Source organism: Phyllobates terribilis, unplaced genomic scaffold (assembly GCF_046119375.1).
Source record: "Phyllobates terribilis strain yellow unplaced genomic scaffold, ASM4611937v1 Scaffold_9__5_contigs__length_417890890, whole genome shotgun sequence".
Classification (NCBI taxonomy): Eukaryota; Metazoa; Chordata; class Amphibia; order Anura; family Dendrobatidae; genus Phyllobates; species Phyllobates terribilis.
In genome coordinates, this window is record NW_027362769.1 from 2,950,700 (window position 1) to 3,239,057 (window position 288,358).

Here is a 288,358-nt window from a genome sequence, read left to right on the forward strand (position 1 = left end):
CACCTCCGTATCAGGATTTGGGCGGCATTGCAGGTCCCCACCGATGGCTGCCGGTTGCAGCTCAGGAGCTAGTGCTTGCTCCCAGGTGACCGCATGGGGAACTATGTACTCCGCCATGAGGTCCAGGATAGTCTCTGTTGGCTCTGCAGCCGGGGCAGGGTTTGCGCACTCACCCGCCGCTAGGTCACTCTCAACTTCGACCTCCGAGTCGACTAGTCCTGGAACCTCCACTCCTCGGCGGCGGTCTCGGATAAGCTGCAGCATCTCCGCTTTCCACGCTGCCGTCGCCACCTCCTGGGCCTCTTTCTGCCTCCTGGTGAGTCCCGGAGCTTCCTTATGGATAAACTCTATATCTCCCGGAGTTAACACACTGCCGCCTTGCTCTCTGCCGGGTGAAGGGCCTGAACCGGGTTCAGTAGTTGCATGGACTTGCTCCCCAGAGGCATCCATGTCTGCCTCCGTTGACTGCCAAGCTCCGACTGACATGGCCGCACCTTGTTGCTTTCCTTCTTCTTCCTCCTCTTTCAGGGTGGTTCCTGGGCGGAATGCTGACAGGCCCGCCTTCGTTCAGCCCATCCAGTTTGACGGGCATTACCCCACGGACAGTCTCTGATGGAAGGGGAAGTCCACATTTTTGGCGCCAAGCGGGAGCCCAGCCCACGATGGGAGGCGTTCAAAGGCAGTCTTTTTACAGTGTTATGGCATCTGTTCTTCTTGGGCGGGCGCCATTTTAAGTGTAAAACAACAGTTCAATGCGTAAGGCACACAGTACCCGATAGCAATGGGCACTCTTCTCCGTTGCTGCGGGCACGATATCCTGCCGACTAAGCCAGTGATGTGACGCTCTCAGCCCTGCCATGGGAAGATGGGGGATACTCGGAGCCGGGTCAGATGTTGAGGGGGATGCAGTCATGGCCTGGACCCGTTCCGTGCCCAGGGCCGTCACATTAAAAAGGATGTAAGGGCTTTCAAGGTTGAGTGGTATTTGTCGACTATGCCACCTGTGGTGTCTGGTGAAGGACCACCAGCACCGCTAGCAGTCCGCTGAGGCCCGGTGTCATGGCGGCTAGAGTTCTCACCGCTCCCCACAGGCGGAGTGTGGCCTCAGGGCAGGCAAGGCAGGATGAAGGGGGGTAGCAGTAGCGCTGGGAGTACGGGCACCGCGTCGCGTGGTATAGCGCGTAATGAACAGTCCGGAGGCCATAGGGGTGAACTTCCAAAGCTTTACTCACTCAGATGTATTAGTGGGAAGGCGACTCCCTGCTCCTTGCGAAGTCCTGCGGCCACCAGGGACGGGAGTCCGACTACCTCCGAGGAAGTCCAGTGTTCGGTAGCGACCCTACACTAGAGTGTTCCTGCACTACAGACTTCACCCTTTCCCGTCTGTGCGTGTGTAGTAGATAGGCCGGGACTCCCTCTGAGCTCCTCTCAGGTGTAGGGCTCGGGTGGCAATTCCTCTCCATCCGAGGCCCGGCGGGATCCTCAGGGCCTAACCGGCCCTGAGGAAACTAGAAGTGTAACTAACTAATGTTCCTCCACTCACACCCACTAACTGGTTCCTACTACTTTGTGTTCCCCAGTCTCCCTGTAACCAGGGGAGCAGCACCTAGTGCATACTAGCTCCCTCTGGTGGAAATGTGGTGTTGGATGCAAAAGGCTAGGTTACTACCATCACACTGGGCTTACCTCAGAGGAGGAACACCACACTCCATTAAAGAAGTGCAGCATTCCTGTGGCGGTCGAACCCTCAGGGGCGCCACACATGGAGATTGTAAATCAATTCCAACTACTTTCAAGGACTGTCCCTGAGCCTTGTTGATGGACATAGCAAATGCCAGTCGAACAGGAAACTGGAGGCGTTTAAAATCAAAAGGCAAATCAGATGGAATGAGAGGAATTGTTGGAATGAAAACATCTTCTCCTGTGGCACATCCTGTCAAAATGGCTGCCTCAATTGCATGTGGAAACAGGTTCTTAATCAAGAGTCTTGTTCCATTACACAGCTTTGGTAGATCCAAATTTCTCAATAGCAGAATAGGTGATCCAGGTTTTAGAAATCGGTTGTGAGGAGGAAGTCCTTGTGGCTCCAAGGAATTGAGGATCTCAGTTGGATAAAATAATGCTTGAGCAGGGTCTATTACTGTATTCACTGACTTGTAGGTTGTGCACACACCTGGAAGGAGATTTAGAATTTGAAGATTGATCTTGTTGACGCTGTCATTTTCGAGAGCTAGAATAGCCCTTTCACACAGCCAGACAGAATTTTTGAAGTGGAGTTGAATGTTTGGAAAAACCTTTGCTTTCAACTCCTCAATGTAAGTCACAATGCAACAAAAGTTGCTTGGGAAGGTGATCTGTCCAGTGGTTGCATTTACTAGTGCCTTGCCATCTCCAATAGTCAACAGCTGGCTCGAAAACAGTCCAGCAGAAACATCGCCTGTCATGTAAACCCTCATGTTTGTGTTCAGTGACATTTTCTTTATTTTTCTCCAAAGGTACGATGCTTTGAGACAGGCATTCAGTTTGTCTGCAGGGGTTGATCTTGGAATAACAGGTAGTGTTTGGCGGAAGTCACCTGCCAAAACAACAACTACTCCTCCCATGATATATTTGTTGCTACACAAGTCTTGCAGCAGTCTGTCCACTGCTTCCAGAGCCCTTTTGTGTGACATGGTGCATTCATCCCAAATGATGGCACTGCATTTTTGAAGCAATTTGGCCAGTCCTGATCCCTTGGCAATATTACACACGGGGCTGTCACTATGAGACAGGTTAAGTGGTAGTTTGAATTTCGAATGTGCTGTCCTGCCACCTTTTAAAAGCGTAGCTGCAATTCCACAAGATGCCACTGCAAGTGCAATCTTTTTTTGTTGTCAAAATTTTGCCAGGAGCAAGTTGATTACAAATGTCTTTCCTGTTCCATCTGGAACATCAAGGAAGACAATCCCACCTTTGTTGGTTTCACTGAAACTTAAAATGTAGTTATAGGCGTCCCTTTGATCTGGTACCAATATTGGCTCGTTTTGAGACACAAATGCTGTCAGTTCATCAATATTGTAGTTTGCTTCTAGGAAAATCTCCCTACACATTTGGATGCCTTCAGGATTTCTTATTGGAGCAGGCAAACCAAGCAACTGTAAGGCTTTTCCTGACATTGCTATGCACTGATCTTCAATAAGCATTAAAGTTTCATTGAACATTTCCTCAGTGAAGTTGATGAGTTGCTGAGGATTTTCCCTTCTAATCTGCATGAGGATGTCCTCACTGAGAACAGTTTTGTACTTTGTCCAAATCTCAAGAGGATTTGAAATGCTACAGGTTGTTAGAATAATAGCAAAGAGGTGTCTTAGTCGCTTTTGGGTTTGTGAGGCTGCTGCTTCACTGAGGGTTATGTCCCAGTGTCCATCATTTTTCAAAAGTCCTTTTCTTTGGCAAGCTTCCCTGAATGTTTCACATACATGGCCTCCGACGGTCTTCAAGTCAGAAAATGATGTAGGGCCTTTGACAACATGAAGTAACATGCGCAGGTAGAAGCACTCTGCATTTGACGGATGAACAGTGTAGACGCGACCAAGAGTATCAGTTGCTTTCACCCCTGGATAACCTTCAATATCAAGCCCCCTTTTCCTCTGTTCCAGTGTTTTTCTGGAGGCATTCCAAGTGTAGTACTTTGGTAAATCACAGTAGAGAATTGTTTTTGCAAAAGGGTCTTGATGACACAGCTCAAAAAATGCCAAGAGGGTGGTCTTAGGTGGTGTTAGGAGCTTCTGCTGCAAGATTGCTGGGTTAAAGTAAATTCTCTGTCCATTTTCCAAGTGCACACTCAGATGCGCAACTGGTGGGTAGCGCTCATGAATGGAGAATCCTAGTATTCTCCAAAGAGCTTCATTGCTTCTTCGGTAGACTGGATGTCCATCTTTTCCTGTTTGGGTTTCTTGGACCAGGGATCGTGGGTAATGCTTTGAACACCTGCCATCAATCATACAGGGAGAATTTTTGTTGAGACTCCCACACGGACCATGGATCATGTTTTTTGTGATGGTGTCAAACAGCAATGGGTTAATATGAGGGCCTGGCAATTCGGCACTAATGATGTTGTCAAATTAGGTAAGCTGTATTTTTTGCTTCAGCCAAATCAAGATGTGTGCGTGAGGAAGGCCTCTTTTTTGCCATTCAACTGAATACATCCAGCACTGTGTCTCACCATAAATATGTGATTTTGTGATGAGATTAGTCATTTTTGAAAGTTTCTGTTTGAAAACCCAAGCAATAAGGTCATGGCGATTCACTGTTTTTTGGCCCGGCAACAGGTGCCCTCCAATTTCCTCCCATGCAGGATTGCAAGTAAAGGTGATGAAAAGATCAGGACGGCCATACTTTCTCACATAAGTCATTGCATCCTGTGTGTATTCATGCATGTGTCGTGGGCTTCCAGTGACAGTTGATGGAAGAATAACCATTTTCCCCAACTCTTTTGGATCAGCATCATTTGCAACAGCATCTCTAAGGTGAATATATTCCTCTGCCCTGAGCTTCTTTTGATCTAGTCGGATATATAAAAGACGTACACTCTCAATCTTTGCATACATGTCAACAATAAATTGGCGTAAGAGGTGTTTGCATTTGAAGATGTGATTTTCCTCTGCAAATCTTGTCATTATCCTATATGCATAGAAGTCCATGGCAGACACTATTTTTCCTGAAGGGTTGCCTGTTGTAGGATCTGTCTGAGGTGTTCCAAAGTGATAGCCATCCTGTCCCTGCCAAAAGATGATTGGATATTGCAGAGCATCATAGACCTGTGAGTTTCTGCTACTCGTTGCAAACTATTGTTCCTTTTCTGAAGCACAGTGTCACGGCTTTGAAAATCATTACCTACAATCAAGATGGCTAAGTCATCAAATGTGGGAGCATTGAAATGTCGCTGATGTTCACCTTGTGGTGTTTTGTCAGCTCGAATGACAACCTTGTAATCGTCATTTGGCATGCATTCAAGTGCAGTCTTGAAAAGTTGAACATATAGATTGTTGGAGTGAAGGAACTGCTGCAAAATAGTGACAATATCAAGGCAAGTGTTAGGAATTAAAGAGCATCTCTGCTGAGCCTCTGTTTCTGCATTTCCCATAAAGAAAAGGTAAAGAAATTTAGGTTCTTCTCCTTGTAATGGAAGCAGTGAGCCAATTGGGTGGTAAACCTGTCCTTGAACTTTAAATGTCGGCATAAATTCTGTTGTAAACATTTCTTTTGTTGCACCAAATGATGTCATTTGGAAGCAGGAGTTGAACTTCCTAATGTTGTCCAAGAAATGCTTTGATATTGTACTGGTACCTGTCATCAGAGACTTTAGGGGATCTAGTGGTGACAGGAGAGGTGGAAGTTTTATCTTGCCATTTGCACAGCATAAACCTGGTGGTTCATCTTTCCATTTAAGGGCACTGCAGTACATGCAGACCACATCCATTTTTCCTATCTGAACTTTAGGATTATCCTGATAGTTTATGTCTGACTGGTAACAAAAGGCAGCATGTTTCAAATCTCCAACCATTTCCTGTGCCCTGGTGGAAGAAATAGCAATTTTCTTAGTGGCAAGTCAGCCTTCTCTCTGCTGAGATGACTCATTGGCCCTTGAGGAAGCAGCTCTTCTTCTCTTATCTGCAAGCCTCGCTTCCCTCTACTCAGAAAGTTCATTGGCTCTTGAGGAAGCAGCTCTTGTTTTCATGTCTGCAAGCCTTGCTTCCCTCTCCTTAGAAAAGTTCATTGTCCCTTGAGGAAGCAGCTCTTGTTTTCATATCTGCAAGCCTCTCTTCCCTCTCCTCAGAAAGTTCATTGGCTCTTGAGGAAGCAGCTCTTGTTTTCATGTCTGCAAGCCTCACTTCCCTGTTCTCAGAAAGTTCATTGGCTCGTGAGGAAGCAGCTCTTGTTTTCATGTCTGCAAGCCTCGCTTCCCTCTCCTCAGAAAGTCCATTGGCCCTTGAGGAAGCAGCTCTTGTTCTCTTGTCTGCAAGCCTCGCTTCCCTCTGCTCAGAAAGTTCATTGGCTCTTGAGGAAGCAGCTGCTGTGTGTCAGCCTTGTTTCTCGGTCTTCACATTTTTCATTGGCCCGTAATGCAGCTTTTCTTTTCGCATCAGCTGACATTCGTGCCATGAAATTCCTTTTCTTATGAGGCATTATTGTGGTAAAAATAGTCTGTAACTGGCAGTTTCTATATCCTCTCACATAGAAGTAATGTGACTGACATCAGCCTTTCTACCAACACACCCTAACTGACATCTTATTACCTTACACAAGCTTTGTTATACTGAGAATGTCCTTTGTTGCCTATATTAACCAATCACAGCTCAGATTAATTAACTGTAGTAAAATAGAAGCTGAGCTGTCATTGGTTGCTATTGGCAGCCTGATAAATCTTTGTGAGATGAGTTTTGTGTGTGCTGAGGGTGGTATATGTGTTCAAGCACGTGGTAGTGTGTGGCGCATTTTGTGTGTGTGTTCATATCCCTGTGTGTGGTGAGTATGAGTATCCCATGTCAGGGCCCCACCTTAGCAACTGTAAGGTATATACTCTTTGGCGCCATCGCTCTCATTCTTTAATTCTCCCTTGTTCACATGTGGCAGCTGTCAATTTGCCTCCAACACTTTTCCTTTCACTTTTTCCCCATTATGTAGATAGGGGCAAAATTGTTTGGTGAATTGGAACACGAGGGGTTAAAATTTCACCTCACAACATAGCCTATGACGCTCTCGGGGTCCAGACGTGTGACTGTGCAAAATTTTGTGGCTGTAGCTGCGACAGTGCAGATGCCAATCCCGGACATATATACATACATACATACACACACATTCAGCTATACACTACAGACCAAAAGTTTGGACACACCTTCTCATTTAAAGATTTTTCTGTATTTTCATGACTTTTAAAATTGTACATTCACACTGAAGGCATCAAAACTATGAATTAATACACGTGGAATTATATACTTAAGAAAAAAGTGTGAACTAACTGAAAATATGTCTTATATTCTAGGTTCTTCAAAGTAGCCCCCTTTTGCTTTGATGACTGCTTTGCACACTCTTGGCATTCTCTTGATGAGCTTCAAGAGGTAGTCACCGGAAATGGTCTTCAAACAATCTTGATGGAGTTCCCAGAGATGCTTAGCACTTGTTGGCCCTTTTGCCTTCACTCTACGGTGCTGCTCACCCCAAACCATCTTGATTGGGTTCAGGTCTGGTGACTGTGGAGGCCAGGTCATCTGGCGTAGCACCCAATCACTCTTCTTCTTGGTCAAATAGCCCTTACACAGCCTGGAGGTGTGTTTCGGGTCATTGCCCTGTTGAAAAATAAACGCAAACCGGATGGAATAGCATGCCGCTGCAAGATGCTGTGGTAGCCATGCTGGTTCAGTATGCCTTCAATTTTGAATAAATCCCCAACAGTGTCACCAGCAAAGCACCCCGACACAATCACACCTCCTCCTCCATGCTTCACAGAGGGAACCAGGCATGTAGAGTCCATCCGTTCACCTTTTCTGCGTCGCACAAAGACACGGTGGTTGGAACCAAAGATCTCAAATTTGGACTCCTCAGACCAAAGCACAGATTTCCACTGGTCTAATGTCCATTCCTTGTGTTCTTTAGCCCAAACAAGTCTCTTCTGCTTGTTGCCTGTCCTTAGCAGTGGTTTCCTAGCAGCTATTTTACCATGAAGGCCTGCTGCACAAAGTCTCCTCTTAACAGTTGATGAAGAGATGTGTCTGCTGCTAGAACTCGATGTGGCATTGACCTGGTCTCTAATCTGAGCTGCTGTTAACCTGCCATTTCTGAGACTGGTGACTCGGATAAACTTATACTCAGAAGTAGAGGTGACTCTTGGTCTGCCTTTCCTGGGGCGGTCCTCATGTGAGCCAGTTTCTTTGTAGCGCTTGATGATTTTTGCAACTGCACTTAGGGATACTTTCAAAGTTTTCACAATTTTTCAGACTGACTGACCTTCATTTCTTAAAGTAATGATGGCCACTCGTTTTTCTTTACTTAGCTGCTTTTTTCTTGCCATAATACAAATTCTAACAGTCTATTCAGTAGGACTATCAGCTGTGTATCCACCTGACTTCTGCACAATACAACTGATGGTCGCAGCCCCATTTATAAGGCAAGAAATCCCACTTATTAAACCTGACAGGGCACTCCTGTAAAGTTAAAACCATTTCCGGTGACTACCTTAGAAGCTCATCAACAGAATGTCAAGAGTGTGCAAAGCAGTCATCAAAGCAAAAGGTGGCTACTTTGAAGAACCTAGAATATAAGACATATTTTCAGTTGTTTCACACTTTTTTGTTAAGTATATAATTCCACATGTGTTAATTCATAGTTTTGATGCCTTCAGTGTGAATGTACAATTTTCAAAGTCATGAAAATACAGAGAATTCTTTAAATGAGAAGGTGTGTCCAAACTTTTGGTCTGTACTGTACATGCTCATTTATTCCTGCAGAGTTAACATAGACATGTACCAAAAAGTTCATTGGTAGCTTTGCTTTTACTTACTAACCTGATATTGTTCTCATATGGGTCCTGGAGTTGAGTTGTTTTCATGGGTAGTTATGCACTTTCCTTTCTTAACTATTTGCGTGTTCCATTCTCCTGCTTGTAAATGTTGCAACCTATTAATAAACCTCATCTATTAATGATAGGTCTGTTTGACTAAATATATAAAACATGTAAGTGACCTGCATATTGTGGCATACAAGGTATTTTGGAGTCATCTGTGGCATACTTATGCCTGGTATTATGTGTCTTTTGACCAACTTTCTGATCTTCCCACATTTGGTTGGGTACAGAAGATACTTTGGTCACTTTTGGTCTGCATTGCGGCTCATTAATGAACTTTGTTCACTTTTTGACAAATTTGCTTTCTCATTTAGTGACCAAATATGCAAAATGAAACACACTTTTGATTTATATTTCACGGTATTTATTAATCTTTGTGTCATCTGTGGCATACTTATGCCATTTTTGTATTAGAACTTGCAGTCATTTTTTATCTTGCGGCTCATCAAATTTTACCAATGTGTTCTTTTACATATTCACTCTCCTTTTGTATCCATCAATAAGTTCGCAATTTGTGGTTTTTCCAAAGTATTCGGTGGCATCTTTCGTCACGGCTGTGCCTCTCATTATATACAGTGGGTATGGAAAATATTCAGACCCCTTTAAATTTTTCACTCTTTGTTTCATTGCAGCCATTTGGTAAATTCTAAAAAGTTCATTTTTTTCTCAATAAAGTACACTCTGCACCCGATCTTGACTGAAAAAAACAGAAATGTAGACATTTTTGCAAATTTATTAAAAAAGAAACATTGAAATATCACATGGTCACAAGTATTCAGACCCTTTGCTCAGATACTCATATTTTAGTCACATGCTGTCCATTTCCTTGTGATCCTCCTTGAGATGGCTCTACTACTTCATTTGAGTCCAACTGTGTTTAATTAAACTGATAGGACTTGATTTGGAAAGGCACACACCTGTCTATATAAGACCACACAGCTCACAGTGCATGGCAGACCAAATGAGAGTTATGAGCTCAAAGGAACTGCCCAAGGAGCTCAGAGTTAGAATTGTGGCAAGGCACAGGTCTGGCCAAGGTTCCAAAAGAATTTCTGCATTACTCAAGGTTCCTAAGAGCACAGTGGCCTCCATAATCCTTAAATGGAAGAAGTTTGGGAATACCAGAAGTCCTCTTAGACCTGGCCATCCAGCCAAACTGGGAGAAGAGCCTTGGTGATTGAAGTAAAGAAGAACCCCAAGATCACTGTGGCTGAGCTCCAGATATGTAGTAGGGAGATGGGAGAAAGTTCCACAAAGTCAACTATCACTGCAGCCCTTCACCAGTCGAGCCTTTATGGCAGAGTGGTCCGACGGAAGCCTCTCCTCAGTGCAAGACATATGAAAACCCGCATAGAGTTTGCTCAAAAACACATGAAGGACTCCCAGACTATGAGAAATAAGATTCTCTGGTCTTATGAGACAAAGATAAAAATTTTTGGTGATAATTCTAAGTGGTATGTGTGGAGAAAACCAGGCACTGCTCATCATCTGCCCAATACAATCCCAACAGTGAAACATGATGGTGGCAGCATCATGCTATGTAGGTGTTTTTCAGCTGCAGGGACAGAACGACTTGTTGCAATTGAAGGAAACATGAATGCGGCCAAGTACAGAGATACCCTGGATGAAAACCTCTTTCAGTGTGCTTTGGACCTCAGACTTGGCCGAAGGTTCACCTTCCAACAAGACAATGACCCTAAGCACACAGCTAAAATAACAAAGAAGTGGCTTCAGAACAACTCTGTGACCATTCTTGACTGGCCCAGTCAGAGCCCTTACCTAAACCCAATTGAGCATCTCTGGAGAGACCTGAAAATTGCTGTCCAACAACATTCACCAGCCAACCTGACGGAACTGGAGAGGATCTGCAAGGAAGAATGGTAGAGGATCCCCAAATCCAGGTGTGAAAAACTTGTTGCATCATTCCCAAGAAGACTCATGGCTGTACTAGCTCAAAATGGTGCTTCTACTCAATACTGAGCAAAGGGTCTGAAAACTTATGACCATGTGATATTTCAGTTTTTCTTTTTTAATAAATTTGCAAAAATGTCTACATTTCTGTTTTTTTCAGTCAAGATGGGGTGCAGAGTGTACTAACCCCCTTTACAACCCAAGGTGGTTTGCACGTTAATGACCAGGGCAATTTTTACAATTCTGACCACTGTCACTTTATGAGGTAATTACTCTGGAACGCTTCAATGGTTCCCCCTTATTCTGAGATTGTTTTTTCGTGACATATTGTATTTCATGATTGTGGTAAAATTTCTTCGATATCACTTGCGTTTATTTGTGAAAAAAAAGGATATTTGGCGAAAATTTTGAAAATTTAGCAATTTTCAAAATTGGAATTTTTATGCCCTTAAATCAGAGAGATATATCACACAAAATAGTTAATAAATAACATTTCCCATATGTCTACTTTACATTAGCACAATCAATTTTGGAACCAATTTTTTTTTATTAGGGAGCTATAAGGGTTAAAAGTTGACCAGCGATTTCTCATTTTTTCAGCAAAATTTACAAAACCATTTTTTTAGGGACCACATCACATTTGAAGTCACTTTGATGGGTCTTTATGACAGAAAATACCCAAAAGTGACACCATTCTAAAAACTGCGCCCCTCAAGGTGCCCAAAACCACATTCAAGAACTTTATTAACCCTTCAGGTGCTTCACGGAAATTTTTGGAATGTGGTAGAAAAAAATTAACTTTTTTCACAAAAATGTTACTTTAGACCCAATTTTTTTATTTTTGCAGGGGTAACAGGAAAAAATCGACCCCAAAATTTGTTGTGAAATTTCCCCTGAGCACGCAGATACCCCATATGTGCAGAAAAACCACTGTTTGGGCGCACGGCAGGGTTCGGAAGGGAAGGGGCACCATTTGACTTTTTGAATGTAAAATTTGCTTGAATAATTAGCGGACGCCATGTTGCGTTTGGGGAGCCCCTCATGTGACTAAATAGTAGAAACCCTCCACAAGTGACACCATTTTGAAAACTAGACCCCTCAGGGAACTCATATAAATGTGTGGAGAGTACCTTGAACCCCCAGGTGCTTCACAGAAGTTTATAACTAGTGTTGAGCCACCCCCGTAGTGTTCGAGTTCGGTTCGGTTCGTCGAACACCCGTGTGTTCGCCGAACTGTTCGTCGAACTGTTCGTCGAACACCTTCGAACACCGTTAAAACCAATGGCAGGCAAACAAAAACACATAGAAACACATAGAAAACACCTTCAAAGGTGTCCAAAAGCTGACAAACTGCTCAGAAGACACAACTAACACATGGAAAAGTGACAAGTACATATAGTCATGCGAAAAGAAAAGAGGTGGAGGAGTAAAAGGAGGGGGAGACACAGATATAGGCATGTCATGCCCTTCTAAAATCCAAAAAGTGAGAAGCCGACACGGCCAGTCCGCTCCTGCCCGTGCCACCTCCGTGTCGCCGGGTTTGTGCCAGAGCCGCGGTGAACCCTGACGGCCAGCCCCCCTCTCCCAATACTGGTGCCTGTCCGCTGGTGGGTCGAGCGAGCCCCCCTGTGGTGGAGGTAGCTCTAAGCTTTTTAATTTAAATTGTCTCTCTAATTTGAATGAATACACTTTAAATCCATTTACAAGGATCTATTGGAGGGCAAGTCTCATGCCAGCAGCCGCGTAATTCCAGCTCCAGTAGCGTCCACTAAAGCTGCTGCAGTTGAAAAGCTTTTATAAGGATCGAGCTCGGCTGTCCACCGCAAGGCATCCTACTGCCAGTCCCAGCCCCTATGCCTTGGGGTGCCTCCTGATGCTCTTCACTGAGTATCCCGTGGTCCCGAAGCATTTCCTTTGAAAAAATTAAGTGTCCAAACTACAGGTGGTGTAGCTTGCTTAACAGCCGGGATAATCCGCTGACTAGCAGACACTGCTACTAGGCACAAAGTATTTCCTGGGCTAGATGCAGTTAAAAATTTGTAAGTAGATACTCTCGTTGGATGCTGAGAAAGCATTCCATAGAGTCTCCTGGCACGCCATATATGATTCTCTTAAAAAGCTTGGGGTAGGGGTCTAGGGGACCCTTTTATAGCCAAAATCACGGCCCTGTATCACAATACGTCACCTAGGCTGAAGATAAATGGAACTGTAGCACCCTGAGGGCTCGGTTGCTACAGACGTATTGCACCTCACCCAGAGGTGTGATATCTCACTCTCAGATAAGGATGGAGTGTGGATCAGGACCCGACACCTGCATGCATTACACCACATTGCCGTGGGGCAGGGCGACCAATATGCCCCTGAGATGGGCACGACAGTCCCTGTCCCTGGCTCTGAGTGGGGGGAGGGAACACTGAGGAAGGGGAACGCTGCAGTGCAGGAGCAGGGAGGAAGCAGTTCCTGGGTGCATTGAGAAGGGAGTATAAAAGGTGGGCACCATCTTAGTTCAGTGCAGAGAAGTCTGAGCAGAAGTGGCAGGGAGCAGGGGCTCTGCATGAGCTCTCCTCCGGAGGCGGGCCTAGTAACAGAGGCCCAGGCCTGCAAGAGGGAGAAGGAAGGAAGAGGAGCGGAGAAGGCTCCAGGAACGAGGAATGAAGGGATCCCAGGGGTGCGGACGGGCGAGTCGCCACCGCACGCCCGAATCCACCTGCGTGGAGGGGTCAGGCCAAAGGGGGAGACCGGTCCCCGAAGTAGTGGAGGCAGGAAACGACCCTCAGCTAGAAACCGGAGGCTGTGACATTTTATGTGGCGCAGCCCCTTGCTACACCCGCTAGGAAGGCACCACATAGGGTCAGGGAAACTGGCGCCAAGTTTACCAAGAGGAGGCCCGAGGCAGCCGGACAGAAGTGTTGGTAAGAAAGGCCAGACAAAGGACACACAAAGGGGGTCCTGTGAAGCGCTCCAAAGTTATCTGGGAGTTGTCTGAGCCCCTCACCTGGTGAGCACAGTACGACGTGGGCAGCCGTTACCTGCAGACGTGGTCTGGATAATAAGAACTGTGAGTAAAGGCCCTGAACTGCATCACTGACTCCGTGTCGTTACTGCTGCTGCCCTGCACCATCACCCCCATCCTCCGCATACACTGCCCTGAGGCTATACTCCTCCCGTGGGGAGTTATGCTACGCTCTGCTGCACCCACAACACCAGCCTTAGCGGTCTGCCCTGTAGCGGCGGTTCACTCTGACCGCAATCCACGGGTGGCGTAGTCGGACATTTAAACATCAAAACCACATAAATAGTTCCGCCACTGGTTTGACCACCCTGAGCCACGGAACCGGATCGCCGCCACGAAGACTACAACCACCAGCATCCACCAAAAAGGGTCCGGCTCCGGGTGTCCCAAGGCCCAGGGGGTGCGTCAGAACATTTTCATCACCTTTCACAATCACCAATGGGACAAGGCAGGGATGTCCTCTGTCCCCTCTCTTATACATCCTAGTGACGGAGCACCTGCTCTCATCAATTCGCCATAACCCCAATATTAGGTGGATTGAGGTGGGAGGCACCGAGTACAAGTGCTCTCTATTTGCTGATGATGTCCTAGTATATATCACTCAATCACATATATCCATCCATGCTGTTATGGCTGAAATAGATCACTTTGTTACATGGTCAAATTTTAAAATCAATGCAGCGAAGTCTGAGGACCTCGATGTCTCCCTCCCCAAATCCATATAGGATTCCAACCAGTCCAACTTTCCCTTTGCCTGGCCCTCACAGGGTATCAAATACTTAGGAATTCCTATTCATAGAGACCTCTCCCATCTATGTTATCTTAATTTTGGGCCCTTTATTGAACAACTCCATACAGACCACGGTTGGCAAGTTAGAACTGTAAGATTCACTACGTGAACCACTGGTGTTTTGTGGAAAAGCACATGTACACTGCGTTCCAAATTATTATGCAAAAAGTGTTTAGGAGTGATAAGGGAAGAATTTGTTTGTTTGTCAGTTAAACTCATTGATGGTGATGTGTATCAGGGCTCTTTATATCACTGTAAGCAATTGCAGACACCTGTGCTAATTAGTTTGGCAGGTGTGTCCAATGAAAGGCAAGACTACTTAAGAAGGCTGTCTCACATTATTAAGCAGCCTACATTTTCTGCCAAAATGGGAAAGAAAAAGGATGTGTCGGCTGCTGAGAAGCAACAAATTGTGGAGTGTTTAGGTCAAGGCATGACTACAATCAACATTGTGCGATGATCAGGATGAAGTGTCTTGGCAATCAAGAAGTATGTAGCTGATTCACAGTACACACGTGTGCGTGCTGATAAGGGCAAATTGAGGACTCTTTCCTACAGGCAATTACGTCAGGTTGAAAGAGCAGCGGCAAAAAAGCCTTGTCATAGCAGCAGACAAGTTTTTGAAGCTGCTTGTGCCTTCAACGTCCCCCGAACAACAAGATGCAGGGTCCTTCAGAGGTTTGCAGCTGTGCATGCGCCATCCTGTCGACCTCCTCTATCCACTTCACACAAGCAGAAACGGCTCCAGTGGGCCAAACATTACATGAAGACTGATTTCAAAACTGTTTTGTTCACGGATGAGTGCCGTGCAGCGCTCGATGGTCCAGATGGATGGAGTGGAGGATGGCTGGTTGATGGACACCCCACGCAAACACGACTACAGCGCCAACAAGGAGGAGGTGGAGTAATATTTTGGGCTGGAATCATGGGGAGAGAGATTGTCGGCCCCTTTAGGATCCCTGAAGGCGCTAAAGATGAACTCCATAATGTATGTGGATTTTCTCAAACAGCACTTCCTGCCATGGTTTAAGAAGAAGAACCGTGTATTTCACAGCAAGATCATTTTTCTGCATGATAATGCACCATCTCATGCTGCACATAAAACATCTGCATCTCTGGCTGATATGGGCATAAAAGGGGACAAACTTATGGTGTGACCCCCATGCTCCCCTGACCTGTACCCCATTCAGAACCTTTGGAGCATCATTAAAAGGAGTGTCTATGATGGCGGGAGGCAGTTCACATCTAAGCAACAGCTCTGGGAGGGTATTCTGTCCTCATGCAAAACAATTGAAGCAGAAACCATCCAAAACCTGACAAATTCAATGGACGAGAGAGTTCAGAAGCTCCTTTCGAACAAGGGGTCCTATGTGAAAATGTAACATCACCTAGAATAAAGTTTTGAGCTGAAAACTGTTTGATTTCAGTTTCTAACAACCTGCTAATGCTTATAATTTCAAAAATGACCATTTTTTTGGTCTTTATTAAAATGAAAAGGTTGATCGAAAAGTTTGGGGGATCTAAGAGTGTGGCAACCCAGTAGTCATGATTACTTCGAATTCTGACAATATGAGGGTCATGCTGCAGGTAGTGCAGCAAGAAGGCACTTATGTGTCTTGCGCATCTCGGAGCCCCAAAATTATTTTCCGGGCTAGATGCAGCTGAAAATTATTATTAATTTTAAATCTGGTGAAGCTTTAGTATAGATGGCCTAATAGGATCAGTGCTGCACACTGCTACAAAGCCCAAATTATTTTCCAGCCAAGATACAGATAAACATGATTAGTAATTTGAAAGCTTAAAACGGTTGGTAGGGTGATTTTAACCAATCATCAAGCTTTTACTCTCCCCAGGATGACACAGGGGTAGAAAAGTCGTTTCGGATCCATGATTTGTTCATCTTTATGAACGTGAGTCTGTCTACATTATCAGTGGAGAGCCGCGTGCGCTTATCTGTCAGCACACCACCAGCAGCGCTGAACACACGTTCAGACAGAACGCTGGCTGCGGGGCATGACAAGATCTCCAAGGCGTAAGTGGCTAGCTCCGGCCATTTATCCAGATTGGAAGCCCAAAAAGAGCAAGGGTCCAGTGACACAGTCGTGGCTTCAATGTTTACTTGGAGATACTCCTGTACCATCGTCTCTAGGCGTTGACTATGTGTCAGACTTCTTGTCTCCTGTGGCCTTGCAAAGGATGGGCTAAAAAAGTGGTGAAATGATTCCGCAAAATTGATGTTACCAGCAGATACTGTGGTTCTGTTACGGTTTGAGTGCTGAACACTTGACGGTCCCACGGTTGGCAAGTTGGAACTGTGAGATTCACTACGTGCACCACTGGTATTTTGTGGAAAAGCACATGTAAGATTCTGCAACAGTCTCTGCTGATACTCCTGCATGCGTGCATCCCTTTCTATGGCAGGAATAATTTCTGCAAATTTACTTTTGTACCGGGGATCTAACAGTGTGGCAACCCAGTAGTCAGGATTATTTCTAATTCTCACAATTCGAGGGTCATGTTGCAGGTAGTGCAGCAAGAAGGCACTCATGTGTGTTGCGCATCCAGGAGCACCAAGTCCCTGTTGTGTTGGTGGCGAGGTAACAATCATGCTTCCTTCCTCTGTCCTCTCCCCCCAACCTCGCACAACAGAAATGTGATCAAGGTCTCCCTCATCTGATGAGTCTTCCATCAGTTCGTCCTCCACTTCTTCCTGGGCTCCTGCACCTTCCTCACTAGTTTGGCTGCTACCATGCGCCCTGGTAAAATCATCTCCCCCACCCTCACATGCCTGCCGCCTTGGTGCTGCCGACCGTCTGGACCTTGCAGATGTTAGCCCTTCCGCATACAACTCCTCCTCCTCTACTTCCTCCACCTCCTCTTGTGCCACCACCTGACTCCGAATTCTGTTTAACATGTGCTCCAGCATGTAAATCACCGGAATAGTCATGCTGATAATGGCATCGTCAGCACTAAACATCTTCATCGCCATTTCAAAACTGTGCAGAAGGGTGCATAGGTCCCTGATCTGAGACCACTCCTCCAGCGTGATTTGCCCCACCTCTGAATCTCGTTGGCCCAGGCTATACGTCAGAACGTATTGCACCAGGGCTTGTCGGTGCTGCCACAGTCGCTGCAACATGTGCAGAGTTGAATTCCACCGGGTAGGCACATCGCATTTTAGCCGGTGAAGTGGCAGGCCCAACGACTTCTGTAGAGATGTAAGTCGCTGAGCTGCGGGATGCGAACGGCGGAAGTGAGCACACAGCGACCGTGCCCTCTGCAGAAGGCCATCTAGTCTGGGATAGTGGGCTAAAAATTGCTGGACAACCAGGTTCAACACGTGAGCCATACAAGGCACGTGTGTGACATTGCCCCGGCGAAGGGCCGCACCCAGGTTTGCAGCATTGTCGCACACGGCCTTCCCTGGTTTCAGGTCCAGTGGAGACAACCATTCATGAAATTGGTTCTCCAGAGCTGACCACAACTCCTCAGCTGTGTGACTCACATTTCCCAGACATTTCAATGTAAAAACCGCCTGATGACGTTGAGCCCTACTGCCAGCATAGTAAGGAGGTGTGCAGGATCCCTTCTGCGCAGTTAGAAAGCTTGTGGCATGACCAGACAGGCTTTGGGTGCAGGTGGAAGACCGAGAGGAGGTTGAGGAGGCAGAAGCAGTGGAGGAACTTTGACATAAAGAGGATTGACGCACAACTCGTGGGGACGGCAAGACTTGGACAGCAGCCCCTTGTCCTGCTGTCACCATAGTTACCCAGTGCCCAGTCAGCAACATGTAACGCCCCTGTCCATGCCTACTCGTCCAAGTGTCTGTGGTGAAATGCACCCTGTCACACACAGAGTTTCTCAAAGAAGCGGTGATGTTGTGTGCGACATGCTGGTGGAGCGCAGGCACACCTTTCTTTGAGAAGTAGTGCCGACTGGGCATCTGGTACTGGGGCACTGCGACGGACATAAGGTCTCGAAAATCCTCTGTGTCCACCAGGCGGAAAGGCAGCATTTCTGTAGCCAAGAGCTTGCAGATGGTGAAATTCAACCTCTTAGCTTTCTCATGGCTAGGAGGAAATGGTCTTTTACTTGTCCACATCTGAGGGACCGAGGGCTGGCTATTGTGCTTAGACGGGGTTGATAAGGGTGTCCCCGGCAAACTGCCGGTCTGTGAGGAAGATGCAGGCGGACATGTTAGGTTGCCTTGATCCAAAGGTGGTGCTATCGATGTCGGACAGCGCTCAACACCAGCTGGTGTTCCCACCTCCAAAGAAAATGATGACCTGCCAATCACGCTGGCTGTTGCAGGTAAAGAGGTGGCAGGTCTGCGCCCCAAAACAGGTGTGACTGCTGTCCCCCCAGTCACAGAGGATGAAGAGGCCGCGGATGCACAAGATATGGCAGACGGTGGTTGGCCCGGCCGGCTAGGCCGCATTGTAGCACACTGAGCTTCCCACTGCAACTTATGCTTCATGTCCATGTGCCGGTTCATGCATGAAGTACTCAAACTATGTATTTTTTGGCCTCTACTTAGCTTTTGCTGACAAATGTTACAGATAACACGAGTTGGGTCATCTTTATCGATCTGAAAAAATGCCCAGGCTATGCAAGGCTTAGCACCCATGCGACCTGAAGAGCCACCACGACTTGTGGTGAGAGGCAGAGTTGTGTTTGAGGATGCAGTTGTTGACGTGCTTCCAGTACTACGTCTCTGTCCAGGAAGGCGCAACCTGACCTCGTCGTCACTAGCATCTTCCTCCACCTCCTCTGCTGACCTCATCTCTTGGCTGACTGTGGGTTGACAGTAAGTGGGATCTCCGACCTCATCATCATCACCCTGTGCGTTATCACACCCGTCGTCCTCAGAGCCAACCTGTTCCTGCCCTGACAAAAAACTAAAGTTGTCGCTCCAATCAGGTATTTGAGTCTTATCATCGTCTTCCTCATTGTCTCCACCAACAGGAGTTACAGTTTGGGAATGAGGGTCTACATTATGGTCAGAACCTTCTGCGTCTGGTCCTGGATCCGACTCATAAAGATTCTGGGCATCAGTGCAGATCATTTCCTCGTCTGGATTCACAGAAGCGCTGGAGTCGACCTCTGATTCCCAGGCTATAGTATGAGTAAACAGCTCTGCAGACTCAACCATCTGTTCTACCTCATACTCAGACGGGCAGCTGGAGATTTGGGAGCTGTGAGGAAGCAAGTGCGATTTGGGTGACACCTTTGAGGACTGGAGCATTTGTGATGTTGAAGTTGATGTGGAGGAGAGCCCACTTAAAGGAGCACTTGATATCCGTTGAAGCACCTGCTGTTTTTGTGCCTCATCTGGAATTTGTAGCGATTGGCGTGGCCATAAGAAAGGGATCTTATCACATTGTCCGCTAAAAGAAGTAGACATTTTAGTTTGGCTGGAAGATGGTCTTTCTTCTGCACCTACCCCACGGACACAACCTTTTTTCCCCTTCCCAACACGCCTATTCCCCTTTCCACCAGCAGGCCTTTTTCTACTCATTTTGGTGGTTAACTAATTCACAACTCTGGAGTTGTTTGCACAAAAAAACAATGGATGGTAACCGAGCAGAGCTGAGTGGCCAAACTGTGGTATTAGGCCAAAACTATTGGCTGGGTTAGATGCAGAAAAAAATTATTTTGAATTTGCAACCTGATGGAGGTCAGTATAGATGGACTAATACAACAAGTCCCACACACAGCTAGAAGCCGAATATTTTTTCAGAGGTAGATGCAGAAAAAAATATATTCAGTTTGCAACCTGATGGAGGTCAGTATAGATGGACTAATACAACAAGTCCCACACACAGCTAGAAGCCCAAATATTTTTTCAGAGGTACTGTAGATGCAGATAAAAATTAGTTTTAATTTGCAACCTGATGGAGGTCAGTATAGATGGACTAATAGACCAAGTCCCACACACTGCTAGAAGCCCAAATATTTTTTCAGAGCTAGATGCAGAAAAAAATTATTTTTAATTTGCAACCTGATGGAGGTCAGTATAGATGGACTAATAGACCAAGTCCCACACACCGCTAGAAGCCCAAATATTTTTTCAGAGCTAGATGCAGAAAAAAATTATATTCAGTTTGCAACCTGATGGAGGTCAGTATAGATGGATTAATAGAACAAGACCCACACACAGCTAGAAGCCCAATATTTTTTCAGAGGTACTGTAGATGCAGATAAAAATTAGTTTTAATTTGCAACCTGATGGAGGTCAGTATAGATGGACTAATAGACCAAGTCCCACACACTGCTAGAAGCCCAAATATTTTTTCAGAGCTAGATGCAGAAAAAAATTATTTTTAATTTGCAACCTGATGGAGGTCAGTATAGATGGTCTAATAGACCAAGTCCCACACACCGCTAGAAGCCCAAATATTTTTTCAGAGCTAGATGCAGAAAAAAATTATATTCAGTTTGCAACCTGATGGAGGTCAGTATAGATGGATTAATAGAACAAGACCCACACACAGCTAGAAGCCCAATATTTTTTCAGAGGTAGATGCAGAAAAAAATATATTCAGTTTGCAACCTGATGGAGGTCAGTATAGATGGACTAATAGAATGATGCTATGCCCAAAAGATTTTACTTCACTAGGTGCAGTAAAAAAATTGGTATTCTATACACAGGTGGTATATCTTGCAACACAGATAGGCTACTCCACTGACTAACACACTCTGCAATAGGCCAAAAAGGATTAGCTTTGCTAGATTCAGCCAAATGCTGTGAAAAAAACTTGCACAGCACTGGCACAGACCTGCCTGGCAAAAACTGATAGGAACTCATGTAACCTAGTCCTGAAAAGGACTCCAATTACAATTAGTCTTTACTCCCACAACCTATCTATTTAAGAGCACAGACCTCCCTGATAAAAGTCGTAGGAAATGCTGTAACCTAGTCCTTAAAAGGACTGCAATCACAACTATTCCCTACTCCCAAGCTATCTGTATATTTGTGCGAAAATTGGCTTGAAATTAACAAGGTATAGCGCACACAGCAACAGCGGTGCCGTCTAACACGCAGCTGCAGCAGTGAGAAAATGGTGGCGACGGGGAAAATGGCTTGGTCTTATAGGGCAAGGACATGTGACATACACTGCCAATGACACATGCCCTTGCTTGTGTGAAAAAAAGCACTTCGCTCCGTGTGTGCGCTGCTGATAGGCTGACAGATTGCACCTCCCCACTGCAAATGCGGGAAAGAGAAAAAAAAATGGAGATCTTCATTGTTCCTGCAGAGATCCATCCCCTGCCCCTCCCCCCACCCCGCTGTACACTCAAACTGCGTATTAACATTAATTTTCATCATTACTGAGAAAAAATCCAGTTATGATTTTGGTGCACGAACAGTTATCGAACATAACCTCGAACAGCCGAATTTTTCTCAAATTGTTCGTGTTCGCCGAATGGCTCGAACACCGCCCAAAACAGCTCGAATTTGAGATTGGCGAACAGTTCGAGAAGAACAACGCTCATCTCTATTTATAACATTAATCTGTAAAAATAAAATTTTCACATTTTTCCCACAGAAATGTTTTTCAGCCTCCAATTTTGCACTTTCATGAGAGTAACAGGAAAAATTGCACCATGCAATTTGTTGTGGAATTCCTCCTGAGCACACCATTACCCCATATGTGGGGTAAAATCACTGTTTGGGCGCACGGCAGGGCTTGGAAGGGAAGGAGCGCCATTTGACTTTTTGAATGTAAAATTTGCTTGAATAATTAGCTGATGCCATGTTGTGTTTGGAGAGCCCCTGATGTGCCTAAACAGTGGAAACCCCCCACAAGTGACACCATTTTGAAAACTAGACCCATCAGGGAACTTATCTAGATGTGTGGTGAGCACCTTGAACCCCCAGGTGCTTCACATAAGTTTATAACATTGAGCCGTAAAAATAAAATGTTCACATTTTTCCCACAAAAATGTTTTTCAGACTCCAATTTTGCATTTTCATGAAGGTAACAGGAGAAATTGCGGCATGCAATTTGTTGTGCAATTCCTCCTGAGCACACCGATACTCCATATGTGGGGGAAAACAACTGTTTGGGCGCACGGCAGGGCTTGGAAGTGAAGGAGCGCCATTTGACTTTTTGAATGTAAATTTTGCTTTAATAATTAGCAGATGCCATGTTGCGTTTGGAGAGCCCCTGCCTAAACAGTGTAAACCCCCCACAAGTGACCCCATTTTGGAAACTACACCCCTCAAGGATTTTATCAAGGGGTATAGTGAACATTTTGAATCCAGAGGTACGACACAGAATTTGATAACATTAGGTCATCATATTGAATAAGTTGTCATTAGTCTTGAGCACAAGTGCTCGCTAATTAAGTTTTCATTGGGTACTCAGGTATGCAGCATGTATCGCGGGTGCTCGAGTGACATGCTTGAGTCCTCGCCCGCATGTTTCACGGTTATTAGACACCCAAAAAAAACCATGCGGGGATCGCTCGTGCATGGCAGGCAATCCCCACAAGGTTTTTTTGGCCGCAAAGCATATGGGGCGGCGACTCGAGCATGTCACTCGAGCACCCACGATACTCAGTGCATACCCGAGCACCCGATGCAAACTCACTTGAGTTAGCGAGAACTTGCACTCAACACTAGTCGCCATATCGTCATCATTTTTTTTTTACTTTTGAAAACAATCCCAACCCTAATACAACCCCAACCCTAACACAACCCTAACCCTAACCCTAGCACAACCCTAACCCTAGAGTTTATTTTTTACGTCGTTTCTCGTGCGGTATAAGTGATTAGACGACTTTATTCTTCTGGTCGGTGCGATTCCAGCGATACCAGAATCATATCGGATTTTTATGATTGACAGCTGTCACACACTAAAAGATGCATTTTTTTGCAAAATCTAGTTTTTGCATCGCCATATTTTGAGAGCTATAATTTTCCCATATTTTAGCCGACAGAGTCATGTTATGGCTTGTTTTTTGCGGGATGAGTTGACGTTTTATTGGTACAATTTTCAGGCACGTGACATTTTTTGATCACTTTCTATTCCGATTTTTGGGAGGCAGTATAAACAAAAATCAACAATTCAGGAATTGTTTTTTTTAAAAAAAATTTTATGCTGTTCCGCGTGTGGTAAAATTGATAAGGTAGCTTTATTCTTTGGGTGAGTATGTTTACAGTGGTACCACATTTATATCGTTTTTCTATGTTTTGGCGCTTTTACACAATAAAAGCTATTTTCTAGAAAAAAATATTTTTTTGCATCGCTTTATTCTGAGAGCTATAACTTTTTTATTTTTTGGCAGATGGAGCTGTATGTCGGCTTGTTTTTTGAGGGACAATATTACGTTTTCAGCTGTACCATTTTTATTTATATTTGACTTTTTGATCGCATGTTATTCCATTTTTTGTTTGGCGGTATGATGATAAAGCATTGTTTTTTGCGTCTTTTTTTTTTTTTTACCATGTTCACTAAAGGGGTTAACTAGTGGGACAGATTTATAGGTCAGGTCATTCCGGATGCGGCGATACCAAATATGTGTACTTTTATTGTTTCATTTTTTTTATCATAATATTTCTTGATGGGTACATCATATTTTTATTTTTGGTGGATTATTTTTTTTTTCATTTTTTTTTTATATTTTTACACAAAAAATATTTTTTTTTTCATTTTTTTTCATTTTTTTTTACTTTTATACTTTGTCCCACTATGGGAATTTCACTTTTTTTACTCTGATCGCCTGTATAGCTTAGGGATAGAGCACCATCCCTGTGCTATACAGGCTGTCAGCGCTGCAGATGCAGAAGATACTTTGGTCATGCACTGTGCATGACCAAAGTATCTTCCTGCTGTCTGGTGACCCGGATGTTGTCATGACGACATCGGGTCATCATGGCAACATCCGGGAAGCCTCGGCAGACAGCGTTGGACACCGGCAGGAGAGGTGAGTATCACGATAACCTCCCCTTCCCGTGCAATGCTGCAATCGACTTTGATCGCAGCATTGCGGGGGTTAATGTGCCAGGAGCCATGCGGGACCACTCCCAGCACATAGCACTGGGTGTCAGCTGTGACAATCAGCTGACACCCTGCAGCGATCGCGCCCACACAGCCTGTGTGCGGGCGAAATCAACAGGGCGTACTAATACGTACCTGGCTCTTAAAGCCCGGGGCGCAGGTACGTATTAGTATGCCCTGGGCTTTTAAGGGGTTAATGAGAAAAAAAATGAACCTTTTAGAATTTACCAAATGACTGCAATGAAACAAAGAGTGAAAAATTGAAAGGGGTCTGAATACTTTCCGTGCACACTGTACTTTTGGGTTTAATATGGAGTTAATCTGCTAATCGCAAATTAACGGTGAAATTATTTGCGTCATGCCAGGCACATGGGTGACATATAATAATGTGTGTTTTTGATAAAATTTGTCCTCTGCCTTAAATGATTTTCATTTACATAGTACATAATGGAATTACCCCTTTGATCACGTTCTTCTGGGTTGACTGTCTGCGCTTCATCATGGAGCGCAAATCATCACTTCCTGTGTATGTAGGCAAATATACTATAGTGAGCTGTCCAGCCTTCCTTCACCTATAGAGAGTTGCTCGTGCTCCAGGACTGGAGCGCGGAATGTCACTTCCGGTATGGGCGGTCACAATGTAGACATCTGATCACATTGGTGGATTATCCCGAACCTCTGGGAAGAGTGTGCTTTCCGATATGCGCAGACAATTGAGTTCCACAGTGGAACGCAAAAGACTACATAATTTCCGGTCTGTACAAACATGTACACACTTGGTTCAATCCAGGATTACTTGCCTCTCTATCGCTGAATCGTAATTAAGATGATTTGATTGACTTCTAATTTATGTATGTATAAATGTCATTTGACCTCACATAACTACACCTCTATCCTTGATGAAGATACAGTTGTGATTGGCGATACGCATGGGGCTTTTTGGATATCATTTCTATCATGGTCTGTCCTGTTTACCTTGACAGGTTTTATATAATCTCCTTATAGGTTATGAGTTGCAGCCTTAGTCTTGCTATAACTATTTACAGCTACACAGCAACATCACATTGTGCTGTTTGGTGCTTATTTACCACTGAGCTATTGCATTTACATTATACAACCCCTGGCAAAAATTATGGAATCACCGGGCTCAGAGGATGTTCATTCAGTTGTTTAATGTTGTTGAAAAAAAGCAGATCACAGACGTGGCACAAAACTAAACTCATTTCAAATGGCAACTTTAGGGCTTTAAGAAACACTAAAAGAAATCAAGATTAAAAATGTGGTACTCAGTAAGGGTAATTTTTTGCAGACCAAGCAGAGGGAAAAAATTATGGAATCACTCAATTCTGAGGAAAAAATTATGGAATTATGAAAAACAAACACACAAAAGAACACTCCAATACATCACTAATATTTTGTTGCACCACCTCTGGCTTTAATAACAGCTTGCAGTCTCTGAGGCATGGACTTAATGAGTGACAAACAGTACTCTTCATTAATCTGGCTCCAACTTTCTCTGACTGCTGTTGCCAGATCAGCTATGCAGGTTGGAGCCTTGTCATGGGCCATTTTCTTCAACTTCCACCAAAGATTTTCAATTGGATTGAAATCCGGACTATTTGCAGGCCATGACATTGACCTTATGTGTCTTCTTTCAAGGAATGTTTTCACAGTTTTTGCTCTATGGCAGGATGCATTATCATCTTGAAAAATGATGTCATCATCCCCAAACATCCTTTCAATTGATGGGATAAGAAAACTGTCCAAAATATCAATGTAAACTTGAACATTTATTGAAGCTGTAATGACAGCCATCTCCCCAGTGCTTTTACCTGACATGCAGCCCCATATCAGCAATGACTGTGGAAATTTGCATGTTCTCATCATGCAGTCACCTTTATAAATCTCATTGGAATGGCACCAAACAAAAGTTCCTGCATCATCATCTTGACAAATGCAGATTTGCGATTCATCACTGAATATGACTTTCATCCAGTCATCCACAGTCCACGATTGCTTTTCCTTAGACCATTGTAACCTTGTTTTTTCTGTTTAGGTGTTAATGATGGCTTATGTTTAGCTTTTCTGTATGTAAATCCCATTTCCTTTAGGCGGTTTCTTACAGTTCGGTCACAGACATTGAGTCCAATTTCCTCCAATTCATTCCTCATTTGTTTTGTTGTGCATTTCCTGTTTTGGAGACATATTGCTTTAAGTTTCCGGTCTTGACGCTTTGATGTCTTCGTTGGTCTACCGGTATGTTTGCCTTTAACAACCTTCCCATGTTGTTTGTATTTGGTCCAGATTTTAGACACAGCTGACTGTGAACAACCAACATCTTTTGCAACATTGCGTGATGATTTACCTTCTTTTAAGAGTTTGATAATCCTCTCCTTTGCTTCAATTGACATCTCTCGTGTTGGAGCCATGATTCATGTCAGTCCACTTCGTGCAACAGCTCTCCAAGGTGTGATCACTCCTTTTTAGATGCAGACTAACGAGCAGATCTAATTTGATGCAGGTGTTAGTTTTGGAAATGAAAATTTACAGGGTGATTCCATAATTTTTTCCTCAGAATTGAGTGATTCCATAATTTTTTCCGCCTGCTTGGTCTGAAAAAAATTACCCTTACTGAGTACCGCATTTTTAATCTTGATTTATTTTCGTGTTTCTTAAAGCCCTAAAGTTGCCATTTGAAATTACTTTAGTTTTGTGCCATGTCTGTGATCTGCTTTTTTTCAACAACATTAAACAACTGAATGAACATCCTCCGAGCCCGATGATTCCATAATTTTTGCCAGGGGTTGTATAATGTAAATGCAATAGCTCAGTGGTAAATAAGCCCCAAACAGCACAATGTGATGTTGCTGTGTAGCTGTAAATAGTTATAGCAAGGCTAAGGCTGCAACACATAACCTATAAGGAGATTATATAAAACCTGTCAAGGTAAACAGGACAGACCATGATGGAAATGATATCCAAAAAGCCCCATGCGTATCGCCACTCACAACTGTATCTTCATCAGGGATAGAGGTGTAGTTATGTGAGGTCAAATTACATTTCTACATACATAAATTAGAAGTCAATCAAATCATCTTAATTACGATCCAGCGATAGAGAGGCAAGTAATCCTGGATTGAACCAAGTGTGTACATGTTTGTGTGTCACCCTACCTGGATGCCACAAGTGTAATTAAAGCTGTGTCTGAGAGCAAGGGGGAGGTTCTCTAGTCAGGGGAACATTAGCATGCAATGCCTCCTGTCTCAGGCCAGTAGGGGGAGCTGGCTGCCCCTATAAAAGCTGGTACTGAGGGCAGGGTTAGGGAGAGCTGGACGACCTGCCTCAGCACTGAGAGGTGTCCCAGAGCAGGGACAGAAAGTTGCACTGCACCTAAGAGGAAGTGTGGCAGGAGGAGAGCCACAAGCCAGAGACAAGAGGCGAAGAGAGCCTGTCTTGGCAGAAAGAGGACTTAATCTACCAGACTTTGGTGTCTGAGGCAGGAAGGATTCCACATCCCCCAGCAGAGAACCAGTCCGCAAGGGACTGTATATTCCTTGGCCTAAGAAGCCTGGAGGCCCTGCCACAACCGAAGGGACCAGTAAAGCCGTACAAGGCTGGGAGCAGAAAGGAACCCACGTCGCAGGTCATACAGGCGAGAATACACGGATTGCTTGGAAACGTGGGCTGTTACCTTATAAAGAGGAGATAGCCAGAAGGAGTGCAGAAAGCACGGTAGGCCTACACCCTCACCCTGACCAGGGCCAATTTCCCCGTTGCTCTCAGACATCCAGGTCCCCTCCTAGCTGGGACTGTTTGTGGGTCAGTTTGCCTGTTTAGTAAAGACCCTGGACTGCAACCTGTTGTCTGTGTGCTCCTTGTTCCTCCAGCACTATCAGCACTGGGACTCTCACTACCATCACTCCCACCATCCACTATACAGCCCTGGGGCCGCACTCTTCCCGTGGGGAGTCACACTACCCTAGCTGCACACCTCATCAGCCCCAGCGGTCTGCATGCAGCGGCGGTTCCTAATAACCGCAATCCACGGGTGGCGTAGTTGGACATAATTAATAACACATAACGGACTACCTCTGGCCTGACCACCCTGAGCCACGGAACCGGGTTGCCACTACTACTCCCACCGTTTCCCTAATTGCCCGGATCCGAGTGCCCCACGGCCCAGGGGGCGAGTCAGCTTTGGCGTAGTCGGCAGGATTTCGTGCCCGCAACCACCGGGTACTGCGTGCCTGAAAAAGACTGTTGTAAACTTACCTGTGGTGAAGTTTCCCACCATCAGACGCCATCTCGGACCGTTTCCCGCCGTCCGGAGTCGTTTCCCGCCATCCGGAGCCGATTCCCGCCATCGGACGCCATCTTGGACCGCTTCCCGCCGTCTTCTGCCGTCTTCCCGCCATCGGACGCCATCTTCAGGACGCCGCGCGGGAAGAAGAGGGGCGTGGACGTCAAAACCGCGCGAGATCCGAAGCTCCGCCCCACGCACCGACGCTGCGCAAGGTCCTGGAAGGGAGAGAGAGCGACGCTGACGTCATCGGAATGCGACGCCAGGTCCTCGTCCAGAGCAGCAGCGGAGCCGCGGCCTACAGAAGAGGATCGTCGGAAGGTAGGCCACACTTCACTAGGGGGGGAGGAAGATGTCGGACACAGAGGCGCCCACTACCACCAACGCAGCTGCAGCAGCGGTGATGCCCTTTTCCTTGCCCTACATCCCTGGAGCGGCCTGGCTGCCCAAATACTCAGGGGAGCCCCATGCCCTAACTGACTTCAAGGAAAGACTGTATAGTTTGTTCCAAGTTTACCCCCTGACAGAGGAACAGAAGGTCAGCATATTGACAGGGCAGTTAACTGGCGCAGCCCAAAGGGAGGTAAAATCATGGTCCATTGAGGAGAAAGGGACTGTGAAGGGTATTCTGGCCCGGCTGCGGGGTACCTTTGATACACGTACCTCCGCTGAAATTAAAATGAGGTTCTATGGATGTAAGCAGCGGGCACAGGACAGCATCAGAGACTATGCCCTAAATCTGCAGGAAGCCTTGAGGGCTATTCAACAAACTGACCCTGGCAGTGTGCAGGAAACGGATAAACTGCTAACAGAACAATTCATAGAAGGTCTGCTGTCCAGCGCCCACAGGGCCCAGCTGCGCCTCATGTTCTTCCAGAACCCCGACCTGACCTTTGCCCAATTTAAGGACAGGGCCATAAGGGTGCTCCGTGAATCTGCAACCAGTGGCGCTATAAACCCCCGGCGCCCTGCTATCACCTACCACCAGGAGGTGGCGCCCTCCTCTATGGACTCCGTGGAGGCTGATGCACAGGCCCTGAACCAAGCCCCGTCGAAAGGCCTGCACCACCAAGTCCAGGAGCTGACCAGGAGCGTCGCGGCGTTGACCAGGACCGTCCAGGCGTTGCAAGTGGACCCGTCAAGACCCATCAAGCTGGCTTCAAGTCCGGAGGATGTCCCGTGGCGTCGACAGAGGAGGATCCCGTCGTTCCGAGGGAGGCCCACAGACCGCTACGCAGAGGATGGACAGCCCATTTGCCGTCGATGCAACCAGCCCGGACACATTTCCAGGTACTGTAATTTAAACGGGTCCAACCTGGGGCAGAGGGCCGACCCCCAGGCATAAGATCACCAGGTCCTTATAATTGGCGTGATAAGTACGTTGGGGGGCGCCCGGTTTTACCCGTGGTGCTGGATGGTATCCCCATGAGCGCCTTGCTGGATACTGAGTCGCAAGTAACCACAATCCCTTATGTACTTTTTAAGCAGTATTGGACTGATGCTGATATCACACGGTATCCAGACAGTAACTTGAGCATCATCGCCAGTAATGGCTTACCCGTGCCGCAGATGGGGTTCAAGGAGATGACCATTAAAATTGGTAAAGTTGAACTGCCGGCACAGGGAGTGATTATTGTGGACATTGACCGTCATGAAAGTCACCCTAAAATAACTGTGGGTACTAACATCATTGAAAATTGTCTTTCAGAAGTAATTGTAATTCTACAACAGGTGGCGGTGAATGCTAGTTCCAGCCAACAGAGAGTCCTCAACAAGGAGATAAAAGCCCTGATGAGACGGCAGCAGGTAGAACTGTCTGGTGGTGAGATCGGTAGCCTAAGACTCAGTGATCCATTCCCCATTTCCATGCCTCCCAAAAGTGAAATGATGATCTGGTGTCGGACTGCAATCGGGTTGAGAGGTAGAGACTACCAAGCCATGGTAGAACCCGTGTACTCAGACAGCAGGCCCACCATTTTGACAGCCCGGGGGGTGGTTGATGTCCGTCATGGGAGGGTGCCCGTCCGCATCCTCAACATTGGGGAGAGGGAAGTACACTTACCCAGGTACGCTACACTCGCCAAACTGTTTGTTGTCGAACACAAAGCTATCAGGGCCGTGGAACCCTTGCCTCCATCTCCTCAGGCGGAGGGTAATGGCTCCCAGAAACAAAAGGAGGACTTTTGCCAGAAACTCCATGTGGGTGCTGACTCCACTCCCCTGCACCAAAAACAAGGAGTCTACCGGGTGGTACAGGAGTACGAGAGAGTCTTTAGTAAGCACCCGCTAGACTTCGGCAGAGTAAAGGGGATAGAACACCACATCCCCACAGGGAGCCACCCACCAATAAAAGAGAGGCACAGACCTGTACCCCCTGCACATTATCAGAACGCCAAGGGTATGCTAAGGGAGATGAAAGAAGCTGGGGTTATTAGAGACAGCTGTAGCCCCTGGGCAGCCCCCTTGGTTCTGGTCAAAAAGAAAGACGGCACCATGAGAATGTGCGTGGACTATAGACAAATCAACCGTATCACCCACAAAGACGCATATCCGCTGCCTAGAATAGAAGAGTCTTTAGCCGCACTAAAATCTGCTAACTTCTTTTCTACTTTGGACCTTACTAGCGGGTACTGGCAGGTTCCTGTGGCAGAGGCTGACAAGGAGAAGACCGCCTTCACCACCCCGATGGGACTGAGTGAATTCAACTGCATGCCTTTCGGGCTCTGCAACGCACCAGGGACCTTCCAGCGGCTGATGGAATGCTGTCTAGGGCACCGAAACTTCGAGACGGTTCTCCTTTACCTGGACGACGTGATCGTCTATTCGAAGACCTACGAGGACCATCTAAAACACCTGGCCGAGGTGTTCGAAGCCCTGGCAGGCTATGGCCTGAAGGTGAAACCATCGAAGTGCCACCTGCTGAAACCAAAGGTCCAGTACCTAGGGCACGTGGTAAGCGCGGAAGGAGTGGCCCTTGACCCTGACAAGGTCACGGCAATCAAGAGCTGGCCAAGCCCCTCGAACATCAAAGAGGTGAGACAGTTTCTCGGGCTGGTAGGCTACTACCGAAGGTTCATCCCCGGGTTCATTAAGATGGCAGCTCCTATGCAGGACCTCCTGATCGGACAGTCTAAGTCCAGAAGTCAAAAGCCACCCTTCAAGTGGGATAAACCGGAAGAGGAGTCCTTCCGCCAGCTAAAGTTGGCCCTCACTGGGGATGAGATCCTGGCCTACCCTGATTATGGCCAGCCTTTCATTCTCCACACAGATGCCAGTAATGTGGGACTGGGAGCCGTACTGTCCCAAAACCAACAGGGCAGAGAACGGGTGATAGCATACGCCAGCCGGAAGCTGAGGCCCACCGAGAGGAACCCGGAGAATTACAGCTCCTTCAAGCTAGAATTCTTGGCGGTGGTGTGGGCCGTGACAGAACGCTTCAAGCATTACCTGGCCTCCGCAAAGTTCACCGTGTACACGGACAACAACCCGTTGACACACCTGGACAATGCAAGACTGGGTGCCCTGGAACAACGGTGGATGGCCCGTCTCTCCAACTATGACTTCGTGATCAAGTACCGGGCAGGCAAAACCAACGCCAACGCGGACGCCCTATCAAGACCTTCACTTACCTGAAGGTGACGAAGACCCAGAAGAGCTGGAAGAGGTAGAACTCCCCGCGTTTCACCGGTATGGAGCCGCTCAACACTCTCACCGCGTGAAGGAGGAGGATCTAACAACTGTGATGATGAATCCCCTACCTCACCACAGCTGGGCCGAGAGCCAAGATAGTGACCCTGCAGTCCGCCTGGTGAAAGATCTGCTGACCCGGGAAGACGCCCGCCTAGATCCAGATGCCCCAGAGGAAGCCAAGCAGCTATGGAAGGAGAAGAGCAAGCTGTTCCTCTACGAAGGCAAGTTGTGCAGAAGGATTGTTAACCACCGGACGCACGAGCTGACCTGGCAAGTCGTGGTCCCAAGGCGAGATGCAGCTATGGTCCTGGGGGCTTACCATGACAGAGCGGGACACTTCGGTTGGAAGAAACTGGAGTTCCTACTAAGAGGAAGGTTCTTTTGGGTCGGCATGAGAGGAGCTGTGGAAAAATGGTGCAGAGACTGTGGCCCTTGTCACCTAAGGAGGAAGGACCGTACCAGCCAGAAGACACCCTTGAGGCCCATCGTCACCACGCAGCCTCTTGAGCTGGTAGCTCTGGACCATGTCAAATTGGCTCCCAGCCGGTCAGGATACATCTATGCCCTGACAATCGTGGACCACTATTCCCGTTTTCTAGTGGTGGTCCCGGTAAAGGATTTGACAGCCCAAACAGCGGCCAGAGCCTTCCAGCAATACTTCTGCCGTCCTCACGGGTATCCGGAACAGGTCCTGACAGACCAGGGTCCAGCGTTCGAAGCTGAAATCTTCCAGGAGTTCTGTAACCTCTATGGCTGTAAGAAGATTCGGACAACGCCTTACCACCCCCAAACCAACGGGATGTGTGAGAAGATGAACAATATAGTCATTGATCTCCTGAAGACGTTGCCCCTGGAGGAACGCAGCCTGTGGCCAGAAAAATTGCCGGACCTGGTAGACATGTACAACAATATCCCGGTGAACGCTACAAACTGCACCCCGGCTTACCTGATGCGAGCTAGACCAGGTAAGCTGCCCGTAGACCTGGAGATGGGAGTCCTAATACCTGAGGACACCTCCCCGGATGCGGACTGGGACACGGAAAGGCAACTGCAGTATAAGAAGGTACAGGAGAGTGTGGAGAAGAGCCTGGCCCAGGTGAGAGAGAGGCAAGAAAAACTCTTCAATCAACACGCCCCTGCTGGTCCCCTAGAACCTGGTGAGCAAGTCCTAAAGCGAAAAAGAAGGCTACATAAGTTGGACGACAAGTGGGAAAGGGAACCCTACACCGTACTGCAGTCTGACCACGACAACCCAAAGGTGTGCGTAATCACCAAGGACGGAGGAGAAACCACTAGTGTCGTCTCCAGAGACCACCTCAAAAGATGCCCCGAGCAACTCCGTAGTGCAGAAGAGGATCAGAGTGACCTTGAACCCGCAGAGGACAAGGAAGAAATGATCAGCACCGTTCTCGGAGAGTTCCCTCAGTCCTGGACTCGCATAAATGATGCCATAGTGGTACCTGTCCTGCATTTCCTGCAACCGGCCCAGCAACAACCAACACCAGAGCCGGAAGGTGAAGAGGAGCAAGCGGTTCCAGAGGCAGAAGAGCCTGTTCCAGCAGCCCAGGAGAGTCAACCCTCTGCTGACAGTGAGCCTGCCATGCCTGCGGTAAGCCAAAGAACCCGCAGACAGCTGCCTGCCCTACCTGTACACCCAGCTGGTAGCTGTACCCCAGGTTGGTCCACCACCAGACAGTGGGTTAAGGAGGTCAACCAGGAGCACAAAGGGACAGATACCCGCTCGCTGGAGAATATAGCGTGTACTAAGATTGTAAATAACCCTGTTGCCAAATGTTGAAATGTTTGCCAAAGTTACCTGCATGTTTATTGATAGTGTGTTTCAGTTTCTTGTAGCTACCGTAAGGACTCGAAGGTTATGGACTTTTTATAACCAGGACCTTGTATGGAATGCGTTCGGAGCCTAACCCAGGAATGAACTAAGACTGTGAAGGACTTGGGGTAGGACAGACCCCCACCTGGTTAAGGCTCCCGTTGTACTGGTGATATGGACACCCGGTCACAGACCACACTGTGACCTTAAGAACTCAATTTGTGCGTCGTCTGTCTATTAATGTTTTATTGTTATGCATATTGTCTTTGTTTATTGTTTAGTCCCGGAGTACTAAATTTCACTAGGGGGGAATGTGTCACCCTACCTGGATGCCACAAGTGTAATTAAAGCTGTGTCTGAGAGCAAGGGGGAGGTTCTCTAGTCAGGGGAACATTAGCATGCAATGCCTCCTGTCTCAGGCCAGTAGGGGGAGCTGGCTGCCCCTATAAAAGCTGGTACTGAGGGCAGGGTTAGGGAGAGCTGGACGACCTGCCTCAGCACTGAGAGGTGTCCCAGAGCAGGGACAGAAAGTTGCACTGCACCTAAGAGGAAGTGTGGCAGGAGGAGAGCCACAAGCCAGAGACAAGAGGCGAAGAGAGCCTGTCTTGGAAGAAAGAGGACTTAATCTACCAGACTTTGGTGTCTGAGGCTGGAAGGATTCCACATCCCCCAGCAGAGAACCAGTCCACAAGGGACTGTATATTCCTTGGCCTAAGAAGCCTGGAGGCCCTGCCACACCGAAGGGACCAGTAAAGCCGTACAAGGCTGGGAGCAGAAAGGAACCCACGTCGCAGGCCATACAGGCGAGAATACACGGATTGCTTGGAAACGTGGGCTGTTACCTTACAAAGAGGAGAGAGCCAGAAGGAGCGCAGAAAGCACGGTAGGCCTACACCCTCACCCTGACCAGGGCCAATTTCCCCGTTGCTCTCAGACATCCAGGTCCCCTCCTAGCTGGGACTGTTTGTGGGTCAGTTTGCCTGTTTAGTAAAGACCCTGGACTGCAACCTGTTGTCTGTGTGCTCCTTGTTCCTCCAGCACTATCAGCACTGGGACTCTCACTACCATCACTCCCACCATCCACTATACTGCCCTGGGGCCGCACTCTTCCCGTGGGGAGTCACACTACCCTAGCTGCACACCTCATCAGCCCCAGCGGTCTGCATGCAGCGGCGGTTCCTAATAACCGCAATCCACGGGTGGCGTAGTCGGACATAATTAATAACACATAACGGACTACCTCTGGCCTGACCACCCTGAGCCACGGAACCGGGTTGCCACTACTACTCCCACCGTTTCCCTAATTGCCCGGATCCGAGTGCCCCACGGCCCAGGGGGCGAGTCATTTGTACAGACCGGAAACTATGTAGTCTTTTGCGTTCCACTGTGGAACTCAATTGTCTGCGCATATCGGAAAGCACACTCTTCCCGGAGGGTCGGGATAATCAACCAATGTGATCAGATGTCTACATTGTGACAAACCATACCGGAAGTGACATTCCGCGCTCCAGTCCTGGAGCACGAGCAACTCTCTATAGGTGAAGGAAGGCTGGACAGCTCACCATAGTATATTTGCCTACATACACAGGAAGTGATGATCTGCGCTCCATGATGAAGCGCAGTCAGTCAACCCAGAAGTACAGGCGGGTATCAGACCATGCACCACTAAGGGGGATGAGCGAGAAGAAGTGGAACAATGCCCAAGTGACCAGGTGGTTCCTAGCCCTTCAGGATTTTAGCTTCCATGTACTACTGTTTGTTAGGGGAAGGTGCCAAGCCCCCTGGCTTTGGGCAGAGGAGGGGTATGTAAGATGGCAGCCGGACAGGTCCTTGAGCGGAGATATGTGTCACCCAGGTTAGTAACTTCGGTGATGCAAACCCGGGAAGCATAGTGCTGAGAGGGTTAATAGGGTGTATGAGGGCCAGTTTTTACGAGCAGTCATAAGAGTTGTGAGGGATTGGCTGCTCACATATCCTCACCCCAGAGCCTGGAAATAAAATGGAGACCGAGTGTCTCAATCAGTGCCTGTGGCTGGAGGTGTGGAGACCTCCAGAGCGTTTGTGCTAAAGGACACTGACCGTGAGCGGGCTATCCCGCCACATTGTATGGACTGTTTATATTCTGTTTTTGTTACTCTGTGAAAGACTAGGCTGTCTTTTGTTTACTTATAATAGTGCGGTCATGAAGGTATAATAAAAATGCCTTGGACATTTTTAAAGAAACAGTATCCTGTGCCTACCTCTGTGCCTACCAGGGTGAGTACAACACCCTGCAGTGTGTGTATACATATACATATATATATATACAGTACAGACCAAAAGTTTGGACACACCTTGTCATTTAAATATTTTTCTGTATTTTCATGACTATGAAAATTGTACATTCACACTGAAGGCATCGAAACTGTGAATTAACACATGTGGAATTATATACTTAACAATAAAGTGTGAAACAACTGAAAATATGTCTTATATTCTAGGTTCTTCAATGTAGCACCTTTTGCTTTGATGACTGCTTTGCACACTCTTGGCATTCTCTTGATGAGCTTCAAGAGGTAGTCACCGGAAATGGTCTTCCAACAATCTTGAAGAAGTTCCCAGAGATGCTTAGCACTTGTTGGCCCTTTTGCCTTCACTCTGCTGTCCAGCTCACCCCACACCATCTCGATTGGGTTCAGATCTGGTGACTGTGGAGGTCAGGTCATCTAGCGTAGCACCCCATCACTCTCCCTCTTGGTCAAATAGACATGGCACAAAACTAAAGTCATTAACAAATGGCAACTTTAGGGCTTTAAGAAACACGAAAAGAAATCAAGATTAAAAATGTGGTACTCAGTAAGGGTAATTTTTTTCAGACCAAGCAGGGGGAAAATATTATGGAATCACTCAATTCTGAGGAAAAAATTATGGAATCACCCTGTAAATTCTCATTTCCAAAACTAACACCTGCATCAAATTAGATCTGCTCGTTAGTCTGCATCTAAAATGGAGTGATCACACCTTGGTGAGCTGTTGCACGAAGTGGACTGACATGAATCATGGCTTCAACACGAGAGATGTCAATTGAAGCAAAGGAGAGGATTATTAAACTCTTAAAAGAAGGTAAATCATCACGCAATGTTGCAAAAGATGTTGGTTGTTCACAGTCAGCTGTGTCTAAAATCTGGACCAAATACAAACAACATGGGAAGGTTTCCAATCACCATAAAAAACTGCGTTTACGTAAACCAAATTTTTTGAAAAGAGGATGTAAAACAAATGATATTAAAAAATTATTTATTTTTATTACATCAATTTAAAACCTTCAATAAAAAAGCATAAAAGAGCAGTGGCCTATCGATCCCATGCAAGAAGTCTTCCAATTGATAGATCATAGTAATAATATATCATATATTGTATTATTGCACAAAAAGGAGGGGGGAAGTTGATGTAAACATAAGACCAATAAATATGATGTTTATAATGTCAATTCCAGCTGTAGAAAGGTCAAATATTGATCAAAAATTATTATAATATATTATATTGCACTGTTGCACAAGAAAACAAAAAGAAGGAGGAAGTGGTATTATATATCACAATTTATGGGAATATATGTATAAATGCATATATCTCCTGAAAGAAAGTTATTTTTCCCCAAACCGTATTCTATCAATTGTATAAATCTAGTATTAATTGCAAGTGTAGAAGTAGCCTTTCATTCAACAATGTGTCATCATTTGCATAACTCTCCAAGGATTCATAATGGTGTGACCGGTGGAAGTATAAATCTATTAGTTACAAGTGTAATGATAAACTTCCATCAGTCTCCCCATTCTAGTTATCAGGACAGTGTCCTGGAATGATCATGCAAAATAACCAACATAAAGGAGGTCCAAAAAATACACTTACTGAGTGTTTCTAAGACATGGAGACAATCTCACAGGGATCCGCCCGACGACGCCGTTTCGCTTATGTGCTTCTTCGATGGGGCGTGCAGTATGTGTGTGTGTAGTACCTATTTATAGGCTGACTGTCAGCTGTTTGGAATTCCCGTAATTGGTGGAGAATGCTTGGCGCATGCGCACGCTACATGGCTCCGTGTGTAGAAAGATGACTTCCGGAGTGTAGCGGCTGACACGCATGGGGTGAAACGCATGCAGTGTCTAGTGCGCAAAACCGGAAGTCCACGGGTCTGTATGCGTACATGCGCACTTCTCCAATGTGGAATCCCCATATATCTGTGGCGTAGTTCAAAAGAGGCGTGACAAAGGCCATGAATGGGGCAATACAAGGGCGGACACCTACCGAGGATCCTTAGATTTCTACAGGCACTTGCACATTGTGAAATCCTCATATGTTAATAGCGGGACTCCGGAGAAACATTTGGATGTCATAAAAAGAATGGTAACAGGACTAATGTAATAATATATGATAAAGAAACAGATAATAAATAATGTCAAAGCAGTATTAAGAATGTGAAAGAAAATGAGGAGTGAAAGTCAGGCGGAAAAGTATATATGGGGAAAGAAAAGGAGAAGTGAGAAGATGAAAAAAGAGTTAAAATAAAAAAACATGGAAAAGTGTAAAGGGAAAGGACAGGGACCATAGATGGTGAACAGTGAAGGAGAGTAGTGAAAAAAATGTAAAGTAAAGGTGTGGAGTGGTGAAAGTGATAGAAAACTTAATCCAATAGTATGGAAAGAACGATAAGAAAGATGATAATGTGTAGGAGTGAGAATAAGGTTAAAGTGAGAGAGTATGACATAGGCAATATCAAAAGGGTATAAATATAAACAGTGCACGGTGTGTATGGTGCAAATATATGTGATATCTAGTGAATGGGGATAGTGTAAAAATTAATGACATAAATTATGACAATATTATAAAATATTTCAAAATATATGTGTAATCCCATATATAGATTGGGGCGACCAAAAAGTCCTTTGATCAGCTAATGCTGATTTTTTCTCTTTTTTTCTCTTTTTTTCTCTCTTTTTTTCTTTTTTCCTTCTTCATCCAAAGTGGAACAGGGATGAATGACTCCTCGTCCCAGAAAAACCGCCTCAGAGGAAAACCGAAAAACAGCGTCCAGAGATCACCAAAAAACAGCCAAAGGTAAGTGCTATGTAAGAGAAAAACTAGTTAAAATCATTTAAAAAAACAAACATACTTAAGAAGGTGACTCAAAAGGATCAAAAGGTATACCAGAGAATCTAAGCAATTTCTGAAAATATGTAGGTATCAGAGAAATACCCAGAAGTTGGTGAAACAATTTATAAGAAAGCAGAGAACCCGAACTGTTCGTTTAGACCTTGGGGCGATATCGTGCCCAGTCTAAATATTAACCTACTCTCCAGTCTTGCCAGTGCCTGGCTCAAATCGCCTCCTCTAGGGCCCAAGTCAATCTGATCAATGCCTCTTATTTTTAAGCCACTTGAATCACTGTTGTGGTGGAGCTTAAAATGTCTTAAAATCCCACCTCATGCCTAATTGACGGAAATAAACTTGGATTCTATACATGCGGAAAATGTAAAGCATGTAAAAATATGATTAATAGTAAAGAATTCAGTAATTATGACAACAGTAGAACATATGAGATCAGAAAGGCCCTATCCTGTAATTCTAAGGGAGTTATCTATTATGCTCAATGCCCCTGTAAAAAAATTTACATAGGTCTCACTACTCGGGAATTCAAAACAAGAACTAGAGAACATGTGCTGGACATTGAGAAAACAATGTCTATGGAAGAAATAACTAAACTGAGAACCGTTCCAAGACATTTTAAGCTCCACCACAACAGTGATTCAAGTGGCTTAAAAATAAGAGGCATTGATCAGATTGACTTGGGCCCTAGAGGAGGCGATTTGAGCCAGGCACTGGCAAGACTGGAGAGTAGGTTAATATTTAGACTGGGCACGATATCGCCCCAAGGTCTAAACGAACAGTTCGGGTTCTCTGCTTTCTTATAAATTGTTTCACCAACTTCTGGGTATTTCTCTGATACCTACATATTTTCAGAAATTGCTTAGATTCTCTGGTATACCTTTTGATCCTTTTGAGTCACCTTCTTAAGTATGTTTGTTTTTTTAAATGATTTTAACTAGTTTTTCTCTTACATAGCACTTACCTTTGGCTGTTTTTTGGTGATCTCTGGACGCTGTTTTTCGGTTTTCCTCTGAGGCGGTTTTTCTGGGACGAGGAGTCATTCATCCCTGTTCCACTTTGGATGAAGAAGGAAAAAAGAAAAAAAGAGAGAAAAAAAGAGAAAAAAAGAGAAAAAATCAGCATTAGCTGATCAAAGGACTTTTTGGTCGCCCCAATCTATGAGCTATGTATATGGGATTACACATATATTTTGAAATATTTTATAATATTGTTATAATTTATGTCATTAATTTTTACACTATCCCCATTCACTAGATATCACATATATTTGCACCATACACACCGTGCACTGTTTATATTTATACCCTTTTGATATTGCCTATGTCATACTCTCTCACTTTAACCTTATTCTCACTCCTACACATTATCATCTTTCTTATCGTTCTTTCCATACTATTGGATTAAGTTTTCTATCACTTTCACCACTCCACACCTTTACTTTACATTTTTTTCACTACTCTCCTTCACTGTTCACCATCTATGGTCCCTGTCCTTTCCCTTTACACTTTTCCATGTTTTTTTATTTTAACTCTTTTTTCATCTTTTCACTTCTCCTTTTCTTTCCCCATATATACTTTTCCGCCTGACTTTCACTCCTCATTTTCTTTCACATTCTTAATACTGCTTTGACATTATTTATTATCTGTTTCTTTATCATATATTATTACATTAGTCCTGTTACCATTCTTTTTATGACATCCAAATGTTTCTCCGGAGTCCCGCTATTAACATATGAGGATTTCACAATGTGCAAGTGCCTGTAGAAATCTAAGGATCCTCGGTAGGTGTCCGCCCTTGTATTGCCCCATTCATGGCCTTTGTCACGCCTCTTTTGAACTACGCCACAGATATATGGGGATTCCACATTGGAGAAGTGCGCATGTACGCATACAGACCCGTGGACTTCCGGTTTTGCGCACTAGACACTGCATGCGTTTCATCGCATGCGTGTCAGCCGCTACACTCCGGAAGTCATCATTCTACACACGGAGCCATGTAGTGTGCGCATGCGCCAAGCATTCTCCACCAATTACGGGAATTCCAAACAGCTGACAGTCAGCCTATAAAAAGGTACTACACACACACATACTGCACGCCCCATCGAAGAAGCACATAAGCGAAACGGCGTCGTCGGGCGGATCCCTGTGAGATTGTCTCCATGTCTTAGAAACACTCAGTAAGTGTATTTTTTGGACCTCCTTTATGTTGGTTATTTTGCATGATCATTCCAGGACACTGTCCTGATAACTAGAATGGGGAGACTGATGGAAGTTTATCATTACACTTGTAACTAATAGATTTATACTTCCACCGGTCACACCATTATGAATCCTTGGAGAGTTATGCAAATGATGACACATTGTTGAATGGAAGGCTACTTCTACACTTGCAATTAATACTAGATTTATACAATTGATAGAATACGGTTTGGGGAAAAATAACTTTCTTTCAGGAGATATATGCATTTATACATATATTCCCATACATTGTGATATATAATACCACTTCCTCCTTCTTTTTGTTTTCTTGTGCAACAGTGCAATATAATATATTATAATAATTTTTGATCAATATTTGACCTTTCTACAGCTGGAATTGACATTATAAACATCATATTTATTGGTCTTATGTTTACATCAACTTCTCCCCTCCTTTTTGTGCAATAATACAATATATGATATATTATTACTATGATCTATCAATTGGAAGACTTCTTGCATGGGATCGATAGGCCACTGCTCTTTTATGCTTTTTTATTGAAGGTTTTAAATTGATGTAATAAAAATGAATATTTTTTTAATATCATTTGTTTCACATCCTCTTTTCAAAAAATTTGGTTTACGTAAACGCAGTTTTTTATGGTGATTGGAAATCTTTATTGAGGTAGTTTATGTTTATGACCTTTTTGTTGGAAACTAACATGGGAAGGTTGTTAAAGGCAATCATATTGGAAGACCAAGGAAGACATCAAAGCGTCAAGACCAGAAACTTAAAGCAATATGTCTCCAAAACAGGAAATGCACAACAAAACAAATGAGGAATCAATGGGAGGAAACTGGAGTCAATGTCTGTGACCGAACTGTAAGAAACCGCCTAAAGGAAATGGGATTTACATACAGAAAAGCTAAACATAAGCCATCATTAACACCTAAACAGAAAAAAACAAGGTTACAATGGGCTAAGGAAAAGCAATCAGGGACTGTGGATGACTGGATGAAAGTCATATTCAGTGATGAATCGCAAATCTGCATTGGGCAAGATGATGATGCAGGAACTTTTGTTTGGAGCCATTCCAATGAGATTTATAAAGATGACTGCATGTTGAGAACATGCAAATTTCCACAGTCATTGATGATATGGGGCTGCATGTCAGGTAAAGGCACTGGGGAGATGGCTGTCATTAGATCTTCAATAAATGTTCAAGTTTACATTGATATTTTGGACAGTTTTCTTATCCCATCAATTGAAAGGATGTTTGGGGATGATGACATCATTTTTCAAGATGATAATGCATCCTGCCATAGAGCAAAAACTGTGAAAACATTCCTTGAAAGAAGACACATAAGGTCAATGTCATGGCCTGCAAATAGTCCGGATCTCAATCCAATTGAAAATCTTTGGTGGAAGTTGAAGAAAATGGCCCATGACAAGGCTCCAACCTGCAAAGCTGATCTGGCTACAGCAGTCAGAGAAAGCTGGAGCCAGATTAATGAAGAGTACTGTTTGTCACTCATTAATAGTGTTGAGCCACCCCCGTAGTGTTCGAGTTCGGTTCGGTTCGTCGAAAACCCGTGTGTTCGCCGAACTGTTCATCGAACACCTTCGAACACCGTTAAAACCAATGGCAGGCAAACAAAAACACATAGAAACACATAGAAAACACCTTCAAAGGTGTCCAAAAGCTGACAAACTGCTCAGAAGACATAACTAACACATGGAAAAGTGACAAGTACATATAGTCATGCGAAAATAAAAGAGGTGGAGGAGTAAAAGGAGGGGGAGACACAGATATAGGCATGTCATGCCCTTCTAAAATCCAAAAAGTGAGAAGCCGACACGGCCAGTCCGCTCCTGCCCGTGCCACCTCCGTGTCGCCGGGTTTGTGCCAGAGCCGCGGTGAACCCTGATGGCCAGCCCCCCTCTCCCAATACTGGTGCCTGTCCGCTGGTGGGTCGAGCGAGCCCCCCTGTGGTGGAGGCAGCTCTAAGCTTTTTAATTTAAATTGTCTCTCTAATTTGAATGAATACACTTTAAATCCATTTACAAGGATCTATTGGAGGGCAAGTCTCATGCCAGCAGCCGCGTAATTCCAGCTCCAGTAGCGTCCACTAAAGCTGCTGCAGTTAAAAAGCTTTTATAAGGATCGAGCTCCGCTGTCCACCGCAAGGCATCCTACTGCCAGTCCCAGCCCCTATGCCTTGGGGTGCCTCCTGATGCTCTTCACTGAGTATCCCATGGTCCCGAAGCATTTCCTTTGAAAAAATTAAGTGTCTAAACTACAGGTGGTGTAGCTTGCTTAACAGCCGGGATAATCCGCTGACTAGCAGACACTGCTACTAGGCACAAAGTATTTCCTGGGCTAGATGCAGTTAAAAATTTGTAATTAGATACTCTCGTTGGATGCTGAGAGAGCATTCCATAGAGTCTCCTGGCACGCCATATATGATTCTCTTAAAAAGCTTGGGGTAGGGGTCTAGGGGACCCTTTTATAGCCAAAATCACGGCCCTGTATCACAATACGTCACCTAGGCTGAAGATAAATGGAACTGTAGCACCCTGAGGGCTCGGTTGCTACAGAGGTATTGCACCTCACCCAGAGGTGTGATATCTCACTCTCAGGTAAGGATGGAGTGTGGATCAGGACCCGACACCTGCATGCATTACACCACATTGCCGTGGGGCAGGGCGACCAATATGCCTCTGAGATGGGCACGACAGTCCCTGTCCCTGGCTGGAGTGGGGGGAGGGAACACTGAGGAAGGGGAACCCTGTAGTGCAGGAGCAGGGAGGAAGCAGTTCCTGGGTGCATTGAGAAGGGAGTATAAAAGGTGGGCACCATCTTAGTTCAGTGCAGAGAAGTCTGAGCAGAAGTGGCAGGGAGCAGGGGCTCTGCATGAGCTCTGCTCCGGAGGCGGGCCTAGTAACAGAGGCTCAAGCCTGGAAGAGGGAGAAGGAAGGAAGAGGAGCGGAGAAGGCTCCAGGAACGAGGAATGAAGGGATCCCAGGGGTGCGGACGGGCGAGTCGCCACCGCACGCCCGAATCCACCTGCGTGGAGGGGTCAGGCCAAAGGGGGAGACCGGTCCCCGAAACTAGTGGAGGCAGGAAACGACCCTCAGCTAGAAACCGGAGGCTGTGACATTTTATGTGGCGCAGCCCCTCGCTACACCCACTAGGAAGGCACCACATAGGGTCAGGGAAACTGGCGCCAAGTTTACCAAGAGGAGGCCCGAGGCAGCCGGACAGAAGTGTTGGTAAGAAAGGCCAGACAAAGGACACACAAAGGGGGTCCTGTGAAGTGCTCCAAAGTTATCTGGGAGTTGTCTGAGCCCCTCACCTGGTGAGCACAGTACGACGTGGGCAGCCGTTACCTGCAGACGTGGTCTGGATAATAAGAACTGTGAGTAAAGGCCCTGAACTGCATCACTGACTCCGTGTCGTTACTGCTGCTGCCCTGCACCATCACCCCCATCCTCCGCATACACTGCCCTGAGGCTATACTCCTCCCGTGGGGAGTTATGCTACGCTCTGCTGCACCCACAACACCAGCCTCAGCGGTCTGCCCTGTAGCGGCGGTTCACTCTGACCGCAATCCACGGGTGGCGTAGTCGTACATTTAAACATCAAAACCACATAAATAGTTCCGCCACTGGTTTGACCACCCTGAGCCACGGAACCGGATCGCCGCCACGAAGACTACAACCACCAGCATCCACCAAAAAGGGTCCGGCTCCGGGTGTCCCAAGGCCCAGGGGGTGCGTCAGAACATTTTCATCACCTTTCACAATCACCAATGGGACAAGGCAGGGATGTCCTCTGTCCCCTCTCTTATACATCCTAGTGACGGAGCACCTGCTCTCATCAATTCGCCATAACCCCAATATTAGGTGGATTGAGGTGGGAGGCACCGAGTACAAGTGCTCTCTATTTGCTGATGATGTCCTAGTATATATCACTCAATCACATATATCCATCCATGCTGTTATGGCTGAAATAGATCACTTTGTTACATGGTCAAATTTTAAAATCAATGCAGCGAAGTCTGAGGCCCTCGATGTCTCCCTCCCCAAATCCATATAGGATTCCTTCCAGTCCAACTTTCCCTTTGCCTGGCCCTCACAGGGTATCAAATACTTAGGAATTCCTATTCATAGAGACCTCTCCCATCTATGTTATCTTAATTTTGGGCCCTTTATTGAACAACTCCATACAGACCACGGTTGGCAAGTTAGAACTGTAAGATTCACTACGTGAACCACTGGTGTTTTGTGGAAAAGCACATGTACACTGTGTTCCAAATTATTATGCAAAAAGTGTTTAGGAGTGATAAGGGAAGAATTTGTTTGCTTGTCAGTTAAACTCATTGATGGTGATGTGTGTCAGGGCTCTTTATATCACTGTAAGCAATTGCAGACACCTGTGCTAATTAGTTTGGCAGGTGTGTCCAATGAAAGGCAAGACTACTTAAGAAGGCTCTCTCACATTAATAAGCAGCCTACATTTTCTGCCAAAATGGGAAAGAAAAAGGATGTGTCGGCTGCTGAGAAGCAACAAATTGTGGAGTGTTTAGGTCAAGGCATGACTACAATCAACATTGTGCGATGATCAGGATGAAGTGTCTTGGCAATCAAGAAGTATGTAGCTGATTCACAGTACACACGTGTGCGTGCTGATAAGGGCAAATTGAGGACTCTTTCCTACAGGCAATTACGTCAGGTTAAAAGAGCAGCGGCAAAAAAAGCCTTGTCATAGCAGCAGACAAGTTTTTGAAGCTGCTGGTGCCTCCAACGTCCCCCGAACAACAAGATGCAGGGTCCTTCAGAGGTTTGCAGCTGTGCATACGCCATCCTGTCGACCTCCTCTATCCACTTCACACAAGCAGAAACGGCTCCAGTGGGCCAAACATTACATGAAGACTGATTTCAAAACAGTTTTGTTCAAGGATGAGTGCCGTGCAGCGCTCGATGGTCCAGATGGATGGAGTGGAGGATGGCTGGTTGATGGACACCCCACGCAAACACGGCTACAGCGCCAACAAGGAGGAGGTGGAGTAATGTTTTGGGCTGGAATCATGGGGAGAGAGATTGTCGGCCCCTTTAGGATCCCTGAAGGCGCTAAAGATGAACTCCATAATGTATGTGGATTTTCTCAAACAGCACTTCCTGCCATGGTTCAAGAAGAAGAACCGTGTATTTCACAGCAAGATCATTTTTCTGCATGATAATGCACCATCTCATGCTGCACATAAAACATCTGCATCTCTGGCTGATATGGGCATAAAAGGGGACAAACTTATGGTGTGACCCCCATGCTCCCCTGACCTCTACCCCATTCAGAACCTTTGGAGCATCATTAAAAGGAGTGTCTATGATGGCGGGAGGCAGTTCACATCTAAGCAACAGCTCTGGGAGGGTATTCTGTCCTCATGCAAAACAATTGAAGCAGAAACCATCCAAAACCTGACAAATTCAATGGACGAGAGAGTTCAGAAGCTCCTTTCGAACAAGGGGTCCTATGTGAAAATGTAACATCACCTAGAATAAAGTTTTGAGTTGAAAACTGTTTGATTTCAGTTTCTAACAACCTGCTAATGCTTATAATTTCAAAAATGACCATTTTTTTGGTCTTTATTAAAATGAAAAGGTTGATCGAAAAGTTTGGGGGATCTAAGAGTGTGGCAACCCAGTAGTCATGATTACTTCGAATTCTGACAATATGAGGGTCATGCTGCAGGTAGTGCAGCAAGAAGGCACTTATGTGTCTTGCACATCTCGGAGCCCCAAAATTATTTTCCGGGCTAGATGCAGCTAAAAATTATTTTTAATTTTAAATCTGGTGAAGCTTTAGTATAGATGGCCTAATAGGATCAGTGCTGCACACTGCTACAAAGCCCAAATTATTTTCCAGTCAAGATACAGATAAACATGATTAGTAATTTGAAAGCTTAAAACGGTTGGTAGGGTGATTTTAACCAATCATCAAGCTTTTACTCTCCCCAGGATGACACAGGGGTAGAAAAGTCATTTCGGATCCATGATTTGTTCATCTTTATGAACGTGAGTCTGTCTACATTATCAGTGGAGAGCCGCGTGCGCTTATCTGTCAGCACACCACCAGCAGCGCTGAACACACGTTCAGACAGAACGCTGGCTGCGGGGCATGACAAGATCTCCAAGGCGTAAGTGGCTAGCTCCGGCCATTTATCCAGATTGGAAGCCCAAAAAGAGCCAGTGACACAGTTGTGGCTTCAATGTTTACTTGGAGATACTCCTGTACCATCGTCTCTAGGCGTTGACTATGTGTCAGACTTCTTGTCTCCTGTGGCCTTGCAAAGGATGGGCTAAAAAAGTGGTGAAATGATTCCGCAAAATTGATGTTACCAGCAGATACTGTGGTTCTGTTACGGTTTGAGTGCTGAACACTTGACGGTCCCACGGTTGGCAAGTTGGAACTGTGAGATTCACTACGTGCACCACTGGTATTTTGTGGAAAAGCACATGTAAGATTCTGCAACAGTCTCTGCTGATACTCCTGCATGCGTGCATCCCTTTCTATGGCAGGAATAATTTCTGCAAATTTACTTTTGTACCGGGGATCTAACAGTGTGGCAACCCAGTAGTCAGGATTATTTCTAATTCTCACAATTCGAGGGTCATGTTGCAGGTAGTGCAGCAAGAAGGCACTCATGTGTGTTGCGCATCCAGGAGCACCAAGTCCCTGTTGTGTTGGTGGCGAGGTAACAATCATGCTTCCTTCCTCTGTCCTCTCCCCCCAACCTTGCACAACAGAAATGTGATCAAGGTCTCCCTCATCTGATGAGTCTTCCATCAGTTCGTCCTCCACTTCTTCCTGGGCTCCTGCACCTTCCTCACTAGTTTGGCTGCTACCATGCGCCCTGGTAAAACCATCTCCCCCACCCTCACATGCCTGCCGCCTTGGTGCTGCCGACCGTCTGGACCTTGCAGATGTTAGCCCTTCCGCATACAACTCCTCCTCCTCTACTTCCTCCACCTACTCTTGTGCCACCACCTGACTCCGAATTCTGTTTAACATGTGCTCCAGCATGTAAATCACCGGAATAGTCATGCTGATAATGGCATCGTCAGCACTAAAATCTTCGTCACCATTTCAAAACTGTGCAGAAGGGTGCATAGGTCCCTGATCTGAGACCACTCCTCCAGCGTGATTTGCCCCACCTCTGAATCTCGTTGGCCCAGGCTATACGTCAGAACGTATTGCACCAGGGCTTGTCGGTGCTGCCACAGTCGCTGCAACATGTGCAGAGTTGAATTCCACCGGGTAGGCACATCGCATTTTAGCCGGTGAAGTGGCAGGCCCAAAGACTTCTGTAGAGATGTAAGTCGCTGAGCTGCGGGATGCGAACGGCGGAAGTGAGCACACAGCGACCGTGCCCTCTGCAGAAGGCCATCTAGTCTGGGATAGTGGGCTAAAAATTGCTGGACAACCAGGTTCAACACGTGAGCCATACAAGGCACGTGTGTGACATTGCCCCGGCGAAGGGCCGCACCCAGGTTTGCAGCATTGTCGCACACGGCCTTCCCTGGTTTCAGGTCCAGTGGAGACAACCATTCATGAAATTGGTTCTCCAGAGCTGACCACAACTCCTCAGCTGTGTGACTCACATTTCCCAGATATTTCAATGTAAAAACTGCCTGATGACGTTGAGCCCTACTGCCAGCATAGTAAGGAGGTGTGCAGGATCCCTTCTGCGCAGTTAGAAAGCTTGTGGCATGACCAGACAGGCTTTGGGTGCAGGTGGAAGACCGAGAGGAGGTTGAGGAGGCAGAAGCAGTGGAGGAACTTTGACATAAAGAGGATTGACGCACAACTCGTGGGGACGGCAAGACTTGGACAGCAGCCCCTTGTCCTGCTGTCACCATAGTTACCCAGTGCCCAGTCAGCGACATGTAACGCCCCTGTCCATGCCTACTCGTCCAAGTGTCTGTGGTGAAATGCACCCTGTCACACACAGAGTTTCTCAAAGAAGCGTTGATGTTGTGTGCGACATGCTGGTGGAGCGCAGGCACACCTTTCTTTGAGAAGTAGTGCCGACTGGGCATCTGGTACTGGGGCACTGCGACGGACATAAGGTCTCGAAAATCCTCTGTGTCCACCAGGCGGAAAGGCAGCATTTCTGTAGCCAAGAGCTTGCAGATGGTGAAATTCAACCTCTTAGCTTTCTCATGGCTAGGAGGAAATGGTCTTTTACTTGTCCACATCTGAGGGACCGAGGGCTGGCTATTGTGCTTAGACGGGGTTGATAAGGGTGTCCCCGGCAAACTGCCGGTCTGTGAGGAAGATGCAGGCGGACATGTTAGGTTGCCTTGATCCAAAGGTGGTGCTATCGATGTCGGACAGCGCTCAACACCAGCTGGTGTTCCCACCTCCAAAGAAAATGATGACCTGCCAATCACGCTGGCTGTTGCGGGTAAAGAGGTGGCAGGTCTGCGCCCCAAAACAGGTGTGACTGCTGTCCCCCCAGTCACAAAGGATGAAGAGGCCGCGGATGCACAAGATATGGCAGACGGTGGTTGGCCCGGCCGGCTAGGCCGCATTGTAGCACACTGAGCTTCCCACTGCAACTTATGCTTCATGTCCATGTGCCGGTTCATGCATGAAGTACTCAAACTATGTATTTTTTGGCCTCTACTTAGCTTTTGCTGACAAATGTTACAGATAACACGAGTTGGGTCATCTTTATCGATCTGAAAAAATGCCCAGGCTATGCAAGGCTTAGCACCCATGCGACCTGAAGAGCCACCACGACTTGTGGTGAGAGGCAGAGTTGTGTTTGAGGATGCAGTTGTTGACGTGCTTCCAGTACTACGTCTCTGTCCAGGAAGGCGGAACCTGACCTCGTCGTCACTAGCATCTTCCTCCACCTCCTCTGCTGACCTCATCTCTTGGCTGACTGTGGGTTGACAGTAAGTGGGATCTCCAACCTCATCATCATCACCCTGTGCGTTATCACACCCGTCGTCCTCAGAGCCAACCTGTTCTTGCCCTGACAAAAAACTAAAGTTGTCGCTCCAATCAGGTATTTGAGTCTTATCATCGTCTTCCTCATTGTCTCCACCAACAGGAGTTACAGTTTGGGAATGAGGGTCTACATTATGGTCAGAACCTTCTGCGTCTGGTCCTGGATCCGACTCATAAAGATTCTGGGCATCAGTGCAGATCATTTCCTCGTCTGGATTCACAGAAGCGCTGGAGTCGACCTCTGATTCCCAGGCTATAGTATGAGTAAACAGCTCTGCAGACTCAACCATCTGTTCTACCTCATACTCAGACGGGCAGCTGGAGATTTGGGAGCTGTGAGGAAGCAAGTGCGATTGGGGTGACACCTTTGAGGACTGGAGTATTTGTGATGTTGAAGTTGATGTGGAGGAGAGCCCACTTAAAGGAGCACTTGATATCCGTTGAAGCACCTGCTGTTTTTGTGCCTCATCTGGAATTTGTAGTGATTGGCGTGGCCGTAAGAAAGGGATCTTATCACATTGTCCGCTAAAAGAAGTAGACATTTTAGTTTGGCTGGAAGATGGTCTTTCTTCTGCAGATGTTACTGTTGCTTTAACACCTACCCCACGGACACAACCTTTTTTCCCCTTCCCAACACGCCTATTCCCCTTTCCACCAGCAGCAGGCCTTTTTCCACTCATTTTGGTGGTTAACTAATTCACAACTCTGGAGTTGTTTGCACAAAAAAACAATGGATGGTAACCGAGCAGAGCTGAGTGGCCAAACTGTGGTATTAGGCCAAAACTATTGGCTGGGTTAGATGCAGAAAAAAATTATATTCAGTTTGCAACCTGATGGAGGTCAGTATAGATGGACTAATACAACAAGTCCCACACACAGCTAGAAGCCCAATATTTTTTCAGAGGTAGATGCAGAAAAAAATTATATTCAGTTTGCAACCTGATGGAGGTCTGTATAGATGGATTAATAGAACAAGACCCACACACAGCTAGAAGCCCAAATATTTTTTCAGAGGTAGATGCAGAAAAAAATATATTCAGTTTGCAACCTGATGGAGGTCAGTATAGATGGACTAATACAACAAGTCCCACACACAGCTAGAAGCCCAATATTTTTTCAGAGGTAGATGCAGAAAAAACTATATTCAGTTTGCAACCTGATGGAGGTCAGTATAGATGGACTAATACAACAAGTCCCACACACAGCTAGAAGCCCAATATTTTTTCAGAGGTAGATGCAGAAAAAAATATATTCAGTTTGCAACCTGATGGAGGTCAGTATAGATGGACTAATACAACAAGTCCCACACACAGCTAGAAGCCCAATATTTTTTCAGAGGTAGATGCAGAAAAAAATATATTCAGTTTGCAACCTGATGGAGGTCAGTATAGATGGACTAATACAACAAGTCCCACACACAGCTAGAAGCCCAAATATTTTTTCAGAGGTACTGTAGATGCAGATAAAAATTATTTTTAATTTGCAACCTGATGGAGGTCAGTATAGATGGACTAATAGAGAAAGTCCGACACACTGCTAGAAGGCCAAATATTTTTTCAGAGCTAGATGCAGAAAAAAATTATATTCAGTTTGCAACCTGATGGAGGTCAGTATAGATGGACTAACAGAGAAAGTCCCACACACTGCTAGAAGGCCAAATATTTTTTCAGAGCTAGATGCATACAAAAAATTATTTTGAATTTGCAACCTGATCGAGGTCAGTATAGGTGGACTAATAGAACAAGTCCCACACACTGCTAGAAGGCCAAATATTTTTTCAGAGCTAGATGCAGAAAAAAATTATATTCAGTTTGCAACCTGATGGAGGTCTGTATAGATGGATTAATAGAACAAGACCCACACACAGCTAGAAGCCCAATATTTTTTCAGAGGTAGATGCAGAAAAAAATATATTCAGTTTGCAACCTGATGGAGGTCAGTATAGATGGACTAATACAACAAGTCCCACACACAGCTAGAAGCCCAATATTTTTTCAGAGGTAGATGCAGAAAAAAATATATTCAGTTTGCAACCTGATGGAGGTCAGTATAGATGGACTAATACAACAAGTCCCACACACAGCTAGAAGCCCAAATATTTTTTCAGAGGTACTGTAGATGCAGATAAAAATTATTTTTAATTTGCAACCTGATGGAGGTCAGTATAGATGGACTAATAGAGAAAGTCCGACACACTGCTAGAAGGCCAAATATTTTTTCAGAGCTAGATGCAGAAAAAAATTATATTCAGTTTGCAACCTGATGGAGGTCAGTATAGATGGACTAACAGAGAAAGTCCCACACACTGCTAGAAGGCCAAATATTTTTTCAGAGCTAGATGCATACAAAAAATTATTTTGAATTTGCAACCTGATCGAGGTCAGTATAGGTGGACTAATAGAACAAGTCCCACACACTGCTAGAAGGCCAAATATTTTTTCAGAGCTAGATGCAGAAAAAAATTATATTCAGTTTGCAACCTGATGGAGGTCTGTATAGATGGATTAATAGAACAAGACCCACACACAGCTAGAAGCCCAATATTTTTTCAGAGGTAGATGCAGAAAAAAATATATTCAGTTTGCAACCTGATGGAGGTCAGTATAGATGGACTAATACAACAAGTCCCACACACAGCTAGAAGCCCAATATTTTTTCAGAGGTAGGTGCAGAAAAAAATATATTCAGTTTGCAACCTGATGGAGGTCAGTATAGATGGACTAATACAACAAGTCCCACACACAGCAAGAAGTCCAATATTTTTTCAGAGGTAGATGCAGAAAAAAATATATTCAGTTTGCAACCTGATGGAGATCAGTATAGATGGACTAATACAACAAGTCCCACACACAGCTAGAAGCCCAAATATATTTTCAGAGGTACTGTAGATGCAGATAAAAATTATTTTTAATTTGCAACCTGATGGAGGTCAGTATAGATGGACTAATAGAGAAAGTCCGACACACTGCTAGAAGGCCAAATATTTTTTCAGAGCTAGATGCAGAAAAAAATTATATTCAGTTTGCAACCTGATGGAGGTCAGTATAGATGGACTAACAGAGAAAGTCCCACACACTGCTAGAAGGCCAAATATTTTTTCAGAGCTAGATGCATACAAAAAATTATTTTGAATTTGCAACCTGATCGAGGTCAGTATAGGTGGACTAATAGAACAAGTCCCACACACTGCTAGAAGGCCAAATATTTTTTCAGAGCTAGATGCAGAAAAAAATTATATTCAGTTTGCAACCTGATGGAGGTCTGTATAGATGGATTAATAGAACAAGACCCACACACAGCTAGAAGCCCAATATTTTTTCAGAGGTAGATGCAGAAAAAAATATATTCAGTTTGCAACCTGATGGAGGTCAGTATAGATGGACTAATACAACAAGTCCCACACACAGCTAGAAGCCCAATATTTTTTCAGAGGTAGATGCAGAAAAAAATATATTCAGTTTGCAACCTGATGGAGGTCAGTATAGATGGACTAATACAACAAGTCCCACACACAGCTAGAAGCCCAATATTTTTTCAGAGGTAGATGCAGAAAAAAATATATTCAGTTTGCAACCTGATGGAGGTCAGTATAGATGGACTAATACAACAAGTCCCACACACAGCTAGAAGCCCAAATATTTTTTCAGAGGTACTGTAGATGCAGATAAAAATTATTTTTAATTTGCAACCTGATGCAGGTCAGTATAGATGGACTAATAGAGAAAGTCCGACACACTGCTAGAAGGCCAAATATTTTTTCAGAGCTAGATGCAGAAAAAAATTATATTCAGTTTGCAACCTGATGGAGGTCAGTATAGATGGACTAACAGAGAAAGTCCCACACACTGCTAGAAGGCCAAATATTTTTTCAGAGCTAGATGCATACAAAAAATTATTTTGAATTTGCAACCTGATCGAGGTCAGTATAGGTGGACTAATAGAACAAGTCCCACACACTGCTAGAAGGCCAAATATTTTTTCAGAGCTAGATGCAGAAAAAAATTATATTCAGTTTGCAACCTGATGGAGGTCTGTATAGATGGATTAATAGAACAAGACCCACACACAGCTAGAAGCCCAATATTTTTTCAGAGGTAGATGCAGAAAAAAATATATTCAGTTTGCAACCTGATGGAGGTCAGTATAGATGGACTAATACAACAAGTCCCACACACAGCTAGAAGCCCAATATTTTTTCAGAGGTAGATGCAGAAAAAAATATATTCAGTTTGCAACCTGATGGAGGTCAGTATAGATGGACTAATACAACAAGTCCCACACACAGCTAGAAGCCCAATATTTTTTCAGAGGTAGATGCAGAAAAAAATATATTCAGTTTGCAACCTGATGGAGGTCAGTATAGATGGACTAATACAACAAGTCCCACACACAGCTAGAAGACCAAATATTTTTTTCAGAGGTACTGTAGATGCAGATAAAAATTATTTTTAATTTGAAACCTGATGGAGGTCAGTATAGATGGACTAATAGAGAAAGTCCGACACACTGCTAGAAGGCCAAATATTTTTTCAGAGCTAGATGCAGAAAAAAATTATATTCAGTTTGCAACCTGATGGAGGTCAGTATAGATGGACTAACAGAGAAAGTCCCACACACTGCTAGAAGGCCAAATATTTTTTCAGAGCTAGATGCATACAAAAAATTATTTTGAATTTGCAACCTGATCGAGGTCAGTATAGGTGGACTAATAGAACAAGTCCCACACACTGCTAGAAGGCCAAATATTTTTTCAGAGCTAGATGCAGAAAAAAATTATATTCAGTTTGCAACCTGATGGAGGTCTGTATAGATGGATTAATAGAACAAGACCCACACACAGCTAGAAGCCCAATATTTTTTCAGAGGTAGATGCAGAAAAAAATATATTCAGTTTGCAACCTGATGGAGGTCAGTATAGATGGACTAATACAACAAGTCCCACACACAGCTAGAAGCCCAATATTTTTTCAGAGGTAGATGCAGAAAAAAATATATTCAGTTTGCAACCTGATGGAGGTCAGTATAGATGGACTAATACAACAAGTCCCACACACAGCTAGAAGCCCAATATTTTTTCAGAGGTAGATGCAGAAAAAAATATATTCAGTTTGCAACCTGATGGAGGTCAGTATAGATGGACTAATACAACAAGTCCCACACACAGCTAGAAGCCCAAATATTTTTTCAGAGGTACTGTAGATGCAGATAAAAATTATTTTTAATTTGCAACCTGATGGAGGTCAGTATAGATGGACTAATAGAGAAAGTCCGACACACTGCTAGAAGGCCAAATATTTTTTCAGAGCTAGATGCAGAAAAAAATTATATTCAGTTTGCAACCTGATGGAGGTCAGTATAGATGGACTAACAGAGAAAGTCCCACACACTGCTAGAAGGCCAAATATTTTTTCAGAGCTAGATGCATACAAAAAATTATTTTGAATTTGCAACCTGATCGAGGTCAGTATAGGTGGACTAATAGAACCAGTCCCACACACTGCTAGAAGGCCAAATATTTTTTCAGAGCTAGATGCAGAAAAAAATTATATTCAGTTTGCAACCTGATGGAGGTCTGTATAGATGGATTAATAGAACAAGACCCACACACAGCTAGAAGCCCAATATTTTTTCAGAGGTAGATGCAGAAAAAAATATATTCAGTTTGCAACCTGATGGAGGTCAGTATAGATGGACTAATACAAGTCCCACACACAGCTAGAAGCCCAATATTTTTTCAGAGGTAGATGCAGAAAAAAATATATTCAGTTTGCAACCTGATGGAGGTCAGTATAGATGGACTAATACAACAAGTCCCACACACAGCTAGAAGCCCAATATTTTTTCAGAGGTAGGTGCAGAAAAAAATATATTCAGTTTGCAACCTGATGGAGGTCAGTATAGATGGACTAATACAACAAGTCCCACACACAGCAAGAAGTCCAATATTTTTTCAGAGGTAGATGCAGAAAAAAATATATTCAGTTTGCAACCTGATGGAGATCAGTATAGATGGACTAATACAACAAGTCCCACACACAGCTAGAAGCCCAAATATTTTTTCAGAGGTACTGTAGATGCAGATAAAAATTATTTTTAATTTGCAACCTGATGGAGGTCAGTATAGATGGACTAATAGAGAAAGTCCGACACACTGCTAGAAGGCCAAATATTTTTTCAGAGCTAGATGCAGAAAAAAATTATATTCAGTTTGCAACCTGATGGAGGTCAGTATAGATGGACTAACAGAGAAAGTCCCACACACTGCTAGAAGGCCAAATATTTTTTCAGAGCGAGATGCATACAAAAAATTATTTTGAATTTGCAACCTGATCGAGGTCAGTATAGGTGGACTAATAGAACAAGTCCCACACACTGCTAGAAGGCCAAATATTTTTTCAGAGCTAGATGCAGAAAAAAATTATATTCAGTTTGCAACCTGATGGAGGTCTGTATAGATGAATTAATAGAACAAGACCCACACACAGCTAGAAGCCCAATATTTTTTCAGAGGTAGATGCAGAAAAAAATATATTCAGTTTGCAACCTGATGGAGGTCAGTATAGATGGACTAATACAACAAGTCCCACACAGAGCTAGAAGCCCAATATTTTTTCAGAGGTAGATGCAGAAAAAAATATATTCAGTTTGCAACCTGATGGAGGTCAGTATAGATGGACTAATACAACAAGTCCCACACACAGCTAGAAGCCCAATATTTTTTCAGAGGTAGATGCAGAAAAAAATATATTCAGTTTGCAACCTGATGGAGGTCAGTATAGATGGACTAATACAACAAGTCCCACACACAGCTAGAAGCCCAAATATTTTTTCAGAGGTACTGTAGATGCAGATAAAAATTATTTTTAATTTGCAACCTGATGGAGGTCAGTATAGATGGACTAATAGAGAAAGTCCGACACACTGCTAGAAGGCCAAATATTTTTTCAGAGCTAGATGCAGAAAAAAATTATATTCAGTTTGCAACCTGATGGAGGTCAGTATAGATGGACTAACAGAGAAAGTCCCACACACTGCTAGAAGGCCAAATATTTTTTCAGAGCTAGATGCATACAAAAAATTATTTTGAATTTGCAACCTGATCGAGGTCAGTATAGGTGGATTAATAGAACAAGTCCCACACACTGCTAGAAGGCCAAATATTTTTTCAGAGCTAGATGCAGAAAAAAATTATATTCAGTTTGCAACCTGATGGAGGTCTGTATAGATGGATTAATAGAACAAGACCCACACACAGCTAGAAGCCCAACATTTTTTCAGAGGTAGATGCAGAAAAAACTATATTCAGTTTGCAACCTGATGGAGGTCAGTATAGATGGACTAATACAACAAGTCCCACACACAGCTAGAAGCCCAATATTTTTTCAGAGGTAGATGCAGAAAAAAATATATTCAGTTTGCAACCTGATGGAGGTCAGTATAGATGGACTAATACAACAAGTCCCACACACAGCTAGAAGCCCAAATATTTTTTCAGAGGTACTGTAGATGCAGATAAAAATTATTTTTAATTTGCAACCTGATGGAGGTCAGTATAGATGGACTAATAGAGAAAGTCCGACACACTGCTAGAAGGCCAAATATTTTTTCAGAGCTAGATGCAGAAAAAAATTATATTCAGTTTGCAACCTGATGGAGGTCAGTATAGATGGACTAACAGAGAAAGTCCGACACACTGCTAGAAGGCCAAATATTTTTTCAGAGCTAGATGCAGAAAAAAATTATATTCAGTTTGCAACCTGATGGAGGTCAGTATAGATGGACTAACAGAGAAAGTCCCACACACTGCTAGAAGGCCAAATATTTTTTCAGAGCTAGATGCATACAAAAAATTATTTTGAATTTGCAACCTGATCGAGGTCAGTATAGGTGGACTAATAGAACAAGTCCCACACACTGCTAGAAGGCCAAATATTTTTTCAGAGCTAGATGCAGAAAAAAATTATATTCAGTTTGCAACCTGATGGAGGTCTGTATAGATGGATTAATAGAACAAGACCCACACACAGCTAGAAGCCCAATATTTTTTCAGAGGTAGATGCAGAAAAAAATATATTCAGTTTGCAACCTGATGGAGGTCAGTATAGATGGACTAATACAACAAGTCCCACACACAGCTAGAAGCCCAATATTTTTTCAGAGGTAGATGCAGAAAAAACTATATTCAGTTTGCAACCTGATGGAGGTCAGTATAGATGGACTAATACAACAAGTCCCACACACAGCTAGAAGCCCAAATATTTTTTCAGAGGTACTGTAGATGCAGATAAAAATTATTTTTAATTTGCAACCTGATGGAGGTCAGTATAGATGGACTAATAGAGAAAGTCCGACACACTGCTAGAAGGCCAAATATTTTTTCAGAGCTAGATGCAGAAAAAAATTATATTCAGTTTGCAACCTGATGGAGGTCAGTATAGATGGACTAACAGAGAAAGTCCCACACACTGCTAGAAGGCCAAATATTTTTTCAGAGCTAGATGCATACAAAAAATTATTTTGAATTTGCAACCTGATCGAGGTCAGTATAGGTGGACTAATAGAACAAGTCCCACACACTGCTAGAAGGCCAAATATTTTTTCAGAGCTAGATGCAGAAAAAAATTATATTCAGTTTGCAACCTGATGGAGGTCTGTATAGATGGATTAATAGAACAAGACCCACACACAGCTAGAAGCCCAATATTTTTTCAGAGGTAGATGCAGAAAAAAATATATTCAGTTTGCAACCTGATGGAGGTCAGTATAGATGGACTAATACAACAAGTCCCACACACAGCTAGAAGCCCAATATTTTTTCAGAGGTAGGTGCAGAAAAAAATATATTCAGTTTGCAACCTGATGGAGGTCAGTATAGATGGACTAATACAACAAGTCCCACACACAGCAAGAAGTCCAATATTTTTTCAGAGGTAGATGCAGAAAAAAATATATTCAGTTTGCAACCTGATGGAGATCAGTATAGATGGACTAATACAACAAGTCCCACACACAGCTAGAAGCCCAAATATATTTTCAGAGGTACTGTAGATGCAGATAAAAATTATTTTTAATTTGCAACCTGATGGAGGTCAGTATAGATGGACTAATAGAGAAAGTCCGACACACTGCTAGAAGGCCAAATATTTTTTCAGAGCTAGATGCAGAAAAAAATTATATTCAGTTTGCAACCTGATGGAGGTCAGTATAGATGGACTAACAGAGAAAGTCCCACACACTGCTAGAAGGCCAAATATTTTTTCAGAGCTAGATGCATACAAAAAATTATTTTGAATTTGCAACCTGATCGAGGTCAGTATAGGTGGACTAATAGAACAAGTCCCACACACTGCTAGAAGGCCAAATATTTTTTCAGAGCTAGATGCAGAAAAAAATTATATTCAGTTTGCAACCTGATGGAGGTCTGTATAGATGGATTAATAGAACAAGACCCACACACAGCTAGAAGCCCAATATTTTTTCAGAGGTAGATGCAGAAAAAAATATATTCAGTTTGCAACCTGATGGAGGTCAGTATAGATGGACTAATACAACAAGTCCCACACACAGCTAGAAGCCCAATATTTTTTCAGAGGTAGATGCAGAAAAAAATATATTCAGTTTGCAACCTGATGGAGGTCAGTATAGATGGACTAATACAACAAGTCCCACACACAGCTAGAAGCCCAATATTTTTTCAGAGGTAGACGCAGAAAAAAATATATTCAGTTTGCAACCTGATGGAGGTCAGTATAGATGGACTAATACAACAAGTCCCACACACAGCTAGAAGCCCAAATATTTTTTCAGAGGTACTGTAGATGCAGATAAAAATTATTTTTAATTTGCAACCTGATGCAGGTCAGTATAGATGGACTAATAGAGAAAGTCCGACACACTGCTAGAAGGCCAAATATTTTTTCAGAGCTAGATGCAGAAAAAAATTATATTCAGTTTGCAACCTGATGGAGGTCAGTATAGATGGACTAACAGAGAAAGTCCCACACACTGCTAGAAGGCCAAATATTTTTTCAGAGCTAGATGCATACAAAAAATTATTTTGAATTTGCAACCTGATCGAGGTCAGTATAGGTGGACTAATAGAACAAGTCCCACACACTGCTAGAAGGCCAAATATTTTTTCAGAGCTAGATGCAGAAAAAAATTATATTCAGTTTGCAACCTGATGGAGGTCTGTATAGATGGATTAATAGAACAAGACCCACACACAGCTAGAAGCCCAATATTTTTTCAGAGGTAGATGCAGAAAAAAATATATTCAGTTTGCAACCTGATGGAGGTCAGTATAGATGGACTAATACAACAAGTCCCACACACAGCTAGAAGCCCAATATTTTTTCAGAGGTAGATGCAGAAAAAAATATATTCAGTTTGCAACCTGATGGAGGTCAGTATAGATGGACTAATACAACAAGTCCCACACACAGCTAGAAGCCCAATATTTTTTCAGAGGTAGATGCAGAAAAAAATATATTCAGTTTGCAACCTGATGGAGGTCAGTATAGATGGACTAATACAACAAGTCCCACACACAGCTAGAAGACCAAATATTTTTTTCAGAGGTACTGTAGATGCAGATAAAAATTATTTTTAATTTGCAACCTGATGGAGGTCAGTATAGATGGACTAATAGAGAAAGTCCGACACACTGCTAGAAGGCCAAATATTTTTTCAGAGCTAGATGCAGAAAAAAATTATATTCAGTTTGCAACCTGATGGAGGTCAGTATAGATGGACTAACAGAGAAAGTCCCACACACTGCTAGAAGGCCAAATATTTTTTCAGAGCTAGATGCATACAAAAAATTATTTTGAATTTGCAACCTGATCGAGGTCAGTATAGGTGGACTAATAGAACAAGTCCCACACACTGCTAGAAGGCCAAATATTTTTTCAGAGCTAGATGCAGAAAAAAATTATATTCAGTTTGCAACCTGATGGAGGTCTGTATAGATGGATTAATAGAACAAGACCCACACACAGCTAGAAGCCCAATATTTTTTCAGAGGTAGATGCAGAAAAAAATATATTCAGTTTGCAACCTGATGGAGGTCAGTATAGATGGACTAATACAACAAGTCCCACACACAGCTAGAAGCCCAATATTTTTTCAGAGGTAGATGCAGAAAAAAATATATTCAGTTTGCAACCTGATGGAGGTCAGTATAGATGGACTAATACAACAAGTCCCACACACAGCTAGAAGCCCAATATTTTTTCAGAGGTAGATGCAGAAAAAAATATATTCAGTTTGCAACCTGATGGAGGTCAGTATAGATGGACTAATACAACAAGTCCCACACACAGCTAGAAGCCCAAATATTTTTTCAGAGGTACTGTAGATGCAGATAAAAATTATTTTTAATTTGCAACCTGATGGAGGTCAGTATAGATGGACTAATAGAGAAAGTCCGACACACTGCTAGAAGGCCAAATATTTTTTCAGAGCTAGATGCAGAAAAAAATTATATTCAGTTTGCAACCTGATGGAGGTCAGTATAGATGGACTAACAGAGAAAGTCCCACACACTGCTAGAAGGCCAAATATTTTTTCAGAGCTAGATGCATACAAAAAATTATTTTGAATTTGCAACCTGATCGAGGTCAGTATAGGTGGACTAATAGAACCAGTCCCACACACTGCTAGAAGGCCAAATATTTTTTCAGAGCTAGATGCAGAAAAAAATTATATTCAGTTTGCAACCTGATGGAGGTCTGTATAGATGGATTAATAGAACAAGACCCACACACAGCTAGAAGCCCAATATTTTTTCAGAGGTAGATGCAGAAAAAAATATATTCAGTTTGCAACCTGATGGAGGTCAGTATAGATGGACTAATACAAGTCCCACACACAGCTAGAAGCCCAATATTTTTTCAGAGGTAGATGCAGAAAAAAATATATTCAGTTTGCAACCTGATGGAGGTCAGTATAGATGGACTAATACAACAAGTCCCACACACAGCTAGAAGCCCAATATTTTTTCAGAGGTAGGTGCAGAAAAAAATATATTCAGTTTGCAACCTGATGGAGGTCAGTATAGATGGACTAATACAACAAGTCCCACACACAGCAAGAAGTCCAATATTTTTTCAGAGGTAGATGCAGAAAAAAATATATTCAGTTTGCAACCTGATGGAGATCAGTATAGATGGACTAATACAACAAGTCCCACACACAGCTAGAAGCCCAAATATTTTTTCAGAGGTACTGTAGATGCAGATAAAAATTATTTTTAATTTGCAACCTGATGGAGGTCAGTATAGATGGACTAATAGAGAAAGTCCGACACACTGCTAGAAGGCCAAATATTTTTTCAGAGCTAGATGCAGAAAAAAATTATATTCAGTTTGCAACCTGATGGAGGTCAGTATAGATGGACTAACAGAGAAAGTCCCACACACTGCTAGAAGGCCAAATATTTTTTCAGAGCTAGATGCATACAAAAAATTATTTTGAATTTGCAACCTGATCGAGGTCAGTATAGGTGGACTAATAGAACAAGTCCCACACACTGCTAGAAGGCCAAATATTTTTTCAGAGCTAGATGCAGAAAAAAATTATATTCAGTTTGCAACCTGATGGAGGTCTGTATAGATGGATTAATAGAACAAGACCCACACACAGCTAGAAGCCCAATATTTTTTCAGAGGTAGATGCAGAAAAAAATATATTCAGTTTGCAACCTGATGGAGGTCAGTATAGATGGACTAATACAACAAGTCCCACACACAGCTAGAAGCCCAATATTTTTTCAGAGGTAGATGCAGAAAAAAATATATTCAGTTTGCAACCTGATGGAGGTCAGTATAGATGGACTAATACAACAAGTCCCACACACAGCTAGAAGCCCAAATATTTTTTCAGAGGTAGATGCAGAAAAAAATATATTCAGTTTGCAACCTGATGGAGGTCAGTATAGATGGACTAATACAACAAGTCCCACACACAGCTAGAAGCCCAAATATTTTTTCAGAGGTACTGTAGATGCAGATAAAAATTATTTTTAATTTGCAACCTGATGGAGGTCAGTATAGATGGACTAATAGAGAAAGTCCGACACACTGCTAGAAGGCCAAATATTTTTTCAGAGCTAGATGCAGAAAAAAATTATATTCAGTTTGCAACCTGATGGAGGTCAGTATAGATGGACTAACAGAGAAAGTCCCACACACTGCTAGAAGGCCAAATATTTTTTCAGAGCTAGATGCATACAAAAAATTATTTTGAATTTGCAACCTGATCGAGGTCAGTATAGGTGGATTAATAGAACAAGTCCCACACACTGCTAGAAGGCCAAATATTTTTTCAGAGCTAGATGCAGAAAAAAATTATATTCAGTTTGCAACCTGATGGAGGTCTGTATAGATGGATTAATAGAACAAGACCCACACACAGCTAGAAGCCCAACATTTTTTCAGAGGTAGATGCAGAAAAAACTATATTCAGTTTGCAACCTGATGGAGGTCAGTATAGATGGACTAATACAACAAGTCCCACACACAGCTAGAAGCCCAATATTTTTTCAGAGGTAGATGCAGAAAAAAATATATTCAGTTTGCAACCTGATGGAGGTCAGTATAGATGGACTAATACAACAAGTCCCACACACAGCTAGAAGCCCAATATTTTTTCAGAGGTAGATGCAGAAAAAAATATATTCAGTTTGCAACCTGATGGAGGTCAGTATAGATGGACTAATACAACAAGTCCCACACACAGCTAGAAGCCCAAATATTTTTTCAGAGGTACTGTAGATGCAGATAAAAATTATTTTTAATTTGCAACCTGATGGAGGTCAGTATAGATGGACTAATAGAGAAAGTCCGACACACTGCTAGAAGGCCAAATATTTTTTCAGAGCTAGATGCAGAAAAAAATTATATTCAGTTTGCAACCTGATGGAGGTCAGTATAGATGGACTAACAGAGAAAGTCCCACACACTGCTAGAAGGCCAAATATTTTTTCAGAGCTAGATGCATACAAAAAATTATTTTGAATTTGCAACCTGATCGAGGTCAGTATAGGTGGACTAATAGAACAAGTCCCACACACTGCTAGAAGGCCAAATATTTTTTCAGAGCTAGATGCAGAAAAAAATTATATTCAGTTTGCAACCTGATGGAGGTCTGTATAGATGGATTAATAGAACAAGACCCACACACAGCTAGAAGCCCAATATTTTTTCAGAGGTAGATGCAGAAAAAAATATATTCAGTTTGCAACCTGATGGAGGTCAGTATAGATGGACTAATACAACAAGTCCCACACACAGCTAGAAGCCCAATATTTTTTCAGAGGTAGATGCAGAAAAAAATATATTCAGTTTGCAACCTGATGGAGGTCAGTATAGATGGACTAATACAACAAGTCCCACACACAGCTAGAAGCCCAATATTTTTTCAGAGGTAGATGCAGAAAAAAATATATTCAGTTTGCAACCTGATGGAGGTCAGTATAGATGGACTAATACAACAAGTCCCACACACAGCTAGAAGCCCAAATATTTTTTCAGAGGTACTGTAGATGCAGATAAAAATTATTTTTAATTTGCAACCTGATGGAGGTCAGTATAGATGGACTAATAGAGAAAGTCCGACACACTGCTAGAAGGCCAAATATTTTTTCAGAGCTAGATGCAGAAAAAAATTATATTCAGTTTGCAACCTGATGGAGGTCAGTATAGATGGACTAACAGAGAAAGTCCCACACACTGCTAGAAGGCCAAATATTTTTTCAGAGCTAGATGCATACAAAAAATTATTTTGAATTTGCAACCTGATCGAGGTCAGTATAGGTGGATTAATAGAACAAGTCCCACACACTGCTAGAAGGCCAAATATTTTTTCAGAGCTAGATGCAGAAAAAAATTATATTCAGTTTGCAACCTGATGGAGGTCTGTATAGATGGATTAATAGAACAAGACCCACACACAGCTAGAAGCCCAACATTTTTTCAGAGGTAGATGCAGAAAAAACTATATTCAGTTTGCAACCTGATGGAGGTCAGTATAGATGGACTAATACAACAAGTCCCACACACAGCTAGAAGCCCAATATTTTTTCAGAGGTAGATGCAGAAAAAAATATATTCAGTTTGCAACCTGATGGAGGTCAGTATAGATGGACTAATACAACAAGTCCCACACACAGCTAGAAGCCCAATATTTTTTCAGAGGTAGATGCAGAAAAAAATATATTCAGTTTGCAACCTGATGGAGGTCAGTATAGATGGACTAATACAACAAGTCCCACACACAGCTAGAAGCCCAAATATTTTTTCAGAGGTACTGTAGATGCAGATAAAAATTATTTTTAATTTGCAACCTGATGGAGGTCAGTATAGATGGACTAATAGAGAAAGTCCGACACACTGCTAGAAGGCCAAATATTTTTTCAGAGCTAGATGCAGAAAAAAATGATATTCAGTTTGCAACCTGATGGAGGTCAGTATAGATGGACTAACAGAGAAAGTCCCACACACTGCTAGAAGGCCAAATATTTTTTCAGAGCTAGATGCATACAAAAAATTATTATGAATTTGCAACCTGATCGAGGTCAGTATAGGTGGACTAATAGAACAAGTCCCACACACTGCTAGAAGGCCAAATATTTTTTCAGAGCTAGATGCAGAAAAAAATTATATTCAGTTTGCAACCTGATGGAGGTCTGTATAGATGGATTAATAGAACAAGACCCACACACAGCTAGAAGCCCAATATTTTTTCAGAGGTAGATGCAGAAAAATTATATTCAGTTTGCAACCTGATGGAGGTCAGTATAGATTGACTAATACAACAAGTCCCACACACAGCTAGAAGCCCAATATTTTTTCAGAGGTAGATGCAGAAAAAAATATATTCAGTTTGCAACCTGATGGAGGTCAGTATAGATGGACTAATACAACAAGTCCCACACACAGCTAGAAGCCCAATATTTTTTCAGAGGTAGATGCAGAAAAAAATATATTCAGTTTGCAACCTGATGGAGGTCAGTATAGATGGACTAATACAACAAGTCCCACACACAGCTAGAAGCCCAATATTTTTTCAGAGGTAGATGCAGAAAAAAATATATTCAGTTTGCAACCTGATGGAGGTCAGTATAGATGGACTAATACAACAAGTCCCACACACAGCTAGAAGCCCAAATATTTTTTCAGAGGTACTGTAGATGCAGATAAAAATTATTTTTAATTTGCAACCTGATGGAGGTCAGTATAGATGGACTAATAGAGAAAGTCCGACACACTGCTAGAAGGCCAAATATTTTTTCAGAGCTAGATGCAGAAAAAAATTATATTCAGTTTGCAACCTGATGGAGGTCAGTATAGATGGACTAACAGAGAAAGTCCCACACACTGCTAGAAGGCCAAATATTTTTTCAGAGCTAGATGCATACAAAAAATTATTTTGAATTTGCAACCTGATCGAGGTCAGTATAGGTGGACTAATAGAACAAGTCCCACACACTGCTAGAAGGCCAAATATTTTTTCAGAGCTAGATGCAGAAAAAAATTATATTCAGTTTGCAACCTGATGGAGGTCTGTATAGATGGATTAATAGAACAAGACCCACACACAGCTAGAAGCCCAACATTTTTTCAGAGGTAGATGCAGAAAAAACTATATTCAGTTTGCAACCTGATGGAGGTCAGTATAGATGGACTAATACAACAAGTCCCACACACAGCTAGAAGCCCAATATTTTTTCAGAGGTAGATGCAGAAAAAAATATATTCAGTTTGCAACCTGATGGAGGTCAGTATAGATGGACTAATACAACAAGTCCCACACACAGCTAGAAGCCCAATATTTTTTCAGAGGTAGATGCAGAAAAAAATATATTCAGTTTGCAACCTGATGGAGGTCAGTATAGATGGACTAATACAACAAGTCCCACACACAGCTAGAAGCCCAAATATTTTTTCAGAGGTACTGTAGATGCAGATAAAAATTATTTTTAATTTGCAACCTGATGGAGGTCAGTATAGATGGACTAATAGAGAAAGTCCGACACACTGCTAGAAGGCCAAATATTTTTTCAGAGCTAGATGCAGAAAAAAATTATATTCAGTTTGCAACCTGATGGAGGTCAGTATAGATGGACTAACAGAGAAAGTCCCACACACTGCTAGAAGGCCAAATATTTTTTCAGAGCTAGATGCATACAAAAAATTATTTTGAATTTGCAACCTGATCGAGGTCAGTATAGGTGGACTAATAGAACAAGTCCCACACACTGCTAGAAGGCCAAATATTTTTTCAGAGCTAGATGCAGAAAAAAATTATATTCAGTTTGCAACCTGATGGAGGTCTGTATAGATGGATTAATAGAACAAGACCCACACACAGCTAGAAGCCCAATATTTTTTCAGAGGTAGATGCAGAAAAATTATATTCAGTTTGCAACCTGATGGAGGTCAGTATAGATTGACTAATACAACAAGTCCCACACACAGCTAGAAGCCCAATATTTTTTCAGAGGTAGATGCAGAAAAAAATATATTCAGTTTGCAACCTGATGGAGGTCAGTATAGATGGACTAATACAACAAGTCCCACACACAGCTAGAAGCCCAATATTTTTTCAGAGGTAGATGCAGAAAAAAATATATTCAGTTTGCAACCTGATGGAGGTCAGTATAGATGGACTAATACAACAAGTCCCACACACAGCTAGAAGCCCAAATATTTTTTCAGAGGTACTGTAGATGCAGATAAAAATTATTTTTAATTTGCAACCTGATGGTGGTCAGTATAGATGGACTAATAGAGAAAGTCCGACACACTGCTAGAAGGCTAAATATTTTTTCAGAGCTAGATGCAGAAAAAAATTATATTCAGTTTGCAACCTGATGGAGGTCAGTATAGATGGACTAACAGAGAAAGTCCCACACACTGCTAGAAGGCCAAATATTTTTTCAGAGCTAGATGCATACAAAAAATTATTTTGAATTTGCAACCTGATCGAGGTCAGTATAGGTGGACTAATAGAACAAGTCCCACACACTGCTAGAAGGCCAAATATTTTTTCAGAGCTAGATGCAGAAAAAAATTATATTCAGTTTGCAACCTGATGGAGGTCTGTATAGATGGATTAATAGAACAAGACCCACACACAGCTAGAAGCCCAATATTTTTTCAGAGGTAGATGCAGAAAAAAATATATTCAGTTTGCAACCTGATGGAGGTCAGTATAGATGGACTAATACAACAAGTCCCACACACAGCTAGAAGCCCAATATTTTTTCAGAGGTAGATGCAGAAAAATATATATTCAGTTTGCAACCTGACGGAGGTCAGTATAGATGGACTAATACAACAAGTCCCACACACAGCTAGAAGCCCAATATTTTTTCAGAGGTAGATGCAGAAAAAAATATATTCAGTTTGCAACCTGATGGAGGTCAGTATAGATGGACTAATACAACAAGTCCCACACACAGCTAGAAGCCCAAATATTTTTTCAGAGGTACTGTAGATGCAGATAAAAATTATTTTTAATTTGCAACCTGATGGAGGTCAGTATAGATGGACTAATAGAGAAAGTCTGACACACTGCTAGAAGGCCAAATATTTTTTCAGAGCTAGATGCAGAAAAAAATTATATTCAGTTTGCAACCTGATGGAGGTCAGTATAGATGGACTAACAGAGAAAGTCCCACACACTGCTAGAAGGCCAAATATTTTTTCAGAGCTAGATGCATACAAAAAATTATTTTGAATTTGCAACCTGATCGAGGTCAGTATAGGTGGACTAATAGAACCAGTCCCACACACTGCTAGAAGGCCAAATATTTTTTCAGAGCTAGATGCAGAAAAAAATTATATTCAGTTTGCAACCTGATGGAGGTCTGTATAGATGGATTAATAGAACAAGACCCACACACAGCTAGAAGCCCAATATTTTTTCAGAGGTAGATGCAGAAAAAAATATATTCAGTTTGCAACCTGATGGAGGTCAGTATAGATGGACTAATACAACAAGTCCCACACACAGCTAGAAGCCCAAATATTTTTTCAGAGGTACTGTAGATGCAGATAAAAATTATTTTTAATTTGCAACCTGATGGAGGTCAGTATAGATGGACTAATAGAGAAAGTCCGACACACTGCTAGAAGGCCAAATATTTTTTCAGAGCTAGATGCAGAAAAAAATTATATTCAGTTTGCAACCTGATGGAGGTCAGTATAGATGGACTAACAGAGAAAGTCCCACACACTGCTAGAAGGTCAAATATTTTTTCAGAGCTAGATGCAGAAAAAAATTATATTCAGTTTGCAACCTGATGGAGGTCTGTATAGATGGATTAATAGAACAAGACCCACACACAGCTAGAAGCCCAATATTTTTTCAGAGGTAGATGCAGAAAAATTATATTCAGTTTGCAACCTGATGGAGGTCAGTATAGATTGACTAATACAACAAGTCCCACACACAGCTAGAAGCCCAATATTTTTTCAGAGGTAGATGCAGAAAAAAATATATTCAGTTTGCAACCTGATGGAGGTCAGTATAGATGGACTAATACAACAAGTCCCACACACAGCTAGAAGCCCAATATTTTTTCAGAGGTAGATGCAGAAAAATATATATTCAGTTTGCAACCTGACGGAGGTCAGTATAGATGGACTAATACAACAAGTCCCACACACAGCTAGAAGCCCAATATTTTTTCAGAGGTAGATGCAGAAAAAAATATATTCAGTTTGCAACCTAATGGAGGTCAGTATAGATGGACTAATACAACAAGTCCCACACACAGCTAGAAGCCCAAATATTTTTTCAGAGGTACTGTAGATGCAGATAAAAATTATTTTTAATTTGCAACCTGATGGAGGTCAGTATAGATGGACTAATAGAGAAAGTCTGACACACTGCTAGAAGGCCAAATATTTTTTCAGAGCTAGATGCAGAAAAAAATTATATTCAGTTTGCAACCTGATGGAGGTCAGTATAGATGGACTAACAGAGAAAGTCCCACACACTGCTAGAAGGCCAAATAATTTTTCAGAGCTAGATGCATACAAAAAATTATTTTGAATTTGCAACCTGATCGAGGTCAGTATAGGTGGACTAATAGAACCAGTCCCACACACTGCTAGAAGGCCAAATATTTTTTCAGAGCTAGATGCAGAAAAAAATTATATTCAGTTTGCAACCTGATGGAGGTCTGTATAGATGGATTAATAGAACAAGACCCACACACAGCTAGAAGCCCAATATTTTTTCAGAGGTAGATGCAGAAAAAAATATATTCAGTTTGCAACCTGATGGAGGTCAGTATAGATGGACTAATACAACAAGTCCCACACACAGCTAGAAGCCCAATATTTTTTCAGAGGTAGATGCAGAAAAAAATATATTCAGTTTGCAACCTGATGGAGGTCAGTATAGATGGACTAATACAACAAGTCCCACACACAGCTAGAAGCCCAATATTTTTTCAGAGGTAGATGCAGAAAAAAATATATTCAGTTTGCAACCTGATGGAGGTCAGTATAGATGGACTAATACAACAAGTCCCACACACAGCTAGAAGCCCAAATATTTTTTCAGAGGTACTGTAGATGCAGATAAAAATTATTTTTAATTTGCAACCTGATGGAGGTCAGTATAGATGGACTAATAGAGAAAGTCCGACACACTGCTAGAAGGCCAAATATTTTTTCAGAGCTAGATGCAGAAAAAAATTATATTCAGTTTGCAACCTGATGGAGGTCAGTATAGATGGACTAATAGAATGATGCTATGCCCAAAAGATTTTACTTCACTAGGTGCAGTAAAAAAATTGGTATTCTATACACAGGTGGTATATCTTGCAACACAGATAGGCTACTCCACTGACTAACACACTCTGCAATAGGCCAAAAAGGATTAGCTTTGCTAGATTCAGCCAAATGCTGTGAAAAAAACTTGCACAGCACTGGCACAGACCTGCCTGGCAAAAACTGATAGGAACTGATGTAACCTAGTCCTGAAAAGGACTTCAATTACAATTAGTCTTTACTCCCACAATCTATCTATTTAAGAGCACAGACCTCCCTGATAAAAGTCGTAGGAAATGCTGTAACCTAGTCCTTAAAAGGACTGCAATCACAACTATTCCCTACTCCCAAGCTATCTGTATATTTGTGCGAAAATTGGCTTGAAATTAACAAGGTATAGCGCACACAGCAACAGCGGTGCCGTCTAACATGCAGCTGCAGCAGTGAGAAAATGGTGGCGACGGGGAAAATGGCTTGGTCTTATAGGGCAAGGACATGTGACATACACTGCCAATGACACATGCCCTTGCTTGTGTGAAAAAAAGCACTTCGCTCCGTGTGTGCGCTGCTGATAGGCTGACAGATTGCACCTCCCCACTGCAAATGCGGGAAAGAGAAAAAAAAATGGAGATCTTCATTGTTCCTGCAGAGATCCATCCCCTGCCCCTCCCCCCACCCCGCTGTACACTCAAACTGCGTATTAACATTAATTTTCATCATTACTGAGAAAAAATCCAGTTATGATTTTGGTGCATGAACAGTTATCGAACATAACCTCGAACAGCCGAATTTTTCTCAAATTGTTCGTGTTCGCCAAACGGCTCGAACACCGCCCAAAACAGCTCGAATTTGAGATTGGCGAACAGTTCGAGTAGAACAACGCTCATCTCTACTCATTAAGTCCATGCCTCAGAGACTGCAAGCTGTTATTAAAGCCAGAGGTGGTGCAACAAAATACTAGTGATGTATTGGAGTGTTCTTTTGTGTGTTTGTTTTTCATGATTCCATAATTTTTTCCTCAGAATTGAGTGATTCCATAATTTTTTCCCTCAGCTTGGTCTGCAAAAAATTACCCTTACTGAGTACCACATTTTTAATCTTGATTTCTTTTAGTGTTACTTAAAGCCCTAAAGTTGCCATTTGAAATGACTTTAGTTTTGTGCCTTGTCTGTGATCTGCTTTTTTTCAACAACATTAAACAACTGAATGAACATCCTCTGAGCCCGGTGATTCCATAATTTTTGTATAATGTAAATGCAATAGCTCAGTGGTAAATAAGCACCAAACAGCACAATGTGATGTTGCTGTGTAGCTGTAAATAGTTATAGCAAGGCTAAGGCTGCAACACATAACCTATAAGGAGATTATATAAAACCTGTCAAGGTAAACAGGACAGACCATGATGGAAATGATATCCAAAAAGCCCCATGCGTATCGCCACTCACAACTGTATCTTCATCAGGGATAGAGGTGTAGTTATGTGAGGTCAAATTACATTTATACATACATAAATTAGAAGTCAATCAAATCATCTTAATTACGATCCAGTGATAGAGAGGCAAGTAATCCAGGATTGAGCCAAGTGTGTACATGTTTGTACAGACCGGAAATTATGTAGTCTTTTGCGTTCCACTGTGGAACTCAATTGTCTGCGCATATCGGAAAGCACACTCTTCCCGAAGGTTCGGGATAATCCACCAATGTGATCAGATGTCTACATTGTGACCGCCCATACCGGAAGTGACATTCCGCGCTCCAGTCCTGGAGCACGAGCAACTCTCTATAGGTGAAGGAAGGCTGGACAGCTCACCATAGTATATTTGCCTACATACACAGGAAGTGATGATCTGCGCTCCATGATCAAGTGCAGTCAGTCAACCCAGAAGTACAGGCGGGTATCAGACCATGCACCACTAAGGGGGATGAGCGAGAAGAAGTGGAACAATGCCCAAGTGACCAGGTGGTTCCTAGCCCTTCAGGATTTTAGCTTCGATGTACTACTGTTTGTTAGGGGAAGGTGCCAAGCCCCCTGGCTTTGGGCAGAGGAGGGATATGTAAGATGGCAGCCGGACAGGTCCTTGAGCGGAGATATGTGTCACTTCGGTGATGTAAACCCGGGAAGCATAGTGCTGAGAGGGTTAATAGGGTGTATCAGGGACAGTTTTTACGAGCAGTCATAAGAGTTGTGAGGGATTGGCTGCTCACATATCCTCACACCAGAGCCTGGAAATAAAATGGAGACCGAGTGTCTCAATCAGTGTCTGTGGCTGGAGGTGTGGAGACCTCCAGAGCGTTTGTGCTAAAGGACACTGACCGTGAGCGGGCTAACCCGCCACATTGTATGGACTGTTTATATTCTGTTTTTGTTACTCTGTGCCAGACTAGGCTGTCTTTTGTTTACTTATAATAGTGCGGTTTATGAAGGTATAATAAAAATGCCTTGGAAAATTTTAAAAAAACAGTATCCTGTGCCTACCTCTGTGCCTACCAGGGTGAGTACAACACCCTGCAGTGTGTGTGTGTGTGTGTGTATGTATATATATATATATATATATATATATATATATATATATATATATACATATGCAGTACAGACCAAAAGTTTGGACACACCTTGTCATGTAAATATTTTTCTGTATTTTCATGACTATGAAAATTGTACCTTCACACTGAAGGCATCAAAACTATGAATTAACACATGTGGAATTATATCCTTAACAATAAAGTGTGAAACAACTGAAAATATGTCTTATATTCTAGGTTCTTCAAAGTAGCCACCTTTTGCTTTGATGACTGCGTTGCACACTCTTGGCATTCTCTTGATGAGCTTCAAGAGGTAGTTACCAGAAATGGTTTTCACTTCACATGTGTGCCCTGTCAGGTTTAATAAGTGGGATTTCTTGCCTTATAAATGGGGTTGGGACCATCAGTTGTGTTATGCAGAAGTCTGGTGGATACACAGCTGATAGTCCTACTGAATAGACTGTTAGCTGCTTTTTTCTTGCCATAATACAAATTCTAAGTAAAGAAAAACGAGTGGCTATCATTACTTTAAGAAATGAAGGTCAGTCAGTGCGAAAAATTGGGAAAACTTTGAAAGTGTCCCCAAGTGCAGTTGCAAAACCATCAAGTGCTACAAAGAAACTGACTCACATGAGGACCTCCCCAGGAAAGGAAGACCAAGAGTCACCTCTGCTTCTGAGGATAAGTTTATCCGAGTCACCAGCCTCAGAAATCGCAGATTAACAGCAGCTCAGATGCTTTTTTTCAACAACATTAAACATCTGAATGAACATCCTCCGAACCCGGTGATTCCATACTTTTTGCCAGGGGTTGTATATAATGTCTTCTGTGCACTTTATTTGGGGATCTATATGCTCTCTATCTTTTACATCTCTATTTACCTGTATATTATAATAATATACTCGAGTTTCCCATTGACTTACAGTGGGCTCGTTGCTCAAGTTGAGCACCCGAGAATAACAATTTGCTTTACCTTAGCAATGAGAATCCGAGCATTTAGTGCTTGCCCATCACTAATTATATATAATGCCTTCTGCCAATTTATTTGTGGATCTATATGATCTCTATGTTTTACATCTGTATTAACCTGTATATTATAATACTGTATGTTATTTCCTTTTGCCCTGTAGTAGTTTACTTAAATATTGCTGCTTGTTTAGAACATATTATTATTATTTATTATTATTATAGCGCCAGTTATTCCGTGGCACTTTACATGTGAAAAAGGGGGTATACATAGCAAAAACAATTACAAAAATCTTGAACAAAAGCGCAACAGCAAATTGGTAGAGGAGGAGAGAGGACCTTGCCCGCGAAGGCTCACAGTCTACAAGGGAGTATTTTAGTATTTTGGACCTCTATTGGATTTGTAGAATTTCAGGCTGCATTTGCAATAATTTCACCTACATAAATTACAGACACATGGTCAGGACTCCAGCACTATAGTGCGGCTGTCTGGTTCATTGGTATGGCTTGTTATTGCCTTTTTAGTGTTTTTAACTTGTCAGCGTTGGTCTGTTAACATGTTAAATAAAATTATTTATTCTTGGTGATCCCTGTAGTGTGCATACCTCTTTTTTTCTTTATTATATTTATTGTCTTGTTTCGTGTGTGGTGGGTGATCTCATAACTATATACAAGTGTTGGTGGTGCCCTCTACTTTTAGTACACACATATACAGTACAGACCAAAAGTTTGGACACACCTTCTCATTTAAAGATTTTTCTGTATTTTCATGACTATGAAAATTGTACATTCACACTGAAGACATCAAAACTATGAATTAACACATGTGGAATTATACACTTAACAAAAAAATGTGAAACAGCTGAAAATATGTCTTATATTCTAGGTTCTTCAAAGTAGCCACCTTTTGCTTTGATGACTGCTTTACACACTCTTGGCATTATCTTGATGAGCTTCAAGAGGTAGTTACCGGAAATGGTCTTCCAACAATCTTGAAGAAGTTCCCAGAGATGCTTAGCACTTGTTGGCCCTTTTGCCTTCACTCTGCTGTCCAGCTCACCTCAAACAATCTCGATTGGGTTCAGATCTGGTGACTGTGGAGGTCAGGTCATCTGGCATAGCACCCCATCACTCTCCCTCTTGGTCAAATAGCCCTTACACAGCCTGGAGGTGTGTTTGGGGTCATGGTCCTGTTGAAAAATAAATGATGGTCCAACTAAACGCAAACCGAGTGGAATAGCATGCCACTGCAAGATGCTGTGGTAGCCATGCTGGTTCAGTATGCCTTCAATTTTGAATAAATCCAAAACAGTGTCACCAGCAAAGCACCCCCACACCATCACAATTCCTCCTCCATGCTTCACGGTGGGAACCAGGCATGTAGAGTCATGTTCACCTTTTCTGCGTCGCACAAAGACACGGTGGTGGGAACCAAAGATCTCAAATTTGGACTTATCAGACCAAAGCACCGATTTCCACTGGTCTAATGTCCATTCCTTGTGTTCTTTAGCCCAAATACGTCTCTTCTGTTTGTTGTCTGTCCTTAGCAGTGGTTTCCTAGCAGCTATTTTACCATGAAGGCCTGGTGCACAAAGTCTCCTCTTAACAGTTGTTGAAGAGATGTGTCTGCTGCTAGAACTCTGTGGCATTGACCTGGTCTCTAATCTGAGCTGCTGTTAATCTGCGATTTCTGAGGCTGGTGACTCGGATAAACTTATCCTCAGAAGCAGAGGTGACTCTTGGTCTTCCTTTCCTGGTGAGGTCCTCATGTGAGTCAGTTTCTTTGTAGCGCTTGATGGTTTTGCAACTGCACTTGGGGACACTTTCAAAGTTTTCCCAATTTTTCGCACTGACTGACCTTCATTTCTTAAAGTAATGATGGCCACTCGTTTTTATTTACTTAGAATTTGTATTATGGCAAGAAAAAAACAGCTAACAGTCTATTCAGTAGGACTATCAGCTGTGTATCCACCAGACTTCTGCATAACACAACTGATGGTCCCAACCCCATTTATAAGGCAAGAAATCCCACTTATTAAACCTGACAGGGCACACATGGGAAGTGAAAACCATTTCCGGTGACTACCTCTTGAAGCTCATCAAGAGAATGCCAAGAGTGTGCAAAGCAGTCATCAATAGAGATGAGCGGTGTTCGACTAGAACTGTTCGCCAATCTCAAATTCGAGCTGTTTTGGGCGGTGTTCGAGTTGTTCGACGAACCCGAACGATTTGCAAAAAATTCGGCTGTTCGAGGTTATGTTCGATAACTGTTCGTGCACCAAAAGCGTGTCCTGCATGTCTGGCGCTATTTAGAGCACCAATCATGCAGGGATTGTCTGCCACTCACTGTAATGCCACAGCCATGGTGGTTGTGGCATTACAGTGATTGCCCAAATCGATGGGAACAGTGCCAACAGTGAAACATGAAAAGCCGGCAATTCAGCAACGGCATACACCTGTACCCGACAATTTAGAACCGAAAGAATAGAGCTTCACACATAGATTAGATAGATATAAACATGTCAGCCACATATATACGAAGTACAGTGAAAGTGCTGCTTACTGTACTTGTCATTTAGCGTAAAGGATTTATCAAAAAAAATAATAGTGTTTTCATGCACCGTCTCTTTAAAAAAGCCGGCCGGCAATTCAGCAGCGGTACCCGACAATTTATAACAGACAGAATAGAGCTTCACACATAGATTAGATAGATAGAAACATGTCAGTCACATATATATGAAGTACAGTGATAGTGTTGGTTACTGTACTTGTCATTTAGTATTAAAATAAAGGATTTATTATTAAAAAAATTGGCGTGGGGTTCCCCTTAATTTTAGGCTCTAGCGGAGGTTAAGCAGATGGCTGGGGCAGATGTTTGAAGCCTGGGAAGGGGGTAATACCCACGGAGCTTCCCAGGCTACTAATATCAGCCCCCAGCTGAATACATAGCCTTTACTAGCTATTAAAATGGGGGACCCCCCCAAAAAAATGACGTGGGGTCCCCCCTAATTTAATAGCTAGCAAAGGCTAGGCAGACAGCTGGGGGCTGATATTAATAGCCCAGGAAGGGAGCCATAAATATTGGCCCCCTCCCAGGCTAGAAACACCAGCCGTCAGCCGCCCCAGAAATGGCGCATTCATAGGATGCGCCAATTCTGGCACTTAGCCTCGCTCTTCCACGCTGCCCTGGTGCGGTGGCAGGGGGTAATAGGGTTGGGGTTGATGTCAGCTTATAATGCCAGCTGACATCAAGCCCAGGTTAGTAATGGAGAGGCGTCTATAAGACACCCCCATTACTAACCCCATAGTCAAAGTTAAAAAAAACACAAACACCCAGAATAAAGTCCTTTAATTGAAATAAAGACACAATCCTTTATTGTTCTAAATTAAACCATACTTACCGTCACGCCCATTCCAGCTGAAGCCAACGATCTCCTGCAATAAAAGAAAAATAATAAAGCAACCTCATCCTTACCTTTCCATGGTTCCCACGACAGCTTCAGCTCTGCTACATCGAGATGACAGGCTGGACCGCAGCAGAACGCTGCCATCCAGCCTCTCATCCCGCAGACACTGAGAAGCGCAGGCTTGCCTGCGCTGCTCAGCGTCTCTCTGTGACGACATCCAGATGAGCCGAGTTCATGTCCAATGAACTCGGCTCACCTCATGCACGTCACTGACAGCGTGGGAAAATTCTCACGCTGAAGCGGTGAGTGCAGGAGAATTCTCCCACGCTGTCAGTGACGTGCATAAGGTGAGCTCATGTCCAATGAACTCAGCTCACCTCCTGCACGTCACTGACAGCGTGGGAGAATTCTCCTGCACTCAGCGCTTCAGCGTGAGAATTCTCCCACGCTGAAGCGCTGAGTGCAGGAGAATTTTCCCACGCTGTCAGTGACGTGCATAAGGTGAGCTCATGTCCAATGAACTCAGCTCACCTCCTGCACGTCACTGACAGCGTGGGAGAATTCTCCTGCACTCAGCGCTTCAGTGTGAGAATTCTCCCACGCTGAAGCGCTGAGTGCAGGAGAATTTTCCCACGCTGTCAGTGACGTGCATGAGGTGAGCCGAGTTCATTGGACAATAACTCGGCTCATCTGGATGCCCTCACAGAGAGACACTGTGGAGCGCAAGCAAGCCTGCGCTTCTCAGTGTCTGCGGGATGACAGGCTGGATGGCAGCGTTCTGCTGCGGTCCAGCCTGTCATCTCGATGTAGCAGAGCTGAAGCTGTCATGGGAACCATGGAAAGGTAAGGATGATGTTGCTTTATTATTTTTCTTTTATTTCAGGAGATCGTTGGCTTCAGCTGGAATGGGTGTGATGGTAAGTATGGTTTAATTTAGAACAATAAAGAATTGTGTGTTTATTTCAATTAAAGGACTTTTTTCTGGGTGTTGTGTTTTTTTTAAATACTTTACTAGAAATTCATGGTGGTCATGTCTAATATTGGCGTGACCCCATGAATTTCGGGCTTAGGGCCAGCTGATAATGCCAAGCTGGCCCTAACCCCTTTATTACCCAGTGAGCCACCGCATCAGGGCCCTGGATGCGTTGGGTACAGCGCCAGAAGATGGCGCTTCTATGAACGCGCCATTTTCCGGGGTGGCTGCGGACTGCAATTTGCAGCGGGGGTGGCCCAGAAAGCTTGGGCCTCCCTGCGCTGCGGATTCCAGCCCCCAGCTGCCTAGTTGTACCTGGCTGGACACAAAAACAGGGCGAAGCCCCACGTCAATTTTCTTTAAATTATTTCATGAAATAATTAAGAAAAAAAGGGCTTCCCTATATTGTTGTGTCCGGCCAGGTACAAATAGGCAGCTGGTGGTTGGGGGCAGCCCGTTCCTGCCTGCTGTACCTGGCTGGACACAAATATAGTGCGAAGCCCCACGTCAATTTTTTTTAAATTATTTCATGAATTTCCTGAAATAATTTAAAAAAATTGAAGTGGGGCTTCGCACTATATTTGTGTCCAGCCAGGTACAGCAGGCAGGAACGGGCTGCCCCCAACCACCAGCTGCCTATTTGTACCTGGCCAGACACAACAATATAGGGAAGGCCTTTTTTTCTTAATTATTTCATGAATTTCATGAAATAATTAAAAAAAAAGTACGTGGGGCTTCGCCCTATTTTTGTGTCCAGCCAGGTACAACTAGGCAGCTGGGGGCTGGAATCTGCAGCGCAGGGAGGCCCAAGCTTTCTGGGCCCCCCCCGCTACAAATTGTAGTCCGCAGCCACCCCGGAAAATGGCGCGTTCATAGAAGCGCCATCTTCTGGCGCTGTACCCAACTCATCCAGGGCCCTGGTGCGGTGGCTCACTGGGTAATAAAGGGGTTAGGGCCAGCTTGGTATTATCAGCTGGCCCCAAGCCCAAAATTCATGGGGTCACGCCAGTATTAGACATGACCGCCATGAATTTCTAGTAAAGTATTTAAAAAAAACACAACACCCAGAATAAAGTCCTTTAATTGAAATAAAGACACAATTCTTTATTGTTCTAAATTAAACCATACTTACCATCACACCCATTCCAGCTGAAGCCAACGATCTCCTGCAATAAAAGAAAAATAATGAACCAACCTCATCCTTACCTTTCCATGGTTCCCACGACAGCTTCAGCTCTGCTACATCGAGATGACTGGCTGGACCGCAGCAGAACGCTGCCATCCAGTCTGTCATCCCGCAGACACTGAGAAGCGCAGGCATGCTTGCGCTCCTCACTGTCTCGCTGTGACGGCATCCAGATGAGCCGAGGTCATGTCCAATGAACTCGGCTCACCTCATGCACGTCACTGACAGCGTGGGAAAATTCTCACGCTGAAGTGCTGAGTGCAGGAGAATTCTCCCACGCTGTCAGTGATGTGCATGAGGTGAGCTCATGTCCAATGAACTCAGCTCACCTCCTGCACGTCACTGACAGCGTGGGAAAATTCTCCTGCAATCAGCGCTTCAGCGTGAGAATTTTCCCACGCTGTCAGTGACGTGCATGAGGTGAGCCGAGTTCATTGGACATGAACTCGGCTCATCTGGATGTCGTCACAGAGAGACGCTGAGCAGCGCAGGCAAGCCTGCGCTTCTCAGTGTCTGCGGGATGAGAGGCTGGATGGCAGCGTTCTGCTGCGGTCCAGCCTGTCATCTCGATGTAGCAGAGCTGAAGCTGTCGTGGGAACCATGGAAAGGTAAGGATGAGGTTGCTTTATTATTTTTCTTTTATTGCAGGAGATCGTTGGCTTCAGCTGGAATGGGCGTGACGGTAAGTATGGTTTAATTTAGAACAATAAAGGATTGTGTCTTTATTTCAATTAAAGGACTTTATTCTGGGTGTTTGTGTTTTTTTTAACTTTGACTATGGGGTTAGTAATGGGGGTGTCTTATAGACGCCTCTCCATTACTAACCTGGGCTTGATGTCAGCTGGCATTATAAGCTGACATCAACCCCAACCCTATTACCCCCTGCCACCGCACCAGGGCAGCGTGGAAGAGCGAGGCTAAGTGCCAGAATTGGCGCATCCTATGAATGCGCCATTTCTGGGGCGGCTGACGGCTGGTGTTTCTAGCCTGGGAGGGGGCCAATATTCATGGCTCCCTTCCTGGGCTATTAATATCAGCCCCCAGCTGTCTGCCTAGCCTTTGCTAGCTATTAAATTAGGGGGGACCCCACGTCATTTTTTTTGGGGGGTCCCCCATTTTAATAGCTAGTAAAGGCTATGTATTCAGCTGGGGGCTGATATTAGTAGCCTGGGAAGCTCCGTGGGTATTACCCCCTTCCCAGGCTTCAAACATCTGCCCCAGCCGTCTGCTTAACCTCCGCTAGAGCCTAAAATTAAGGGGAACCCCACGCCAATTTTTTTAATAATAAATCCTTTATTTTAATACTAAATGACAAGTACAGTAACCAACACTATCACTGTACTTCATATATATGTGACTGACATGTTTCTATCTATCTAATCTATGTGTGATGCTCTATCTTTCTGTTCTAAATTGTCGGGTACCGCTGCTGAATTGCCGGCCGGCTTTTTTAAAGAGACAGTGCATGAAAACACTATTATTTTTTTAAATAAATCCTTTACACTAAATGACAAGTACAGTAAGCAACACTATCACTGTACTTATTATATATGTGACTGACATGTTTCTATCTATCTAATCTATGTGTGAAGCTCTATTCTTTCTGTTCTAAATTGTCGGGTACAGATGCTGAATTGCCAGCCGGCTTTTTTAAAGAGACGGTGCATGAAAACACTAATATTTTTTTTAATAAATCCTTTACACTAAATGACAAGTGCAGTAACCAACACTGTCACTGTGCTTCTTATATGTGTGACTGACATGTTTCTATCTATCTAATCTATGTGTGATGCTCTATTCCTTCTTGTCTAAATTGTCGGGTACCGGTGTATGCCGCTGCTGAATTTGCCGGCCGGCTTTTTTAAAGAGAGTGTCTTCTGAGCAGTTTGTCAGCTTTTGGACACCTTTGCAGGTGTTTTCTATGTGTTTCTATGTGTTTTTGTTTGCCTGCCATTGGTTTTAACGGTGTTCGACGGTGTTCTAAGGTGTTCGACGAACAGTTCGACGAACAGTTCCTCGAACATCCCGGTGTTCGACGAACCGAACCGAACCCGAACACTACGGGGGTGGCTCAACACTAGTCATCAAAGCAAAAGGTGGCTACTTTGAAGAACCTAGAATATAAGACATATTTTCAGTTGTTTCACACTTTATTGTTAAGTATATAATTCCACATGTGTTAATTCATAGTTTTGATGCCTTCAGTGTGAATGTACAATTTTCATAGTCATGAAAATACAGAAAAATATTTAAATGACAAGGTGTGTCCAAACTTTTGGTCTGTACTGTTATATATATATATATATACACACACACACACACACACACACTGCAGGGTGTTGTACTCACCCTGGTAGGCACAGAGGTAGGCACAGGATACTGTTTCTTTAAAAATGTCCAAGGCATTTTTATTATACCTTCACAAACCGCACTATTATAAGTAAACAAAAGACAGCCTAGTCTGGCACAGAGTAACAAAAACGGAATATAAACAGTCCATACAATGTGGCGGGTTAGCCCGCTCACGGTCAGTGACCTTTAGCACAAACACTCTGGAGGTCTCCACACCTCCAGCCACAGACACTGATTGAGACACTCGGTCTCCATTTTATTTCCAGGCTCTGGGGTGAGGATATGTGAGCAGCCAATCCCTCACAACTCTTATGACTGCTCGTAAAAAATGGCCCTGATACACCCTATTAACCCTCTCAGCACTATGCTTCCCGGGTTTACATCACCGAAGTTACTAACCTGGGTGACACATATCTCCGCTCAATGACCTGTCCGGCTGCCATCTTACATACCCCTCCTCTGCCCAAAGCCAGGGTGCTTGGCACCTTTCCCTAACAAACAGTAGTACATGGATGCAAAAATCCTGAAGGGCTAGGAACCACCTGGTCACTTGGGCATTGTTCCACTTCTTCTCGCTCATCCCCCTTAGTGGGGCATGGTCTGATACCCGCCTGAACATCGTGCCTAAGAGGTAGTATCTTAGAGTGTCCAACGCCCACTTGATGGCCAACATTCCTTCTCCCCTATGGAGTAATTTTTTCACAGGATGTCAGCTTCCAGCTTAAATACATTATGGGGTGCTCTTCCATGTTCACCTCTTCTGATAGCCCAACACCCAGTCAGACATTTGACGCGTCCATCTGGACCACAAACTCCTTTGAGAAATTCGATGCCACCAGCACTGGCTGTTTTACACAGAGCCTGCTTTAGTTCCTGGAAAGAAGTCTCAGCTTCTGGAGACCACTTAGCCATAGCCAACTTTGTCCTTTTAAGAAGGTCTTTCAAAGGGGCGGCTATCGTGACGAAGCTAGGGATGGACCTGTGGTAGTAGCCCACGATGCCCAGAAAAGGTCTGACCTGCTTTTTTGAGAAAGGTTGTGGCCAACCCTGGATTGCGTTAATTTTATTTATTTGGGGCTTTATCACGCCTCTGCCTATGACATAGAGCCCAAATATCTGGCTTCCTCCATGCCCATGGCACATTTCTTCGGGTTAATGGAAAACCCCGCCTTCCGTGGAGCATCGAATATCGCCTGGACTTTGCTGAGATGGCTTCCCCAATCCTGGCTGTAGATCACAATATCATTCAGGTAGGTCGCTGCATACTTCTTGTGGGGAGCTAGGATCCGGTCCATGGCTCTCTGGAAGGTAGCTGGAGCTCCTTGCAACCCAAACGGCATCCTGGTGTACTGGAAACACCCATCTGGCATTGCAAATGCCATCTTCTCCTTGGCCTCTTGGGACATAGGAATTTGCCAATACCCTTTTGTAATATCAAGGGTGGTACTGTACCTGGCCGGCTCTAGCCTTTCAATTAGTTTATCTACCCTGGGCATTGGGTACGAATCAATCTTAGAGACCTCATTTAGTTTGCTATAGTCATTGCAGAACTGCCACTTTCCATCTGGTTTATGCACCAAGACTATGGGACTAGACCAGCCACTCTTGGACTCTTCAATGACACCTAGACTCAGCATACGCTTCACCTCCTTCGGGATTACCTCTCGGCGGGCTTCAGGGATCCGATATGGCTTCATGTTCACTCAAACATGAGGCTCCATAAGCACCTCATTTTCTATGATCTGAGTACACCACGGTAGATCCGAGAACAGGTCCTTGTTCCACTGCAGCAACTCTCTGCATTGTTGCTTCTGGGCACGTGACAGCGATTCTGCTACCTTAACCTCTAATACATTGGCTTCTGACTTCGCCACCAAACACAGAGCTTCCACGGGCTCCGTATCTCGCCATGGCTTTATCAGGTTGAAGTGGTACTCCTGGTAGGGCTTCCTTCTCCCTGGTTGGTGGACTTTATAATTGACATCGCCAATCTTTTCCACTACTTCATAGGGGCCCTGCCACTTAGCCAGGAATTTGCTCTCCACCATTGGTACCAGCACCAGAACCGGATCCCCAGGGTTGAAGTGTCTCACCTTTGCCGACCTAATGTACACCCTCGACTGCGCCTCTTGCGCTTTGAGGAGGTGTTCTTTCATGGGCATCATATCTGCAATCCTCTCTTGCATCTGGGCCACATGTTCGATTACACTCCTGTAGGGTGTATACTCCGCCTCCCAGGTCTCCTTTGCCACGTCCAGGAGTCCACGGGGGTGTCGGCCATACAACAGCTCGAAAGGGGAGAATCCAATAGAGGCTTGTGGGACTTCACTTATGGAGAGTAAAAGGTATGGCAGTAGACAGTCCCGGCCGTCTTTCTCTACAACCTTCTTCAACATGACCTTCAAGGTTTTATTAAACCTCTCCATAAAGCCATAAAGGGAAAAGTCCCACCCTATTATAACAGGGTGCAACAGGTCCTTGACTGCACCTACCTCATGGTACTTGGTGCCACAGTTTGTGTCTATGAACACTCAGGCCACAGGGTAGTCCTTAGCGTCCCCATGAATACAACGGAAGCTGACATTTTTCCCCGTAACCATTCGACTAGGAATTGTGGTTGTCACTAGGGTTACCAAACTCCCCAAGTCTAAAAGAGCAGTCTCTTGCACTCCATTCACTGACACAAGGCATGCCTGCGGTCCCTCGCCTGGCTGAGGGACAGCACTGCAGGCAGGATATGCAAAGTACGAGCAGCGCCATCCTGTGCTGCAGTACATTGGCTCATTTGTCATGGGGCAATGGATGGCTACGTGGCCTAGGGTGTGACATCTCCAACATACTATGTTATTGGGAGGGACCTTTGGCAGCAATTCAGACCCCTCCTGGGCTCTAGGATGCCCCCCAGATGTGGCTCTAGTTCCCCTATTTTGGGTGTCTGCCCCCTTTTGGGGACCCCAGTATGGAGACACTACAACCCTTGGCCTCCCCAAGTAAGTCTCTACTGCCTGGTACCTTTACACCATCTTCCTGGGTAACATTGGCTTGCACCGACCTCGGATGGTAGTGTAAGAACCTGTCCATGATGACCCTCTCCATCATCTGTGCTGGGGAGGAAGATTCAGGTTGCAACCACTTTTGGACCAGGTGTAGGAGGTCGAACACTTTGGGACCGGGGAGGTTTGTCACTGCAATAAGCCCAGTGTTTACCCGTTGTGCTCTGACAGTCAGATTCACTCCGAAGTGCGCCAAAATCTAAGTTTTTAATTTGGCGTACTCCTTTGCATCCTGCATGGCCAAGTCATAATAGGCTTTCAGCAGCTCGCCGGTTAAATATCGCACCAGCAACTCTGCCCACTGCTCTAGAGGCAATTTCTCCCGCTCTGCCACCCTCTCAAAGACCGTCAGGAATGCCTCGACGTCATCACCCTGGGTTATCTTTTTTAACGCTCTTATTACCGTCTTCCTGATGTGTGAGATCTCACCTGGAGTTAGGGGCGGTGGCAGTTTCTTTGCTGTGGACTTCCCCTGCTAGGAGTTCCATCTGCCGTTGCTGCTGGTGGATCTGCTGCATCAGGAGTTTATTTGTCTCCTGCAGTACCTGCTGGCTCTGCTGCTGCTGCTGCTCACATTGCTGCTGTAGCAGCTCCCGTTGCTGCTGCTGCATGTGCTGCTGGTTCTGCTGGTGCTTCTGTTGTTGGCTTTGGAACAAACACCAAATACCCAACGGGCAAATAGAGGAAGTGGGGAAAATTCAGAGACAAAACCAGCAGGAAAAAATAACCTCTTAAAAAATAACTTTTATTAAATACAGCTAAAAGTATTCCGATTAGTATACCAATTAGATACAACCCATTAAAAATACGTATCAATGCATTGGGGGTGGCGAGTGCTGGGAGAGTATACACAAGACTCAGGCTATCCCTAGTAATCCCTGAGATTCTGATAGTCTACCTGTCAGCAGGCGGTTAAACCATAACAGTATGATTTGGTGCCCCCGCTCCATGTCGGCTCTCCCTTATTCACCCTACAGCCCCTACATAGTCATACACAAATAAAAATGTAGGGATATAAAATCCCGACAGTGGTGAAAATTTTACCACACCGAGAAAAAGCGTCATCAGTCTATGAGGATGTGAGGAAATGATTACTGAGCTTGCAGATTAACCAAGAGGCCTGCGGTGTCCCACCATAGCATTATTAGACATTTACAGCTATGGAAATTATACCGTTAGTTATGTTATCTGGATCTCAGATGCTACACATCAGCGTGATGAGATATATCATTGAATCTCACTTGTACGCATCCCAAATATGTGTCAAAGTGTATGCTCAATGGCACAATACCACAATACATAGTGGTGCTACATAGAGGTGATGAGCAGATCATCTCTATGTAGCTGAAATGCTCCTGTGCTATGAGCGCCGACCACTAGGTGGTGCTCATAGCGATCAGTACATGACAACCACTGGGGTCTGCTGCAGACCCAGGGTTATCATGCCCACCTATCAGTGACCCGCGATCACGTGACGGGGTCACCGATGGGCGGGGTAAGTGACGTGCTTCCGGCGCGGTGCTGTTAAATGCTGCTGTCAGAGATTGACAGCGGCATTTAACATGTTAACAGCTGCGGGTGGATCGCGATTCCACCTGCGGCTGTTGCGGGCACAAGGCAGCTGTATAAATCAGCTGACATGTGCCCAGTTCAGTGTGGGCTCAGCACTGGAGCCCACACTGAACCGGGGGTGACAGCCTGGTGCGTACTATTATGCCCCAGGCTGTAAAGGGGTTAAAAATGCCAAAAGCAGGTTTATTATACCTTCATAAACCGCACTTTTATAAGCAAACAAAAGACAGCCTAGTCCGGTACAGAGTAACAAAAACAGAAAATAAACAGTCCATATAAAGTGGCGGGTTCGCCCGCTCATGATCAGTGTCCTTTAGCACAAACACTCTGGAGGTCTCCACACCTCCAGGTACAGATACTGAATGAGACACTCTGTCTCCATTTTATTTACAGACCCAGGTGTGGGTATATGTGAGCAACCAATCCCTCCCAACTCTTATGACTGCTCATAAAAACTGGCCATGATATGCCCTATTAACCCGCTCAGCACTGTGTGTGCTTGAGCATGCTTGCCGGGTTTACATCACTGTGACACATATCTCCCCTCAAGGACCTGTCCCGCAGCCATCTTACAACACACACATATACAGTATATACAGTACAGACCAAAAGTTTGGACACACCTTCTCATGTAAAGATTTTTCTGTATTTTCATGACTATGAAAATTGTACATTCACACTGAAGGCATCAAAGCTATGAATTAACACATGTGGAATTATATACTTAACAAAAAAGTGTGAAACAACTGAAAATATGTCTTATATTCTAGGTTCTTCAAAGTAGCCACCTTTTGCTTTGATGACTGCTTTGCACACTCTTGGCATTCTCTTGATGAGCTTCAAGAGGTAGTCATCGGAAATGGTCATCCAACAATCTTGAAGGAGTTCCCAGAGATGCTTAGCACTTGTTGGCCCTTTTGCCTTCACTCTGCGGTCCAGCTCACCCCAAACCATCTCGATTGGGTTTAGGTCTGGTGACTGTGGAGGCAAGGACAAATGGCGTAGCACTCCATCACTTTCCTTCCTGGTCAAATAGCCCTTACACAGCCTGGAGGTGTGTTTGGGGTCATTGTCCTGTTGAAAAATAAATGATGGTCCAACTAAACGCAAACCGGATGGAATAGTATGCCGCTGCAAGATGCTGTGGTAGCCATGCTGGTTCAGTATGCCTTCATTTTGAATAAATCCCCAACAGTGTCACCAGCAAAGCACCCCCACACCATCACACCTCCTCCTCCATGCTCCACGGTGGGAACCAGGCATGTAGAGTCCATCCGTTCACCTTTTCTGCGTCGCACAAAGACACGGTGGTTGGAACCAAAGATCTCAAATTTGGACTCATCAGACCAAAGCACAGATTTCCACTGCTCTAATGTCCATTCCTTGTGTTCTTTAGCCCAAACAAGTCTCTTCTGCTTGTTGCCTGTCCTTAGCAGTGGTTTCCTAGCAGCTATTTTACCATGAAGGCCTGCTGCACAAAGTCTCCTCTTAACAATTGTTGAAGAGATGTGTCTGCTGCTAGAACTCGGTGTGGCATTGACCTGGTATCTAATCTGAGCTGCTGTTAACCTGCGATTTCTGAGGCTGGTGAATCGGATAAACTTATCCTCAGAAGCAGAGGTGACTCTTGGTCTTCCTTTCCTGGGGCGGTCCTCATGTGAGCCAGTTTCTTTGTAGCGCTTGATGGTTTTTGCAATTGCACTTGGGGACACTTTCAAAGTTGGCCAATTTTTCGCACTGACTGACCTTCATTTCTTAAAGTAATGATAGCCACTCGTTTTTCTTTACTTAGCTGCTTTTTTCTTGCCACAATGCAAATTGTAACAGTCTATTTAGTAGGACTATCAGCTGTGTATCCACCAGACTTCTGCACAACACAACTGATGGTCCCAACCCCATTGATAAGGCAAGAAATCCCACTTATTAAACCTGACAGGGCACACCTGTGAAGTGAAAACCACTTCCGGTGACTACCTCTTGAAGCTCATCAAGAGAATGCCAAGAGTGTGCAAAGCAGTCATCGAAGCAAAAGGTGGCTACTTTGAAGAACCTAGAATATAAGACATATTTTCAGTTGTTTCACACTTTTTTGTTAAGTATATAATTCCACATTTGTTAATTCATAGTTTTGATGCCTTCAGTGTGAATGTACAATTTTCATAGTCATGAAAATACAGAAAAATCTTTAAATGAGAAGGTGTGTCCAAACTTTTGGTCTGTACTGTATATGTATATAAACAGATATATTTACACTGTCATAGAGAAAATGAAACAATTTAAATCATTGCAGAAGATGAGATAAAAGGCTTGTTTCCACATGACACTCTATCTAGCTGACCCCCTCCTTTGGAATTAGGTTGTCATAGAAAAATTAAAATCCATAATGCATCTCCAGGGAGGAGGCATTCACCCCTACCCCTTTCACACAGAATCTCCAGAAGGAAAAAGAGCTCATATTCTAAAACTCTTTTGGAAGTAGAATAACATTGAACATACAGTATAGTGTAGTGAGAAAAGCTAATTAAGATACAAAAAACTAACCATTTGAGTTCAATTTGAAGCCAGAGGCTCCCTGTAGCGTACAGGTAATTAAAACAGGATATCTATTGTGGGAAAAAGTCAGAAAGACTGAGAATTGTAGATTCAAGAAGAAGGGAAGTGAAAATCTAACACCTTTAGAGGTAGCTGTTATTCTCCTCAGTGGAAACTGGACAGTTATGAATATAAGGGTTTGTATAGATCTGATATTGATAGGACATACATTTTTTGAACTTCAGGACTAATAAGGGATATATTTTTTCATAACTGTGAGACATGCCAATCAGCCCGAAATTTGTAGTGAGCAGATAGCTGTCAACCGTAATGCCATGTTTCCTATGTATGAAAAGGTAAAATCAAGATAAAAAATATGATGTCAATATCGAATGCCTGTGATGTTCAGGAGTGAAGATATTGTGAGTGTTGGCATAATTGTCACCACTTGGTTGTCGGGTATCCCGGGGCCAGGGGCTCCTTCCCTGTCCCTAATGCTAGGGGCGCCCTAACTATCTCTGTTCCCTGGATTACTTCCAATGGTGTAGACACCGGCGTCACGTACCTTGCTGAGCTCCTGAATCCGCCCTCAGTCTGTTCCCTCCCCCAACCCAGGGTAGAGAGGAGTAATAGTGTATGGTAATTCACCAGCCAGACTAGCAAGGTAATACATACAGGCATAAGGGAAAACACCAATCATACAAATATGCTCACCCAAACAACAGAGGGAAACACTAAGACTGAAGGAAGGAGAAAATCAAAGTAGCAGAAGCTGATGATTTGCACACAACCACAACCAAGCAACAGTCCTTAGCTAAATCCACAAAACGCTTTGTCAAACAACAAAACGCGTTCTCAAACAACAAAACTCCACCAACTCTTGAATCATGCAGCATGAAGCCAACTCTGGCAATGCCTGCTTGCCAGAGGTGAGTATATGACAGATAGGAGTGGCTAACACTGAACAGCTGAGACCATCACCCAGGAAAGTTTCCAAGAGCTCTCCACTGAACAGATTAACCCCTGCACTGCTAGAAGAAATCTGCACTGTTTAATATGAAAGTGAAGTGCTTCTAATCAGTGCAGGAGTAGGAGAAATCAGACAACTCGGTCTTCTGGCTCCTCTCTGTCTCAGTAAACCCGTGACAATAATTTTCTGAAACTGAAGCCACATCCCATGACCAGCCCTATGAGTCATCAAGGGGAAGTATATAGGTAAGTATATAGGTGTAACTTAGGTGCTGATAAAAAGACAAGCCAAGTTATGATGTGTTCAATGCTGGAAGATACATAGCAGTGTAGGCTTGATCCACGTTTTCATTTGTAGCACTTCCCTCCATAAATCTGCACTATTGCTGTGATGTCAGATTTAGTTATTTTGTTTTGTTTATCCTTTTATTTTACGTAATTGTATAGGATGTATATTTTTCTTGATTAAATATAAAATTTAATAGTTCTGCTCTTTTAGTTCTGTAAACCGCACCCCAAAGCCATACGCTACCTGAAACTGTGTCCAAATGTCCTGTAAACAATTGGTGGTGGCAGGTAATAATCTTTATGGAGCAGAAAAAATAGAAAAAAATCTCCAGCGTTGATATGTAAAAATAAAACCTCACATTTATTGTACAACCATTAAAAATACATGCTAGGCATACACGCAAAAAACCCAGAGGACAAGAAACCGACGTGTTTGGACTACACAGTCTTACTCATGGTCTGGTATAGGGGAACTCTGTTAAAACTTATATACACGCCTCTAAACTACACCTAGGTATTAATTAATTACTGAGTATGTAAGAATCGAATTAACCGTGCGTTGCATAGTATAGGTGTAGTATTTGTATAACAACAAAGAACTCTGGAGAGTCAGACCCACTGTTCAGATTTTGTTTTTCGTGATTTGCTTTGTGAATATCTGTGGTCATTGTCTGTGAACTGATCAGGCCAGAGGGACTTGGACAGATTACTAGTGATGGGTGAGCACTAAAATGCTCGGGTCAAGCAAATTTGAATTCTCGGGTGCTCGACCCGAGCAACGAGCCCAATGTAAGTCTATGGGAAACTTGAACATTTTTCCGGTGGCCCCCCCCGGCGGTCTGCAGAGGGACTAAAAATTGCAGAAATCGATGGGAACAGTGCTCAAATGACATGGGAACAGCATAGGGAAGACCCCTGGAAGCATTTCTGCCACTTTTACAGATTCACAATAAAACATACTGATATTTGAAGGGTGCCTTCTCCAAACTGCCATTTTGAGATCTCTCCACAGGTGTTTTATGGGATTCAGGTCTGGACTCATTGCTGGCCACCTTAGAAGTCTCCAGTGCTTTCTCTCAAACCATTTTATAGTGCTTTTGGAAGTGTGTTTGGGTCATTGTCCTGCTGGAAGACCCATGACCTCTGAGGGAGACCCAGCTTTCTCACACTGGGCCCTACATTATGCTGCAAAATTTGTTGGTAGTCTTTAGACTTCATAATGCCATGCACACGGTCAAGCAGTCCAGGGCCAGAGGCAGCAAAGCAACCCCAAAACATCAGGGAACCTCCGCCATGTTTGACTGTAGGGACCGTGTTCTTTTCTTTGAAAGCCTCTTTTTTTTCCTGTACACTCTATGTTGATGCTTTTTCCCAAAAAGCTCTACTTTTGCCTCATCTGACCAGAGAACATTCTTCCAAAACGTTTTAGGCTTTCTCAGGTAAGTTTTGGCAAACTCCAGCCTGGCTTTTTTATGTCTCGGGGTAAGAAGTGGGGTCTTCCTGGGTATCCTACCATATAGTTCCTTTTCATTCAGACGCCGACGGATAGTTTCGGGTTGACACTGTTGTACTCTCGGACTGCAGGGCAGCTTGAACTTGTTTGGATGTTAGTCGAGGTTCTTTATCCACCATCCGCACAATCTTGCGTTGAAATCTCTCGTCAATTTTTCTTTTCCGTCCATATCTAGGGAGGTTAGCCACAGTGCCATGGGCTTTAAACTTCTTGATGACACTGCGCACGGAAGACACAGGAACATTCAGGTCTTTGGAGATTGACTTGTAGCCTTGAGATTGCTCATGCTTCCTCACAATTTGGTTTCTCAAGTCCTCAGACAGTTCTTTGGTCTTCTTTCTTTTCTCCATGCTCAATGTGGTAAACACAAGGACACAGGACAGAGGTTGAGTCAACTTTAAGCCATGTTAACTGGCTGCAAGTGTGATTTAGTTATTGCTAACACCTGTTAGGTGCCACAGGTAAGTTACAGGTGCTGTTAATTAAACGAATTAGAGAAGCATTACATGATTTTTCAAAGGGTGCCAATACTTTTGTCCACCCCCTTTTTTAGGTTTGGTGTGGAATTATATCCAATTTGGCTTTAGGACAATTCTTTTTGTGTTTTTTTCATTGAAGACAAATTAAATGAAGAGAATAATACCAAAGAATTTGTGATTGCAATCATTTTCAGGAAGAAACTGAGTATTATCTGACAGAATTGCAGGGGTGCCAATACTTTTGGCCAGCACTGTATATAAGGCAAAATAAATAATCAAAAACAAAAATGCTCCTCCACACCTTGGGTTATGTTCACACACAGCGTTTTTGATGCGTCTTTGCACTTTTGCATTGCTTTCAACCAAGACGAATGCATTCACTGGGAAATGTCATTTTAACATTTTACAACCTTATCTGGCAATGTGGTGTGTGACACATCATCAGACACATGCATACAGTGCTGAAAAGACATGGGAACAGCATGGGGAGGACCCCTGGAAGCATCTCTGACTCCAAGGTCACTGCTTAAAAGTGTGTCCATCATAAGTGAACCTCGGTGCATGTGAAGATGTCTCCCGCCATGCACTTATCGTTGCAGACTTGCAACAATCACCATCCATGTCCTGGTCCCACCGCAGCACTCAGTTATCCCTACTCCATTCCTTGAAATGCAAGTGCAAGTATGCAGCCAGCCACCCACCCACCGGCTGCAATACTATAGTGCCAAATTTTTGACAGCTGTTTGCACTTGAAATGTGGCCTTTTAGGCTCATGGAGGTGGAAGTTTTTCACAACCTCATGCCGGCGGCCGGGTGTTCATACTCGGTCCCGGTGTCGTCTCCGCCTTCCACAAGCACGGGTCCTACAACATTACCTGTGCCCTCCCCAGTGCACTTACTGTGAATGAGGCCAGGGACGGTACAGAGCCAGTTCACAGCTCATCGGTGAGAGTTGTATTTCACCACAGCCATATTCTTTAGCTCGGTGAAAGGACTTGGGAAACCGTATCTACTCCAGCTGTCATTTCTCCCAGGAAGTCCTTTAATGAATCTTCTTGCATAAGCAATGGCAACCCATTCAACATCAGCTCACACTTCTTGGTGGTGCTTCGACACACAAACATCATTCTTTGCGCCTTTAATTTCATGACTACAGAGTTGGGCAATGGCCTGATCTGCAATGCGGTTTGAGAAATAACATGCATAAGCACGTCCAATCCATAGTAAAAAAAGCAGCCATATAGTGTCAGGGAACCTTCCCACACACTTTTCTTTGCCAGTAACTGCTTCTCGGCAGGGTTGGACGGTCCCACCAGAGAATCCTCAGGTGGGCTCTGGCTTCTCCATCAGGAGAGTTCATGATGATAATGCAACCTTTGCAGCTGTTATGGGGCTCTTGTGTGGGGGAGAAAGGTGGGCCCTCAGAATCAAATCCTTTGGTGGGCACAATCTGAAACTGCTTCTCAGTGGGAGTTGTATTTCACCACAGCCATATTCTTTGAGTGAAAGGACTGGCATAGAGGGAAACCATATCTACTCTGGCTGTCATTCCTCCGTCACTAGGTTCTGCCCATTGTCACACATGACCATGCCTAGCTGTATGTTCAGTGGCGAGAGCCACAGATCAGGCTGCTGTGTTACAGCTTTCAACAACTCTGCAGCAGTGGGCGGTTTGTCACCTAAGCGCAGCATTAAGCATCTTATCTTCAACACGGCCTGTTTCCGCTTGGCAGTGCTGCAGTGCTTCCAGCTTGTGACTGATGTGGACATTTTGGAGATGGAGGCCAAATTGGAGGAGGAGGAGGTGCAGGAGCTAAACAATGTGATTACATTGAGGTTACATTGGCGACACTGGTTTTTATACTAAAGAAAGATCCTACTGTATTTTTTTTTTCTTTTTTTTTTTAAGACAAATGCATTCACCGGGAAATGTAATTTTAACATTTTACAACCTTATCTGGCCATGTGGTGTGTGACACATCATCAGACACATACTGTTTCATTTATGATGGAGGGATTCTGAAAGTCACAAAGCCTATTTTTATAGGAGTAACAGGCGGCCCTTACTATTCTTGAAGGGCCAGCAGTCGGCCCTCGCTATTGTTAGAGAGCCATCAGCTGGCTATGCTTTGTTGTTCCCATTATTAACGAGTGGGTCTCCTATACTGTTATTGCGCATGCAGTGACTGCAAGGGCTGCCAAAAATTTGGACGCACATAACCCAATACCACTTTGAAGAGACATAGAGGAGGGTCTCAGTAAAAAAAATGTTCCCATTATAAAGGAGCGGGTCTCCTATAGTGGTAATGCCGATGCAGTGACTGCAAGGCCAGACAAAATTACAAAATTTGGGAAAAACCCACTACCAATTTAAAGACACACCAGCAGGGCCACAGCAATGACATGTTCCCATTACAAATGAGTGGTTCTGCTATACAGTTATAGAGTATGCAGTGAGTTCAGCGGCTGACTAAATTAGGGAAAAACCCCAATACCAATTTAAAGAAACATAGAGGTGGGCCTCAGTAACGACATGTTCCCATTACAAAAGGAGTGGTTCTGCTATACAGTTGTAGGGTATGCAGTGAGTACAACGGCTGCCACAAATTTGGAGGCACTCCAATGCCCCTTGGAAGAGACGTAGAGGAGGGCCTCATGAAAATATGTTCCCATTATTAGGAAGTGCGTCTCCCATAGTGTTTGCCTATGCAGTGAATGAAAAAGCTGCCAAAAATTTGAAGGCACTCCAATGTCCCTTGGAAGAGACGTAGAGGGTCTCATGACAAAATGTTCCAATTATTAGGAAGTGGGTCTCCTATACTGTTTGCCTATGCAGTGAAGCAACGACTGCCAAAAATTTGGAGGAACTCCAATGCCCCTTGGAAGACATGTAGAGGAGGTGATATGATAGATATGGTGGTGAATGATATGGTGATGGAGGATGAGGAGAAGGAGGAGGACAAGAGCAAATAGACAAAATCAGGAAGTGTATACCCATGTGTGGGTGTGAAGAGGTGCATGGGACCTCCCAAAAAAAGACACAGAATATGAGTTTATGTTATGCTGCTATCATTCGGTGGTGTTGAGAAGTCTGGCCCAATCCAGCCCTTGTTCATTTTTATAAGAGTCAGCCTGTCAGAATTTTCAGTTGACAGGCAGATGCGCTTATCAGTTATAATTCCACCAACGGCACTAAAAACCCGCTCTGGACCTTCAAGGCGTAGAGAGCCAGTTCATGCCACGTGTCCAGCTTGGATACCCAATAATTATAAGGCACAGAGGAATCACGGAGGACATTGGTACGGTCGGCAATCTTCCCAAACTTTGCACTCCTTGTGAGAGTACACCGCACCTCAGGGCTTGTAAGATGGGAGGGTCTGAGAAAACTGTCCCAGAACTTTGACAGCATTCCCCTGCCTCTGCTGGTTTGGAGTTGTGTCTCTCTCGCCTGTACTCCTTGGTTGTCCAGAGAACTGTGACTTTTGCCACCAGCGTTTTCAGATGGGAATTTTTTTAATAATTCCGCAACATGGGCCTTCTGGTACTGCCCTATTTTAGTAGACCTGTCCGCCTCGTGAATAAGAGATATAAAGTTCTCCTTGTAGCGTGGGTCTAGAAGTCTCACCAATCAGTAATGACTGTCACCCAAAATTTTGAGAACGCGAAGGTCAAGGGAAAGGCAGCGTAACATAAACCCAACCATGTGTGCCAGACTGCTAACAGGCAAGACTTCCGTGTCCTCACCAAGAGGACGACTGACCATGCTCTCCTCCTCCTCCCTGTCCTCAGGCCATCCACGCTGAACAGACAGTATGACAGTTTCACTATAGATGGTACTACCTGCACATGAAACTAGCTCCTGTTCTTCCTCCTCCTCCTCTTCCTCATTGTCACCCAATCCACTTTGGGATGAGATGAGGCTGGGCTGTGTGTAATCACCCTGTATGGTTCCTTGCTCCATCTCATCGTGCTCCGTCTGCAATGCATCCTCTTTGATTGTGAGCAGAGAGCATTTCAGACAGAGAAGCAGTTTGGTGACGCTAATTATGGCATCATCGCAGGTCTGACATCCATGTCCACTCCTGAGGTCTTATGTCTGGAGTCTGAACTGAACACCGATGGTCTTGTTGATGCTGGTAGTCAACAACTGCCATCTTCTGCTCACAAATCCTTCCTAACCTCTGCAATGTAGAGATCCAACGCGTGGAGACATCACACACCAGTCGGTGAGTCGGAAGCTGCAAACACTGGTGAAACACGGCAAGGGTGGCGGAAGCTGTAGGTGACTTTCTAAAATGGGCACACAGGCGGCGTACTTTGACAAGCAGATCCGGCAGCTCAGGGTAGGTTTTGAGAAACCACTGAACCATGAGGTTACGCACATGGGCCAGGCATGGTACGTGTGTGAGCTCACCTCATCTCAGAGCCGCCACCAGGTTCCGGCCATTGTCACACTCGACCATGCCATAACTTCGCTAATACACTGCAGCAAAATTTAAATGGAGGCCAGAAATAGCAGAATTTTGAGCACACTTACATATGATTCGTGTGATGGACAAACCACAGTTTTAAATAGATGAAAAAGATGGATTTTTAGCGCTGTTATATGGAAAGGATCTTGCTGTATTCTGCAGTGCCAACAAGCAAATGGAGCAGAAGAATGGTGTTCTCTGGATTGCTTTTTAAGCAAATAATCAGGATTAAGATAAAAATAAATTATTCCTGGCCCCTGATACCTGGGGTTATTTCAACGGTTTCAGCCACATAGCTGCCTGTTCTTTCAGAGCTGTCCACAACTCTTCAGCATTGTGCGGTTTGTCACCTAAGCATATTAGCTTCAGAACAGCCTGTTGCTGTGACTGAAGTTGTCATTTCGGATATGGAGGCTGAAGAGGAGGAGGAGGAGGAGGTGCAGGAGTTGTAGTCTGTGGGGGCAACCCTAAATGACCTAGGGCCCACAATCCTCGGCATCGGGAGGACGTGTTCCATCCTAAGGTCTGACTGGGTCCTGGCTTCCACTATGTTAACCCAGTGTGCCGTCAGCGAGATGTACCGTCCCTGCCCACAAGCACTTGTCCACGGTTAGGTGAACTTTCCCAGTAACTGCATAGTTGAGGGCACGGCTAATGTTGTGGGACACGTGCTTGTGTAATGCGGGGACGGTACACCTGGAGAAATAGTGATGGCTGGGGACCGAGTACCGAGGGACGGCTGCTGCCATCAGTTTGTGGAAAGCTTCAGTCTCCCCGAGCCTAAAAGGCAACATTTCGAGTGCAAGCAGTCGCGAAATGTGTGAATTTAGTAGTGTGGCCTGTGGGGCGTCGGCTGCGTATTTGTGCTTGCATTCCAAGGATTGGGGTAGGGACAACTGAACGCTGCGCTGGGACAAAGACATGGACGTGCTTGCTGATGGTGCTAGTTGAGAGTGTGCAACGACAGGTGCAGGACAGGAGGCATCTTCGCATGTGCCATGAACAGGGGATTGGCTTGCACGCACAACAGCGTAAAAAGCAGTGGTGCCACCCGCAGACACTGTTCCTGGACCCTGGGTTTCGGCCCACATAGTTGGGTGCTTTGCTGCCATGTGCCTGATCATGCTGGTGGTGGTCAGGCAGGTAGTTTTGCTATCCCTGCTGATGCTGGCATAGCAGGTGGTGCAAATGGCCTTTTTGGGGTTATCGGAAGAGTCTTTAAAAAACAATCAGACTCAGGAAGATCTAACAGTTGTACTGGCAACTTCCGTTGTGTTCGTGTTACGGGGAACGATTGCCCGCCTTCTGTCTGCGGCCACCACACTGCTTCTTCCTGCCTGTTGTGGTGCTATGCCTCCCTCGCCCTGTGTGCTGCTGTCCTCGCTCTGTATGTCCCCCTGCCAGGTTGGGTCAGTTACCACCACCTCGTCTTCCACTTCCGCACTCTGGTCCTCCACCTAACTTTCTGGCAATTGTGTCTCATCACCGTCCACCTCTTGTGACAGTTTCCCACCGTCGTGTTTGTGTGACCATGGCTGCTCAAATATTTGGGCATCGCTGCATGCAATCTCCTCTTGCCCCGCTTCAAGTGGACCAGGCGAGAGGCCCAAATCTATAAATGGAAAAGTGAACAGCTCTTCGGAGTGTCCAAGTGTGGGATTAGTTGTCTCCGGGCAATCGGCATGGTGGGAGGAAGGAGGATCAGGGTGAGGAATATGCTGTCCAGACTCACAGCTACTGAGACTTGACCGTGTGGAAGACAAGATGGTGGTGGTGGTGGCTCAGTGACTGGAAGCATTATCTGCTATCCAACCAATAACCTTTTCACACTGCTCTGTGTCTTGTAGTACAATTTCAGCTAGCCCACGGCCTCGGCCTCTGCATGCACCATCATCACCATCACGTCCACTTCCACATCCCTTGCCACGTGCCTTGCCCATTTTAAATGCAGGACAATATTTTCTACTTTCACTACAAATGGCTGGATTTGAACAGCAGTGATATATGATACGTGTGACGGAAAACCAGTTTTAAATAGCTGGCCTGTAGGTAACTATTTTTAACAGCGAACTGGTGTCAATAACTTCGTAACTTCGCTAACACACTGCAATAAAATTTAAATGGAGGCCAGAAATGGTAGAATTTTGAGCGCACTTATATGTGATTCGTGTGACGGACAAACCACAGTTTTAAATAGCTGGCCTATAGGTAACTATTTTTAACAGCGAACTGGTGTCAATAACTTCGCTAACACTGCAACAAAATTGAAATGGAGGCCATAAATGGCAGAATTTTGAGCGCACTTATACAGTAGGGAAAAAAAGTATTTAGTCAGCCACCAGTTGTGCAAGTTCTCCCACTTAAAAGATGAGAGAGGCAGGTAATTGACATCATAGGTAGACCTCAACTATGAGAGATAAAATGAGAAAACAAATCCTGAAAATCTTCAGATATAAACGTGCAGCTTCCAGGGATCCTTTGAAGAAGTCACAACTGCAACTAGAGGTGATGGACAAGTGCCGGAGTCTGTAGAACAAGCCGTGAGTATTGCAGAAAATCCACCTAGTGCAACGGCTGCATGTACCTGAAAGCCCGAGTCTCTGTGAGTCTCTGCAGCCCTCTATCTCCGGCGTTAACACGCCATCTGAACCCATTTTCTGCAATGCTCACGGCTTGTTCTACAGACTCCGGCACTTGTCCATCACCTCTAGTTACAGTTGTGACTTCTTCTGCACATATAAGCTGCACGCGTATGTCTGAAGTGCATCATTTGGACTACCATTTTCTCTAAGACAGGTAGGAATCACTCTTTTTGTATTTTATGAGTGATTTTCAGCGCATCTCTTTTCTTTTAATCATTTCATTATTATTTGCACCAGGGCATATGGTGCTTTGAGATTGCGGCTCTTTGCCTATCTCATCTTACTATAGCAGCAGCACTACTGCAGTTTTTTATGTTTTAAATCCTGAAAATCACATTGTCTGATTTGGAAAGAAAGTTTTTTCAAATTTAGGTGGAAAATAAGTATTTGGTCAATTACAAACAAGCAAGATTTCTGGCTCTTACAGACCTGTAACTTCTTCTTTAAGAGGCTCTTCTGTCCTCCACTCATTACCTGTAGTACTGGCACATGTTTGAACTTGTTATCAGTATAAAAGACACCTGTCCACAATCTCAAACAGTCATACTCCAAACTCCACTATGGTGAAGACCAAAGAGCTGTCGAATGACACCAGAAACAAAATTGTAGCCTTGCATCAGGCTGGGAAGACTGAATCTGCAATAGGCAAGCAGCTTGGTGTGAAGAAATCAGCTGTGGGAGCAATAATTAGAAAATGGAAGAGATACAAGATCACTGATAATCTCCCTCGATTTAGGGCTCCACACAGGATCTCACCCCGTGGGGTCAAAACAATCTCTAGAATGGTGAGAAAAAATCCCATAACCATATGGGGGGACCTAGTGAATGACCTGCAGAGAGCTGGGACCAACGTTACACAGGCTACCATCAGTAACACACTATGCCGCCAGGGACTCAGATCCTGCAGTGCCATACGTGTCCCCCTGCTTAAACCATTATATGTCCGGACCCATCTGAAGTTTGCTAGAGAGCATTTGGATGATCCAGAAGAGTATTGGGAGAACGTCACATGGTCAGATTAAAACTAAAGTAGAACTGTTTGGTAGAAACACAACTCTGCGTGTTTGTAGGAGAAAGAATGCTAAGTTGCATCCAAAGAACACGGCTTTGGGGCTGTTTCTCTGCCAAAGGACCAGGACGACTGATCCGTGTACATGAAAGAATGAATGGGGCCATGTATTGTGAGATTTTGAGTGCAAATGTAGCGCCCCGAGGACTTGGTCGCTACAGAGGTATTGCACCTCATCCAGAGGTGTGATATCCCACTCCCGGGTAAGGATGGAGTATGGATCAAGGCTTAGTAGCTGCATGCACCACACACACCCCATTTCCGAGGGACAGTTCAACGGTGCTCCCACGAGACAGGAGTGCAGGCACGACAGCATCTGTCCCTGTCTGGAGTGGGGAGGGGAAGGAAAGCCCAGTGGTGTAGGAGCAGATAGGGGTGGGTCTCTGGGCATAGGTAGGAGCCCATTGGTTGCTAGTCACCTGGGCTCACACATAGAGGGAGGTATATAAGGTGGGCACCATCTTAGGACAAGGGTACAGTTCAGAGAGAGAAGGAGTTCAGCCAGAGAGGGCTGACAGGGAGCTGTGGCTCAGTCTGGGCCCAGCTCCACGAGGCAAGCCTAGGGTGAAGGCCGGAGCCAGAAGGAAGGAACAGAAACAGAAAGGAAAGTAAGAAAGGAACAGGAACACGGAGAAAGGCCCAGAGACACGAGGACAGAAGGAACCCCATAGGCCCAGGAGATTGCGGGTGACGGGTTGGCAGAACAGGGTACCGGAACACAAATTGGTGGAGGCAATAAATTTCTCAGCCAAAGACCGGAGGTTGTGACCACAACTTGGTGCGACCCCTCACTACATCCACCAGGAAGGCATACCACATAGGGTCAGGGAAACCGGAGATAGGTTTCGCCAAGAGAAGGCCCGAGGAAGCTGGACAAAGGTCGGTCACTGGTGGGGACGGCCAGAGAAAGGAAGAGAAGGAAGCCCTGTGCCACGCTCTGGAATTGCCTGGGAGTTGGTCGAGCCCCTTGCCTGGTGGACGCAGCACGGCTTGGGCAGTCACCGCCGGTACCGAGGTGGCTAGGACCAGTAAAGAACTGTGAGTAAAGCATTGGAAATTGCAACCACACGTCTCTGTGTTTCATCGCCGCACCAGCACCATCAGTACTGGGACGCTCACACCATCACTCTCATCATTCACATTAGCTGCCCTGAGGCAATACTTCTCCCGTGGGGAGTTATCCCATACAGTTATATGAAAAAGTTTGGGCACCCCTATTAATCTTAAGCTTAATGTTTTATAAAAATTTGTGGTTTTGCAACAGCTATTTCAGTTTGATATATGTAATAACGGTTTGACACAGTAATGTTTCTGCCTTGAAATGAGGTTTATTGTACTAACAGAAAATGTGCAATCTGCATTCAAACACAATTTGACAGGTGCATAAGTATGTGCACCTCACCAGAAAAGTGACATTAATATTTAGTAGATCCTCCTTTTGCAAAAATAACAGCCTCTAGTCACTTCCTGAAGCTTTTAATGATTTCCTGGATCCTGGATAAAGGTATTTTTGATCATTCCGCTTTACAAAACAATTCCAGTTCAGTTAAGTTTGATGGTCGCCAAGCATGGACAGCCCTCTTCAAATGATCCCACAGATGTTCAATGATATTCAGGTCTGGGGACTGGGATGGCCATTCCAGAACATTGTAATTGTTCCTCTGCATGAATGCCTGAGTAGATTTGGAGCGGTGTTTTGGATCATTGTCTTGCTGAAAGATCCATCCCCTGCGTAACTTCAACTTTGTCACTGATTCTTGAATATTATTGTCAAGAATCTACTGATACTGAGTGGAATCTATGCGTCCCTCAACTTTAACAAGATTCCCGATGCTGGCATTGGCCACACAGCCCCAAAGCATGATGGAACCTCCACCAAATTTTACTGTGGGTAGCAAGTGTTTTTCTTGGAATGCTGTGTTTTTTTGCCGCCATGCATAATGCCTTTTTGTATGACCAAACAACTCAATCTTGGTTTCATCAGTCCACAGGACCTTCTTCCAAAAAGAAATTGGCTTCTCCAAATGTGCTTTTGCATACCTCAGCCGACTCTGTTTGTGGTGTGCTTGCAGAAACGGCTTCTTTCGCATCACTCTCCCATACAGCTTCTCCTTGTGCAAAGTGCGTTGTATAGTTGACCGATGCACAGTGACACCATCTGCAGCAAGTTGATGCTGCAGCTCTCTGGAGGTGGTCTGAGGATTGTCCTTGACTGATCTCACCATTCTTCTTCTCTGCCTTTCTGATGTTTTTCTTGGCCTGCCACTTCTGGCCTTAACAAGAACTGTCCCTGTGTTCTTCCATTTCCTTACTATGTTCCTCACAGTGGAAACTGACAGGTTAAATCTCTGAGACAGCTTTTTGTATCCTTCCCCTGAACAACTATGTTGAATAATCTTTGTTTTCAGATCATTTGACAGTTGTTTTGAGGAGCCCATGATGCCACTCTTCAGAGGAGATTCAAACAGGAGAACAACTTGCAAGTGGCCACTTTAAGTAGCTTTTCTCATGATTGCATACACCTGGCTATGAAGTTCAAAGCTCAATGAGGTTACAAAACCAAAAAAAGGGCTTTAGTAAGTCAGTAAAAAGTAGGTAGGAGTATTTAAAACAAGAAAATGATAAGGGTGCCCATACTTATGCACCTGTCAAATTTTGTTTGAATGCAGATTGCACATTTTCTGTTAGTACAATAAACCTCATTTCAAGGCAGAAACATTACTGTGTCCAACAGTTATTACATATATCAAACTGAAATAGCTGTTGCAAAAACACCAATTTTTATAAAACATTAAGCTTAAGATTAATAGGGGTGCCCAAACTTTTTCATATAACTGTACTTGGCTGCGCATACAGCATCAGCCTCAGCGGTCTGCAGCGCAGCGGCAGTCCCCACTGACCTCAATCCACGGGTGGCGTAATCGGACACTTGTTATTACACTAAGACTGCCACTGAATTGACCACCCTGGGCACGGACCGGGTCAGCGCCACGGAGACTACAACCCCCAGCGATCCGGCTCCGGGTATTCCCTGCACAGCACAGGCCCAGGGGTCGCGTCACAAACCTCCTTCCATCAGCAAGGGCATTGAAGATGAAACGTGGCTTGGTCTTTCAGCATGACAATGATCCCCCAAGCACACTGCCAGGGCAACGAAGGAGTGGCTTCATAAGAAGCATTTCAAGGTCCTGGAGTGGCCTAGCCAGTCTCCAGAACTAAACCCTATAGAAAACCTTTGAAGGGAGTTGAAAGTCCGTGTTGCCCAGAGAAGAAGAATGGGCCCATATACCAACAACAGTGTGTGCCAACCTTGTGAAGACTTACAGAAAATGTTTGACCCCTGTCATTGCCAACAAAGGATATATAACAAAGAATTGAGATGAACTTTTGTAATTGACCAAATACTTATTTTCCACCTAAATTTGAAAAAAAAAATTTCCCCATATCAGACAATGTGATTTTCAGGATTTGTTTTATAATTTTGTATCTCATAGTTGAGGTCTACCTATGATGTCAATTACAGGCCTCTCTCATCTTTTTAAGTGGGAGAACATGCACAATTGGTGGCTGACTAAATCCTTTTTTTCCCCACTGTATGTGATCCGTGTGACGGACAAACCATAGTTTTAAATAGCTGGCCTGTAGGTAACTATTTTTAACAGCGAACTGGTGTCAATAACTTCGCTAACACACTGCAACAAAATTTCAATAGAGGCCAGAAATGGCAGAATTTTTAGCACACTTATATGTGATTCGTGTGATGGAATAACTACAGTTTAAAATGGATAGATGGATTTTTAGCTCTGTAATATGGAAAGGATCTGGCTGTATTCTGCAGTGCCAACAAGCAAATGGGGCCGAAAAATGGTGTTCTCTGGATTGCTTTTTAAGCAAATGATCAGGATTAAGATAAAAAAAATATTCCTGGCCCCTGATACCTGGGGCTATTTCTAGAAATATCTGTAAAAGCACCAGCAGCAGACAGAACTGGATTAAACCCTCTTGCTATATGCACTGCAGTCTGCCACATACACTTCCTGCCTGCCTAGCACTGATATCTATGCAGCTGGATTAGTCCTCAGAAGGACTGTTAGTTGAGATGGATATGTGTATAATATATTGTGATGTACCTACACTAACTAAGAAACAAGCAAATCTCTCCCTACCTCAGCAGCTCCTCTCCCTACACTGCCTGATTCCAGAATTCCAGAGTAGACTGTGACGAGGATGGCGGCGCCAGGTCTGATATAGACCTGATGACGCTGCGCGGCCAGCCAATCACTGTAATGCCACAACCAACATGGCTGCGGCATTACAGTGTGTGGCAGACAATCCCAGCATGTTCATTGGCTCTCTAAAGAGCGCCAAACATGCAGGGAGGGGACCCGAGCTCCCGCCGAGCAACCCTGGAAATACTCGGCGAGCTCTGAGTGTCTCGAGCATGCTCGCTCATCATTACAGATTACATTTATACAGGGTGAACTGTTATGTAATTCTGTGCATTCAGAGCGCTGAGAGTTCAGATGGGTGACACAGCTTTTCAACACGAGCTATACACAGTACAAAATCTATAACAGAGTACCCAATCTTTTGTAATTCAAGTTTTTAACATTTTTCTGTTTGCATTGTAATATTTGGGGTGATCTATACCAAGGCATTCTTCCAAAGAGGCATAGTCGTTGTTCTCCAGGGAAAGTCCAGCTGGTTGGGAAAAGGCATTCCAGAAATAAAAGGACCATTTACAAGCATCACAGAAGGGACAAGAAGGGCGATCAAGATGGCTCCAGGTAGAGTAAGTATGGATTTATCTACTCTGAAACACTTAGCAAAACACAGTTTATTCAACGCAGTACCCCCTATTACAGCCAAATCTGCAGAATTGCTGTGGTCTGCTTTATTGGAGCAAGCATGTGCTCATGATAGCATGTGTATACACAGGCAGTTGGTTTTGAATAAATCAACCAAATGACTGCACATGCTAGCTGAACTGATTTGTGCTTATGAGGAATCACTGTGTAAGGCAGATTCTCCAAATTTCCACTGCCAGTGTTGTTTCACTATTTTGCAGACCGTATGTGCCTTACAGCCAACTGGCAGAGAATGATCAATGTAATATTGATAGAGATAAGTAGATTTGCATGCTTGAATCGCAACTGCTTGAGATAAAAAATCATTGTCTTGATTATTGATGCACAGCTGACTCAGTCTGGGGCTGAAATAAAAGAATTTTAAGGACAAGGCAGCAGCGTGTGATGCCATAATTAATCAATTGAGTGTGCATCTTGAGACTAGATCACAACTGATTACTAGTTTGCAAAATATCATCAATGAATTTTCAAACATGGTGCCGGCCTTTTCTCTGTCTCTGAGGCCAAAGCCAGATTCTCTACCAATTGTGCCCTGTGCAGGGCAAAAAATGGGAGTTATGGATCAAATATTTCATCAAATATTGATCCAGTTGTGGCACCCTGCTGTTCACAGGTACCACAGAACCCAGGGTGCATGGATGGACTTCTCCATAAGAAGCCCTCACTATATACAAACACCTCCACCCTTCCACCTCATACCAGCAGAGGGAGCCCGTTAGGGACATATATATATGGAGGGTGGAGCCAGGCAGTGAGTAGTCTCTCAGTCAGAGAGAGAGTGTGCTGATGCTGAGAGCAGCGAAGACCCAGCGCGTCTGCTGCTGAGTTCTGAGGGCCCCAAGTGTGGCTAACGGCAAGGAGGAAAGGAGAGAGGAGTTGAGGGGGCAGAGGAGCATCATAGGCTCACCCCGATATACAAACCGGACACGGGTCCGCGCCTACAGGGTTCCTTTATACCCAGTAGGGATCACCGGCATCCCAGGAGGACTACAAGTCCCTGGCTGACCTGAAGCTAGATCCATTACCGGACCAGGAACCACGAAGGCCCCAGCGTCCAGGGAGTGGTTGCCAACAGAAGGTCCTACTACCGAGCGACAGGTGAAGGAACAGCACGACACATAAGCTAGGCCCAGTTGCAGGCTGACCAGGAGCATACAGAGAGGCAGACACGGACCAGGAGTCCTTATACCCGCTCACTGGGGAGAAGTCCTGAAGTGCGCCCATCCTACTGAGTACCCTGGACCATACCTGACATCCGCACCAGTAAAGGTATTGAAGCAAATCCCCTGTCTCTGTCAGTTACTCCTGCTGCGCCATCCGCCTGCACTACAGGTCCCAGCATCACCACCCACCAAACTCCACACTGCCCCGGGGGCCCGCTCCACCTGTTGGGAGCAGAAACATCCCAGCTGCCATCCCATCACCCCCCGGAGGTCTGAAGCAGCGCTGGTAATCCTTACCAGGTACCACAGTCTCAGGTGCCACAGGTGGCATCACAAACTATTTACTTTATTTTTATTTTTCTATCAAAGTTATCCCCCATATCCCCCACCAGCATCCATAGGCCCGGCTGCCTAGTAACCCATTGCCCTGGAGGCGCGTCAACTACTGGTGTCACGAACAGGATCTCGTGCCCGTTGCAACAAACAGGATTCCGTGCCCATTGCCACCGGGTACTGTGCGCCTTAAAAGACTGTAACACTTACTGTGGTGAAGATTTCCCGTCATTCCCGAGGTTTCCCGCCATTATCCGCCATTTTCCTGAAGAAGAGGGGCGTAACTGCGGGAATCGGAGTGGCATAACCGCTGGAAGCGCGGGAAGCCCAGACCCCGCCTCGCGCCTTGACTCCGAACCAGGAAGCGTCAGGTCCTAGAAGGAGACCGTTGTCAAGCGCACGCTCTGACGTCAGACGCGAGGGAGACGCAAGGTCCTGGAAGGAGACTGTCGCCTGCGGAGCTGCGGCCTACTCGATCCAAGTAAAGAAGGTAGGCTACGGTTTACTAGGGGGGCGCAACCATGGCCGACGACCAGCAAGCCGCCGGAGCACCGGTTAACGCTCCTGATGCTCAACTTGCGCCCGGCGCTGCACAGGCCGGAGAGGCCGCCCCACCAGCAGGGGTCGTGACTCCGTTGATACCCATGGCCCTGCCATATATCCCTGGAGTGTAATGGCTTCCCCAGTATGATGGCAAACCAGACACCCTGTCTGGATTCAAGAGAAAGATATGCGGTGTATTGGACATGTATTCTATGACTGGTAAGCAGAGAGCCGCTGTTGTGCTGGGACAATTGACTGGTGCCGCAGAGCGTGAAGTTGAAATCTGGCCAGCCGCAGACCAGGAATCAGTATCCATTATCTTTAAGAGACTGCAAACTGTCTTTGAAAACCGCACTGAGACAGATCTCCGGATGAGATTCTACCACTGTGCCCAGAAACCTGAGGACAGTATCCTGGACTACGCCTGGCGCTTACAGGAAGCCCTGCAGGCCCTGAAACAGGTCAGTCCAGCCAGCATACAAGATGAGAATAAAATGCTGACGGAACAGTTCATCTGGGGGTCCCAGGAGGAGAGCAGAACAGTACAGTGGTGGGCTTTAGATCATCCAGACGCCACCTTTGACACCCTGAAGGACATGGCTATTAAGGGTCTATAGCCCCTGGAAACATCAGGAACTGCTATCCAACGTTACCAGGGTGCGGCCACCCCAGTGCCCGCAGCACCCACTGCTCCTTCATTGACGGCTGGAAACAAATATGCAAACAGTGGCCCCTAGCGAGCTGGACAATCTGCGCTCTGAAGTGCGTCAGCTGAGTAAAACCCTGGCCACTGTCCTGAGCACCCTGCAGCTACAGACAGAGCCCGAGCCGGAAGGAAGGATCCTACTCGCCGACAGTCCTGAGGATGTCCCCTGGATGAGGAGAAGGAGGAAGACACCACCCCGTAGGAGGACAATGCCATCCCGTGAGAGGACCAACGACCAACGTCGCCCACAAGGAGACTTCATCTGCTACCACTGCCACAAGGCAGGCCACACAGAACAGGAACTGTCCTTTAAACGGGCAAACCCTGGGGCCGAGGGCCGACACCCGGGAGTAAATCAACCAGGCCCATCAAGATTGTACCATCGGTTTGTATGAGGAAGGCCTTTCCTGTACATCGTGCTAGACGGTATAGCCACACCTGCATTACTGGATACCGGCTCACAGGTAACCATCATACCTGATGTCCTCTACAAAAGGTACTGGTCCATAGATGAACTCCACCCGCCAGCCCCGAACCTCTCTGTGTATGCCTCTAACGGCCTTCCTCTTAACCTAGTAGGGGTTAAGGACAGTGAAGGTGGGGAGAGTGGAACTAAAGGACCAAGGACTAATTGTCATAGAATCTAACCCTAGTGATACAGACTTGTATATGATACTTGGTACAAATATTGTTGGCAACTGTTTGGGAGAAGTGTTGTTTTTGCTCCAACAGATTACTGACACTGCCAAACCAGGGCAGAGGAAGGTGCTCCAAAGAGAGATTCGAGCCCTCCTGTACCAGCAACAGGTAAAGCTAACAGGTGGTGAGATTGGTAATGTACGGGTGACAGACCCGATACCCATTGTGATTCCCCCAATGAGTGAAATGCTGATTTGGTGTAGGGCAGCAATAGGTCTCAAGGGACAAAACTATCAGGCTGTAGTGGAGCACATTAGCTCAGAACACAGACCTACACTCTTAACTGCTAGAGGGGTAGTTGATGTACGCAATGGGAGGGTACCTGTATGTCTCCTAAATTGTGGGGAGGAGGAAGTTAAATTACCAAGATACGCTACTGTTGCCAGATTGTATACTGTGAATGATGATGCCATACACACAGTGGAATCCTTGACCCCACCAGATGCAGTAGAGGACAATGACTCTGAAGTAGTGTTGAGCCACCCCCGTAGTGTTCGAGTTCGGTTCGGTTCGTCGAACACCCGTATGTTCGTCGAACTGTTCGTCGAACACCTTCGAACACTGTTAAAACCAATGGCAGGCAAACAAAAACACATAGAAACACATAGAAAACACCTTCAAAGGTGTCCAAAAGCTGACAAACTGCTCAGAAGACACAACTAACACATGGAAAAGTGACAAGTACAGTACAGACCAAAAGTTTGGACACACCTTCTCATTTAAAGATTTTTCTGTATTTTCATGACTATGAAAATTGTACATTCACACTGAAGGCATCAAAACCATGAATTAACACAAGCGGAAATATATACTTAACAAAAAATTGTGAAACAACTGAAAATATGTCTTATATTCTAGGTTCTTCAAAGTAGCCACCTTTTGCTTTGATGACTGCTTTGCACACTCTTGGCATTCTCTTGATGAGCTTCAAGAGGGAGTCACCGGAAATGGTTTTCACTTCACAGGTGTGCCCTGTCAGGTTTAATAAGTGGGATTTCTTGCCTTATAAATGGGGTTGGGACCATCAGTTGTGTTGTGCAGAAGTCTGGTGGAAACACAGCTGATATTGCTACTGAATAGACTGTTAGAATTTGTATTATGGCAAGAAAAAAGCAGCTAAGTAAAGAAAAATGAGTGGCCATCATTACTTTAAGAAATGAAGGTCAGTCAGTCCGAAAAATTGGGAAAACTTTGAAAGTGTCCCCAAGTGCAGTTGCAAAAACCATCAAGCGCTACAAAGAAACTGGCTCACATGAGGACCGCCCCAGGAAAGGAAGACCAAGAGTCACCTCTGCTTCTGAGGATAAGTTTATCCGAGTCACCAACCTCAAAAATCGCAGGTTAACAGCAGCTCAGATTAGAGACCAGGTCAATGCCACACAGAGTTCTAGCAGCAGACACATCTCTTCAACAACTGTTAAGAGGAGACTTTGTGCAGCAGACCTTCATGGTAAAAATAGCTGTGGGAAACCACTGCTAAGGACAGGCAACAAGCAGAATAGGCTTGTTTGGGCTAAAGAACTCAAAGAATGGATATTAAACCAGTGAAATCTTTGCTTTGGTCTGATGAGTCCAAATTCGAGATCTTTGGATCCAACCACCGTGTCTTTGTACGACGCAGAAAAAGTGAACGAATGGACTCTACATGCCTGGTTCCCACCATGAAGCATGGAGGAGGAGGTGTGATGGTGACACTGTTGGGGATTTATTCAAAATTGAAGGCATACTGAACCAGCATGGCTACCACAGCATCTTGCAGCGGCATGCTATTCCATCAGGTTTGCGTTTAGTTGGACCATCATTTATTTTTCAACAGGACAAAGACTACAAACACACCTTCAGGCTGTGTAAGGGCTATTTGACCAAGGAGGAGAGTGATGGGGTGCTACTCCAGATGACCTGGCCTCGGCAGTCACCAGACTTGAACCCAATCGAGATGGTTTGGGGTGAGCTGGACCGCAGAGTGAAGGCAAAAGGGCCAACAAGGGCTAAGCATCTCTGGGAACTTCTTCAAGTTTATTGGATGACCATTTCCAGTGACTACCTCTTGAAGCTCATCAAGAGAATGTCAAGAGTGTGCAAAGCAGTCATCAAAGCAAAAGGTGGCTACTTTGGAGAACCTAGAATATAAGACATATTTTCAGTTGTTTCACACTTTTTTGTTAAGTATATAATTCCACATGTGTTAATTCATAGTTTTGATGCCTTCAGTGTGAATGTACAATTTTAATAGTCATGAAAATACAGAAAAATCTTTAAATGAGAAGGTGTGTCCAAACTTTTGGTCTGTACTGTACATATAGTCATGCGAAAAGAAAAGAGGTGGAGGAGTAAAAGGAGGGGGAGACACAGATATAGGCATGTCATGCCCTTCTAAAACCAAAAAAGTGCGAAGCCGACACGGCCAGTCCGTTCCTGCCCGTGCGACCTCCGTGTCGCCGGGTGTGTGCCAGAGCCGCGGTGGACCCTGACGGCCAGCCCCCCTCTCCCAATACTGGTGCCTGTCCGCTGGTGGGTCGAGCGAGCCCCCCTGCGGTGGAGGCAGCTCTAAGCTTTTTAATTTAAATTGTCTCTCTAATTTGAATGAGTACACTTTAAATCCTTTTACAAGGATCTATTGAAGGGCAAGTCTCATGCCAGCAGCCGCAGAAACAGGAAGAGGAGGAGCTTATCGTGTGCAGGAGCTGTGTGTGTTTGGAGTGTGCTCCCCAAAGAACCAGGAAGGAGGCCCGCGTCCTGCCTCTCTACTCCCCAGGGAGAGGCAGGGATTCCCAGGAGGGGCTCATGGCGTCCCCTACTCCTGCCCCCCGATCTGCACCTGCGGGGGGCAGGGAGCCATCTTCATCGGCTGAGGAAGGTGTTAGGAGGTCGGCTAGACTTAAGAGCATGGATTCCCCAGGTCCAGCTCTCAAGGAAGGATCGCAGCCGCAGCAAGGATTCCAACCACAGCCAGGTAAAGGGCGTGCATCTGCCCCTAAAATGACTACCGGTGTGACGGTTGGGGGGTCTGGTCGTGTGGCCCTAAAAAGGAATTGGGGAACCATGGATTCTCGGGACACTGTGGAAACTTTCACTGCACGCATCTCCCACATGTTTAAAATCTATGGAGAGATGGGTAGGGACATAACTCGTTTGCAAGAAGAAATCAAAATGGAAAAAGCAAAGTGGGGTGGTCGCAGCTCTGCAGGTGGGAAGAATACCCAGGGTGTAGCTGTCAGGGTGCAAGCCCTGAGGGAGAAAAGGGAGGCCTTAATAGCCCTCCAGGAGGAAATCTTGAAAAACGCAGGACCTTTTATGGAGAAGCTCCAGAATGACCGGCGTTTCGCCACCATGGGGAAACCAAGTCAGGACAGTGGTAATGGGAATGCAGCACTTGGTGCTCAGGCTAGTGCTGCCTCACCTTGCTGTTCAAGGTCTCGGGAGAGATCACCCCATGGCATGACTGTCAGTGAGGTCCCCCCTGGCAGTAGCACCCAGCACGGTCTTGCTGTCACATGTGGTTCGGCTGTGCGGCCCGGATCGGTCGTTGCACGGGGCTCTGCTCTGCAGGGCTCTGACGCTCCGAGCGGTCTGTGTGCTCTGCAAGGCTCTGCCACACAGCATGTTTCTGCTGGGGTGCAGGACTCTGCCACTTTGCAAAAAGGGAAAAAAAAAAAGTGGTTTCTGTTGCTGTGCATGAATCTGGTGCGCTGGGCTCTGTTGTTCCACAGCACTCAACTGTTTCTCCAGGCTCTGTTGCTCCTCCCAAATCAGCCGGCAGCATTACTGCATGCAATGAACTGAGCAGCATCAATCTTGGGTGTGTTCCACCTAGCAGCAATCAGGTCCTGCCCCCAGGAGGTTCAGTCAGTGGTGTCCAGCCAGGTGGGGAGGAGCAAGGGCTGGACTCTACCTGCAGCATGGAGGTGAGCCAAGATGGCGGCAGAACTACAGAGGTTGTTGTGGAGAGGTCAGTGAGTACGGCCTCGGCAGATGATTGTTCACTGAGACCGGGGCAGGAGCCTGTTTCCATGTCGGACGCCGGGGGTGAACTTGACGTTAGTGAGGAAGATTATGAGGCAAGTGGATCTGAGGGCCTGTTAAAGGCTATCAAGCAGCAGGAATCCCCTATGGATCTGACAGGGTTTTCTCTTGGTGATGATATGCCAGCGGAGGAGGTGAAAGGAAAACCCAAGAGGAGAAACGGAAGGGGGAAAAACTCTGGTGCTGCATGGGAAATGGTGAGTTTTAAATATATAAACTTGCCTGATGTGCCTGTTATTTCCCGTGTAAACCCCGCTGGGCAGCAGCCGGCTCTGTCAGTGAGTGCAGGCTGTGGGTCAGGCGGGGAGAGCAGGAAGGAGGGCGTGAGTGGTGAAGCTGCCGTCTCTGCGGTTCACAGCAGGGGTGGTGGTGGTGCAGCGGTTTTGGTAAAAATACCAGACATTGAGAGTATGGCGGAGTTTCCTGCTCTTCCCCTTGTATCTAAGCCGGTCATCACTGGGGGTACGGGGGGAGGGGCAGAGAAGCATGCTGGTGCGACAGGGGCACAACATGCCAAAGTGGGCGAGATGGTCATGGCCCCTGGGGCCAAAGGGGTGGTTGGTATTTCTGTCACCCAAGGTAACGGAGGGCACGTTGAGGAGGCCCTGGAGGTAAATAAAGTGACTGTGGTGGCAGCTGATAAAGAGACAGTTACAAATAATGTTGTAAACAGTGTAAATATTGTAAATAGTGAGCATGCTGGGGCCCTACCTGATCTTGCTGATGTAAGTGTGGAGGGAGGTGTGTGTGTGGGGGGGTGGGTGTGTGGAGGTTGTGGATGGAGGAGAGATGGAGGTGGTAATGGCTGATGGGGGGGGGGGGGCGAATGGGGTGAGTGGTGAGCTGGAAGTGAGTGTGGGGGGTGCAAAAAGTGATGTGGTTGGTGAGAGTTCCACTGCCCCCCCCAGCAGTAGGGGTCAGGCCCCAAGGGGGTAGCTATGCTGGGGCTGTTGCGGTTGGGTTGGGTGGTGTGTCTGAGTCTTTGTCTGGGGAGCTTGGCGATGGTGACTTGCAACGACGTCTTTTGGAGGCCTTGAAAAGGGGTGAGGAAAGCTTTACTGTGGGGAAAGGGGTGGTTGACCTGTCTTTTTGGACAAAGAGGCATGGATTATCAGCCTTCCAAGATAAAGGTGCAGGGACCGTGTGGTCTCTGCCGACACTAGGGCAGGGTGGTGCCCGTAAAAATGTGGTCCGTTTTCGGTGGGTGAGCAATGATGCGTGTCCCCCTAGGGACAAGGTGGCGGAGCTCCTCCTGAAGATGGGTTTCAAGGCGGAGAACATCTATGCCTTAATTCAACCTTTTGGCACCACCTACTTTGATGTCAGCTTTGTGAGACCAGAGGACATGGAGCTTTTCTGGTCTCCGTACGAGCTGACTCATAGTCGCCCTGAATGGCGGGGGTTCTCAGTGCAAGCGATCTCCCGTCAGAACGCGGTTAAGAAAGTGACCGTATTAACAGGTAACGAGTCACTTTCTTGTGTGGACATCATGACCTGGATAAGCAGGTTCGGGGATGTAGTCAATATCTCCGAAAAAAACCTGGATCGTTTCGGCATTTGGTCTGGGGCCTGGACCTTTATGATTAAGTTAAAGGTTTCGGGTAATACCGTTACACACATCCCTTCCTCAACATTTTTAGTGAGGGATAGGATCATGATCTTTTACCAGGGGCAGCCGAAGGTCTGCCACAAGTGCGGTAGTCCCTCACATTTTAGCGCAGGGTGCAAGGTGGTGAAGTGCGCTTTATGTGGGGGTCTTGGTGCAACTTGTGGTGACATTAGGTGTAACCTGTGTGGGGATCTTGGTCATCCGATCAGCCGCTGTCCACGCTCCTTTGCCAATGCTGTCCTGAATCCGGTGGGTTTGGCCCGTAGCAAGGGGTCCAATCCTGCTGGTGAAGGGAATAGCGGAGGTGGGAGGAGCGAGAGACCAGTGAAGAGCAGACAGCCGGGCCCCTCTAGGGTGAGGCGGCAGGAGAGACGGCAGGAGGGGCACCGGGGGGGGGGAGTGGAGGGGTGATGACCCAAACTCATAACCCTGGTGTAAGTAGATCTGTGGCTGAGGTCTCGGGCAGTGAGCTGGACGAGGAAGTAAAGAGACTCAATAGAGAGGAAGATGCCGAGGCCTCGCGTTCCTCATGTAGTGAAGATCTCAATGAAGACGCGAAGGAATGGCTAGATGCAAAACATAAAAAGCGTAACGGGGAAAAAGAAGGCTAAAATCAAATCGGCGAGGGGGCCTCGGGGCTCGTCCTTGGACTGGGACCCCCTGGGGACACCAGCTGAGACCCAGATCCAGTTGGCGGAGGAGGGCTCAACCGCCCCGCCCCTGGCGGACCTCACCAACCGGTATCACGTCTTATGTGACATCTCTCCTTCCTCTTCAGATGGGGAGGAGGAGGACGTAGTGCCGGATGCAGCAGGTGTGGTGGCAGGGACTTTAGAGGGCACCGGGCCTTCTTCACTGGGGGTGGAAAGTAAGCCCTCGGGGGAGGAGGCTGCGCCAAGCTCTTCAGACAAAGGGGTGCGAAAGGAGGGGATGGATGTGTCTGTATGTTTGAAGCGAGTTGCTTCTACTGAAGAGGTTTCTGTGTCACAAGGGCGTGGGGAAAAGGTCGCTGTCGAACCCAATCACCCATGATGGCGGCACTCACCCCGTTGACGCTGGCAACCATTAATGTTGCCAGCAAAAAGTCAGATGCGGCTAGGTTTACAGCTTTTGATTTTCTCGGTCGACTTGACACCGACATTTTATTTTTGCAGGAGACCAGGTTATCAGATCTGACGTCTTTGCGTAAAGCAAGAAGGGAATGGTCGCATGAGCCTCCCTACTGGTCTCTTGCGGCTGAGCCGTATAGTGGGGTGGCGGTTCTTTTTAAAACCGCAGATGTTGAATGCCGACGGGTTATTGAGTTGGAAATGGGGAGGTGCTTGATCTTGGATGTGCTCATGAAGGGACAAGAGCTTCGTCTCATAAATATCTATGGTCCACAGTCCAAATGGGATCGTAAAAGTCTTTTTATAAGGCTTAAACCCTTTCTGTTTTCTAGCTGGCAGGTGGTCTTTGGAGGGGACTTCAACAATGTCTCGAGGCCCCAGGACAGAAGAGGTTCCAGAGACCAGCTGGCTTACGACAGCGTCACGTTAAATAGTATAGTTAGTGAGGCTCGCCTGGTGGATGTCCACATCAGGAATAACCCAGGCCATGTGGGGTTCACATACTTTAGAGGAAGTCAGACTAGATCTAGAATAGATAGGTTTTATTTAAAGGAGGAGGCTGTTTCCTCGCCATTATCGGTGGTGGAGGTAGAATTCTCCGATCACTGTTTGATTTTGTTTTCTTTGAACGTCACAGAGACCCCTCGGATGGGATGAGGCGTGTGGAAGCTCAATTCGTCACTCCTTCAGGATTCAGCTGTAAGACGGTCCTTTGAGGATCTCCTTCAGAGTCAGGTACCGTTGTTGGGCCTTTGTAGCACTAAGTCGGAGTGGTGGGAGATATTTAAACACCGGGTAGCGAGATTCTTCCGCCAGCTCTCGAACCTCAGAAGCTTGAACAGGGAGCGCCTGTATCAGAGCATGAGGAGGAAACTCGAGTGTCTTGTCTCGGCTGGGGGTGACCGTGAGGATATCTCCAGAGTGAAATCCTTACTGAAGAGGTGTCAGTATGATAGGCACACATCTTTAGTTTTTGAGAGGGATTTCGGGAAATACCGCTCACCTGATCCCTACAGAAACTGTAAGATGTCAGTGAATAGTAAGGTTGTGGTAGGTCTGAAGGATGGTACAGGTTCTCTGATGAGGTCCAGATCAGGGATCTTGGAAGTCGTCAGTACTTATTACTCGCATGTCTTGGGGAGGAAGGAACTGGATCGTGACAGGATGTCGGCTTTCCTGGCTGAGACCATTCCTGAGTCAGGGGTAGACCCCTCGCTTGGTGTTTTGGAAGAGGTGATCAAAGAAGAGGAAGTGAGACTGGCGATTGATGGGCTTCGGCTCAAAAAATCCCCAGGTCCGGATGGCTTAACATCTGAGTTTTATAAGACCTTTAAGGACTGCTTGGTCCCCTTGTTGACTCGGGCGTTTAATGAGTGTCTGTCCTCGGGCTCTTTACCGAGATCAATGAGGAGGTCTGCTTTGATGCTTCTTTCAAAGGGTAAGGACCCATCACACATTGAGAACTGGCGTCCCATAGCACTTCTAAATGTGGACAGGAAGGTCCTGGCTAAGGTGCTTTTTAATAGGTTGGTGAAATTTGCGCCACGTCTCCTTTCGGATTCCCAGCACTGCTGTATTCCGGGCCGTAGCACTTTTAGTACGGTCCTTGGTGCCGAAAAGCGGTGGAGCGCGGCAGGGTGGGCCTTTGGAAGGGGTTTATGCTGTCCCTGGATCAGGCTAAGGCTTATGATCGAGTTGATCATGGGTACCTCTGGTCTACTCTTCTGAGGTACGGTCTGCCAGGCGGTTTTGTGGATTGGCTAAAAACCCTTTACAGAGGGACAGAGCTTTCTGCTGGTGAATGGTTGGGTTAGGCAGCCTTTTGAGGTGTGTTCCGGTGTTCGACAAGGTTTTCCTCTTAGTCCTTTACTGTACGTGTTCGCGATTGATCCTTTTGTTAGAAGGGTGGATCGTTGGTGGGGATAGAGATGGGTGGCTCGGGAGCATGGGAGGCCACTCTGAAGGTAGTGGCCTACGCTGATGATGTCACTGTCTTTGTCTCCTCGGAGGAGGAGGTTGGGGTGGTGATGTCAGAGGTGAAGTGCTACTCGGAAGCATCCGGGTCCAAGGTCAATCAGGATAAGTGTGAGAGTCTCTGGTTGGGAGGGGGAGACTCTGGTTTTAGTCTCCCGGACACCCTTCCGGAGCTCCAAGAGTATGCCAGAGTCTTGGGAGTTGACTTTGGCCAGGGTGATTATGCCTCCAGAAACTGGGATGGTAGGCTCGCTTGTGCCTCTCGGAAAGTGGACCAATGGAAGGGTTGGTCTCTGACCCTGAGGGAAAGGGTGAACTTGTGTAAGGCCTTCCTGCTCCCTTTGTTAATTTATCTGGGTACTGTCTGCATCTTGCCAGAGCCTTTCTGGATGCAGGTTTATAGCCTGTTCTTCCAACTGTTATGGGGGAATAGGTTGAACCTACTCAAGCGAAACGTTACTTACCGTACGAGGAGACAAGGGGGGTTGAATATGGTCAACCCTATGGTGTTTCTAGTGAACACCTTTTTGAAAACAAACATTTTGAACCTCTGGAAAGAGAGGGCTCCTCCGTGGGTATTCTCCTGCAGAGAGTGGTTTTGGCCCTTCTTCCAGGAATGGGAGACAGGGGGGCGCGTGAAGGATCTCCGCGTACCTCATGGGTATCTCCCGGCTTATGTTACCCCGGTTTTGAAGACAATATGTCGGTGGGGACTGGTGGTGTGGGAGATAAGAACTCTGTCAAGGAAACTTCTTGATGAGAGGGTCTTGTCAACACACTTCCAAAAACCTCTGGCCCTCAGGGACCGCCCAAGTGGGGATCTGGAGGTAGGGTTAAGGCTTTTAAATTCAAGTAGAATCCCCTTGAAGTTTTTTGACTTGCCTTGGCGCTGTTTCCATGGTAAGCTATATGTGAGGGACAACCTGAAGTACAGGAATTCTGAGGACAGGAATTGTCCTCGGGAGGATTGTGCAGACATGATGGAAAGCATGGAGCACTTCCTGCTTCGGTGTCCCTTCAATATAGAGGTTTACAACAGGGTGGGTGCTTCCATGGGTTGGCCTCGGCTGGCTTACCTCTCCTACCCTGAGTGGGCCTATGGGGCGTTGAGAGACCTTGGTGGTCGGGACAGAACCACTTTATTCTTAGTTAGCATAGTAGTTAGGTATTTCACATGAAATACACGTGCCTTAGTATCGACGGGTAGCAAAATCCTCCCTTTGGAAGAAGTTTGTAGTAACATCTTAGGTGACCTGGTGAAGGTACGCTCCTTGGAGTATGAACAACTGGGTGCACGGAGGGCCTCTCAGCTTTGGAGAGGGTTCTCCTTTGGGGTGCCTTAGTCTTGTAGTACTCCAACTCTTTGCTTCTGGTGGGGGGCTGGTTCCTTTCACAATTAGATTTTTCTTTTATTTTGGCTTGATAAGTAGTGGAGATGGTTTTCAAGCACCAAACTTGAGCAAATGGGTTTTGTAATGTAAAGTTTGTATATAATATAATAATATGAGGTATGGTTATCTGCATATAAAATATGTGGTTATTTTAGTAAAGGGGTTTAGTTAGGTGGGGTGGGGGTTTCTTTTTGGGTTGGGGCAGGGGGGGGGTTATGGGGCTTTGGTGTTCTAAGGACTGGTCTGCCCTGGCCCGGGCCCATCTGGGGAAAAAACATTGGAGTCTGACCCAAGCTCGGAAAACTGTCCTTGAACTTGGTGGTCGGTGTTGGATCAGGGGTGGTGGGTTTAGGTAGAGATTTAGGTTAGGTGGGGAAAAAAAATAAAAAAAATTCTGTATATTATTTGAGGATTTTGTTGTTAGTGGTGGTAAGTTTGGTATTATTGGGCAGTGGAACTGGATGTGGTAGGAAGTTGTAAATAGCTTGTTGTAATAGTTTTTGTTGTATGTAGTGTGAGAGAGTGGTGGGACAGGTAGGGTACCTGTTAGGTTTTGCTTGTTTTTTTTTTGCTCTGTATGAGTTTGTTTTGTTATTTGTAATGTTTCTACTTTTCTAATAAAATAGAGTTCCAGCTCCAGTAGCGTCCACTAAAGCTGCTGCAGTTAAAAAGCTTTTATAAGGATCGAGCTTGGCGGTCCACCGCAAGGCGTCCTACCGCCAGTCCCAGCCGCTGTTATCTTAATTTTGGGCCCTTTATTGAACAACTCCATACAGACCACAGTTGGCAAGTTAGAACTGTAAGATTCACTATGTGAACCACTGGTGTTTTGTGGAAAAGCACATGTACACTGTGTTCCAAATTATTATGCAAAAAGTGTTTAGGAGTGATGAGGTAAGAATTTTTGAGTTTGTCAGTTAAACTCATTGATGGTGATGTGTGTCAGGGCTCTTTATATCACTGTAAGCAATTGCAGACACCTGTGCTAATTAGTTTGGCAGGTGTGTCCAATGAAAGGCAAGACTACTTAAGAAGGCTGTCCCACATTATTAAGCAGCCTACATTTTCTGCCAAAATGGGAAAGAAAAAGGATGTGTCGGCTGCTGAGAAGCAACAAATTGTGGAGTGTTTAGGTCAAGGCATGACTACAATCAACATTGCCAAGACACTTCATCCTGATCATCGCACAATCAAGAAGTATGTAGCTGATTCACAGTACACACGTGTGCGTGCTGATAAGGGAAAATTGAGGGCTCTTTCCTACAGGCAATTACATCCGGTTAAAAGAGCAGCGGCAAAAAAGCATCGTCATCGCAGCAGACAAGTTTTTGAAGCTGCTGTTGCCTCCAACGTCCCCCGAACAATAAGATGCAGAGTCCTTCAGAGGTTTGCAGCTGTGCGTAAGCCATCCTGTCGACCTCCTCTATCCACTGTACACAAGCAGAAACGGCTCCAGTGGGCCAAACAATACATGAAGACTGACTTCAAAACTGTTTTGTTCACCGATGAGTGCCGTGCAACGCTCGATGGTCCAGATGGATGGAGTGGAGGATGGCTGGTTGATGGACACCCCATGCAAACACTGCTACGGTGCCAACAAGGAGGAGGTGGAGTAATGTTTTGGGCTGGAATCATGGGGAGTGAGATTGTCGGCCCCTTTAGGATCCCTGAAGGGGTAAAGATGAACTCCATAATGTATGTGGAGTTTCTCAAACAGCACTTCCTGCCATGGTTCAAGAAGAAGAACCGTGTATTCCGCAGCAAGATCATTTTCATGCATGATAATGCACAGTCTCATGCTGCACATAACACATCTGCATCTCTGGCTGATATGAGCATAAAAGGGGACAAACTTATGGTGTGACCCCCATGCTCCCCTGACCTCAACCCCATTGAGAACCTCTGGAGCATCATCAAAAGGAGTGTCTATGATGGCAGGAGGCAGTTCACATCTATGCAACAGCTCTGGGAGGGTATTCTGTCCTCATGCAAAACAATTGAAGCAGAAACCATCCAAAACCTGACAAATTCAATGGACGAGAGAGTTCAGAAGCTCCTTTCGAACAAGGGGTCCTATGTGCAAATGTAACATCACCTAGAATAAAGTTTTGAGTTCAAAACTGTTTGATTTCAGTTTGTAATAACCTGCTAATGCTTATAATTTCAAAAATGACCATTTTTTTGTTCTTTATTAAAATGAAAAGGTTGATCGAAGAGTGTGGGGGATCTAAGAGTGTGGCAACCCAGTAGTCAGGATTATTTCGAATTCTGACAATCTGAGGGTCATGTTGCAGGTAGTGCAGCAAGAAGGCACTCATGTGTCTTGCGCATCTAGGAGCCCCAAAATTATTTTCCAGGCTAGATGCAACTAAAAATTATTATTAATTTTAAATCTGGTGGAGCTTAGTATAGATGGCCTAATAGAATCAGTACTGCACACTGCTACAAGGCCCAAATTATTTTCCAGTCAAGATACAGATAAACATGATTAGTAATTTTAAATCTGGAGTTTAGTATAGATGGCCTAATAGAATCAGTACTGCACACTGCTACAAGGCCCAAATTATTTTCCAGTCAAGATACAGATAAATATGATTAGTAATTTGAAAGCTTAAAACGGTTGGTGAGGTGATTTTAACAAATCATCAAGCTTTTACTCTCCCTAGGATGACACAGGGGTAGAAAAGTCATTTCGGATCCATGATTTGTTCATCTTTATGAACGTTAGTCTGTCTACATTATCAGTGGAGAGCCACGTGCGCTTATCTGTCAGCACACCACCAGCAGCGCTGAACACACGTTCAGACAGAACGCTGGCTGCATGGCATGACAAGATTTCCAAGGCGTAAGTGGCGAGCTCCGGCCATTATTCCAGATTGGAAGCCCAAAAAGAGCAAGGGTCCAGTGACACAGTTATGGCTTCAATGTTTACTTGGAGATACTCCTGTACCATCGTCTCTAGGCGCTGACTATGTGTCAGACTTCTTGTCTCCTGTGGCATTGCAAAGGATGGGCTAAAAAAGTGGTGGAATGATTCCGCAAAATTGATGTTACCAGCAGATACTGTGTTTTCTGTTACGTTTTGAGTGCTTAACACTTGACGGTCCCACGGTTGGCAAGTTGGAACTGTGAGATTCACTACGTGCACCACTAGTGTTTTGTGGAAAAGCACATGTAAGATTCTGCAACAGTCTCTGCTGATACTCCTGCATGCGTGCATCTCTTTCTATGGCAGGAATAATTTCTGCAAATTTACTTTTGAACCGGGGATCTAACAGTGTGGCAACCCAGTAGTCAGGATTATTTCTAATTCTCACAATTCGAGGGTCATGCTGCAGGTAGTGCAGCAAGAAGGCACTCATGTGTCTTGCGCATCCAGGAGCACCAAGTCCCTGTTGTGTTGGTGGCGAGGTAACAATCATGCTTCCTTCCTCTGCCCTCTCCCCCCAACCTCGCACAACAGAAATGTGATCAAGGTCTCCCTCATCTGATGAGTATTCCATCAGTTCGTCCTCCACTTCTTCCTGGGCTCCTGCACCTTCCTCACTAGTTTGGCTGCTACCATGCGCCCTGGTAAAACCATCTCCCCCACCCTCACATGCCTGCCGGCTTGGTGCTGCCGACCGTCTGGACCTTGCAGATGTTAGCCCTTCCGCATACAACTCCTCCTCCTCTACTTCCTCCACCTCCTCTTGTGCCACCACCTGACTCCGAATTCTGTTTAACATGTGCTCCAGCATGTAAATCACCGGAATAGTCATGCTGATAATGGCATCGTCAGCACTAAACCTCTTCGTCGCCATTTCAAAACTGTGCAGAAGGGTGCATAGGTCCCTGATCTGAGACCACTCCTCCAGCGTGATTTGCCCCACCTCTGGATCTCGTTGGCCCAGGCTATACGTCAGAACGTATTGCACCAGGGCTTGTCGGTGCTGCCACAGTCGCTGCAACATGTGCAGAACTGAATTCCACCGGGTAGGCACATCGCATTTTAGCCAGTGAAGTGGCAGGCCCAACGACTTTTGTAGAGATGTAAGTCGCTGGGCTGCGGGATGCGAATGGCGGAAGTGAGCACACAGTGACCGTGCCCTCTGCAGAAGGCCATCTAGTCTGGGAAAGTGGGCTAAAAATTGCTGGACAACCAGGTTCAACACGTGAGCCATACAAGGCACGTGTGTGACATTGCCCCCGCGAAGGGCCGCACCCAGGTTTGCAGCATTGTCGCACACGGCCTTCCCTGGTTTCAGGTCCAGTGGAGACAACCATTCATGAAACTGGTTCTCCAGAGCTGACCACAACTCCTCAGCTGTGTGACTCACATTTCCCAGACATTTCAAAGTAAAAACTGACTGATGACATTGAGCCCTGCTGCCAGCATAGTAAGGAGGTGTGCAGGATCCCTTCTACGCAGTTACAAAGCTTGTGGCATGACCAGACAGGCTTTGGGTGCAGGTGGAGGACCGAGAGGAGGTTGAGGAGGCAGAAGCAGTGGAGAAACTTTGAGATAAAGAGGATTGACGCACAACTCGTGGGGACGGCAAGACTTGGACAGCAGCCCCTTGTCCTGCTGTCACCATAGTTATCCAGTGCCCAGTCAGCGACATGTAACGCCCCTGTCCATGTCTACTTGTCCAAGTGTCTGTGGTGAAATGCACCCTGTCACACACACAGTTTCTCAAAGAAGCGGTGATGTTGTGTGCAACATGCTGGTGGAGCGCAGGCACACCTTTCTTTGAGAAGTAGTGCCGACTGGGCATCTGGTACTTGGGCACTGCGACGGACATAAGGTCTCGAAAATCCTCTGTGTCCACCAGGCGGAAAGGCAGCATTTCTGTAGCCAAGAGCTTGCAGATGGTGAAATTCAACCTCTTAGCTTTCTCATGGCTAGGAGGAAATGGTCTTTTACTTGTCCACATCTGAGGGACCGAGGGCTGGCTGTTGTGCTTAGACGGGGTTGAGAAGGGTGTCCCCGGCAAACTGCCGGTCTGTGAGGAAGATGCAGGCGGACATGTTAGCACCACCTTTGGATCAAGGCAACCTATCGATGTCGGACAGCGCTGAACACCAGCTGGTGTTTCCACCTCCAAAGAAAATGATGACCTGCCAATCATGCTGGCTGTTGCGGATAAAGAGGTGGCAGGTCTGCGTCCCAAAACAGGTGTGAATGCTGTCCCCCCAGTCACAGAGGATGAAGAGGCCGCGGATGCACAAGATGTGGCAGACGGTGGTTGGCCCGGCTGGCTAGGCTGCATTGTAGCACAGTGAGCTTCCCACTGCAACTTATGCTTCATATCCATGTGCCGGTTCATGCATGAAGTACTCAAACTATGTATTTTTTGGCCTCTACTTAGCTTTTGCTGACAAATGTTACAGATAACATGAGTTGGGTCATCTTTATCGATCTGAAAAAATGCCCAGGCTATGCAAGGCTTAGCACTCATGCACCTGAAAAGCCACCACGACTTGTGGTGAGAGGCAGAGTTATGTTTGAGGATGCAATTGTTGACGTGCTTCCAGTACTACGTCTCTGTCCAGGAAGGCGCAACCTGACCTCGTCGTCACTAGCATCCTCCTCCACCTCCTCTGCTGACCTCATCTCTTGGCTGACTGTGGGTTGACAGTAAGTGGGATCTCCAATCTCATCATCATCACTCTGTGTGTTATCACACCCGTCGTCCTCAGAGCCAACCTCTACCTGCCCTGACAAAAAACTAAAGTTGTCGCTCCAATCAGGTATTTGAATCTCATCATCGTCTTCCTCATTGTTTCCACCAACAGGAGTTAGTTTGGGAACTTGGGTCTACATTATGGTCAGAACCTTCTGCGTCTGGTCCTGGATCCGACTCCTAAAGATTCTGGGCATCAGTGCAGATCATTTCCTCGTCTGGATTCACAGAAGCTCTGGAGCTGACCTCTGATTCCCAGGCTATAGTATGAGTAAACAGCTCTACAGACTCAACCATCTGTTCTACCCCATACTCAGACGGGCAGCTGGAGACTTGGGAGTTGTGAGGAAGCAAGTGCGACTGGGTTGACACCTCTGAGGACTGGAGTATTTGTGATGTTGAAGTTGTGGTGGAGGAGAGCCCACTTGAAGGAGCACTTGATATCCGTTGAAGCACCTGCTGTTTTTGTGCCTCATCTGGAATTTGTAGTGATTGGCGTGGCCGTAAGAAAGGGATCTTAACACATTGTCCGGTAAAAGAAGTAGACATCTTAGTTTGGCTGGAAGATGGTATTTCTTCTGCAGATGTTACTGTTGCTTTAACACCTACCCCACAGACACAACCTTTTTTTCCCTTCCCAACACGTCTATTCCCCTTTCCACCAGCAGCAGGCCTTTTTCCACTCATTTTGGTGGTTAACTAATTCACAACTCTGGAGTTGTTTGCACAAAAAACAATGGATGGGAACCGAGCAGAGCTGAGTGGCCAAACTGTGGCATTAGCCCAAAAGTATTGGCTGGGTTAGATGCAGATAAAAATTATTTTGAATTTGCAACCTGGTGGAGGTTAGTATAGATGGACTAATAGAACAAGTCCCACACACTGCTACAAGCCAAAATATTTTTTCAGAGCTAGATGCAGATAAAAATTATTTTGAATTTGCAACCTGGTGGAGGTTAGTATAGATGGACTAATAGAATGATGCTATGCCCAAAAGGTTTTACTTCACTAGGTGCAGTAAAAAAAATTGTATTCTATACACAGGTGGTGTAGCTTGCAACACAGATAGGCTACTCCACTGACTAACTCACACTCCAAGAGGCCAAAAAGGATTTGCTTTGCTAGATTTAGCCAAATGCTGTGAAAAAAACTTGCACAGACCTGCCTGGCAAAAAGTGATAGGAACTGATGTAACCTAGCCCTCAAAAGGATTGCAATTACAATTAGTCCTTACTCCCAACCTATCTATTTAAGAGGACAGACCTGCCTGATAAAAGTCGTAGGAAATTATGTAACCTAGTCCTTAAAAGGACTGCAATCACAACTATTCCCTACTCCCAAGCTATCTGTAGATTTGTGCGAAAATTGGCTTGAAATTAACAAAGTATAGCTCACACAGCAACAGCGGTGCCGTCTAACAAGCAGCTGCAGCAGTGAGAAAATGGTGGCGACGGGGAAAATGGCTGGGTCTTATAGGGCAAGGACATGTGAGATACACTGCCAATGACACATGCCCTTGCTTGTGTGAAAAAAAGCACTTCGCTCCGTGTGTGCGCTGCTGATAGGCTGACAGACTGCACCTCCCCACTATAAATGCGGGCAAGAGAAAAAAAATGCAGATCTTCATTATTTCTGCAGAGATCCATCCCCTGCCCCTCTGTACACTCAAACTGCGTATTAACATTAATTCTCAGCATTACTGAGAAAAAATCCAGTTATGATTTTGGTGCACGAACAGTTATCGAACATAACCTCGAACAGCCAATTTTTTTTTTAAATTGTTCGTGTTCGCCGAACGGCTCGAACACCGACCAAAACAGCTTGAATTTGAGATTGGCGAACAGTTCGAGTCAAACACCGCTCATCTCTACTCCGATGCTCAGCTTCAGGATTGGCGTCAACAGTTCCATGTTGAGACTGACGCCACTCCTGTCCATCAGAAACACGGTGTTTACAGAGTGGATCAGGAATAAGAACAAGTGTTTAGTAAACACCCACTTGACTTTGGAAGGGTTAAAGGGGTACAACACCACATACCCACCGGTAGCCATCCACCCATTAAGGAGCGTTACCGACCCATACCACCAGCACATTATCAGCAAGCCAAGGAAATGTTGCGTGACATGAAAAAGGCAGGGGTAGTAAGAGATAGCTGTAGCCATTTCGCAGCTCCCCTGGTCCTGGTCAGGAAAAAGGACGGTAGCATGAGGATGTGTGTAGATTATAGACAAATTAATCGCATAACACATAAAGATGCATACCCTTTGCCCCGTATAGAGGAATCCCTGGCTGCACTAAAATCTGCCAATTACTTCTCTACACTGGATCTCACTAGCGGGTACTGGCAAGTCTCTGTTGCTGAGGAAGACCGGGAGAAGACGGCCTTCACCACCCCAATGGGACTGTGCGATTTCAACAGTATGCCGTTTGGACTCTGCAATGCACCCGGAACGTTCCAGAGGCTGATGGAGTGTTGCTTGGGACATCGAAACTTCGAGACAGTGCTGCTTTACCTGGATGATGTTATCGTGTACTCGAGGACGTATGAGGACCATCTGAGGCACCCGGCGGAGGTATTTGAAGCATTGTCCCGGTATGGGATGAAACTAAAGCCTTCTAAATTCCACTTGCTCAAGCAGAAGGTTCAGTACCTGGTGCACGTAGTCAGTTCGGAGGGAGTAGCACCAGACCCGGAGAAGGTCACTGCCATCCAGAAGTGGCCTAAACCGAGAAGCATCAAAGAAGTACGGCAATTCCTGGGGCTGGTCGGGTACTACAGGAGGTTCATAAAGGACTATACCAAAAAGGTAGCACCTCTACAAGACCTCCTGGTAGGACAGTCCAAAAGAGGAAAGAGTCCCCCATTCCAGTGGGGCAAAGAACAGGCCGAATCCTTTGCAGTAATGAAGGAAATCCTGGCTTACCCTGACTACAGCCAGCCTTTCCTGCTGTACACAGACGCCAGCAACGAGGGACTGGGAGCTGTGTTGTCCCAGAAGCAGAATGGAAGAGAGAAGGTAATTGCGCATGCCAGCAGGAAGCTACGTCCTACTGAGAGGAACCCGGAGAACTACAGTTCCTTTAAGCTGGAATTCCTGGCCTTGGTCTGGGCTATCACTGAAAGGTTCAAGCATTACCTAGCCTCAACTAAGTTTACAGCTTTTACTGACAACAATCCCTTGACACACCTGGAGACAGCCAGGTTGAGAGCCATGGAATAGCGTTGGGTGGCCAGACTGTCAAATTATCAGTTCACCATCAAGTACCAGGCAGGTCACAAGAACACCAATGCTGATGCCCTGTCAAGGATGCCCCACCAGTCAGACACCGAGGATGAAGTGGATGATTTAGAGGAAGTTGAATTACCTGCTTTCCACCGAAGCGGAGTGGTCCATGAGCAACACGTCACCAGAAGATGTCAGGGAAGGACACTGAATCCTCTACCCCACCACAGTTGGAAGGAGACTCAAGACAGTGACCCGGTTGTCAGCCTCATCAAAAGACTGATCACCCAGGAAGGTTCTCACCTGGAGACGGATGCTCCTCCACAAGCCAAACACCTGTGGAATGAAAGAAGCCGGCGGTTCATCTACAGAGAGAAGCTGTGCAGAAGATATGTCAGTCCCAAGACCCATGAAATGGTGTGGCAGATTGTTGTACCCAGGATGGATATTCAGATGGTTTTAGAGGCCTACCACGATCAAGCAGGTCACTTTGGCTGGAAGAAGCTGGAAACCCTGCTGAAGGACCGATTCTATTGGGTTGGAAAGCGGAGTTCCATAGAGAGGTGGTGCCGGAATTGTGGGCCCTGTAGCCTCAGAAGAAAAGACTACGGCAGCCAGAAAGCACTCTTGCAGTCCATCAAGACAACCCAGCCCCTTGAGATCGTCGCTCTGGATCACGTCAAGCTGTCACCCAGCAGGTCAGGCTATTCCTATGCACTGACCATGGTGGATCATTATTCCTGGTTCCTGGTGGTAGCCCCTGTCAAGGATCTGACAGCAGAAACTGCAGCAAGAACATTCCAAGCATACTTCTGCAGGCCCCATGGATACCCGGACAAAGTGCTGACAGATCAAGGCCCTGCCTTTGAAGCTGAGCTGTTTAAAGAATTCTGTCATCTGTATGGGTGCAAGAAGATCCGGACTACGCCGTATCACCCTCAGACTAATGGTTTGTGTGAGAAAATGAACAACATCATCATAGACCTGCTGAAAACCTTACCCTTGGAAGAAAGAAACCAGTGGCCAGACAAACTACCTGACCTGGTAGATCTGTAGAATCACATACCTGTGAGTTCTACAAATTGTACTCCAGCGTACCTCATGAGAGCAAGACCCGGAAAGTTGCACATGGACTTGGAACTCAGAGTGGTAGAACCTGAAGCAGATATGTCCACTGAAGACTGGGATACAAATCGGCAAGAGCAGTACAGGAGAGTACAGGCCGGTGTCGAAGACAGTCTGAACAGAGTAAGGGAAAGACAGGAAGAACAGTACAATAAACATGCACCAGCAGAACCCTTGGCACCTGGAGAGATGGTGCTAAAGCGGAAGAGAAGAAGTCACAAGCTCGATGACCAGTGGGAAAGAGAGCCCTACACAGTGTTGAACTCCAGATTTGACAACAGTAAAACCTGCCTAATTAGCAAAGATGGAGGAAAAACAACTGCAACAGTCTCAAGAGACCATCTGAAAGTGTGCCCAAGTCTACTGAAGACAACAGAAGAAGAAGTGCCTCCTATAGCACCAGAAGAACCCAAGGAAGAAGTGCTTCACACAGTTCTAGGAGATTTCCCTGCGGACTGGCCTCAACTTGATGGAGCAGTGATTATACCGGTGATACACTTCTATCAACAACCAGAAGAACCTGTTAGCGCTCCGGAAGAGCCTGCTCAGGAACAGGAAGAGTCCCCCGAAAGAAGAGAAGCACCAGTTGAAGCAGAGCCTGCAGGCCCAGTGGACAGTGCACTTGCCAGTCCAATAGAGAGATTAAGGCAGTTCTATAATCTACCAGCACGTACACCTGCTAGATTAACAGAGAGGGCATGCATAGACACTAGTGACACCCCAGTGCTACGAAGGTCCACACGCAGCACACAAGGACAAATCCCTGCCAGGTTTAGGGAATAAGCACGAAGTTACCCAGTTGGGTATTGCCTATTATTTACTGCATAAATTGTCAATAAAATGTGTGCATTTAGTTACCCGTCAGGGTGCAAAGACTTGTAGGCTGAGGACTGTTAGCAGCCAAAAACTGTTCTTATATATAGTTTGCACTTATCAAAGTCCCCCTTAAATGACCACCGAACAAAAACCCGTTTGCCGTGGCCGAAGACGTGGTCCAGCACCTGGATCACTTATGCCCTGTAGCCACGCCCAGGGCCTACGTTGAGGGTTTTTAGGCGGGTCCCTCATGTTACTCTTTTTACATCATCGGCGAAATGGACACCTGGTTACGGGACTTACTGTAACTTAATTGTTCTTATAATTATTATAATTGTTGTTATTGTTATAACCTGTTACAAAATGCTTGAGTCCAGGAGTACTGAATTGTACTAGGGGGGAATGTGCCACCCTGCTGTTCACAGGTACCACAGGACCCAGGGTGCATGGATGGACTTCTCCACAAGAGGCCCTCACTACATACAAACACCTCCACCCTTCCACCTCATACCAGCGGAGGGAGCCCATTAGGGACATATATATATGGAGGGTGGAGCCAGGCAGTGAGTAGTCTCTCAGTCAGAGAGAGAGCGTGCTGACGCTGAGAGCAGCGAAGACCCAGCGTGTCTGCTGCTGAGTTCTGAGGGCCCCGAGTGTGGCCGACGGCAAGGAGGAAAGGAGAGGGGGCAGAGAAGCATCATAGGCTTACCCCGATATACAAGTCGGACACCGGGTCCACGCCTACAGGGTTCCTTTATACCCAGTAGGGATCACCGGCATCCCAGGAGGACTACAAGTCCCTGGCTGACCTGAAGCTAGACCCATTACCGGACCAGGAACCACGAAGGCCCCAGCGTCCAGGGAGAGTGGTTGCCAACAGAAGGTCCTACTACCGAGCGACAGGTTAAGGAACAGCACGACACATAAGCTAGGCCCAGTTGTAGGCTGGCCAGGAGCATACAGAGAGGCAGACACGGACCAGGAGGCCTTATACCCGCTCACTGGGGAGAAGTCCTGAAGTGCACCCATCCTACTGAGTACCCTGGACCATACCTGACAGCCGCACCAGTAAAGGTATTGAAGCGAATCCCCTGTCTCTGTCAGTTACTCCTGCTGCGCCATCCGCCTGCACTAGAGGTCCCAGCATCACCACCCACCAAATTCCACACTGCCCTGGGGGCCCGCTCCACCTGTGGGTAGCAGAAACATCCCAGCTGCCATCCCATCACCCCCCGGAGGTCTGAAGCAGCGCTGGTAATCCTTACCAGGTACCACAGGTGGCGTCACAAACTATTTACTTTATTTTTGTTTTTCTATCCAAGTTATAACCCCCTTTTTAGTTGACCGCCCTGGGCCATGGACCGGGCCAGCCACTGTGACATACCCCCCACCAGCATCCATAGGCCCGGCTGCCAAGTACCCCATTGCCCTGGGGGCGCGTCAGTCAATAAATGTAACGAAAAGTATGAGTTGTTTAAAATAATAAGAAAATGTAAAAGTAAAATTGTTAAAAGTGCATCCCTAGTGATGGAACAGTTTAAAAGATCCAGACAAAAGGAAGTATGATCTGTTAGGGGCCCTAAATCCAGCATCGCATGCATTAGATGTTATGCCTTTGCTGGCTCAGGTCATATTGCCAGGTATTGCAAATGGTCAGGTACGAAAAGAGAGAGGAATATTGTTCTGTTAAATGTTATAAATTTGGTCACCTTGGACATATTGCAAGGAATTGTCATAGCACAAGTAATTGTGAGGAGTCCAGCAATATTGTCATGGAGAACAGACATTTACACAGATTTTACTTTTCTGTTTACTAGATTTGCTCCTTTACAATTTAAATATATTGTTAGACCTGTGCGGCTCAGACAGGTGGCAGAAAGTTTTTATGAGTTTCAATGTGTATGCAATGTATAACAGGAGTTGTTAGTATGCTGGTTGTTTTCTGTTTTCTATCAGACCCCCTGTCAAGTAAATGAGGTTTATTTGCTGGTACTTTTTTTTTAGCCCCAGTTTTTTCATAGGATTCTTAAGGTTAAGGCTAAGGCCATGTGCCCACGTAGCATTTTTGCGGCATTTTTACGGCTGTGAATACGCAGCGAAAACGCTTGTAAAACAGTGTGCCATGCAAAGCAATGTGAATTCGGATGTGCTGTGCATATGATGCGCTAATTTGAGCGCCAAATTCGCATTGCGTTGCAAAACGCAGCATGACCACTTTTACCGCGATTACGCTGCAAATTCGCGGCCATTGAGGAACATTGAAACGCAGCAAACCCGCAGGTATATGTGGATTTGCTGTGTTTCAATTCAATGGCCGCGAATTTGCAGTGTAATCGCGGCGCGTGTGGTACCCGGGATGAAGAGGAGACTACAACTCCTCTTCATCCTGGCTACCACGCGGTAAAAAAAAGAAATAAAAAGTTAAAAATAAACAAAACCTGTATATTCACCTCTCCGGCGGCCCCCGGTCTGCTCCCGGCCACGTCCTCTCTCCTTGGCATCCCGCGGTGTACTGTCAGGACTTGCGTTGACGTCATTTAGTCACCTGGCGGTCACGCGACCGCTGACGTCGGCGGTCAAGTGATGATCGCGTGACCATCAGCTGATTAAATGACATCACCGCAGGTCCTGACAGTACACTGTGGGACACCGAAGAGAGAGGACGCGGCCGGGAGCAAACTGGAGGAGACCGGAGAGGTGAGTATACAGGTTTTTTTTTTATTTTTAACGTTTTAATTCTCTTCTTTTTTTTTTTTTACTATAGATGCTGCATTTAAAGCATCAGTTGTTCACACATTATAAATCCATGCCGGTTGCATGGATTTATATTGTGTGACCAACTTGTCAAGCACTTTTCCAAGTGATGCTCAAAATCGCTTGGAAAACTGCTTGAAAAAATGCATGCGAAAACGCATGTAAAAACGCTGAAAAAACGCATGTAAATCTGCATGCGTTTTTTTCTGCCAGAGACGCAAAAACGCTCTGCAGCAAATCTGCTACGTGGGCACAAAGCCTTAGTGCCCACGATGCAGAAATGAAGCAGAGATTTTCCTGAGCATTTCTGCATCGCATTGGCAGAAAAACGCATGGTTTTTTTACATGCGTTTTTGCCATGCGTAGACAAATACGCATGCAGAAACGCACAAGAATTGGTCATGTCCGGATTTTTTCTGCGAGTAAAATCCGCTCAGAAAAAATCCTGACCATGTGCACAGAACTTGCAGAATGTCATAAGAAGTCATGGGATAAGGTATGCAATGCGTTTCTGGAGCGTTAACGCACTGCAAATCCGCACCAACACCGCATCGTGGGCACACAGCCTAAGAATAACACAGATCACAGGCTAATAGAGCCAGATCCAGGGATGCGCTTGTTTTGTTGCATGGACTAAGAGAGGTAGAGAGGGTGGACAGGTATATATTGTGCAATTAGGCCTTGAAGTTCAAGCGGGTAATTTGTTAATTTTTTTTTGTTTTCTGTGCATGTTGGATTGAAAAAAGGATGTTGCTGCATGAACTAAGACAGGCAGAGAAGCATGGACAGATAACCGACGTAAGTTATACTATGTGCTTAGACCTTGAAGTTTGGACGGTTTAACATGGTTTTGTTTAAAACGATGCAGGATACAACTAAAAACAGTGAACGTTAGTTTGATGTTTAGTTTTCCTAAGGATATTAACATTTTTCTGTTTCCTTTGATACAGATAAAAAGCAATATCCACGGATGTGCTGGTTTTGTTGCATGGACTAAGATAGATAACAAACTGTGAGGAAAACAATGGCCTGGGAGGGGTATATTGATAATGTATTTACAAAATGGGGGGACTTGTGCTATGAGTATAGTTTGTCCTATTCTGCCATATGAATGAAGGCAACCGGGTGCCGCTAAGTGTATGTAGAAATATGAATACCACTATCTAATACTAGAGGCAGATTAGGGACTAAGTTTTATATACCCCTAGATGTTTTTAATCAAATATGAAATAAAAGCTAAGCTTTATGGACTAAGATAGATAGAGGGGTGTGGAGGGGTATGTATTGTGCACCTAGGCCTTGAAGTTCAAGCGATTGTGGTTGCCTACACATCTTAATCAGAGGTTTGTGGCAATGGGGAGTATGAACCCCAGGGATGGGCAGTCTCATGATGAGGCATGAGACTGGCCATGGGCCACTGGGACGTTACTCCAGAAATCCTGAATTCGTTCAAGCCAACTATATACAGCTCTGACAAAAATTAAGAGACCACTAAGACCAAAAAGGGGTCTAAAAGTGACCCTGGGAACTATAGACCAGTCAGCTTAACGTCTGTTGTGGGTAAATTGTTTGAAGGATTTCTTAGAGATGCTATTGTAGAATATCTTAATGATAATAACTGTCTAACTCCATATCAACATGGATTCATGAGAGATCGCTCCTGCCAAACAAACCTGATTGCCTTCTACGAGGAGGTGAGCTCACAGCTGGACTGGGAAGAGTCAGTGGATGTTGTATACCTTGACTTCTCCAAAGCGTTTGATACCGTGCCACACAAAAGGTTGGTATATAAAATGAGAATACTTGGTCTGGGGGATAATGTGTGCAAGTGGGTAAATAGCTGGCTGAGTGATAGAAAACAGAGGGTGGTTATCAATGGAGTAAGCTCAGGGTGTGTCAGGGTTACTAGCGGGGTGCCTCAAGGGTCTGTCTTGGGCCCTATATTATTTAATATATTTATTAATGATCTAGTGGAAGGGTTGCATAGTAAAATAGCAATATTTGCAGATGATACTAAACTTTGTAAAGTAGTTAATACAGATGAGGATAGGGCACAGCTACAGGAGGATTTAGATAAATTGGGGAGTTGGTACAAAAAATGGCAAATTGGGTTCAATGCCGATAAAAGTAAGGTCATGCATATGGGAAAGAAAAACAGCAGTCACCCATACATATTAAATGGGAAACCGTTGGGGAAATCTGACATGGAGAAGGACCTGGGCGTCTTGGTTAACAGCAAATTAAATTGGAGTGCCCAGTGTCAGGCAGCAGCTGCGAAGGCAAATAGAGTCATGGCATGCATCAGAAGAGGAATAGGGGCATATGATGAGAACATTGTTCTTTCTCTGTATAAAGTGCTGGTAAGGCCGCACTTAGAATATTGTGCACAGTTCTGGGCTCCGGTGCTCAGGAAAGACATATTGGAGCTAGAGAGGGTACAAAGGAGCGCGACTAAGGTAATAAAGGGAATGGAGGGACTAGAATACCCAGAGAGGTTGTCAAAATTAGGCCTATTTACGTTGGAAAAGAGAAGGCTTAGGGGAGACCTCATAAACATGTATAAATACATCAGGGGGCAGTACAGAGATCTCTCCCATGACCTGTTTATACCAAGGATGGTGACTAAGACGAGGGGGCACACTATGCGTCTGGAGGAAAGGAGGTTCCTGCACCAGCATAGAAGGGGATTCTTTACGGTCAGAGCCGTGAGACTCTGGAACTCTCTGGGAGAGGAAGTGGTGATGTGCAACTCACTTAATGAGTTCAAGAGAGGCCTGGACGCCTTTCTTGAGAACAATAAAATTACATCTTATGCTTAGTGATAGTTAATTAATCCAGATTGGTGTCGGGAAGTGAATTTTTTCCTCAATGATGTCAATTGGCCTATACCGCATGTTTTTTTTTTTTGCGTTCCCCTGGATCAACGCTGCGGAATAGCTGCAGTGCACAAGAAATAGGCTGAACTGGATGGACGCTTGTCTTTTTTCGGCCTTATAAACTATGTAACTATGCAGTTACATAGTTACATATGTAACTGCAAAATTTTCAGTTTCTCTGATTTTTCTCTTTATAGGTATATTTTTGAGTAAAATGTACATTGTTGTTTTAGTCTATAAATTACTGACATGTCTCCGAAATTCAAAGCTAAAAATTTTGTATTTATTTGCAGCAAATGATAAAGCGTCAAAATACAAAAAAAGAAACAGTGCTTTCAGACCTCAAATTACTCATGTTTTCACTCAAGAACAGTTCAGAAATCAATATTTGGTGGAATAACCATGATTTTTAATCACAGCTTTCATGCATCTTGGCATGCTTTCCACCAGTCTTTCCATGCTTTCCAATAGAAAACTGTTCAGTGATCTCTTAATTTTTGCCAGAGCTGTATAATGCAGGTAAACAGTTTGCAACAGCGGAGACACAGGCGGAACAACAGTATATTTCTTTTATTTAATAACTAATATTAATTGTAAAACACATTATATGAAAACAATTTCTTTACAATGTTTGACAGTAAATCACATAACAGAATTAATTATCAGAATACACTAGAATTCAGGGGCTCGTAGTTTACAATGATCTAATGGAGGGAAGGGGAACTAGATTGTCATTAACTATACCGAACAAAAGACAGTCTTTTAAAGCTTTGGCAATACTTTGTTCCTTTCACAACTCGCTGCCCATTTCCCCTGTAACTATCCACTTTTGCGATGTCCCTTTGGCATCTGCTGGTCCCCGTCTGACTACTGTCTTTCCCTCTATGCGTGTCCGGTACCATATGTCTCTGTCAGAGGTAATGGCCCGTCTCACACGTCCTTCCTAGTTGCCGACCCGACCATGAATCTCTGATCTGACACCTTCAGAGTTCTGCGACATCCTGTCACTGGCACACATGTCTGAGAACCATGCTGCCGCAACCTGTTCCCATTCTTTCGACCGATGTAACACCGGGTGAGGAACTGTGACTGGCGTCGCTCGGAGCTTCGGCGCTTGACCATCGACGTCTGGGCAGGGCGGATACTCGGCACCATTCTTCGTGACAGGAGCGCCGGACACTGCACCCAGAGTCCGAATAAAACTCCTCCCCTCTGCCATGCCTCCATTCTGTTTTGGTTCCACAGTGTTTTGTCTCCTTCCATATACATGACGAGCCTTTGTCTCTGTGTAGTTGGTTGGAATCTACAGGTGCATTTCACAAAATTAGAACATCATCAAAAACTTAATTTATTTCATTTCTTCAATATAAAAAGTGAAACTCATATTATATAGAGTCATTACAAACAGAGTGATCTATTTCAAGTGGTTATTTCTGTTAATGTTGATGATTATGGCCAATGAAAACACAAAAGTCATTATCTCCGTAAATTAGAATACTTTATAACACCAGCTTGAAAAATGATTTTAAAATCCGAACTGTTGGCCTACTGAAATGTATGTTCAGTAAATGCACTCAGTACTTGGTCAGGGCTCCTTTAGCATCAATTACTGCATCAATGCGGCGTGGCATGGAGGCGATCAGCCTGTGCCACTGCTGAGGTGTTATGGAAGCCCAGGTTGCTTTGATAGCAGCCTTCACCTCGTCTTCATTGTTGGGTCTGGTGTCTCTCATCTTTCTCTTGACAATATGTAGCGCCCCGAGGGTTCGGCCGCTACAGGGGTATTGCACCTCAACCAGAGGTGTGATATCCCACTCCCGGGTAAGGATGGTGTGTGGACCGGGACTCAGTTAGCTGCATGCATAACACACACCCCATTTCCGGGGGACAGCTCAACGGTGCTCCCATTGGTACAGTAATGCAGGCACGACAGAATCTGTCCCTGGCTGGAGTGGGGAGGGGGGAGGAAAACCCAGTGATGTAGGAGCAGGAGGGGACGGTCTCTGGGCATAGGTAGGAGCCCATTGGTTGCAAGTCACCTGGGCTCATACACAGAGAGGGAGGTATATAAGGTGGGCACCATCTTAGATCAGTGCTCAGTCTGAGAGAGGAAGTGACAGAGCAGGGCCTCTGTGGAGCTCTGCTCCGGAGGCGGGCCTAGCCTGTGAGGCCAGCCAGCACTGAAAGAAGAGAAAGTCAGTCAGTGCAGAGAGAAGAAAGAAGGAGCTCAGACAGAGAGGGCTGACAGGGAGATGTGGCTCAGTCTGGGCCCAGCTCCACAAGGCAGGCCTAGAGTGAAGGCCAGAGCCAGAGGAGAGGAACAGAAACAGCAAAGAACAGGAACAGAAAGGAAAGAAAGAAAGGAACAGAACACCAAGAGAGGCCCAGAGACACGAAGGCAGAAGGAACCCCAAAGGCCCAGGAGATTGCGGGTGACGGGTTGGCAGAACAGGGTACCGGATCCCAAGTTGGTGGAGGCGACTAATCCTCAGCCAAGGTCCGGCGGTCGCGATCATATCTTGGTGCGACCCCTCACTACACCTACTAGAAAGGCATACCACATAGGGTCAGGGAGGTGAGCACGAAGCCCTCCCAAGAGAAGGCCCGCGGGAGCTGGACAGACGTAGTGTCACTGGTGGGGCACGGCCAGAGAAAGGAGTAGAAGGGAGTCCTGTGACACACTCTGGGATTGCCTGGGGGTTGACCGAGCCCCCCTGCCTGGTGGACGCAGCACGGCTTGGGCAGTCATTGCCCGTGGAATGACTTGGGACATAAAGAACTGTGAGTAAAGAACTTGAACTGCAACCCCACGTCTCTGTGCTTCATCGCTGCACCAGCACTACTAGTGCTGGGACGCCCGTGCACCATCACTCCCATCTTCCACATTCTCTGCCCTGGGGCTGCACTCTTCCCGTGGGGAGTCACACTACCTCCGCTGCATACACCATCAGCCCCAGCGGTCTGCCTTGCAGCGGCGGTCCGCACTGACCGCAATCCACGGGTGGCGTAGTGGGACAATTAACCTAAAACCCACAAAATAGCGCCATTGGCTTGACCATCCTGAGCCACGGGACCGGGTCACCGCCACGGATACTACAACCCCCAGAAGCCCGGTTCCGGGTGCCCCTCGGCCCAGGGGGCGAGTCAAATACCCCATAGATTCTCTATGGGGTTAAGGTCAGGCGAGTTTGCTGGCCAATCAAGCACAGTGATACTGTTGTTTTTAAACCAGGTATTGGTACTTTTGGCAGTGTGGACAGGTACCAAATCCTGCTGGAGAATGAAATTTCCATCTCCAAAACGCTTGTCAACAGAGGGAAGCATGAAGTGCTCTAACATTTCCGGCTGCGTTGACTTTGGTCTTGATAAAACACAGTGGACCTACACCATCAGATGACATGGCTCCCCAAACCATCACTGATTGTGGAAACTTCATACTAGACCTCAAACAGCTTGGATTGTGTGCCTCTCCACTCTTCCTCCAGACTCTGGGACCTCTATTTCAAAATGAAATGGAAAATTTACTTTGCATTACTTAGTGTGTCAATTACTGCCTTCTGGACATCGGCCAAGTCCACAGTCTTCCCCATGATTGTGGAGCCTACTGAAACAGACTAAGGGACCTTTTTAAACGCTTAGGAAGCCTTTGCAGGTTTTTTTTTGTTAATTATTCAAATTTACTGAGATAATGAATTTTGTGTTCTCATTGACTGTAAGCCATAATCATCAACATTAACAGAAAAAAACACTTGAAATAGATTACTCTGAATAAATTAACTTTTTGATGATATTCTAATTTAGTGAGATGTACCTGTAAGTACAGGAGAGTATGTAGCTGCGAGGATTGTAAGTTACTCTTTTGAATTCTGAAAAACTGGAAGGGGTGTCTGTATAAGAGACAGGAGCAATTGATTAGAAACTGACTAAAGGAATATTGCATTTATTTTATGGGGCTCAGATTTGAGGCATTACCTATGCAATAGGAACTTACTGGGCACCTCAGGAAAGGTTAACAGGGGGATGTCACCCTGAAGGAAAAGCATAACGAATGAGTGAGTTTGATGAGACAGGGAAGCATAAAATAAGGGAGGTTATCCAGTATCAGGATAGTAGGACTCGGTACTCTAACATCAATGTTGGTTTACTAAGGGGCCTTTGTGTATGTTAATTAACTGCACCAGGAGAAATTCCAGGAGCTTATTGTTCCCTTAATCCCATTTTAGGTATTGATGTAGAAGAACACCAATCACTCTTGAGAGAAGACTTGACCTACACCCAGTTACCCCTGAGAGACGCCAGAAGACGCCTCGTGTTTGGCACTGAGATGAAACATCTCTCAGATTTCAACCATGATGAGGAGACAGTAATAAAGCCCCAAAGCTGCCTCTTCCGGTCATTGCCTCCTAGTCATAATCATATATATTGGACTGTTTCTGATTTGCAGGAGGATCAAAAGACTGTCTGCCTCATTGCACAGAAGTCAGGTTGCGCATCATGAATTCAGCCGGAGATGGGGGTTAAGGACAGGGGCAGACATACTGCTGATGCAGCCGATGCAGCTGCACCGGGGCCCGCAGGTGGAGGGGGGCCCCTGCAGGCTGTGGTGTAATCATCCACTATGGGGCCCCTCAAAAAGCCCAGTTCTGCCTGACACCGGGCCCCTTCCACTCATAATAATTCTGTTATGCAGAGCCTGGGAGAGGACACTAAAAAGGGGGCATGCAATGCAGGAAGAGATGCTGGCCAATGAACGCTTGCCCCACCAGACTGGTGAAAGAGCTCACTGGCTGCAGCCTCTGGCCTCCTGCATGATGCGTCCCAATGGTGAGTGTTCACCTCACCTGTAGAGTCAGGGGGCCCGGGCCACCCAGAGCACAGGGGAAAATAATGGAGGGAGAGTAAAACTTGCCTTGCGTCTTCTGTTCCCTGCACTGTTCCTTCTAGCAGCATCACGTCACAGATTAGAGCTTGGGGGAGGAGGTCTCACAGCACGGGACAGCAGGGTAGCAACAGGGGGCTGAAATCAGTCCTAGCTGCTGTGTCCCCAATCCCCCACAGTGGTCTCTGCAGCCCTCTCCAGGTGAACTATAAGCATTGTGGCCAACCTCCTTCATGGCTGAACACCTAATATCATAGATTAGTATGTGTGTGTTTGTATATGTTTTTATGTTTGCATATATAACATAGTAACATAGTTTTCAAGGTTGAAGGAAGACTAAGTCCATCTAGTTCTACCCATAGCCTAACATGTTGATCCAGAGGAAGGCAAAAAAAAACCATTAGAGTTCCATAGTCTCACTGCTCTTACAGTAAAGAATCCCCGTCTGTGATTATGATTAAACCTTCTTTCCTCCAGACATAGAAGATGCCCCCTTGTCACCATCTCAGGCCTCAGAGTAAAAAGATCTGTAGAACGGTCTTTGTACTGTCCTCTCATATACACTGCTCAAAAAAATAAAGGGAACACTCAAATAACACATCCTAGATCTGAATGAATGAAATATTCTCATTGAATACTTTGTTCTGTACAAAGTTGAATGTGCTGACAACAAAATCACACAAAAATCATCAATGGAAATCAAATTTATTAACCAATGGAGGCCTGGATTTGGAGTCACCCCCAAAATTAAAGTGGAAAAGCACACCACAGGCTGATCCAACTTTGATGTAATGTCCTTAAAACAAGTCAAAATGAGGCTCAGTATTGTGTGTGGCCTCCACGTGCCTGTATGACCTCCCTAGAACTCCTGGGCATGCTCCTGATGAGTTTGTGGATGGTCTCCTAATGGATCTCCTCCCAGACCTGGACTAAAGCATCCACCAACTCCTGGACAGTCTGTGGTGCAATGTGGCGTTGGTGGATGGAGCGAGACATGATGTCCCATATGTGCTCAATCGGATTCAGGTCTGGGGAGCAGGCGGGCCAGTCCATAGCTTCAATGCCTTCATCTTGCAGGAACTGCTGACACACTCCAGCCACATGAGGTCTGGTATTTGAAGCGCCCCCAGGGCAATGGGGTGCTCGGCAGCCGGGCCTATGGATGCTGGTGGGGGGATAGGTCACAGTGGCTGAGCCGGTCCGTGGCCCAGGGCGGTCAACCAAAAAAGGGGGATTGTAACTTGGATAGGAAAAATAAAATAAATAGTTTGTGACGCCACCTGTGGTACCTGGTAAGGATTACCAGCGCTGCTGCAGACCTCTGGGGGGTGATGGGATGGCAGCTGAGGTGTTTCTGCTCCCCACAGGTGGAGCGGGCCCCCGGGGCAGTGTGGAGTTTGGTGGGTGGTGATGCTGGTACTTGTAGTGCAGGCGGATGGCGCAGCAGGAGTAACTGACAGAGACAGGGGATTTGCTTCAATAGCATTATTGGTGCGGATGTCAGGTACGGTCCAGGGTACTCAGTAAGATGGGTGCACTTCAGGACTTCTCCCCAGTGAGCGGGTATAAGGCCTCCTGGTCCATGTCTGCCTCTCTGTATGCTTCTGGCCAGCCTGCAACTGGGCCTAGCTTATGTGTCGTGCTGTTCCTTCACCTGTCGCTCGGTAGTAGGACCTTCTGTTGGGCACCACTCTCCCTGGACGCTGGGGTCTTGTGGTTCCTGGTCCTGTAATAGGTCTAGCTTCAGGTCTGGCAGGGATTTGTAGTCCTCCTGGGATGCCGGTGATCCCTACTGGGTATAAAGGAACCCTGTAGGCGTGGACTCCCGTGTCCGGTTTGTATATCGGGGTGAGCCTATGATGCTCCTCTGCCCCCTCAACTCCTCTCTCCTCTTGCCTTCGGCTACACTCGGGGCCCTTAGAGCTCAGCTGCACGCTCTCAGACTGAACAACTCACTGAACTGCCTGGCTCCACCCTCCATATATATATCCCTAACGGGCTCCCTCTGCTGGTATGAGGTGGAAGGGTGGAGGTGTTTGTATGTAATGAGGGCCTCTTGTGGAGAAGTCCGTCCATGCACCCTGGGTCCTGCGGTACCTGTGCACAGCAGGGTGCAACACATTGTCCTGCATTAGGAGAAACCAAGGGCCAACCGCACCAGCATATGGTCTCACAAGGGGTCTGAGGATCTCTTCTCAGTACCTAATGGCAGTCAGGCTACCTCTGGAGAGCACTTGGAGGGCTGTGCGGCCCTCCAAAGAAATACCACCCCACACCATTACTGACCCACTGCCAAACCGGTCATGCTGAAGGATGTTGCAGGCAGAAGATCACTCTCCACGGCTTCTCCAGACTCTGTCACGTCTGTCACATGTGCTCAGTGTGAACCTGCTTTCATCTGTGAAGAGCACAGGGTGCCAGTGGCGACTTTGCCAATCCTGGTGTTCTGTGGCAAATGCCAAGCGTCCTGCATGGTGTTGGGCTGTGAGCACAACCCCCATCTGTGGACGTCGGGCACTCATACCACCCTCATGGAGTCGGTTTCTAACTGTTTGTGCAGACACATGCACATTTGTGACCTGCTGGAGGTCATTTTGCAGGGCTCTGGCAGTGCTCCTCCTGTTCCTCCTTGCTCAAAGGCGGAGGTAGCGGTCCTGCTGCTGGGTTGTTGCCCTCCTACGGCCCCCTTCACATCTCTTGTGTCCTGGCCTTTCTCTTAGTAGCGCCTCCAGCCTCTGGACACTACGCTGAGAGGCACAGCAAACCTTGCCACAGCTCGCATTGAAAACACTCAAAAGTGACCAAAATATCAGCCAGAAAGCATTGGTACTGAGATATGGTCTGTGGTCCCCACCTGCAGAACCACTCCTTTATTGAGTGTGTATTGATAATTGCCAATAATTTCCATCTATTGTCCATTCTATTTGCACAACAGCATGTGAAATTGATTGTCAATCAGTGTTGCTTCCTAAGTGGACAGTTTGATTTCACAGAAGTTTGATTTACCATATTTTACGGACTATAAGACGCACCGGACCATAAGACCCACCTAGGTTTTAGAGGAGGAAAATAAAAAAATAAAAATTTAAGCAAAAAATGTGGTCATGATGCACTTTTAAGGGGGAGGGGGTCTTCTGTTGACACTGGTATAGGGGTAATGTCCCCCAATTCTGACAATATCCCCCATCCTGGTATATATGCCGCCCCCCTTCCTTTTATACGTGGTCCCCATCCCCATCCTGGTATGCCTGGCATCCCTCCATCCTGGTATGCATGGCATCCCTCATCCCTGTCCTGGTATGCATGGCACCCCTAATCCCTGTCCTGGTATGCATGGCACCCTTCATCCCTATCCTGGTATGCATGGCACCCCTAATCCCTATCCTGGTATGCATGGCACCCCTCATCCCTGTCCTGGTATGCATGGCACCCCTAATCCCTATCCTGGTATGCTTGGCACCCCTAAACCCTGTCCTGGTATGCTTGGCACCCCTAAACCCTGTCCTGGTATGCATAGCACCCCTAATCCCTATCCTAGTATGCATGCTCCCTCTAATCCCCATCATGCTGCACATTAAAAAAATAAACACTCCTACTCACCTGTCTTCTCTCCTCCAGCGCTGCGTCCGGTCTGCCTGCACTGATCTCTCCATGTGAGCCGCGCATGACGTCACTGCCATGCGCGGCTCACAAGGAGAGATCAGCTGTCGGAAGTCACTGCTCCCCACGCCGGAACTGTGTGCAGGGAGCTGTGACTTCACTCTCCTTCATAGCTGGCACACAGCTGAGCAGCGCTGCGACAGCTGCTGCTGCTGCCGCCTATCTCCTGTGCCCGCTCATTAAAGGGCATGAATATTCACCCCCTCCCCATGCCCATGGGCGTGGAGAGAGGTTGAATATTCATGCCCTTTAACAGCTGGCACAGGAGATTGCCGGCAGCAGCAGAAGCCACACCGTGGCTACACTGTATACCGCTGTTAATGAGCATGAATATTCAGTGCTCCCCATGGGCGTGGGGAGTAGTGAATATTCATTTTCTTTAGCAGCGGGGACAGTGTAGCTGCAGTAGGCGGCTGCTGCCTTCTGTGCCCCGCTCCTCCACTGATGCCACTTCCCCCACACCACATATAAATATTCACCCCCCCAAACATTCGGACTATAAGATGCACCCCCCCATTTTCCTCCAAAATTTTGGAGGAAAAAAGTGCGTCTTATAGTCCGAAAAATAAGGTACTTGGAGTTATATTCTGTTTAAGTGTTCCCTTTATTTTTTTGCGCAGTGTATTTGTACATGGTAATAAGATCACCCCTAAGCCTTCGTTATTCCAAACTAAATAACCCCAAGTGTAATAAGCTGTCTTGGTATTGCAGACCCCTCAATCCTCTAATAACCTTGGTTGCTCTTCTCTGCACCCGCTCTAGTTCAGCTATGTCTTTTTTATACACCGGAGACCAGAATTGTACACAGTATTCTAAGTGTGATCGCACTAGTGACCAGTACACCCAGGTATTTTTCAGTGACAGTTTTGCCCAGTGTTTTACAATTAAGCATATAATTATACATTTTTTATTTCCTCTGCCCAAGTACATTACCTTACATTTATCCCCATTAAAGCTCATTTGGCATTTATATGCCCAATCTTCTAGTTTACATAGATCCTCCTGTAATATAAAATTGTTCTCCTCTGTATTGATTAACCTGAAGAGTTTAGTGTCATCTGCAAATATTGAAATATTACTCTGTATGCCCCATACAAGGTCATTAATAAATATGTTAAAAAGAAGCGGGCCCAATACTGACTCCTGTGGTACCCCACTGTTAACTGAGACCCAGTCTGAGTGTGTTCCATTAATAACCACCATTTGTTTCCTATCACTGAACCAGTTCTTAACCCACTTACATATATGTTCCCCTATCCACATTGTTCTCATTTTATGTATCAACCTTTTGTGTGGAACCGTATCAAAAGCTTTTGAAAAGTCCATATACACAACATCCACTGCATTTCCTTGGTCCAGTCCGGAACTCACCTCTTCATAAAAGCTGATCAGATTAATTTGACAGGAACGGTCCCTCGTAAACCCATGTTGATATTGGGTCATGAGGTTATTCTTCTTCAGATACTCTAGTATAGCATCTCTTAGGAAACCCTCCAGGATTTTACCCACAGTAGAGGTTAAGCTTACTGGCCTATATTTTCCAATTTTGGTTTTTGTCCCCTTTTTGAATATTGGCACCACATTTGCTATACGCCAGTCCTGTAGTACAGACCCTGTTATTATGTAATCTTTAAAGATTAAAAATAATGGTCTATCTATGACTTTACCCAATTCCTTCAGTATTCGCGGGTGTATCCCATCCAGGCCCGGGGATTTGCCAACTTTAGTGTTTTTTAGACGCCTCCGTATTTCCTGCTGGGTTAAGCAAGTGACATTTAATGGAGAATTTTTGTTATCACTGATCATGTTTTCTATAGAAAAAAAGACTACGTGGCACTCCTACTCAATTGGGTGCTCAGATAGGATTCCACTCCAATAGTAAATGACTATAGAAACCTGGCACTCCAAAAATAGTGAGAATACAAGGATTTTATTTAATTACATAATTCTTCAGAATTAAATGACGTTTCGGTCTAACACGGCCTTCATCAGAACTGTAAATTAAATTGAAATAATTACATATGAGTATCAACTCCATATTTTGTAGTATAATAACAGTCAATTCATACAAGAATCAAATTATGAATGATAAGTGCAAACAAATATATGCATGCAAATATATGCAAAAACATAGCCTTTTTTTCTATAGACTTACCCTTAAGTGTTGCACCCTACAATTATTTATTTTTTTCTTATATAATGTCAAGCAAAATATTCTCCTACAGTACTTCTGAGGTGGCTGACATTATTTCTAATGTAAATATTTCGAGTGAATTTTCACAAATTCCTCCACATGAATTCCGTATACGGGAATATGAACGTGATTCTAGACATTTGATAAATTTAGAACTACATACTGCTACTATAGCGGAATATCTCAAAGCTCAAAGAATTCCCCGAGGCCTAAGGGTCTCATTACGCCCTACTATTTTTAAAGAAAATGACGAGTTCTGTAAAAAGTTTGAACAAATTTTGAATAAATGCTCCATCGATTTGATGACTTTAACACTGGACTATCATAGTCACCAGTAAGGAACGTATTGAATCTATTGAATCACAGCTATCTTCTTCTATGTCCAGTGAAGACTTTAAAATCACAAGAGAAAGTTCAGACTGGACTGATCCAGCACCGCCAAGAATCCGAAAAAAAGAAAAGATTGAAGTTCCTAAGAGACGCTGAAGATTATAATAACAAAAGAGTCTATAGATGGCAAGACTCCTTTCCACCACAAGGTTTCTACCGAGGTCGACAAAACGCATCCGATACTACTTACTCCAGTTCGGATACAGATCGTCACCCTCAACATCAACGCCAGTCTTTTTTAGGAGACAAAAAACGCAGATATCAAAAAGGAAGACGCGAAGAGGGGGACAATGTTTCAGGAGCCCCGTCGACCTCAATACAGACAAGATCACAGGTACGGAAACCCCATTAGTAATGAACATTTCATCTAAGAACTTGAGTCCTATCAAATTATTCCTCCTACGGAAGGGTCTTTCTTTTTGTCCAACTTATAAATTGGACACATTTCAATTGGATATGGACCAACAATGTTTTTATACAACTTTGCGATTGAAAACACATTTTACTATGGATCAAACAACTGTATCTGTTCCTACTATCACTGCCTATACACTATTTAACTTTAGTAACCTAGGTCTTAGACTTAAGAGTAGCTTTATGCCTCCAAAGAATAGTCCACCAGTGGAAACCTTTATTGGTCTGATTAATCGGGAAGCTGACTTTTTAAAAAAAGACGTCTCCAGGGGCAAATTTCATTGTCCTAGTAATATGTCCAACTCTGATCATTTGGCCCTACAATCCCTGATCAAAGATAAGGAATTAATCATTAAGCCCGCAGATAAGGGGAGAGCAGTGGTCATATTGGATCTCTAGGACTATATAGAGGAAGTTACCCATCAGTTGTCTGATACCAATATCTACCAACCATTAGCTTCTAATCCTACATCTAAAATAGCCTCTAAGATAAGGTCAATTGTGGAAAAATTTCTGGGGAATGGTACTATTGATAAAAAAGTGGGGGAATTTCTAATTAATCATCACCCGATTACCCCTGTCTTTTATGTGCTACCTAAAGTGCACAAAAGACTTCACAACCCCCCGGGATGGCCCATTGTGGCATCCACAGATTCTGCTCTATCACCACTCAGGATTTTATTAGAAAAGGTTCTATCTCCATTAATTAGAAAAACGAAATCTTTTATTCTAGACACAGGCAACTTTTATTAAAATGATTCACAGGACAAAGCTAGTACCAATTAACTCTATCCTAGTAACTTGGGATGTCAGTAGTTTATACACTTCTATAAAGCATCATAAAGGTCTAGAGGCCGTGGTAGATTTGCTTCCTTGTTTGACAATAAGAATAAGGTGGACTTCTGTATAGAGCTCTTGGATCTTGTCTTGAAAGAGAATTTTTTTATGTTTGGTGATGATTTTTTTCTCCAGGTGCAGGGTACAGCGATGGGGTCCAATGTAACCCCGCCATATGCTGTTTTATTGTCTACTTCGAAGAGAAATTTATTTATCCGAATCATATCTTCAAACAAAACGCCTTGGTTTGGCGCCGTTATATAGATGACATTTTTTGCATATGGCAGGGCACATTGGACTCCCTTCTTACTTTTCATATCCATTTAAATCAAATATGGCCTGAATTACAATTAGTTTTACATTATGACACAGAGACAGTCAGTTTCCTTGACACAAGAGTTATCAAAAAGACTAATGGAGAGCTGGAAGTGGACCTTTTTGTGAAGGAGACTGATCTCAATAATCTGTTGCACTTTTCGAGCTGTTACCCGAGAGCTACAAAGGAATCCATTCCCATATCTCAATTGAGTCGGGTAACCATGATTGTTTCAGATCCTCAGACTAAAATCACACGTTTAAAGGAGACTGAGACCAAGTTTTTAAATAGGGGATATCCACAAGCTTTACTAACCAAAATAAAGTCCAAACCAGTCTCTTGCAGGCAACAATCAGGGAAGCGAATACCTTTTGTACACACTTTTCACCCTTTCATGTATAAAATACATAAGAGTATACGCAAATTTGGGCATATCTTACAGGATAGTTACCCGTCTGTTGCCGAATTTAAATCACCTTTTATGCCATGTTTTCGGCGACCCACTAACCTTCGAGACAGACTGGTACGGGCAGATATTGGCTCCAAAAGGATACTCCCGAGACAAACGTTTCTACATGCTCCCAAAAAGGGAACGTTCTGCTGTCTGCACTGTCCACAGTGCAATAATGTACAGAAAGGAGACAAATTCTTTCATCCTCACATGGGAGAGCCGATTAGCTTCAAAGACTTCTATACATGTGACTCATCATATGTTATCTCGTGTATGTTGGGGAAACCATCCAGCATATACGAGACCGCATATCACAGCACAAGTCAAGTATCCGGTGGGGTAAGACGTATCTACCTATTCCATTCCATTTTGAACATCACAAGCACAATATAGCTCAGCTTAAATTCCAGATTCTCGAACATGTACCAGGTCCAAGGAGAGGCGGGAATAGAATTAAAATACTAAAACGCCGTGAATCCTATTGGATACATAAATTAGATACCTTAGAGCCAAGGGGATTGAATAGGGATTATGAAATTTCGAGTTTTATCTAACAATCTTTCTTTTTCTCATTTTCAAAACAGAGCCGCCTTAATTGAGCTCCATCATCAAACTGATTGGTTTCATGACACTTTAGAACCATTAGATTTTTTTTTTATTTTATTTTTTTTTATATATATTTTATTTTTATTTTTTGCCTTTATTTTATTTTTATTTTTATTCCCTTTTTTCATTTTTTTCATTTCATTTTATTTTTTCTTTTAATTTTATTTATTATTTTCTATTTTTTACTTTTTATTTTTTCTATTTTTTTTATTCTATTTTTTCTTTCTTTCCTTCTTTCCCTCTTTTTTTCTATTTTCTAATTTTTCCATTTTCCATTTATTTTTTATTTTCCGTTCTTTGTTTTTTATTTTTTAATTTTTTTTTTTTCTTCATTTTCTGCCCTTTTTTCTCATTTATCCTTCACTTTTTATCTCTCTAATTTCTTTCTTTCTCTTTCATTTCATATACTCACAGTCTCTATATTGTTTTTGCAATACTCATACTCCCTGTCCCTATTGTATTATTATTCTATTAATTATTCCATTGCAGTATATTTATGTAGTTCCATTTTTGTAATTAACATATGGGAATTTCTTTCCGGCTAGTCTGCACATTCCCTTTACTTAATATTATCCTAGCACGTTACTTCCGGGATCGTGCTATTGTACAGAACATGTGACTCCATCTCATAACCTACCAACACAACACTTAGCGGCGACACATTTTTTCCCCGCCGCGTCACTTCTGGTGACGTGCTTAGGGGTGGATCATGAGACCTCTTGGTGCCGGATCAGCACCGCGTCCCGGAAGTTTAGGAATAGCACATAAGCATGTTAGATACCTCGGTCACACAGCGCATTCCCACAGCACTGTTGTGCTTTTCCTTACATAGCGCCATCCACTGATGTCCCTTTCTCTTGTGACCCTGGTGAGTTACAGTTTGTTACTGAGGCGACATATATGCCAAAATGTGATTTTCGATGCATAAATAGTGACTCGTGCTGTTTCATTCTTTCACAGCTACTTGATTGATTTCCCATCTATCTACTGGGCAGTATCCTGGTAAACATGGTTATTTATGGCTAACTATACTGTTCCATCTTATGTCTGTGAATCACTCATGATATATGCAGCCGCCACCTTCCGTGCTATGAAACTATTTTTTATTGATTTTCTATTTTTTGCATATATTTGCATGCATATATTTGTTTGCACTTATCATTCATAATTTGATCATGTTTTCTATCATGCGATTTTCTTGTGTAAATACTGTTGAAAAAAAATCATTTAGCATATTGGCTTTTTCCTCATCCTCATCCACCATTTCACCCAGACTATTTTTAAGGGGGCCAACACTATCATTTTTTAGTTTCTTACTATTTATGTAGTTGAAGAATATTTTGCGGTTATTTTTTACTTTCTCTGGCAATAAGTCTTTGTCTTAATCTTTGCTGCCTTGATTTAGTTTTTACAGAATTTATTTAATTTTCTGTATTTATTTAATGCCTCATCACTACCTACTTGCTTTAGTTCTCTAAATGCTTTCTTTTTGTCACTTATTGCGCCCCTTACAGCTCTATTTAGCCATAGTGGTTTCTATTTCTAGCATGTTTATTCCCATAGGGTATATATTGTGCACAGGTCCTATTCAGAATGCTAATAAATGTCTCCCATTTGCTTTGTGTAGTTTTAGGTCTCAGGATATCGTCCCAGTTTATTGCACTAAGATCCATCTCTTAAATTTGCCTTCCTGAAGTTTAGTGTCCTTGTAACCCCTCTACTACACATCTTTAAAGGATACATGAAAGCTTATTATTTTGTGATCACTATTACCCAAGTGACCCACAACTCGTATATTTGATATGCCCTCTGGCCTGTTGGTTAATATTAGGTCTAGCAGTGCTCCCCTTCTTGTTGGGTCCTGAACCTGTTGTGAAAGGTAATTGTCTCTCATAGTTGTCAAAAACCTATTACCTTTGCTTAATGTATTTCAGGGTAGTTGAAGTCCCCCTTAATAATGACTTCTCCTTGATTCGCTGCTTCATCTATTTGCTTTATGATTTATGAGGATATTCTCCGCTGCTTCCATCATATTTGGAGCCTTATAAAAAAAACCCTATCAGTAATTTATTATTTTTTCCCCCTCCCCTTATCTCCACCCACAGGCACTCTACATTTTCATTAGATTCACATATATTCTCACACAAGATGGGTTTTAAGGCTGTGTGCCCACGATGCGTTTTTTAAGCGTTTCCGCAGCAGCAAAAACGCTGCAGAAACGCTTAAAAAATGCATGGTAGAAGGCCTGCCATGTCCCCCAATGATAATCCGCATGTGCTGTGCACATGCTGCGGAAATTTCCGCTGCGGATTATCATTGCGGGAAAAAAACGCAGCATTACCAATTATTTTGGAGAAGTGCTGCGTTTTCACCGCCATTGACTTGTATTAGAATGCACCAATTCCGCAAGACTGCATCTGTACTTGCGTAATTGGCGCATTCTAATGTGCGGATGGTACCCGGGTGTAGAGGAGAGTCACATCCACACCCAGGTACCATTAAAAAAGCTGTAAAAAAGAATAAAATAAAAAATAAATGTATACTTACCTTCTGGCGGCCCACGGTGCGCTCCTCCTTGCTTCCCGGCACTTCGCGATGGAATGAAGGACCTGCACTGACGTCACAGTCATGTGACGGGTCACGCGATGCTGACGTCGGCAGGTCCTTCAATCCACCGCTGCCGGCAGCTGGGATGGTGAAGCAAGACAGGGCGGGCCATCGGAGGGTAAGTATATATTTATTTTTTTATTTTTTGACATTGATGCATGGATTGCATGGATTTATATAGTGTGACCAAGTTGACAAGCACTTTCCAAGTGATGCTAAAAACGCTTGGAAAGCGCTTGTCAACCCGCATGCGGAAATGCAAGTGAAGAACGCTTCACTTCCCCATGTCCCTGGCAGGAAAACGCATGTACAATCTGCATGTGTTTTTTTTGCCAGGGAGATGCAGAAGCGCTCAGGAAAAAATCCTGAGCATTTCTGCATCATGGGCACATAGCCTAAGGATGATTTTACATATAAACACACACTCCCCTCGCTTGTTTGTACGGTCATTTCTGAACAGACTATAGCCCTGTAAATTAACTGCCCAGTCATGGCTCTCGTCCAGCCAAGTCTCAGATATCCCCACCATGTCATAATTATTTTCCAATAAAATTAATTCTAATTCCTGCATTTTGTTGGTGAGGCTTCTGGCATTAGTGTACATGCATCTCTCTGTACCTCTATTCCTTCTTACTATATTAACTGTTCTAACTCCACCCCCAATTTCTTTATTTGTGCCCAGGTCACTATCTGCACTATCTTCCCCACCTATAAAATGAATACTCTCCCTCCCAATCCATAGTTTAAACACTCCCCCAACCTTCTAGCCATTTTCTCCCCCAGCACAGCTGCACCCTCCTCATTGAGGTGCAGCCCATCCCTAGCGTAGAACCTGTAGCCAACTGAGAAGTCGACCCAGTTCTCCATGAACCCAAACCCCTCCTTCCTACCCCAATTCCTGAGCCACTTATTTATCTCCCTAATCTCCCGTTGCCTCTCTAGCTTGGCATGTGGTACAGGCAGTATTTTAGAGAATACCACCTTGGAAGTCCTTGCTTTAAGCTTGCGGCATAATTCCATGAAATCATCTTTAAGGACCTTCCACCTACCGCTAACTTTGCCATTTGTGCCAATGTGCACCATGACCGCTGGGTCCTCACCAGCCCCTCCCAGTAATCTGTCAACCTGATCAGCGATGTGCCGGACTCGAGCGCCAGGTAGGCAGTACACTGTTCGATGATCCCTGTCTTTGTGACAGATTGCCCTATCCGTTCCCATAATAATTGAGTCCTCCACTACCAGCACCTGCCTGGCCTGCCCTCTCTCCTACTCCCCCCCCTTAGTGGAGCTGACACTCCTCCGGCTTTCAGAGGACATGCCTTGCTGCAACAGTGCTACCCCTGTACTGACACCCCCCTCATCTGCCAACTTTGCAAACTTATTGCAAACTTTGCAACTTTGCAAACCTCCCTGGCACTCTTCCCTCTACCCCGTCTAACTGTCACCCAGCTAGCTGCCTCACTGTCCTGCAGCTCCATACTACCACCATCCCCCACATCTACCCCAGTGAGCAGCTGCTCAGTAAGCAGCAGACTCCTTTCCATATTGTCTATGGATGCAGGGGAGACCCCGCAGAATCTCGCCGCTGCCACCACTTGTGATGAAATGTTCCATGGGTCAAATCTATGTATTATCCTGTTTTGAGCATTTTTTGCCATAAAAAAAACTGTAATAGGGTCTCCCTGACTGGTCAGACACCAATATATCTGTTTAAAAGATTCTGGTGTACGCCACATGACTTTAACTGTGGTTTTCCTCTTCCACGGTTCTAATCTCCTTTCTATTACCCTTTTTCCATTGATAGTGCGAGTGTAAGCTATTTTAATTCATTTACAATGGGCAAGGCGTGTGGCAAGGGACGTGGAACTGGACATTCTGGTGATGGTGCGTGTAGAGGACGGGGCCGTGGCCAAGGTGAATATGTGCCACAACCAACAGCCACATCTTCTCGCTCCCACTTCTTGACCGAATTACTAGGGAAGCACACTACAACATGTAACGGGTCAGGGAGGCGGAACCTCTGAGCTACTATACAAGGGGGCGGTCCTTGTAAGGGAGCGGGTGGCAACCAGGGATGACGGGCAGGCAGTCACAGCAGATGACCGGGACAGTCTCTGAATGAACGGGCTGGGGGTCACGGCAAGTGATCGGGGCAGTCTCTGGAAGAACGGGCAGGAGGTTACGGCAAGAGATCGGGGCAGTCTCTAGGTAAAGGGTAGGTACGACCTGTGATGGCAGAGCCTCCGGGTAGGCTAGCAGGCAGATGGTAGATGTGTGCTCCCAGGTGAGCAAGCGAGAGTCTCTGGAATGGTAGGTGGTCACAGCACGTGACGGCGAAGCCTCCGGGTAGGCTAGCAGGCAGGTAACAGGTGGGCGCTCCCAGGTGAGCGGGCAGGAGTCTCTGGAAAGGCAGATGGTCACAGCACGTGACGGCGAAGCCTCCGGGTAGGCTAGCAGGCAGGTAACAGGTGGGCGCTCCCAGGTGAGCGGGCAGGAGTCTCTGGAAAGGCAGATGGTCACAGCACGTGACGGTGGAGCCTCCAGGTAGGCTAGCAGGCAGGTAACTGATGTGCGCTCCCAGGTGAGCGGGCAAGCTGGTCCATAGACAGACTGACAGGAGTAGGTAGGCAGACCGTCGGACCTCAGGCTAGCAGGCAGGTGACTGGATATCAGGCAGGACAAAGACAGCAAGCTGGCAGGAATCTGGCAGGTAACTGGCAGGTAACTGGCAACGGGACCTGAGGGCTGAAGCACAGGTGAGACACAGGTGCAAACAACATTGCTCGGGCACCTCCATTTTGGAGGAGGTGCCTTTTATATGGGAGGTCCTCCGGCAATTGGCCGGGGACTCCTTAGGACGGCGCGCGCGGTCCCTTTAAGAGAGGGGGAGCGCGCGCGCGCCCTAAGCACACTGCCGGGGAAGGAGCGTGCGCCGGAAGCAGCGGGGAGAGCAGCGCTGGAGGACGCCGCGCCAGGAGCGGGGAGGTGAGAGGGACGGCGTCTCTGCCTAGAACGGGGCAGAGACGCCGATGCTACAGTACCCCCCCCCTTTAGGCCCCCTCTTTTTTTGGCCAGAAAGAAATTTTTCAAGGAGAAGCGGGGAGTTGATGTTCTCCCTGGGTTCCCAAGTTCTCTCCTCAGGACCAAATCCCTTCCAATCTACCAGAAAAAAGGTTTTTCCTCTTACCCTCTTAGAGGCCAGAATACTCTCTACCTCAAAGATGTCATCAGTGGAAACCGGAGCAGGAGGGGCACCTGGATTTTTGGAAAAAGAGTTAAAGACAACGGGTTTGAGGAGAGACACGTGGAAGGAGTTGGGGATCCGTAGGGTGGCCGGGAGTTTTAATTTGTAGGCCACAGGGTTAATTTGCCTGAGGACTTCGAAGGGGCCGATGAATCGAGGACCCAACTTGTAGGAGGGTATTTTGAGCCGCACATGTTTGGATGAGAGCCAAACCTTGTCTCCCGGACGGAATTGGAGCGGATCCAGACGTCTCTTATCAGCATATCTCTTCATCCGCTCAGAGGAGAGAAGAAGTGCGGACCTGGTGCTCTCCCAAATGGTAGAAAATTCGCTGACAAGAGACTCCGCAGCAGGGTTGTCCACAGAAACGGAGACAGGAAGTGGAATTCGGGGATGTTGGCCACCAACTATAAAGAACGGGGATTTGGAAGAGGACTCGCTCTCATGGTTGTTATAAGAGAACTCGGCCCATGGTAGGAGATCCACCCAGTCCGAGTGGTGAGCATCAACGAAGTGCCGGAGGTAGCTGGACAAGATCTGATTGATCCGCTCCACTTGACCATTGGACTGAGGGTGATAAGCGGAGGAGAAATCCAGGGTAATGTAAAGCAGCTTACATGTGGCTCTCCAGAAACGAGAGGTGAACTGAACCCCACGATCCGAAACGATGTGGAGGGGCAGACCATGGAGACGGAAGATGTGGCGGATAAATTCTTTAGCCAGCTCGGGTGCAGACGGAAGACCAGGCAGGGGAATGAAGTGGGCCATCTTAGAAAAACGGTCAGCGACAACCCAAATGACAGTACAACCGGCAGAAACAGGAAGGTCGGTGATAAAGTCCATAGCGATGTGTTGCCAAGGAGCAGCAGGTACGGGAAGGGGCAGGAGATGGCCGGCAGGAAGATGTCGGGGAACTTTGTTACGGGCACAGGATGAACAGGCCGCGACGAAGTCTACCACATCCTTACGTAGGGTAGGCCACCAGTAATGCCGGGAAATAAGTTGAAAGGTCTTCTTTTGGCCAGCATGGCCAGCTAGTTTAGAAGAATGTCCCCAGCGAAGAACCCTCTCCCGATCTGGCACAGCTATGAACGTCTTACCAGGTGGAAGACGAGTCAGATCCAAGGGGGCCACATTCATCACCTTGGAGGAGTCGATGATGTGCGTAGGTTCCTCCTCTTGATCGGAGGACAGGAAGGACCGAGACAAGGCATCAGCTTTGACGTTCTTGTCCGCCGGACGGAAATGAAGTGTGAAGTCGAAGCGGGCAAAAAACAACGACCACCGGGCCTGGCGAGGATTGAGCCTCTGGGCATTTTGGAGATATGCCAGGTTTTTGTGGTCCGTGTAGATAATTACCGGGTAGAGAGCCCCTTCAAGCAGATAGCGCCACTCTCCTAGTGCCAATTTGATGGCTAGCAATTCCCGGTCTCCAATGGAGTAGTTGCGCTCCGACGAGGAGAAGATTTTGGAGAAGAAGCCACACGTTACCATTCTCCCGGTAGAAGACTTCTGGGTGAGCACCGCTCCGGCTCCGGAGGAGGAGGCATCAACCTCCAGGTAGAATTGTTTATTACAGTCCGGACGGTGCAGGACGGGAGCAGAGGCGAAGGCTTTCTTTAGGGAAAGGAAGGCCTCCTCGGCTTCAGGCGACCATATCCTGGGATTAGCCCCCTTACGGGTAAGTGCAGATATGGGAGCAGTCCGAGACGAGAAGTGTGGAATGAAAAGACGATAATAATTAGCGAAGCCCAGGAATCGCTGTATCGCCTTCAAACCTTCAGGACGAGGCCATTTTAGAACGGAAGAGAGCTTCTCGGGATCCATTTGCAGACCTGTTTGGGAGATGACATAGCCCAAGAACGGAAGGGAGGTCTGATCGAAGAGGCACTTCTCGTATTTGGCGTAAAGGTGGTTCTGCCGAAGCCTAAGCAGGACCTGACGAACATCCCTCCGGTGTGTGGGGAGATCCGGAGAGAAGACCAAGATATCGTCCAGGTATACCACTACGCAGGAGTACAGAAGGTCACGGAAGATGTCATTGACTAGTTCCTGAAAGACCGCGGGAGCATTACAGAGACCGAAGGGCATCACAAGGTACTCGTAGTGACCGTCCCGGGTATTGAATGCCGTCTTCCACTCGTCTCCTTGACGGATACGGACCAGATTATACGCTCCTCGAAGATCCAGCTTGGAGAAGATCCTGGCGCCCTTGAGACGGTCAAACAATTTGGAGATGAGTGGCAGGGGATATTTGTTTTTTACCGTAATGAGATTGAGTCCTCTGTAGTCAATACAGGGACGTAGCGAGCCGTCTTTCTTTTTGACAAAGAAGAATCCGGCTCCAGCCGGGGAGGTAGATTTTCGGATAAATCCCCTAGCCAGATTCTCTTCAATGTATTCAGACATGGCTCGGGTCTCGGCTGCCGACAACGGGTAGATACGCCCACGGGGAGGAGTGGTACCAGGTACCAGGTCGATCGGGCAATCGTATGGCCTATGGGGTGGCAACGTCTCAGCTTCCTTCTTACCGAAGACGTCCGCATAGGGCCAGTAGGGAGCCGGGAGACCAGGTAAGTTAGCTGGAGTAGGCTGAGGGCGAAGTGGACGGACCGGGACCAGGCAGGTCCTATGGCAGTCAGGACCCCATCGGAGAACTTCCCCGGACCGCCAGTTCAATACGGGTTCATGTGTCTGGAGCCACGGTAGTCCTAGCAACAAGGAGTGAGAAAGTCCGGACAGCACATGGAATGAGATCTCCTCAGAGTGCAGCATTCCCACCTGCAGAGTTATGGGTTCAGTGACGAGCAGGATGGTCTCCGAGAGAAGTCTTCCATCCACGGAGGCGACTGACAATGGCTCAGCCAGGGACTTGGTGGGAATATGGTATCTCTCTACCAGAGACTGGGCGATGAGGTTTCCAGCAGCTCCAGAATCCAGATGGGCGAGTTCAAAGAGACGGTTCTCTGCCCAAGCAATAGAGACCGGTAAGGTCAGAGACGGAGAGGACTTACTTTTGTCTAGGACGACCTCTCCGAGTGGTCCTAGACACTGGCGTTTCCCGGCTTTTCCGGGCAGGAACGGATGAAGTGCTTCTTACTGCCACAATAGAAACAGCTTCCCTCGGCTCGGCGAGATTCTTGGCGAGAACCGACCATCTTGGTCTGGTCGACCTGCATAGGCTCAGAAGAGACTGAGGGAGTGACGGGTTGCTGAAAAGTAGGAGCAAGGCGTGGAAACCTCCTCTCACGGGTGACCTCTTTGGCACGCTCCTGGAACCGCAGTTCAATCCGGGTGGCAAGAGTTATTAGGTCATCGAGGGTGGTAGGAATGTCCCGACCGGCAAGTTCATCTTTAATACGGCCGGACAGACCCTCCCAGAAGACGGATACCAGAGCGTCGTTATCCCAGGCCAGCTCCGAGGCAAGGGTACGGAACCGTATGGCATATTGGCCCACGGTGAGACTTCCCTGATGGAGGCGTAGCAGTGAAGATGCGGATGAGGTCTTCCGTCCGGGTTCGTCGAAGACTTTCCGGAAAGCCGTGAGAAAAGCAGGCAAGTTGGATACCAGGGGGTCTCCTCTCTCCCATAGAGGATTTAGCCAGGCCAGGGCCTCTCCGGTGAGATGGGACATGATGAATGCAATTTTGGCCCGGTCGGAGTTAAACTGGTGAGACAATAGTTCAAAGTGCAGGGTGCACTGATTTATGAAGCCCCGAGCCTGGGCGGAGTCGCCTCCGAAGCGAGGAGGTGCAGAAAGCCGGGGTCTGGGGTAAGATACCATGGTATTAGTGGGCAGCGGGGCTGCCGGATTGCGAGACATGGCACTGGCGGAGGTTGCTGGTGGAGCAGTCAGAGTGTCCAGGCGAGTATTAACATTCCGCAGGTGACCCAGGATGGACTCCTGTTGGGACTTTTGACGGGACAGTTCATGACACAGGTCCGAGAGCGAGGGAGCTTGGGTGCCACCGGGTTCCATGGCCCGAGCAAACTGTAACGGGTCAGGGAGGCGGAACCTCTGAGCTACTATACAAGGGGGCGGTCCTTGTAAGGGAGCGGGTGGCAACCAGGGATGACGGGCAGGCAGTCACAGCAGATGACCGGGACAGTCTCTGAATGAACGGGCTGGGGGTCACGGCAAGTGATCGGGGCAGTCTCTGGAACAACGGGCAGGAGGTTACGGCAAGAGATCGGGGCAGTCTCTAGGTAAAGGGTAGGTACGACCTGTGATGGCAGAGCCTCCGGGTAGGCTAGCAGGCAGATGGTAGATGTGTGCTCCCAGGTGAGCAAGCGAGAGTCTCTGGAATGGTAGGTGGTCACAGCACGTGACGGCGAAGCCTCCGGGTAGGCTAGCAGGCAGGTAACAGGTGGGCGCTCCCAGGTGAGCGGGCAGGAGTCTCTGGAAAGGCAGATGGTCACAGCACGTGACGGTGGAGCCTCCAGGTAGGCTAGCAGGCAGGTAACTGATGTGCGCTCCCAGGTGAGCGGGCAAGCTGGTCCATAGACAGACTGACAGGAGTAGGTAGGCAGACCGTCGGACCTCAGGCTAGCAGGCAGGTGACTGGATATCAGGCAGGACAAAGACAGCAAGCTGGCAGGAATCTGGCAGGTAACTGGCAGGTAACTGGCAATGGGACCTGAGGGCTGAAGCACAGGTGAGACACAGGTGCAAACAACATTGCTCGGGCACCTCCATTTTGGAGGAGGTGCCTTTTATATGGGAGGTCCTCCGGCAATTGGCCGGGGACTCCTTAGGACGGCGCGCGCGGTCCCTTTAAGAGAGGGGGAGCGCGCGCGCCCTAAGCACACTGCCGGGGAAGGAGCGCGCGCCGGAAGCAGCGGGGAGAGCAGCGCTGGAGGACGCCGCGCCAGGAGCGGGGAGGTGAGAGGGACGGCGTCTCTGCCTAGAACGGGGCAGAGACGCCGATGCTACACAACACCAGTATTGCGAACTGATCAGTGTGAACAGGTTATGAATTGGATAGCAGATAATACTTCCAGTTACCTGGGCACCACCACCTCCGGTCTGTCTTCCACACGGTCAAGTTTTAGTAGCCCTGAGTCTCGACCGCATACTCCTCCTCAGCCTGATGCTCCTTCCTCCCACCATGCCGAGTGTCGTCAGACAGCAGCTGATCCCACACTTGGACACTCTGAAGAGCTGTTCACTGGTCCATTTCCATATTTGTGCCCCTCGTCTGCTCTGCTTGAAGTGGTGGAAGAGGAGATCCCATGTAGCGATGCCCAAATATTTGAACAGCCACGGCCACAGGAAGTCGACGCTGGTAATTTGTCACAAGAGGTGGATGATGACGAGACACAATTGCCACGAAGTGAGGAGGATCGTGGTGCGCAAGTGGAAGAGGAGGAGGTGGTGGATGATCTAGTAACTGACCCAACGTGACAGGAGGACACGTAGAGCGAGGCCAGCAGCACACAGGGGGAGGGAGGCAGAGTACCCCAACAGGCAGGAAGAAGCAGTGTGGTGGCCGCACACAGAAGGCGGGCAACAGTTCCCCGTAACACCAACACGAGGGACGTTGCCAGTACAACCGGTAGGTCTTCCAAAGTCTGGAATTTTTTTAAAGACTCTGCTGATAACCCCAAAAAGGCCATTTGTATCACCTGCCATGCCAGCATCAGCAGGGCTGACAAAACAACCAGCCTGACCACCACCAGCATGATCAGGCACATGGTAGCAAAGCACCCGACTTTGTGGGGCGAACCCCAGGGTTCATGACCATTGTCAGTGGGTGTCACCACTGCTTCTTCCACTGTTGTGCGTGTGATAGAACCCCCTGTTGTGCGTGCAAGGCAATCCCTCCTCTGACCAAGGCTTAATACCTCTGACCACGTTGTTGGCAGCAGTGACCTGGGGGTCACAAATGCTTCCTGAGGCAATGCCCATGCTGTCCCCATGTCTTATGAGCACTGTCACTATCGTTTTGGGCACTTATTAGGCTTTCTACAGACTGCTGGGGGTGCCGCCGCAAAAATGCTCGGGTCTCCCATAGACTAACATTGGGCTCGTTGCTCGGGTCGAGCACCCGAGTATCACGGCGAGCTCGGCCCGAGCTTCGAGCACCCGAGCATTTTAGTGCTCGCTCAACACTAGTAAGAACACAAGGAGAGAACACCGGAAAGGACACCATTGTAGGCATTTACTACAGGCCACCTAGCAAGCTGAAGATATGGATGAACTCTTTATGTATCAAATGACCAAGTTCTCCAAAAAATATGACGTAGTGGTCATGGGAGATTTCATCTATCCAGAAGTTTGTGGGGAATCTCTCTCAAGTAAAAGTAACAGGTCAAGCAAATTCTTATCCTCTCTTGCTGACAACTTTATCTTCCAAAAGGTAGGGGAGAAAACAAGGGGATCTGCTACTTTGGATCTAATCCTTATAAACAGGGAGGAAATGATTGAGGAGGTAAAAGTGTCTGGGACCCTAGGAGGCAGCGATCATGCTATTATAGAATTTTGGATAACTTGAGGAGGAAGACATGTGAAGACTCAAACTTCAAGGTTAGATTTTAGAAAGGCAGATTTTAAGAGACTCCGAAAGAGAATAGGAGGGATCCAATGGCTGGATGTCCTTAAGGACAAAAATATCCAGGAAGGATGGGAAATTTTTAAAAATGAGATTCTCAAAGCACAATCGTTAACAATCCCGAAAAGTAGGAAGAATGGGAAGCATTTAAGGAAACCAGGATGGATGAACACAGCGTTTAAACACATGCTAAAAAGAAAGAAAGAAATGTTTATCAAATGGAAAGAGGGAGGCATATCTAAAGAAGATTATAATGCAGTCTGCAGATCCTGCAGGGCACGTATCAGGTTAGCTAAAGTTGACAATGAATTAAGGCTTGCAAGAGATGTCAAAAGCAATAAAAAAGGATTTTGGGGGGTATGTCAAAAGTAAAAGAAAAGTCAAAGATGCTATAGGATTTTTACAGGATGAAAATGGTGAAATGGTAAGAAAGGATGTTGAGAAGGCCAAACTTTTTAATTCCTATTTTGCATCTGTTTTCTCTCAGAAAGAAAATATAACATCAACTGATCTTCACTGTACTTTTAAAGGAATTGAAGAATCCAGGTTATCTGTAAACAAAGATTGTGAGGGAATATTTAGCTAACATAAATGAGTTCAAGTTTCCAGGTCCAGATGAATTACACCCCAGAGTATTGAAGGAGATCGTAGAAGAAATTTTAGAACCACTCTCCATATTCTTTGAAAATTCTTGGAGAACAGGAGAAGTCCCAAAAGACTGGAGAAGAGCAATTGTTGTTCCTATCTTCAAAAAGGGGAAGAAGGTGGACCCAGGGAACTATAGGCCGGTGAGTCTGACTTCTATACCAGGAAAGATCTTTGAACAAATTATTAAACAACATGTATGTAAGTACCTGGATAAGAATGAAGTGATTAACCAAAGTCAGCATGGGTTTGTAACTAAAAAGTCATGTCAGACTAACTTAATTTCCTTCTATGACAGAATCACTGACTGGGTGGATCAGGGAAATGCTGTAGATATAGTATATCTTGACTTCAGCAAAGCATTTGACAAAGTATCGCACACCATCCTTATTGAAAAAAATGACCAAGTATGGAATAGACCAGGCAACTGTTAGGTAGATTTATAACTGGCTTAGTGATCGGACTCAAAGGGTGTTCATAAATGGCTTCACATCCAGCTGGATGAATGTCTCAAGTGGGGTACCACAAGGCTCTGTCCTGGGACCTGTATGTTCAACATCTTTATCAATGATTTGCATGAAGGAATTGAGGGTAAACTGATTAAATTTGCTGATGACACAAAGCTAGGAGGGATAGCTAACACTAGAGAAGAGAGAGAGAGGATTCAAAAAGACCTAAATAAACTGGAGCAGTGGGCAGCAACTAACAGAATGGTTTTTAACAGGGAAAAATGCAAAGTACTACATCTGGGCAATAAAAATGAAAGAGTAGTTACTTACCGGTAACGAAATTTCTCGGAACCCATGACGGCACCACGGAGAGAGGGGATCCGCCCTTCAAGGACAGGAAACCTACAGATAAAAAGGGCGGCACCTCTGTCCCGCATCAGTTCGTTTACAGAGCACCGAGAGGACCGCCAGGTTAGTAACACCAAATATGGCATTTCTATTTGTATATATTATATATTTTTTTTTTTTCCCAGACACACCCTGTGACTAAACAACAGGTAGTAACGATTGTGCACACCCATGTGTAAGAAAAAAGGGGAGGGACTGTACGGGTGCCGTCATGGGTTCCGAGAAATTTCGTTACCGGTAAGTAACTACTCTTTCTCTTTCCCCATGACGGCACCACGGAGAGATTGCAGAGCAGTGAAGATTAGGGAGGGACCACCGCTTCCAGAACCCTTCTGCCAAAGGTAAGATCTGAAGACGATGTTAGATACAGCCGGTAGTGTTTAAAGAACGTGGAGGGAGAAGACCAGGTTGCCGCTCTACATATCTGTTCGATTGAAGCTCAAGCCTTCTCCGCCCAGGAGGCTGCCACTGCCCTCGTCGAGTGAGCCCTTAAGCCCACCAGCGCTGTTTCCCCGCTTGAGGAATAAGCCAGGGAAATGGCTTCCCTTATCCACCTTGCCAGGGTTCCTTTGGAAGCTTTCTGTCCCTTCCGAGATCCCTGGAAGCACACAAAAAGAGCCCTGTCCTTCCTACACTCCCGTGTGGCCTCTAAATATTGCATAATGCACCTCTTGACGTCCAAGGTGTGAAGGGCCTCTTCCCCCTTGTTTTTTGGGGCTGCGCAGAAGGAAGGGAGGGTAACCTACTGTGACCTGTGAAAAAGGGACCCCACCTTAGGAAGGTACGCAGGGTCGGTCCTAAGCGTCACTCTGTCGTCTAGTATTTGTGTAAAAGGGGGTCCTGCGGATAGTGCTTGGATGTCACTAATGCGGCGAGCCGAGGTGAGGGCTACCAGAAGGGACGTCTTAAGGGACAAGGTTTTAAGGGATGCTTCCCCTAGAGGTTCAAAGGGGCCTCTGGTCAGGGCTGAAAGAACAAGATTTAAATCCCACGGAGGAGCCTTCCGGGAGGGGATGGGCCTGGATCTATGAGATGCTCTGATGAACCTGGAGACCCATCTATCCCTTGCCAGGTTGCAGTTATACAGAGCTCCCAGAGCTGCCACCTGAACCTTCAGCGTGCTCGTGGCCAACCCCAGCTCCAACCCCCTCTGAAGGAACTCCAGGATGGTAACCACGGGGGCCTCCCCCACTATATCCGTACCTGCAAAGGAAAGGAATTTCTTCCAAGTTTTCCCGTAGAGCCTAGTAGTTACAGGTTTCCTACTCTGCAGCAAGGTAGAGATTAGATTGAGGGAAAACCCTTTAACCCTCAAGAGTGACCTCTCAAATTCCAAGCTGTCAAGTGCAGGTTTGTTACCTGCGGGTGGAGTACTGGACCCTGAGACAGCAGGTCCGGAACTTCCGGAAGGACCCAGGGGTTCGGAGACGGACATGATCCTCAGCCAGGAAAACCAAGGCCTTCTTGGCCAGAAGGGGCGATCAGGATCGCATTCGCCTCGTCTTCCCTGATCTTTCTCAGAACAGCCGGAATGAGAGCAATCGGAGGAAAGGCATATACTAGCTGGTGGCCCCATGGAATCAAAAAAGCGTCTAGTGCTACTGGGTTCCCCCTGGGGTCGATCGAGCAAAACGTGTCCACCTTTTTGTTTTTCCAGTTGGCGAATAGGTCTATACATGGGATTCCCCAAGCCCTTGTGATTTTTTTGAACACTAGCCGGTTCAACTCCCACTCGCCCTGTCTCAACTGGGGCCGGCTTAGGAAGTCCGCCATGACGTTCATTGACCCTTTTATGTGCAGAGCTGATAAGGACTCTAGATTCCTCTCTGCTACGTGGAGGATGGAGCTTGACGCCTGAAGAAGGGAGATGGACCGGGTACCCCCCTGGTGATTTAGATATGCCACCACTACTCGGTTGTCCGAGAACACTTTCACGTGGTGACCTTTTTAACACGTTTAGAAATTCCAAGAGGCCATACTTCACCGCCAGAAGTTCTTTCATGTTGGAGGAAGAACCTTCCACCCCCTTTGCCCAGACTCCCTGAGCCACTCGGTCGTCTAGATGAGCCCCCCACCCCCTGGAGCTTGCATCTGTCATCAGAATCTGGGGTGACTGTATTGTCCATGGGACGCCCCTGCCTAGATTTTCTTTCTTTGTCCACCATGTTAGGGAAAGTAAAGTTTTTGAGGATAAGGTCAGTCGACCTTCTAAGTGCCCTCTTAGAGATTTTTCTGCCCTCAAAATCTCCCATTGTAAGACCCTGGTGTGCAACTGAACCCAGCGGACCCCCGGGATGCAGGCAGTCATAGAACCGAGGAGGGACATTGCTCCCCTTAGTGTCATAACTGGATGCTTCCTCACATAGGACTCACTGGCTATCATATTTTGGACTTTCTCTTCCGGAAGACGGCATTCCTGACTTCTTGAATCTAACAGGATACCTAAGTATTCCTGTAGCTGAACTGGCTCCACTCTGGATTTTTTTAGATTTAGAAGCCATCCCAAACTTGTCAAAGAATCCATGACTACTGCTAGCTGGTCTTTGCAGTGGCTGAACGAGTTGCCTATAACCAGTAGATCGTCCAGGTATGGGACTATCAGGATGTTCCTGTCCCTCAGATGAGCCATGACTTCCGACATCACTTTCGTGAAGACTCTGGGGGCTATTGCTAACCCGAAGGGAAGGGCCCCATACTGGAAGTGTCTGATTGTGCCCCTTATTGGTATAGCTACCCTCAGGAATTTCTGATAGTCCCTGTGAATGGGGACATGATAGTAGGCGTCTTTTAGGTCTAAAACCTTCATGAAACAGCCTGGAAACAGTAATTTCACACAAGTTTTTATTGACTCCATCTTGAAAGGTTGTATATTTAGAAACTTGTTTAATTTCTTCAGGTTTACGATAGTCCTGAGTGTACCATCCGGTTTTCTCCTGAGGAATAGTGGGGAGTAAAACCCCTCGCCTGCCTTCTGAGCTGGGACCTCCTGCAGGACTGCTCTGTCCACTAGGTCTAGGACTTCCTGTTCTAGAGCCAACTGCTCTACCGCTGAGGACCTTACGGGGGTTACTGTGAAATTTCCTCGGGGAGTGGAGAGGAACTGGAGTTTTAGCCCAGATTTTATCAGGCCCAAAATCCAGCCCACATTTGAAATCTTTTCCCAGGCTGGGAGGAAATGGAGCAGCCTTCCCCCCACCTGGAGCTGTGTTTCATTGGGCGGGCTTCTTGCTGTCACTAAGGGGCCTGTTGAACATAAACCCCTTGGCTTTCTTCTGTCTCCTATCTTCCCACCTGTCCTGATCTTTGGGGGGCCTCTTTCGCATGAATTTTTTGCTCCGAAAACCCTTCCTGAATGATGAACCGGAGAGGACCGGAAATCGTTTTTTGTCATCCCCGGCTTTATCCAGGATGTCATCTAGGGTAGATCCGACCAAAAATTCCCCTTCACACGGGATGGAGCACAGTTTGGATTTTGTTTGGAGGTCGCCTGGCCAGCATTTGAGCCATAGGGCCCGTCTAGCTGCATTTGAAAAACTCCCTGCTCTGGCTGCCAGTCTGACGGAGTCGGCTGAGGCGTCCGCCAGAAAAGCCGCTGCGCCTTTCATCACAGGGATGGCCCCTATAATATCCTCCCTTGAAGCCTTGTCTTTTAGCTAAGATTCCAGCTGGTCCAGCCAAACCATCAAGGATCTGGCTGTGCAAGTGGCTGCCACTGCAGGTTTTAACCCCCCCCCTGCCGCTTCCCAGGCTCCTTTCAGAAAGGAGTCCGCTTTTTTGTCCATAGGGTCTTTGAGTACCCCCATGTCTTCAAGCGGCAGGGAATATTTTTTAGAGGCTTTGGCTACCGCCACATCAATTTTTGGCGCTTTATTCCAGAAAGAGCATACAGGGTCCTCAAAGGGGTATTTCCTTTTTGGGGTCAACAACCCTTTTCTCTCTGGCTTCTTCCATTCTCTCTTAATCAGGTCGTGTACCTGATCATTAAGAGGGAAGGATCTCTTTCTTTTCTGACCTAAGCCACTGAACACATGGTGGACCTAACTGCTTTGATTAAGCTATCTGTTCCGTCTATAGGGAAACAGTTACGACCACCGTCCTCTGAAGATGAGGAGGCAGATGATGAACAGGATGATTCAGACCCCGCAACTTCCTCATCTGATTTACTAGACTCTGACTCCGGGGAAAGGTGCCTAGTTTTTTTGCTTCTCCCCCCCCCCCCCCCCTTTTGGAGGGATTTAAAGGTATCTTCGACTTGCGATTTTATCAGGGATCTGAGCTCGGTAGCAAACTTAGGGGTCTCCTCACAGATGGTTTGCTCGATGCATGAGCTACATAGTCTCTTTTGCCATGTGGTGGGTAGATCTGCTGCGCAAAGTGCGCAGGCCCTGTTTTTAAACTTCCCTGTGCTCTTCCTTCCCTAAGAAGAAAAGAGAGGGGGGAGGGTCCAAATTACAAGTGAACTTTCTCTTTCGTATAGGCGGTAAGTGATCTTCGTGAGAGAGGGAATACCGCATTCGAAGAGGAACCTGCTCTGGTAGCTGGGTCTTTCGCCGAGGCTGATGCCGTGCCGGAATCTTTGCCACGCTGAGAAGACCTGCCGGACCGACCGCTTCCTCCGTCACCTTGAATATGTTGACGCGGAGGGCCGCTGGAGGGTCCTTTCGTGCGTTTCCTCTGAGGCGATGGTGATGGAGATGGTGAGTGGGGGCGCAGGGACTGCACCTCCTGGGGCTCCTGGTCACTCATACTGCTGATTTTCACGTATGCCAGGAAGCATTTTTCCTTTGCTTCCCTGGCAATTTAAGCTATGCAGGTGACCGCCCCCCCCTGGCCAGGGCACCGCTGTGTCCTCCATGTTAGGCCTTTCCCGCGCGCGCGTTTGAACTCGCCGCTCCTGCAGCCGCGTCACTTCCGGGCGCCTCCCGCGTCACTTCCGGCGCGCTGCACGAGGCCCAGACCCTGACCCAGGGCTCAGGCCTACTCCCAACCCGAGCCCTGAGCCTCCTATACTTACCGCCTGGGCCCGACGCCACAGGAGACCGCGGCTTGCTTCGCGTCTCCCTGCCACTCTAGAGGCCCGCTGACCCCAGCTGTGGCGCTTCAGGACACCGCACCAGCCGAGGCAGGGAACCCCCGCTGCCTGAGCCGGACTGGTCGGGCCTGGTAAGTAAAATCTTCTTTCTTCTTTTCTTCAGGATTTCATCCGTAGGTCCCTGTCAAGGACAGGAAACCAACTGATGCGGGAGAGAGGTGCCGCCCTTTTTATCTGTAGGTTTCCTGTCCTTGAAGGGCGGATCCCCTCTCTCCGTGGTGCCGTCATGGGGAAAGAGAAAAAAGCATATACAGAATGGGAGGAATAGAGCTAAGCAACAGCACATGTGAAAAAGACTTAGGTATACTAATAGATCATAGACTGAACATGAGTCAACAGTGTGATGCAGCAACAAAAAAGGCAAATAAAATTCTGGGATGTATTAACAGAAGCATACAGTCTAGATCACGTGAAGTCATTATCGGACTTTACTCCTCTTTGGTCAGACCTCATCTGGAATACTATTTCCAGTTTTGGGCACCACATTTTAAAAAATACATAGACAAACTGGAGCAAGTTCAGAGAAGAGCGACCAGAATTGTGACCGGTCTGCAAACCATGTCCTATGAGGAACGGTTACAGGATTTGGGAATGTTTAGCTTGCAAAAAGGAAGACTGAGAAGAGACTTAATAGCTGTCTACAAATATGTCAAGAGATGTCACATTGTAGAAAGATCATCTTTATTCTCATTTGCTCAAGGAAAGACTAGAAGCAATGGGATGAAACTGAATGGGAGGAGACACAGATTAGATATTAGAAAAAACTTTTTGACAGGGTGATCAATGAGTGGATCAGGCTGCCACGAGAGGTGGTGAGTTCCCCTTCAATGGACGTCTTCAAACAGAGGCTGGACAGACATCTGTCTGAGATGGTTTAGTGAATCCTGCTTTGAGCAGAGGATTGGACCAGATGACCCAGGAGGTTCCTTCCAACTCTACCATTCTATGATTTAAAAAAATGGATGTGACACATTCCCTTATAGAAAAAAATATATATATATACCTAAATAGAGTATTTGATATTTTAAGAAATATTTAATATGCTAGAGTAGAGTAGGGTCTGGCCAGAAAAGTCTACCTTGTTGTGGTGGCTGCTTAAAAAATCTTTTGGCCAAAAGAAAAGCTGATGGCTATATATGTGACATGGTGTTTGATGGGAACTGTTAATGTGTGATTGGTGCAGAATTGGAGTTTTTCCAAGAGTGGGTGGTGGGACTGTGGAAGGTTTGAGGGGTGGAGATGGAATCTGGGTCTCAAGGGGGCCCAAAATTTTGCCAGTATGGGGTCCTGAAATTCCTGGTGGCAGCCCTGCCATAAGGTAGGCTTGGGAGTCTATCTGTAAATCAGTCTCCCATGTCACCTCAAAAAGGGGGAGCAGTCATAGAAAAATTAAAATCCATAATGCATCTCCATGGACGGGGCATTCACCCACCCCCTCTCACACAGATACTCCAGAAGGAGAAAGTCTACAATCTAAAACCCTTTTGGAAGTAGACTCACATTGAACATATGGTGTAGTGAGAAAAGTGAATTAAGATACAATAAACTAACCTTTTGAAGCCAGAGGCTCACTGTAGTGTATAGGTATTTAAAAAGGATATCTACTGTGGGACGAAGTCAGAATGACTAAGATTTGTAGATTCAAGAGGAAGGGAAGCGAAAATCTAACACCTTTAGAGGTAACTCATTCTCTTCAGAGGAAACTGAACATCTGCAACTAGACACTTGGGCATCGGTGGAAAGTTATGATTATTGGGGTTTGTATAGATTTGATATGGATAGGACATACATTTTCAATTTCAGGACTAATAGGGGAAGAATATGCTTATTTTTTCATAACCATTAGATGCCAATCAGCCCCAAATTAATAGTGGCCTGACAGGAAACATGACATGGCTGTTGTCCGCTATCTATGAAAAGGTAAAATCAAGATTAAAAATATGACTTCAATATTGAATGCCTGTGATCTTCAGGAGTGAAGATAACCTAAATGTTTGGAATCTCATAATTTTCTGAAACTGAAGCCATATACCATGACCATCCCTGTTATGAGTCATTAAGGGGTGGTGTGTGGGTGTAAATTAGATAATAAAAGGCACATGCCAAATTTTGGACTTGGTCAGTCCCTGGAGGTTCAGCTAACTGTGGTTCTGTCCGTTTCTTTCTAGAGTACCTCCCTCCATAAATCTAAAGCTATTGCAGTGACATCAGATTTAGTAAGTTTTTTTTATTAATCCTTTTATTTTATGTAATTGTATATACTGTATTGTTTTGTCCTTTTCTCAAATCTTTTATATATTTTTTGCAAACACTGCCTATGTTCCTGGCTTAAATATAAAATTTAAGTGTTCTGTTCCTCTTGTTCTGTAAACCGTAGCCCTGAAGCCATACGCTACCTGTATAAACGATTGATGGTGGCAGCTAATAGTCTTTCTTGGGTTATTGTGGAGTTGGCAGTGCTAAAGACTTCCCACAACCTGTAAGGGAGGATGGGAAAGTAGAGTCCGCAGCCTGTCAGGGAGGTATAAAAGTAGAGTCCACAGCCTGTCAGGAAAGTAGTATCCCCGGGTCTGTCAGGTTGGTGAGAAAGTGTGTCCCACAACTGATTACGGTGGTAGAAAAGTTGTGTCCCAGTCTGTTAGGGTGGTGGGAAGGTGTGTCCCACAGCCTGTCAGGGTGGTAGAAAAGTAGCAGTCTCAGTCCATCAGGGTAAGGGAAAAGTTGGGTCCACAGCTTGTCAAGCTAATGGGAAATTATTGTTAGCCCCCGGGGAGACAGTCTACATTGGCGCTGTTACCCACAACTGGAGAGCCCAGATCGCAGATAAGGCACTGCCTTTATCAGCCAGCAGATTAACAGGACAGTTACAGACCCAGAGCCGGTCTCGGAGGGTTCCTGTAAGGTTGGGGCCTAAGTGTCACTTCTTGGTACCTCTAGTCAGGAGTCTCAGATTTTTCTGGTGATAGATATATGTAAATGGGGGTGCACCAGTGCCAATCATAGGGCAAAAAATGACCGGCTGCTAAATACCTACATTGACCAGATAATCTGAAGCAAAAAAAAAAAGAAGAAAGAGACAATGTAATATGGAAATGCACACCTATGAGTCAATAGTGTTAAATCAAATAATTCCAAAATGTATTAATGTGCACTGACACAAACATGCTAAAACCAATTAAAAACAGTAACCATATAAAAAGACAATGTCCACAAGTAATCAATAACCTGAAAGTACAGGTAATGACATAGATCAATTGCTAGGTACACTCTCCCATAAGAACATGTTACAAATAATCGCCATACATCAAATACTGCAGTTTGGTTAAACAAAATGGCCGGTATAGAGGATCATATAGGCAGAAACATGTAGGTATATAGTATAATAAAGATATAGAACTCAAAACCAGGCGTCCCTAGAGAAAATATTTAACCTCAGTATAGCACCTATATAATGGCTCATATAACACATATGTAACTATACAAATCCAGTGTGCGAGCAAAGAACCTGAAATGCAGACTAGTGTAGCCAATCCAACCTGTCAAAGGCAGTGTTACTTATATAGACCCCCATGTGGTGGGATGAAGAGGAATGCATGTGGATGTAGCAGGGAAAATGGGAGAGGGACCATAGGAGTGAGCGAAGCCCACACTTATCGACGTCAATACGGCTTCACCAGGGCAGGTCCTGATGCTTGAGGGTCAATGCACATATATATACACAATGTGATTACCTGGTTCCACAATACGGTGTGCAGGGTGCACTACCTCTGGAGCAGGAAGAGGAAGTAAGTAAAAGAACAAGTCACATGAGAGGTATCACATGACACCTATCCATAAGGCAAAGCGCTGTCAGCGCCTGCACAGACCAATGGAAAAACAAGTGTGGGCAAAAATGCCCACACAAAATATGGAGCGTCGGTGAACAAGGGACTGAATGCATGTCAATGCGAGCATGGATTCTCCTGCAGGATGGTGAAGATTAAATGCAAACCGACAGATGTGAAAGTATGTATAATAAGTAAAGGCAGAAAAGGAAGGGGAAGAAAGAATGATCAGAGATAACTAATACATAGCCCAATAAGATATGGGATATTTAACCCAAATAGTCATCATTGAAGATCCAAGTATTATACTATTTGGGTTAAATGCTCCGTGGAAACACAGACATGTGCGCAGACCCATAGATTTGAATGGGTCTGCGTGTGTCAATGTCTCCAGTACATGTGGAAACTATCACCACACGTACTGGACACACGGATGTGTGAAAGAGCCCTTAGATAGGAAGATACTACAACAAAGTTGTAGCAGTTGTGTAGGTTGTAGTCCCCATACATACACTATTACCTCAATTCAGCAACACTGGCATTCAAAATGTATTGGAGAAAGATGCGCCAAATTCAATAAAACACGTGAGCATTCTAATGTGTTTGGTGCATCTTTAACCCCTTCCCGACACTATACGTCATGGCGATTGCCCACATCCAGGGGGCTGTGCGCGGGCGATCGCTGCCGGGTGTCAGCTGATTCTGACAGCCGACATCTGGGACTTAGTGCCAGGAGTGGTGCCCGCACTGCTCTCTACACTTTAACCTGCTAAATGATGCAATTGTAGCATTTAGCGTGCAGGCAGAAGGAAGAAAGCCCCTCTGCCCTTTGATCAGAGACCCCCCCCAACATCATTGCGGGGCCCAATCATTGCCATGGTGACCTGATGTCACCATGACAGCATCTGAGTCACCGGAGCTTGCAAAGTTCCTAGATCATGCGCAGTGCATGATCTAGCAACTTTGTATGGCAGTGCAGAACTAATAGTTTATAAGGCATAGGAATTCTCCTGCATCCCTACGCTTTTTAAGTGATCAGGTTAAAAAAAGTGAAAGTCCCAAAGTGGGACAAAGTAAAAAAAAGAAAAAAGTGAAAAAAAATTGTAAACATATACAGGTATATAAAAAATAAATTATACTGTACCCATAAATTATGAAAAAAATAAACAAATGTACGCATATTTGATATTGCCGCATCCAGAAAGACTTGATCTTTATAGACTGTCCCACTAGTTAACCCCTTCAGTGAACACCATAAAATAGAAAAAACGAAGCTTTGTGATGATACCGCCAAACAAAAGTGGGATAAAACGTGATAAAAAAAAGAATGTAAATAAAAATGGTACCGCTGAAAACGTCATCTTATACCACAAAAAACAAGCCACCATAACAGCTCCATCAGCAGAAGAATAAAAATATTATAAAGCTATTGAAAAATAATTATTTTTTATATAAAATAGTTTTTGTGTAAAAGTGCCAAAACAAAGAAAACTATAAATGTGGTATCGCTGTAATCGTTCAGACTTGAAGAATGAAGCCGCTTTATCAATGTCAACGCAGACCGGCATAAAAAAAAAAATAAAAAATTCCTGAATGGGTTTTGTTCATTCTGCCTCCCAAAAATCAGAATAGAAAGCGATGAAAACATATCATGCGTCCGAAAATGGTACCAATAAAAATATCAAGTCGACCCGCAAAAAACAAGTCCTCACATGAAGCTGTCGACCAAAATATGGAAAAATTATAGCTCTCAAAATATGGTGATTAAAAAACTAGTTTTTGCAATAAAAAGCATCTTTTAGTTTGTGACAGCTGCTAAAAATAAAAAGCCAATATAAATCTGGTATTGCTGTAGTCACACAGACCTGAAGAATAAAGTAGTCTAATCACTTATACTGCATGGGGAACAGTATAAAAAATAAATAAAACCAATTCTTCACCTGCTGTTGATTTGTTCATTCTGCTTCCCAAAGATTGCAGGAAGGCTTGGCTCACATTTATCCTGCGCTCTTCGCTGAGTGCTAACACCGGGGTTTCCGTGTTGATCTCTGAAATATGTGATTCAGATGGAATACCCAGTGGAAGATTCCCCGTAATGAAGCAGATGGAGGCACTGTGGATGCCATCTGGCCTGTGATCCCAAGGTGTCCGTCTTTTTATTAGGCATGCATAAAGGTGCTGTCGGCCACAGTTATGTGCACTTCTGAAAGGGACAACCCTGAACAGAGGCCAGACGGAAACCAGAGTAACTCTGTTGCCTTTTTATAGTGAATGAATCCCTCTGGGGTTTCATCTGAATCACGTCATTCAGAGATTTACATGTAAATACTTATGCCCAAAAATCACAGAAGTATTCTCGGAGCGATACCTTTATTGGCTAAGCAGAATAAATATTTATATATGCAAGCTCTGAAAGCTTGCATATATATATTTTTTCTGGTTAGCCAATAAAGGTATCACACCGAGTATACTTTTGTCATTTTTTGGGCATAAAAGTATTTACATAGATTTTACTGGCTAACACGGTACCACAATACAACTTTGTATTGTACATCAGAGATTTACATGGAAACCCCAAAATAAGGGCTCAGTTTAGAGCACCGGATAACTATGATCCAAAATGTTATGTAAAATGTTCCTAACAAAAGCTTCAAATCAATACACAAAAAAAACAAGTCCCCACTCAGGTCCATCATCTGTCAATGGAAATATAGGGGCTTCCACGTTACTGGTAACACAAAGGCTCTGGAGAAGCACTATGGCTCCTCACCCCCCAAAAGAAATTCAGCAAATTCTGCACTTCCAAATGCTTCCCTCTCTTCTGAGCTCTAGTGTGCCTAAACCGCAGTTAGTATCCACATGTTTGGCATTTCTGTAACTATTAAAGCCTGCCTAATTTACAGGTGCATGTCTCCAGAAGCATGAGCTGGGCACAACGTACTGATCACTGCACCATACTGGTCACTACAACGGCAATTTGTAATGCTTACTCAGCAAAATCCGCTACTGCTGGTTTCTGGAAAAGACCCATGGAGTAAAAATCGTCACTACACCTGTAGATAAATTCCGCAAGTGGTATCATTTCCAAAATGACACTTGAGGGGGGATTCTGCTATTCTAGTACTTGGGGGCTCTGTACATGGAGTCCGCATACTACCACCCCTGGCAAAAATTATGGAATCACCGTGCTCGGAGGATGTTCATTCAGTTGTTTGAAAAAAAGCAGAACACAGACATGGCACAAAACTAAAGTCAATTCAAATGGCAACTTTAGGGCTTTAAGAAACACTAAAAGAAATCAAGATAAAAAATGTGGTACTCAGTAAGGGTAATTTTTTTCAGACCAAGCAGAGGGAAAAAAATATGGAATCACTCAATTCTAAGGAAAAAAATTATGGAATCATGAAAAACAAACACACAAAAGAACACTCCAATACATCACTAGTATTTTGTTGCACCACCTCTGGCTTTAATAACAGCTTGCAGTCTCTGAGGCATGGACTTAATGAGTGACAAACAGTACTCTTCATCAATCTGGCTCCAACTTTCTCTGATTGCTGTTGCCAGATCAGTTTTGCAGGTTGGAGCCTTGTCATGGACCATTTTCTTCAACTTTCACAAAGATTTTCAATTGGATTGAGATCCCGACTATTTGCATGCCATGACATTGACCTTATGTGTCTTCTTTCAAGGAATGTTTTCACCGTTTTTGCTCTATGGCAGGATGCATTATCATCTTGAAAAATGATGTCATCATCCCCAGACATCCTTTCAATTGATGGGATAAGAAAACTGTCCAAAATACCAATGTAAACTTGGCATTTATTGAAGATGTAATGACAGCCATCTCCCCAGTGCCTTTACCTGATATGCAGCCCCATATCATCAATGACTGTGGAAATTTGCATGTTCTCTTCATGCAGTCATCTTTATAAATCTAATTGGAACGGCACCAAACAAGCGTTCCAGCATCATCACCTTGCCCAATGCAGACTCGCGATTCATCACTGAATATGACTTTCATCCAGTCATCCACAATTGCTTTTCCTTAGCCCATTGTAACCTTGTTTTTTCTGTTTAAGTGGCTTATATTTAGCTTTTCTGTATGTAAATCCCATTTCCTTTTGGCAGTTTCTTACAGTTCGGTCACAGACATTGACTCCAGTTTCCTCCCATTCGTTTCTCATTTGTTTTGTTGTGCATTTCCTGTTTTGGAGACATATTGCTTTAAGTTTCCGGTCTTGACACTTTGATGTCTTCCTTGGTCTACCAGTATGTTTGCCTTTAACAACCTACCCATGTTGTTTGTATTTGGTTCAGATTTTAGACACAGCTGACTGTGAACAACCAACATCTTTTGCAACATTGCTTGATGATTTACCTTCTTTTAAGAGTTTGATAATCCTCTCTTTTGTTTCAATTGACATCTCTCATGTTGGAGCCATCATTCATGTCAGTCCACTTGGTGCAACTGCTCTCCAAGGTGTGATCACTCCTTTTTAGATGCAGACTAACGAGCAGATCTAATTTTATGCAGGTGGTTAGTTTTCGAAATGAAAATTTACAGGGTGATTCCATAATTTTTTCATCAGAATTGAGTGATTCCATAATTTTTTCCCTCTGCTTGGTCTGAAACAAATTACCCTTACTGAGTACCACATTTTTAATCTTGATTTCTTTGAGTTTTTTTCTGTGTCTGTGATCTGCTTTTTTTCAACAACATTAAACAACTGAATGAACATCCTCCGAACCCGGTGATTCCATAATTTTTGCCAGCGGTTGTATTCTAGAAAAATCTGCACTTCAGGAGGCAAACCGAACTGCGTGCCTCCAGAGTCTCATTGTCTGGCTAAGCAGTACTGTACAGCCACATATGGAGTATTTCTACATTCAGCATAAATTGTGTGACAAATTTGTGGCATTTTTACCCATTTCCCAGTGTAAAAATGTAAAATCTGGGGCTAAAAAAATTTTGGTGGTAAAAACGTAATTATTTTTTTCTTCACTGCCCAATGGTATAAAATTCTGTGACCCACCTGTTGTGCCAATATGATCACTTCACCCCTAGATGAATTCATTGAGAGGTGTAGTTTGTAAAATGCTGTCTCTTATGGGGAGTCTGCTGTTCTGGCACCTCAGGGGCTCTGCCAATATGACATGGCACCCTCAAACCAGTCCGGCAAAATCAGAACTCCAATATGGTGCTTCTTTCCTTCTGAGTTTTGCACTGTGCCTCAAAAGTCGTTTTTTCACCACATATGGGGTATCGGCATACACAGGAAAAATTGCACAACAAATTTTGGGGTCCATTTTCTCCTATCCTTGTGAAAATGAAAAAATTTGGAACTAAAACAATTTTGTGAGAAAATATATATTTTTACATTTTTACAGATCAACGTTGTAAAATTCTGTGAAGCATCTGTGGGTTTACGGTGCTCATCACACATCTAAATAAATTCCTTGAGAGGTTATCTCCAAAATGGGGTCACTTGTGGGAGTTTTCCACTGTTTGGGCACAGCAGAGGCTCTCCAAATGCGATATGACACCAGACCATTCCATCAAAGTCTGCATCCCAAAATGTTACTCCTTCCTTTCTGAGCCCTGCCGTGAGACCAAACAAGCTTTCACCCATATATCAGGTATCTGCATGCTCAGGAGAAATTGCACAACAAATTTTTGGTGACCATTTTCTCCTGCTACCCCTTTGAAAATAAAATATTTATGGCTAAAATAACTTTTTTGTGTGTAACTAGATTTTTTTATTTTCACGGCTCTACATCATAAAACTTATGTATAGCACTTGGGGATTCAAGCGGCTCACCACACATCTAGATAAGTTTCCTGAGGGGTCTAGTTTCCAAAATGGTATCACTTTTGGGGGGTTTCCACTGCTTATACACATCAGGGGCTCTTCAAATGAGACATGGAGTCCAATAATTATTCCAGCAAATTTTACATTCAAACAGTCAAATGGCGCTCCTTCCCCTGAGCCCTGCCGTGTGCCCAAACAGTGGTTTTCCCCCACATATGGGGTATTGGTGTGCTTAGGAGAAATTGCACAACAAATTATATGCTGCAATTTCTAATATTTCCCTTATGAAAATGCAAAAATTGTGGCTGAAAAACATTTTTACGGCTTGAGCTTACAAAACTTCTGTGGAGCACTTGGGGGTTTAAAGAGGACCTATCACCTTTACACATATTGGCATATATCATAGGAAGGAGACTGTATGTATAAATAAATCCCCTTTGAAAGCATAATATCTGAATAGAAGAATTATGTTGAGAGAAGCACAGTTTATGGGAGCTGCCATTTTAAGATTGGCAGCGCAGCGTGCTGTGTTCTATTGAGACATGCCCCCAGATTACAGGCTTGTTGCTGGCAGCACCTGAGGCTACAGAGTAAAGCACTCTGCATGTGACTCGCCCCCTGGGCCGTGGGGCACTCGGATCCGGGCAATAGGGGAACGATGGGGTAGTAGTGGCAACCCGGTTCCGTGGCTCAGGGTGGTCAGACCAATGGTAGGCTGCTATGTACTGTTGATAATGTCCGACTATGCCACCCGTGGATTGCGGTTATTATGAACTGCTTCTGCAAGGCAATCCCCTGAGGCTGATGGTGTATGCAGCTGAGGTTGTTTAACTCCCCACGGGAAGAGTGTAGCCCCAGGGTTGTGCAATGGATGATGGGGGTGATGTTGCAGGGAGTCCCAGTACCGGTAGTGCTGGAGGAGCGAGAAAGTACACAGACAACGTACTGCAATCCAATGTCTTTTGCTCACAGTTCATGTACTCCGGGTCTCTTCTGTACAGGTAGTGACCGTCCGAGCCGTGCTGCGTCCACCAGGTGTGGGGCTCGGTCAACTCCCAGGCAATTCAGAAGTATGGCCCAGGACCCCCTTCTGTCCTCTCTCTGGCCTGCCTCACCAGTGACCCACTTTTGTCCAGCTGCCGCGGATCTGCGCGGGTAAACGTGGGCCCCGTTCCCCGCTGTCCTATATGGTGCCTCCCTAGCAGGTTTGATGAGGTGTCGCACCAATAAATGATCACGACGTCCGGTCTTTCGTTGAGGGTAGTTTCTCCTCCACCAACTTGGGATCCGATACCCTTAATCTGCCTGACCCTTCACCCGGTATTCTCATGGGTTCTTAGGGTCCCTTCCACCTTCTTGTTCCTGAGCCCCTCTGTTTCTCTCTCTCTTCTCCTTCTTTCCTGTTCCTTCTTCTCCTCCTTCCTTTGGCCTCTTCTCCAGGCCCACTTCTCCTTCTCCTCTCAGGCTCCGGCCTTTTCTCTAGGCCTGCCTCTGAGCAGAGCTCCTACAGAGCCTCTGCTCCCTGTCTTCTCTGACTGAACAGAACCCAGATCTAAGATGGTGCCCACCTTTTATACCTCCCTCTAGAACATGAGCCCAGGTGACCAGCAACCAATGAGCACCTACCTACGCTCAGGAACTGTCCCCTTCTGCTCCTACATCACTGGGTATTCCTCCCCCCTCCCCACTCCAGCCAGGGACATGGTCTGTCGTGCCTGCATTTCTGTCTAATGGGAGCACCATTGAACTGTCCCTCGGAGATGGGGTGTGTGTGCTGTATGCAGCTAACTGAGCCCTGGTCCACACTCCATCCTTACCCGGGAGTGGAATATCACACCTCTGGCAGAGGTGCAATACCCCTGTAGCAGCCGAACCCTCGGGGCGCTACACATGTAGTACCCATATGAGTTTACTCTTTGGTAACCTGTAAACCAGTTTACATGAGTGGTCATTTATAAAAACTCACATTTATAGTAACAGTGTACTGTATATAAATGGTATGTTATATATAACCTTCTAACTAGCACAGTCCGAGAGAGAGACATACACATATATTATACATATATTTATAGACATATAAAGACATATATAGACATACACATATATTATATATATATTTATATCTTTATTATATACACACAGTATATATCATTAGGGATATGCGTGTGTTTATGTGCGTATATTTTTATATTTGTGCCAGAGGCGTAAAGAAACAATCATAGGACCCTAAAACTAAACTTGTAATTGCCCCTTTCTACACCCCACCAATAAAAAAAATTAAAAATTGGTGATGTCACGGCCCATAGGTACATCTGCAGGGATTGCCTAACCAACTCTTAACCCCTTCACGACATCCGCCATACATATAAGGTGCAAGTTGGAAGCAGGTGTATGGAGCGTGCTCACCCCAGCAGGTGATGGCTTTGCATTACAAATCAGGGCCTGTCTCTAACAATTGCTGACCTGGTAAATGCCAGAATCTTACAGCGGCATGCAACACATGCCGGCATGCAACACATGCCGGCATGCGTGCACATCATTCGCTATATATACTGTATCTCCCCTCACTTACATTGCCAGTGACCCTATCACATATCCCCTCCCTCTGCTCAAAGCTGGGGGGTTTGGCACCTTCAGACACCAAACAGGGAATTCAGGAGAGGGCATTTGCGTTACCATATAACTTCCCGGGCCTATGCTCTATGTGGAACTAAAGCCCTGATGCCTAAGAACCACCTAGTCACCCGGGCAGTCTTGCCCTTCTTTTCCCTTAACCATCTCAGAGGTGCATGGTCTGACACTAGTTTAAACCTACGGCCTAGTGAGTAATACTTCAGCATATCCACTGGCCATTTTATGGCTAAACACACTTTCTCAATAATGGCATAGTTTTTCTTGCAGGAAGAGTGCTTCTGGCTCAGATGCAAGATGGGATGTTCTTCCTCATTTATTTCTTGAGCCAGCACGGCTCCCAACCTGACTTCTCAAGCATCCGTCTGGAACACTAATTCTTTGCTGAACTCTGGTGCGACCAGGACCGGATGTTTACACAGGGTCAGCTTCAGCTTTTGGAATGCCATTGAAAACACCCATCAGATGTCGAGAAGGCCGTCTTCTCCTGGGAAATTTGGGACATGGGGATCTGCCAGTAGCCTTTCCTCAGGTCGAGGGTGGTAATGTACCTCGCAGGTCCAAGTCTCTCAATGAGTCTCATGTGGGGCGTCAAATTTGGACACCTCATTCAGCCTGCAGTAGTCATTACAAAACTGCCCCTCACTGTTGGGCTTCGGCAGGAGGACGATGGGACTCAACCATCCGCTTTTTTACTCCGCTATCACGCCGAGGTCTAGCATTCTCTTCACTTTGTTTCATATTACCTTACGGCGTGCTTCGAAAATTCTATAGGACTTAAGGTTCACCCTTATATGTGGCTCTGTCAAAACGCCATGCTCCACCACCTGCATATGCCCTGGCAACTCTGAGAACAGGTCACTGTTCTGCTGTAGCAATTCTCAACACTGTTGCTTCTGGGCATGAGAGAGAGTTTCTACAATCATGATATTCTACACTTTGGCTTTGGGACGGGCTCCCAGGCAACGAGCTTCCAGCGATTCACGATCAAGCCACAGCTTGAGCAAGTTCACGTGGTATAGTTGGTGAGGTTTCCTTCGTCCTGGCTGGTGAACCTTGTAATTAACCTCGCTCAGTTTTTCCACCACCTTGTATGGGCCTTGCCACTTGACTAGGAACTTGCTCTCAACCGTGGGTTTAAGCACCAGCATGCAGTCCCCGGGCTGGAACTGCCTCAGCCTCGCTGATCAGTTATACACCCTTGCCTGTGCCTCCTGTGTCTGGAGAAGATACGCCTTCATGAAAAGCATCACTTTCACCATAAGCATCACTTTCACCAACTGGGCAACGTGCTCCATGATGCTCCAGTGGGGCATGACCTTGGCTTCCCAAGTTTCCTTGGGGATGTCTAGGAGCCCTTGCAGATGTCGACAGTACAGAAGCTCGAACAGAGAGAAGCCAATGGAGGCTTGAGGAACTTCTCTGACGGAGAAGAGCAGAAATGGAACAGATAGTCCCAGTCTCAACCATCTTTCTCAATGACCTTCTGTCTGTCTGCGGATGGTAGACTGAGGTTCACAACTGGGCAATCTGGAGGACCTTATACAGCTCCTTCATCATGTTGCTCATGAAGCTGGTTCCATGGTCCGTCAAGATCTCCTGGGCATGCCCGACCTAGCAAAAATATGGACAAGTTCCTGGGCTATACTCTTGGCATAAGAGTTCCTTAGTGATACTGCATCTAGCTACCCGGTCGCATAATACATGACCACTAGCATGTATTGATGCCCCAGTGCAGTCTTAACTAAGCGGCCTACTAAGTCCATGGCAATTCTCTCAAATGGGACCTCTATAACCGGTAACTGGACTAGGGGATTTCAGAAGTGATTAGAGGGAGCGGCTCTTTGGAAGGTGGGGCAGGACCTACAATAATTTAGAATCTCCCGGTAACATCCGTGACAATAGAACCTCTGCATTATCCTTCCCTGAGTTTTCTCTACACCCGGATGTCCGCCCAAAACATGAGAATGGGCCATGTCTAAAACTTTCCGCCAGTAGTGTCCTGGAACCAACAGCTGTTCCACGATTTCGCCTCCCCTCAGTTTGGTTACCCGATACAATAAATTTAGGAGAAAAGATACGAAGTTTGGTCGACTAAAATCCAAATTTTATTCAAATCTATTAAAAAGGTATACAAAAATGCATAAGACATAGACAAAACAAACACTGGTACATACAAATGTGTGTGCGGTGCTGCACGGAACCATGCACTTGGACTAATACATCAAATCAGACCTAATGTCTGTATATAAGATACATAGATATTCACAGACGGTCATCAGTGAAACAAAGGGCAATTCTAATGCATGATAAGTCACTATATCAAGCAGTGTGTATAAAGTGCAAAAGGTGCAACCATAAGGGAGCACATTCATTAAACACAGATATCATTGAGACTGAGATGCATAGAAAAGTCCTAGCTTACCCAATCAAATAAATGATGGAAAGTGCAGGGGACTGCCACACATAAGGACCCCCAACCAAGACCCCTACGCGTGTTTTGCTGTTTGTTAGTATTACATCATCATGGGGGATAACACACAAAACCCAACCAGGACCTTTTATTTCCATGGTATCCTGTCACATGGTCTGAAAACAGCCAATAGTGAACAGTAAATCGCACATGTGCATTAAGCATCATATCGGACAAGGACCTGAGTAATTGGTCACATGGTGGCCATAATCCCACCCACGTGTTGCGCGTGACTGTGCATTCGGAAACAAGGGGTCAGACAATCCACCAGCTGCGTCACCGCTAATGCGCGTGCATGGGAGCCAGGACGCCAAGCCATGGCAACAGCGCACAGGCACAGCAGCACTGGACTCCCCAGGGATCCCGGATGACAGGAGCCGAGCAGCGTTTTCCGTCAACTAAGGGATAAAAAAACATACGTAAATTTGCCCTACAATCCCCTCCTATCTTTTTCTCGTGCTCTTCTTGATATATTGTCTAGGGCACTGGACAATGGTATTATTACTGAAAGAGTCTTTGATGGGCTTCTGACACCCTTCCCAAAGGTACCGACATTCTACCTGCTGCCTAAAATCCACAAGGACCTCATTGCCCCTCCGGGACGTCCGATCGTGTCTGGAATCGATGGTTTATGTGATTGTATCTGTAGATTTATCGATTTTTTTTTTTTGAAACCTTTGGTTGAAATATTACCTTCATATGTAAAAGACACGACGGACATCCTGAACAGGGTAAACGGGGTCTTTGTGGATTCTGATTGGATCATCATTACGGCAGATGTCGAGTCGTTATATACCTGTATTGACCACAGGGATGGGTTGGAGGCGGTCCGCTTCTTCCTGGGGGGGACCGATCGGGACAGCCCTTTATGTGATTTAGTGGTGGAGCTCGTCCAGTTCGTGCTCACGCACAATTTTTTTGTGTTTAAGGACTGCTTTTACCTCCAGCAACGTGGCACTGCCATGGGTGCAGCCTGTGCGCCTTCTTATGCCAACCTCTTCCTTGGATTATGGGAGAGGAGGATATTTGGCGATGGAGGCGCGCATGCCGCTGACCATGTACAGTGCTGGTTGAGGTATATAGATGTTTTATTATTTTGGCAGGGCACGACTGGTGAGCTCGACGCATTTATGGGGGAGTTGAATCAGAATTCCATGAACATTAAACTTTCTTACAGGTGCGACAGGCGCCGTATTGATTTCCTGGATGTCAGCCTGGAAGTGGATGATGATGCCGCTCTCCAGACTGACGTCTACAGGAAGACTACTTCTGTCAACTCCCTCCTTTATGCGTCGTCAGCCCATCACCGGTCCACCGTTCGGGCCGTCCCGATTGGCCAATTTCTCAGGATGAGGCGGATATGCTCTACAGAAAAGCGATTTCAGGCACAGGCAAATGATCTTAGGGACCGCTTCTTTCAGAGGGGGTATAGTCGGAGAAGCATTAGGGTAGGCTATAAAAGGGCTAAACAAACTCCCCGTAGTCAGTTACTTCAGTCCAGGATTAAGGAAAGTGGGTCTGACCAAATGATCAGATTCATTTCAACATACAACCATGAATGGGAAACCATGAGGCAGGTCTTGTTTAAGTACTGGCCTATCCTTAAGACTGAACCATGGCTGGCTGAATGTTTGGGTGATAGGCCATCAATGACCCCAAGACGTAGTAAAAATTTAAAAGATCTTTTGACACGTAGCCACTATGCTCCTCCGGTCCCTGCACTTTTTGGGTCTTGACGGCCCCTCATGGGCTGTTTCCCATGTGGCCATTGTGTCGCATGTGCAAACATCTCTCGATCTGCAACGTTCTCTTCTGTTGATGGTACGCAAACTTTTAACATCCAACAATATATTACGTGTAGTACGACACATGTGGTATATTATGCCACATGTGGATGTCCGAAAGTACATGTTGGATTGACATCAAGAGAACTTCGGATCAGGACCAGGGAGCAAGTCCGTGATATTGAAGCCGCGGGGACTGTTTTGGATATATCTACTTTAAAAACAATACCACATCATTTTTGGCAATTTCATAATTGCTCTGCAAAATCACTGTCTATTAAAGGCATTGATGTGGTTCATGCAGGCATTAGGGGTGGAAACCTCAAGAAAATGTTGGCACAAAAAGAGGCGAGGTGGATCACGGTGCTGGGATCCATTACTCCGCATGGTCTTAATGAGACTGTAAATTTTGTTTCATTCCTGTAGACATTTCCTTAACACTAGGCTCTTTATATGTATTCCCCTTCTTCTCCTTTTGTATTATATGTTATGATTTTATTATTCGTGTTTCAAAATTTTTTTTAGTATTTTTTATTTCTTCACTTATTTGCCCTTTTTTCACACCCACCAGTGATCTGTTCCCATGATTTTTGGAATTGGACTCTTCATTATTCTATGCCACGTTGTGATATGGATCTTTCATTCTTGACAGCACATATTAATTCCTCTTCTCTGAAAAAACTACCCATGTGAAGCACACAACTCAAGATGAAATCATTCAGTATTGTCATTGTATTTAATATATAGTTGTAAAGTCTCTTCTTTTCTTTGTTTATCTAAAGAGGGATTATATGCATTTATCTATATCGTATTATTATGTACCTGCTGTCTGGGATGTTGATCTGGTGTTTGGGAGCGCGGTGCGCATGCGCTGTTCGGCTCCTGTGCGCGTGCGCGGTTGCCATGGCTTGGCGTCCTGGCTCCCGCGCACGCGCATTGGCGGTGACGCGGCTGGTGGATTGTCTGACCCCTTGTTTCCGAATGCGCATGCGACGTCACGCGCAACACGTGGGTGGGATTATGGCCACCATATGACCAATTACTCAGGTCCTTGTCTGATATGATGCTTAATGCACATGCGCGATTTACTGTTCACTATTGGCTGTTTTCGGACCATGTGACAGGATACCATGGAAATAAAAGGTCCTGGTTGGGTTTTGTGTGTTATCCCCCATGATGAAGCAATACTAACAAACAGCGAAACGCGCGTAGGGGTCTTGGTTGGGGGTCCTTATGTGTGGCAGTCCCCTGCACTTTCCATCATTTATTTGATTGGGTAAGCTAGGACTTTTCTATGCATCTCTGTCTCAATGATATGTGTGTTTAATGAATGTGCTCCCTTATGGTTGCACCTTTTGCATTTAATACACACTGCTTGATATAGTGACTTATCATGCATTAGCATTGCCCTTTGTTTCACTGATGACCGTCTGTGAATATCTATGTATCTTATATACAGACATTAGGTCTGATTTGATGTATTAGTCCAAGTGCATGGTTCCGTGCAGCACCGCACACACATTTTTATGTACCAGTGTTTGTTTTGTCTATGTCTTATGCATTTTTGTATACCTTTTTAATAGATTTGAATAAAATTTGGATTTTAGTCAACCAAACTCCGTATGTTTTCTCCTAAATTTAATGAATGCTATATATGGAGTCCGATTGGGTTGCACAGTCGATACTAATCGGCCTTGCTCCCAAATATTTATATGTATAATGCTGTATCTGGGATTATATATATTTACCCGATACAATGTGTGGAAACCTGGTGTCTGAACCTGGCTTTTCAGGAACCTTGTTACAGTCAGGTAACATTGTCAAATGCCCACTTTAAAGGTAAGGTTCCTAATTTCAGCAGTCCCAAAGTTCTCTCCAGACACTTCTAGAGAGGTTAGGCTCCCCGTTCACAATCTCGTCCTCCTTCCGGCAAGGACACACAGGAGAAACTCCTCCATCTTAGATCTCAATGCAGTTTCTTGTGCATTGAGATCTGGCTTTTGTACAAGACACTCTGTACAGCAACATTTTACCACAAGTCCCAAAATAAGGAAAAATTTCACCCCAATATGACTGGCTGTATCAAGTCCTTTATTACCTTGGCCTCATGGGACTTGGTATCTCTGTCTGTTCCCATGGTCACTCTGGCCACAGGACAGTCCTTGGCGTCTTCGTGTACACAAAGGACACCCACAAACTTGTAAGGGATCAAATATGGGGGAAGTTTAGCACTGATCAGGTTTCCCGAGTCCAAAAGTCCAAGTACCAGTACCCCATTAACCCCTTCATAACCTTGGGTTTTTCTGTTTTTGCTTTTTTCTCCTCTTTTTCCCAGAGCCATAACTTTTTATTTTTCTGTCAATGTGGCCATATGAGGGCTTATTTATTGCGGGATGAGTTGTACTTTTGAACGACACCATTGCTTTTACCATATCTTGTACTAGAAAATGTGAAAAAAAATTCAAAGTGCAGTGAAATTACAAAAAGAGTACACTTCCACAATTTTTTTTTACCATGTTCACTAAATACTAAAACTGACCTGCAATTATGATTCTCCATGTCATTACAAGTTCGTAGATACCAAACATGTATAGGTTTTACTTAAGTGTTAAAAAAAAATCCAAAGTTTGCAAAGAAAAAATAAAAAGTCGCCATTTTCTGAGACCGTAGCGTCTCCATTTTTCAGGATCTGGGGCTGGCTGAGGGCTTATTTTTTGCATGCTGAGCTAACATTTTTATTGATACCATTTTGGGGTAGATGCAATGTTGTTTTGATCGCCTTTAATTGCATTTTATTGCAATGTTGCAAAAAAATAAATATGTAAGTAATTAATTAATTTTTTTTTTCTCGTTACACCGTTTACCGATCGGATTAATTATTTTTATACATTGATAGATCGGGTGACTCTGAATGCGGCAATACCAAATATGTGTAAATTTAATTTTTTTATGGTTTTATTTTGAATGGGGCGAAAGGGAGGTGATTTAAACTTTTATTTTTTACATTTTTTTTTAATATTTTTAAAAACTTTTTTTTTTTTTTTTTTTTTTACTTTACACTTTACTTTACACTTGATACTAATCCATGGAAGACTAGAAGCTGCGATCATCCAATAACCTTCAGCCCTGCTGTGTGGAGCAAAAATGCTCACTTGCTATGAGTGCCGACCGCTGGGGACATATGGCAGCAGGCAGCTACATTTCCAGAATTGTGACCCCGCCAACAGACCTTGTCCTTTGCAACAGCCTTTGGCGAACCCTCAGGGGAATTGGACAGCCCCCATTTTGTGGCTCTACACCTCCTCCATGGTGAGTCCGCCCTCCTTTGAGCATTCCAGTACGAGAAAGTGATGGTGTCCTGTTTCCCTAGGGATTTATTGACAACTTGGTACCTTTCTACTAGGCCCACCAGGTCGTCTGCATTCCGAGGGTCACCCTGGGCAACCCAGGTCTGTACTTGCCGGGGTAGGGAATGGATGAACCTGTCCATCACCACACACTCGACCAGCTGGGCAAGAGTGGAACACTCTGGCTGCAATAACTTCTGGACTAGATGTAACAAGTCGCCGAATGGGTCATTATATGTGACCCATTATTCTGTACGAAGCGTTATATGGGGCTTATTCTACTATATGAAGCATTATATGGGGCTCATACTGTATGTAGGAATATATGGGGCCCATTCTGTATGGAGCATTATATTGGGCCCATTCTGTATGGAGCATTATATGGGGCCCATTCTATATGGACCATTATATAGGGTTCTTTCTGTATGGAGCACTATATGGGGCCCATAGTGTATGGAGCATTATATGGGATCCATTATTCTGTATGGAGAATTATATGGGGCCCATTCCTTATTGAGCATTAGGTGGGGCCCATTATTCTGTATGGAGCAATATATGGGGTCTATCATTCTATATGGAACAATATATAGGGTCCATCATTCTGTATGGAGCAATATATGAGGCCCACTATTCTGAATGGATCATTATATGGGGTTCATTATTCTGTATTAAGCAATATATGGGGCTCATTATACTGCTTGAAGTACTATATGGTGCTCATAATACTGTATGGAGGACTATGTAGTGCCCATAATACTGTAAGGAGCACGATACTGTCGATTGATATCTATTGTAAATTCTACAATAGCCCAGAAACCGGTGAAACCTGGCAGTGCACGACCTGGGGGATTCAAAAGTTTTCATTTTAGACTGGACTGCATAGTCCTCCATACAGTATTATGGGCACTACATAGTCCTCCATACAGTATTATGTAATGTAAGAATTAAGTTAAATCTTTGGCATTGTACTATACCTATATTTCTCTGCCTATCTGTGCATCATGAATCATGGTGTGCAAAGCAGTCATCAAAGCAAAAGGAGGCTACTTTGAAGAACCTAGAATATAAGACATATTTTCAGTTGTTTCACACTTTTTTGTTAATTATATAATTCCACATGTGTTAATTCATAGTTTTGATGCCTTCAGTGTGAATGTACAATTTTCATAGTCATGAAAATACAGAAACATCTTTAAATGAGAAGGTGTGTCCAAACTTTTGGTCTATAATATATATATATATATATATATATATATATATATATATATATATATATATATATATATATATATATATATATATATATATATATATATATATACATATATACACACACACACACACACACACACACACACACACACACACACACAGCTCTGGCAAAATTTAAGAGACCTCTGCACAGTTTTCTAAAAATCACCATCTCTACATGTTTGACAGCCATTCCATTCCAGTGTCAGTTGAATTCCAACCAAAGTACACCTCGTTTTACTTGATGTGCTTCTGATTAGGTGATCACCTGAACCAAATCTTATGTAATGAAGGAAAGTATAAAAAACACTGCTGTGGTCTTCACAATCCTCTTGCAATAGGACAAGCTGGATGGCAAAACAGGTGCTAGGAATAGCCCAACAGTAATTTGAATGAAAAAAAAACTTTTAACCATTCCAAAGGAGTTGAAAATAAAAGTCTTGCGTGAGGAAAAGACGGGCTAAATTCTGGCTTTACTAGCAGAGGGATACAGTGAGTATCATGTTGCCTCCATCCTTAAAATTTCAAAGACGGCAGTCTATTACAAAGAGGTCAAGCAGCAGACATTGGTGACAACAAAGCTACAGACTGGCAGAGAGCGAAAGCGACTCTCCACTGATCGGGATGACAGACCTCTTATTCGAATGTCATTCAGCAATCGCAGGATGACAAAGTGACCTACAAAAGGAATGGCAAATGGCAGCTGGGGTGAAGTGCACGGTAAGAACACTTCACAACAGGCTCCTAGAGAAAGGCCTCAAGTCAATGAAAAGCAAAGGAGAGCCAGGCTGAAGTTTGCCAAAGACTATAAGGATTGGGCCATAGAGAACTAGAGTAAGGTAATCTTCTCTGATGAGTCTAATTTTCAGCTTTGCCCAACACATGGTCGTCTAATGGTTAGATAGAGACCTGGAGAGGCATACAAGCCACAGTGTCTTGCACCCACTGTGAAATTTGGTGGAGGATCGGTGATTATCTGGGGATGCTTCTGCAAGGCTGGAATTGGGCAGGTTAATCTTTGCAAAGGACCTATGAATCAAGCCGCATACAAGTTTATCCTTGAAAAATACTTGCTTACTTCTGCTCAGGCAATGTTCCCAAACTCTGAGGACTGTTTTTTTCCAGCAGGACAATGCCCCATGCCACACATCTAGGCCAATCAATGTGCGGATGAAGCAGCACCACATCAAGACCCTGTCATGGCCAGCCCAATCTCCAGATCTGAACCCCATTGAAAACCTCTGGAATGTAATCAAGAGGAAGATCGATAGTCACAAGCCATCAAACAAAGAAGAACTGCTTACATTTTTGTGCCAGGAATGGCATAAGGTCACCCAAAAGCAGTGTGAAAGACTGGTGGAAAGCATGCCAAGACGCATGAAAGCGGTCATTGAAAATCATGGCTATTCCACCAAATATTGATTTCTGAACGCTTCCTGAGTTAAAACATGAGTATTGTTGTTTCTAAATGAATAAGAACTTGTTTTCTTTGCATTATTTGAGGTCTGAAAGCACTATCTTTTTTTTATTATTTTGACGATTTCTCATTTGCTGCAAATAAATACAAAATTTTTAGCTTTGAATTTCGGAGACATGTTGTCAGTAGTTTATAGAATAAAACAACAATGTACATTTTACTCAAAAATATACCTATAAAGAGAAAAATCTGAGAAAATGAAAATCAGAGCTAGGCAGGCAGTATATGTGGCAGACTGCCCCAGGGCAATTTTTTTTTATCTTAATCCTGGTTATTTTCTTAAAAAGCAATCCAGAGTACACCATTTTTTTGCTCACTGCAGAATAAAGCCAGATCTCTTCCATATTACAGAGATAAAAAATTAAAAATCCAAAAATTTGAACTGAACGTGGAAAATATTGGCCTCCTTTTCCATTTTGTTTCAGTGTATCAGTGAAGCTATTCACACTACTTCTCCGTGTAGAATAATATTAGTAAATTAAAGGCCTGCTATTTAAAATCGTAGTTCTCTGTCAGACATATCACATAAGTGCGTTCCAAAATCAGCCATTTCTCGTGAACGTGGAAAATATTGTCCTCCATTTAAAATGGGCAAGGTGCATGGCAAGGGACAGGGAAGTGGACGTGATGGTGATGGTGCATGCAGAGGACGTGGCCGTGGGTAAGGTGAAATTGTGCCACAACAAACACCCACATCTTCTCATCCGACCTTCCTGTCCCAATTACTAGGGGACCACAGAGCACCACTATTGAACACAGAACAGTGTGAAAAGGTTTTTGGTTGGATAGCAGATAATGCTTGCAGTCACTTGGCCACCACCACCTCCACCCTGTCTTCCACACGGTCAAGTCTCAGTAGCCGTGAGTCTGGACCGCATATTCCTCAACCTGATCCTCCTACCCCCCACCATGCCGAGTGCCCAGAGACAACTAATCCCACACTTGGACAGTCAGAAGAGGTGTTCACTTTTCCATTTGTAGATTTGGGCCTCTCGTCCCGGCCAGTTTCAAGCGAGTCAAGAGGAGAACTTGTGTAGCGATGCCCAAATATTGGAGCAGTCATGGTCACACGAAGGTGACGGTGGTAAAGTGCAATTAGTGTCGCAAGAGGTGTATGATGATGATGAGACACAATTCCACAAAGTCAGGAGGAGGACCCGGATGGTGGATGATATAGTAACTGATCCAACCTGGCAGGGGGACACACAGAGCGAGAACAGCAGCACACAGGGGGAGGGAGGCGTGGCACCACAACAGGCAGGCAGAAGCAATGTGGTGGCCACAGACACAAGGCGGGAAAGCGTTCCTCGTAACGCCAACACGACGGAAGTTTCCAGTACAACTGTTAGGTCTTCCCGAGTCTGGTTATTTTTTAAAGACTCTGCAGATAACCCCAAAAAGACCATTTGCACCACCTGCCAGGCCAGCATCAGCAGGGGTAGCAAAACTAGCAGCCTGACCACCACCAGTATGATCAGGCACATGGCAGCAAAGCATCCTACTAAGTGGGCCAAACCCCAGGGTCTAGCAACAGTGTCTGCGGGTGACACCACTGCTTCTGCCACTATTGTGCATGCACGCCAATCCCCTGTCCATGGCGCAAGCCAAGATGCCTCACGCCCTGCACCTGTCATTGCACACTCTCAAATAGCACCATCATCAAGCACGTCCACGTCCTTCTCCTTGTGCAGCGTTCAGTTGTCACTACCCCAGTACTTGGAACGCAAGCGCAAATAGTCAGCTAACACCCCACAGATTACACTACTAAATTCACACATTTCACGAATGCTTGTGCTTGAAATGTTGCTTTTTAGGCTCGTGGAGATGGAAGCTTTCTGCAACCTGATGGTGGCGGCCGTCCCTCGGCACTCGGTCCCCAGCCGCCACTATTTTTCCCAGTGTGCCGTCCCCACATTACACAAGCACATGTCCCACAATATTAGATATGCCCTCAACAACGCAGTAAAGTCCACCTAATCACTGACACATGGACAAATGTTTGTGGGCAGGAACGGTACATCTCACAGACAGCACACTGGGTTAATATAGTTGAAGTCAGGACACAGTCGGACCATGGGACGAAACACGTCCTCCCAAAGTCGAGGATTGCGGGCTCTGGGTCAGTCAGGGGTGCCCCCACATTCTACAGCTCCTGCACCTCCTCCTCTTCAGCATCCATCTCCGAAATGACCACATCAGTTGCAAGATGGAAGCACTGCAGCACTCGGCAAAGCGGCAACAGGCTGTGCTGAAGTTGTGGACAGCTCTGAAAGAGCAGGCAGATCTGTGGCTGACACTGCTGACCCTACAGCCAGGCATGGTCGTGTGTGAAAATGACAGGAATCTGGTGGCGGCTCTGAGGCAAGGCGAGATCACACACGTACCATGCCTGGCCTATGTGCTTAACCTCGTGGTTCAGCGGTTTCTAAAAAGCCAACCCAGATCTGCTTATCAAAGTATGCTGCATGTGTGCCCATTTTAGAAGGTCAGCTACTGCTTCCGCCGCCCTTGGCGTGCTTCAGCAGCATTTGCAGCTTCCAGCTCACCGACTGATCTGCGATGTCCACACGAGTTGGAACTCTACATTGCAGATGTTGGGAAGGATTTGTGAGCAGAAGAGGGCAGTTGTTGACTACCAGCATCAACAAGGCTGTCGGTATTCATGTCAGACTCCACACATAAATCCTCAGGAGTGGACATGGATGTCAGACATCTGAACCATCCTCCAAAACTTTGAGGAATCCACGAAGATGGTGAGCGGCGATGATGCGATAATTAGCGTCACCATCCCGGCTTCTCTGTCTTCTGAAACACTCTCTGCTCAAAGAGGATGCATTGCAGGCAAAGCACGATGAGATGGAGCAAGGAACCATACAGGGTGATTACACACAGCCCAGCCTAATCTCATCCCAACATGGATTGGGCGACAATGAGGAAGAGGAAGAGGAGGAAGAACAGGAGCCATTTTCCTGCGCTATAAACGGTACGACCTGTGCAACTGTCATACCGTCTGTTCAGCGTGGATGGCCTGAGGACAGGTCAGTCATCCTTTTGGTGAGGACACGGAAATCTTGCCTCTTTGAAGTCTGGCACACATGGCTGAGTTTATGTTATGCTGCCTTTCTCGTGACCCTCGCGTTGTCCAAATTTTGCGTGACAGTCATTACTGGTTGGTGACACTTCTAGACACAAGCTACAGGGAGAACTTTATGTCTCTTATTCCCTTGCAGGACAGGCCTCATAAAATGGTGCAGTACGAAAAGGCCCTTGTTGTGGAATTATTAAAAAAATTCCCATCTGAAAACTCTGGCAGCAGAGGTCACAGTTCGTTTGTTGGACAACCAAGGAGTAAAGACGAGAGAGCCAGAAATGCAATCCAGCAGAGGCAGGGGAACACTGTTAAAGTTCTGTGACAGTTTTCTCAGACCCTCCCATTGCACAGGCTCTGAGGCGCGGGGTACTCTCTCAAGGAGTGCAAAGTTTTGGAAGATGGTGAGGGAGTATCTTGCCGACCGTACCAATGTCCTCCATGATTCCTTTGTGCCTTATAACTATTGGGTATCCAAGCTGGACATGTGGCATGAACTGGTTCTCTACACCGTGGAGGTACTGGCCTGCCATGGAGCTAGCGTTTTGTCACAGAGGGTTTTTAGTGCCGCCGGTGGAATTATAACCGATAGGCGCATTCGCCTGCTAACTGAAAATGCTGACAGGCTGACTCTTATAAAAATGAACAAGGGCTGGATTGGGCCAGACTTCTCAACACCACCGAATGATAGAGTAACAAACTCAAATACACTGTCTTTTTATGGGGAGGCCTAACTCTATTCCCATGCATCTCTGTCTTCACACCCAGACAAGTGCATACGCGTCCTGATTTTGTCTATTTGCTCTTGTCCTCCTCCTTCTCCGCATCCTTCACGACCATATCACCACCATATGTACCAGATCAACATATCTACGTTTCTTGCAAGGTGCATTGGAGTTCCTCCAAATTTTTGGCAGCTGTTGCTTCACTGCATATGCAAACAGTATGGAAGACACACTTCCTAATAATGGGAACATTGTTTTCAGTAGGCCCTCCGACCTCTACGTCTCTTGCAAGGGGCATTGGAGTTCCTCCAAATTTTTGGCAACCGTTGCATTCACTGCATAGGCAAACAGTATGGAAGACCCACTTCCTAATAATGGGAACATTGTTTTCAGGAGGTCCTCCAACCTCTACGACTCTTGCAAGGGGCATTGGAGTACCTTCAAATTTTGGACAGCCATTGTAGTCACTGCATAGGCAAACAGTATGGGATACCCGCTCCTTTCTAATGGGAATGTCGTTACTGAGGCCCAGATCTATATGTTTTTAAATTATTTGAGTTTTTCCTAAATTTTGGCAGACGTTGGACTCACTTCATACCCTATAACTGTATAGCAGACCCGCTCCTTTCTAATGGAAACATGTTGTTACCGTGGCCTTGCTCTATGTGTCTTTAAATTGTTAGTGGAGTTTTTCCTAAATTTTGGCAGCCCTTGCAGTCATATCATGGGCATTACCACTATAGGAGAAACATTTTTTTTTTTTTACTGCAACCCTCCTCTTTCTCTTCAAAGGGGTATTGGGTTGCGTTCAAATTTTTGGCAGGCCTTGCAGTCACTGCATATGCAATAACAATATAGGAGACCCACTATTTAATGGGAACAACAAAGCATAGGTGGCTGATGGCTCTCTAACAATAGCGAGGGCCGCCTGCTCGACCTTTAAGAATTGTAAGGGCTGCCTGATCACCGTATAAAAAATAGGCTTTGTGACTTTCAGAGTCCCTCCATCATAAATGAAGCAGGATGTGTCTGATGATGTGTCACACACCACATGGCCAGATAAGGTTGTAAAATGTTAAAATGACATTTCCAGGTGAATGCATTTGTCTTACAAATAACTTAAAAAAATAAATAAAAACACAGTAGGATATTTGTTTAGTATAAAAACCAGACTCACCAATGTAAACTTAGCGTAATCACATTGTTCAGCTCCTGCACCTCCCTCTCCAAAATTACCACATCAGTGACAAGCTGAAAGCACTGCAGCACTGCCTTGGCCAAGCGGCAACAGGCTGTGCTGAAGATAACATGCTTAATGCTTAAGAGACAAACCGCCCAGCCTGCAGAGTTGTTGAAAGCTGTAACACAGCAGCCTGATCTGTGGCTCTCACCACTGAACATACAGTCAGGCGGAGAAATGACAGCAGGAGTAGATATGGTTTCCCTCTATGCCAGTCCTTTCACCGAGCTAAAGAATATGGCTGTGGTGAAATACAATTCCCACTGAGAAGCAGTTTCTAACTGAAAAACATTGGGCCCACCAGAGGATTTGGTTCTGAGGGCTCCCCTTTCTCCCCCGCTCAAGAGCCCCATAGCAGCTGCAAAGTTTGCGCTATCATGAACTCTCCTGATGGAGAAGCCAGTGCCCACCCGAGGATTCTCTGGTGGGACTGTCCAACCCTGCCGAGAAGCAGTCCTGGCTAAGAGAAGTGTGTGGGAAGGTTCCCGCACACTCTATGGTTCCTTTTTTTTTACTGAGGAGGAAACCCACGCAAAAACAGAGAGAACATACAAAATCCTTGCAGATGTTGTCCTTGCTGGGATTTGAACCCAGGATCCCAGCGCTGCAAGGCTTCAGTGCTAACCACTGAGCCAATGTCCTGCCTTTCACGATGTGATACCTAACAGGCTGGAGAAACATGCACCTACTGCCACTCTATCTTCAGCTCCTTTGTGAGAAACAAAATGAATTTGGGCAGCCACTCAGTCTACCAAATAGAATTTCTGAGAAGGAAATTGGGGATGGCTTCGCTACTGGTACTGGGGGTACTGCTAATACCATGGTGTTGTACCATAGTTCACTGGAAATATTACTGGCTGGTAGGAGAAAAGCAGATTCCCACAGAAAAGTACCAGCAGTAATGTTCAGGGACCATTGCTTGTGGAAGGCGGAGACGATACCGGGAGAAATAGTGGTGGCTAAGGACCGAGTAAGGACACCCGGCCGCCGCCATGAGGTTGTGAAAAGCTTCAGCCTCCATGAGCCTAAAAGGCCACATTTCAAGGGCAAGCAGCTGCCCAGAAATCTGGCAGTTTACTATTGAGGCCTGTGGGTGGGTGGGTAGCTGGCTGCATACTTGCGCTTGCATTCCAAGTAACAGAAAACTAAGCAAATGGTGGCCTCTATCATCATCATGGCCTCACATCGGAACTATGAATTCTCTTGATGGAGAAGCCAGGGCCCACCGGAGGAGTGTCCAGTTCTCTGGTGGGTCCATCCAACCCTGCCGAGAAGCAGCCCTGGTCAAGAAAAGTGTGTGGGAAGGTTCCCGGACACTCTATGGCTGCTTTGTTTTAATGTGGATTGGACGTGCTTAATTGCATGTTATTTCTGAAACTGCATTGCAGATCAGGCCATTGTCCAACTCTGTAGTCATGAAATTAAAAAGCAAAGATGCCTGTGTCGAAGTGTGAGCTGATGTTGGACGTGCTGCCATTGCTTATGCAACAAGCTGCATTAGAGGACTTCCTGGGAGGAATGAAAGCTGGAGTAGATACGGTTTCTATAGTCCTTTAACGGAGCTTAAGAATATGGCTGTGGTGAAATACAACTCTCACCGACAAGCTGTGGACTGGCTTCATACCGTCCCTTGCCACATTCACTTGTCCACGTGTTTGTGGTTAGGTGGTCCTTCCTAGTAAGTGCACTGGGGAGGGCACGGGTAATGTTGTGGGACCCCTGCTTGTGGAAGGTGGAGATGACAACAGGAGACATAGTGGCAACTGGGGACCGAGTATGGACACCCAGCCGCCACCGCCATGAGGTTGTGGACAGCTTCCGCTTCCATGAGCCTAAAAGGCCACATTTCAAATGCAAGCAGCTGTCAAAAATTTGGCAGTATAGTATTGCAGCCTGTGGGTGGGTGGCTGGCTGCATAATTGCGCTTGCATTCCAAGGAATGGGGTAGGGACAATTGAACGCTGCACTGGGACAAGGACTTGGACTGTGATTGTTGCAAGTCTGCAACGACAGAGGCATCTTCGCATGCGCCAAGGATCACTTGTGATGGGCACACTTTTAGGCAGTAACCTGGGAGTCAGAGATGCTTCCAGGGGTCTTACCCATGCTGTTCCCATGTTTTTTCAGCACTGTATGCATGTGTCTGATGATGTGTCACATACCACTTGGCCAGATAAGGTTGTAAAATGTTAAAATGACATTTCCCAGTGAATGTATTTATCTTGGTTGAAAGCAATGCATAAGTGCAAAAACACTACGTGTGAACACAGCCCAAGGTGTGGAGGAGCATTTTTGTTTTTGTTTATATATTTTGCCTTATATACAAGTCATTACCCTGGAAAGGATGTTCCTTAACATTTTTCCCAGGAAAATCCATTTTGGTTTCGTTTTTGCATGTTTTATTTTGAGTCCGTAAAAGTGGCGTAATACCTCTGACAACATTATTGACAGCAGTGATCTGGGCATCTGAAATGCTTCCAGGGGTCTTCCCCATGCTGATCCCATGTCATTTGAACACTGTTCCCATCGATTAGGGCAATTTTTAGGTCCTCTGCACACCGTCGGGGGAGCCACCAGAATAAATGCATGCGTTTCCCATAGACTTACATTAAAGCATAGTAACATAGTCTTCCTTCAACCTTAAAAACTAAGTCTAGTTCAACCCATAGCCTAACATGTTGACCCAGAGAAAGGCAAAAAAAAACCCAGGTGGCAAGCACTAAGCTCCACATTGGGGAAAAAAATTCCTTCCTGACTCCACATACGACAATCAGACTAGTTCCCTGGCTCAACGCCCTATCAAGGAATCTAGTATATATAACCTGTAATATTATAACCTGCAATATTATACTTTTCAAGAAATTTTAGTAGTGAATCACTCATTACAACATCATGCGGCAGAGAGCTACATAGTCTCACTGCTCTTACAGTAAAGAATCCCCGTCTGTGATTATGATTAAACCTTCTTTCCTCCAGACATAGAAGATCCCCCCTTGTCCTCGTCTCAGGCCTCAGAGTAAAAAGATCAGTAGAAAGGTCTTTTTACTGTCCCCTCATATATTTGTACATAGTAATATGATCACCCCTAAGCCTTCGTTTTTCCAAACTAAATAACCCCAAGTATAATAACCTGTCTTGGGATTGCAGACACCCCTCAAGTCATCTAATAACCTTGGTCGATCTTCTCTGCACCCGCTCTAGTTTAGCTGTGTCTTTCTTATATACCGGACACCAGATCTGTATTCTGTATACTAAGTGTGGTCACACTAATGACTTGTATAGAGGTAAAATTATGTTCTCATCATGAGCATCTATGCCTCTTTTAATGCATCCCATTATTTTATTTGCCTTTGCAGCAGCTGCCTGACACTGGCCACCAAATGTGAGCTTGTCGTCCACCAATACACCCAGGTCTTTTTCAGTGACAGTTTTGCCCAGTGTTTTAAAATTAAGCATATAATTATACATTTTATTTCCTCTGCCCAAGTGCATTACCTTACATTTATCCCCATTAAAGCTCATTTGCCAATTATCAGCCCAAGATTCTAGTTTACATAGCTCATCCTGTAATATAAAATTGTCCTCCTCTGTATTGATTACCCTGCAGAGTTCAGTGTCATCTGCAAATATTGAAATACTACTCTGTATGCCCCATACAAGGTCATTAATAAATATGTTAAAAAGAAGCGGGCCCAATACTGACCCCTGTGGTACCCCACTGTTAACTGTGACCCAGTCTGAGTGTGTTTCATTGAAAACCACCCTTTGTTTCCTATCACTGAGCCAGTTCTTAACCCACTTACATATATTTTCCTCTATCCCCATTGCTCTTATTTTATGTATCAACCTTTTGTGTGGAACCGTATCAAAAGCTTTTGAAAAGTCCATATACACAACATCCACTGCATTTCCTTGGTCCAGTCCGGAACTTACCTCTTCATAAAAGTTGATCGGATTAGTTTGGCAGGAACAGTCCCTCGAAAACCCATGTTGATATTGGGTCATGAGGTTATTCTTCTTCAGATACTCTAGTATAGCATCTCTTAGGATACAGTCCAGGATTTTATCCATAGTAGAGGATAAGCTTACTGGTCTATAATTTCCAAGTTCGGTTTTTGTCCCCTTATTGAATATTGGCACCACATTTGCTATACGCCAGTCCTGTGGTACATACCCTGTTATCATGGAATCTTTAAAGATTAAAAATAATAGTCTATCTATGACGTTACTTAATTTCTGCAGGACTCGCGGGTGTATCCCATCCGGGCCCGAGGATTTGTCAACTTTAGTGTTTTTTAGCCGCAGTACTTCCTGCTGGGTTAAGCAAGTGACATTTAATGGAGAATTTTTGTTAGCACTGATCATGTTTTCTGTCATGCGATTTTCTTGTGTAAATACTGTTAAAAAAAAATAATTTAGCATATTGGCTTTTTCCTCATTCACTATTTCACCCAGACTATTTTTAAGGGGGCCAACACTATCATTTTTTAGTTTTTTACTATTTATATAGTTAAAGAATATTTTGGGATTATTGCTACTTTCTCTGGCAATGAGTCTCTCTGTCTCAATCTTTGCTGCCTTGATTTGATTTTTACAGAATTTATTTAATTTTCTGTATTTATTTAATGCCTCATCACTACCTACTTGCTTTAGTTCTCTAAATGCTTTCTTTTTGTCACTTCTTTCGCCCCTTACAACTCTATTTAGCCATAGTGTTTTCCTCCTATTTCTAGCATGTTTATTTCCATAGGGTATATATTGTGCACAGGTCCTATTCAGAATGCTAATAAATGTCTCCCATTTCCTTTGTGTAGTTTTATGTCTCAGGATATCGTCCCAGTTTACTGCACTAAGATGATTTCTCAACCGTTGGAAATTTGCCTTCCTGAAGTTTAGTGCCCTTGTAACCCCTCTACTAGACATCTTATTAAAGGATGCATGAAAAATTATTATTTTGTAATCAGTATTTCCCAAGTGACCCCCAACTCTGGCCTGTTGGTTAATATTAGGTCTAGCAGTGCGGCCCCCTTCTTGTTGTTAATTCCTCCATTTTGTTGGTGAGGCTTCTGGCATTAGTGTTCATGCATTTTATGTATCTCTCTGTACCTCTATTCTTTCTTACTATATTGACTGTTCTAACCCCACCCCCAATTTCTTTATTTGTGCACTATCTTCCCCACCTTTAAAATGAATACCTCTCCCCTAATCCCTAGTTTAAACACTCCTCCAACCTTCTAGCCATTTTCTCCCCCAGCACAGTTGCACCCTTCCAATTGAGGTGCAGCACGTCCCTAGCGTAGAACCTGTAGCCAACTGAGAAGTCGACCCAGTTCTCCATGAACCCAAACCCCTCCTTCCTACCCCAATTCCTGAGCCACTTATTTATCTCCCTAATCTCCCGTTGCCTCTCTAGCTTGGCATGTGGTACAGGCAGTATTTTAGAGAATACCACCTTGGAAGTCCTTGCTTTAAGCATGCAGCCTAATTCCCTGAAATCATCTTTAAGGACCTTCCACCTACCTCTAACTTTGTCATTTGTGCCAATGTGCAGCATGACCGCTGGGTCCTCACCAGCCCCTCCCAGTAATCTGTCAACCCAATCAGCGATGTGCTGGACTCGAGCACCAGGTAGGCAGCACACTGTTTGATGATCCCTGTCTTTGTGACAGATTGCCTTATCTTTTCCCCTAATAATTGAGTCCCCCACTACCAGCACCTGCCTGGCCTGCCCTTCTCTCCTATTTCCCCCCTTACTGGAGCTGACACTCATCCGGCTTTCAAAGGACATGGCTTGCTGCAGCAGTTCTACCCCTGTACTGACACCCCCCTCATCTGCAAACTTTGCAAACTTATTGGGGTGTGTCAGATCAGGACTTGCCTCCCTAGCACTCTTCCCTCTACCCCCCCTTCTGTCACCCAGCTAGCTGCCTCACTGTCCTTCAGATCCCTACTACCACCCTCTCCTACATCTACCCCAGTGAGCAACTGCTCAGTGAGCAGCAGACTCCTTTCCATATTGTCAATGGATCTCAGTGTTGGCAGTTGCTCATTTAGATCCAGTACCTGGGTTTCCAAACGCACAATGTGCACACATCTCGCACAGCAGTATGCAACCCCGACCGGCTGTTCAAGGATTGCATACATGTGGCAAGATGTACACTGGATAGCATTGCCAATAAAGGAGCTCATTTCCTAATGGGGATTGCAGTAGACAGAATTTTAAGTAAAAAGAAATGTAAAGAATTAATAAAATACAGACAGCAATTCAGTCCAAATTCCTCCCTTCCAAACTCCCTAAATCCAAAGTCACTGAAAAACAAGTCACACACTTACTTTCGTTTGCACTTACGCTCTGGTCATACTCAGCTCGTTCACACTCGCTAGGAAGAAGATTTAAAGATTTTTTTTTTCCTTTTACAGCAATGCACCCTACACCTCAATGCACTTCCAAGGGACTGGATGCCCCAACCAGCTGCCCCTTATTAATCCTTAATTATGACCCCTCCCCCTTAATTAACCCCTTGTGAGTATAGCTACACCTCAGGATTTTAGTGCAATGTAGTTAACCGTTAAAAACACAGGTAGTAAACTAAGAAACTGTAAAACTGTAGTGAGAAAATTAGTTTTATTGGGCTTTTTAAAACCTAACAGGTAGAAAAGCACTCAGCAGGTCACAATTCAGCAATTCACAGCAATTCACACAGGTATTTTCTGCAGGATTCCCAAATACCTCTTCACTGAAAAACAAGTCACATACTTACTTTCGTTTGCACTTACGCTCCGGTCACACTCCGCTCGTTCACACTCGCTAGGAAGAAGATTTAAAGAGTTTTTTTTTCTCCCTTTTGCAGCAATGCACCCTACACCTCAATGCACTTCCAAAGGACCTTTAAGCCCCCTTTAAGTCCACCTCCTGGCCCACCCTTCCTGCTGATCCGACAAGCCGTGGACCCAACTCTCCGACCACCCTGATAGGACAGGCATACCCTTTCCCTACACCTCTGACAGGCTATGGGTACCTTCCTCCCATACTCCTGAAAGACAGAGGGACACATATCTTTTACCTTGGCAAGTTGTGGGGCCTACCCTTCCTGCCATCATTTTTTACCTTGCTCACTAGGGGGGAGCTACTACCAGCCATGTCACAGTCCGTCGTGACACCGGTCAGCGGCACAGGACCACTTTCCCTATGATCCCCGTGTTTCTCCCTATCCATTCACATCACCTCTGGAGCCGTGCTAGTCATGGGGCCGCTACCATTGACCATGTCACTATCTGGTGTGACACTGGTCACCTGCATGGGACTAATTGCTTCCAGGTGTCTGTGCCTGCTCCCCTGGCTGATAGCACTTATGCTGGCTTGCTTTAGGTGATCCTCAGGAGCATCACCCTGTGGGGTGAGGTGGGTGAGTTCCACAACACTAATTTTTATTATGCATTAAATTGACATTGACAGTGGCATTATATGACATATCAGATCTGGGTGGGTTGTCAGGAATGTATCGGGCAACCAACCGTCCCAGATCAGTTCCCAATAGCATATTAGTGGGGAGATTCTCTGACACCCCCACTTCCCTTAACCCCTCCCCGCACCCCAGTCCAGGAAAACTCGGGCCATCGGTATGGTATGGCGAACACCCCCAAACCCGGTGACAGTCAGGGTCTTCCCAGGAATGAGTTCCTCTGGTAACACAAAATCAGGGCAGATGAGGGTACGTTCTGCACCAGTGTCCTTAAGGCCAACAGTAACAGTGTTGTCCACAGTAACCGGTTGTAAGTTCTCATGGGCCCGGCCAACCGCCCCACCGACAAAAAGAATAGCTGCAGTAGGCCCTGAGGCCTCAGGACTGGGGTCCATCTTCTGCCTCTTCGGGCAGACAAGGCAGATGTGACCTGTTTGGTCACAAATATAGCACTTACTGGAGTCAAATGCAGTTCAGGTGCTGGAAGATGGGGAAGAACTCGCTATGGGCCGGCTGGCTGGAACACTGGGGATGGTTGTAGGCTTACTCTCTTTCCAGCTGGTGGTGGCTTACTTCAGCATCTCTGATGTGTGGTGGGCTTCATAGGAATCCGCAATCTGGGCTGCTTTGGTGGCTTCCTTTAGCTCCTGGTCAAGCACAAACTGTCGCATTTCCACTGGGCAAAGATGAAGAAACTGGTCCTTCACCATCAGATCCTTCAGGTCCTCCAAGGTGGTGACTGACTGCCCTTGGACCCACTGCTCAAAGTTGGTTCAGAGCCCATCTACTACATCACTGTAGCTATCATGTGGTCCACGTTGGAGGGCTCTGAACTTTTTCTGGTAAACCTCCCGAGTCAGCTGGTACTTTTTTATCAGGGCCTGCTTGACAGCCTCGTAATCTCCATCTTGTTCTTGAGGGAGAGAAGCTAACACCCCCAGAGCTTTTCCTCTGAGGCCTGGAGAAAAGTACCTTGCCCACTGGTCCGTGGGCAGTTGATACTGCCTGCAGGCCTTTTTTAAAATCCGCACAGAAATATGTCGAAGTCCTCATCCCTTTCCATTACAGGAAAATGCTCAAGATGGGGTTTAAAGCTGTTGGTGCTGCTGGACTCACTTCTCAATGGGGTGGATCTTGGCACCTGAATTTGGGCCAACTCCAGCTGGTACCGCTGCTCATCTTGCCACTTTCGCTCAGTAGCCTCTCAGTCAACTTGGGTCTGGTGCTCAGCAGCCTCTTTTTGCTCTGCTTGCTCCTGTCGGTCAGCTTTGGCCTGTTGCTCTGCTCGCTCCAGGAATTTCAGGATTAGCTGCAGTCATCCATCATGACCATCTGCGGCAAGCTGCTCTAAGGCGATCTGCAGGTGGGGATCCACACTACCCTGGCTGCAGGTATGGCTGCCAATCACAGATGAGACCCCTACAGCAGTGCCCTCCAGGCCTTGGCTGGCCGCCCCATCATCAGGGCTCTGCTGTCGGATGGGCTCTGCAGCACCTTGCAAAAGTTCAGCAATCATTTGGGCCTTGGTTTTGCCCATGGGGTCAATCTGTCTCAGCTCACAGTGATAGTGGTCTTCGCTTGCTGTTGATACCAGGACTCTCCATGTGTAGCCATCATTGCCAAATAAAAGGTAGGACAGAAAAACAAAACAAGGGGATGGGATGCAACTGCTTCACATACAGTAATGTCCCAGATAAAAAATATTAAAACACTGAGTCTGATTTCTTAAAACTCTGCACAGAATTCTTGCAAGAACCATGCAAGTGCTCAGTGACAGGAATAATTGCTCAATCCAGCCACTTATGTTCTGTAATATCCCACCGCTTGCCACCAATTTGTCAGGAATTCCACAGCAACGACACCGGGGAAATCACACAATATCTCACCATGCTGTCACTGTGTCATGGATTTCATCCACAATTGCGAGCACACAATCCAGACTACTTTCTACTTGGGTATCGTCAAGCGTCACACTTCTAGATTCCAATGCATGTAATACGTGTTTACGCCCTCCGTACGGTCACTGTCAGCTTCACGATAGCCCGATTATTAATATTATTCGCTGCCACCACCATCCAGCTTTGAAATATAATACAGGCCTGGGCAAACGCCTGCATTCTGGTAGCGTATATGGCTTCGGGGGAGGGAACGATTACAGGACAAAAGAAACAGAAATATACAATTTTATATTTAATCCAAAAGGGAGGCAGTGTTTAGGAAAAATATATACAAGGATTTTACAAAGGAGACATTAAAATACATACAGTTACACAAAATAATAAGGATTAAGGAAGAAACTTACTATATGATCGCTGAGACGATTCAATATAGGTGGAGAAGGGGTTCCCCGATTTGATTAGACTGTTATCGAACAGGATCCCTTGCTTATAGTCATAGAATCATAGAATGGTAGAGTTGGAAGGGACCTCCTGGGTCATCTGGTCCAACCCCCTGCTCAAAGCAGGATTCACTAAATCATTTCAGACAGATGTCTGTCCAGCCTCTGTTTGAAGACGTCCATTGAAGGAGAACTCACCACCTCTCGTGGCAGCCTGTTCCACTCATTGATCACCCTGTCAAAAAGTTTTTTCTAATATCTAATCTGTGTCTCCTCCCATTCAGTTTCATCCCATTGCTTCTAGTCTTTCCTTGTGCAAATGAGAATAAAGATGATCCTTCTACAATGTGACAGCTCTTGACATATTTGTAGACAGCTATTAAGTCTCCTCTTAGTCTTCTTTTTTGCAAGCTAAACATTCCCAAATCCTGTAACCGTTCCTCATAGGACATGGTTTGCAGACCGGTCACCATTCTGGTCGCTCTTCTCTGAACTTGCTCCAGTTGATCAATGTCTTTTTTAAAATGTGGTGCCCAAAACTGGACACAGTATTCCAGATGAGGTCTGACCAAAGAGGAGTAAAGTGCGATATGACTTCACGTGATCTAGACTGTATGCTTCTGTTAATACATCCCAGAATTGTATTTGCCTTTTTGCTGCTGCATCACACTGTTGATTCATGTTCAGTCTATGATCTATTAATATACCTAAGACTTTTTCACATGTACTGTTGCTTAGCTCTATTCCTCCCATTCTGTATATGTTTTTTTCATTTTTATTGCCCAGATGTAGTACTTTGCATTTTTCCCTGTTAAAAACCATTCTGTTAGTTGCTGCCCACTGCTCCAGTTTATTTAGGTCTTTTGAAGCCTCTCTCTTCTCTAGTGTTAGCTATCCCTCCTAGCTTTGTGTCATCAGCAAATTTAATCAGTTTACCCTCAATTCCTTCATCTAAATCATTGATAAAGATGTTGAACAATACAGGTCCCAGGACAGAGCCCTGTGGTACCCCACTTGAGACATTCATCCAACTGGATGTAAAGCCATTTATGACCACTGTTTGAGTCCGATCACTAAACCAGTTATGAATCCACCTAACAGTTGCCTTGTCCATTCCATACTTGTAGTCCTTATACCCCTCTGGCAATGAATGAATCTCCAACCTCAGCAAATTATTTCATGCTGAAAGGAGAGACCTGTCCACACCCCCCCTGTGCCGACATCATTTGGGCTCGGCTCCACCCTTCAGGTGTGTATTAAAAATCTTTTTTTTGGGATAACTTCTGGTTGATCCCAGAAGTCCAAAAGTGGTACCATATTTTCTATTATGATTTTACCATCATTTAGAGACCACACATCGCGCTGTTGCGGTCTGCTATTCTAGTGCTTTTGCGCTTCAGCTTCATGGTATGGCTTACAGTAATGAGAAAATATGCATATGTTGCTTGGCTTTCCTGGCCACTAAAAATATAGGTCCTGTAATTATCGGACGTACCGAACTTACAATATTCCATATTTCGTATCGGTGACGAAAATCCTGCAATCTTTGTTTAAACTCTCTTTGAGACTAAACGAGCCATTTCCTCCTTCCTTCCATCTCTGCCCCTATGCTGGAAGGTGTCAATATATCCCAGGTCTGTGTTAAGAGGAAATGCATTCATATGTTAAGTAGAGTAGTCTATTGAGCTTATTGCACTGTTACTTGCATACAGACAGCTGCGTGGACTGTCAGCTCTTGTCTCATTACAAAAGATGGATAAGGGAGGGGTGAGGGGGCTTCAGGGGAAGCAAGTAAGATGTTCAATATTTCTCAATATCTTCCTGACATCCCCCCCATCTTTCAGATGGCATAGGGGGTGATTTACAGATCGCCCTCTTTAAGCCCACCTCCTGGCCCACCCTTCCTGCTGATTCGACAAGCCGTGGACCCAGCTTTCTGACCTCCCTGACTGACTGGGGATCCGGCTTTCCGATCACCCTGACAGGTTCAGGATAAGGCAGCGGTGAGGGGGTTCAGGGGAAGCAAGAAAGAATATGTTCAATATTTCTCAATATCTTCCTGACAATGTGAAACCTTTTGAGTTTCTCCTAAAGTAACATAAAAACGTAGGTTGAATAAAGACCTAGGTCCTATTACCACATGAAAAATTTGGCCATAAAGATCAAAATTGGTTCCATCACTAAGGGATAAACCTGATCGGTAATCGGCGTAATGAGAAAAAAAAATCTAATTACCAGAATCACGTTTTTCAGCCACTAAGACACTGGAATCATAACATCCCAAAATTGTCTTAATAACAGTATCTTTGAGAGCAAAGAAACAAGCGCTCACACTGCTTTATCAACTGAATATTGAAAATGCTATGGGTCTTGGAAAATGGCAGCAAAAAAACTAAACTATGCATGTTTGGTATCTCCATAATAATACTGACCCAGATAATCTTATTGGCAGGTAATTTTTACCATAAAGTGAACACTGTAATTAAAAAGAATGTTTTTCTCAATTCCGACGTACTTGGAATTTTTTTCCCCACTTTCCAGGACATCACATGATAAAATGAATGATGTCACTCAAATGTAAAACTTGTCACGCAACAAAAACAAGACTCACATATGGCTATGTTGATAGAAAAATAAAAAAGTTATGACTCTTGGAAAAAGGAGGGAAAAAAATTTAAATAGCCATGTCGGGAAAGGGTTAAAATCATGTTAAATACACAACTGCCATCATTTAAAGTGAATCTGATTAACCTCATATGAAGTTTTCATTTATTAGGTACATATTAAAACATAGGAAAATCAAATGTCACAACCACTTCAGGGAGGCTATTTGCCAATAGTCTACCTGAAGTGGTTGTGACATTGGATTTTTCTCTGTTTTTAATATGTACCTAATAAACTAAAATAATTTTTTTAGTGAAGATCCTGACGCTGGACTTTCCATTTCTCGTCTATACCTCCTGCAGCACTGCTGGCTTCTGTATGATGGACTTCTAGATGGGTGAGCTGACTGTTTTCTAATATACCATATAAAGTTTAGCTGTTCTAATAGGATTTTTCTGACATTTTCTTACGCCTCATCAACATGTCAGTGTTTATCCCCTTTACCCCCCGAGGGTGGTTTGTCCGTTAATGACGAGGCCAATTTTTGCAATTCTCACCACTGTCACTTTATGAGGTAATTACTCTGAAATGCTTCAACGGATCCCGCTGATTCTGAGATTGTTTTTTCATGACATTGTACTTCATGATAGTGGTAAAATTTCTTCAATATCACTTGTGTTTATTTGAAAAAAAATTCGGAAATTTGGCGAAAATTTTGAAAATTTTGCAATTTTCAAAATTTTAACTTTTATGCCCTTAAATCAGAGAGATATGTTACACAAAATAGCTAATAAATAATATTTACCACATGTATACTTTACATCAGCACAATTTTGGAACCAAAATTATTTTTAGTAGGGAGCTATAAGGGTTAAACGTTGACCAGCGATTTCTCATTTTAACAACAAATTTACAAAACTATTTTTTTAGAGACCATATCACATTTGACGTGACTTTGAGGGGCCTTTATGACAGAAAATACCCAAAAGTGACAAGAGAATGCCAAGAGTGTTCAAAATAGTCATCAAAGCAAAAGGTGGCTGCTTTGAAGAACCTACAATATAAGACATATTTTCAGTTGTTTCACACTTTTTTGTTAAATACATAATTCCACATGTGTTAATTCATAGTTTTGATGCCTTCAGTGTGAATGTACAATTTTCATAGTCATGAAAATACAGAAAAATCTTTAAATGAGAAGGTGTGTCCAAACTTTTGGTCTGTACTGTACATCTATGGGCATTATGAGACCTTCTTGTGATCAACACCCATAGAGTTAAATCTCAGGTGATATTCACTAATTTACTGACCTCACACACTTGAAGCTTTTTGGATGTGTGTTTATTTAGGGAAACACTAAGGTCTCATTCACATATCTTGATTAAGTAATCTCGTACGGTCTAAGTGATTAGACAACTTTATTCTTCGGGTCTGTGCGATTACAGCGTTACCAGATTCATATCGGGTTTTTATGATTGACAGCTGTCACACACTAAAAAACATTTATTTTTGCAAATACTAGTTTTTGCATCGGCATATTTTGAGAGCTAAATTTTTTAACATTTCGTTAGAAAAAGTCATGTAAGAAGCCCTACGTATTTTGCGGGACAAGTTGACGTTTTTATTGGTATTTTCGAGCCTATGACTTTTTTTGATCGCTTTCTATTCCAATTTTTGGAAGACAGAATAAATAAACAATTCAGGAATTTTTTTTATGCTGTTTTGCGTATGGTGAAATTGATAAGAGAGCAATATATTGTTTTTTTTATTTTTTGGTGCTTTTACACAAAAAGTATTTTATAGAAAAAAAAATTTTTTTGCATCGCTTTATTCTGAGAGCTATAACTTTTTTATTTTTCTGCTAATGGAGCTTATTTTTTGCGGGACAAGATGATGTTTTTAGCGGTACCATTTTTATTTACATTCGTCTTTTTAATTCCATTTTATTCCATTTTTGTTTGGCGGTATGATAAAGCATTGTTTTTTGCTTCATTTTTTTTCCCCGTGTCCACTAAATGGTTAACAAGTGGGACAGTTTAATAGGTCAGGTCGTTCCAGACACGGTAATACCAAATATGTTTACTTTTATTGCTTTTTTTTTTCTTTTCAGAATATTTATGGAAAATGGGGAAGAAAGTCAGCTCACCCACTATCAGATGCCAAAGACATACAGATCCAGTAGTGCTGCAGTAAGAAATCCTGAAAAGAAAAATCCAGCGTAATTGACTGCTAAAAATATAATTTTTATTGACAAAAATATATTAAAAGGAAAAATTCCAAAAGACAAATGTGGAATTCTTCCTTTTAATATATTTTTGTCAATAAAAATTATATTTTGATTAGTCAATTACGCTGGATTTTTATTTTCAATATTTACTTATGGGTACAGTATATTTATATACAGTACAGACCAAAAGTTTGGACACACCTTCTCATTTAAAGATTTTTCTGTATTTTCATGACTATGAAAATTGTACATTCACACTGAAGGCATCAAAACTATGAATTAACACATGTGGAATTATATACGTAACAAAAAAGTGTGAAACAACTGAAAATATGTCTTATATTCTAGGTTCTTCAAAGTAGCCACCTTTTGCTTTGATGACTGCTTTGCACACTCTTGGCATTCTCTTGATGAGCTTCAAGAGGTAGTCACCGGAAATATATTTTTTAATATTTTTACAATTTTCTTTTTCACTTTCTTTCACTTCTACACTTTGTCCCACTATGGGACTTTTACTTTTTGCAGACTGATCGCTTGTATAGTATCCTTATGCTATGCAGGTTGTCAGCCCCTGCGCACGATCTATCTAACTTCCTGATGCCTGGTGACCTGGATGTCGTCATGATGACATCGGGTTACCATGGCAACGATTGGGACCCCGCACTAACAGCACAGGGTCTCCGATGTAAGGTAAGAGGGGCTGTTTCTCCTCTCCTTGCTCCTGGAATGCTGTGATCGACTTCGATAGCCGCATTTTGGGAGTTAATGTGCCGGGAGCGGTGTGGGACCGCTCCTGGCACATAGTACCGGGTGTCATCTGTGAGAATGAACTGACACATAGCGGCGATCACACCCACACAGCCTGTGTGCCTGCCCGATCGCTGGTCATAAATAGTACGTCCCTGGTTACAGGGACATACTATTACTATGTCAGAAAGGGGTTAATGAAGTGCTTGCTGGATTGTGTGTGCTGGTTGATGAATCAGGCGCATCTGAGACCCAGCATACGCCATCACCAGAAGTGTATTTCAGCTAAGTTATGCCACTTTAGTTGTGCCCTATCTAAACCATTAATATGGGCATACAGGTTAAAGATAGTGTTGAGCCACCCCCGTAGTGTTCGAGTTCGGTTCGGTTCGTCGAACACCCGTGTGTTCGCCGAACTGTTCGTCGAACTGTTCGTTGAACACCTTCGAACACCGTTAAAACCAATGGCAGGCAAACAAAAACACATAGAAACACATAGAAAACACCTTCAAAGGTGTCCAAAAGCTGACAAACTGCTCAGAAGACACAACTAACACATGGAAAAGTGACAAGTACATATAGTCATGCGAAAAGAAAAGAGGTGGAGGAGTAAAAGGAGGGGGAGACACAGATATAGGCATGTCATGCCCTTCTAAAATCCAAAAAGTGAGAAGCCGACACGGCCAGTCCGCTCCTGCCCGTGCCACCTCCGTGTCGCCGGGTTTGTGCCAGAGCCGCGGTGAACACTGACGGCCAGCCCCCCTCTCCCAATACTGTGCCTGTCCGCTGGTGGGTCGAGCGAGCCCCCCTGTGGTGGAGGCAGCTCTAAGCTTTTTAATTTAAATTGTCTCTCTAATTTGAATGAATACACTTTAAATCCATTTACAAGGATCTATTGGAGGGCAAGTCTCATGCCAGCAGCCGCGTAATTCCAGCTCCAGTAGCGTCCACTAAAGCTGCTGCAGTTAAAAAGCTTTTATAAGGATCGAGCTCGGCTGTCCACCGCAAGGCATCCTACTGCCAGTCCCAGCCCCTATGCCTTGGGGTGCCTCCTGATGCTCTTCACTGAGTATCCCGTGGTCCCGAAGCATTTCCTTTGAAAAAATTAAGTGTCTAAACTACAGGTGGTGTAGCTTGCTTAACAGCCGGGATAATCCGCTGACTAGCAGACACTGCTACTAGGCACAAAGTATTTCCTGGGCTAGATGCAGTTAAAAATTTGTAAGTAGATACTCTCGTTGGATGCTGAGAAAGCATTCCATAGAGTCTCCTGGCACGCCATATATGATTCTCTTAAAAAGCTTGGGGTAGGGGTCTAGGGGACCCTTTTATAGCCAAAATCACGGCCCTGTATCACAATACGTCACCTAGGCTGAAGGTAAATGGAACTGTAGCACCCTGAGGGCTCGGTTGCTACAGACGTATTGCACCTCACCCAGAGGTGTGATATCTCACTCTCAGATAAGGATGGAGTGTGGATCAGGACCCGACACCTGCATGCATTACACCACATTGCCGTGGGGCAGGGCGACCAATATGCCCCTGAGATGGGCACGACAGTCCCTGTCCCTGGCTGGAGTGGGGGGAGGGAACACTGAGGAAGGGGAACCCTGCAGTGCAGGAGCAGGGAGGAAGCAGTTCCTGGGTGCATTGAGAAGGGAGTATAAAAGGTGGGCACCATCATAGTTCAGTGCAGAGAAGTCTGAGCAGAAGTGGCAGGGAGCAGGGGCTCTGCATGAGCTCTGCTCCGGAGGCGGGCCTAGTAACAGAGGCCCAGGCCTGCAAGAGGGAGAAGGAAGGAAGAGGAGCGGAGAAGGCTCCAGGAACGAGGAATGAAGGGATCCCAGGGGTGCGGACGGGCGAGTCGCCACCGCACGCCCGAATCCACCTGCGTGGAGGGGTCAGGCCAAAGGGGGAGACCGGTCCCCGAACTAGTGGAGGCAGGAAACGACCCTCAGCTAGAAACCGGAGGCTCTGACATTTTATGTGGCGCAGCCCCTTTCTACACCCGCTAGGAAGGCACCACATAGGGTCAGGGAAACTGGCGCCAAGTTTACCAAGAGGAGGCCCGAGGCAGCCGGACAGAAGTGTTGGTAAGAAAGGCCAGACAAAGGACACACAAAGGGGGTCCTGTGAAGCGCTCCAAAGTTATCTGGGAGTTGTCTGAGCCCCTCACCTGGTGAGCACAGTACGACGTGGGCAGCCGTTACCTGCAGACGTGGTCTGGATAATAAGAACTGGGAGTAAAGGCCCTGAACTGCATCACTGACTCCGTGTCGTTACTGCTGCTGCCCTGCACCATCACCCCCATCCTCCGCATACACTGCCCTGAGGCTATACTCCTCCCGTGGGGAGTTATGCTACGCTCTGCTGCACCCACAACACCAGCCTTAGCGGTCTGCCCTGTAGCGGCGGTTCACTCTGACCGCAATCCACGGGTGGCGTAGTCGGACATTTAAACATCAAAACCACATAAATAGTTCCGCCACTGGTTTGACCACCCTGATCCACGGAACCGGATCGCCGCCACGAAGACTACAACCACCAGCATCCACCAAAAAGGGTCCGGCTCCGGGTGTCCCAAGGCCCAGGGGGTGCGTCAGAACATTTTCATCACCTTTCACAATCACCAATGGGACAAGGCAGGGATGTCCTCTGTCCCCTCTCTTATACATCCTAGTGACGGAGCACCTGCTCTCATCAATTCGCCATAACCCCAATATTAGGTGGATTGAGGTGGGAGGCACCGAGTACAAGTGCTCTCTATTTGCTGATGATGTCCTAGTATATATCACTCAATCACATATATCCATCCATGCTGTTATGGCTGAAATAGATCACTTTGTTACATGGTCAAATTTTAAAATCAATGCAGCGAAGTCTGAGGACCTCGATGTCTCCCTCCCCAAATCCATATAGGATTCCATCCAGTCCAACTTTCCCTTTGCCTGGCCCTCACATGGTATCAAATACTTAGGAATTCCTATTCATAGAGACCTCTCCCATCTATGTTATCTTAATTTTGGGCCCTTTATTGAACAACTCCATACAGACCACGGTTGGCAAGTTAGAACTGTAAGATTCACTACGTGAACCACTGGTGTTTTGTGGAAAAGCACATGTACACTGCGTTCCAAATTATTATGCAAAAAGTGTTTAGGAGTGATAAGGGAAGAATTTGTTTGTTTGTCAGTTAAACTCATTGATGGTGATGTGTGTCAGGGCTCTTTATATCACTGTAAGCAATTGCAGACACCTGTGCTAATTAGTTTGGCAGGTGTGTCCAATGAAAGGCAAGACTACTTAAGAAGGCTGTCTCACATTATTAAGCAGCCTACATTTTCTGCCAAAATGGGAAAGAAAAAGGATGTGTCGGCTGCTGAGAAGCAACAAATTGTGGAGTGTTTAGGTCAAGGCATGACTACAATCAACATTGTGCGATGATCAGGATGAAGTGTCTTGGCAATCAAGAAGTATGTAGCTGATTCACAGTACACACGTGTGCGTGCTGATAAGGGCAAATTGAGGACTCTTTCCTACAGGCAATTACGTCAGGTTGAAAGAGCAGCGGCAAAAAAGCCTTGTCATAGCAGCAGACAAGTTTTTGAAGCTGCTTGTGCCTCCAACGTCCCCCGAACAACAAGATGCAGGGTCCTTCAGAGGTTTGCAGCTGTGCATACGCCATCCTGTCGACCTCCTCTATCCACTTCACACAAGCAGAAACGGCTCCAGTGGGCCAAACATTACATGAAGACTGATTTCAAAACTGTTTTGTTCACGGATGAGTGCCGTGCAGCGCTCGATGGTCCAGATGGATGGAGTGGAGGATGGCTGGTTGATGGACACCCCACGCAAACACGACTATAGCGCCAACAAGGAGGAGGTGGAGTAATATTTTGGCCTGGAATCATGGGGAGAGAGATTGTCGGCCCCTTTAGGATCCCTGAAGGCGCTAAAGATGAACTCCATAATGTATGTGGATTTTCTCAAACAGCACTTCCTGCCATGGTTTAAGAAGAAGAACCGTGTATTTCACAGCAAGATAATTTTTCTGCATGATAATGCACCATCTCATGCTGCACATAAAACATCTGCATCTCTGGCTGATATGGGCATAAAAGGGGACAAACTTATGGTGTGACCCCCATGCTCCCCTGACCTGTACCCCATTCAGAACCTTTGGAGCATCATTAAAAGGAGTGTCTATGATGGCGGGAGGCAGTTCACATCTAAGCAACAGCTCTGGGAGGGTATTCTGTCCTCATGCAAAACAATTGAAGCAGAAACCATCCAAAACCTGACAAATTCAATGGACGAGAGAGTTCAGAAGCTCCTTTCGAACAAGGGGTCCTATGTGAAAATGTAACATCACCTAGAATAAAGTTTTGAGTTGAAAACTGTTTGATTTCAGTTTCTAACAACCTGCTAATGCTTATAATTTCAAAAATGACCATTTTTTTGGTCTTTATTAAAATGAAAAGGTTGATCGAAAAGTTTGGGGGATCTAAGAGTGTGGCAACCCAGTAGTCATGATTACTTCGAATTCTGACAATATGAGGGTCATGCTGCAGGTAGTGCAGCAAGAAGGCACTTATGTGTCTTGCGCATCTCGGAGCCCCAAAATTATTTTCCGGGCTAGATGCAGCTGAAAATTATTATTAATTTTAAATCTGGTGAAGCTTTAGTATAGATGGCCTAATAGGATCAGTGCTGCACACTGCTACAAAGCCCAAATTATTTTCCAGCCAAGATACAGATAAACATGATTAGTAATTTGAAAGCTTAAAACGGTTGGTAGGGTGATTTTAACCAATCATCAAGCTTTTACTCTCCCCAGGATGACACAGGGGAAGAAAAGTCGTTTCGGATCCATGATTTGTTCATCTTTATGAACGTGAGTCTGTCTACATTATCAGTGGAGAGCCGCGTGCGCTTATCTGTCAGCACACCACCAGCAGCGCTGAACACACATTCAAACAGAACGCTGGCTGCGGGGCATGACAAGATCTCCAAGGCGTAAGTGGCTAGCTCCGGCCATTTATCCAGATTGGAAGCCCAAAAAGAGCAAGGGTCCAGTGACACAGTCGTGGCTTCAATGTTTACTTGGAGATACTCCTGTACCATCGTCTCTAGGCGTTGACTATGTGTCAGACTTCTTGTCTCCTGTGGCCTTGCAAAGGATGGGCTAAAAAAGTGGTGAAATGATTCCGCAAAATTGATGTTACCAGCAGATACTGTGGTTCTGTTACGGTTTGAGTGCTGAACACTTGACGGTCCCACGGTTGGCAAGTTGGAACTGTGAGATTCACTACGTGCACCACTGGTATTTTGTGGAAAAGCACATGTAAGATTCTGCAACAGTCTCTGCTGATACTCCTGCATTCGTGCATCCCTTTCTATGGCAGGAATAATTTCTGCAAATTTACTTTTGTACCGGGGATCTAACAGTGTGGCAATCCAGTAGTCAGGATTATTTCTAATTCTCACAATTCGAGGGTCATGTTGCAGGTAGTGCAGCAAGAAGGCACTCATGTGTGTTGCGCATCCAGGAGCACCAAGTCCCTGTTGTGTTGGTGGCGAGGTAACAATCATGCTTCCTTCCTCTGTCCTCTCCCCCCAACCTCGCACAACAGAAATGTGATCAAGGTCTCCCTCATCTGATGAGTCTTCCATCAGTTCGTCCTCCACTTCTTCCTGGGCTCCTGCACCTTCCTCACTAGTTTGGCTGCTACCATGCGCCCCGGTAAAATCATCTCCCCCACCCTCACATGCCTGCCGCCTTGGTGCTGCCGACCGTCTGGACCTTGCAGATGTTAGCCCTTCCGCATACAACTCCTCCTCCTCTACTTCCTCCACCTCCTCTTGTGCCACCACCTGACTCCGAATTCTGTTTAACATGTGCTCCAGCATGTAAATCACCGGAATAGTCATGCTGATAATGGCATCGTCAGCACTAAACATCTTCGTCGCCATTTCAAAACTGTGCAGAAGGGTGCATAGGTCCCTGATCTGAAACCACTCCTCCAGCGTGATTTGCCCCACCTCTGAATCTCGTTGGCCCAGGCTATACGTCAGAACGTATTGCACCAGGGCTTGTCGGTGCTGCCACAGTCGCTGCAACATGTGCAGAGTTGAATTCCACCGGGTAGGCACATCGCATTTTAGCCGGTGAAGTGGCAGGCCCAACGACTTCTGTAGAGATGTAAGTCGCTGAGCTGCGGGATGCGAACGGCGGAAGTGAGCACACAGCGACCGTGCCCTCTGCAGAAGGCCATCTAGTCTGGGATAGTGGGCTAAAAATTGCTGGACAACCAGGTTCAACACGTGAGCCATACAAGGCACGAGTGTGACATTGCCCCGGCGAAGGGCCGCACCCAGGTTTGCAGCATTGTCGCACACGGCCTTCCCTGGTTTCAGGTCCAGTGGAGACAACCATTCATGAAATTGGTTCTCTAGAGCTGACCACAACTCCTCAGCTGTTTGACTCACATTTCCCAGACATTTCAATGTAAAAACCGCCTGATGACGTTGAGCCCTACTGCCAGCATAGTAAGGAGGTGTGCAGGATCCCTTCTGCGCAGTTAGAAAGCTTGTGGCATGACCAGACAGGCTTTGGGTGCAGGTGGAAGACCGAGAGGAGGTTAAGGAGGCAGAAGCAGTGGAGGAACTTTGACATAAAGAGGATTGACGCACAACTCGTGGGGACGGCAAGACTTGGACAGCAGCCCCTTGTCCTGCTGTCACCATAGTTACCCAGTGCCCAGTCAGCGACATGTAACGCCCCTGTCCATGCCTACTCGTCCAAGTGTCTGTGGTGAAATGCACCCTGTCACACACAGAGTTTCTCAAAGAAGCGGTGATGTTGTGTGCGACATGCTGGTGGAGCGCAGGCACACCTTTCTTTGAGAAGTAGTGCCGACTGGGCATCTGGTACTGGGGCACTGCGACGGACATAAGGTCTCGAAAATCCTCTGTGTCCACCAGGCGGAAAGGCAGCATTTCTGTAGCCAAGAGCTTGCAGATGGTGAAATTCAACCTCTTAGCTTTCTCATGGCTAGGAGGAAATGGTCTTTTACTTGTCCACATCTGAGGGACCGAGGGCTGGCTATTGTGCTTAGACGGGGTTGATAAGGGTGTCCCCGGCAAACTGCTGGTCTGTGAGGAAGATGCAGGCGGACATGTTAGGTTGCCTTGTTCCAAAGGTGGTGCTATCGATGTCGGACAGCGCTCAACACCAGCTGGTGTTACCACCTCCAAAGAAAATGATGACCTGCCTATCACGCTGGCTGTTGCAGGTAAAGAGGTGGCAGGTCTGCGCCCCAAAACAGGTGTGACTGCTGTCCCCCCAGTCACAGAGGATGAAGAGGCCGCGGATGCACAAGATATGGCAGACGGTGGTTGGCCCGGCCGGCTAGGCCGCATTGTAGCACACTGAGCTTCCCACTGCAACTTATGCTTCATGTCCATGTGCCGGTTCATGCATGAAGTACTCAAACTATGTATTTTTTGGCCTCTACTTAGCTTTTGCTGACAAATGTTACAGATAACACGAGTTGGGTCATCTTTATCGATCTGAAAAAATGCCCAGGCTATGCAAGGCTTAGCACCCATGCGACCTGAAGAGCCACCACGACTTGTGGTGAGAGGCAGAGTTGTGTTTGAGGATGCAGTTGTTGACGTGCTTCCAGTACTACGTCTCTGTCCAGGAAGGCGCAACCTGACCTCGTCATCACTAGCATCTTCCTCCACCTCCTCTGCTGACCTCATCTCTTGGCTGACTGTGGGTTGACAGTAAGTGGGATCTCCGACCTCATCATCATCACCCTGTGCGTTATCACACCCGTCGTCCTCAGAGCCAACCTGTTCCTGCCCTGACAAAAAACTAAAGTTGTCGCTCCAATCAGGTATTTGAGTCTTATCATCGTCTTCCTCATTGTCTCCACCAACAGGAGTTACAGTTTGGGAATGAGGGTCTACATTATGGTCAGAACCTTCTGCGTCTGGTCCTGGATCCGACTCATAAAGATTCTGGGCATCAGTGCAGATCATTTCCTCGTCTGGATTCACAGAAGCGCTGGAGTCGACCTCTGATTCCCAGGCTATAGTATGAGTAAACAGCTCTGCAGACTCAACCATCTGTTCTACCTCATACTCAGACGGGCAGCTGGAGATTTGGGAGCTGTGAGGAAGCAAGTGCGATTTGGGTGACACCTTTGAGGACTGGAGCATTTGTGATGTTGAAGTTGATGTGGAGGAGAGCCCACTTAAAGGACACTTGATATCCGTTGAAGCACCTGCTGTTTTTGTGCCTCATCTGGAATTTGTAGCGATTGGCGTGGCCGTAAGAAAGGGATCTTATCACATTGTCCGCTAAAAGAAGTAGACATTTTAGTTTGGCTGGAAGATGGTCTTTCTTCTGCACCTACCCCACGGACACAACCTTTTTTCCCCTTCCCAACACGCCTATTCCCCTTTCCACCAGCAGCAGGCCTTTTTCCACTCATTTTGGTGGTTAACTAATTCACAACTCTGGAGTTGTTTGCACAAAAAAACAATGGATGGTAACCGAGCAGAGCTGAGTGGCCAAACTGTGGTATTAGGCCAAAACTATTGGCTGGGTTAGATGCAGAAAAAAATTATTTTGAATTTGCAACCTGATGGAGGTCAGTATAGATGGATTAATAGAACAAGACCCACACACAGCTAGAAGCCCAATATTTTTTCAGAGGTACTGTAGATGCAGATAAAAATTAGTTTTAATTTGCAACCTGATGGAGGTCAGTATAGATGGACTAATAGACCAAGTCCCACACACTGCTAGAAGCCCAAATATTTTTTCAGAGCTAGATGCAGAAAAAAATTATTTTTAATTTGCAACCTGATGGAGGTCAGTATAGATGGACTAATAGACCAAGTCCCACACACCGCTAGAAGCCCAAATATTTTTTCAGAGCTAGATGGAGAAAAAAATTATATTCAGTTTGCAACCTGATGGAGGTCAGTATAGATGGATTAATAGAACAAGACCCACACACAGCTAGAAGCCCAATATTTTTTCAGAGGTAGATGCAGAAAAAAATATATTCAGTTTGCAACCTGATGGAGGTCAGTATAGATGGACTAATAGAATGATGCTATGCCCAAAAGATTTTACTTCACTAGGTGCAGTAAAAAAATTGGTATTCTATACACAGGTGGTATATCTTGCAACACAGATAGGCTACTCCACTGACTAACGCACTCTGCAATAGGCCAAAAAGGATTAGCTTTGCTAGATTCAGCCAAATGCTGTGAAAAAAACTTGCACAGCACTGGCACAGACCTGCCTGGCAAAAACTGATAGGAACTGATGTAACCTAGTCCTGAAAAGGACTCCAATTACAATTAGTCTTTACTCCCACAACCTATCTATTTAAGAGCACAGACCTCCCTGATAAAAGTCGTAGGAAATGCTGTAACCTAGTCCTTAAAAGGACTGCAATCACAACTATTCCCTACTCCCAAGCTATCTGTATATTTGTGCGAAAATTGGCTTGAAATTAACAAGGTATAGCGCACACAGCAACAGCGGTGCCGTCTAACACGCAGCTGCAGCAGTGAGAAAATGGTGGCGACGGGGAAAATGGCTTGGTCTTATAGGGCAAGGACATGTGACATACACTGCCAATGACACATGCCCTTGCTTGTGTGAAAAAAAGCACTTCGCTCCGTGTGTGCGCTGCTGATAGGCTGACAGATTGCACCTCCCCACTGCAAATGCGGGAAAGAGAAAAAAAAATGGAGATCTTCATTGTTCCTGCAGAGATCCATCCCCTGCCCCTCCCCCCACCCCGCTGTACACTCAAACTGCGTATTAACATTAATTTTCATCATTACTGAGAAAAAATCCAGTTATGATTTTGGTGCATGAACAGTTATCGAACATAACCTCGAACAGCCGAATTTTTCTCAAATTGCTCGTGTTCGCCGAACGGCTCGAACACCGCCCAAAACAGCTCGAATTTGAGATTGGCGAACAGTTCGAGTAGAACAACGCTCATCTCTAGTTATAGAATACTGAAAAAAAGTCTTCCTTGTATCAGAAGCCTTGTTGCTGAGAAATCATCTTTTATCACTTTATTTAAATTACCTATCAATCACAGATGCGGATTCTTTACTGTAAGAGCAGTGAGACTATGGAACTCATTGCCGCGTGATGTAATGAGTTATTCACTACTAAAATTTAAGAAGGGCATGGATGCCTTTCTTGAAAAGTATAATATTACAGGTTATATATTCTAGATTGCTTGATAGGGGGTTGATCCAGGGAACTAGTCTGATTGTCATATGGAGTCAGGAAGGAATCTTTTTCCTTCTCATTTAAAGATTTTTCTGGATTTTCATGACTGAAAATTGTACATTCACACTGAAGGCATCAAAACTATGAATTAACACATGTGGAATTATATACTTAACCAAAAAGAGTGAAACAGCTGAAAATGTCATATTCTACGTTCTTCAAAGTAGCCACCTTTTGCTTTGATGACTGCTTTGCACACTCTTGCCATTCTCTTGAGCCCAAGTATTTTGCCTCTTCCTTTCCCATAGCGCACTTCTTCGGATTAATGATAAAGCCGGCCTTCCTCATTGCATCCAGAACTGCCTTTTGTAAATGACTTTCACAATCTGGGATGAAGATCACAATGTCGCCTAGGTAAGTGGCGGCGTACTGCCTCTGAGGCTAGGATCCGGTCCATGGCCCTCTGGAAGGTAGCTGGGGCACCCTGCAAATCGAACGTCATCTGGATGTACTGATAACACTCATTCAGGTATAGAAAAGGCAGTCTTCTCCTTGGCACTTGGAGACTTTGATGGGTCCAGGCTGGTGATGTACCTGGCTGGCCCTAGCCTTTCAATCAGTTCGTCTACCCGAGGCATCGGGTATGCTTCGAACTCCGATACTTCATTTAGCTTTCGGTAGTCATTACAGAACCACCATTCTCTGTCCGGCTTTGGGACAAGAACAATGGAGCTTTGACGCCCAGGTTCAACATTCTCCGCACCTCCTTGGAGATCACCTTGCGGCGGGCTTCAGGGATTCGATACGGCCTCTGGTTCACCTGTACATGCGGTTCCGTCCGGATCTCATGTTTCACAACCTGTGTACAGGTCTCTGTTTCTCGGCAGCAGTTCTTTGCACTGTTGTTTTTGGGTTGGTGATAAGGTCTCTGTCACTGTAACATCCTCAACACGGACTTCAAAACTGGCCTTGAGACACGTAGCTTCCACTGGTTCCCTGTCCCGCCACGGCTTAAGCAAGTTGATGTGGTAGATCTGGTATGGCTTTCTTTTTCCTGGCTGTTGGACTTTATAATTGACTTCACTCAACTTCTCGATCACCTTGTATGGCCCTTGCCACTTGGCCTGAAATTTACTTTTGACGATGGGTACCAATACCCGGTCTCCAGGGCTGAACTGTCTCAGCCTTGCAGCCCGATTGTAGACCCTCGCCTGGGCCTCTTATGCCTGTAGAAGGCTCTCCTTCACAATTGGCATCACCCTTGCGATCTGGTTCTGCATTTAGGCCACATGCTCGATGACTCTGCGGTGGGGTGTAACCTCTGCTTCCCAGGTCTCCTTTGCTATGTCCAGAAGCCCCCAAGGGTGCCGTCCGTATTGCAGCTCAAATGGTGAGAACCCCGTAGAGCTCTGGGAAACTTACCTAATGGAGCACAGCAGGTATGGCAATAGGCAATCCCATTCTCGCCCATCCTTCTCCACGACCTTCTTCAGCATAGACTTCAAGGTCTTATTGAATCTTTCCACCAGCCTGTCCATCTGCGAATGGTATAAAGACGCTCAGAGTTGTGTCATCTGCAGAGACTTACACAACTCCCTCATCACCTTAGACATAAAAGGAGTTCCTTGGTCAGTCAGGATCTCCTTTGGCAAGCCTGTCCGGGAGAAAATATGCACAAGCTCTCTGGCTATGCTCCTGGCCGAGGAGTTTCTCAATGGTATTGCCTCCAGATACTGAGTTGCATAGTCCAACACTACCAGGATGTATTGGTGCCCGCTGGCGGACTTGACCAGGGGCCCGACAAGGTCCATGGGAATCCAGTCAAATGGTACCTCTATAATAGGCAATGGTACTAAGGGGTTGCAGAAGTGGGATACGGGAGCAGTTAGTTGACAGCTGGGGCAGGACCAGCAGTAATTAACAATCTCACTGTGACAAAGGCCAGTAGAACCTCTGCAAGCCCCACTCTTGTTTTTTTTCTACTCCCAGATGACCACCCAAGATACGAGAAAGGTGGTTAGGTTAGGTCTAAAACCCTACGCCTATAGGGACCTGGCACCACCAACTGCTCTACCACTTCCCCTCTTGGTTTTGTGACCCGATAAAGTAGTTCTTCATTTAGTGTGAAATATGGGAACCTGGTATCAGCCCCCGACTCATGAGCAACCCCATTTATTACCGACACATTATCAAATGCATTTTTCAATGTGGGGTCCTGCATCTGAGCAGTACCAAAATTCCCCCCCAGAAATCCCCAACTCAGGAATCTCAGCCTCTTGAGTCACCGTCTCATCCTCATCACCAGCAAGGACACACATGGGGACTTCATCCACCTCAGACTGCTCTGGGGATTTAATATGGTGGGACCGGCTCCGTCCTGAGTCACGTGGTACGCCTGCTTTCTGCCATAAATCCCAGAACAGGCTAAAGTCCCGCCCTATTATCATGGGGTGTAACAGGTCCTTCACTACTCCCACCTCATGGGACTCAGTGCCACAGTCAGTTTTTATATTCACTCTGGCAACATGGTAGTCTTTGGCGTCCCTGTCAATACAACGGACGCCCACATTTTTCCCGGGAATCAACTGGTGTGGCCCTTATCAGAGTCACAAAACTTCCCGAGTCCAAGAGTCCCATCACCAATATCCCATTGACTATTACAGGACATGCCTGTGGCCCCTCACCGGGCTGACAGTCCACACTTCAGGCTGGATGGGCATAATATTAACAGGGTCTCCCCACGCTGCAGTCCATCTGTTCAGAGGTCAGCTACATGACACCTCCAACAAATAATCTCTCCTGCAGGGACCTTGGGCACCACCTCCCCCGCCCCTTTTGACCTTGGACTCCCCACCCTTTTTTGAGATTCAGGCTCCTTATGGGTACCCCAGTATGGTGATGCAACATTGCCTGGCCACCTCAGCCACCTGGTACCTTTCTACTAGGCCCACTAGGTCATCCGCATTTCGGGGTCCCCCTGGGCAACCCAGGTGTGCACCGGTCTGGGGAGGGAGTGGATAAATCTGTCCATTATAACCCGTTCTACAATCTGGGCTGGGGTGGAGGACTCCAGCTGCAACCACTTCTGTACCAGATGTAGCAGGTCGAACGTTTGGGAGTGAGGGGGTTTATCATGGCAATAAGCCCAGTGGTGGACCCTTTGAACTCTGACCGTCACCCTGCAGAGTGCAAGTATCTCAGCTTTTAATTTGGGGTATTCCTGAGCATCCTGTAAAGCCAGGTCATAATAAGCTTTTTGGAGCTCACCACTCAGATAGGGGGCCAGCACCTCCGCCCACTGCTCTGGCGGCAACTTCTCCCGCTCTGCTACCCTTTCAAATATAGTCAAAAAGGCTTCCACATCATCTCCTGGGGTCATTTTTTTGCATCGCTCGTCTTACCGCTTTCCGGACGGATGTGTCGATATCACTTTGACTTGGGAGGAGGGGCTGCTGGCCTTTCACGAACGGCCTCTGCGAGCAACTCAATCTGTTGTTGCTGTTGACAGTACTTGTCCTGTTGCTGTTGCTGCAGGTGCAGCTGCTGTTGCTGCAGGTGCAGTTGCTGTTGCTGCAGCTGTTGCTGCAGGTGCTGCTGCTGTTGCTGCAGGTGCTGCTGCTGCTGTTGTTGGATCTGTCGCATCAACAACTTACTCATCTCCTGATGTGCCAGTTGTTACTGCTGTTGAGCCACCTGTTGCTGCTGCTGGGCCTTCACAAGGTGTTTAAACAGGTCCTCCATGCTGTCTGATTTCGCCTCCTTGCTCACTGCCGCCTTCACCTAGGAAATACAGTTTCTGCTGTAGCAGTCACACGTGTTCTCTAGGAATGGTGCCGCACTTCTAACACCACCTGTGGTAGACCCGTTCCGGCTGCACATGGAGGTAAATACGGAACACTGTCTCTTTAAAATTTGAGTTGGTTTATTCAGTGGTATAAACCAATGCAAAATTCATGAAAATAAACAAAGCCCATCTGGCAGAATGGCAAAACAAAATAAGAAAATGTCCAGCAAAGTCCTTGCTCCGGCCGGGGTCCAGCCACTCAGATTATGCAAAAACAAACCACACAGTTCAGCTCTGCACAACACCACAAGCTCCTCTCCCTGGAGTTGGCCTCCAGGTACCGAACACCTCCTGAGTTCACAGGCTGGCTCTTTATAGCCCCAAAACCACGCCCTGGAGAGGAGATAGGGTGGATGACTCCCAGTGTGCATGTGTATATGTGTGTGTGTGTGTATGTATATATATATAAAATATATATATATATATATATATATATATATATATATATATATATACACACACACACATTGTATATCCAGTTCAAACCAGAAGTTTACATACATTATATAAAAAGCATGCTTTTCTTAATATCTGACATGAAATCAGAATAAACCTTTCCCACTTTAGGTCAATTAGGAATACCATAATTTTTAATACACTGCTCAAAAAAATAAAGGGAACACTTAAACAAAAGAATAACTCCAAGTAAATCTAATTTCTGTGAAATCAAACTGTCCACTTAGGAAGCAACACTGATTGACAATCAATTTCACATGCTGTTGTGCAAATGGAATAGACAATAGATGGAAATTATTGGCAATTATCAAGACACTCAAAGGAGTGGTTCTGCAGGTGGTGACCACAGACCACATCTCAGTACCAATGCTTTCTGGCTGATGTTTTGGTCACTTTTGAATGTTGGTTGTGCTTTTACACTCGTGGTAGCATGAGACGGACTCTACAACCCACAGAAGTTGCTCAGGTAGTGCAGGTCAGCCAGCATGGCACATCAACGTGAGCTGTGACAAGAAGGTTTGCTGTGTCTGTCAGCGTAGTTTCCAGAGGCTGGAGGCGCTACCAGGAGACAGGTCAGTATACTAGGAAACGTGGAGGGGGCCGTAGGAGGGCAACAACCAAGCAGCAGGACCGCTACCTCTGCCTTTGTGCAAGGAGGAACAGAAGGAGCACTGCCAGAGCCAGCAAAATGACCTGCATGTGTCTGCACAAACGGTTAGAAACCAACTCCATGAGAGTGACATGAGGGCCGGATGTCCACAGATGGGGGTTGTGCTCACAGCCCAACACCGTGCAGGTCGCTTGGCATTTGCCACAGAGCACCAGGATTGACAAAGTCACCACTGGTGCCCTGTGCTTTTCACAGATGAAAGCAGGTTCACACTGAGCACATGTGACAGACGTGACAAAGTCTGGAGAGCGATCTGCTGCCTGCAACATACTTCAGCATGACCGGTTTGGCAGTGGGTCAGTAATGGTGTGGGGTGGCATTTCTTTGGAGGGCCGCAGAGCCCTCCATGTGCTCGCCAGAGGTAGCCTGACTGCCATTAGGTACTGAGATGAGATCCTCAGACCACTTGTGAGACCATATGCTGGTGTGGTTGGCCCTGGGTTCCTCCTAATGCAGGACAATGCCAGACCTCATGTGGCTGGAGTGTGTGAGCAGGTCCTGCAAGATGAAGGCATTGAAGCTATGGACTGGCCCTCCCGTTCCCCAGACCTGAATCCGATTGAGCACATCTGGGACATCATGTCTCGCTCCATCCACCAACATCACGTTGCACCACAGACTGTCCAGGAGTTGGCGGATGCTTTAGTCCAGGTCTGGTAGGAGATCCATTAGGAGACCATCCGCAACCTTATCAGGAGGGTTGTAGGGAGGTCATACAGGCACCTGGAGGCCACACACAATACTGAGCCTCATTTTCACTTGTTTTAAGGACACTACATCAAAGTTGGATCAGCCTGTAGTGTATTTTTCCACTTTAATTTTGGGGGCGACTCTAAATCCAGGGCTCCATTGGTTAATAAATTTGATTTCCATTGATGATTTTTGTGATTTTGTTGTCAGCACATTCAACTTTGTACAGAACAAAGTATTCAATGAGAATATTTCATTCATTCAGATCTAGGATGTGTTATTTGAGTGTTCCCTTTATTTTTTTGAGCAGTGTATTTGCCAAATGCCAAAATAATGAGAGAGAATGTTTTAAGGAATTGTTTTACTTACGGCAAAGTCAAAAGTTTACATACATTTCATTAGTATTTGGTACCACATCCCTTAAACGGAATGACTTGGGTCAAACATTTGGGATATCCTTCTACAAGCGTCTCACAATAGTTGGTCAGAATTTGGGCCCATTCCTGAGTACTGACAAAACTAGTGTGACTAATCCATTAGTAGGTCACCTTGCTTGCCCCTGCTTTTTCACAGCTTTGCCCATAAATTTTCAATAGGACTGAGATCAGGGTTTTGTGATGGCCACTCCAAAATATTGACTTTGTTATCCTTAAGCCACTTTGTTACTATTTTGGCAGTATGCTTTGGGTCATTGTCCATTTGGAAAACCCATTTACCCCCAAGCTTTAACTTCCTGGTTAATGCCTTGAGATGTTGCTTCAGTATTGCCACAATCATCTTTTCTCATAATGCCACCTATTTTGTTAAGTGCACCAGTCCCTCCTGCAGCAAAACAAACCCACAACATGATGCTGCCACCCCCGTGTTTCACAGTTGGGATGGCGTTCTTAGGCTTCCAAGCTTCTCCCTTTTTCCTCCAAATGTAATGATGGTCATTATGCCAAAAAAAGTTCAATTTTAGTTTCATTTGACAACAGGACATGTCTCCAAAAATTAAAGTCTTTTTTTACTGTGTGATTTGCAAACATTAATCTGGCTTTTTATATTTCTTTTGGAGTAATGGCTTCTTCCTGGCAGAGTGGCCTTTTAGCCCATGTTGATTCAGTACTCGTTTCACTGTGGTTATTGACACAATCTTACCAGCTTCCGCCATCATCTTCTCAAGGTCTTTTGCTTTTGTCCTTGGGTTGATTTGCACATGTCGGACCAAAGCACGTTCATCTCTGGGACAAAGAACCCATCTCCTTCCTGAGCGGTATGATGGCTGGACGTTCTTGTTTGAACGAGGCACCTTCAGGTATCTTGAAATTGTACCCAAGGAAGAGCCAGACTTGTGCAAGTCCACAATTCTCTTCCTGATATTTTGGCTGATTTCTTTAGACTTTCTCATTATGCTACACAAAGAAGCAGTGTTTTTCAGGTGTGCATTAAAATACATCCACATGTGTCTCTCTAACTCAGATGTTGCCAAAAATATCAGAAGCTTCCAAACACATGACATCATCATATGGGCAGTCCAGAATTGTTTAAAGGTATAGTAATCTTAGTGTATGTAAAATTTTGACTTAGCAGTAATTAAAATGCCTTAAAACTTTCTCTCTCTCATTATTATCACTAGCATTTGGCAAATATTAATAATTATGGTAATCCTAATAGACCTAAAATAGGAAAGGTTTATTCTGATTTCATGTCAGATATTGAGAAAAACATACATATGTGTCTTTTTATATAGTGTATGTAAACTTCTGGTTTCAACTGCATATATACACACACACGCACACATATATACAGGGTGGGCCATTTATATGGATACACCTAAATTAAATGGGAATGGTTGGTGATATCAACTTCCTGTTTGTGGCACATTAGTATATGGGAGGGGGGAAACTTTTACAGATGGGTGGTGACCATGGCAGCCATTTTGAAGTCGGCCATTTTGGCTTTAAAAAGTTATTTTTTTCAATGGGAAGAGGGTCATGTGACACATGAAACGTATTGAGAATTTCATAAGAAAAACAATGGTGTGCTTGGTTTTACCGTAACTTTATTCTTTCATGAGTTTTTTACAAGTTTATGACCACTTAAAAAATGTGTTCAAAGTGCTGCCCATTGTGTTGGATTGTCAATGCAACCCTCTTCTCCCACTATTGACACACTGATAGCAACACTGCAAAAGAAATGCTACCACAGGCTTCCAGTATCCGTTGTTTCCGATATTACATGTTCAAACCAGTTGATCTGTGAAGTAGGACTAAATGACAATCCCTTATTCAACAATGTAAGGTCAATTTCAGACAAAGTTCTTTTAGACAGGTTTACCATGATGCTTGTTCCCGTCATCTTGTGTTCATCTCTCTGACTTGATTGTTGAGTTTTGACTCTCAGACGCTTGTTTTTTGTTGCCGGTGGTGTCTCCTCCCACCTCTTCTTTTTAGTTTACAATACTCACTGGAAAGTCCAAAAGCCCATCTAAAAAAATGTTATCGTTTGAAATGGACAATAAATCATTTCTCCTACTCGTTACATAATTGCCATCCCTCTTAGGCTCTTTGAATTTTGCACCAATTTTTTGCCAACCATATACAAAGCCATTAAGATAATCACTGGTGTCTCGGTTCCATTTACGCTTATTAACAAATTCCAATTCCATACGCATTTTTTGTAGTCGTGTATCAACAGAATCTTTAAATTTAATCTAACCCTCAGGTTTTAGCATTTCCTCCAACTTTTTTTTCCATTTCAGGAATGCCCTGAATAAGAGTGGATATTTCTTGTTGTAAAAAGTCCATATTTAATAGTAACAAGTCCATTGCATACTTATTTGAAATCATAGTGAATTTATCACAAAATGCATAAATAAAGTCGGTCTTACATTGGACCTAAGACCTCTAGGGATCTTTTTAGAATTATAATATTCTTTTAATGTTGTAAGATGTAATTGCAGTGTGATTAGACGCTTTCTATATAATCCATACTTGCATTTAATGTCCATAGTTGATGGTATACTCAAGAATTCCACTCCATCTGTGATGGCTCCAAGGATTCTTTCTTCATCCACTGCAGTGTAAGTGTAGATATTAGGTCCTTCTGTGTGATCAGAGGGTTCAGACATAGCTGTAAAAGAGTCGCTGTGCAAGTTCCAAATGGAATAGGTAGTTGGCAAAGTTAAGGTGCAGCACTAGCAATGTAGCAAAAGGATAAAGGTGGGTGCAAAGCCCCACAGGTAATACCAAACTTTGTAATAAGTCCAAGAAAAAATAGAGGCTGTACTCCAAAGATTCCAATTCAGTGTGCTTTTATTGACCCATCATGTCAAGGGTGGCAATGTTTTGTTCATAGTGAGGGACTTTTTCAAGCAACGTGATATGGTGATACAGACATACAGTTGTGCTCAAAAGTTTACATAACCCGGCAGAATTATTGCTTTCTTGGCCTTGTTTCAGGGAATATGAATGATAACATAAAAACTTTTTCTTCACTCATGGTTATTGGTTGGGTGAAGCCATTTATTGTCAAACTACTGTGTTTTCTCTTATTTAAAAATTTTAATGACAACCAAAAACATCCAAATGACCCTGATCAAAAGTTCACATACCCCAGTTCTTAATACTGTGTATTGCCCCCTCTAACATCAATGACAGCTTGAAGTCTTGTGGTAGTTGTGGATGAGGTTCTTTATTATCTCAGATGATAAAGCTGCCCATTCTTCTTGGCAAAAAGCCTCCAGTTCCTGTAAATTCCTGGGCTGTCTAGCATGAACTGTGCGCTTGAGATCTCCCCAGAGTTGCTCAATGATATTGAGGTCAGGAGACTGAGATGGCCACTCCAGAACCTTCACTTTGTTCTGCTGTAGCCAATGACAGGTCGACTTGGCCTTGTGTTTTGGATCGTTGTCATGTTGGAACGTCCAAGTATGTCCCATGCGCAGCTACCGGGCCGATGAGTGCAAATTTGCCTTTAGTATTTGCTGATAACCTGCTGCATTCATCTTTCCTTCAACTTTTACTACGTTTCCTGTGCCTTTGTAGCTCACACATCCCCAAAACATCAGCGATCCACCTCTGTGCTTTACAGTAGGAATGGTGTTCCTTTCATCATAGGCCTTGTTGACCTCTCTTCAAATGTAACGTTTATGGTCGTGGCCAAAAAGTTAAATTTTGGTCTCATCACTCCAAATTACCTTGTTCCAGAAGTTTTGAGACTTGTCTCTGTGCTGTTCGGTGTATTGTAGGCGAGATACTTTGTGGAATTTGCGCACTAATGGCTTTCTTCTGCCAACTCAACCATGCAGACCATTTTTCTTCAAGTGTTTCTTATTGTGCATCTTGAAACCGCCACACCGCTAGCTTTCAGGGAGTCCTGAATTTCAGCTGATGTTATTTGTGGGTTTTTCTTTGCATCCTGAACAATTTTCCTGTTAGTTGTGGCCGAAAATTTTGCTGGTCTACCTGACCGTGGTTTGGTTTTTACAGAGCCCCTGATTTTCCATTTGTTAATCACAGTTTGAATGCTGCTGACTGGCATTATCAATTCCTTGGATATCTTGTTGTATCACTTTCCTGTGTTATACAGTTCAACTACCTTTTCCCGTAGATCCGTTGACAATTCTTTTGCTTTCCCCATGACTCAATGACTTCCCCATGACTTTGTAATGTCCCCTTTAAAATATTCTTTCTATATATAGAGATACATTTGGAGTATACATATGAACGCTCTTTAATGGGTAAATTAATCTTATATTGCCATTAATTCAAATGTATGATCTGATGGGACAGATAATTGATGTAAGTAATGGATAAGAATTGATTGCGCAAACACCATATATGCATATCAATCTCTGGCAGAATATGCCCTTTGTTGTAATGGCACCTGCTTGTCATAGTGGGACATAGAGCATGTACAAGTCCCGATATCAGGTTGATCTTCAATAACATGGCGGCTTTCCGGTGCGCATGCACAGAGGACAGAATTCAGTAGCTCTGTGCTTCATGCAGTCTAGCGCATGCGCATTGTGATTTCCGGAACGCTGAGAGTGGTGTGGATCATATGGCAATACTTATTACGGTGGGGTAAGTCATTAGTAATATTATAATTATACATGAACCACACATGGTGTATATTAATTGCACATAAACCGCACATGGTACGGTATACATGAATTGGACATGATATGATTATGTCCAATTAATGTCTATTTCAATGTATGCACTTATAAAGATGATGAAATTATATGTAATTGATTGAAAACGTTGTCAGAGGGAGCGTGACCTGAGTGTACAGCAGTATGGACGCACTCAGTTAAAGCTCTGCTGTTACCAAGCCTTGAATGCCTTCATAAAGTGACAAAATAAGACCTGGACCTGCCATTTTGTACCCAAGACCTTAAAGACCCTCCTAGATCCTTTTGGGAAAATCTAGACTCATTTGGCTTATTCCTGGCCACGACCATAAACGTTACATTTGAAGAGAGGTCAACAAGGCCTATGATGAAAGGAACACCATTCCTACTGTAAAGCACAGAGGTGGATCGCTGATGTTTTGGGGATGTGTGAGCTACAAAGGCACAGGAAACGTAGTAAAAGTTGAAGGAAAGATGAATGCAGCAGGTTATCAGCAAATACTAAAGGCAAATTTGCACTCATCGGCCCGGTAGCTGCGCATGGGACATACTTGGACATTCCAACATGACAACGATCCAAAACACAAGGCCAAGTCGACCTGTCATTGGCTACAGCAGAACAAAGTGAAGGTTCTGGAGTGGCCGTCTCAGTCTCCTGACCTCAATATCATTGAGCCACTCTGGGGAGATCTCAAGCACGCAGTTCATGCTAGACAGCCCAGGAATTTACAGGAACTGGAGGCTTTTTGCCAAGAAGAATGGGCAGCTTTATCATCTGAGATAATAAAGAACCTCATCCACAACTACCACAAGACTTCAAGCTGTCATTGATGTTAGAGGGGGCAATACACAGTATTAAGAACTGGGGTATGTGAACTTTTGATCAGGGTCATTTGGATGTTTTTGGTTGTCATTAAAATTTTTAAATAAGAGAAAACACAGTAGTTTGACAATAAATGGCTTCACCCAACCAATAACCATGAGTGAAGAAAAAGTTTTTATGTTATCATTCATATTCCCTGAAACAAGGCCAAGAAAGCAATAATTCTGCCGGGTTAGGTAAACTTTTGAGCACAACTGTATGTCTGTATCACCATATCACGTTGCTTGAAAAAGTCCCTCACTATGAACAAAACATTGCCACCCTTGACATGATGGGTCAATAAAAGCACACTGAATTGGAATCTTTGGAGTACAGCCTCTATTTTTTCTTGGACTTATTACAAAGTTTGGTATTACCTGTGGGGCTTTGCACCCACCTTTTATCCTTTTGCTACATTGCTAGTGCTGCACCTTAACTTTGCCAACTACCTATTCCATTTGGAACTTGCACAGCGACTCTTTTACAGCTATGTCTGAACCCTCTGATCACACAGAAGGACCTAATATCTACACTTACACTGCAGTGGATGAAGAAAGAATCCTTGGAGCCATCACAGATGGAGTGGAATTCTTGAGTATACCATCAACTATGGACATTAAATGCAAGTATGGATTATATAGAAAGCGTCTAATCACACTGCAATTACATCTTACAACATTAAAAGAATATTATAATTCTAAAAAGATCCCTAGAGGTCTTAGGTCCAATGTAAGACCGACTTTATTTATGCATAATCAGTCGTTTTGTGATAAATTCACTATGATTTCAAATAAGTATGCAATGGACTTGTTACTATTAAATATGGACTTTTTACAACAAGAAATATCCACTCTTATTCAGGGCATTCCTGAAATGGAAAAAAAAGTTGGAGGAAATGCTAAAACCTGAGGGTTAGATTAAATTTAAAGATTCTGGCTGCCATGGTCACCACCCATCTGTAAAAGTTTCCCCCCTCCCATATACTAATGTGCCACAAACAGGAAGTTGATATCCCCAACCATTCCCATTTAATTTAGGTGTATCCATATAAATGGCCCACCCTGTATATATGTGTGTGTGTGTGTATATGCAGTTGAAACCAGAAGTTTACATACACTATATAAAAAGACACATATGCATGTTTTTCTCAATATCTGACATGAAATCAGAATAAACCTTTCCTGTTTTAGGTCTATTAGGATTACCATAATTATTAATATTTGCCAAATGCTAGTGATAATAATGAGAGAGAGAAAGTTTTAAGGCATTTTAATTACTGCTAAGTCAAAATTTTACATACACTAAGATTACTATACCTTTAAACAATTCTGGACTGCCCATATGATGATGTCATGTGTTTGGAAGCTTCTGATATTTTTGGCAACATCTGAGTTAGAGAGACACATGTGGATGTATTTTAATGCACACCTGAAAAACACTGCTTCTTTGTGTAGCATAATGAGAAAGTCTAAAGAAATCAGCCAAAATATCAGGAAGAGAATTGTGGACTTGCACAAGTCTGGCTCTTCCTTGGGTACAATTTCAAGATACCTGAAGGTGCCTCGTTCAAACAAGAACGTCCAGCCATCATACCGCTCAGGAAGGAGATGGGTTCTTTGTCCCAGAGATGAACGTGCTTTGGTCCGACATGTGCAAATCAACCCAAGGACAAAAGCAAAAGACCTTGAGAAGATGATGGCGGAAGCTGGTAAGATTGTGTCAATAACCACAGTGAAACGAGTACTGAATCAACATGGGCTAAAAGGCCACTCTGCCAGGAAGAAGCCAATACTCCAAAAGAAACATAAAAAGCCAGATTAATGTTTGCAAATCACACAGTAAAAAAAGACTTTAATTTTTGGAGACATGTCCTGTTGTCAAATGAAACTAAAATTGAACTTTTTTTGGCATAATGACCATCATTACATTTGGAGGAAAAAGGGAGAAGCTTGGAAGCCTAAGAACGCCATCCCAACTGTGAAACACGGGGGTGGCAGCAGCATGTTGTGGGTTTGCTTTGCTGCAGGAGGGACTGGTGCACTTAACAAAATAGGTGGCATTATGAGAAAAGATGATTGTGGCAATACTGAAGCAACATCTCAAGGCATTAACCAGGAAGTTAAAGCTTGGGGGGAAATGGGTTTTCCAAATGGACAATGACCCAAAGCATACTGCCAAAATAGTAACAAAGTGGCTTAAGGATAACAAAGTCAATATTTTGGAGAGTCCATCACAAAGCCCTGATCTCAGTCCTATTGAAAATTTATGGGCAAAGCTGTGAAAAAGCAGGGGCAAGCAAGGTGACCTACTAATGGATTAGTCACACTAGTTTTGTCAGTACTCAGGAATGGGCCCAAATTCTGACCAACTATTGTGAGACGCTTGTAGAAGGATATCCCAAATGTTTGACCCAAGTCATTCCGTTTAAGGGATGTGGTACCAAATACTAATGAAATGTATGTAAACTTTTGACTTTGCCGTAAGTAAAACAATTCCTTAAAACATTCTCTCTCATTATTTTGGCATTTGGCAAATACACTGCTCAAAAAAATAAAGGGAACACTCAAATAACACATCCTAGATCTGAATGAATGAAATATTCTCATTGAATACTTTGTTCTGTACAAAGTTGAATGTGCTGACAACAAAATCACAAAAATCATCAATGGAAATCAAATTTATTAACCAATGGAGCCCTGGATTTAGAGTCGCCCCCAAAATTAAAGTGGAAAAATACACTACAGGCTGATCCAACTTTGATGTAGTGTCCTTAAAACAAGTGAAAATGAGGCTCAGTATTGTGTGTGGCCTCCAGGTGCCTGTATGACCTCCCTACAACCCTCCTGATAAGGTTGCGGATGGTCTCCTAATGGATCTCCTACCAGACCTGGACTAAAGCATCCGCCAACTCCTGGACAGTCTGTGGTGCAACGTGATGTTGGTGGATGGAGCGAGACATGATGTCCCAGATGTGCTCAATCGGATTCAGGTCTGGGGAACGGGAGGGCCAGTCCATAGCTTCAATGCCTTCATCTTGCAGGACCTGCTCACACACTCCAGCCACATGAGGTCTGGCATTGTCCTGCATTAGGAGGAACCCAGGGCCAACCACACCAGCATATGGTCTCACAAGTGGTCTGAGGATCTCATCTCAGTACCTAATGGCAGTCAGGCTACCTCTGGCGAGCACATGGAGGGCTCTGCGGCCCTCCAAAGAAATGCCACCCCACACCATTACTGACCCACTGCCAAACCGGTCATGCTGAAGTATGTTGCAGGCAGCAGATCGCTCTCCAGATTTTGTCACGTCTGTCACATGTGCTCAGTGTGAACCTGCTTTCATCTGTGAAAAGCACAGGGCACCAGTGGTGACTTTGTCAATCCTGGTGCTCTGTGGCAAATGCCAAGCGACCTGCACGGTGTTGGGCTGTGAGCACAACCCCCATCTGTGGACATCCGGCCCTCATGTCACTCTCATGGAGTTGGTTTCTAACCGTTTGTGCAGACACATGCAGGTCATTTTGCTGGCTCTGGCAGTGCTCCTTCTGTTCCTCCTTGCACAAAGGCAGAGGTAGCGGTCCTGCTGCTTGGTTGTTGCCCTCCTACGGCCCCCTCCACGTTTCCTAGTATACTGACCTGTCTCCTGGTAGCGCCTCCAGCCTCTGGAAACTACGCTGACAGACACAGCAAACCTTCTTGTCACAGCTCACGTTGATGTGCCATGCTGGCTGACCTGCACTACCTGAGCAACTTCTGTGGGTTGTAGAGTCCGTCTCATGCTACCACGAGTGTAAAAGCACAACCAACATTCAAAAGTGACCAAAACATCAGCCAGAAAGCATTGGTACTGAGATGTGGTCTGTGGTCACCACCTGCAGAACCACTCCTTTGAGTCTCTTGATAATTGCCAATAATTTCCATCTATTGTCTATTCCATTTGCACAACAGCATGTGAAATTGATTGTCAATCAGTGTTGCTTCCTAAGTGGACAGTTTGATTTCACAGAAATTAGATTTACTTGGAGTTATTCTTTTGTTTAAGTGTTCCCTTTATTTTTTTGAGCAGTGTATTAAAAATTATGGTATTCCTAATTGACCTAAAGTGGGAAAGGTTTATTCTGATTTCATGTCAGATATTAAGAAAAGCATGCTTTTTATATAATGTATGTAAACTTCTGGTTTGAACTGGATATACAATGTGTGTGTGTGTGTGTATATATATATATATATATATATATATATATATATATATATATATATATATATATATATATATATATATATATATATATATATATACATACACACACACACACATATACACATGCACACTGGGAGTCATCCACCCTATCTCCTCTCCAGGGCGTGGTTTTGGGGCTATAAAGAGCCAGCCTGTGAACTCAGGAGGTGTTCGGTACCTGGAGGCCAACTCCAGGGAGAGGAGCTTGTGGTGTTGTGCAGAGCTGAACTGTGTGGTTTGTTTTTGCATAATCTGAGTGGCTGGACCCCGGCCGGAGCAAGGACTTTGCTGGACATTTTCTTATTTTGTTTTGCCATTCTGCCAGATGGGCTTTGTTTATTTTCATGAATTTTGCATTGGTTTATACCACTGAATAAACCAACTCAAATTTTAAAGAGACAGTGTTCCGTATTTACCTCCATGTGCAGCCGGAACGGGTCTACCACAGGTGGTGTTAGAAGTGCGGCACCATTCCTAGAGAACACGTGTGACTGCTACAGCAGAAACTGTATTTCCTAGGTGAAGGCGGCAGTGAGCAAGGAGGCGAAATCAGACAGCATGGAGGACCTGTTTAAACACCTTGTGAAGGCCCAGCAGCAGCAACAGGTGGCTCAACAGCAGTAACAACTGGCACATCAGGAGATGAGTAAGTTGTTGATGCGACAGATCCAACAACAGCAGCAGCAGCACCTGCAGCAACAGCAGCAGCACCTGCAGCAACAGCTGCAGCAACAGCAACTGCACCTGCAGCAACAGCAGCTGCACCTGCAGCAACAGCAACAGGACAAGTACTGTCAACAGCAACAACAGATTGAGTTGCTCGCAGAGGCCGTTCGTGAAAGGCCAGCAGCCCCTCCTCCCAAGTCAAAGTGATATCGACACATCCGTCCGGAAAGCGGTAAGACGAGCGATGCAAAAAAATGACCCCAGGAGATGATGTGGAAGCCTTTTTGACTATATTTGAAAGGGTAGCAGAGCGGGAGAAGTTGCCGCCAGAGCAGTGGGCGGAGGTGCTGGCCCCCTATCTGAGTGGTGAGCTCCAAAAAGCTTATTATGACCTGGCTTTACAGGATGCTCAGGAATACCCCAAATTAAAAGCTGAGATACTTGCACTCTGCAGGGTGACGGTCAGAGTTCAAAGGGTCCACCACTGGGCTTATTGCCATGATAAACCCCCTCACTCCCAAACGTTCGACCTGCTACATCTGGTACAGAAGTGGTTGCAGCTGGAGTCCTCCACCCCAGCCCAGATTGTAGAACGGGTTATAATGGACAGATTTATCCACTCCCTCCCCAGACCGGTGCACACCTGGGTTGCCCAGGGGGACCCCGAAATGCGGATGACCTAGTGGGCCTAGTAGAAAGGTACCAGGTGGCTGAGGTGGCCAGGCATTGTTGCATCACCATACTGGGGTACCCATAAGGAGCCTGAATCTCAAAAAAGGGTGGGGAGTCCAAGGTCAAAAGGGGCGGGGGAGGTGGTGCCCAAGGTCCCTGCAGGAGAGATTATTTGTTGGAGGTGTCATGTAGCTGACCTCTGAACAGATGGACTGCAGCGTGGGGAGACCCTGTTAATATTATGCCCATCCAGCCTGAAGTGTGGACTGTCAGCCCGGTGAGGGGCCACAGGCATGTCCTGTAATAGTCAATGGGATATTGGTGATGGGACTCTTGGACTCGGGAAGTTTTGTGACTCTGATAAGGGCCACACCAGTTGATTCCCGGGAAAAATGTGGGCGTCCGTTGTATTGACAGGGACGCCAAAGACTACCATGTTGCCAGAGTGAATATAAAAACTGACTGTGGCACTGAGTCCCATGAGGTGGGAGTAGTGAAGGACCTGTTACACCCCATGATAATAGGGCGGGACTTTAGCCTGTTCTGGGATTTATGGCAGAAAGCAGGCGTACCACGTGACTCAGGACGGAGCCGGTCCCACCATATTAAATCCCCAGAGCAGTCTGAGGTGGATGAAGTCCCCATGTGTGTCCTTGCTGGTGATGAGGATGAGACGGTGACTCAAGAGGCTGAGATTCCTGAGTTGGGGATTTCTGGGGGGGAATTTTGGTACTGCTCAGATGCAGGACCCCACATTGAAAAATGCATTTGATAATGTGTCGGTAATAAATGGGGTTGCTCATGAGTCGGGGGCTGATACCAGGTTCCCATATTTCACACTAAATGAAGAACTACTTTATCGGGTCACAAAACCAAGAGGGGAAGTGGTAGAGCAGTTGGTGGTGCCAGGTCCCTATAGGCGTAGGGTTTTAGACCTAACCTAACCACCTTTCTCGTATCTTGGGTGGTCATCTGGGAGTAGAAAAAAAACAAGAGTGGGGCTTGCAGAGGTTCTACTGGCCTTTGTCACAGTGAGATTGTTAATTACTGCTGGTCCTGCCCCAGCTGTCAACTAACTGCTCCCGTATCCCACTTCTGCAACCCCTTAGTACCATTGCCTATTATAGAGGTACCATTTGACTGGATTCCCATGGACCTTGTCGGGCCCCTGGTCAAGTCCGCCAGCGGGCACCAATACATCCTGGTAGTGTTGGACTATGCAACTCAGTATCTGGAGGCGATACCATTGAGAAACTCCTTGGCCAGGAGCATAGCCAGATCGCTTGTGCATATTTTCTCCCGGACAGGCTTGCCGAAGGAGATCCTGACTGACCAAGGAACTCCTTTTATGTCTAAGGTGATGAGGGAGTTGTGTAGGTCTCTGCAGATTACACAACTCTGGGCGTCTTTATACCATTCGCAGATGGACAGGCTGGTGGAAAGATTCAATAAGACCTTGAAGTCTATGCTGAAGAAGGTCGTGGAGAAGGATGGGCGAGAATGGGATTGCCTATTGCCATACCTGCTGTTCTCCATTAGGTAAGTTTCCCAGAGCTCTACGGGGTTCTCACCATTTGAGCTGCAATACGGACGGCACCCTTGGGGGCTTCTGGACATAGCAAAGGAGACCTGGGAAGCAGAGGTTACACCCCACCAGAGAGTCATCGAGCATGTGGCCCAAATGCAGAACCAGATCGCAAGGGTGATGCCAATTGTGAAGGAGAGCCTTCTACAGGCATAAGAGGCCCAGGCGAGGGTCTACAATCGGGCTGCAAGGCTGAGACAGTTCAGCCCTGGAGACCGGGTATTGGTACCCATCGTCAAAAGTAAATTTCAGGCCAAGTGGCAAGGGCCATACAAGGTGATCGAGAAGTTGAGTGAAGTCAATTATAAAGTCCAACAGCCAGGAAAAAGAAAGCCATACCAGATCCACCACATCAACTTGCTTAAGCCGTGGCGGGACAGGGAACCAGTGGAAGCTACGTGTCTCAAGGCCAGTTTTGAAGTCCGTGTTGAGGATGTTACAGTGACAGAGACCCTATCACCGACCCAAAAACAACAGTGCCGAGAACTGCTGCCGAGAAACAGAGACCTGTACATAGGTTGTGAAACATGAGATCCGGACGGAACCGCATGTATGGGTGAACCAGAGGCCGTATCGAATCCCTGAAGCCCGCCGCAAGGTGATCTCCAAGGAGGTGCGGAGAATGTTGAACCTTGGCGTCAAAGCTCCATTGTTCTTGTTCCAAAGCCGGACAGAGAATGGTGGTTCTGTAATGACTACCGAAAGCTAAATGAAGTATCGGAGTTCGAAGCATACCCAATGCCTCGGGTAGACGAACTGATTGAAAGGCTATGGCCAGCCAGGTACATCACCAGCCTGGACCTATCAAAGTCTTCAAGTGCCAAGGAGAAGACTGCCTTTTCTATACCTGAATGAGTGTTATCAGTACATCCAGATGACGTTTGATTTGCAGGGTGCCCCAGCTACCTTCCAGAGGGCCATGGACCGGATCCTAGCCTCAGAGGCAGTACGCCGCCACTTACCTAGGTGACATTGTGATCTTCATCCCAGATTGTGAAAGTCATTTACAAAAGGCAGTTCTGGATGCAATGAGGAAGGCCGGCTTTATCATTAATCCGAAGAAGTGCGCTATGGGAAAGGAAGAGGCAAAATACTTGGGCTCAAGAGAATGGCAAGTGTGTGCAAAGCAGTCATCAAAGCAAAAGGTGGCTACTTTGAAGAACGTAGAATATGACATTTTCAGCTGTTTCACTCTTTTTGGTTAAGTATATAATTCAACATGTGTTAATTCATAGTTTTGATGCCTTCAGTGTGAATGTACAATTTTCATAGTCATGAAAATCCAGAAAAATCTTTAAATGAGAAGGAAAAAAATTCCTTCCTGACTCCATACGACAATCAGACTAGCTCCCTGGATCAACTCCCTATCAAGCAATCTAGAATATATAACCTGTAATATTATACTTTTCAAGAAAGGCATCCATGCCCTTCTTAAATTTTAGTAGTGAATAACTCATTACATCACGCGGCAATGAGTTCCATAGTCTCACTGCTCTTACAGTAAAGAATCCACGTCTGTGATTGATAGGTAATTTAAATAAAGTGATAAAAGATTATTTCTCAGCAACAAGGCTTCTGATACAAGGAAGACTTTTTTTCAGTATTCTATAACCTGTATTCCCATATTAATGGTTTAGATAGGGCAAATGTGGTGACAGATTCCCTTTAAGGTGCTTACACCAGAAATCTGGTGTAAACCCCTTAAGTCGCAATATTTTTGTACAACTTGGCAGTTGCGCAAAGGTATTGCAAGTTTTGGTGTTTACACGCCAGTACCTGACGGTTATGTCAATATGGGCGAAGCATGGGTGGGACATAAGCGGAATCACACCTACCCATTAAATTCATAATAAGTTACACAACTAAAGTGGCATAACTTAGCTGAAATACACTTCTGGTGATGGCGTATGCTGGGTCTCAGATGCGCCTGATTCATCAACCAGCACACACAATCCAGCAAGCACTTCATTAACCCCTTTCTGACATAGTAATAGTACGTCCCTGTAACCAGGGACGTACTATTTTTGACCAGCGATCGGACAGGCACACAGGCTGTGTGGGTGCGATCGCCGCTATGTGTCAGTTCATTCTCACAGATGACACCCGGTACTATGTGCCAGGAGCGGTCCCACACCGCTCCCGGCACATTAACTCCCGAAATGCGGCTATCGAAGTCTATCACAGCATTCCAGGAGCAAGGAGAGGAGAAACAGCCCCTCTTACCTTACATCGGAGACCCCGTGCTGTTAGTGCGGGGTCCCAATCGTTGCCATGGTAACCCGATGTCATCATGACGACATCCAGGTCACCAGGCATCAGGAAGTTAGATAGATCGTGCGCAGGGGCTGACAGCCTGCATAGCATAAGGATACTATACAAGCGATCAGTCTGCAAAAAGTAAAAGTCCCATAGTGGGACAAAGTGTAGAAGTGAAAGAAAGTGAAAAAAAAAATTGTAAAAATATTAAAAAAATATATATATATATATATATATATATACAGTACTGACCAAAAGTTTGGACACACCTCATTTAAAGATTTTTCTGTATTTTCATGACTATGAAAATTGTACATTCACACTGAAGGCATCAAAACTATGAATTAACACATGTGGAATTATATACTTAACAAAAAAGCGTGAAACAACTGAAAATATGTCTTATATTCTAGGCTCTTCAAAGTAGCCACTTTTTGCTTTGATGACTGCTTTGCGCACTCTTGGCATTCTCTTGATGAGCTTCAAGAGGTAGTCACCGGAAATGGTCTTCCAACAATCTTGAGTAAGTTACCAGAGATGCTTTGCACTTGTTGGCCCTTTTGCCTTCACTATGCGGTCCAGCTCCCCCCAAACCATCTCGATTGGGTTCAGGTCTGGTGACTGTGGAGGCCAGGTCATCTGGCGTAGCACCCCATCACTCTCCTTCTTGGTCAAATAGCCCTTACACAGCCTGGAGGTGTGTTTGGGGTCATTGTCCTGTTGAAAAATAAATGATGGTCCAACTAAACGCAAACCAGATGGAATAGCATGCCACTGCAAGATGCTGTGGTAGCCATGCTGGTTCAGTATACCTTCAATTTTGAATAAATCCCCAACAGTGTCACCAGTAAATCACCCCCACACCATCACATCTCCTCCTCCATGCTTCATGGTGGGAACCAGGCGTGTAGATTCGATCCATTCACCTTTTCTACGTCGCACAAATACACGGTGGTTGGAACCAAAGATCTCAAATTTGGACTCATCAGACCAAAGCGCAGATTTCCACTGGTCTAATGTCCATTCCTTGTGTTCTTTAGCCCAAAAAAGTCTCTTCTGCTTGTTGCCTGTCCTTAGCAGTGGTTTCCTAGCAGCTATTTTACCATGAAGGCCTGCTGCACAAAATATCCTCTTAACAGTTGTTGAAGAGATGTGTTTGCTGCTAGAACTCTGTGTGGCATTGACCTGGTCTCTAATCTGAGATGCTCTTAACCTGCGATTTCTGAGACTGGTGACTCAGATAAACTTATCCTCAGAAGCAAAGGTGACTCTTGGTCTTCCTTTCCCGGGGCGGTCCTCATGTGAGCCAGTTTATTTGTAACGCTTGGTTGGTTTTTGGAACTGCACTTGGGGACACTTTCAAAGTTTGACCAATTTTTCGGACTGACTGACCTTCATTTCTTAAAGTAATGATGGGCACTCTTTTTTTCTTTACTTAGCTGCTTTTTTCTTGCCATAATACAAATTCTAACAGTCTATTCAGTAGGACTATCAGCTGTGTATCCACCAGACTTCTGCACAACACAACTGATGGTCCCAATCCCATTTATAAGGCAAGAAATCTCACTTATTAAACCTGGAAGGGCAGAAGTGAAGACCATTTCCGGTGACTACCTCTTGAAGCTCATCAAGAGAATGCCAAGAGTGTGCAAAGCAGTCATCAAAGCAAAAGGTGGCTACTTTGAAGAACCTAGAATATAAGATATATTTTCAGTTGTTTCACACTTTTTTGTTACGTATATAATTCCACATATGTTAATTCATATTTTTGATGCCTTCAGTGTGAATGTACAATTTTCATAGTCATGAAAATACAGAAAAATCTTTAAATGAGGTGTGTCCAAACTTTTGGTCTGTACTGTATATAAATTTACTGTACCCATAAGTAAATATTGAAAGGAAAAATCCAGCGTAATTGACTAATCAAAATATAATTTTTATTGACAAAAATATATTAAAAGGAAAAATTCCACATTTGTCTTTTGGAATTTTTCCTTTTAATATATTTTTGTCAATAAAAATTATATTTTTAGCAGTCAATTACGCTGGATTTTTCTTTTCTGGATTTCTTACTGCAGCACTACTGGATCTGTATGTCTTTGGCATCTGATAGTGGGTGAGCTGACTTTCTTCCCCTTTTTCCATAAATATTATGAAAAGAAAAAAAAAGCAATAAAAGTAAACATATTTGGTATTACCGTGTCTGGAACGACCTGACCTATTAAACTGTCCCACTTGTTAACCATTTAGTGGACACGGGGAAAAAAAATGAAGCAAAAAACAATGCTTTATCATACCGCCAAACAAAAATGGAATAAAATGGAATTAAAAAGACGAATGTAAATAAAAATGGTACCGCTAAAAACATCATCTTGTCCCGCAAAAAATAAGCTCCATTAGCAGAAAAATAAAAAAAAGTTATAGCTCTCAGAATAAAGCGATGCAAAAAAATTATTTTTTCTATAAAATCGTTTTTGTGTAAAAGCACCAAAAAATAAAAAAACAATATAATGCTCCCTTATCAATTTCACCATACGCAAAACAGCATAAAAAAAATTCCTGAATTGTTTATTTATTCTGTCTTCCAAAAATTGGAATAGAAAGCGATCAAAAAAAGTCATAGGCTCGAAAATACCAATAAAAACGTCAACTTGTCCCGCAAAATACGTAGGGCTTCTTACATGACTTTTTCGACCGAAATGTTAAAAAATTATAGCTCTCAAAATATGCCGATGCAAAAACTAGTATTTGCAAAAATAAATGTTTTTTAGTGTGTGACAGTTGTCAATCATAAAAACCCGATATGAATCTGGTAGCGCTGTAATCGCACAGACCCGAAGAATAAAGTCGTCTAATCACTTAGACCGTACGAGATTCCTTAATCAAGATATGTGAATGAGACCTTAGTGTTTTCCTAAATAAACACACATCCAAAAAGCTTCAAGGGTGTGAGGTCAGTAAATTAGTGAATATCACCTGAGAATTAACTCTATGGGTGTTGATCACAAGAAGGTCTCATAATGCCAATAGATGTACAGTACAGACCAAAAGTTTGTACACACCTTCTCATTTAAAGATTTTTCTGTATTTTCATGACTATGAAAATTGTACATTCACACTGAAGGCATCAAAACTATGAATTAACACATGTGGAATTATATATTTAACAAAAAAATGTGAAACAACTGAAAATATGTCTTATATTCTAGGTTCTTCAAAGTAGCCACCTTTTGCTTTGATGACTATTTTGAACACTCTTGGCATTCCCTTGTCACTTTTGGGTATTTTCTGTCATAAAGGCCCTTCAAAGTCACGTCAAATGTGATATGGTCTCTAAAAAAATGGTTTTGTAAATTTTGTTGTTAAAATGAGAAATCGCTGGTCAACCTTTAACCCTCATAGTGCCCTACTAAAAATAATTTTGGTTCCAAAATTGTGCTGATGTAAAGTAGACATGTGGTAAATATTATTTATTAGCTATTTTGTGTAACATATCTCTCTGATTTAAGGGCATTAAAGTTAAAATTTTCAAAATTTTTGCCAAATTTCCGATTTTTTTTTCAAATAAACACAAGTGATATTGAAGAAATTTTACCACCATCATGAAGTACAATGTCATGAAAAAACAATCTCAGAATCAGCGGGATCCGTTGAAGCATTTCAGAGTAATTACCTCATAAAGTGATAGTGGTGAGAATTGCAAAAATTGGCCTGGTCATTAACGGACAAGCCACCCTCGGGGGGTAAAGGGGATAAACACTGACATGTTGATGAGGCGTAAGAAAATGTCAGAAAAATCCTATTAGAACAGCTAAACTTTATATTGTATATTAGAAAAGAGTCAGCTCACCCATCTAGAAGTCCATCATACAGAAGCCAGCAGTGCTGCAGGAGGTATAGACGAGAAATGGAAAGTCCAGCGTCAGGATCTTCACTAAAAAAATTATTTTAGTTTATTAGGTACATATTAAAAACAGAGAAAAATCCAATGTCACAACCACTTCAGGTAGACTATTGGCAAATAGCCTCCCTGAAGTGGTTGTGACATTTGATTTTCCTATGTTTTAATATGTACCTAATAAATGATAACTTCATATGAGGTTAATCAGATTCACTTTAAATGATGGCAGTTGTGTATTTAACATGATTTTAACCCTTTCCCGACATGGCTATTTAAATTTTTTTCCCTCCTTTTTCCAAGAGTCATAACTTTTTTATTTTTCTATCAACATAGCCATATGTGAGTCTTGTTTTTGTTGCGTGACAAGTTTTACATTTGAGTGACATCATTCATTTTATCATGTGATGTCCTGGAAAGTGGGGAAAAAAATTCCAAGTGCGTCGGAATTGAGAAAAAAACAAGACATTCTTTTTAATTAGTGTTCACTTTATGGTAAAAATTACCTGCCAATAAGATTATCTGGGTCAGTATTATTATGGAGATACCAAACATGCATAGTTTAGTTTTTTTGCTGCCATTTTCCAAGACCCATAGCATTTTCAATATTCAGTTGATAAAGCAGTGTGAGCGCTTGTTTCTTTGCTCTCAAAGATACTGTTATTGAGACAATTTTGGGATGTTGTGATTCCAGTGTCTTAGTGGCTGAAAAACGTGATTCTGGTAATTAGATTTTTTTTTCTCATTACGCCGATTACCGATCAGGTTTATCCCTTAGTGATGGAACCAATTTTGATCTTTATGGCCAAATTTTTCATGTGGTAATAGGACCCAGGTCTTTATTCAACCTACGTTGTTATGTTACTTTAGGAGAAACTCAAAAGGTTTCACATTGTCAGGAAGATATTGAGAAATATTGAACATATTCTTTCTTGCTTCCCGTGAACCCCCTCACCGCTGCCTTATCCTGAACCTGTCAGGGTGATCGGACAGCCGGATCCCCAGTCGGTCAGGGAGGTCGGAAAGCTGGGTCCACGGCTTGTCGAATCAGCAGGAAGGGTGGGCCAGGAGGTGGGCTTAAAGAGGGCGATCTGTAAATCACCCCCTATGCCATCTGAAAGATGGGGAGGATGTCAGGAAGACATTGAGAAATATTGAACATCTTACTTGCTTCCCCTGAAGCCCCCTCACCCCTCCCTTATCCATCTTTTGTAATGAGACAAGAGCTGACAGTCCACGCAGCTGTCTGTATGCAAGTAACAGTGCAATAAGCTCAATAGACTACTCTACTTAACATATGAATGCATTTCCTCTTAACACAGACCTGGGATATATTGACACCTTCCAGCATAGGGGCAGAGATGGAAGGAAGGAGGAAATGGCTCGTTTAGTCTCAAAGAGAGTTTAAACAAAGATTGCAGGATTTTCGTCACCGATACGAAATATGGAATATTGTAAGTTCGGTACGTCCGATAATTACAGGACCTATATTTTTAGTGGCCAGGAAAGCCAAGGAACCTATGCATATTTTCTCATTGCTGTAAGCCATACCATGAAGCTGAAGCGCAAAAGCACTAGAACAGCAGACTGCAACAACGCGATGTGTGGTCTCTAAATGATGGTAAAATCATAATAGAAAATATGGTACCACTTTTGGGCTTCTGGGATCAACCAGCGATAAGTTATCCCAAAAAAAAGATTTTTAATATACACATGAAGGGTGGAGCCGAGCCCAAATGATGTCGGCACAGGGGGGGTGTGGACAGGTCTCTCCTTTCAGCATAAAATAATTTGCTGAGGTTGGAGATTCATTCATTGCCAGAGGGGTATAAGGACTACAAGTATGGAATGGACAAGGCAACTGTTAGGTGGATTCATAGCTGGTTTACTGATCGGACTCAAACAGTGGTCATAAATGGCTTTACATCCAGTTGGATGAATGTCTCAAGTGGGGTACCACAGGGCTCTGTTGTATTGTTCAACATCTTTATCATTGATTTAGATGAAGGAATTGAGGGTAAACTGATTAAATTTGCTGATGACACAAAGCTAGGAGGGATAGCTAACACTAGAGAAGAGAGAGGATTCAAAAGACCTAAATAACCTGGAGCAGTGGGCAGCAACTAACAGAATGGTTTTTAACAGGGAAAAATGCAAAGTACTACATCTGGGCAATAAAAATGAAAAAAGCATATACAGAATGGGAGGAATAGAGCTAAGCAACAGTACATGTGAAAAAGTCTTAGGTATATTAATAGATCATAGACTGAACATGAATCAACAGTGTGATGCAGCAGCAAAAAGGCAAATACAATTCTGGGATGTATTAACAGAAGCATACAGTCTAGATCACGTGAAGTCATTATCGCACTTTACTCCTCTTTGGTCAGACCTCATCTGGAATACTGTGTCCAGTTTTGGGCACCACATTTTAAAAAAAGACATTGATCAACTGGAGCAAGTTCAGAGAAGAGCGAACAGAATGGTGACCGGTCTGCAAACCATGTCCTATGAGGAACGGTTACAGGATTTGGGAATGTTTAGCTTGCAAAAAAGAAGACTGAGAGGAGACTTAATAGCTGTCTACAAATATGTCAAGAGCTGTCACATTGTAGAAGGATCATCTTTATTCTCATTTTCACAAGGAAAGACTAGAAGCAATGGGATGAAACTGAATGGGAGGAGACACAGATTAGATGTTAGAAAAAACTTTTTGACAGGGTGATCAATGAGTGGAACAGGCTGCCACGAGAGCTGGTGAGTTCTCCTTCAATGGACGTCTTCAAACAGAGGCTGGACAGACATCTGTCTGAAATGATTTAGTGAATCCTGCTTTGAGCAGGGGGGTTGGACCAGATGACCCAGGAGGTCCCTTCCAACTCTACCATTCTATGATTCTATGACTATAAGCAAGGGATCCTGTTCGATAACAGTCTAATCAAATCGGGGAACCCCTTCTCCACCTATATTTAATCGTCTCAGCGATCATATAGTAAGTTTCTTCCTTAATCCTTATTATTTTGTGTAACTCTTTATGTATTTTAATGTCTCCTTTGTAAAATCCTTGTATATATTTTTCCTAAACACTGCCTCCCTTTTGGATTAAATATAAAATTTTATATTTCTGTTTCTTTTGTCCTGTAATCGTTCCCTCCCCCAAAGCCATATACGCTACCAGAATGCAGGCGTTTGCCTAGGCCTGTATTATATTTCAAAGCTGGATGGTGGTGGCAGCGAATAATATTAATAATCGGGCTATCGTGAAGCTGACAGTGACCGTACGGAGGGCGTAAACACGTATTACATGCATTGGAATCTAGAAGTGTGACGCTTGATGATACCCAAGTAGAAAGTAGTCTGGATTGTGTGCTCGCAATTCTGGATGAAATCCATGACACAGTGACAGCATGGTGAGATATTGCGTGATTTCCCCGATGTCGTTGCTGTGGAATCCCTGACAAATTGGTGGCAAGCGGTGGGATATTACAGAACATCAGTGGCTGGATTGAGCAATTATTCCTGTCACTGAACACTTGCATGGTTCTTGCAAGAATTCTGTGCAGAGTTTTAAGAAATCAGACTCAGTGTTTTAATATTTTTTATCTGGGACATTACTGTATGTGAAGCAGTTGCATCCCATCCCCTTCTTTTGTTTTTCTGTCCTACCTTTTATTTGGCAATGATGGCTACAAGTGGAGAGTCCTGGTATCAACAGCAAGCGAAGACCACTATCACTGTGAGCTGAGACAGATTGACCCCATGGGCAAAACCAAGGCGCAAATGATTGCTGAACTTTTGCAAGGTGCTGCAGAGCCCATCCGACAGCAGAGCCCTGATGATGGGGCGGCCAGCCAAGGCCTGGATGGCACTGCTGTAGGGGTCCCATCTGTGATTGGCAGCCATACCCGCAGCCAGGGTAGTGTGGATCCCCACCTGCAGATCGCCTTAGAGCAGCTTCCATGGTTCTTGATAATGATGGATGACTGCAGCTAATCCTGAAATTCCTGGAGCGAGCAGAGCAACAGGCCAAAGCTGACCGACAGGAGCAAGCAGAGCAAAAAGAGGCTGCTGAGCACCAGACCCAAGTTGACTGAGAGGCTACTGAGCGAAAGTGGCAAGATGAGCAGCGGTACCAGCTGTAGTTGGCCCAAATTCAGGTACCAAGATCCACCCCATTGAGACGTGAGTCCAGCAGCACCAACAGCTTTAAACCCCATCCTGAGCATTTTCCTGTAATGGAAAGGGATGAGGACTTCGACATATTTCTGTGCGGATTTTAAAAAAGGCCTGCAGGCAGTATCAACTGCCCACGGACCAGTGGGCAAGGTACTTTTCTCCAGGCCTCAGAGGAAAAGCTCTGGAGGTGTTAGCTTCTCTCCCTCAAGAACAAGGTGGAGATTACGAGGCTGTCAAGCAGGCCCTGATAAAAAAGTACCAGCTGACTCGGGAGGTTTACCAGAAAAAGTTCAGAGCCCTCCAACGTGGACCACATGATAGCTACAGTGATGTAGTAGATGGGCTCTGAACCAACTTTGAGCAGTGGGTCCAAGGGCAGTCAGTCACCACCTTGGAGGACCTGAAGGATCTGATGGTGAAGGACCAGTTTCTTCATCTTTGCCCAGTGGAAATGCGACAGTTTGTGCTTGACCAGGAGCCAAAGGAAGCCACCAAAGCAGCCCAGATTGCGGATTCCTAAGAAGCCCACCACACATCAGAGATGCTGAAGTAAGCCACCACCAGCTGGAAAGAGAGTAAGCCTACAACCATCCCCAGTGTTCCAGCCAGCCGGCCCATAGCGAGTTCTGCCCCATCTTCCAGCACCTGAACTGCATTTGACTCCAGTAAGTGCTATATTTGTGACCAAACGGGTCACATCTGCCTTGTCTACCCAAAGAGGCAGAAGATTGACCCCAGTCCTGAGGCCTCAGGGCCTACTGCAGCTATTCTTTTTGTTGGTGGGGCGGTTGGCCGGGCCCATGAGAACTTACAACCGGTTACTGTGGACAACACTGTTACTGTTGGCCTTAAGGACACTGGTGCAGAACGTACCCTCATCTGCCCTGATTTTGTGTTACCAGAGGAACTCATTCCTGGGAAGACCCTGACTGTCACCGGGTTTGGGTGTGTTCGCCATACCATACCAATGGCCCGAGTTTTCCTGGACTGGGGTGCGGGGAGGGGGTTAAGGGAAATGGGGGTGTCGGAGAATCTCCCCACTAATATGCTATTGGGAACTGATCTGGGACGGTTGGTTGCCTGATACATTCCTGACAACCCACCCAGATCTGATATGTCATATAATGCCACTGTCAATGTCAATTTAATGCATAATAAAAATGAGTGTTGTGGAACTCACCCACCTCACCCCACAGGGTGATGCTCCTGAGGATCCCCTAAAGCAAGCCAGCATAAGTGCTATCAGCCAGGGGAGCAGGCACAGACACCTGGAAGCAATTAGTCCCATGCAGGTGACCAGTGTCACACCAGATAGTGACATGGTCAATGGTAGCGGCCCCATGACTAGCACGGCTCCAGAGGTGATGTGAATGGATAGGGAGAAACACGGGGATCATAGGGAAAGTGGTCCTGTGCCGCTGACCGGTGTCACGACGGACTGTGACATGGCTGGTAGTAGCTCCCCCCTAGTGAGCAAGGTAAAAGATATGTGTCCCTCTGTCTTTCAGGAGTATGGGAGGAAGGTACCCATAGCCTGTCAGAGGTGTAGGGAAAGGGTATGCCGAACCTGTCAGGGTGGTCGGAGAGCTGGGTCCACGGCTTGTCGGATCAGCAGGAAGGGTGGGACAGGAGGTGGACTTAAAGGGGGCTTAAAGGTCCTTTGGAAGTGCATTGAGGTGTAGGGTGCATTGCTGCAAAAGGGAGAAAAAAAAACTCTTTAAATCTTCTTCCTAGCGAGTGTGAACGAGCGGAGTGTGACCGGAGCGTAAGTGCAAACGAAAGTAAGTATGTGACTTGTTTTTCAGTGAAGAGGTATTTGGGAATCCTGCAGAAAATACCTGTGTGAATTGCTGTGAATTGCTGAATTGTGACCTGCTGAGTGCTTTTCTACCTGTTAGGTTTTAAAAAGCCCAATAAAACTAATTTTCTCACTACAGTTTTACAGTTTCTTAGTTTACTACCTGTGTATTTAATGGTTAACTACATTGCACTAAAATCCTGAGGTGTAGCTATACTCACAAGGGGTTAATTAAGGGGGAGGGGTCATAATTAAGGATTAATAAGGGGCAGCTGGTTGGGGCATCCAGTCCCTTGGAAGTGCATTGAGCTATAGGGTGCATTGCTGTAAAAGGAAAAAAAAAAAATCTTTAAATCTTCCTAGCGAGTGTGAGCGAGCTGAGTATGACCAGAGCGTAAGTGCAAACGAAAGTAAGTGTGTGACTTGTTTTTCAGTGACTTTGGATTTAGGGAGTTTGGAAGGGAGGAATTTGGACTGAATTGCTGTCTGTATTTTATTAATTCTTTACATTTCTTTTTACTTAACATTCTGTCTAGTGCAATCCCCATTAGGAAATGAGCTCCATTATTGGCAATGCTATCCAGTGTACATCTTGCCACATGTATGCAATCCTTGAACAGCCGGTCATGGGTTGCATACTGCTGTGCGAGATGTGTGCACATTGTGCGTTTGGAAGCCCAGGTACTGGATCTAAATGAGCAGCTGCCAACACTGAGATCCATTGACAATATGGAAAGGAGTCTGCTGCTCACTGAGCAGCTGCTCACTGGGGTAGATGTAGGGGAGGGTGGTAGTAGGGATCTGAAGGACAGTGAGGCAGCTAGCTGGGTGACAGAAGAGGGGGTAGAGGGAAGAGTGCTAGGGAGGCAAATCCTGATCTGACACACCCCAATAAGTTTGCAAAGTTGGCAGATGAGGGGGGTGACGGTACAGGGGTAGCACTGCTGCAGCAAGGCATGTCCCCTGAAAGCCGGATGAGTGTCAGCTCCAGTAAGGAGGGAAATAGGAGAGAAGGGCAGGCCAGGCAGGTGCTGGTAGTGGGGGACTCAATTATTAGGGGAACAGATAGGGAAATCTGTCACAAAGACAGGGATCGTCGAACAGTGTGCTGCCTACCTGGCGCTCGAGTCCGGCCCATCGCTGATCGGGTTGACAGATTACTGGGAGGGGCTGGTGAGGACCCAGCGGTCATGGTCACATTGGCACAAATGGCAAAGTTAGAGGTAGGTGGAAGGTCCCTAAAGATGATTTCATGGAATTATGCTGCAAGCTTAAAGCAAGGACTTCCAAGGTGGTATTCTCTAAAATACTGTCTGTACCACATGCCAAGCTAGAGAGGCAACGGGAGATTAGGGAGATAAATAAGTGGCTCAGGAATTGGGGTAGGAAGGAGGGGTTTGGGTTCCTGGAGAACTGGGCCGACTTCTCAGTTGGCTACATACTCTACGCTAGGGACCCGCTGCACCTCAATGGGAAGGGTGCAGCTGTCCTGGGGGAGAAAATGGCTAGAAGGTTGGAGGAGTGTTTAAACTAGGGATTGGGGGGGAGGGTATTCATTTTATAGGTGGGAAAGATAGTGCAAATAGTGACCTGGGCACAAATAAAGAAATTGGGGATGGGGTTAGAACAGTCAATAAAGTAAGAAGGAATAGAGGTACAGAGAGATACATAAAATGCATGTACACTAATGCCAGAAGCCTCACCAACAAAATGGAGGAATTAGAATTAATTTTGTTGGAAAATAATTATGACATGGTGGGGATATTTGATACGTGGCTGGATGAGAGCCATGACTGGGCAGTTAATTTACAGGGCTATAGTCTGTCCAGAAATGACCATACAAACAAGCGAGGGGGGGGGGGGGGAGTGTGTGTGTGTTTATATGTAAAATCATCCTTAAAACCCATCTTGCGGGAGGATATATGTGAATCTAATGGAAATGTAGAGTCCCTGTTGGTGGAGATAAGGCGAGGGGGAAAAAATAATAAATTACTGATAGGGGTTTGTTATAAGTCTCCAAAAATAATGGAAGCAGCGGAGAATATCCTCGTAAAGCAAATAGATGAAGCAGCGACTCAAGGAGAAGTCATTATTATGGGGGACTTCAACTACCCTGAAATACATTGGGGGTCAGAAACCTGTAGTTCAAGCAAAGGTAATAGGCTTTTGACAACTATGAGAGACGATTACCTTTCACAACTAGTTCAGGACCCAACAAGAAGGGGGGCACTTCTAGACCTAATATTAACCAATAGGCCAGACCACATATCAAGCACACGAGTTGGGGGTCACTTGGGTAATAGTGATCACAAAATAATAAGATTTCATGTAACCTTTAATAAGATGTGTAGTAGAGGGGTTACAAGGACATTAAACTTCAGGAAGGTAAATTTCCAACGGTTGAGAGATGATCTTAGTGCAATAAACTGGGACGATATACTGAGACAAAAAGCTACACAAAGCAAATGGGAGACATTTATTAGCATCCTGAATAGGACCTGTGCACAATATATACCCTATGGGAATAAATATGCTAGAAATAGGAAAAAACCACTATGGCTAAATAGAGCTGTAAAGGGCGCAATAAGTGACAAAAAGAAAGCATTTAGAGAACTAAAGCAAGTAGGTAGTGATGAGGCATTAAATAAATATAGAAAATTAAATAAATTCTGTAAAAACCAAATCAAGGCAGCAAAGATTGAGGCAGAGAGAATCATTGCCAGAGAAAGTAAAAATAACCCCCAAATATTCTTTAACTACATAAATAGTAAAAAACTAAAAAATGATAGTGTTGGCCCCCTTAAAAATAGTCTGGGTGAAATGGTGGATGAGGATGAGGAAAAAGCCAATATGCTAAATGACTTTTTTTCAACAGTATTTACACAAGAAAATCGCATGACAGAAAATATGATCAGTGATAACAAAAATTCTCCATTAAATGTCACTTGCTTAACCCAGCAGGAAGTACGGCGGCGTCTAAAAATCACTAAAGTTGACAAATCCCTGGGCCCGGATGGGATACACCCGCGAGTACTGCAGGAATTAAGTAACGTCATAGACCATTATTTTTAATCTTTAAAGATTCCATGATAACAGGGTCTGTACCACAGGACTGGTGTATAGCAAATGTGGTGCCAATATTCAAAAAGGGGACAAAAACTGAACTTGGAAATTATAGGCCAGTAAGCTTAACCTCTACTATGGGTAAAATCCTGGAGGGTTTCCTAAGAGATGCTATACTAGAGTATCTGAAGAAGAATAACCTCATGACCCAATATCAACATGGGTTTACGAGGGACCGTTCCTGTCAAACTAATCTGATCAGTTTTTATGAGGAGGCAAGTTCCGGACAGGACCAAGGAAATGCAGTGGATGTTGTGTATATGGACTTTTCAAAAGCTTTTGATACGGTTCCACACAAAAGGTTGATACATAAAATGAGAACAATGGGGATAGGGGAAAATATATGTATGTGGGTTAAGAATTGGCTCAGTGATAGGAAACAAAGGGTGGTTATTAATGGAAAACACTCAGACTGGGTCTCAGTTAACAGTGGGGTACCACAGGGGTCAGTATTGTGCCCCCTTCTTTTAACGTATTTATTAATGTTCTTGTAGGGGGCATGCAGAGTAATATTTCAATATTTGCAGATGACACTAAACTCTGCAGGGTAATCAATTCAGAGGAGGACAATTTTATATTACAGGAGGATCTATGTAAACTAGAAGCTTGGGCTGATAAATGGCAAATGAGCTTTAATGGGGATAAATGTAAGGTAATGCACTTGGGCAGAGGAAATAAAATGTATAATTATATGCTTAATTGTAAAACACTGAGCAAAACTGTAACTGAAAAAGACCTGGGTGTATTGGTGGATGACAAGCTCACGTTTAGTGGCCAGTGTTAGGCAGCTGCTGCAAAGGCAAATAAAATAATGGGATGCATTAAAAGAGGCATAGATGCTCATGAGGAGAACATAATTTTACCTCTATACAAGTCATCAGTGCGACAATACTTAGAATACTGTGTACAGTTTTGATCTCCGGTGTATAAGAAAGACATAGCTGAACTAGAGAGGGTGCAGAGAAGAGCGACCAAGGTTATTAGAGGAATGGGGGGTCTGCAATACCAAGACAGGTTATTACACTTGGGGTTATTAACTGTGGAAAAACAAAGGCTTAGGGGTGATCTTATTACTATGTACAAGTATATGAGGGGACAGTACAAAGACCTTTCTCCTGATCTTTTTACTCTGAGGCCAGAGACAGGGACAAGGGGGCATCTTCTACGTCTGGAGGAAAGAAGGTTTAATCATAATCACAGACGGGGATTCTTTACTGTAAGAGCAGTGAGACTATGGAGCTCTCTGCCGCATGATGTTGTAATGAGTGATTCACTATTAAAAATTAAGAAGGGCATGGATGCCTTTCTTGAAAAGTATAATATTACAGGATATATATACTAGATTCCTTGATAGGGCGTTGATCCAGGGAACTAGTCTAATTGTTGTATGGAGTCGGGAAGGAATTTTTTTCCCCAATGTGGAGCTTAGTGTTTGCCACATTGTTTTTTTTTTGCCTTTCTCTGGATCAACATGTTAGACTATGGGTTGAACTAGATGGACTTAGTTTTTAAGGTTGAAGGAAGACTATGTTACTATGTTACCCCCTATGCCATCTGAAAGAGGGTGTGGATGTCAGGAAGATATTGAGAAATATTGAACAACTTCTTACTTGCTTCCCCTGAAGCCCCTTCACCCCTTCCTTATCCATCTTTTGTAATGAGACAAGAGCTGACAGTCCATGCAGCTGTCTGTTTGCAAGTAACATTGCAAGAAGCTCAATAGACTACTCTACTTAACATATAAATGCATTTCCTCTTAACACAGACCTAGGATAGATTGACACCTTCCAGCATAGGGGCAGAAATGGAAGGACGGACAAAAAGGGTTTGTTTAGTCTCAAAGTGAGTTTAAACAAAGATTGCAGAATTTTCAGAACCGATACAAAATATTGAATATTGTAAGTTACGTACGTCCGATAATAACGGGACCTATATTTTTAGTGGCAGGGAAAGCCAAGGAACGTATGCATATTTTCTCATTGCTATAAGCCAAACTGTGGAGCTGTAGCACAAAAGCACCAGAATAGCAGACCGCAACAGCGCGATGCGTAGTCTCTAAATGATGGTAAAATCATAATAGAAAATATGGTACCACTTTTGGGCTTCTGGGATCAAACAGCGATAAGTTATCCCAAAAAACAGATTTTTAATACAAACATGAAGGGTGGAGCCGAGCCCACGTGATGTCGGCACACGGGGGTGTGGACAGGTCTCTCCCTTCAGCATAAAATAGTTTGCTGAGGTTGGAGATTCATTCATTGCCAGAGGGGTATAAGGACTATAAGCAACGGATCCTGTTCGATAACAGTCTAATCAAATTGGGGAGCCTCTCCTCCACCTATATTGAATCACGCAGCAAATAATAATAATAATCGGGCTATTGTGACCATATCGTGCTGACAGTGACCATACGGAGGGCATAAACACGTATTCCATGCATTGAAATCCAGAGGTGTGACACCATAGGCTCACTGGTCGCTTGCCGATACCTAAGTAGAGAGTATTCTGGATTGTGTGCTCGCTATTCCGGACGTAATCCGTGACAGTTACGGCACGGTGAGATATTGCGTGATTTCCCTGGTGTTGTCGCTGTGGAATCTCAGACACACGTCTGCCAGTTTTGATCAAATCAGAAAGTCGATCGACAAGGGCATACAACCTGTGTCTGTTAGTGTACGGGCTTGTCTGACTCTCAGATGCCTAGTCACTAGTGTTGAGCATTCCGATACTGAAATATCGGGTATCGACCGATATTCGCGGTATCGGAGTTCCGATACTTTTAGAATATTTAATAACTGAATCGGAAGTTCCCATAATGCCTGCGCTCTGCAGTGGCTCTGAAGCATGGCAGCGCTCCGCTTACTGTACTTGTCATTTAGTGTTAAAGTATTTATTAAAAATAATAGTGTTTTCATGCACCGTCTCTTTAAAAAAAGCCGTCCGGCAATTCAGCATCGGTACCTGACAATTTAAAATAGAAAGAATAGAGCATCACACATAGATTAGATACATAGAAACATGTCAGTCACATATATAAGAAGTACAGTGAGAGTGTTGATTACTGTAATTGTCATTTAGTGTTAAAATAAAGGATTTATTTTAAAAAAAATTGGCGTGGGGTTCCCCGTAATTTTAGTCTCAAGCAGAGGTTAAGCAGACAGCTGGGGCAGATGTTTGAAGCTTGGGAACGGGGTAATACCCACGGAGCTTCCCAGGCTACTAATATCAGCCCCCAGCTAAATACCTAGCCTTTACTAGCTTTTAAAATGGGGGACCCCCCAAAACATGACGTGGGGTCCCCCCTATTTTAATAGCTAGCAAAGGCTAGGCAGAAAGCTGGGGGCTGATATTAATAACCCAGGAATGGTGCCATGAATATTGTCTCCCTCCCAGGCTAGAAACACCAGCCGTCAGCCACCCCAGAAATGGCGCATCTATAGGATGCGCCAATTCTAGCACTTAGCCTCGCTCTTCCCACTGCCCTGTAGCGGTGGCAGTGGGGTAATAGGGCTGGGGTTGATGTCAGCTTATAATGCCAGCTGACATCAAGCCCAGGTTAGTAATGGAGAGGCGTCTATAAGACACCCCCATTACTAACCCCGTAGTCAAAGTTAAAAAAAAACACAAACACCCAGAATAAAGTCCTTTAATTGAAATAAACACACAATTCTTTATTGTTCTAAATTAAACCATACTTACCATAACGCCCATTCCAGCAGAAGCCAACGATCTCCTGCAATAAAAGTAAAATAATAAACCAACATCATCCTTACCTTTCCATGGTTCCCACGATGGCTCCAGCTCTGCTACATTCACATGACAGGCTGGATTGCAGCCGAAAGCTGCCATCCAGCTTGCCATGCCCCAGACACTGAGAAGCGCAGGCATGCTTGCGCTCCTCAGTGTCTGGCTGTGATGGAATCCAGATGAGCCGAGGTCATGTCCAATGAACTCAGCTCACCTCATGCACGTCACTGACAGCGTGGGAAAATTCTGCTGCGCTCAGCGCTTCAGCAGGAGAATTCTCCCACGTTGGGATGGCATTGAGATGACAGGCTGGATCGCAGCTGAGTGCTGCCATCCAGCATGCTATCCTTCATAGACACTGCAGAGCGCAGGCATGCTTGCGCTCTGCAGTGTCTCTGAAGGATGACAAGCTGGATGGCAGCGTTCAGCTGCGATCCAGCCTGTCATCTCAATGCCATCCCAGCGTGGATGGCACTGATATTTGTGTCCCATTGCTTTGCATTGGTTTCCGGTATTGGAGTCGGCGATATCCGATATTTTTTGGGTATCGGTCCAATCCAATCCGATCCGATATTTCCCGATATCGGAAGGTATCGCTCAACACTACTAGTCACAAATCTTTATCATCCTTACCTTAGGAAGAAGATATTTTAATTGGTGAAAGAAAATATTTTAATTGGGAGTAACAAAGTCGTCCTTGAAACTGACTGTATCCAGTTTTCCTATGCCTTGTGTAAAAAAAAAAAAATAACAGACACCTCTATATCAGAGACAATGCCCTGTGTTATTGCTTTTATGAATAACACTTAATTTAATATTTTTAGATTAGCTTTTTATCAAAGCAAAGTATAAATATTTACCATAATGATTCCTCGCCTTTTTATTATTTACAGACAATTTATCCATCAGCTACTTCCCCATGTTATGAGAGTCTGGAGAGGACAAATCCCATTCACCAATGGATGCCTTGTTTGTAAATCTCATCATATATGTTTACTGGAAAACACTGATATTTTGCAGATGTGTTAACTGACGGCCTACGATTTCTGATCTTGCACATCTCTTTACATAGTATCGTTGTAACAAATATACCAGTTCTAGTGGTCACATACACTAGTAATTTCAACATTTATGTAATAAAAGGGTAAATGAATGTACTCTTTATCCCCATTTTCACTGAAGTCTACCAGTCAGTCTGAGGCGGTTGTCTGCAGCTCGTTTATACAGGGAATGTTTGGAGACAGTATTTATATCTAGATCACCATACGGAAGTATGAAGGTTACAGGCATAAGGCGTGCTAAGGTGCAGGTTCCTTCTTTATTCCTATTTATAGGCCTGGTGACCACATGCTAGATATAAATCCTTAGGAAATATGCAGGCAATATGCATCATTGTCAGTGGGTCTCTCAAGACAACATATATAAGTCAAAAGTCCTTGCATCGGAGGTTTGGCACACCTCGTTCGGTTGTTTTGGGAACCGACCTCATGCCTTATACTCAGAAGAGTAATTAAATGGGTCAAGTCATTCACAAGTCTGGGCAGAATCTGTAAATCCCAACTCTTTCTTGTCCAAATTTCCATGGTTATTCTTCTGAAGATATCTATCATCGCTAATGATGAGCGAGCACTAAACTAAAAACTAAAACTTGTTGTTCGGGTCGAGCAAATTGGAATGCTCGGTACCGAGTAACGAGCCCTTTTGGAAGTGCATTGAGCTATAGGTTGGATTGCTGCTAAAGGGGAAAAAAAAAACTCTTTTTGGCATGACTTGGAGAGTGCTTGTCAACTTGGTCACACTATATAAATCCATGCAAACGGCATGGATTTATATACTGTGACCGAAAGAATGGTAAAAAAATGAAAAAAATAAATATATACTTAACCTCTGATGGACCCTGGTGTCCTGCTTCACTCCATTCTCCCTTGCCGGTAGCGGTACACTGAAGGACCTGCCGATGTCAGCGTCGCATGACCCGTCACATGACTATGACGTCAGCGCAGGTCCTTCAGTCCATCGCGAACTGCGAGCTAGCGAAGAGAAGCACACCGCGGGCAGCTAGAAGGTAAGTATATATTTTTATTTTATTCTTTTTTTTTTTACAGTTTTCTATGGTACCCAGGTCCGGAGGAGAGTCTCCTCTCCTCTAGACCTGGTACCATCCGCACATTAGAACGCATGGAATGCGCATCTACATATACAGTGATGCGTAATCCATGTGATCTAATGCAAGTCAATGGCGGCGAAAACTCAGCACTTCCGCAAAATAATTGGTAGTGCTTCGTTTTTTTCCGCAATGATAATCCGCAGCGGAAATTTCCGCAGCATGTGCACAGCACATGCGGATTATCATTGGGGAACATGGCAGGCCTTCTACCATTGCGTTTTTTAAGCGTTTCTGCAGCGCTTTTGCCGCTGCGGAAACGCTTAAATGCATCGTGGCACACAGCCTAAATCTTCTTCCTTAGTGAGTGTGAACGAGGTGTGTGACTGGAGCATAAGTGCAAACAGAAGTAAGTGTGTAACCTGTGATTCAGTGACATTGTATTCAGGGAGTTTGGAAGTGAGAAATTTGGACTGAATTGCTGTCTGTATTTTATTAATTATTTACATTTCTTTTTACTTAGCATTTCTGTCTAGTGCAATCCCCATTACGAAATGAGCTCCATTATTGACATTGCTATCCAGTGTACATCTTGCCACATGTATGCAATCCTTGAACAGTCGGTCATGGGTGCATACTGCTGAGCGAGATGTGTGCACCTTGTGCATTTGGAAGCCCAGGTATTGGATCTAAATGAGCAGCTGGCAACATTGAGATGCATAGACAATATGGAAAGTAGTCTGCTGCTCACTGGGGTAGATGTGGGGGAGCATGGTAGTATGAAGCTGCAGAACAGTGAGGCAGCTAGCTGGGTGACAGAAGGGGGGGGTAGAGGGAAGAGTGCCAGGGAGGCAAGTCCTGATCTGGCACATCCCAATACGTTTGCAAAGTTTGCAGATGAGGTGGGTGTCAGTACAGGGGTAGAACTGTTGCAGCAAGCCATGTCCTCTGAAAGCCGGATGAGTGTCAGCTCCAGTAAGGGGGGAAATAGGAGAGAAGGGAAGGCCAGGCAGGTGTTGGTAGTGGGGGACTCAATTATTAGGGGAAAAGATAAGGCAATCTGTCACAAAGACAGGGATCGTCAAACAGTGTGCTGCCTACCTGGTGCTCGAGTCCAGCACATCGCTGATTGGGTTGACAGATTACTGGGAGGGGCTGGTGAGGACCCAGCAGTCATGCTGCACATTGGCACAAATGGCAAAGTTAGAGGTAGGTGGAAGGTCCTTAAAGATGATTTCAGAGAATTAGGCTGCATGCTTAAAGCAAGGACCTCCAAGGTGGTATTCTCTGAAATACTGCCTGTACCATGTGCCACGCCAGAGAGGCAACGGGAGATTAGGGAGATAAATAAGTGGTTCAGGAATTGGTATAGGAAGGGAGGGGTTTGGGTTCATGGAGAACTGGGCCGACTTCTCAGTTGGCTACAGGTTCTACGCTAGGGACGTGCTGCACCTCAATTGGAAGGGTGCAACTGTGCTGGGGGAGAAAATGGCTAGAAGGTTGGAGGAGTGTTTAAACTAGGGATTAGGGGAGAGGTATTCATTTTAAAGGTGGGGAAGATAGTGCACAAATAAAGAAATTGGGGGTGGGTTTAGAACAGTCAATATAGTAAGAAAGAATAGAGGTACAGAGAGATACATAAAATACATGAACATTAATACCAGAAGCCTCACCAACAAAATGGAGGAATTAACAACAAGAAGGGGGCCGCACTGCTAGACCTAATATTAACCAACAGGCCAGAGTTGGGGGTCACTTGGGAAATACTGATTACAAAATAATAATTTTTCATGTATCCTTTAATAAGATGTATAGTAGAGGGGTTACAAGGGCACTAAACTTCAGGAAGGCAAATTTCCAACAGTTGAGAAATGATCTTAGTGCAGTAAACTGGGACGATATCCTGAGACATAAAACTAAACAAAGGAAATGGGAGACATTTATTAGCATTCTGAATAGGACCTGTGCACAATATATACCCTATGGGAATAAACATGTTAGAAATAGGAGGAAAACACTATGGCTAAATAGAGTTGTAAGGGGCGAAAGAAGTGACAAAAAGAAAGCATTTAGAGAACTAAAGCAAGTAGATAGTGATGAGGCATTAAATAAATACAGAAAATTAAATAAATTCTGTAAAAATCAAATCAAGGCAGCAAAGATTGAGACAGAGAGACTCATTGCCAGAGAAAGTAGCAATAATCCCAAAATATTCTTTAACTATATAAATAGTAAAAAACTAAAAAATGATAGTGTTGGCCCCCTTAAAAATAGTCTGGGTGAAATAGTGAATGAGGAAAAAGCCAATATGCTAAATTATTTTTTTTTAACCGTATTTACACAAGAAAATCGCATGACAGAAAACATGATCAGTGCTAACAAAAATTCTCCATTAAATGTCACTTGCTTAACCCAGCAGGAAGTACTGCGGCTAAAAAACACTAAAGTTGACAAATCCCCGGGCCCGGATGGGATACACCCGCGAGTCCTGCAGAAACTAAGTAACGTCATAGATAGACTATTATTTTTAATCTTTAAAGATTCCATGATAACAGGGTATGTACCACAGGACTGGCGTATAGCAAATGTGGTGCCAATATTCAAAAAGGGGACAAAAACCGAACTTGGAAATTATAGACCAGTAAGCTTATCCTCTACTATGGATAAAATCCTGGACTGTATCCTAAGAGATGCTATACTAGAGTATCTGAAGAAGAATAACCTCATGACCCAATATCAACATGGGTTTTCGAGGGACTGTTCCTGCCAAACTAATCTGATCAACTTTTATGAAGAGGTAAGTTCCGGACTGGACCAAGTAAATGCAGTGGATGTTGTGTATATGGACTTTTCAAAAGCTTTTGATACGGTTCCACACAAAAGGTTGATACATAAAATAAGAGCAATGGGGATAGAGGAAGATATATGTAAGTGGGTTAAGAACTGGCTCAGTGATAGGAAACAAAGGGTGGTTTTCAATGAAACACACTCAGACTGGGTCACAGTTAACAGTGGGGTACCACAGGGGTCAGTATTGGGCCCGCTTCTTTTTAACATATTTATTAATGACCTTGTATGGGGCATACAGAGTAGTATTTCAATATTTGCAGATGACACTGAACTCTGCAGGGTACTCAATACAGAGGAGGACAATTTTATATTACAGGAGGAGCTATGTAAACTAGAAACTTGGGCTGATAATTGGCAAATGAGCTTTAATGGGGATAAATGTAAGGTAATGCACTTGGGCAGAGGAAATAAAATGTATAATTATATGCTTAATTTTAAAACACTGGGCAAAACTGTCACTGAAAGACCTGGGTGTATTGGTGGACGACAAGCTCACATTTGGTGGCCAATGTCAGGCAGCTGCTGCAAAGGCAAATAAAATAATGGGATGCATTAAAAGAGGCATAGATGCTCATGATGAGAACATAATTTTACCTCTATACAAGTCATTAGTGCGACCACACTTAGTATACAGAATACGGATCTGGTCTCCGATGTATAAGAAAGACACAGCTAAACTAGAGCGGGTGCAGAGAAGAGCGACCAAGGTTATTAGATGACAGGAGGGGGTCTGCAATCCCAAGACAGGTTATTATACTTGGGGTTATTTAGTTTGGAAAAACGAAGGCTTAGGGGTGATCATATTACTATGTACAAATATATGAGGGGACAGTAAAAAGACCTTTCTACTGATCTTTTTACTCTTGAGGCCTGAGACGAGGACAAGGGGGGATCTTCTATGTCTGGAGGAAAGAAGGTTTAATCATAATCACAGACGGGGATTCTTTACTGTAAGAGCAGTGAGACTATGAAGCTCTCTGCCGCATGATGTTGTAATGAGTGATTCACTACTAAAATTTCTTGAAAAGTATAATATTACAGGTTATATATACTAGATTCTTTGATAGGGCGTTGAGCCAGGGAACTAGTCTGATTGTCGTATGTGGAGTCAGGAAGGAATTTTTTTCCCCAATGTGGAGCTTAGTGCTTGCCACTTTTTTTTTTTTTTTTTGCCTTTCTCTGGGTCAACATGTTAGGCTATGGGTTGAACTAGACTTAGTTTTTAAGGTTGAAGGAAGACTATGTTACTATGCTTTAATGTAAGTCTATGGGAAACGCATGCATTTATTCTGGTGGCTCCCCCGACGGTGTGCAGAGGACCTAAAAATTGCCCTAATCGATGGGAACAGTGTTCAAATGACATGGGATCAGCATGGGGAAGACCCCTGGAAGCATTTCAGATGCCCAGATCACGGCTGTCAATAATGTTGTCAGAGGTATTACGCCACTTTTACGGACTCAAAATAAAACATGCAAAAACGAAACCAAAATGGATTTTCCTGGGAAAAATGTTAAGGAACATCCTTTCCAGGGTAATGACTTGTATATAAGGCAAAATATATAAACAAAAACAAAAATGCTCCTCCACACCTTGGGCTGTGTTCACACGTAGCGTTTTTGCACTTATGCATTGCTTTCAACCAAGATAAATACATTCACTGGGAAATGTAATTTTAACATTTTACAACCTTATCTGGCCAAGTGGTGTGTGACACATCATCAGACACATGCATACAGTGCTGAAAAAACATGGGAACAGCATGGGTAAGACCCCTGGAAGCATCTCTGACTCCCAGGTCACTGCCTATAAGTGTGCCCATCACAAGTGATCCTTGGCGCATGCGAAGATGCCTCTGTCGTTGCAGACTTGCAACAATCACAGTCCAAGTCCTTGTCCCAGTGCAGCGTTCAATTGTCCCTACCCCATTCCTTGGAATGCAAGCGCAATTATGCAGCCAGCCACCCACCCACAGGCTGCAATACTATACTGCCAAATTTTTGACAGCTGCTTGCATTTGAAATGTGGCCTTTTAGGCTCATGGAAGCGGAAGCTGTCCACAACCTCATGGCGGTGGCGGCTGGGTGTCCATACTCGGTCCCCAGTTGCCACTATTTCTCCCGTTGTCATCTCCACCTTCCACAAGCAGGGGTCCCACAACATTACCCGTGCCCTCCCCAGTGCACTTACTAGGAAGGACCACCTAACCACAAACACGTGGACAAGTGAATGTGGCAAGGGACGGTACGAAGCCAGTCCACAGCTTGTCGGTGAGAGTTGTATTTCACCACAGCCATATTCTTAAGCTCCGTTAAAGGACTATAGAAACCGTATCTACTCCAGCTTTCATTCCTCCCAGGAAGTCCTCTAATGCAGCTTGTTGCATAAGCAATGGCAGCACGTCCAACATCAGCTCACACTTCGACACACAGGCATCTTTGCTTTTTAATTTCATGACTACAGAGTTGGACAATGGCCTGATCTGCAATGCAGTTTCAGAAATAACATGCAATTAAGCACGTCCAATCCACATTAAAACAAAGCAGCCATAGAGTGTCCGGGAACCTTCCCACACACTTTTCTTGGCCAGGGCTGCTTCTCGGCAGGGTTGGATGGACCCACCAGAGAACTGGACACTCCTCCGGTGGGCCCTGGCTTTTCCATCAAGAGAGTTCATAGTTCCGAGGTGAGGCCATGATGATGATAGAGGCCACCATTTGCTTAGTTTTCTGTTACTTGGAATGCAAGCGCAAGTATGCAGCCAGCTACCCACCCACCCACAGGCCTCAATAGTAAACTGCCAGATTTCTGGGCAGCTGCTTGCCCTTGAAATGTGGCCTTTTAGGCTCATGGAGGCTGAAGCTTTTCACAACCTCATGGCGGCGGCCGGGTGTCCATACTCGGTCCTTAGCCACCACTATTTCTCCCGGTATCGTCTCCGCCTTCCACAAGCAATGGTCCCTGAACATTACTGCTGGTACTTTTCTGTGGGAATCTGCTTTTCTCCTACCAGCCTGTAATATTTCCAGTGAACTATGGTACAACACCATGGTATTAGCAGTACCCCCAGTACCAGTAGCGAAGCCATCCCCAATTTCCTTCTCAGAAATTCTATTTGGTAGACTGAGTGGCTGCCCAAATTCATTTGTTTCTCACAAAGGAGCTGAAGATAGAGTGGCAGTAGGTGCAAGTTTCTCCAGCCTGTTAGGTATCACATCGTGAAAGGCAGGACATTGGCTCAGTGGTTAGCACTGAAGCCTTGCAGCGCTGGGATCCTGGGTTCAAATCCCAGCAAGGACAACATCTGCAAGGATTTTGTATGTTCTCTCTGTTTTTGCGTGGGTTTCCTCCTCAGTAAAAAAAGGAACCATAGAGTGTGCGGGAACCTTCCCACACACTTCTCTTAGCCAGGACTGCTTCTCGGCAGGGTTGGACAGTCCCACCAGAGAATCCTCGGGTGGGCACTGGCTTCTCCATCAGGAGAGTTCATGATAGCGCAAACTTTGCAGCTGCTATGGGGCTCTTGAGCGGGGGAGAAAGGGGAGCCCTCAGAACCAAATCCTCTGGTGGGCCCAATGTTTTTCAGTTTGAAACTGCTTCTCAGTGGGAATTGTATTTCACCACAGCCATATTCTTTAGCTCGGTGAAAGGACTGGCATAGAGGGAAACCATATCTACTCCTGCTGTCATTTCTCCGCCTGACTGTGTGTTCAGTGGTGAGAGCCACAGATCAGGCTGCTGTGTTACAGCTTTCAACAACTCTGCAGCGCTGGGCGGTTTGTCTCTTAAGCATTAAGCATGTTATCTTCAGCACAGCCTGTCGCCGCTTGGCCAAGGCAGTGCTGCAGTGCTTTCAGCTTGTCACTGATGTGGTAATTTTGGAGAGGGAGGTGCAGGAGCTGAACAATGTGATTACACTAAGTTTACATTGGTGAGTCTGGTTTTTATACTAAACAAATATCCTACTGTGTTTTTATTTATTTTTTTAAGTTATTTGTAAGACAAATGCATTCACCTGGAAATGTCATTTTAACATTTTACAACCTTATCTGGCCATGTGGTGTGTGACACATCATCAGACACATCCTGCTTCATTTATGATGGAGGGACTCTGAAAGTCACAAAGCGTATTTTTTATACGGTGATCAGGCAGCCCTTACAATTCTTAAAGGTCGAGCAGGCGGCCCTCGCTATTGTTAGAGAGCCATCAGCCACCTATGCTTTGTTGTTCCCATTAACGAGTGGGTCTCCTATATTGTTATTGCATATGCAGTGACTGCAAGGCCTGCCAAAAATTTGAATGCAACCCAATACCCCTTTGAAGAGAAAGAGGGTTGCAGTAAAAAAAAAAAAAAAAAATGTTTCTCCTATAGTGGTAATGCCCATGCTATGACTGCAAGGGCTGCCAAAATTTAGGAAAAACGCCACTAACAATTTAAAGACACATAGAGCAAGGCCACGGTAACAACATGTTTCCATTAGAAAGGAGCGGGTCTGCTATACAGTTATAGGGTATGAAGTGAGTCCAACGTCTGCCAAAATTTAGGAAAAACCCAAATAATTTAAAAACACATAGATGTGGGCCTCAGTAGCGACATATTCCCATTAGAAAGGAGCGGGTATCCCATACTGTTTGCCTATGCAGTGACTGCAATGGCTGTCCAAAATTTGAAGGTACTCCAATGCCCCTTGCAAGAGTCGTAGAGGTTGGAGGACCTCCTGAAAACAATGTTCCCATTATTAGGAAGTGGGTCTCCCATACTGTTTGCCTATGCAGTGAATGCAACGGTTGCCAAAAATTTGGAGGAACTCCAATGCCCCTTGCAAGAGACGTAGAGGTCGGAGGGCCTACTGAAAACAATGTTCCCATTATTAGGAAGTGTGTTTTCCATACTGTTTGCATATGCAGTGAAGCAACAGCTGCCAAAAATTTGGAGGAACTCCAATGCACCTTGCAAGAGACGTAGATATGTTGATCTGGTACATATGGTGGTGATATGGTCGTGAAGGATGCGGAGAAGGAGGAGGACAAGAGCAAATAGACAAAATCAGGACGCGTATGCACATGTCTGGGTGTGAAGACAGAGATGCATGGGAATAGAGTTAGGCCTCCCCATAAAAAGACAGTGTATTTGAGTTTGTTACTCTATCATTCGGTGGTGTTGAGAAGTCTGGCCCAATCCAGCCCTTGTTCATTTTTATAAGAGTCAGCCTGTCAGCATTTTCAGTTAGCAGGCGAATGCGCCTATCGGTTATAATTCCACCGGCGGCACTAAAAACCCTCTGTGACAAAATGCTAGCACCATGGCAGGTCAGTACCTCCACGGTGTAGAGAACCAGTTCATGCCACATGTCCAGCTTGGATACTCAATAGTTATAAGGCACAGAGGAATCATGGAGGACATTGGTACGGTCGGCAAGATACTCCCTCACCATCTTCCAAAACTTTGCACTCCTTGAGAGAGTACCCCACGCCTCAAGGCCTGTGCAATGGGAGGGTCTGAGAAAACTGTCACAGAACTTTAACAGTGTTCCCCTGCCTCTGCTGGATTGCATTTCTGGCTCTCTCGTCTTTACTCCTTGGTTGTCCAACAAACGAACTGTGACCTCTGCTGCCAGAGTTTTCAGATGGGAATTTTTTTAATAATTCTACAACAAGGGCCTTTTCGTACTGCACCATTTTATGAGGCCTGTCCTGCAAGGGAATAAGAGACATAAAGTTCTCCCTGTAGCTTGTGTCTAGAAGTGTCACCAACCAGTAATGACTGTCACCCAAAATTTGGACAACGCGAGGGTCACGAGAAAGGCAGCATAACATAAACTCAGCCATGTGTGCCAGACTTCAAAGAGGCAAGATTTCCGTGTCCTCACCAAAAGGATGACTGACCTGTCCTCAGGCCATCCACGCTGAACAGACGGTATGACAGTTGCACAGGTAGTACCGTCTATAGCGCAGGAAAATGGCTCCTGTTCTTCCTCCTCTTCCTCTTCCTCATTGTTGCCCAATAGAGATGAGCGGTGTTCGACTAGAACTGTTCGCCAATCTCAAATTCGAGCTGAATTGGGCGGTGTTCGAGTTGTTCGACGAACCCGAACGATTTGCAAAAAATTCGGCTGTTCGAGGTTATGTTCGATAACTGTTCGTGCACCAAAAGCGTGTCCTGCATGTCTGGCGCTATTTTGAGCACCAATCATGCAGGGATTGTCTGTCACTCACTGTAATGCCGCAGCCATGGTGGTTGTGGCATTACAGTGATTGCCCAAATCGATGGGAACAGTGCCAACAGTGAAACATGAAAAGCCGGCAATTCATCAGCGGCGTACACCGGTACCCGACAATTTAGAACCGAAAGAATAGAGCTTCACACATAGATTAGATAGATAGAAACATGTCAGTCACACATATAAGAAGCACAGTGACAGTGTTGCTTACTGTACTTGTCATTTAGTGTAAAGGATTTATCAAAAAAAATAATAGTGTTTTCATGCACCGTCTCTTTAAAAAAGCCGGCCGGCAATTCAGCAGCGGTACCCGACAATTTATAACAGACAGAATAGAGCTTCACACATAGATTAGATAGATAGAATCATGTCAGTCACATATATATGAAGTACAGTGACAGTGTTGCTTACTGTACTTGTCATTTAGTGTAAAGGATTTATCAAAAAAAATAATAGTGTTTTCATGCACTGTCTCTTTAAAAAAGCCGGCCGGCAATTCAGCATCTGTACCCGACAATTTAGAATAGAAGGAATCGAGAATCACACATAGATTAGATAGATAGAAACATGTCAGTCACATATATATGAAGTACAGTGACAGTGTTGCTTACTGTACTTGTCATTTAGTGTAAAGGATTTATTAAAAAAAAATAATAGTGTTTTCATGCACCGTCTCTTTAAAAAAGCCGGCAGGCAATTCAGCATCTGTACCCGACAATTTAGAATAGAAGGAATAGAGAATCACACATAGATTAGATAGATAGAAACATGTCAGTCACATATATATGAAGTACAGTGACAGTGCTGATTACTGTACTTGTCATTTAGTGTTAAAATAAAGGATTTATTTAAAAAAAAATTGGCGTGGGGATCCCCATAATTTTAGGCTCTAGCGGAGGTTAAGCAGACAGCTGGGGCAGATGTTTGAAGCCTGGGAAGGGGGTAATACCCACGGAGCTTCCCAGGCTACTAATATCAGCCCCCAGCGGAATACCTAGCCTTTACTAGCTATTAAAATGGGGGACCCCCCAAAAAAATGACGTGGGGTCCCCCCTATTTTAATAGCTAGCAAAGGCTAGGCAGACAGCTGGGGGCTGATATTAATAGCCCAGGAAGGGTTCCATGAATATTGGCCCCCTCCCAGGCTAGAAACACCAGCCGTCAGCCGCCCCAGAAATGGCGCATCCTTAGGATGCGCCAATTCTGGCACTTAGCCTCGCTCTTCCCACTGCCCTGTAGCGGTGGCAGTGGGGTAATAGGGCTGGGGTTGATGTCAGCTTATAATGCCAGCTGACATCAAGCCCAGGTTAGTAATGGAGAGGCGTCTATAAGACACCCCCATTACTAACCCCATAGTCAAAGTTAAAAGAAAACACAAACACCCAGAATAAAGTCCTTTAATTGAAATAAAGACACATTCCTTTATTGTTCTAAATTAAACCATACTTACCATCACGCCCATTCCAGCTGAAGCCAATGATCTCCTGCAATAAAAGAAAAATAATAAAGCAACCTCATCCTTACCTTTCCATGGTTCCCACGACAGCTTCAGCTCTGCTACATCGAGATAACAGGCTGGACCGCAGCAGAACGCTGCCATCCAGCCTGTCATCCCGCAGACACTGAGAAGCGCAGGCATGCTTGCGCTCCTAAGTGTCTCTCTGTGACGGCATCCAGATGAGCCGAGGTCATGTCCAATGAACTCGGCGCACCTCATGCACGTCACTGACAGCGTGGGAAAATTCTCACGCTGAAGCGCTGAGTGCAGGAGAATTTTCCCACGCTGTCAGTGACGTACATGAGGTGAGCAGAGTTCATTGTCGGCTCATCTGGATGCCGTCACAGTCAGACACTGAGGAGCGCAAGCGTGCCTGCGCTTCTCAGTGTGTGCGGCATGGCAAGCTGGATGGCAGCGTTCTGCTGCGGTCCAGCCTGTCATCTCGATGTAGCAGAGCTGAAGCTGTCCTGGGAACCATGGAAAGGTAAGGATGAGGTTGCTTTATTATTTTTCTTTTATTGCAGGAGATCGTTGGCTTCAGCTGGAATGGGCGTGATGGTAAGTATGGTTTAATTTAGAACAATAAAGGAATGTGTCTTTATTTCAATTAAAGGACTTTATTCTGGGTGTTTGTGTTTTCTTTTAACTTTGACTATGGGGTTAGTAATGGGGGTGTCTTATAGACGCCTCTCCATTACTAACCTGGGCTTGATGTCAGCTGGCATTATAAGCTGACATCAACCCCAACCCTATTACCCCACTGCCACCGCTACAGGGCAGTGGGAAGAGCGAGGCTAAGTGCCAGAATTGGCGCATCCTATGGATGCGCCATTTCTGGGGCGGCTGACGGCTGGTGTTTCTAGCCTGGGAGGGGGCCAATATTCATGGCTCCCTTCCTGGGCTATTAATATCAGCCCCCAGCTGTCTGCCTAGCCTTTGCTAGCTATTAAATTAGGGGGGACCCCACGTCATTTTTTTGGGGGGGTCCTCCATTTTAATAGCTAGTAAAGGCTAGGTATTCCGCTGGGGGCTGATATTAGTAGCCTGGGAAGCTCCGTGGGTATTACCCCCTTCCCAGGCTTCAAACATCTGCCCCAGCTGTCTGCTTAACCTCCGCTAGAGACTAAAATTAAGGGGAACCCCACGCCAATTTTTTTTAATAATAAATCCTTTATTTTAATACTAAATGACAAGTACAGTAACCAACACTATCACTGTACTTATTATATATGTGACTGACATGTTTCTATCTATCTAATCTATGTGTGAAGCTCTATTCTGTCTGTTATAAATTGTTGGGTACAGATGCTGAATTGCCGGCCGGCTTTTTTAAAGAGACGGTGCATGAAAACACTATTATTTTTTTTGATAAATCCTTTACACTAAATGACAATTACAGTAATCAACACTGTCACAGTACTTCATATATATGTGACTGACATGTTTCTATCGATCTAATCTATGTGTGATGCTCTATTCCTTCATGTCTAAATTGTCGGGTACCGGTGTATGCCGCTGCTGAATTGCCGGCCGGCTTTTTTAAAGAAAGCGTCTTCTGAGCAGTTTGTGAGCTTTTGGACACCTTTGAAGGTGTTTTCTATGTGTTCCTATGTGTTTTTGTTTGCCTGCCATTGGTTTTAACGGTGTTCGACGGTGTTCTAAGGTGTTCGACGAACAGTTCGACGAACAGTTCCTCGAACATCCCGGTGTTCGACGAACCGAACCGAACCCGAACACTACGGGGGTGGCTCAACACTATTGCCCAATCCATGTTGGGATGAGATTAGGCTGGGCTGTGTGTAATCACCCTGTATGGTTCCTTGCTCCATCTCATCGTGCTTTGCGTGCAATGCATCCTCTTTGAGCAGAGAGTGTTTCAGAAGACAGAGAAGCCGGGATGGTGACGCTAATTATCGCATCATCGCCGCTCACCATCTTCGTGGATTCCTCAAAGTTTTGGAGGATGGTTCAGATGTCTGACATCCACGTCCACTCCTGAGGATTTATGTGTGGAGTCTGACATGAATACCGACAGCCTTGTTGATGCTGGTAGTCAACAACTGCCCTCTTCTGCTCACAAATCCTTCCCAACATCTGCAATGTAGAGTTCCAACTCGTGTGGACATCGCAGATCAGTCGGTGAGCTGGAAGTTGCAAACGCTGCTGAAGCACGCCAAGGGCGGTGGATGCAGTAGCTGACCTTCTAAAATGGGCACACATGTGGCATGCTTTGATAAGCTGATCTGGGTTGGCTTTTTAGAAACCGCTGAACCACGAGGTTAAGCACATAGGCCAGGCATGGTACGTGTGTGATCTCGCCTTGCCTCAGAGCCGCCACCAGATTCCTGTCATTTTCACACACGACCATGCCTGGCTGTAGGGTCAGCAGTGTCAGCCACAGATCTGCCTGCTCTTTCAGAGCTGTCCACAACTTCAGCACAGCCTGTTGCCGCTTTGCCGAGTGCTGCAGTGCTTCCATCTTGCAACTGATGTGGTCATTTTGGAGATGGATGCTGAAGAGGAGGAAGTGCAGGAGCTGTAGAATGTGGGGGCACCCCTGACTGACCCAGAGCCCGCAATCCTCGGCTTAGGGAGAACGTGTTTCGTCCCATGGTCCGACTATGTCCCGACTTCAACTATATTAACCCAGTGTGCTGTCTGTGAGATGTACCGTTCCTGCCCACAAACATTTGTCCATGTGTCAGTGATTAGGTGGACTTTCCCATTTACTGCGTTGTTGAGGGCATATCTAATATTGTGGGACATGTGCTTGTGTAATGTGGGGACGGCACACTGGGAAAAATAGTGGCGGCTGGGGACCGAGTGCCGAGGGATGGCCGCCACCATCAGGTTGCAGAAAGCTTCCATCTCCACGAGCCTAAAAAGCAACATTTCAAGCACAAGCATCCGTGAAATGTGTGAATTTAGTAGTGTAGTCTGTGGGGTGTTAGCTGACTATTTGCGCTTGCGTTCCAAGTACTGGGGTAGTGACAACTGAACGCTGCACAAGGACAAGGACGTGGACGTGCTTGCTGATGGTGCTATTTGAGAGTGTGCAATGACAGGTGCAGGGCGTGAGGCATCTTGGCTTGCGCCATGGACAGGGGATTGGCGTGCATGCACAATAGTGGCAGAATCAGTGGTGTCACCCGCAGACACTGTTGCTAGACCCTGGGGTTTGGCCCACTTAGTAGGATGCTTTGCTGCCATGTGCCTGATCATACTGGTGGTGGTCAGGCTGCTAGTTTTGCTACCCCTGCTGATGCTGGCCTGGCAGGTGGTGCAAATGGTCTTTTTGGGGTTATCTGCAGAGTCTTTAAAAAATAACCAGACTCGGGAAGACCTAACAGTTGTACTGGAAACTTCCGTCGTGTTGGCGTTACGAGGAACGCTTTCCCGCCTTGTGTCTGTGGCCACCACATTGCTTCTGCCTGCCTGTTGTGGTGCTACGCGTCCCTCCCCCTGTGTGCTGCTTGTAACGGGTCCGGGAGGCGGAACCTCTGAGCTACTATACAAGGGGGCGGCCCTTGTAAGGGAGCGGGTGGCAGTCTCTGGGTGAACGGACAGGGAGTTACGGCAAGTGATCAGGGCAGTCTCTGGGTAAGGGGTAGGTACGACCTGTGATGGCAGAGCCTCCGGGTAGGCTAGCAGGCAGATGGAAGATGTGTGCTCCCAGGTGAGCAAGCGAGAGTCTCTGGAATAGCAGGTGGTCACGGCACGTGACGGCGGAACCTCCGGGCTGGCAGGCAGGTAGGTAACGGAGAAGCGCTCCCAGGTGAGCGGGCAAGAGTCTCTGGAATAGCTGGTGGTCACCGCACGTGACAACGGGACCTCCGGGCTGGCAAGCAGGCAGGTAACGGAGATGCGCTCCCAGGTGAGCGGGCAAGAGTCTCTGAGATAGCTGGTGGTCACAGCACGTGACAACGGAGCCTCCGGGCTGGCAAGCAGGCAGATAACGGAGAAGCGCTCCCAGGTGAGCGGGCAAGCTGGTCCATAGACAGACTGACCGTAGTAGTAAGGCAGACCGTCGGACCTCAGGCAAGCAGGCAGGTAGCTGATATGCGCTCCCAGGTGAGCGGGCAGGCTGGTCCTTTAGACAGACTGACAGGAGTAGTAAGGCAGACCGTCGGACCTCAGACTGGCAGACAGGTAACAAGTATTCAGGCAGGAATCAGGCAGGTAACTGGCAGGTAACTAGCAGGAAACTGGCAGGTAACTGGCAACGGGACCTGAGGGCTGAAGCACAGGTGAGACACAGGTGCAAACAACATTGCTCGGGCACCTCCATTTTGGAGGAGGTGCCTTATATATGATGAAGTCCTCCGGCCATTGGCCGGGGACTCTTTAGGGCGGCGCGCGCGGCCCCTTTAAGAGGAGGGGAGCGCGCGCGCGCGCGCCCTAAGCACAGGGGCCGGGAAGGAGCGCGCGCTGAGAGCAGAGCAGGAGGAGGACGCCGGGACGGAGCGCGCGCAGACAGCAGAGCAGGAGGAGGACGCCGGGACGGAGCGCGCGCTGACAGCAGAGCGGGGAGAGGACGCCGGGACGGAGCGCGCGCTGACAGCGGAGCGGTGAGGGGAGCAGCGTCCCTGCCTAGCAGAGGGCAGGGACGCCAGCGCTACACTGCTGTTCTCGCTCTGTGTGTCCCCCTGCCAGGTTGGATCAGTTACTATATCATCCACCACCTCGTCTTCCACTTCCGCATCCGGGTCCTCCTCCTGACTTTGTGGAATTGTGTCTCATCATCATCATCTACCTCTTGCGACACTAATTGCACTTTACCACCATCAACTTCATGTGACCATGGCTGCTCCAATATTTGGGCATCGCTACACATGTTCTCCTCTTAACTCGCTTGAAACTGGCAGGGACGAGAGGCCCAAATCTACAAATGGAAAAGTGAACACCTCTTCTGACTGTCCAAGTGTGGGATTAGTTGTCTCTGGGCACTCGGCATGGTGGGGGGTAGGAGGATCAGGTTGAGGAATATGCGGTCCAGACTCACGGCTACTGAGACTTGACCGTGTGGAAGACAGGGTGGAGGTGGTGGTGGCCAAGTGACTGCAAGCATTATCTGCTATCCAACCAAAAACCTTTTCACACTGTTCTGTGTTCAATAGTGGTGCTCTGTGGTCCCCTAGTAATTGGGACAGGAAGGTCGGATGAGAAGATGTGGGTGTTTGTTGTGGCACAATTTCACCTTACCCACGGCCACGTCCTCTGCATGCACCATCACCATCACGTCCACTTCACTGTCCTTGCCATGCACCTTGCCCATTTTAAATGGAGGACAATATTTTCCACGTTCACGAGAAATGGCTGATTTTGGAACGCACTTATGTGATATATCTGACAGAGAACTACGATTTTAAATAGCAGGCCTGTAATTTACTAATATTATTCTACACGGAGACCTAGTATGAATAGCTTCACCGACACACTGCAACGGAAGGAAAATGGAAGAAATGTTTGATTTTTGAAGTCTTTTTGGTGATATGTCTGACGGAGAACCACGGCTTTAAATTGTAGGCCTGTAATTTACTAATATTATTCTACACGGAGAAGTAGTGTGAAAAGCTTCACTGATACACTGAAACAAAATGGAAAAGGAGGCCAATATTTTCCACGTTCAGTTCAAATTTTTGGATTTTTAATTTTTTATCTCTGTAATATGGAAGAGATATTTCTTTATTCTGCAGTGAGCAAAAAAATGGTGTACTCTGGATTGCTTTTTAAGAAAATAACCAGGATTAAGATAAAAAAAATTTGCCCTGGGGCAGTCTGCCACATATACTACCTGCCTAGCTCTGATTATATATACAGCTCTGGCAAAAATTAAGAGACCACTGCAAAATTTTCATTTTCTCAGATTTTTCTCTTTATAGGTATATTTTTGAGTAAAATGTACATTGTTGTTTTATTCTATAAACTACTGACAACATGTCTCCGAAATTCAAAGCTAAAAATTTTGTATTTATTTGCAGCAAATGAGAAATCGTCAAAATAATAAAAAAAAGATAGTGCTTTCAGACCTCAAATAATGCAAAGAAAACAAGTTCTTATTCATTTAGAAACAACAATACTCATGTTTTAACTCAGGAAGCGTTCAGAAATCAATATTTGGTGGAATAGCCATGATTTTCAATGACCGCTTTCATGCGTCTTGGCATGCTTTCCACCAGTCTTTCACACTGCTTTTGGGTGACCTTATGCCATTCCTGGCACAAAAATGTAAGCAGTTCTTCTTTGTTTGATGGCTTGTGACTATCGATCTTCCTCTTGATTACATTCCAGAGGTTTTCAATGGGGTTCAGATCTGGAGATTGGGCTGGCCATGACAGGGTCTTGATGTGGTGCTGCTTCATCCGCACATTGATTGGCCTAGATGTGTGGCATGGGGCATTGTCCTGCTGGAAAAAAACAGTCCTCAGAGTTTGGGAACATTGCCTGAGCAGAAGTAAGCAAGTATTTTTCAAGGATAAACTTGTATGCGGCTTGATTCATAGGTCCTTTGCAAAGATTAACCTGCCCAATTCCAGCCTTGCAGAAGCATCCCCAGATAATCACCGATCCTCCACCAAATTTCACAGTGGGTGCAAGACACTGTGGCTTGTATGCCTCTCCAGGTCTCTATCTAACCATTAGACGACCATGTGTTGGGCAAAGCTGAAAATTAGACTCATCAGAGAAGATTACCTTACTCTAGTTCTCTATGGCCCAATCCTTATAGTCTTTGGCAAACTTCAGCCTGGCTCTCCTTTGCTTTTCATTGACTTGAGGCCTTTCTCTAGGAGCCTGTTGTGAAGTGTTCTTACCGTGCACTTCACCCCAGCTGCCATTTGCCATTCCTTTTGTAGGTCACTTTGTCATCCTGCGATTGCTGAATGACATTCGAATAAGAGGTCTGTCATCCCGATCAGTGGAGAGTCGCTTTCGCTCTCTGCCAGTCTGTAGCTTTGTTGTCACCAATGTCTGCTGCTTGACCCCTTTGTAATAGACTGCCGTCTTTGAAATTTTAAGGATGGAGGCAACATGATACTCACTGTATCCCTCTGCTAGTAAAGCCAGAATTTAGCCCGTCTTTTCCTCACGCAAGACTTTTATTTTCAACTCCTTTGGAATGGTTAAAAGTTTTTTTTTCATTCAAATTACTGTTGGGCTATTCCTAGCACCTGTTTTGCCATCCAGCTTGTCCTATTGCAAGAGGATTGTGAAGACCACAGCAGTGTTTTTTATACTTTCCTTCATTACATAAGATTTGGTTCAGGTGATCACCTAATCAGAAGCACATCAAGTAAAACGAGGTGTACTTAGGTTGGAATTCAACTGACACTGGAATGGAATGGCTGTCAAACATGTAGAGATGGTGATTTTTAGAAAACTGTGCAGAGGTCTCTTAAATTTTGCCAGAGCTGTGTGTGTGTGTGTGTGTGTGTGTGTGTGTGTGTGTGTATATGTGTATATATATATATATATATATATATATATATATATATATATATATATATATATATATATATATATATATATATATAATAGACCAAAAGTTTGGACACACCTTCTCATTTAAAGATTTTTCTGTATTTTCATGACTTTGAAAATTGTACATTCACACTGAAGGCATCAAAACTATGAATTAACACATGTGGAATTATATAATTAACAAAAAAGTGTGAAACAACTGAAAATATGTCTTATATTCTAGGTTCTTCAAAGTAGCCACCTTTTGCTTTGATGACTGCTTTGCACACCATGATTCATGATGCACAGATAGGCAGAGAAATATAGGTATAGTACAATGCCAAAGATTTAACTTAATTCTTACATTACATAATACTGTATGGAGGACTATGTAGTGCCCATAATACTGTATGGAGGACTATGCAGTCCAGTCTAAAATGAAAACTTTTGAATCCCCCAGGTCGTGCACTGCCAGGTTTCACCGGTTTCTGGGCTATTGTAGAATTTACAATAGATATCAATCGACAGTATCGTGCTCCTTACAGTATTATGGGCACTACATAGTCCTCCATACAGTATTATGAGCACCATATAGTGCTTCAAGCAGTATAATGAGCCCCATATATTGCTTAATACAGAATAATGAACCCCATATAATGATCCATTCAGAATAGTGGGCCTCATATATTGCTCCATACAGAATGATGGACCCTATATATTGTTCCATATAGAATGATAGACCCCATATATTGCTCCATACAGAATAATGGGCCCCACCTAATGCTCAATAAAGAATGGGCCCCATATAATTCTCCATACAGAATAATGGATCCCATATAATGCTCCATACACTATGGGCCCCATATAGTGCTCCATACAGAAAGAACCCTATATAATGGTCCATATAGAATGGGCCCCATATAATGCTCCATACAGAATGGGCCCAATATAATGCTCCATACAGAATGGGCCCCATATATTCCTACATACAGTATGAGCCCCATATAATGCTTCATATAGTAGAATAAGCCCCATATAACGCTTCGTACAGAATAATGGGTCACATATAATGACCCATTCGGCGACTTGTTACATCTAGTCCAGAAGTGATTGCAGCCAGAGTGTTCCACTCTTGCCCAGCTGGTCGAGTGTGTGGTGATGGACAGGTTCATCCATTCCCTACCCCGGCAAGTACAGACCTGGGTTGCCCAGGGTGACCCTCGGAATGCAGAGGACCTGGTGGGCCTAGTAGAAAGGTACCAAGTTGTCAATAAATCCCTAGGGAAACAGGACACCATCACTTTCTCGTACTGGAATGCTCAAAGGAGGGCGGACTCACCATGGAGGAGGTGTAGAGCCACAAAATGGGGGCTGTCCAATTCCCCTGAGGGTTCGCCAAAGGCTGTTGCAAAGGACAAGGTCTGTTGGCGGGGTCACAATTCGGGAAATGTAGCTGCCTGCTGCCATATGTCCCCAGCGGTCGGCACTCATAGCAAGTGAGCATTTTTGCTCCACACAGCAGGGCTGAAGGTTATTGGATGATCGCAGCTTCTAGTCTTCCATGGATTAGTATCAAGTGTAAAGTAAAAAAAAAAAAAGTTTTTAAAAATATTAAAAAAAAATGTAAAAAATAAAAGTTTAAATCACCTCCCTTTCGCCCCATTCAAAATAAAACCATAAAAAAATTTAATTTACACATATTTGGTATTGCCGCATTCAGAGTCACCCGATCTATCAATGTATAAAAATAATTAATCCGATCGGTAAACGGTGTAACGAGAAAAAAAAAATTAATTAATTACTTACATATTTATTTTTTTGCAACATTGCAATAAAATGCAATTAAAGGCGATCAAAACAACATTGCATCTACCCCAAAATGGTATCAATAAAAATGTTAGCTCAGAATGCAAAAAATAAGCCCTCAGCCAGACCCAGATCCTGAAAAATAGAGACGCTACGGTCTCAGAAAATGGCGACTTTTTTTTATTTTTTCTTTGCAAACTTTGGATTTTTTTTTTAACACTTAAGTAAAACCTATACATGTTTGGTATCTACGAACTTGTAATGACATGGAGAATCATAATTGCAGGTCAGTTTTAGTATTTAGTGAACATGGTAAAAAAAAATTGTGGAAGTGTACACTTTTTGCAATTTCACTGCACTTTGAATTTTTTATCACATTTTCTAGTACAAGATATGGTAAAAGCAATGGTGTCGTTCAAAAGTACAACTCATCCCGCAAAAAAATAAGCCCTCATATGGCCACATTGACAGAAAAATAAAAAGTTATGGCTCTGGGAAAAAGAGGAGAAAAAAGCAAAAACAGAAAAACCCAAGGTTATGAAGGGGTTAATGGGGTACTGGTACTTGGACTTTTGGACTCGGGAAACCTGATCAGTGCTAAACTTCCCCCATATTTGATCCCTTACAAGTTTGTGGGTGTCCTTTGTGTACACGAAGACGCCAAGGACTGTCCTGTGGCCAGAGTGACCATGGGAACAGACAGAGATACCAAGTCCCATGAGGCCAAGGTAATAAAGGACTTGATACAGCCAGTCATATTGGGGTGAAATTTTTCCTTATTTTGGGACTTGTGGTAAAATGTTGCTGTACAGAGTGTCTTGTACAAAAGCCAGATCTCAATGCACAAGAAACTGCATTGAGATCAAAGATGGAGGAGTTTCTCCTGTGTGTCCTTGCCGGAAGGAGGACGAGATTGTGACCGAGGAGCCTAACCTCTCTAGAAGTGTCTGGAGAGAACTTTGGGACTGCTGAAATTAGGAACCTTACCTTTAAAGTGGGCATTTGACAATGTTACCTGACTGTAACAAGGTTCCTGAAAAGCCAGGTTCAGACACCAGGTTTCCACACATTGTATCGGGTAAATATATATAATCCCAGATACAGCATTATACATATAAATATTTGGGAGCAAGGCCGATTAGTATCGACTGTGCAACCCAATCGGACTCCATATATAGCATTCATTAAATTTAGGAGAAAAGATACGGAGTTTGGTTGACTAAAATCCAAATTTTATTCAAATCTATTAAAAAGGTATACAAAAATGCATAAGACATAGACAAAACAAACACTGGTACATAAAAATGTGTGTGCGGTGCTGCACGGAACCATGCACTTGGACTAATACATCAAATCAGACCTAATGTCTGTATATAAGATACATAGATATTCACAGACGGTCATCAGTGAAACAAAGGGCAATGCTAATGCATGATAAGTCACTATATCAAGCAGTGTGTATTAAGTGCAAAAGGTGCAACCATAAGGGAGCACATTCATTAAACACACATATCATTGAGACAGAGATGCATAGAAAAGTCCTAGCTTACCCAATCAAATAAATGATGGAAAGTGCAGGGGACTGCCACACATACGGACCCCCAACCAAGACCCCTACGCGCGTTTCGCTGTTTGTTAGTATTGCTTCATCATGGGGGATAACACACAAAACCCAACCTGGACCTTTTATTTCCATGGTATCCTGTCACAAGGTCTGAAAACAGCCAATACAGTAAACAGTGAACAGTAAATCGCGCATGTGCATTAAGCATCATATCAGACAAGGACCTGAGTAATTGGTCACAAGGTGGCCATAATCCCACCCACGTGTTGCGCGTGACGGCGCATTCGCATTCGGAAACAAGGGGTCAGACAATCCACCAGCCGCGTCACCGCTAATGCGTGTGCGCGGGAGCCAGGACGCCAAGCCATGGCAACCGCGCACGCGCACAGGAGCCGAATAGCGCATGCGCACCGCGCTCCCAAACACCAGATCAACATCCCAGACAGCAGGTACATAATAATACGATATAGATAAATGCATATAATCCCTCTTTAGATAAACAAAGAAAAGAAGAGACTTTACAACTATATATTAAATACAATGACAATACTGAATGATTTCATCTTGAGTTGTGTGCTTCACATGGGTAGTTTTTTCAGAGAAGAGGAATTAATATGTGCTGTCAAGAATGAAAGATCCATATCACAACGTGGCATAGAATAATGAAGAGTCCAATTCCAAAAATCATGGGAACAGATCACTGGTGGGTGTGAAAAAAAGGGAAAATAAGTGAATAAAAAATACTAAAAAATTTTTTGAAACACGAATAATAAAATCATAACATATAATACAAAAGGAGAAGAAGGGGAATACATATAAAGAGCCTAGTGTCAAGGAAAGGTCTACAGGAATGAAACAAAATTTACAGTCTCATTAAGACCATGCGGAGTAATGGATCCCAGCACCGTGATCCACCTCGCCTCTTTTTGTGCCAACATTTTCTTGAGGTTTCCACCCCTAATGCCTGCATGAACCACATCAATGCCTTTAATAGACAGTGATTTTGCAGAGCAATTATGAAATTGCCAAAAATGATGTGGTAATGTTTTTAAAGTAGATATATCCAAAACAGTCCCCGCGGCTTCAATATCACGGACTTGCTCCCTGGTCCTGATCCGAAGTTCTCTTGACGTCAATCCAACATGTACTTTTGGACATCCACATGTGGCATAATATACCACATGTGTCGTACTACACGTAATATATTGTTGGATGTTAAAAGTTTGCGTACCATCAACAGAAGAGAACGTTGCAGATCGAGAGATGTTTGCACATGCGACACAATGGCCACATGGGAAACAGCCCATGAGGGGCCGTCAAGACCCAAAAAGTGCAGGGACCGGAGGAGCATAGTGGCTACGTGTCAAAAGATCTTTTAAATTTTTACTACGTCTTGGGGTCATTGATGGCCTATCACCCAAACATTCAGCCAGCCATGGTTCAGTCTTAAGGATAGGCCAGTACTTAAACAAGACCTGCCTCATGGTTTCCCATTCATGGTTGTATGTTGAAATGAATCTGATCATTTGGTCAGACCCACTTTCCTTAATCCTGGACTGAAGTAACTGACTACGGGGAGTTTGTTTAGCCCTTTTATAGCCTACCCTAATGCTTCTCCGACTATACCCCCTCTGAAAGAAGCGGTCCCTAAGATCATTTGCCTGTGCCTGAAATCGCTTCCCTGTAGAGCATATCTGCCTCATCCTGAGAAATTGGCCAATCGGGACGGCCCGAACGGTGGACCGGTGATGGGCTGACGACGCATAAAGGAGGGAGTTGACAGAAGTAGTCTTCCTGTAGACGTCAGTCTGGAGAGCGGCATCATCATCCACCTCCAGGCTGACATCCAGGAAATCAATACGGCGCCTGTCGCACCTGTAAGAAAGTTTAATGTTCATGGAATTCTGATTCAACTCCCCCATAAATGCGTCGAGCTCACCAGTCGTGCCCTGCCAAAAAAATAAAACATCTCTATACCTCAACCAGCACTGTACATGGTCAGCGGCATGCGCGCCTCCATCGCCAAATATCCTCCTCTCCCATAATCCAAGGAAGAGGTTGGCATAAGAAGGCGCACAGGCTGCACCCATGGCAGTGCCACGTTGCTGGAGGTAAAAGCAGTCCTTAAACACAAAAAAATTGTGCGTGAGCACGAACTGGACGAGCTCCACCACTAAATCACATAAAGGGCTGTCCCGATCGGTCTCCCCCAGGAAGAAGCGGACCGCCTCCAACCCATCACTGTGGTCAATACAGGTATATAACGACTCGACATCTGCCGTAATGATGATCCAATCAGAATCCACAAAGACCCCATTTACCCTGTTCAGGACGTCCGTCGTGTCTTTTACATATGAAGGTAATATTTCAACCAAAGGTTTTAAATTAAAAATCGATAATTCTACAGATACAATCACATAAACCATCGTTTCCAGACACGATCGGACGTCCCGGAGGGTCAATGGGGTCCTTGTGGATTTTAGGCAGCAGGTAGAATGTCGGTACCTTTGGGAAGGGTGTCAGAAGCCCATCAAAGACTTTTCCAGTAATAATACCATTGTCCAGTGCCCTAGACAATATATCAAGAAGAGCACGAGAAAAAGATGGGAGGGGATTGTAGGGCAATTTTACGTATGTTTTTTTATCCCTTAGTTGACGGAAAACTCTGTTCGGCTTCTGTCGTCCGGGATCCCTGGGGAGTCCAGTGCTGCTGTGCCTGTGCGCGGTTGCCATGGCTTGGCGTCCTGGCTCCAGTGCACGCGCATTAGCGGTGACGCAGCTGGTGGATTGTCTGACCCCTTGTTTCCGAATGCACAGTCACGCGCAACACGTGGGTGGGATTATGGCCACCATGTGACCAATTACTCAGGTCCTTGTCCGATATGATGCTTAATGCACATGTGCGATTTACTGTTCACTATTGGCTGTTTTCAGACCATGTGACAGGATACCATGGAAATAAAAGGTCCTGGTTGGGTTTTGTGTGTTATCCCCCATGATGATGCAATACTAACAAACAGCAAAACACGCGTAGGGGTCTTGGTTGGGGGTCCTTATGTGTGGCAGTCCCCTGCACTTTCCATCATTTATTTGATTGGGTAAGCTAGGACTTTTCTATGCATCTCCGTCTCAATGATATCTGTGTTTAATGAATGTGCTCCCTTATGGTTGCACCTTTTGCACTTAATACACACTGCTTGATATAGTGACTTATCATGCATTAGCATTGCCCTTTGTTTCACTGATGACCGTCTGTGAATATCTATGTATCTTATATACAGACATTAGGTCTGATTTGATGTATTAGTCCAAGTGCATGGTTCCGTGCAGCACCGCACACACATTTTTATGTACCAGTGTTTGTTTTGTCTATGTCTTATGCATTTTTGTATACCTTTTTAATAGATTTGAATAAAATTTGGATTTTAGTCAACCAAACTCCGTATCTTTCCTCCTAAATGTATTGTATCGGGTAACCAAACTGAGAGGAGGCGAAATCGTGGAACAGCTGTTGGTTCCAGGACACTACTGGCGGAAAGTTTTAGACATGGCCCATTCTCATGTTTTGGGCGGACATCCGGGTGTAGAGAAAACTCAGGGAAGGATAATGCAGAGGTTCTATTGTCACGGATGTTACCGGGAGATCCTAAATTATTGTAGGTCCTGCCCCACCTTCCAAAGAGCCGCTCCCTCTAATCACTTCTGAAATCCCCTAGTCCAGTTACCGGTTATAGAGGTCCCATTTGAGAGAATTGCCATGGACTTAGTAGGCCGCTTAGTTAAGACTGCACTGGGGCATCAATACATGCTAGTGGTAATGTATTATGCGACCGGGTAGCTAGATGCAGTATCACTAAGGAACTGTTATGCCAAGAGTATAGCCCAGGAACTTGTCCATATTTTTGCTAGGTCGGGCATGCCCAGGAGATCTTGACGGACCATGGAACCAGCTTCATGAGCAACATGATGAAGGAGCTGTATAAGGTCCTCCAGATTGCCCAGTTGTGAACCTCAGTCTACCATCCGCAGACAGACAGAAGGTCATTGAGAAAGATGGTTGAGACTGGGACTATCTGTTCCATTTCTGCTCTTCTCCGTCAGAGAAGTTCCTCAAGCCTCCATTGGCTTCTCTCTGTTCGAGCTTCTGTACTGTCGACATCTGCAAGGGCTCCTAGACATCCCCAAGGAAACTTGGGAAGCCAAGGTCATGCCCCACTGGAGCATCATGGAGCACGTTGCCCAGTTGGTGAAAGTGATGCTTATGGTGAAAGTGATGCTTTTCATGAAGGCGTATCTTCTCCAGACACAGGAGGCACAGGCAAGGGTGTATAACTGATCAGCGAGGCTGAGGCAGTTCCAGCCCGGGGACTGCATGCTGGTGCTTAAACCCATGGTTGAGAGCAAGTTCCTAGTCAAGTGGCAAGGCCCATACAAGGTGGTGGAAAAACTGAGCGAGGTTAATTACAAGGTTCACCAGCCAGGACGAAGGAAACCTCACCAAGTATACCACGTGAACTTGCTCAAGCTGTGGCATGATCGTGAATCGCTGGAAGCTTGTTGCCTGGGAGCCCGTCCCAAAGCCAAAGTGTAGAATATCATGATTGTAGAAACTCTATCTCATGCCCAGAAGCAACAGTGTTGAGAATTGCTACAGCAGAACAGTGACCTGTTCTCAGAGTTGCCAGGGCATATGCAGGTGGTGGAGCATGGCGTTTTGACAGAGCCGCATATAAGGGTGAACCTTAAGTCCTATAGAATTTTCGAAGCACGCCGTAAGGTAATATGAAACAAAGTGAAGAGAATGCTAGACCTCGGCGTGATAGCGGAGTC